At 43.6% G+C, this 287,723-nt stretch overlaps 3 protein-coding genes and 1 pseudogene across 4 annotated transcripts; 1 reads left to right on the top strand and 3 right to left on the bottom strand.

The window, feature by feature from the left end:
* Window positions 1-8,260: 8,260 nt before the first annotated feature.
* On the bottom strand, window positions 8,261-9,540 carry LOC146612817 (uncharacterized; annotated as a pseudogene).
* Window positions 9,541-121,815: 112,275 nt separating this feature from the next.
* efr3a (EFR3 homolog A (S. cerevisiae)) lies at window positions 121,816-233,191 on the top strand. 2 transcript variants are annotated; one of them, XM_085376988.1, is made up of 25 exons: window positions 121,816-121,923; window positions 122,161-122,289; window positions 162,144-162,220; window positions 164,651-164,778; window positions 165,845-165,995; window positions 173,174-173,295; window positions 179,129-179,278; window positions 194,837-194,977; window positions 205,988-206,066; window positions 207,228-207,363; window positions 208,975-209,052; window positions 212,128-212,295; window positions 212,440-212,554; window positions 213,949-214,000; window positions 215,359-215,531; window positions 215,617-215,692; window positions 222,422-222,583; window positions 225,105-225,236; window positions 225,453-225,520; window positions 226,150-226,277; window positions 230,752-230,837; window positions 230,916-230,964; window positions 231,355-231,458; window positions 231,562-231,611; window positions 232,603-233,191. In XM_085376988.1, exons 2-25 carry the CDS (start codon window positions 122,280-122,282, stop codon window positions 232,706-232,708), a joined length of 2,541 nt encoding a protein of 846 aa, XP_085233114.1. In that variant the 5' UTR covers window positions 121,816-121,923; window positions 122,161-122,279; the 3' UTR covers window positions 232,709-233,191. The 2 variants fall into 2 exon arrangements, with proteins under 2 accessions (XP_085233114.1, XP_085233113.1); XM_085376987.1 differs by lacking the exon at window positions 208,975-209,052.
* Window positions 233,192-239,151: 5,960 nt separating this feature from the next.
* On the bottom strand, window positions 239,152-258,079 carry oc90 (otoconin 90). Its single transcript, XM_085378714.1, has 20 exons — window positions 258,046-258,079; window positions 256,982-257,156; window positions 255,383-255,492; window positions 255,003-255,134; window positions 254,724-254,804; window positions 253,024-253,071; window positions 252,239-252,304; window positions 251,455-251,550; window positions 251,295-251,372; window positions 251,022-251,111; window positions 249,558-249,767; window positions 248,836-248,949; window positions 248,642-248,716; window positions 245,003-245,167; window positions 243,257-243,523; window positions 241,381-241,479; window positions 241,125-241,296; window positions 240,800-240,906; window positions 239,895-240,159; window positions 239,152-239,479 (listed from the first exon to the last, which is right to left on the bottom strand). Exons 1-20 carry the CDS (start codon window positions 258,050-258,052, stop codon window positions 239,152-239,154), a joined length of 2,685 nt encoding a protein of 894 aa, XP_085234840.1. The 5' UTR covers window positions 258,053-258,079.
* Window positions 258,080-264,326: 6,247 nt separating this feature from the next.
* Window positions 264,327-286,089, bottom strand: hhla1 (HHLA1 neighbor of OC90). The gene is made up of 14 exons (XM_085378910.1): window positions 285,999-286,089; window positions 285,863-285,919; window positions 284,290-284,370; window positions 283,885-283,968; window positions 283,025-283,108; window positions 282,861-282,944; window positions 282,723-282,779; window positions 281,498-281,578; window positions 281,332-281,358; window positions 281,132-281,221; window positions 279,416-279,961; window positions 275,299-275,455; window positions 273,968-274,050; window positions 264,327-264,391 (listed from the first exon to the last, which is right to left on the bottom strand). Exons 1-14 carry the CDS (start codon window positions 286,087-286,089, stop codon window positions 264,348-264,350), a joined length of 1,566 nt encoding a protein of 521 aa, XP_085235036.1. The 3' UTR covers window positions 264,327-264,347.
* Between the last annotated feature and the right edge of the window lie 1,634 nt (window positions 286,090-287,723).

Below are 287,723 nucleotides of genomic sequence, written 5' to 3'. Positions count from 1 at the left end.
TACTGGAAAGGAAAAACATCTCCAAGATGAACCGCGCGCATCGTCAGAAGCGTCTCAAAACAACAATAACAACAACAATCACCGGGTGGCGTGTCCAAGCTCGAGCCACCAACCGTCCGCACCATCGGGGTGCCGCGGCAATCCAGGAGCGGGAAAAACGAGGCGGGGACACGAGGAGTGCACGCGGCACAGAGACCAGATTTCCAAATGGCTCGTGCGTCGTTGGCACAGCTCGGTCCGCTTTACCGTGCCATGGCTGTCCTATCTGCGCCTGCAGCACGAATATTCACATTAATTCCAGTCTTCTGTCTTCTACACATGCACACACACACGCGAGTACACAGATCCAGACAGCGGTGAGGTCAGCAACTCAGAGAGGAGCAAAAAAACACGAAAAAACATCCAAAAATCTTGTTCTCTTAGAAACTCGGCGACGACTCAGAAATATCAACTTGTTGTTGCGCGCGAGACTCCAGATTAAAGTCGAGAGCGCGAGCCACTCAACCCTCCTCAGGCCTCCCCATCGAAACGGGGGGGGATGCAACACCTGGCTGTGAGATCTGAGAGAGCCGCCCTCGGTCACAATCCTACCCGCTTCTTTCTGAGAGGACGGCGCGCGAGACGGAGAGCGTCTCCATGGGAAGCGTCCAGTAAATAATGCCTTCTGCCTCCGCGTGCTGTGCGCGCGAGGCTGACAGAGAGCGAAGCCTCCTTCCTCCTCCTCCTCCAGTTCCTCGTCCTCCCGCGAGCCGTCTCTCTCCGCGTGAGACCTCCCGGGTTTGGCTCTTTCTCCTTCTCCTCCTCTTACTCCTCCTACGGTGTTTTTTTTTTTTTTTTTTTTTTTAAAGGGCGTGCAGTAGCACCCGCGTGGAGTTGATTTGCAGAGAGCGGGAGACTGGTCAGCGAGTTGCACCGGGGGGCGAGCGTGTCAGCTACGCTCCAGTTTGACGTCACACCTCCGCGCGCGCGTGTGTGTGCGCTCCCCTTGTCTTAACCGTCCCTATCATCCCACGCTCTTCTCCTCCTTTGTCTTTTTTCCTTTCTCTCCCCTCCATTGTCTGCCCCCCTCCTTTTACTCTCTCTCTTCTCAGCTGCCCAAATTTGGGATTAAACGGTGTCGCTTAAGCATAGCCTACACACTGTTTATGATTTCCCTGGGCTGCTCTGTAGCTTCCTATTATCCTCTGTCATATTTACATACTGCTGCAGTGGAGGAGGCTCGTTTTAGTCCAAGCCTCAACCTCCAGGGCTGTAAAACGAAGCCAGTGCAGAAGTGGACTGCAGTTCCTCTTACGGCCACATGAGGCTGGATCCCAAAGTGAGTCGATCCCCACTGACTCCCATGTTAAAATACCCATTGTTACAGCTAAAGTAACCATATTTACAGCAGGCTACAAAATACACTGTAGCACGTGTAACTAAGTTCACCCTATATAACAACCAAACGGGGCTAGAATCTGTTTAAAACTCACTCATTTGGATTCAGGAGTTAGGAGTATCTTTCGTCACCTCCACTAACTGAAGCCACTGACTGTAGTTTCTTGGGCATTTTTAGTGCAGCTATCTGTCAAATATTACAGCGTGCTGTCTTGATCCATGCTCAATCATCCAGGTAAGGAAATCCCAAAAACATGATTGTTTTCATCTGGCTCAGGAGGTAGAGCAGGTCATCTACTGATCGGAAGGTTGGTGGTTTGATGCCTGGCTCCCCCAGTCTGGATAATAATAATAATAATAATAATAATACATTTTATTTAAATAGCGCCTTTCAAAGCACCCAAGGACACTGTACAACAGATAAAAACTGGAAATATACACAATGATAAAAATAGAAGATAAAAGTTAAAAACATACAGAAATTTAAGAATAGGCAATTTTAAACAGATGAGTTTTGAGGGTGGACTTAAAAAGAGAGAATGAACTAATATTTCTGAGGTCCGGGGGTAGGGAATTCCAAAGTCGAGGGGCAGAGCAGCTAAAGGCCCTCCCTCCCATTGTGATCAGACGAGCAGAGGGAACAGAGAGAGAAAGAGAAGATGAAGATCTGAGGCAGCGGGATGGGAGCTTCATCTGTAATAAGTCAGAGAGGTACGGTGGAGAGAGAGAATGAATAGCCTTGAATGTATACAGAATTATTTTAAAATGGATGCGAAATTTGACCGGGAGCCAGTGAAGTTGCTTCAGGATTGGGGAGATGTGGTGGGTAGAAGAAGTCCTAGTAATAATACGGGCAGCAGAGTTCTGGACACGTTGGAGCTTGTTGATAGATTTTTGTGTAAGGCCAAATAATAATGAGTTGCAGTAGTCAATTCTAGAGATAACAAGATTATGGATGAGAATGGCAGTGGCGTGAGGTGTGAGGAAGGGGCGGAGGCGATTAATGTTACGGAGTTGGAAATATGCTGCACGTGTAATATTATTGATATGTGAGTTAAAGGATAATGTGCTATCGAGAATGACACCCAAGCTTTTCACAGAGGGAGAGATAGGGACCAGCGAGTTATTGATGGTGAGAGAGAAATTGTTAATTCTGGATAGCAGTCGTTTAGTGCCAACCAGAAGAAGTTCCGATTTATTGCTGTTGAGTTTAAGAAAGTTGGAGGAGAACCAAGAATTAAGTTCAGCTAGACAGAGGATGAGGGAGGGTGGAGGAAGAGTAGAGTCAGGTTTGGTAGAGAGATAGAGCTGGGTGTCATCGGCGTAGCAGTGGAACTGAATATTATATGGATGACAAATATCCTTGGGCAAGATACCTGCCCGAACATAAGACGAGGAAAATGGTGGTGCAGAGGCAAGTGATGTTTTAACTGCCATAAATGTCAATATTCTTAATTTATTGTGTTTATGTATTTTATTTATTTCCTTTATTTATTGTTGTTCCTTTTGGGGTAGGAACTAAGTTACATTCTGTGTTGTGCACAGGCCCCTTAAAGTGATGCAAAGGGCAGTCAAGAAAGCATGTGCAAAGAAGCTAAGTCACAAATCCATCTTTGAATGAATAATAATAATAATAATAATAATGGATAGGATTTATATAGCGCTTTTCTAGGCACCCAAAGCGCTTTACAATACCACTATTCATTCACTCACTCTCACATTCACACACTGGTGGAGGCAGCTACAGTTGTAGCCACAGCTGCCCTGGGGCAGACTGACAGAAGCGAGGCTGCCATATCGCGCCATCGGCCCCTCTGGCCAACACCAGTAGGCAAGTAGGGTAAAGTGTCTTGCCCAAGGACACAACGACCAGGACAGAGAGCCGAGGGATCGAACCAGCGACCTTCCGGTTACAGATGCAATTCCCAACCCCCTGAGCCACGGTCGCCCTGCCGTGGCCCCTGAAGAACCGTGGTGTTGTGTATTACCTGGAGGGAATGACAGGCGTAAATAAAAAAAATGAATCTTCAGTGCCCGTTTGCAAACACCAGGATACACAAAGTCCAAGGAACTTCACAGGATGAAACAAACTTGAGTACAAGAAACTTAAGGAAGCCTAAACAGGGAACTCGACAAAGGGAAAGACAAAATAAACTACGTAGCAGGGAGTGATTACACAGTTACACACTGGTGTGAACCAGGCACTGACAAAAGAGCAAGGACACACACAGGAAGTAAAGACAAACAAGGAAAGCAGCCACAAAAATACGCTAGAACCAAATAAGAACCTGGAGCCATGACAAACATGGGCTCTTCTAATCTGGTAATTTACCTCTCCTGCGCTCTGCCTCAGGTCCATAACTCGTCCCATGTTACCTGGCAGACTCACCTGGCCTCCAGCCTCTGCTGAAACCAGACTCCAGTCTGCAATGATCAAACTCCTGTCTGTGCATCATAATAAACCTTTTTAACTAAGTTTCTATCACTGCCACTTGCAGACCTCTCCGTCATACCACATGACCTTCATCAGCAGAGTCTGCATGAGTGAAACTGACAAAGCTTATGAAATAACACAACGAGCCCTAAAATCCCATTAAACTCACCATTCAGCTGTGACTCCTCATCGCTTTCTGATCACTAAAGTACTTTTGATCTTGATGGTGTCTCCTGAACTATGGTCAGAGTTCCTTCAGCTCTACTGAACCTGGCTTCATTTATGAAGCTTGAAATGTTCTTTGAGGATTTACAGTACAATTATCTGACAAATACATGGCTTGCTTGTGTGGTTAATATACCACAACCCTGTGGAAGAAGTCTGTGGATCAGTTTTAGTGAGTGAAATTCCCGCATGTTGTTATTCTGTCACTTACCTGTCACTTGGCAGGTATTTGCAGGTGTTTGTACCTCTACAGTTTGCTAACCAAGCTAGCTATCTTTAGCTAACTACAAATTGGTATCATCAAGGCAAGTTTATTTATATAGCACAATTCAACAGCAAGGTGATTCAAAGTGCTTTACAGAGACATTAAAAACAAAAACAAATAAAAAGCATGATTTAAAATGGAAAAAAAAGAAAGGAACAGTAGATAAAATCAGTAGTTAAAATGTAATAATCTCTGACAAAATAATAAAATGCATGAAAAGAAACAGATGGTTGTGGATCTTGTAGGCTTTAAAACGAGGAGCTCAGACACCAGTAGATGATATTGTGGTGGCTGCGTCCATCTTTTATTTACAGTCAACACTGTATATGCAAATGTGCGCATAATATGACAGCGAAAAGGTTATACTGTAACCTGTAGAGGTGCAGGTCTGTCATTGTGTGGTGATGTGGCTTAGTTTTAGCTTAAATGAAATTTCCGTCATATTTTGACACTGCTTATTATTCAGTGATTCATTTTCCTTGTAGTTATTAAGTAAACAGAATTTACTCGCTCAGATTGTGAACGAGCAGAGACGCAGTATTTAGTGTTTCCTCTGATGTTCGGCTTCATTTATATGCTGCAGCTCGTCTTCGTGAAGACGTGGGAACTGCAGATTTACATTATTAGTCTTGTTTTAATCCCTATCAGTTCTGACGCCTACTTCTGAGGACAAATAAAGGACACGTTGAACAGTGGCCGGCTCTCACTGGCACTCGATATCATTTGGTGAGATTCTGTTTGAGGAAGGATTTCAGTAATTCTCCTTTCCTGGGAAAAAAGAAGCCAGTGTAGAGACAAGGCGGGCGAGGGGAGGGTAAAAATAGACTGAATAGCAATGAGGCAACTTTTCTCCTGCCCTGAGCCATGTGTAGGGTTTGCTTCTCCTCATAAGGACCCCATGCAGCTCCTGGAGGTTTAGCGGGGAGTAATTTCACCCAATCTAATCGCGGTGCGGCGAGCTCCGGCGAGCCTGCTTCTCTCGGATAAGGAAAAGTGGGACAAGATATTCACACACAGCAGGAGACCACGGAGTCTCCAGCGTGCTCGTTTCCCTCCCCAATACTCTGACTACTTTTTGGGCATTTTCACGACGCTATGACTTAATCTGAATTAATCTCACTTTAACAAGCGTCCCCTTGGCAAGACAATGAGTAGCGATGTGTGGAGGATGACTGTCAAAACATCTCTGGGGAGTTCTTTCATAATTAATTTGAAGCTTGTGATTAACATGCGAGGGCCTCCCAGGCTCAGATTAGATTCATTCTCAAGTTATTTTATGGACGTTTTACTTCATATCAGAGCAGATTTGAATGAGCCCCAGATTAAAGATGACTAATATTATCAAGCAGGAGTTTGTGGTGCGTTTATTTGTTTGATGGTTTTCTTCCATGTTTTTTAATGGCTGCACCTTCCTTGTTCATCTCCATGCTTTAACCACTCCCTGTTTATTTTGGTAGTGTTTTGTGTGTTTTGGCTGGTTCTACTTCCTGCCTTTAACCAGTTCCCTGTATTCTGGTTGTTTGCTCCGCACTCATCGCCTCCATCTGTGTCTTACTGCTTGCACATGCATCTCTATCCTAAGCTGTTTGCTAGCTGGTGGAGGTCTCTCCTTTGAAATCTTTTGGTCGTTTTCTCCACTTTTGTTTGCCAGTTTTAGTTTTTCGGCCAAGCATGAAGTGAATTTTAGAGGAGACTAGATGCAAACATAATGGGAGGTAGGTGGGGTGCCAGAAATGAGAAGGCTTCCACCCACAAGTCAAGAGTTTGCATTCCATCAAAGCTCCACTTTCTAGTTTTACTTTGGTTTTTCATTTTTGGTTGTAGAATATTCCGAGTTTGTCCCCCAAATTCTCTAACAGCCCCTGACCGAGGGAAACTGTAGGGAAACATAGAAAAGGGGGGAAAGAGCCCAGAGTCACAAATCAGTGTGATGGTTTTTTGTCTTTTGAAAATTGATCTCTGAAATCCTGACAACCAAGGGACAAAAAGAAAACCTCAAACGGGGTTTAGTATAGACCAGTGATGGGACCTCAGAGGGTTAATGAACCATATATTTGCTATTTGTAGAGTCTTTTTATTATATTCTCTGCTTGAATATGGACCATCAGTAAAAGCATAAACATAATAAAAATGCTCCATGTAAACAGCTGACTCATAAAATTTCAGGGATTAAGTCTGATTAAATCCTGGCTGCGCTCTTACCGGCGACGCCGTCCGTGTTTTTGTAGATGTGCTTTGGAATGCAGTTTTGTTTGTTTCTCAAAAAGGCGACTTTCAATTTGCTCTTCAGAAAATGAGTTTATTAATACAAAGTCACAAAAATTAGGAGCAGCTAATCCACCGAAGGAGCGAGCCAAAGCGAGATCGCCATCAGAAGGAGAGAGTGTGTGCACGTAGCTGCAGAGCGTGACCTCTGAACCCTGACACTGCAGCCTGATCGTGCTTCGAGAGCTCCTCGTTCACAGAGCAACATTTTTAAATCGGATGCGAAGTGTTGGTGTGGCTGTAACTGATTATTCAGTGCTCATTTACAAACACTGCAGACATTTCAAATGTCAAACCTGCCTCCATGTGACTTCCTAATTTCACATTTCACGCTGATCTTGTCAAAGAGAGCCCAAATACAAACAGCGTGCCCCCAATTGAACGATTACTTTTGTATTTGTGAAGTTTTGGACGTGATAATTGTCGGTGTTTCTTCTTTTAAAGGTAATGAATTCGCTTCTTTTGAACGAAATCCCTGAAAACCATTAACTAAAGCATGTTTAATTGCTTTATGTTAATGCGCTGTCATGAAAATCAGGTGCTGATGCGAGTCTAGGCCATTTAAAGCAAAACCCTTCATTTACTTTCCCGCTGCCACATTAGAGCGTGCATACATCACCGCGCGTCCGTCAAAGTGTCACCGTTCCCTCGAAATTAAGCTGTTTGCCATTTCGCCCAGACCCGCTCATTTCAGGGTGTCGACGCCCTGACGGCTCCACAGGGTCACGCGTGACAGCTCATCAATTGCACGGGGCCATAATTTGAGGTTTCAATGATGAGATGACAGGAAGTGAGGGACGCCTCAGCCTCTGATCATATGCGCTCCCATCAAGGGTGGATGTGTCCTTTCCCCGAGACATCAGCTGATGATGTGCCAAGGCTGCACTTCCTGCACCGGCCGAGCCCCGCGGATAGCTCCAGAGCGAAAATAGGTCCTACCTTGAATAATGGAGGAAGACATGGGAAGGTTTTTAGCTCTGCAGGAGTTTTTATTCTCATCATTACAACCTGCCCTGAGCAGAACATCTTTCTTTCTTTCTTGTTGTATTTTGTTTAATTTGAGGTCCAACGTTTTGTCTATGATTCATAAAGGGCTGCAGACATATTTCCAATTAAGGAAGCACTTAGTATAAACACAGCTGGTGGTTAATGTTTGCTTTTAGGCGATGGATGAGCCCGCTGTGAGCACTCCTAACATTTGTACAGTCCAAGTTGAAAAGATAAAAAGATTTGCTCTTTAAGGAAAAATTATGCAAGAGGCAGAGCTAAGTCAAACATCCAATCTAGAGGTCATAAACCGGTGATCGCAGAGCCCAGACAAGATGCAGGGAAAGGAAAAAACAGGCTGCATCCATATTTAAACAAAAAAAGACAAACTGGGAATGCGACAAACCGAGCAGCAGAATCGATGGCTGAAAAATAAGCTAAAAACTGCATGCAGTTCCTCTAACGCCCAAGTTAAAATGTACAACTTATTGCAGACATAAACATATTAACAGCCTACTATAAAAAGACAAAGAAGAAGAAGAAGAAGAAGAAGAAGAAGAAGAAGAGCCCGGGAAAGCAGAGAAAGTGGGTAAACTGCTCGAGTACAGTTTAACACAGTCTGATAACTGAGGAGCTCACAGGTGTCGTTACACAAGGACTGATGAGCTGGTTATGAACAGGTGGAGAAGAAAGAAAAGAAGCAAAACTTAGCATGATGCAAATCCCTTCAGGATAAGCTTATTGTCACGGTCGGGCATGCTGAGCTCCTCCGGCTCGCTGAGCTGCTCCTGCTCGCTGAGCTGCTCCTGCTCGGGCATGCTGAGCTCCTCCGGCTCGCTGAGCTCCACAGCTGGCGACGCGGGCTCCTCCCGCTCGCTGAGCTCCTGCTCGGGCATGCTGAGCTCCTCCGGCTCGCTGAGCTCCACAGCTGGCGACGCGGGCTCCTCCCGCTCGCTGAGCCGCTCGCTGAGCCGCTCCTCCGGCTGCGACGCGGGTATAGATGGTCGTTGAAGATGGCGATGTGGAAGCTGCAGGTGGCGAAGATGACGGTCGAGCGGGTGATGTGGATGGTGAAGTCGAGAGTTCTGCGGTCGCTGCAGTCTGATGGGACGCTGGTGGAGAAGTAGCTGCAAAGGGCGGAGGTGATAATGGTGCGGCAGCTACTCGTGGTAGACTGGACAGCGATGTAGAAACAACAGGCGGGTGACATAATGGCAGGGTAGTTCCAGCAGGCATATCAGCCTCCAACTGAGGATGAAGACGAGAGGCTGACTGGACTGGCTGTGCTACGGCTACAGGCTGGGCAGCTGGCTGTGCTACGAGGTTAGCTTTCACACAGTCCCGTGAATAAACAGATGAGGTGAATGAAGATGAATTGTCCATATGACTCACCACAGCCGGCTGTTGGAAAGTTTTAGAGTCTGACTGCGGTGAGGCACGCCGGCGGCGCAAGCGTCGCTTCTTTAACGATGCCGGGGCCAGCGTATCAGGCTGAGGTTCCACCAGCCGGCCGGACAGGAGAGCAGCTGTGTGATTTTGAGCTGCCGGTCCTTGGTCTGCTGACTCAGCAGGTGCCGCAGAGGTGAGTGGAGATGTGGTGAGGTGCAGAGGGCATGTGAAACGTTTCCCCCGCAATGGAGGGTCCAACAAGCGAGCTGCAAGCGACGGCGGGGAGGCTATCAGCCTATGAAAAAAAGAAATAGGCAGCAAGGGCTCCCAGGGAGGTTGCCACATCCTCCTCGCCCGGACAGCCCAAACCAAACAGCTCAAAACAGGAACTTTCCCTCAGCGTGGTTATAATCGAAATTAGTCTCTTAATGTCCAAAAAGCTCACAGATGAGGTGATTGATGATAAGAAGGAATCAAAAAATACGACCTGTAAGTGTCTCTGATGTGGATCTGCCGCCTGGATAATGCTCCGACAGTATTTCCAGAGCTGGGCGAGCAATTCCTCCTGTGAGACGGTCCTTGAGTCCGCTGGGCCCATAATGGCTGGATCGTTCTGTCACGGTCTCGCTGGCAGACCGTGGGGATGTGGGGAAAGGAGGACCCAAAATGCAGGACTCTACAGTGCAACAGTGTTTATTTACAGTGGTGACAATCCGAACAACAATAAATCCCCCCGTGCGATCCCAACTCCCGTTCCGTGTCTTCTCCTTTATCCCGTGCTCCGTGCTCTGTCTCCGTTCCCTGTGTACTCTCCGTGTGCTGCCTCCTGGTCGCCACAATTCCTCCTGAGGAAACACGCATACCAAAGGCAGCCGTGAGTACAAAACCTAACAGTAGACTTGCACTAACCTTGCACAATACACTTAAGACTGACGGGAAGTCACTCAACGATCCAGCGTCGAGGAGCTCTCAGCCACACTGTTTTCAAGCTCCTCTGACGAGGCTTGATCGGCGCCAGGTGTGTGTGGATTCCTGGGTGGGACCGGTCAGCTGGCAGGGCCACACCCACCAGGCCTAAAAGTGCCTGCCACGACCGCACCCTCACATACACAAGCACACACCCCTAAACACCTGACAGTACACCAACACGGAAAAACAGGACAGCAGACACAACCATAATAACAACAACCACAATAATGATAATAATAATAATAATAATAATAATAACTACAATAGTAGTCCACACTGCTCACGGACCCCGAATCCCTGGAACTGGGTCCGTGACACTTATGTTTTGTAGATGGAGGTTTTTGATCAATATTTAAAGTTTTCAAAAGTGAAATGAAAATATGAATTTGCAAATTAACCTCCAGCTTTCAGATGTGGTGCAACAGGAAGTCTTTTGAAAAGCAACAACACTCATCCGCTGATCTGTGAAGCACATCAACTCCCACAGCTCATTTATTTATGCACAAAATTACAATATATAAAGAGACGGAGAGATGTTTCAAAGGAGAAGCCGATGCTGGACGGTACAGTGGAGGGTGCAGGACCTTAAACCAAGAGCGTGATGGTAAAGCTCATACCGTGCTTCTACATCACCCGACATGTGAGTCTGCGGCGGCGTCTGGCTGAACAGACTGTGGTGATGATGTCATCTCGAGCTGCTCCACGGACCATGAATAATGAACAACAGCTCTGAGATCAGCCGTGGAGATTTTTTTTTTTTACTCAGATGAGTCACTAAGCTGAAAGTCCTGAATTTAAATTAAGCTCATTAAGATGACAGACATCCAACGAGAATGACTCAGCCACTAATTAATTAATTAATTATTTATTGGAGATTACAAGAGTAAAACATCTGCTGACGCCTTTGTCAGTTCAGGTCCTGATGCTCATCTTGTTAACTGGGATTCAGACAACATGATGTTTTACTCCGAGTTTAATGGCCACCATTTACAATCAGTCTGAAAGACACTCGGTGTCCCGGCCAGGGCGCGTCTGTGTGTTTGTGTGCAGCAGGATCCCAGAAATATCTGCTGGAATATAAAAGACCTCCTTAAAAAGAATAAGAAAAAATGTGTTCACTGCAGTGAAGTTTTTTAAATGTAAAATGCAAAAAGATAATGATGCTGGGTACTGCATCAGATAACTCTTATCTGGCCTGCCACAAAAACCCCTCAACAAGCTTCAGTGTGTCCAGAACTCTGCTGCCCGTATTATTACTAGGACTCTACTCACCACATCACCCCTATCCTGAAGCACCTCCACTGGCTCCCAGTTCAACTCTGCATTCATTTTAAAATACTCCTCTACACATTTAAGGCTATTCATTCTCTCTCCCCACCATATCTCTCTGACTTGGTACAGATCTCCATCCCATCCCGGTGCCTCAGATTCTCCTCTTCTCTTCTTCTTTCTGTTCCTTCATTTCGTCTTATTACCATGGGGGCGGGGCTTTTAGTTTCTCTGCCCCTCGACCCCCTGACCTCAGAAACATCACTTCTTTCCCCCTTTTTAAGTCCACCCTCAAAACCCACCTGTTCAATATAGGCTACTCTGTATAACTGCTTCATGCTCTTAAACTTTGTTTTATCATTGTGTTCATTTCCTGTTTTTATGCTTCTCTTATTTGCTCTGTAAAGTGTCCTTGAGTGCTTTGAAAGGCGCTTCTAAATAAAATGTATTCTTATTATTATTATTATTACTGTGATAGCCGTGTTTGGACTTGGATAGAAAGAGGCTAGCAGGGAAAACGGTGAGCAATGAGTTCTCTGTGGGTTCACGTTTCAAGTTATTGTGATGTTTCACATTTTGCAGGACGTCAGGCATTCATCCAGCTCGTTACGTGCACCAATCAAGCCAACACGCAGGAACCACAGGCCGCATGTAAACCGTAATTCCACCCATTTCATGGACTTCACGCTGTCGATCCTCAGTATTAGCATTTTGGTGTATCCATGTATCCATCTGAGGTTATACTTGATGCTGCTTCAATAGCACGACTGAGATGATTTCCAAACTCAGACATTAGTAGAATATATTCAAATCCAGGTGTTTGTAAATGAAGCAAAAATGATGAATCAAGACACAAATACTCACATTTAAAGAAAAAAAACAATGCAAGAAAGGACAGATGGTGTGTGTGTGTGTGTGTGTGTGTGTGTGTGTGTGTGTGTTGACTCAGCAGGGACAATATTAAGAAACTTTAATGTGCAGGACACTAAATATTTGATGTTTGGCACGGAGGTTTTCTTTGCTCTGTAGCCTGGATCCTCGCCTTGAGGAAAGTTTGAGTCCGCGCATGAATCATACATAAAAAATGAGCTTTTATTATAAGACATCAGAAGAAGCCGGGATTTCAGAGTTCTGGCTGATCGCACGCGTTTATCTCCACCTCATCCTCATTAAAAAAATGATTTGTGCTGAATATTTAACTGCCATTCGTCACAGGCCTTTTCTCTACATAGTACAAAGTTTTATAAGTCATCTGTATGACGGTCAGAGGGATTTGAACCTCTAACCCTGCTGCTGTAATGCCTCTCCCACCTCTATGGGCCTGAACATTTTCCCTTTACCTGCAGAAACATTTCCTCTTTTCTCTTTTCAGACTCCAGCCGCCCGCTGTGAAGGTCATTTACCACCTCATTTGTCAAACCACTGCAGTAACCGCACGCCAGCGTGTACAATTTCCTTCCCGCATTATGATTTATTCCACATTATTTATTTGTGTTTGGTCAAACTGTGTTGCTGTTTGAGTAGCATGACTAATAACCTTATTAATTCCTCTGGCAGGCTGATTTCTGGTCCATTTCACCCACAGAGGACAAGGTCTCAGAGGACCTCTCCACCACAAGTTCTGAACCTGTTTTAACAAGTTTCAGGGTAGAAAAATAAGAGTTACTTACCGACGAGGGGCAGAACATAAAGACGTGTTTCGGTTTTCCCTCTGTCAGTCTGTCGACACCGCTGACGAACGAATCCTTCACCGGGAACATTTTTAAAGTGTCCAGGTGGTGAGTCCTGGTGCCACTTGAATATAAATGAAGGACATAAGCAGACTGCTACATAAAAAACTACTTTTCTACTCTCAGCACTCACAGTGCTTTCCTACTACAAGCCTCATTAACCCTTTAAAGACAAGTGAGATTTTGCGACTTCTTTGTCATCAGTGTGATTTCTTTTCTCCCCAAAAAGAAAAACAAAATTGCAAAAAATGCCTGATGTAACAATGTGATACAAATTTAAGCATCCAGGAATCGAACCACTGAACCTTCGATTCACAGATGACCTGTTCTACCTCACGTTGGTCTCTGTAGCTATTTTAAGTGTTCATAAAAACTGTATATAGAGAAAATTCTAGCATTACTTGTATGTTACTTGGTGTTATTAATAAACAGGCTGTAGGTGATTTGCAGGAATACGCTGAATAGACAGAGGTTATAATATGTCATCTCATTGTTTTGTGTCCTGTTTATTGCTGGGACCGAAGACAGACGCGCCTTCTGGCCTTAACAACTTCAGACCAGTTGGCTTAACCTTGCATATCATGAAGGGACTGGAGAGACTGGTCTCACCAGGCTTAGCTGAGATGCTCTTGCCCCTCTTCAGTTTGTTTAACAGGTTCATGTAGAGGTTGGTGATGTCACTATTTACCTGCTGCAGCGTGCTGGCTCTCACTTCGATCATATCGGTGGCTTTGTCACGCTCAGGATTTAATTTTTCCAGTACCTGTCTTATCATCCAACCATTGCTGCAGAGACAGAAGCTGTTCAGGGTGAGTGTCACCACCTAAAGCCCCAAAAATGCCTTCAAAAGTAATACCACTAATAGTATTTATGTACTTGTGCACAGTTTTCAACATTGCTGGCAGGAAGGATTTTCACCTTGACTCAGTTTCTCTCACTCCTTCATGATGGTGACTACATGATACTATCATTTGCTAAATTCCTGGTTCTTGTAGGTAAAGACCAATCATCCTCCTCCTCTCTGACAGTGCTGTATAATTATAACCCCGGAGACTGAACACGAGTGCAAATATTTACATTTTGATAGGAAAAGTCCAAAGATTAAAAACTTAAAGACGTTGGAAGACGTGCATGTCTTTAATTTATTTCCAGAGTCCCCTCCATCCCTCCAATGACTGTCAGTCAGAGTTGGGTTACTAATCAGGTAGTTTGTGTCGTCTAAAACGACCGACACCTCAAAGAAGGTGGTTTACAGTATTTTCACTGCACTGGCTTTGGAAGGACTGGTGTGCAGCGCTACAGTTCTGTTTGCAGTGTGCGTCAGACTAGAAAATGTGTAGCTTTTGCCTCGTGTCAAGCTGGCACTCTGCCTGCACAGCACAAAATGAAGAACATCAGCACAAGGCTCTGTAGCAGTTTTAATTGTTTACCATCTCTGTGGTAAACAATTCGAAACTTTAGGTGAAATTCATGGCACTGCTTATGGTCTAAAATTTAAGTATATGGGTCCTAAGTGCTGTAGTCGGTATAAGTTGCACAAAAGATCCTAATAATTCACATCCAGACACATTGTTGCTTTATGATTCATTATTAAGACTTATTTTCCTGTCAGTAAATGTCACTTCTTGCTTTTCCAAACCTCTTCAGCTCAATCGCTCTAATTCATGTCTGATTGTGATGGCCATCTGCCAACAGTTAATGCAGCGCTGAAGAAGGGAGCAGGTGGAAACAGAGTGCTAAAGCTCGGTCGCCCTTCTAGTTAAACAAAGGTTAATAATTAGACAGAAATGCTCTTCTCTGCACTCTCCATCACTGCTGTGGACTCAACAGGGTTCAAAACTGGAGCTCTGCAAAAGATAAAAACTGTCCAAAAAACAGACTTTTATTAAGCCAAATAATAATAAGACGGCTGGACACTCAGTCTGGCAGAGACTCCTCATTCCCCACTGGATTACCGCTCATCAGTGGATGGAACTAAAGGAAGCAGAAAAAGAATAGAGGTCTTGTTTTTCGTCTCTGTGCAGCACTGATGGAGTTTGAATCTGGGCCAAACATGATCCAGGGATAAGACTCCTTGTTATCCTCACAGGGAAACTTGGGTTTGTAGGAAAAGTTGAAAGTAGTAAGCAGCTGCGGATGTCACATCCAGGCAGACTTCAGCTGATTGGATCAGACAGACAATCAGCAGAAATGATGCAGTGCAAGGAACCTGAATTTAATTCATCTTTGTAATGATGTTAGCTCTTTCCAGAGCTCTGAAACAAGCATGCTAATCATAGAGTCGGTGGGTTGGACTACAAGCTGCTGACGTTACGGAGCGCTGTCACAGTCACACATGTGGACAGTTTAGATAGTCAGCTGTTTAGCCAGTGCAAAAATGAGGTTTCAGAACTACTAGATATGAGATATTACAAACCTGTGTCCAAAAAGATTGTGTAAAATGCCCAAATAAAGTTATTTGTCATCTGTATGTTTATATCATCACAGACAGGATGAAAGGTGGAGTAGTTTCCATGATATCATCCACTGGTTTCTGAAGTCTCGCTCTGAAGCCTCAAGATTTACACCATTGGTGTGTCGGGGATTTGAAAGTGGGGCAGATCTGACAGTGAAACGGCACACGCAGTGAGCATGTCCTGGATAATTCTGCTGCCTTTCACATAGAATAAGTAAACTGTATGGACTTAATGCTTATTCAGTATGACCTGAAATGAGTGCCCGAGTCCATAAAGTCAACAAGGAACTACTTAAAGAGGTCAGAGCAAAGGGTTGTTTTCCCATAGACTTCAGTAAAACTGAAACTCTTTCTGTGACCACATGTATCGCCCCCCCGGTGGCCTTTAAAAAGAAGCCACTTGAGGTTGGCTTCACTTTTCTGACCTGGAAGCTCTGCTCAGTTTCGATGCTGTGTTGTTTCAATGTTTCCAACTCTTTGAAGTTGGATTTTAGCTGCTTGGCTGCCCCTTTTTGAACTTTTTAAAAGTTTTGTACCAGAAAGTTGGGATGTGAGTGATTAACTGTAGATTCGGTTTAGTCAGTGGGATGAGCAATGCTCTCAGAGCCAGAGAGAGAGAGTTCGACATGCCTCTGTGATATATGGCTGTTTTAAAAAAAATCTTTTTAGACATTTTTACTTTTTTCCTTGATAAATAATATTTTGTTTATTTCATTTTGTTCTGATTAAGTTTAAATTTGGACTGCGCCTGCAAAGCCTCCAAGCAATCCATCACAATTCGGACTGGACAAGTGGTTAAGAGGATGGATGGATGGATGGATGGATGGATGAACGGACAGACGGACGGATGGATGATGGATGGATGGATAGACGGATGATGGATGAATGGATGGATGGATGGATGGATGGACGAACAGATGGACGGACAGACGGACGGATGATGAATGGATGGACAGACGGGCGGATGATGGATGAATGGATGGATGGATGGATGGACGGACGGACGGATGATGGATGGATGGATGGATGATGGATGGATGGATGGACGAACAGATGGATGGACAGACGGGCGGATGATGGATGGATGGATGGATGGACAGACGGATGAACTGCCAGGCATGTATTTGAGTACCAGTAAAAGACTATTTTTGCAGTTATTTGAATGATGTATATGTAAAATCCTGAACTGAACCAAATATATAATGAATGGGCCCTTACTGTCAAAAATTTTGTTCATGTCAATTTAAATTTTATTTATATAGTGATAATCACAACAGCAGTTGCTTCAAGGCTCTTTGTATTATTGTATTGTCTTGACTTCATAATATAAAGAAAGTAGAGAATAATAATAATGGATAGGATTTATATAGTGCTTTTCAAGGCAACCAAAGCGCTTTACAATGCCACTAAACCAGACACTAAACCAAGGCACAATGTACATTTCAATTCCTTTAATTTTAAATATGTTTATATTGTCTATCCTGTAAAATAGTCAGATATCTATTCATATTAATGTACAGAATTCACCTGCTTGCTGCTACTAATGCACATTCACCCAGTGTATATACTATATGTGTATATATATATATATATATATAATGTTCTTCCTCTACACCCCCCCCCCCAATTTTTGCACATGTCGAGGAGCGTGTCAGGCTACATTTCACTGTGTGTTATACTTGTATAACTATGCATGTGACAAATAATAAAGAACCTATTCATTCACTCACTGGTGGAGGCAAGCTACAGTTGTAGCCACAGCTGCCCTGGGGCAGACTGACAGAAGCGAGGCTGCCATATCGCACCATCGGCCCCTTTGGCCAACACCAGTAGGGTAAGGTGTCTTGCCCAAGGACACAACGACCAGGACAGAAAGCCCAGGGATCGAACCGGCGACCTTCCGGTTACAGATGCGCTTCCCAACCCCCTGAGCCACGGTCGCCCCAGAAAGCCTCAAGAATCAAATTGCCCTACTGAGCAAGTGCTTTGTCAACTGTGGGAAAGAAAAACTCTCTTTTAAAAGAAAGAAACCTCCAGCATAATCATGTGAAGACATCTGCTACAACCGATTGGGGTGATGGGAGGAAAACAGGACGGAGACATGCTGTGGAAAGCCTTTAAATCAATACCACTGGAAAAAGTGTTTTCTTAGGTAGGTGCATAATATATTTGAGTATAAAGAAAATTTTCTAACACAAGGCTTAAAATGTGTGGATTCCTGGGCATCGCCCTGATCCCAGCTCTGGACTGTTTTCTTGCGTGCGGGATGCAGAATCCTTGAATGTGGAGCAGATATTCACACAGCTCCAGCTTATCTGACAGATCAGAGGGAGGCTGGGGACTGAGAGAGACTGCAGAAGTGTTGTCATCTCACGTACATACTCACTCCATGCCTCCTCCTCCTCCTGCAACACTTACCTGCACTTCATATACCACCACCAATGTGCTGCACCGCCATCAGCATGCCGGCGGTGTTGTACAAGAGCTACAGTGCGTGCTTGAGTGTGTGCACGTGCTCACGGGCATGCATACATGCCAGTGGCTGCATATGTATATGACTTCATTGGACGTGTGCTCACAGATATCTGAGGATTTAAACTAGAGATGGACCGATCCGATATTACGTATCGGTATCGGTCCGATACTGACCTAAATTACTGGATCGGATATCGGAGAAATATAAAAAATGTAATCCGATCCATTAAATATCACGAAAGCACCTCACAAAACTTGCAACACGCCGTAACTCACCTCAGAAAGTTAGCACGTCAGAGCAGTATGCATCACGTGATAGAGCGGCTGTGGCATGCGGGACCTGTGGGTGGTCTGGATAGCATTTGGAGCTTCGCTAGCAACCCGGCATTTCATCTCCGACAAAGTTATCCCCGAGAGAAGTAAAGCAAGTGTGTAAGTCCATCTCTGAATGTAAAGCATTCCTGCGTTAAGCTTAACAAGCGATATATGGAGCGACTGCCTCTTCTTGCTGCTACTTCAATCATGAAACTGCTTAACGATCAGCTGATCGGCTTTTCTGTCGCGAGTCCGTCTCTCTGGTTTGTTTTTGGCCCACTTTGCAGCAGAAAGAGGAAACCAGCGGCTGAACAACAGCAGCACGTTTAAGCTTGATAAGCTGTTGTTAGAATTTATTTAATATTACTTTCTACTCGAGGATCTTTTTCTACGTAGCTGACGCTGGTAACTGTGCAGGGGCGGATCTAGCAAAGTTTAGCCAGGGGGGCCGATAGGGCATTAACAGGGAAAAGGGGGCACAAAGACATACTTTTCTTTCTTATTCTCATTTAAAATGTCTAGCTTTTAATAAATAATTATCTGACACCCAAAGTTTTAATTTGATGTAAAATGAATAGAAGTCAATTACTGTATATAGTGACTATTAAGTCTAATATATATACCCTAGTAAGCTATAGTACTTTTTCCCTTTGGGAAGGTACCATCTGTGCAGTCTGCAATTTTGTTGAAGAAAGATGTTGAATCTATTTAATATTTCTTGAAAAATAATTGATTTCTGTGCATTTTTTTTCACACTGCATCAAATTAAGGTTGATTACGTCGATTAAGCATCATGAGGTGGAGCGTGAGGGGTGGTTCCCTATTTTTTATTTTTTTATTTTTGTTGTTGCTGGGAGTTGGAACCCTATTAGTTAGGTTGCTTAATATTTACGCTAAGTACTCTTTAAAATACCAGAATAGGGAGGATGGTGTAGGCTTAAGTTTATTAGATTGATCAGTATTGCTGAACTATGAAATATTTTTTTTGCATACAGGTATAACAGAATAGCTTTAGTGTAGTTGTTGTTTTAAACTTGAGTATGAACTTATACAAAATGCAGCAAGATATTTAAAAAACAGTTTTGTTGATTAAAAAACACTATATCGGATTCATATCGGTATCGGCAGATATCCAAATTTATGATATCGGTATCGGTATCGGACATAAAAAAGTGGTATCGTGCCATCTCTAATTTAAACACATACTGAAGTTACACATGAGCCCCCCCGGCAGCAGTGAGGAATATATTTGCTTACAAAGAGCAAAGAACAGCCACAGCATGATGTGAAGGAATGCGCCAATAAGAATTGTGCACGTTGAGAAAATGATTGTACATCTTTTTGTGTTGCGGTTAAAAAAAGAACCTAATGCATGAACTGCACTTTCTCACATGGCTGCTTTCAGTTCATCCTTATATAAAACCTGTTTGCAATGCTGTTCAGTTCATTACTTCCATAATTTTCTTACCTCAGCTTTTTCTCCTGCTTCCCTTCCTTAAGAACGGCTTCTTGACTGCCATCCTTCCACTGAGACCATATCTGATGAGGCTTCAGTGAACAGTAGGCTCTGTGTCAGCTCTTTTTTTCCTATTTCATAAGAACATGACTTTCAGACACTGTTCACCTGCTGTGTTTTTTAGGCCTGCCAGTTTCCTGTCCAGTTATGTCAGTGTGTTGAGGTGAACCATGATTTAAAAAGCAGCCAGTGTCCAACAAAAACCCTGAAAGACCTTCAGAAAGCCTGAAGAACTGTTGCTCAAGCTCACTTTAAAAATTAAAAGTCTGGCTCAGTGGACACAAAATATAAAGAAACTGGAGTTGGCTCAAGATTTGTGTCGTTATCGTTCTTATATTATGACCTAAAAAGGTGAAATTAATTAAATATTTAGAGTGCATCCTGGTCCAGTGACATAAATTGGTGGCATTTAAAAGTTGAGCTGATTATACACAGTTTGAAAATAAGGAGTCTTCACCAATTCCAGGATCATGAGGAGAAAGGAGTGGGAACAGTCTCATGGATGACGACAACCTCCAAAACTTCTCAGCACTTCTCTCCCAATGAATTTGATGCTTTCAGTATAATACAGACAGCAGCTGTGCAACGCGCTGCCTGCAATCTCCTTCCACAAGGGCTTAAAACACCCTTCGTTAATAAAATCCTATTATGGAAAATAACAGATGCTCTATTGTTAAGCAGTAAACCATCCACTACGACCTTGACCAAGGAAGAAGTGAGACTTACATGTAGCTCAGCATTGTGCTATTACTGAGTGTGTGTGTGTGATCTGGAGATTACACTGACTCGGGTTAAAAAGAGTGTGAACTCATGTTAGTGATAGATGATTTATCACAAAATGATAGACTGATACATAAACCTAAAACAGCCAATGAAACACTCTGCCTCCTGGGTAGCACACCTTTATCTTAGCACTTCACCTACAGGTTTATGGATGCAGCTTGCTAAGGCTTCAGTCACACAGGCCTAGAGACCAGTTAGCATCCATCCAGAAACCACTCCTCGCTGAAGAAAAATCTGAACTCGCCGAGCAGTTGTAAGTTCTGCTGCTCGTGTTAAACTGGTCACACTAAAAAATTGCCTTGCAGCTGTTTTGGTCGTGAGCAGTTTTCTGCAGATCGCCATCAATTCGCACATTTGGGGCAAACATGTCTGCAAACACTTCGAATTACTTGGCAAGTCGTAGTAAAACTTGAAAAAGTGAGACATAGTTGGAAAACAGAGGGTGGCTGCCTTCAAAGTAAAGGTTCTGTCTGCTGAAACAGTTGGTTACAGCACTAAAGCACAACTTTTATTCTGAAGGTGGATATTCTCCATTTTTGGTTTGCATCGCTCTTTTTTAAGTTTCTCTACAGCTCAGGCAGCTCAGAGCTAAAATCAGTCAACATGCATTGGCGTGAATTTTTATGCAGGTATGGTCGTGACTAAAACACTCCTATTTGATTTTTCCCTGAGACCATGTGCTGGGCTAATTCTGCCCTGCCGCTGGTGTGTTTAAAGAGTTTTTACCAAATGATTTTGAAGCGCAGGACCTTGTAGAGCTGTGCCGTGATTGGCTGATTACACTGACTCCTGCTGAGTCAAAGTTTTCCACATCAACTGCAGCCAAAGTGCAATTAGATTTAAGTAAAGTGGACAAACCAAATCAAATTTCAGGAAAGCTTTTAATAAACATCTTGGCTCACAGATGAATGAACATACAGGAAAAGTTGACTTTGATGCACTCTCTGGAGACGTGAAGCCACTCTGTTATGAATAATTCATTCAGTGTTGCAGTCGCAGTTTGTGACAATATGAAAAATCAGAAAAAAAAATACAAATTCTCTCTTTCAAAACCTCGCACAGTCACATCAGTCCAAGGCCAAGCTGACAGAGTGGCATTAAGCCTATAAATACATACATGATACATTAATTTCAATCACATTCCACTTAAGCACACTCTGTCTTCCTCCATCAGAACCTCTATTCAGAAAGCCTCAGATCAAACTCATCCTGACAGCCAGCGCACCTCACAGACCTGGTGAGGAGCAGATAAAGCATAAAATCAATGAATCAGGAAATAAAACAGGAACAAGAAAGAGAAGAACACCATGAACACCTGAGCAGACCACTCCTCCAGGAACAGACACCAGTGACCACACAGGAAGTGACTGGGAGCAAAGCAGAAACCAGACACCAGAAAGAGTCAGTGGCATCAGGTTCAATCACTGAAATGAGTACCAATGAAAACGATTGGATACACTGACTGGATATTAGTGAGTGCTTAATAGAGTACATTAAAGAATTACCTTGGCAACCAGAGGCTGGAATATCTGCTTGTGACCGACCCATCAGGTACAAAATGTTTGACAGCAGGTGATTCCTGTAAACACAGTCTGACTCACTGCATTATGTATTGAACCGTGAATCGTCTTGAGAAATGAAATCAATATTGAAATATTGATAAAAGTTTTACTCTATTCGCCTCCACTGTGTATATGTGTCGAGTTAAAACATGAATATGAGTACTAGTACTAACTATAAAGGAAACGTTGAAGTCTAGTCTAAACTCTGGAGACCATGTCTGTCCCGTGAACCCTAACTGGTACCCGGTTCCCTAACTGGGACCTGACATTTAAGACTCTGGGAACTCTGTAAGGTCTCTCAGATATGATGGGGCCTCATCATTTAGAACTAAACACAGTCAGCTGTAAGGTATAAAAAGAAAAGACAAACTTGTTTGGACACGTTCTTCGACTAGAGCAGCTCTTTATTGCTGAAATCCCTCTGTGAAGAACTAGAGAAGCTTGCACACCAAACAGATACTTTCTACAGAGATGAAAAGAAAAATCAATTCCCCCACAAACATTCCCTCATTTTACATCATCACCAAACCTCTGCCGTGTCTTTGCTCACCAGGATGCAACTTTGGAAGCCTGAGCTGCATGAAATAATGTCCCCAGTAATCCTTGCACTAGTCTGAAAAAAAAATGCATTACCTAATAGTAAAGGAAGTCTCGAAACAAGTTTATAAGCCGTGAAAACACACAGAAATCACCCTCACATGTTCCAGGCGATAAACACGTTTAATCCTGTGAACCGGAGAGGAGAACTCGCTGAGATGTCCGGATGTCACAGAGTCACGGAGGCCTCGGCCGGCTCTGGAAGTGATCATATTTGAGGGCGGCGCAGCGGTTTGAGCCTGCTTCAAATAACCAAGTTTGCTGGCATCACATCTGAAAGGCCGCCTGAGGGGATGAGTCATCCAGAGATGGCTTTTTTTCCTTCATCCTCCTCCCTCGCTTCTCATTCCTTGTAATCTGCTGCGCTGGGCTCGTCGTCGTCATTGCTCGGCTTTGTGTTCAGTCGTGTTGGCCAATCAGAAAGGGCCGATCGATAATCAAACACTGTTTTTACGCTGATTGCCACCTTGAACTGAAGACAGTCGCGGTGCTGATGTTCGAGAAGCTGAGATGGAAATTGGTAATTGTGATTGTGATGTCTGCCACAGCCATTGGGATCGTTTACATCATCTCTTCACACTGAAGCACAGCTGTAGAGCAATTTGTCTTAATTTGTTTCTCTTCTCAGATTGATTCTTCTTTTGTTTCCTTTGATTGGATATCTCAAACATCCTCATTTGATCGTTCAGACGATGGTTACTGTTTGAGCCGAGGAAGAAATCACTTCTTCCTGTTGCAGTTTATTTCTTGAAAAAACGAGACATGAAAGTGTCTTTTTTCTTCTTTTTGGACGGGAACGTCTCAGATCAGACATGCTCGGCCTTGTGAAACAGGTTTCGGTGAGAAAAAAAGAACCCATCTATGCACCTGGCTGAAATGTTTATTTCCTGGTTTCTCATTGAACCGTGAAAAGCAAAAAGCTGTTTTTGATTAACTCCGATTTCGACTGTGCGTGGCAGAGCGGTAAAAAGAAAGCACATCCTGTACTGCGTTTAGATCAGGCGCACGGCAGCAGAATCACTGGAAGAAAACAGTTCAGCGTCTGTCTGCACATCACATTATAGAGCGAGAAATTCTGCATCATAGCAGGAAATGAAGCATACGGAAACATGCATCTATCGTTCATTTTTCTCTCCCCCTTATCAAATATCTAGGAGATATAACTTTAGGGTTATCTCTAAATCTAAGGTTAAACCTTAGATTTGACTGATGCATTTCCAGGATTATTTAAATCTCTTTATACTCCTGTGTTTTTCTTGCGTACACACAGGATGCAATCAAACATAATACTGTTTAAACATCAGAGAGCATCATTCAGTCAGGCGTGCTGCTGTTACCTCATATTTCAAATTCATTTACTTTAAGGCACAGCAGGCTGTTGGCCTTTGAGAGAGTCAGTAAATATCTGAAAATGATATATTGCCTTTGTAATATGTGTCACAGCATCACGCACCGCAGAGTGTAACTGATTCCTGCAGTGAACGGTGCTTTGAATAGGACTCCTCTCGTCACGTGAGCGCGGCTGCTCCGCTGATGATGCCCGGCACACGACGTCTCACTGCAGGTCTGCAGTTTAGCAAGTTGAAATAAGATGTTTCAGATTTCACCTCTGTAAGACATTCTGATGCAGATGATCAGGATGCAGGCAGGTCTTTAGAACAGCTTTGGACAGCTTTTCATTTTTCTTCGGTTTTACTGGAGATGTTGTTTAAAATGTTTAGTGGAGGGAGACGTTTTATTCCCGCCATGAATGAAAATCTATTTTTAGCACTGGCAAGAACAACCAGAAAGAACTGGAGTGTTTTCATTCCCAGGTACTTCCCCTCATAATTCCTAATCCTGAATTATGTTGTAAATAATGATTAGCAACTAATGAACTAACTGGCAGAGACATTGTTAGAGCTTAATTATCGACTGTGCAGGGCTTATTCCTGACTGAATATTGAAGCTTTGCTGACTGTTTGCGCGCTCATTAGTGACTCACTGCACTGCTTATTATTATTAGTTTTAATGATCTACTGATCTACAACATAGACACGCATACTTTGAAGCAGTACGTATAGATGGTTTGGTCACACAGAGGGAAGATGTACAATGATATGATGAATTAAAAAAAAAAAACATTTTATTTTATTTCCTTTAAACAATAATTAGACATAACTAGACTAATTAGACACAGACAGTGTTGGGAAGGTTACTTTTAAAATGTATTCCATTACAGAATACATGCCCCAAAATGTATTCTGTAACGTATTCCGTTACGTTACTCAATGAGAGTAACGTATTCTGAATACTTTGGATTACTTAATATATTATCATGCTGTTTACAACTACATGGATGTACTATTGCTGTGACTTATTACTGTTACTGAAGGTCCGCGGCGCCGAACCGTAGTAAAGGGACCTCTGACTAATACGTCGGGTTCGTGTCGGCTTGTAGCTGAAAAATAGCTTTACTTTGTTGTCTGGGTCAACTTTGCTAGCAAGAGACAGAGAGAGGCGTTGAAAGGCTGCTCCAACGGAACTTATTGAAAACATGAACAAAGCGTACAGTCTTAATAGCTTACTTACAGCTGGACTCGTCAGACACTCTTCTTGGCTGCAGTGGTTATTATTATATTTACATGCTTCCAGCTCCCGTTTCTGCTCGATGACACCTCGTACTTTTCCTTTCTCTCCCTCCCTCCCTCGCTCACAGACACATAACGGGTATGGCGGTCCATTCTCCCAGCAGCACGGACTACACTGCCCATGATGCTACATTCTTTAGGGCGATGCCTGTAGCATTCTGCCTATTAGCTTAGCACAACAACAACAAAAAGACGCTCTCTCACCCAGGAAACACACAGTCGCAGAGAGAGAGAGCGTCGCCCTGTAACCATGGCAACCGTAACGCTGCCACCTGGAACAACAGAACATGTCAAACAAAACCCAAACAGTCCTGACCCACCACAATATGAAACAGGAAAATACCGCCGTGTAATCCATTTATTTCAACAAAGTAACTGTATTCTAAATACCACCTTTTTTAAATGGTAACTGTAACAGAATACAGTTACTCATATTTTGTATTTTAAATACGTAACGGCGGTACATGTATTCCATTACTCCCCAACACTGGACACAGATAATTAAAAAAATAGATCCATCACATGTATTACAGACAAGACAAGCAAGTAAGAGTCGTTTGATTCTGGGTAAACTTTCTTTATTTCAATGTTTGAAATCCTCTGAAGATCATCCTGTTTGGCTGACATTCCTATTGATAAACCATTGCTTTCCTTTCAGGTTTGCACCTAAAAAATCCAGTGATGTGCTGAGATTTTACATCTTTTTATGAACATAAAATGAAAATGTTTCCCCAAACTTATCTGATCCAGAACCGAACAGCCAAACAGTCACTCCTGTGTGATTTATTAGCACCAAGCTGCAGCTGCTGTATAAGCTTGTAGATCAGCACCACCTTCCCCTCTGTTTCCCACGGGTCAGAATCAGAATCAGAATCAGAATACTTTATTGATCCCTGGGGGAAATTATTTTTTGTTACAGTGCTCCATTTTAAACCAACATTAAGACAAGACAGACAATACGCTAACTAAGAATAGTACAATATATACATATATATACATACATACATACATAAGTCACTTATAAATAAATAGTTGGAAAAGAAACATGTGTAGCTGTAGCAGCAAACAGTGTGTTAAGTGGATGCGTTGTACACTGCTTTTTACAGCCAACACAAATTAACTGGACACCCGGCTCATCAGCTTTAATACCCATCGAAGCTATCGGCGTCCACGCTGCCTGAGGCACTGACTCCTTTGCTGCTGGACCAGTGTGCAATAATTTAATTCAGCACAACTCAGTTTGACTCACATCAAATTTAATCAGGTAGAAATCTGAAAGAGAATGTGATATTATTTTCAAGGAATTCAACTGGAACCAGAAACACAATGTTAGATGAATGTCTACATTTAATTAAAGCCACAATTGTGGTTTAACCTTGACCAACGAGCTTCTTGCTGCCTCGAAACAGCGACAGATGGAAGTCTGAATGTGAACACCTGTAAAGCCCACCATCCACCCCAACCTCCTCCTGCTCAGTGTGTTTAAATAAAGGATAACCAGCGGTTATCCTTTATTTAAACACAAATGTAGCTGTGAAAGAAAAGCTCTGTAGTGTATATAGTGTATTAGAAAAGCGCTATATAGAACCAGTCCATTTACCATTTATAACTGTCTAGGAAGAAAGTTGTATAATATGACTTTGATAAAAGCAGCAAGTCTTTCACTTTGGCATCACGATTTTTGCCATGTCTCTGGGCAGTTATTTTGAAATTGGGTACAATGAATCACCAGTAAAATCAAATTTATTTATTCATTTTTAAAAAATGCTGGTTTTACTTTTGATTTGGCCCCAAAATATGGTTTAAAAAGCTTTTTCCACCCAGAGCTGTACAACATTATCATTCATGGGTCTACTCAGAGAGGAAATGCATCTCTGCTCTTTTCATCAGAGCAACCGTTAACATAATAATTCATGTTATGGATGCAGTTAGCCAAGACAGCTATAAGCACACTGACCTACATCTCTGCTGCTGTAGTCACAGGGTGGAATATGACTGCCACCAGCTGACACTGTGAATACTATGGTGCTGTCACTGTTCCAACATGAAAATCTGTGATTTTCTCAGTCTGTAATGTTGATTCTGACTATAAATGTTTCCATGATGTCCTCGATGTCTCTCTGATTCAAAGCCAACATCAACGCAGTGTCAAAAATGACAGCTTGGACGTTTGTTTAAAGAGCGGTCGAGCATGAGGATTTGTTTATTCATCTGCTCTACCAGAGTAAACCTCCATTCTCTGAACTTTCACTCAGTTGTTGTGTCTGTTGGTCTGTTTGGTGTTTGAGCTGCAGGCGACGCAGAACAACACAGAGTGAAGCTGAATGAGTCTGATTTATCTATTCTGTTGATCTGCATTCACTAACATTCAAAATAGATGTTTTTTACAGAGACTATGAAAACTGGACGCAGCCTCTGGGTCTGGACGAAATGCCCCTCTGCCCACTAATCTTGTTAAACTTTCACTCCCCTCTCTTGGCTCATTGATATCACACACTCCTCTCTTATTTATCTCTGGTTCCTTTCCATCCTCTCTTAAAACTCCAATATTGAAAAAGAATGGTTCAGACCCTACAAATTTAAATAATTTCAGGGCAATTTCAGCCAAAATTCTCTCGTAGCCAAAATTCTGGAAAAGATAGTGGCTGCACAGGTTCATGGACACCTCACTGGAAACAACTTGTACGAACAGTTTCAGTCTGTCTTTCATTCATTTCATAGAACAGAAACAGCTCTAATAAAAATCACAAATGATCTTCTGCTTGCACCCAGCTCTACTTATCTTCCACACCCACAGCTACTCTCCCACCCACATCCGTTTTTGATTGTTTAAGCAAAATCAAGGTTTGGTTTGCTCGTAACTTTCTGACTTCTTTCTCGTGGTCATTGTGAACAAAACATTTAGTCCATTTTGTAAACTTTGTCATTCTTAGTGTGATTTTCAGGCTAAGCTCACACTGGATAAAGTCAAACTTTACACTGTGTGTTCATGACTAATAAAGTTGGGTTTTTGTTTAGTTTTTCATCTTCTGGAATTACACTACTTTTAAGATTGGGCTTAAAGATTACACACGCTTCAACAGTGTGTTTCTCGTCTCTCACTCCTAACCAGTCATGGCAGGTAGCTGCCCCTTCCTGAGCCTGGCTCTGTGGAGGTTTGTTCCTGTTAAAAGGGAGTTTTTCCTTCCCACTGTTGCCAAAAGCTTCCTCACAGAGGCCATCTGATTGTTGGGGTTTCTCTTTAATACTGTAGAGTCTGTACCTTACAATATTACATACCTTGAAGCGTTGTGATTTGGCACTATATAAATAAAACTGAACTGAATTAAATATGAAATACACCTGTACATGTAGATGAAGCCAAAATGTCACATCACAGTGAGATGAGGCTTAAAAAAATGACTACAGCAGTTTGTTTGGGAGAACTGATCATGATTCAATTAAGTTAATTGAAACCGTTTACAGTCAAAGCAGAACAGGGTCCCAGAAGTGATAAGAGTTAGGACAGGACGTCCCAGAGCTAAGACGCTGGCGACGGTGAAGATGAAGGCTGAGTGAGCAGGATAGGGTGGAGATGAGAAGGAGGTGCTTACATTACATCACACAGAGCGGAGGCTGATTGGGTCGCAGACTGCGGAAAATGATTGCACCAGAGTAATGAAGTCAGTGTTGAGTTTGACAAGGTGAGAAACATGGGAGCGACGTAAAGGATAGACTAGCAGACTGATGGGTGATTACACATCCTCCTTATTGAACTTACACATACTCACACAGTGACCTTCACTTCCAACACAAAGCAACAGTCATCTTTTCATAAGACTTCCACACCTGGGAGTCTATGTTCAGCTATAGTTTGCTGCCACATCCAAAGATACATTCATCTCTACAATGTGAGTTAGATAGTGACCAAATCTAACCCAAAGATGAATCATCGGGCATTTTAAATATAACTGCTGATCATCAGGATCCAGAGCGCTCCTTAATCTCTTTAGGTTTGTTTTGCAGCTCATTTGTAAATCAAATACAACAGACTTCTTTTATCTTCTATTACATTTGAAGCTGTACTTCATGAAGGCATGTTTGCATAAGGACTGCTCTGTTTTATCTCCGGCCCGTCTCTTCTGTCAGCAGCAGCACCGTTTCTCGACCTCCCAGGCTGGATGCTGTCAGGTTGATGTATGGAGTCTCTGAGCGCTCACACGCTGTGTCACATGTCGTGCGTCTGGAGCGTCACCCAACCCTGACGACTCTGAAGCTACTTCCCGTCTGACCGGCACAGCTGACAAAACACGTCGACTTCCAGAATCCAGTCAGTCTCCTCGACTGTTGCTGACTCTCTCTCTGCAGCTTCCTGCCAAATCAGAGAAAACTTTGCTTCAAAATAAAAGAGCTGAGCTGACAAAGCGTCAGTAAAACCAACCTAGCGCATTTTTAGGATCACCGTAAACATTCTGACTTCAAGATGTTGGAAACCTTCCTCTGAGAAATGATTGCATCTGATTATTTCAGCATTGCTGCACATTCATGCTGCCAGCCTCCTGTTCCACAGAGGTCTACTCTAGATCTGGTGTCTGGGGAGGCCGCTCAACTCGCCATCATGTTTGTGAAGCCATGTCAGATAAAGTGACGTGTGCTTTGTGACATTGACTGAGTTCCGATCGTTTTTTGGTTTTTTTTGTGTCCCGTTTGGATCTTTAGCCATCAGAATTGTTGTCTTAAGGCCAAGAAAGATGCCAAGCGGATTTATTTTACCAAGTGGATCATCATGGCCTTGCCATATTGGTCCATTTGATTGACCTTTATTATAATTATGAATTTATTTTATTTTCAGTTGCTACAAACGGGACAGACATGACTGGGGGATAGGACAGGGAGAGAGAATGAAAGAAAGAGAGGGAGAGAAAGAAAACCAAAGGGGAGAAGAGACGATGAGAAGGGGGGGGGGGGGAAGAAAGAAAACCAAAGGGGAGAAGAGACGGTGAGAAAGCGGGGAAGAAAGAAAAACAAACAAACAAACAAAGAAAAAAAAAACAAAACATGGGTCACCTGTATGGAGAAAAAACACAAAGAGAAAGCAAACAACAAAGAGCAACATAATAAAAAAAACGGCACCATCACAATAAACTAGCTAGCAGTAGATATCAGTAGATACTAAATAATAAACGATATTGTGCAGCACGCAAGATAGACAGCGCACAATGTGCTTTGAGGCAGCAGCCAAGAAAGCTGTAGTCCGCTGACTTGGCTCTTGAAACCCGGATCATTTTATAGATGCAAGGCTCAATCAAAACCCAGAATGCCATCAAATGATCATAGCTTGGAAATCTATTCACGAGAGAGACATACATCATGTCAATCATTAATTAACATTACACACTGACATAAAAATAATATAAACTGTGACAAATATGCTAATGGTATGCTGTATAAAATAGTCTGATTAAGAGTATTTGGTGTTGTATTTTACCTGTAGCATTAGGATATCGTTTAAATACTAAAGCATCTACATAAAACATACAATCAGCAGAGAAAAAGTAAATATCTATTTTGTTTTCATTAAGACTGGAAAAACTTTCGAAATTTAACTGATGGTGACCTTGGTATATTTTAAACAGTTAGCTTGAATAGAACTTAGATGTACCTGGTATAGAATCGGATGTCAGTGTCGGAGCCAGCAAAACGCTGTAACCCAAATTCTCGCTGGACACGTAACTCCTGTATTTCCTTCCTCAGAGTCTCCACGTCTTTGGACAGGTCTTCTGCAGCTGATGCAGATATGTCCAATGCAGATGGCTCAGGGACTGAGCAGTAGTCATGATCTCTTGTAAGACTGTGCTCTTCTTGATCGTCAGGAGGAACTAGTTCAGGGCGTCGCTCCGTTCTCTCCCAAACACTACGCCGCGGTGGTTCAACTTTATAGCCATTCCACTCAAAAAGTGTTGGTACAGCACCTTTAATAAGCCGCCTTCGACCATCGAGGGTTGTTGGCTCTATGAGTTGATCACTGGCAAAGTGTCTGCAGCAGACCCTGGTGTGAGAGGTAATCGTGAAATGATCCCGGCGTATATTTACCAGCCATTGTCTTCTCAAGTCGGAATGGGTCGGAAAGGCATGAAAACTTAGTATGCCGTTAAATTTGGCTGAAGCTGAACAAAGTGGGACACAGCAATGCTCGGAGTATTTCTTCTCCTGTTTTTGAAAATGTTCTGTTTTAAATACTTTCCTTTTTATACTCATTCTGAAGCGACATTAGCATAGCTACCGATAGATAAGCAAACGTACCGGAAACGCACAAGCGGTACTATTTGGAAACGGAAATACGTCACATGCCCTAGTGCAAGTAGTCTATAAGACTTGTTATTGCCAGTGGAAGCCAAACTCAAAGATTCATCTTCAAGCAGAGAAGTCGCCCCCTGCTGGTGGTTCCCCAGTAACCTCACTTTTCAAACTCTGAAGCTTGAGCCTGTTGTCCTCCTGCCTGCTGTCATCCTGCAAAACTCTAACCTGCAGATGATTAATATGAAAACTCGGGTCAGACTTTCTTGACTAAATATGCTAATAATTCTGGAATAATTCTCCCCTCTTCCCATTAAATGTAGTTATGGCAAAAAACAGAAGTGGAGCCAAACAGTCGATTCAGAGTCCTGTGCTGGAGCAGAGCTAGAGTTCATGTGGCTTTCTGCTGCTTTCTCGGCCTCTACTGTAGCTTTCCACATATGGACAGAGGAGGGTAGAGAGTTTGCTCTATTGAGCCATGCACAGACTCCAAATATTGCAAATGGAAAAAAACAGTTGTGTTCAGTACAAAATATTATCTGAAAAATGCATTTTGGTTTTTCCATGTAGCCTTTTAGAAAAAGTGCTCTAGCTCACAATAACTGCAGAACAGGCAAAGCTAATCACATCGATTTTATTTTATAATATATTTAAAACACGTTTACACATATTTTCAATAATCTTGGTTATTTACAGTTATTTATTATAAAGTTTATACAGTCATGGTAACGTAACCCTTCGTACATGTGTGTGAGCACAAGTCTGTAGCCTCAAGTGTTTGAGATCAAATAAAATGTGTGTCTACGTAGTTTTATCCAGCTGTGTTTGCCTCCGTGTGTGTGTGTGTGTGTGTGTGTGTGTGTGTGTGTGTGTGTGTGTGAGTGTGAGTGTGAGAGAGAGAGAGAGAGAGAGAGAGAGAGAGAGAGAGAGCGAGTTAATGAGCAGCTATTTTCGCCCCTTTCCAGGACAGGATGTCGTATTTGCTGCCACTTCACGGTGGCGGGTGACACACATCAAATCAACACACACAGAAATGGACCATTAATGAGCCTTCCAAAATTCAGGCAGCACTTCTGATGTGTCGCTGGGCGTGTGTGTGTGTGTGTGTGTGTGTGTGGAGGGGGGAAAGCTTCAGTGTAAAAGCCTCCGGGAACAGCAAACCTTCTTTGAACACCAACAGCCTTTTACAAAAGCAAACAGGATTTAGTGCAAATGAAAAGCTGCTGTGTGATTTCACTCGATGTTCTGAGCTCGTTTTAGTATCTTTACTCACATCGACCTCGAGTGGCAGCTGCAGGCGAGGAAAATGCTTAACAACATACCGTACAGTCAGCTGTTCAGAAATAAACTCATCCAAACACCTGTACTGTCTGCTCTAATGCTGAAAGCTGAAATCTGCACCATCAAAGATATTCATCTCGACTGGTCAGGTATGTGTTTTTGTTTACTGTGTCATTCTTACTAAGTACAATGGCTGTATCTATAAATGAAACTTCCCTTTAAGCTAAAAACCAATTAAAATAATTAATCCCAAGGTATAACTGATAGGGTCAGTCAGCTGTTATCGCCATGGTTGCTGTTTCTAAGAGTTATCACTTAGAAACAGCAATAAAACTACACATAAGGGCGGCTGCAGGAGTGTTACCGCCATAATTCACACAGGAGTGCAGTCTCAGGTTGTTCTCACTCCCTCACTTCGAGTTTTGTCAAATTTTCTGCCGCCAAGAATGAGGTTCAGATTCTAAAGCCTAAACCCAACTGAGTACCTCTCCCATCTCACCCTAAACAGTTTTCAGTGCATGAACTCTACCGGTTTGTTTGGATAGACCAAGTAGATTTGGCCCTGGACAAGCGGGAAAAGATGGATGGATGGACATGTACCAGGTTCATCAGCACTAGAGCTGGTATGGATGTGATCTGATGCTTTGCTTTGGGAGCAAACTACTTCAGAGTGCACTCTGCTTGAACCAAGTCACGCTGACGGCGCTGTACTGTACTGTGTGTTTGTTTTTGGAAACCACGAAACATAAAACACCAGATGAAGCGATGAAGTGGAGGAATCCTGCACACTGCAAGAAGAGTCTCGTTCAGGTCTTAAAACATTCTTTCATTAAAAACAACAAATAAAATGGTCTCATTATCGCATGTGTTAAAATACAAACACTGAGAACTTGAATTACAAACACATAAAACAGACAAAGACTGATTTTAGGACTTGATACAGACACAAATGATTTGGCAAGATGGAGATTTTGCATTGATGTAATGACCGAATGTATGCAGAACCCCACCAACCCTCTGATTTACAGCTGCAGTCCACATCTGGCTGAGTTTCCTTCTCCAATGTTACACATTTATCTTCCTCATGAATCCAAGCAATAAAGCAATAAAGAAGTCGTGTACTTTCTTTGGTATTAACCTGATGCTGAACTTTACACCTTGTTGACCTGCAATTCACTTCGACACTCACTCCAGCCCACGCTGTGGGTTCCATGTCTGTGACACATCATGAGTCACAGAGGTTGAGAAACTGGGATTGTGGCATTTTTTGCAGTGTGGGATGAGGCGAGGCAGAGACAGCCCGGCGCGGTCGGCGTCGTCGACCCCGCGCTCTATGATTAAACTGACAGTTGGGATGTCGCAGAGCGCCAAAGCACTGCTATCGAAACTGTGAACCGGCTGCCATAATTAACGGCTTCGGCTGCACAAGGAGCAGCGTGCCAGAGCAGCTGAGACACTCACAGTCAGCGGCCTGATGCCTGTGAAGCAAACTGTGAGGACAACACTGGTTTTGCCTCTCTGCATTCTGAACTCTGATCTCTGCATTAGGAAAATATGATTGGGAGTAAATGCGGAGCGTTACAGAGCTCTGCAACTCACTGGTCTTTGGCCTTAAAAACACACACCTGTATTTACCATCAGCAGCAGGTCGTCACAGTCACGGCTGGCGACACCTCGTTTAATCTGAAAATAGTGCTCTGTGTTTTTGCTGTGGTTTCCTCTAAAACATGTTTCATGAATGTGGGCAGATTCCAACAAACTAAGAGTACGTTTGTGTGTCATTCATGCTTTCTGGCACACGTTGCACACTCCTCGTGTAACATGATGACAAAAGTTTCACGTGTTGTAAAAAACATCCTAGGAACTAAAAAATAGTCCCAGAAGAAGTTCAAGGAGTCGCAGCCACACTCAGTATCTCCAGTATGGACAGGAGACAAGGGGTAATTTCCTCTAACAGCTGTTAGAATTATAAATAGTTCCACCAGGCCAAAAGCAGCTATTCACAGGATTTACACAGACACGAGTCAGAACAATGTTCAGATTACACACGATGACAAAGTGAAAAAAGATTCTTTGGAATACAAACAAAAATATAACCTGAACAAAAGTATTCACTGCCTTTGGCACACCTGTTCTTTGAAGAACCCTTCAAGCTCCCTCAGGTTGGATGGGGTGCGTCAGTGCGCAGCCATTTTCAGATCCAGAGATGTTCAACCAGGTTCAAGTTTGAGCTCTGTGCACAGACCGGTCCAGAAACCACTCCTTTGGTCCTGTTGGATGAACCTTCACTGCAGTCTGAGGTCCACTGCTGCATTCATCTTTCCCCTGACCCTGACTAGTCTCATGGTTCCTGATGTCAAGAAACATCCCCGCAGCGATCATCAGGGTCTTGGTCACCTCCATGACTGAGGCCCTTCTACCCTGATCACTCAGATTGGCCAGACGGCCACCTTTAGGAAGAGTCCTGGTGGTTCCATTTCTGGATGCTGCCCAATGGGACCTTTAATGCTGGAGACATTCCCAGGAGGTCTAGAGGTGGAGGCCACAGGTCAGGAGAATGCTGCACGTTGTCCTCACCCTGTGAAATAAATGAGCTAACTATGCTGTGCTATGGTTATGAATATGCTACTTTGCTATGACTGCTGATCTCTGGGGGTGAGGTGTGTGTGATGGCAGCTCAGGCAAAACCAGAGTATCTCCTTCAACTGCAAATGAAAGAGGTAGATGTGAAATATGTAACTGGGTCGTAAATTACATATTATTATAATCACACAAAATGTGTTCTAAACCCCAAACTGTTCCTGGTATACGTGACTTTTAGGACCTCCGAGCCTGTAGTTATCTTCATTATCAGTTAGAGCCCCTCTTCATCCTTTTCTTCTTCTTCTTTGGTGCAACCCTATAAATTTGGGGTACCCCTTTGGCCTCTCCTTTTTTTCTACAATTCCCCTGCGGGAGAGGTCGGTGTCATTTCTTTTCCAACACTAATTGTACCTTTATCCACCCTGATGTTTCTGATTGTGTTGTCATCATTACGCCTGTCTTTACTACATGCTGTGAATATGTGTGTGCCACGTATGTGTATAGGTGCTGTTAATGCTTGCTTGAACAGATCAGTCTTGCTTTATATTTGGTTATAGGAGCTTGAGCGGGCCAGTTATTTACTTTGAGATCTTTCTTTTCATCTTTCATTGTCAGATACAATGCAGGAACACACCAGTTACATTTATGCATTCTTTTTTTGCCAACCTAACACTTCTCGCTTTGTTTGCAGTGTTGCATTTTCTGCTAAGACGTTTGTTAATATTCTTCATGGTGCTCCATAATAACCACTTGTTCCTCTTAACTGGAACAAGCTCCCTGCATGAGTCAAACGAGAGGCGGGTTAACAGAAAGTTGATGACCACCGCCATGTTTCCAGTTACCTCTGATTGCAGTTTCAGGTTTTGTTGACTGTGTTGAACTTTAGTTGTAGTTTATCCCTCTACTCTCATTGTCATCTCTTGTTAATTACACCATCTTGATCTGTCATGTGTTCTTGTTCAAAGCCTCTGGTTGTTCTCCTTCACTTACAGCTCTGATTATTCCAGTGTTCCTGTTTTTTCAGCTACAGTGAAATTTTATTTCATTCTTCTGTCCTTGTGTCTTGCGTTTGGGTCCTCTCTACACCTCATAACCTGACACGTAGGCTCGCTGTACTGACTATTTGCCTTTATGCCACCAACTACAAGCGAACTTCAGATATCAAAGCTTTGGAGAAAAAAAAATCTGTGCCCTTCTTACCGGTTCTGCAAACTTCCCTTTCAAATCTAAGGTTTCACTAACTTCTTCCAGCCAGAATTGTACATAATTGCTTAAAGTATAGTTATATTTTATGAGTAAACAACACAGAAATGCTTTTAACAGATTCAGAGAAAAAATATATTTTCAGCCACACTGCATCGTCCTCATCTATTACCTACTGGTTCTCATCATGCAGCAGTCAGTGTGAGCAGTCATCGCTCTACATGGACTTGCTGTGGACCCGAGTTGTGTTTCGTTATGCAGCACCGAATAAATCTGAACACACAGTTCAAGGTCACACCTGTAAATATTGTCTCTGGAGCCGGGCAGGTTTCTCCACCAGCTGTCACTGTATAATACTAATCACCGCCTCACTTCACAGTAAACCACAGACTGGAAAAATAAAACAAAGCGGACGTCCGATCGGCACCAGGGCGCGTCGCAAACATGCAAAGTGTGCTCTGCTTTGGCCTGCGTGTAATCACGGGCGGCTGACTGAAGTCCCTTCACAGGATTTCTGGGAACTAATATGGAGCAGCCGACTGTGTCCTAACACAGCTTTAATCATCAGTTTAATGAATTAAAATGTGATGTTTCTGCCTCGCTGCTTCAGCCCCGATTTCATTTGCTGTATGGACAACAGCAGATTAGGAAAAATGTTTCGCGGCTCAGACCAGATTTCCTCGCAGCCCAAACTCGTATTTATACACACTCGATGTATATAAATGAATGCAGACTAATAAAAGATTTTCATTGGTATTCACAGGCGGCTTTTGTTGTGTCTTCCAATCAAACTGATATGATTGCAATTCTGTATTTCCCCAAATCTCCCAACCACTCACTGAAGACAGCTGCTCCACCCCCGCCTGGGTCTGCTGGAGGTCTCGTCCTGTTAAAAGCAGGCTTTTTATTCCCAGCATCAGAAGGTGCTGCTCACAGATTGCTGGAAGTTTTCTCTTGAATTTTGTTTGTTTTATTTACTTTACGATTGTTGAGGTTTACTTCTTCTTGACCTCACCGATCCTTCTGATATCAGCTGGAGAAGAAGAGTCAGATGAGGCTGGAGGATTTTTCATCAAAGCTTTATTACCAATGTGCATTGGGAGATCCCACTACATGCAGCCACAGCAAGCATCAAGTGGATCTGAGGAGTTCAGCAGTTTTCCACTAATTCTATTGTTCAGTCGAGGGGGGGGGCTGTCCTCCCCCAGGCTAGTAGCTGTGGCTTCCTGTTTATGTGGCCAAGGCAGCTCTTACTCCTCATTTTATGATAGGTAGACCCCCACCTGTCAATAAATTCCTCACACTATACAGTGAGAAACCAACTTATTTGGCACGTCACAGGTCAGGGATCAGCAACTTAATCTCATTCTTGAAAGCTTTAACGTCACATGAAATGCTTTGAGAATAAAAACAGGGGTTGACCGCGTCATCCTAACCAAACACACTCACAAATCATTTCCTGTTCTTCTGATCCCCCTATTATCTAAGCACATTCTATTCTAATCTTTGGTTTATTCTACTCACACAATGTAAAGTGCCTTGAGGTGACTCTTGTTGGCAATTGGCACAGTAATATGTGAAATGCGAGAACTTCCTGGTAAGTTGTAAAAAAGCGTCACTGTAACTTGATTTCAGCTTTCGTTGTGTAAGAGCTCCTTAAGCCTGGATTGTACTGTGTTGTCGAGACACAACGGTGGAGTAGTCGTTCTTGTTGTACTTCTTTGAAGTCTGCTTAAAGTCCGCTGCCTGGGGTTTTTAATGTGGATTATAGGGCACGTTGATCCTCACACTCACTGTCCAATGTCGAAATTTATATCACAGGGATCCTGGTGAAACACAAAGTATAAAACTTATTTGCTGGCTGTTAAGAGTATTTCCGGATTCTGGATTCACAGCGGTGCGACGTTGCTTCATGTTTGGACACAGCTTTTTATGCCACAGGACATCAGGCTGAATATGGATCAAGAACTGAAACGACTGTAGTCCACAACAGTCTGACAGCCGTGGAAGTCTGACATAATGAATGAAAACTGACAGTCCAACGGTGAAGCCTCTGACAGGAAATCTGGCACCAGAAAACTTCTGTTCTGACCAACAAAAGTATGAACAAAACTGCCAAAACCTAACCTAACCTCAAAATCTAACAAAGGCACAACAGGAAAACAAAGCAGGCACATGAGGATGGATAACAGACTGTCTGACAAAGAGGAAGACAGAACAGAGGAACTGATTAGAACAGAACAGAGGACAGGTGAGATCGATCAGGGACAGGTGAAGGACAATCATCAGTCACAAAGAGGGAAGTAATGGAGACAGGACTAAACATAAGATACGAGCACGTAGAAGAGGAAGAGAGAGCAAGCACACGAAAGAAAATCAACTTATAATAGAAACTGGGTCACTAAATACATTCAGCATATACAAGAATAAAAGACAGAGTGATGTTTCCAAGGATGAACTGTCTGCCTTACTTTTCTTCATCGTTTTTTTTCTTTAGACAACTAAAGAAAAAATTCTGGGGGAGAGAAAATGTTTAGTCTCTAGTGCACGATCGTAAAAATGATGCACAGATATCTCTTTTATTGCAGGACTGTGCAGAATGTGAATGAATGCTAGAAGTGATATTGCAGGTTTGTGGAGGTAAAGCGAGGAGGGTCAGTAGACCGTCTAAACTCCTGGCTGTGTCCTCTGTCCTGATAACACACAGACTGCAGCTGCAGGGATTTGGCTCATTCTGCTTTATCAAAAACTGTCAGTAGGAAAGTGTATTATGTTGTGACGAGCTGGATGTGATAGAGACCGATGCTTAACCCATTGTCTTAATTAGTTTCAGCTGTGTCCAGTTACGCTTATGTTTCCATTTTCCCTGATTAACCTCTGAATTTATTTAAAGCTTCAGTCTGTCTTTGTTCCCTCTGACTCATATTGCAAACCTGTTCTCGTCTTCTCTGTTTGTTTTTCCCGCTTCCACAGTTTTGATATTTTCTCAGGAAGTTCATCTGACATAAACACTGTTAAATTAAATGTATGCAACTACCCGCTGTGGTAAGGGAGCAGCTAAATGTAGCTCACCGTACTTGCCACAATTAGTGGTGTTGTCAGTTGATGTTTGTTTGTTTTAGAGTTTACATGAGGGTAACATGGTATTAAAGTTATTCTATAAAAACTGTGGCCTTTCTGTGTGGCCTGGTTATTTTTCATCCATACAACAATGCTGTCATAGTGTGACCAGTTGGTAAATTTCAAACTTATCAAGCTGATACTAAATATAATATATTAAGCATTATGTGTATGATTTTCTTTGTAGAGACTTCTCCAACCTCAGAGTCTGCAACATCCAAAGACTGTGCTCTGTCAGATGTGTGTGATATATATGTGTGGTGTATGCGAGGCCTCTGGATGAGAATCCTTTGCCTTTTCTTGATCTTCTGTAGTTCCACATCGTTTCAATGCTACTCAAATGAAACTACGTGCCAAGTCAACAACCCATGTAATGGACTTCCTGTTGTCAAATTTGTCAGCGCTCTTTAAATTCACCTGAAGTTAAACTCCACACTGCGCTCATTAAATCACTGACCAGTGTGGTTAATGTTAAAGTGACCCCCACGCCTCCTGCAGAAATGAAGCGTTCAGATGGTCACAGCAGGAGGCGAAATGAGAAACCGCGAATAACCCGAACTGTGTGCGAAAGTCATTTATTGTGATTGATGCATTAGCTGCACTGATCCTTTAATTCTGTTTCACAGCCCAGTTATTTTTCAAGACCTGATGGAAACATGCCCCCACCCTACCTCAACCACCTGCCTACCCAGAATAAACTCCTCATCCTCACCACCCCCTCCTCGCCTTCATTGTCATGCTCATGCGTGTCTATTCGCACATACTGTGTTTAAAATCATTACAGTTTTTGAATTACTCCAGGTATTTGACAGGAATTTGGCATCCACGTCAAAATAAAAGCAAACATAATAAATAAAAGATTGAATTATGCCATATGGGCTCAAACGAGGCTGGATAAAGTTGAGCACTCAGTTATGCAATGTTTACTGAATACACTTAAATGCATTTTTATATGCATTTATTATACCTGCACAATAACTATGCACAAAAAAACAGGGAAAGCAAGCAAAAGTAGTCTGTGGCTCAAAGTGTGACGGGTTAGCGTCACTGAGAAAACAACAAGATGGCAGACAGGAAGTCAACGTCTGTCCTGTCAGTCGAGTGATTTTCACTCTGCTTTCAACTGGGCTGCATCGATCTTTTCACCCTGAGCTTTCCTGTTGTCCCAGTTTACCGACCCTGAATTGTTTCTTGCTGGACTGCAGCTAAAACTACTTATTTGCTTCAGAGTTTTGCATTTGTGTTCTCTTTGCATCACACTTTACACAAGACACACTGAACTGAGGAAGAGCAAACACTTCCTGTCCTGATACGAGTGCACCACTGTAAGTTTAGTGTTCAGTATTTAATTAGAGGAAACCACATTAAACTGTAATTTCTTTTAGTCTCTAATGTACATAATGTATAAAATTGTATCTTGTGGATTAATGGTGAACTTTACATGCAAACAGCGGCCTGCAGGGATGAGTCAGCCTCTCGCTGCTCTGCTGGCTCGGGTTTAACATGCATCCATCGACAAGTCAGTGTGCATGAATGCATTCGCTAACCATCCGCCCAGTTCCTGATTCTTACACATAAACATAAATAAAAGGCAGTAACTCGAGTGATGCAACTTCCCACATATATCACCATAAGAAGGTTAAAAGAAAATATGTCGACCCACTTTAGGGACATTTCTGATGCTTTACATCACTGATACTATCATGTTAGGTGGAAAATATATTTTAAATCACAGCAAAGAGGTTTTCTTTAAAGAGCTCTTCTTTTGCTGTAAATATCAATTTCCTCTGCAGCTTCATGACTAAAAGTTGTAAAGAGATGAGGAGGAGGAGGAGGAGGAGGAGGAGGGGTGATGGCTGGAAAGACACAAACAATTCCAAGAAGAAAGGAAAAAGGAATAAGTGAAAGGTGGGGAAAAAGATGAGCAATATATCTGATAAAACTGAAACATCTGCTTGTGATCAATTGCAGGAAGAGCAAAGACAGGACACAAAAACCATTCATCTGCTAATTTCCACACAAAGACCGGAGATGTTTTTAGCTGAAGGTCAGTTCTTTCATTCCTCTTCCTAGAAGGCCTTCCTGTCTAAATGTTCCCACTAATTATTGGTTCATAAATGTCTCCGAACTTTAAATTCACGTTCGCTGACTGTCTCTCACAGCTGATTTGCTGCCAGCAGAGTTATTAGCATTACATGTATGACGTCAGAAGAGCCAGCGTTTACCAAGCATCCACCAAACTGGGCTCAGTGGTGCTGCATCATGAGCTGGTGTTCCCTGAGGCCTGGAGCTCGGAGCAGGATTCAGGGATTAGCGAAGTAACTTCAAGGTTTAACTGGTTTTCAGTGATGTGCTGCCCTGGAGCGTGTTGTACACAATACAAGATCACAAGGCATGAAATGACCACCTGCTGACTATTGCACCTGATCCCGTTACCTCAGTATGTTGGTCCAGTCATCATCATCATCATCGTGTTTTTATTGTCACCCTCATGCTCGTCTCTGAGCATAAACACAGAGAAAGCGGAGCATCTTGGTCCGTCTCGCCTTCTTCCTCTCCTCCATCAGTACCAGTTTTACTTTTTTTTGTTTTTAATTATTATTAAATATAGGTGGAGTCGGCCGTTCCCGTTTCTGTTTCCATTTGTCTTCTTTACCTGAACTTGTTTAAGCTGGATCTGAGGGCCATTGTGTCCACAGCCTCCTTCCTCTTTTTTTATAGCCATGGCTCTCATCCCTTTTTGCTTGTTTGTCCTTGGTAAATAATTGTGTTTCCATTGTAAAAAGCTTGAATGTGAGCATCTCATGTTAGGCTCCTTTGAGCCATAAATTTAGAGACCATAACACTGACCATTCAGACCTCAGAGTGGAGAGGAAAAGCGCATCTAAGAGAGACTGAAGTTTCTATATCTATATTAGCTTCTTATTCCTCTGTAAGCATTAGTATATGATGGTAAAAGATGGTGCCTATTTGTACTTGTTGGCCTTATTAAACATGTCGTAGACTGAGCCTATATATTTATTCTTAAACCTGGGCTGCAGCTGAAAGAATGAAAGCTGCTTTACACACGTCTGAACATTAATTTCATGGAATAATGGCTGTAATCCATCAGACCCTCCCAGACTTTAATGATAGAGCTGTGATACTTATGAGTCTCTAACACAGTTTGTATCTTTTATCAGCTTTCCGTCTCACCTGCCAGCTAATTTATTTTTAGTATAGCAGAAATCTTTCAGTGTTACTGCAAAGCACCTAAATCTCTGACATTCTTACAGAGCCATAAATGCTTTCCCCGGCTCACTCTCGCTCTGCTGCTTTCATAAAGACTGAAATAAATATCAGTGTGATTAGTGAAATGTTGCAAACTCCACTGTTTATTTAAGTGTCTGCAGCTAAACTGAGAATTATGGGTGGACCAAGCTGATGAACACCTTCATCGTGACCATGTGGCTAACTACATTCATTAAAAAAAGCTGTAACGGAAAACGATATCCCCTCCTAATCGCTACCTTATGGGGGTGGAGGGGCTATGTTGTTGGGGGGGCTTTTGCCCCCTGGTAGGGTTACCCATGGCAAACTGGTCCTGGGTGACCAGTTTGACAAAGATCAGACAAAGACCGATTCAGGAGATGAGTCCAATACTGAGGGAACAGTTCACCTGCCCAGGACCCCGCGCTGGAGCCAGGCCCGGGGAGGATGCCTAAGGGCGAGCGTGTGATGGCCAGGCCTTAGTCCCGGGGCCCAACTGGGCACAGCCCGAAAAAAAGGGACATGGGCCCATCGTCCCGTAGGCCCATCACCCGCAGGAGGTGCCGTAGGGGTTGGGTGCAATGTTTGTGGGTAGGGGCCAGGAATGAAAGCCCTGGCGGACCAGTCCCTGACTATCAAAAGGAGAAGGAGCATGAGTTAGTGCGTGAGGTTAAAAGGTACCGGCTAGATATAGTCGGGCTCAAGTCAACGCACGGCTTGGACTCTGGCACCAGTCTCCTGGAGAGGGGCTGGACTTTGTCTCAGTCCGGAGTTGCCCTTGGTGAGAGGCGGCAGGTTGGGGTGGGTATCCTAGTATCCCCTCGGATTGCTGCCTGTATGTTGGGGTTCCTCCCGGTGGACAAGAGGGTTTTTTCCCTGCACCTTCAGGTCGGAAATATTGGAAAGGTGGAAATTATTTTACTGAGTTTTAGCCTATAGTCTTTTGTTGAATCAGTTCCTTGGAATAGAAATAAGACAACACACGCACACCGCTCAGCCCGTACAACCTCAGGTCCAAGTTTTATGAACCATCACTTTCTTGGCTACAGAGACATTTCTGAGGGAAGGAGCGGATCGGTCTGAGATTTCTGTGGCTTCTAATTCCCAGAGTTAAATGGAATTATCAGGCTAATGCCTGAAGAAAATTACATTATAATGAACAGGCTATTGGAGCAATAGGGCGACCCTATGTGTGCATCAGAATTTCGTCTACTTACTCCATTTAAAATATGCAGTTTAAATATGATCAATGTTCAGGTAATATGTGAATCGTCAGATTGTCTTGGAATCAGAATCAGAATCAGAACCAGAATACTTTATTGATCCCTGGGGGAAATTATTTTTTGTTACAGTGCTCCATTTTAAACCAACATTAAGACAAGACAGACAATACGCTAACTAAGAATAGTACAATACATACATACATACATACATACATACATACATACATACATACATACATACATACATACATACATACATACATACATACATACATAAGTCACTTATAAATAAATATTTGGAAAAGAAACATGTGTAGTTGTAGCAGCAAACAGTGTGTTAAGTGGATGCGTTGTACAGGGAGATGGCCACAGGCAGGAAAGATTTCCTGTGTCGTTCAGTGGTGCTTTTCGGTAATCTCAGTCTCTCACTGAACGAGCTCCTGTGACTGACCAACATGTCATGGAGTGGGTGGGAGGTGTTATCCAACATTGTCTTTATCTTGGACAGCATCCGCCTCTCCGACACCACCTTGAGGGAGTCCAGCTCCATCCCCACAACATTGCTGGCCTTACGGATCAGTTTATTGAGTCTGTTGGCATCTGCGACCCTCAGCCTGCTCCCCCAGCATGCAACAGCATAGAGGATCGCACTGGCCACAACAGACTCATAGAAAATCCTCAGCATTTTCTGGCAGATGTTGAAGGACCTCAGTCGCCTCAAAAAATAGAGACGACTCTGGCCCTTCCTGTAAAGTGCTGTGGTGTTTTTAGCCCAGTCCAGTTTATTGTCAATGTGTACTCCAAGGTATTTATAGTCCTCCACAATGTCAACACTGACCCCCTGGATTGAAACAGGGGTCAAGTGTTTCCTGGTCTTCCTGAAGTCCACGATCAGTTCCTTGGTCTTTGCCACGTTGAGCTGCAGATGATTCTGCTCACACCACGTGACAAAGGAGTCGACCACAGCCCGGTACTCTGTCTCATCATCCCTGCTGATGCATCCAACCACCGCAGAGTCATCAGAAAACTTCTGAAGATGGCAGGTCTCTGTGCAGTGGCTGAAGTCTGTGGTGTAGAGGGTGAAGAGGAAGGGGGAGAGGACAGTCCCCTGTGGTGCCCCTGTGTTGCTAATCACCTTGTCAGACACACACTGTGGGAGACGTACATATTGTGGTCTTCCTGTCAGGTAATCAACAATCCAGGACACCAGAGAAGCATCCACCTGCATCGCTGCTAACTTATCACCCAGGAGGGTCGGCCTGATGGTGTTGAAAGCACTGGAAAAGTCAAAAAACATGACCCTCACAGTGCTCGCCGGCTGGTCCAGATGGGTGTAGACACGATTGAGCAGGTAGATGATGGCGTCCTCTGTTCCGAGACGAGGCTGATAAGCGAACTGAAGGGGATCCAGATGTGGTCTTACTATGGGTCGCAGCTGGTCCAGGATGAGCCTTTCCAGGGTCTTCATGATGTGGGAGGTCAGTGCCACGGGCCTGTAATCCTGGGGGCCACTGGGACGTGGCGTCTTTGGTACAGGGACGAGGCATGATGTCTTCCACATCACCGGGACCCTCTGCAGACTCAGACTCAGCATAAACAGTTTATGAAAGACTCCACACAGCTGGGGGGCACAGGTCTTGAGGACAAGGGGACTCACTCCGTCTGGTCCAGCAGACTTGCCTGAGTGAAGTCTCCTCATTTGCATCTCAACCTGGTATTGAGTGAAGGTGATGGGTGGGGGAGGGGTGTCAGGAATCTCACAGGAGGCAACATGTGAAGAGAGAGGCTGGCACAGTGGTGTGGCTCTGGATTCCAGGCTGACTGCAGGTGAGGTTGTGGGGGTGGGAGCAGACACTGTGGTGTCGAATCTATTGAAAAACAGATTCAACTCGTCGGCTCTATTCTCACCTCCCTCAGCTCCCCTGCTGTTGGTTGGCCTGAATCCAGTGATGGTCTTCATGCCCCTCCACACCTCTCTCATGCTGTTCTGCTGGAGTTTCCACTCCAGCTTCCTCCTGTAATTGTCCTTAGCCTCTCTGATCTTGTCCTTTAGTCTGATGTACCGGATGTACCCACGACAGCAGCACAGCAGGAATGCATTTGGAGTAAGTTATTAAATCGAAACACTGGGTTCTGTCTGTGCTTAAATACTAAATTTATTATTTTAGATGACAGTTGACATGGCTTTAAAAAAAAAAAAACATGGCTGTTGACCCCATCTGCTACAACCACGTCCACGTCCACACACACGCTGTAACAGAGCGCACATCTGCGCTGCTGAAGCGTTGCTGGATGTGTCTGGACAGGTCTCGGAGGATACGGCTTTATTGTACAGCCCAGCCTTTTTTTCTTTTCACCATCGTGACACCCGTGGAAACACTTTTGAAAAGCGTGCCTTTTTTGCTTCTTTCTCTGAGACTATTGTTTTCATTTCTTGAGCTGTAAAATTCTCTTGAATGTCTTTTACTCGCCTTGCTATCTAACTTTGTGCTTTCTCCGCTTCACCTGGAGGTTAGCTTGCGTGCGTCCTAAACCTGATGGTGATTTTTTTTTTTGTACAAGCTCTGCCATTTTTTCCTGCAGAATGCAGATATTAGTGAGTGCCAGTGTTCTTTGTAATGTTACATAACATGATCAGTTTTTGCTGCATTGTCTGTGAAGGTTCTCAGTCATCCAGGTCATCGTAGTCTAAGGAGCTTGCAAAGAAAAGCGTCTGGACTTCTTTAAGTTGCTTGAAGACGTTTCACCTCTCATCCGAGAAGCTTCTTCAGTTCTAAGGTCAAATGGTGGGGAGTCCCAGATTTAAACCTAGTGGGAGTTTCCCCCCACAGAGGGACAAAAGGACCCCCTGATTATCCTCTACCTAATCACATGAGCCCAGGTGTGAAACTGGGTGTGGGTCACAGTCAGCCAGAGTTTCGGGTGAGCTCATTGTGAAACCTGGCCCCACCTTATCATGTGATTTCCTGAGGTCAGATGGCCCAGGATGTGAGTGGGCGTTAAGGCGTCTGGGAAGGGATCTCAAAACTGGATTATAGATGGCAGACAGTTGGTGTCGTAAACCCCCGCCTCTGTTCAAAGATGGTCGCTCACAGTGGACATAGATGCTTCTTTCACTCGTCTTTCAAACCATCTGTCCTCTCTGTCCAAAATGTGAACATTGGTGTCCTCGAAAGAGTGACCTTTGACCTTTAGATGCAGATGGACTGCTGAGTCTTGTCCTGTGGAGGTGGCTCTTCTATGTTGTGCCATGCGCTTGTGAAGTGGCTGTTTGGTCTCTCCAGTGTAGAGGTCTGGGCATTCCTCGCTGCACTGTACAGCAAACACCACATTGTTAAGTTTGTGTTTAGGAGTTTTGTCTTTCGGGTGAAATTTCACCCAACTTAAAGAAGTCCAGACACTTTTCTTTGCAAGCTCCTTTGACTGTCTGTTACTTTATTAATCATTTTCTTTTTTACATCTCAGGCTTGTTCAACTTTCTTTTCTTCACAACAGTCCTCGTGATGGATATATCCAAATTTACTTTGTTGTTGTTTGTTTTTTTTGTTGTTGGAATCAGAAGTAAACAAACCATCTTCACAGTTTTTTACTCCATATTCACCCATCTTAGTGTTATTTTCTGTCAGGCGTTTGTCATTGAACCAGTGGCATGAGAGTCCAGTGAAGCCTACTAATATTCTGGGTGACCTGAGCAAGGTGACAGCACGGCTGTTTGAGGATGATGTGTTTACTGACACGGGCCACGGGTCAGCAGCCACACTAAGGAGGGATGGCACGAGAACACAACCCAAAATCCACTGACTTTTATGGAAGCAAAGGCTGGAAGAAAAACCTGCTCTGGGAAGAAGAGACTGAAAAATCAGACAGTATCGTTTTTTTAGTCGCACTGCAGCTATTTTAAGTCCACTCATGCCATGCTTGGCCCATAAACTGGGTCAAAATTTCTATCCAGAAAAAAATGTCTCATTTCTGCATCCTGTTAAATATTTTCCCCTCTGCTAAAGTTAATTATTTAGACTTAAAATAATTTAGATAAATGAAAATGTCTGAAACCTTAAGCATGAATATGAAAGTTTGCACTTTAGCCTCATCACCAGACTGTTTTATTTACACCATTTACACCAGACAGAACAGCATCAGCAAATAACACCATCAGTGAAAAAACATACAAGACTATCAAAAGGCGAATGCATGCGGCTATATGAACAAACTTCAACTTTCTTTTATCCTTTCACTGTTTACTTATAGATACATATTACATATGTATGCATATATTACTTTGTGCTAATTTTGGGTGACCAGGTCCTACCAACAGGTTTAGCTTTCAGCATGTAAAAAAACATTATCACTATTACTATATATAGTAAACATTGACAAAAATTAATGTACATGCAGTAAGTTTGATCCTTTTATTTGATCTTCTTAAGGGTGTATGAAATGTAATGTGCCAGATAATCAGTGAAATACTAGCAGCAAACAGCTAGCTTACCCAGCATGCTAACATGCTGTATTAACCCTTTAAGACCTACCATAGAACCAAGTCTGCCAGAGCTTATCTTTATATTTTCACATGCTGTAGTGCCATTTTTGGGAGCATTTCAAGTTGCTATACATCAATACAACCACCATAGCCCAAATTTTAATAATATGTATGCATTAAGTGCAAAGTAGCTACATAAATTGCAAAAAAGTGCAATAAACTACAAAAAAAAATGAAAATCGTATTTGATTTTTTTTTTTTTTACATATATTTCTAGTTAGAGAAATTTAAGAGGTTTATCCCTCAAAACTGTAAATACATAAAAGTTGCACAAAATAGTTTCCCACCACAGGAAATTTATTTTGAGCGTCTTCATAGTTTTATTTTTGAGATACACCAATTATTATATACTGCAAGAAAAACGAAAATAAATATTATAATGCAAATTTGCAAAAAAAGAGCATATGCGTCAAAATAAACTATTTCCAGCAGTGCCTTTTGGGTTCTAAGCATCCCAGAAACTATTCAGAAAAGCATAAAGTTGAAAATGAAAAACACCAGTACAGGCTTATAAGGCTCTAAAGGTAAAAAACTAAATTTTCCGCCAAAATGACATCACTTCCGGTTTCTGGCAGGTAATGGTGGATATGTGATAGTTCGCGCTGATGTCTATTCCAACATAGGAAGTGTTATGATTTACAATAATTGATTACACAGCGGTGGAGAGTAGACTTTATCACAGTAGATGTCTTTCTGAAAGCGCTGTAACTAAGTTTAAGAATATAATCCACCCACTGTTATCATCTTCAATGCCCTGTACCAACACAGAGCAGAGCAGCTATCTGAACGCTGCTCCAACAGAGGTCGATTATCTTGTTAATAATTTCACCTCCTCACTACGTACGACTCTGGATACTGTAGCTCCAGTGAAAACTAAGGTCTCTAATCAGAAGTACCTGACTCCGTGGTATAATTCTCAAACACGTAGCCTAAAGCAGATGACTCGTAAGCTAGAGAGGAAATGGCGTGTCACAAATTTAGAGGATCATCATTTAGCCTGGAGAAATAGTTTGCTGCTTTATAAGAAAGCCCTCCGCAAAGCCAGAACATCTTACTATTCATCACTGATTGAAGAAAATAAGAACAACCCCAGGTTTCTCGTCAGCTCTGTAGCCAGGCTGACAAAAAGTCAGAGCTCTTTTGAGCCAACCATCCCTTTAACGTTAACTAGTAATGACTTCATGAACTTCTTCACAAATAAAATTTTTATCATTAGAGAAAAAAATACCAATAATCATCCCACAGATGTAATATTATCTACAGCTACTCTTAGATGTTAAGTTAGACTCTTTTTCTCCAATTGATCTTTCTGAGTTAACTTCAATAATTGGTAAATGGTAAATGGCCTGTATTTATATAGCGCTTTACTAGTCCCTAAGGACCCCAAAGCGCTTTACATATCCAGTCATCCACCCATTCACACACACATTCACACACTGAATTACTTCCTCGAAGCCATCAACGTGTCTTTTAGACCCCATTCCTACAAAACTGCTCAAAGAAGTTCTGCCATTAATTAATTCTTCGATCTTAAATATGATCAACCTATCGCTAATAATCAGCTATGTACCACAGGCCTTCAAGCTGGCTGTAGTTAAACCTTTACTCAAAAAGCATCTCTAGACCCAGCAGTCTTAGCTAATTATAGGCCAATCTCCAACCTTCCTTTCATATCAAAAATCCTTGAAAGAGTAGTTGTTCAAGCGTCAGGACTTCTGACCTGTTCATTATTATCAGGAAGTCCTAAAAACTCGCTGAAAATTCTTCAGTTAATCCAAAATGCTGCAGCAAGAGTCCTGACAGGGACTAGAAAGAGAGTGCAGATTTCTCCTGTTTTGGCTTCCCTTCATTGGCTTCCTGTTAAATCCAGAATTGAATTCAAAATCCTGCTCCTCACATACAAGGTCTTAAATAATCAGGCCCCATCTTATCTTAATGACCTTGTAGTACCATATCACCCTATTAGAGCACTTCGCTCTCGCTCTGCAGGCCTACTTGTTGTTCCTAGAGTTTTTAAAAGTAGAATGGGAGGCAGAGCCTTCAGTTTTCAGGCCCCTCTTCTGTGGAACCAGCTTCCAGTTTGGATTCAGGAGACAGACACTATCTCTACTTTTAAGATTAGGCTTAAAACTTTCCTTTTTGCTAAAGCATATAGTTAGGGCTGGACCAGGTGACCCTGAATCCTCCCTTAGTTATGCTGCTATAGACGTAGGCTGCCGGGGGATTCCCATGATGCATTGAGTTTTTCCTTTCCAGTCACCTTTCTCACTCACTATGTATTAATAGACCTCTCTGCATTGAATCATATCTCTTATTAACCTCTGTCTCTCTTCCACAGCATGTCTTTATCCTGTCTTCCTTCTCTCACCCCAACTGGTCGCAGCAGATGGCCCCGCCCCTCCCTGAGCCTGGTTCTGCTGGCAGTTTCTTCCTGTTGAAAGGGAGTTTTTCCTTCCCACTGTCGCCAAAGTGCTTGCTCATAGGGGGTCATATGATTGTTGGGCTTCTCTCTGTACCTATGAAGCGCCTCGAGGCGACTTTTGTTGTGATTTGGCGCTATATAAATAAAATTGAATTGAATTGAATGAACAGCTGATTGGATCGGCAAAGCGTGTTTCTGAAATATTATGTTTCTGTTGCTGCAAGTTCTTTGTATGCAAGGCCATATGTGGAAGGAAACCATGACCTAGGGCAAACTAATGGCATAAGGAATATATCCACTGAGAGACAGACCAGGTATAAATCTGCTTTAAACCTGGTCATTTTAACATGGGAGTCTATGGGGATTGGCTCACTTTTGGAGCCTCAAGTGGACTTTAGAGGAACTGCATCTTGCAGACCATCTTTAAACAGTCCTTTGTCCAATTTACTGGCTATCCTAACTAACTAAAGACATTCTCACTATTTCCCCTCTTTGATTGCTCCCATTTGAGCAACACCTTCCTCTATATGCGCAGAAGACCTGCATGTCCATAAACCAGTGGTCCTTAACCTTGTTGGAGGAACCGAACCCCACCAGTTTCATATGCGCATTCACTGAAAGCCTCTTTAGTGAAAAATAAAATGTGATTTTTTTCAAATTCAAGACATAGGTATGTTTTTTACTGGTGCACAAAATGAGCCATGCATGTCACGGCGGAGGCTCTGCCGAACCCCTGAGACTGACTCACCGAACCCCTAGGGTTCGATCGAACCCAGGTTAAGAACCACTGCCATAAACTTACACTTTACCTGCAGCCTGGCAGCTTCATCTGCAGCAGCCTTGTCTCTCCGACCTGGAAACCTTTAGAATTTAACAGTGAAACCAGTGCAGATGTGCCACACACACACACACACACACACACACACACACACACACACACACACACACACACACACACACACACACACACACTAATGGTTCCTCTAATGGCCACACTGACTCTCAGCTGGCTAAAAAAAGTGTTTGCGAGATGTAATGTCTGCCAAGGTTCATTCTTACTTCATTTAACTTTGAAAAGCACAAAACTTTGTGATTCATGCTGTTTTTTCCCAGGGGGGGTCCTAACTGCGTGCACCCCAGAGGCTGTGAAGGCATTAAGGAGCTTTGACGCTTGACTCAACACCCAACAACGACCCCCTCGGCTCCTCCTATGAGCCATTGATCGTGCAATCAATGATACATTCTTCTTGCAGTGACCTGAGCTCATGAGGGATGCTCATATACATCATCGTGCACAATAACAACTCATTACAGGAGCATTTGACACTCACCACTGGGCTGCGAAGACACCCAGGGGAGGCCTGGAGGCTGGGGCGAATGATTGATACGCCGTCAATAATGGAGAGCAAACATGGGCCGATGACGCCGGTGGCCGGCGTAGGTCGAGCGCTTGTCCTCCTGTGACCTGGAGGCTGTTTCATATGTCAGTTCTTAAAATTAGAGATGCCCAAACGATTCCTTTACACAACGCTCATCTCATATATGCAACTTGGGTTCCAAGAATGGCTCCCGTAACTTACGAGGACTATATCCTCCGTGTCTAATGTATAAATGAAATGTTGATGAGGTGCATCCAGCTACAACACGCCAATGTCGGAGAACAATCCCGGCCCATTCTCTTCATTTAACCGTCACACTCAGAGGGAATCAGCCGCTCTCAGAGGTTGTACAAAGCTCTCCGTCACAGATGTTGCCAGTGACCTTGTTATTAAAGTGGTGAAATTAATGTGTTGAGAGGAACAAGATTCTTGATTGGCATGCATATGATGAATGGTAATTCACTGAAGCAACTCTCCAGAGTCACTGATTGTTCATGAGTTCAGCAGCTGAGAAAAAGTCACTGCAGCTGTTTTTAAGAGACCGAGCACAGAGGAGGCAAAACTACACATTTTATATTTTTTTAATATTTCACTGTTGCTGTGCAGATCTGCTCCAACCAAACTGTCCATAAAAATACATTTACTGTCAGAGGAACATGTGCTGTAAATAAATGATGGTTTCTGGCGTAAACGCCCCAAATTTGAGTCACTGAGCTCCACCTCGCTGTTGGTGCCTTTTTAATAAGAGTATATGGGAAACATCAGGACTTAGGTGGTACAGACCATCCACTACCTTTATGCTGCATATTTTATTAGTCTGTCACTAACTAGCAGATCTTTCCTTTGCACTGCAGCTGTATGGATGCAAGTTTCAAAATGCAGTCCAGCACACTGCTATGTACTGGAACATAACATGACGATGACTATCTGGGTCAAGCACATGACTACAGACGCCCTGTAAAGACTAATAAAATATTAGTTTCACTCACTAAAATGTAGTAAAACGATCGAGCCGGAACACATCTATCGGTCACATAATTCCATTAAAAAACACGCTCTGAACTGCACAAACTCAGTGGAAATGTTCAGTTCAGTGACTCCAGTTAGCTAAACTGAGGCCACGCCCCTAACTCCAGTAAACAAAATCACTAAGTGTACAGTTAGAAGGAGGAATCTATTCATAGAGACGCAAACCAGGCTGTCAAAAATGTCGGCGAAACTGTCAGTCATTTCACTGAATACCTGGAAGGCAAACCAGCCAGCACTGGACACACACACACGTACATGTATATATTAGTACCATCTGGAGAATCCCTCCCTTAAACTGCTGCCAGGGTAAAATGGGTTAATAATGCTGCCACGTGACAGATGGAAGAAAAGAAATCCTTCACTGTTAAGATAATTGGCTAATGTTAGTGAGATAGCTCCTGTTGATCCATCAGTCATCGGTTTCAGGGTCACTTTAGTGACAAGATAATAATAATATGGACACGAAGAAGATCTAAAAACTGCTCCCAGTGTCAGTTTAATGGCCAACTATGGACAGCCTCACTGCAGTGGAGGTATAGACGTCAATACAGATGCCACATTAGACCTCCTACGTGTGTGTGTGTGAGGAGAAACTATAGAAATTGTAACTCAATTTCCAACAGATTTTCAAATGACTTGGTTCATTTTAAATGCTAGAATTATATTTATGATACTTTAAAATGAATCCTCTTCATTTTTTTATATTAAAAGTTTAAACCTGAAGCACTGAAAAACTTGCCAACTTGCCAAAACTTTTGCTCCTGACTCGTGTTTAATATTGAGTTTGTCTTTTGATTGTATTAGCTATCCTTCAGAGACAATTTTTTCCCTCTGGTTGGTGTCCCCTCCTGTGTCTCATCACCAGTCATTCAGATTGTGTACATGTCTGTTCCCTGGTTAGTTCCCTGGTTAGTTCCCTGTTTAGTTCCTTGTGTTTTCCTGTTTTGCTGCCAGTTTTTGCTCCACGTGTTCAATTTTAGACTTTGTGTTTTCAGCCAATAAAGTCAGCTAAATTAAACTGCTGGCAGTAAAGTCAGTGTGTGAGGCAGCTACAGTCAAGTGTAAGTTTGAGTCAAGCATGGCCTCTGCTGCTGTAACAGCCCAACCGTGACAGGATGTCTGATGGTCTGCTGTGAGGCAGAGTCATCTGTATCTTACAGTGACTGGGAAAATTCACATGAATGCCCACCTGAATGAGACTAGTTAGAAAAGGTATTCATTAACACAAAGGTGAAGTGGGACATTCACAGCATGTACGTCTGCTTTCCTGCTGCGGCGTGGCGTAATGGGCTGCCGTGCACGGGCGCAGCGTGTTGGCGTTCAGCCTGCAGTGACTGTACAAGTCTCCTGAGGTTAAATCTCAGGGAACAGCTGAATGGATCTGCAGGATAAGTATACTTTCTCCTTTGATCAAACCCACCAGCACTCTTAATGAGGCGGCGATGGCGGCACAGTCTGATGTCTCCCATGGATACGAGTGGCTCTGAATCAGCAAAATGAAAAAGTCTGTCACAGTGGGAGTGGGGTGGGCTTAGAAAATCCTCCCTCTGGCCCTCCCACACAGCTGAATTGAATCGCAGCGAACAAAGTGAGACATCTCGAAGAGTTTGGGGAGGAAGCTGAATGTGCCGAAATTAATGGGACAAAATAGATGACCTTCATAAATTTTCCTACGATGACCGAGTCTGAGCTGCAGCTTTCTGTAATCTGCACACATAAAAATAATGAGAAATAAGAGACACATACATCATTCAGGCAGACAGTTATCTGTGAAACGCAGAGATGAGCACAGCTGTGAAACGCAGAGGGAGCTGAGGCTGTTTCGCAGCATTCACAATGCAACCTGTAATCAGCAGCAGAAGGTGTTTGAATCAAAAGCACAAAACTGATGCTGTAAAAGGGAAAGTGTCCCGTCGTGTTCTCTTAGACTGGAAGCTCACGTCAGAGCAGGAAGGCACGGTGCGGTGTTTGTCTGGAGCACTCAGGCTTTAAACAGCCGTTATTCACTTTGTGCCTGCAACACATAATTCAGAGCCGCTGTTTGGAGGTTTGAACTGGACTCCCGAGCTGGTGACACCTGTCAGTCATTTTCCCCACCATCCTGACCAGTGCAGCATAACGTCCAGAGCAGAGCGTTTATGCATTTTTATGAAGTGTGTGTGTACATGTTTAGGCTTCTTTGTGAGGACAGAAAATTGGCATGCTAATTGTGGGGACCAGCAGTCACTTATGGGGACCAAATGCCCGTCCCCACGCACAAACACATAGTTTGTTTTCAAACTCCACTGCGGTTTCTTTCACACCTCAAACATTTAGTAAACAAATAAGCAAATACAAGTAAACTGCAATAAATTACAGGTAGTAATAAAATAATCTCCAAATTCTTTTACGCTGCATCCACACCTACACGAGTATTTTTGAAAACACAGCGGTTTCTGTGCGTTTGGACCTTTCTTCCACACATAAACGGCGTTTCGAATCACCAAAAACTGAGATTTTTAAAACTCCTTTTTTGCGTTTACGTGTGGACGAGGAATACAAAGTTTGTTGCGCAATGTGCCTCTTTTCACGTCACGCTGTGGCCACGTTATTGTTTACATGAGATGAATTGCAGAATGGCAGATAGAGATGAAATACTGTTAATCTGACTGTCTGCCGGTTTTACACGCAGTTACTGTCCCTCCATTTACAAAGGCAGAGGCGTCACAGTGTGATTATTTTACTGTAGTTGTTTCTTTCCTGTGTAATAATATTCAACATTGCTGTCAATACATTTTTCAAAAAATGCCTCTCTGTGCAAAATGGGTTCAAAAACATAAACAGCTGTGGGATCCTGTTTGTCTGTGATTTGAACCGGGGGAACAAATCGAGGCAGGAGATGATGGGCGAACATTTGTCATACTTCAACACTGGAAGGCTGCATCACGAGTTGTGAACAGACTATATAAAAGATGGACGTTGTACAGATTTACTTTTGGATTCTGAAGATCCAACCTGTAGCCTGGTTAGTTGTTTGGAACCACAGTGGAAAGCAAACTTATGATCTAACAACAGCAATTGCATTGGGTATCTTGGAGATGATTTGTGGTGCGAGTAGCTGGACAGTGTAGTGGCACCACTGCCACCTTTGGAACGATAGATCCAGTAAGTGTCCCTGTGTTAGCCCCCTGAAGCATACCAGCTCACTCATGACCCGGATTAGCAATGTGTGTTGAGGAACTGAGACATACTGATGAGAAGTGATTTAGTGGAACAAGGTGTACATGCAGATGGTTTTATGCAATGCATGTGGGAGCTATGGATGCACAGAGAGAGGTGGAACATTGGCAAAGCAGCTCAAAGTAGCGGAGAAATGACCTCTTTCCAATGACGAACACACGTCGCTTTAGTCATCAGTGTGTTTCAGTTGCACGTTTCTAAGTATACTTGGGGGACACGTAACAAGCTGTTACTCCTCACCTCACTTTTCTTAAAGCTAATCAAGTTGTTTTTATTCTGGAAACCTCACGAGTGAAAGTGAAAATAAAGAGTTAAAGGCAGGCAAAAAACACAAAGTCCAAATCTCCTGATAAATGTCCAGCTTGTCCAGCACAATTTATAGATGTCTAAAACGGGGACATCACATAAAGTCACAGGACACCTTTTGCTTGCATCTGACAAAACACCCTTATGTGACACCCCAGGATGGGTGCAAATAGAGTGTAAACTTCAAAGTTTAAGCATTAAAGGGAAACATGTTGGTTTATGAAGATAGCAGTTTTAATGACAAAAGGCTCAGAGTCGGTTCTTCCGTGTGTTTTGGGTTATTTTAGCTTCCAGTTTTGGTTTTGCAGCTCATTTCTGGCAGGTTTCAGTGTCGTTGTTTGCAATAGCAGCAAGCAGCAGCTGTTTTCACCAAACAAGCCCAGTAAATCCACCTCAAACACCAAACTCTGAGACAATACCTCCTGCATGTTAGGACTGATGGAGCTGCTGCCAGCAAGCTTTAGACATTGCTGTTTTTCATGCTAGTAAATCAAAATTAGCACATGCTTAATGTGCTCAAATGAATTAAGAGATTACTGCCTTTTTAGGCTCATGTAAAAATATTAAATATGTCATTGGGTGGGGAAATTAAACAGCCTTCCAGCCTGGTCCCTCCACAATTTCCAAATTAAACCTGAGGAACATTCTTCCCAAAATAGAAGTACAATATGTTATGGAATAAATCTCTTCCATTTGTGGCCACAAAAACAATCAGAGAAGAGCTCAGAGCTTTGCTAATGATGGAAGGATTTGGAGGCTTTTAACAGAATTGCAGCAGCACAAGGTTATGAGGAGCTTCAGTTTGCTCCAGTGGTCTTCACAGGCCTGAAATCAGGTCAGGGCCAAACTGACAGGGAGCCAGCCGTCAGCAACCTGCACAGGAGCAGAAGTTCACAATAAAAAATGAAAATTAAGCGTAGAATAAGTCATGCAGGAGGTCAGGATGTGCAGCAAGGAAGGAGGGGAGTTTGGCAGGGAGCAGGAGATATGCACAAGAAAACCATAAGATATAAAGGTCACTGGGGGGCAACTGGAAATGCACTGAGGTAAGTGATTAACTGGAAACAGGTGTCGCCAATTAAACACAGGCGATACTGATGACGGCGGGGCGATGCAGGGACTCTAACAAAGACAGGAAGTAGGAATTACAGCAATTAAGAGGAAGCAATTAGAAAACAAAGGGATATGGCTTTAACATAAGCATAATCCCAACCATAGTACATGAAATGTGGTACCAGACAGTGAGGTAGCAAGTTTTGGAAGCCCAATGCTGAAACAGCAGTCCCATATTGGAGGGTTGTTTTTTTTTAATGTTTTAGTAGAAAAAAACAGTTTTCTATGGTCAGTTTCTCCTTTTATAAAAGTTAGATAGCTTTGATTGGCAGCTATAGCTTCACCTCTGTCTGGAATTTTACTTTTGCAGCATCTTTAATGGAATTACCTTTAAAAATACTGCTATTGATCTCTTGTCTTACTGTTTCCTGCCAAGTAAGCGTAAAGCCGATGTTAAATGTCAAACTTCCTTAATTAGAAAGCAGTGATCCTTGAATAAACTTTTATTCTCTCTGTGGCAATAACCTGTTTAAACAGGTATCGTGACAGGTGTAGCTGTCACCTTGCAAAAGACTCAAACTAGAGTGATCGTTGACGCTTTCAACTTGACTTTATATTTTCAGTTTTGTGCACTCTGCTCATTTCTAGCTCCATATTAACATTTCCTTTGCTCTCTCCAGTAGTTTGTGGTTTGTTCAGTTCCTTTCTCTGTGCTCGTCTTTTCTCTCTTCTCTTTCCGTCCTCCCCTCGTTCAGTCATGGAAGACGACTACCCCTCCTTAAACTTTGATCTCGTCCTGTTAAAAAGAGCCCCTTCTCCACACCGTCACTAAGGACTGCCTCGTGCTGTGGGGAAGTATTTTTGTCATATACTGTTGCTCTAAAAGAAATGATCTAGTTAAGATTTTCTTATGTGTTCTCACCTCTTTCCAAGTTATATATTGAATCAACATTAAACCACGACAAAAGCTTCAATGTGTGTATAAGAAGCAGCTGGTTATGGTGACTGAAGATTCTGTCGTGCCTCAGATGTCAGGATCTGCAACCCAGCTCGTGTGGTGAGAGTAGGAGAACCCAAATGCAGACACTGAGGCATGAGTGAGGTGGAACAGAAGGTGAGACATTTATTGGAGGCCGATAACCGAAATACAAAACAAAAGTCAGGAAGAGAAATAACTAAGACTAAACTGGGAAACTAAAGACTAAACTAAACGCGCGAACCCTGGAAACTATCATCATGGAAACATGAAGAACTGGAAACACGGCGTGAACGTAACAGACGACCTGACAAAGACTGAATAACAGCTAAACACATACATACACATGAGGGTGACGAGGGAAAAGAAACACGGGGACCACAGCTGGGACGAATTAGGCACAACGAGACAGAAGACACACTCAACACGGAACGCAAGACTATCACAATAAAACAGGAAATCTGTTCTCGCTCGGACGTTAGAATGAGTTAGTGCGTTCCAGTAGTAAATTCGGAAAAGTGTGAATAACGGTGTTAATAGTGGAGCCATTCATGCATCACTAGCGACACAGCACAATTGCAGCACATTCATGGATAGAGCCTGATCAGTGGTCTGCACTTATTTAGCAAGTCACAGATACACAACAATGATGGACAGATTACTGCTGCCATCTTGAATTGTTATCTCAGAGTTGGTGGGGCTCCTCCGAGTTTCCAGCTTGGAAAACCCAGTATTCCAGACTAAAATTCCAACTGGGAACCCGAAACTTCTGGCTTAATCTGAAACTCCCATTGGCTCCCTCGACTCTCTTTAAACCAGCTTTTTTATGATTGGCTGACCCTCATGAAGCAAAGATTCAAATAGCAGGTGGGTGGAGCTTCTGTGTGTCCAAGATAATAATGTATACTTTACTGATGCCCGTGGGAAATTTCTCTCTGCATTTACATCACTTCCGGCGCCGCTCCGAGCTGGCAGCCAGTATCAGCAGCTCCGACCTGACCGAGTCGTTTTTCTCTTTCTTTGTTGTTATTGTGTTTCTTGTTCTTGTTTTTTTTTTTTTATTGTGGACTGTACTACTCCACAATGGAGCTCAGAATTTTATGGACAATTGTGTTATTTATCACATATTTTTACGGCATCTGTGTCTGGGGAGCGCTCGGAGGTCCGACCGCCCATTGTTTACAGCAAGGATCAGCTGTTAGCCCTCAGGGCTTCCGCTGTTCTGCCTACCGCCGAGCGAGCCAACATCCGCAACGAGGTGAGGAGGAAGAGACATGGCACTCGGGCCGAGATTGGGCGTTGCAGTAAGGTTAGGAGGTACCGGCCAGCGATTCCATCTGTTATTATGGGGAACGTGAGATCGCTCCCCAAAAAAGTGGATGAACTGGCGGCTCTAACCCGACATCAGAGGAGCTACAGGGAGTGCAGCCTGATGTGCTTCACAGAGTCGTGGCTAACCACGCTAACTCCGGACTCACACATAAACATAGACGGTTTCCACCTGATCCGGGCCGACAGAACAGCGGAGAGTGGTCAGAAGAGAGGAGGGGGTCTCGCTGTGTTTGTGAACGATAGATGGTGTAACTCTGGGCATTTATCTATCAAGGAGACGCTAAGCTGTAAGGACATTGAGCTGCTAGCGGTTAGCATGAGACCGTACTATCTACCGCGAGAGTTTAACACATGATTATGATAGCTGTGTATGTCCCGCCCTCTGCTAACGCTGCAGCAGCCTGTGAGGTCCTGCACACTGTAACCAGCAGACTCCAAACACAGCACCCTCAGGCCCTTTTCCTGATCTCTGGGGACTTTAATCACATTTCCCTGTCCTCCACTCTCCCCACCTTCACCCAGTATGTTACCTGCCACACCAGAGACAATAAAACATTGGACTTATTGTATGCCAACACCAAGGAGGCATACAGCTCATCACCTCTTCCTCCCCTGGGGGGCTCAGATCACAATCTGGTTCATCTCCAGCCTGTGTATAAACCTCTGGTACACAGAGAACCAGTTGTGAAACGGACAGTAAGGAAATGGTCGGCAGAGACTGAAGAGGCCCTGAGGGACTGTTTCCGTTCTACTGTGTGGGACAACCTCTGCAGCCCCCTGGAGGATGACCTCAACAGCATCACAGACTGCATTACGGATTACATGAACTTCTGTGTGGACAACACCGTACCCATCATAAAGGTACGGTGTTTTTCTAACAACAATCCATAAATAAATCCTGAAATAAAGGCTCTCCTCAAGGAGAAGAGAGTCTTTAGATCTGGAGACAAACAGGAGCGGAGAGTTGTTCAGAAGAAGCTGAAATGGAAGATAAGGCAGGGGAAGGAAAACTACAGCAGGAAGATGGAAGAGCAGCTGCAACAGGACAACATCAGAGGGGTTTGGAACAGCCTGAAGACAATCTCAGGACAAAAACCAACCCCCCAGGCTGCAGGAGACTTGGGGTGGGTGAATGACCTAAATAAATATTTTAATAGGTTTGATCAAACACCCACCCCTCCCCCAGCATCATCCCCCCAGCTGCAAAAAGAAAGTACCACAGCTGTGGAAGACCTCCTGTGTGATAACGGTACCAAAGACCTCCCATCCCAAGGACCTCAGCAGCTACAGGCCGGTTGCCCTGACATCTCATCTGATGAAGACCCTCGAGAGGTTGGTTCTAAACCATCTGCGTCCCCTGGTGAGGTCTTCATTGGATCCACTGCAGTTTGCTTACCAGCCTGGCATCGGGGTGGAGGACGCCATCATCTACCTCCTGCACCGAGCCCTGACTCACCTGGAGAAGCCTGGAAGCACTGTGAGGATCATGTTCTTTGATTTCTCCAGTGCTTTCAACACCATCCAGCCACGACTTCTGAGAGACAAGCTGGAGCTATCGGGAGTGGACCACCACATGTCCCAGTGGATACTGGACTACCTCACAGAACGCCCACAGTATGTGAGGACGCAGGGCTGTGTCTCTGACACGCTGGTCTGCAGTACGGGGGCCCCACAGGGAACTGTGCTGGCACCGTTCCTCTTCACCCTCTACACTGCAGACTTCTCCATCAACTCCCCACGCTGCCACCTATAAAAGTTCTCTGACGACTCTGCCATAGTCGGCCTCATCACAGGTGAGGACGACTCAGAGTACAGACGGTGGACTCTGGACTCTGTGGACTGGTGTCAGCAGAACCACCTGCTGATCAATGCCGGGAAAACCAAGGAGTTGGTGGTGGACTTCCGGAGACGCAGACCCACCACACTGACACCGGTGAACATCCAGGGAGTGGACATTGAGATAGTGGAATAAACTGGACTGGAGCCACAACACTGATGCTCTGTACAGGAAGGGTCAGAGCAGACTCTACCTGCTGAGGCGGCTGAGGTCATTTGGAGTCCAGGGAGCACTTTTAAAGACCTTCCATGACTCTGTGGTGGCATCTGTCATTTTTTACAGTGTGGTTTGTTGGAGCAGCAGTTTATCGGCAGCTGAGAGGAAGAGGTTGGATAAACTCATCAGGAAGGCCAGCTCTGTTCTGGGAGGCACCCTGGACCCAGTGCAGGTGGTGGGAGACAGAAGGACTCCGGCCAAAATAACATCTCTGATGGACAGAGTCTCCCACCCCATGCATGTAAGTGTTGCTGCAGAGCTGCTTCAGTGCCAGACTGCTGCATCCTCGATGCACGAAGGAGCGTTTCCGCAGGTCCTTCCTCCCTGCAGCTGTCAGACTGTACTACCAGAACTGCTCCCAACAAACATGGATGTTTATAACAACGCTGTAACTTGGCACTATTTTATCAACCGATTCACACTATAACTAGGGTTTGCCTCTTATCTGTATTTAATTTTATTTAATTTAATAACGGTACAGTACTCTGTTTTTCTCCAGCGTGTCCTGGGTCTGCCCCGGGGCCTCCTCCCGGTGGGACATGCCTGGAACACCTCACCCAGGAGGCTGCTGCCCCCGCGACCCGGCCCCGGACAAAGCGGATGAAAATGGATGGATGGATGGATGGATGGATGGATGGATACTCTGTTTTTGGTAACCATTGTCCTTGATGTAAATATGTAAAAATTGTTTCTGTTCTGTGTCCTGTTTGTTTGTATATGTGTCTTTCTTACTACTGTTACACCCAAATTTCCCCATCTGGGACAATTAAAGGATTCTTCTTCTTCTTCTCTTTAACCCATTCACTCAGTGAAGCAGTGAGTGCATGAGATGACCAGCTCTGACATCATGCAGAAAAGCAGAAAAAAAACATCCACTGGCCTTGTTATGTCACATATTTAACATGAGCGTGAACTGTTGCAACAGGATGTGTTTATGACAGAAAATAAATCATAATGGGTCCCCTTTAACAGACAGTTACACCCTTCTCATGTTCCCTGATAGTCTCTGACTTCGTTGAACCTTTGCAGCTGAAGCCAAACACTTTACAGGCAGCCATATCTTTGCTGACATTTCCTGGAGATCAGATTTATTGGCTCACATAATTAAAACAGCTGGCGTCACGTGCAGCAGTGCTACCTCCTGCCCTGTAACGACTGTCGGGCGAGTGACGGATTGGACACCGCGACGTGACACCGAGGCCCAAAACAAACACGCACGCCGTAAATCTCCACAGCATCGGGGTGACGTGGCCGATGCACATCAACGAACAGACCGAGCACAACGCAGATTTACTGCAGGGAGACAGAAATCATTTATCAGGCCCAACATTAATCTCGTTCTGCAGCATGTACACGATTTTAATGTCACTGTGCAGATAGCATGTGTTTCTTTAATCCAGATTTAATACTCGGGCCTGGTGGATACAGGCGTAGAGTAGCCAGGATAAAACTTTGCTAAAGCTTTCCTCTGTAATGAACAGATATGACCTACGTGCTTTACCCTCAGTGTGCTTGAACACATCGTTAATGACTGCAAAAGTTATTGCAACCAGAACAGCCACCGTGTGCTAAATTAGTTTTCTGTTTTTTGCTTTTTCCTCCAGGAGAACAGGTATGAGTCTACATATGCAGGACTCAGTACACAACACAGTTAAAGGTCTTCTCTAGTGCTGTGCTGCGACGGTGGATTAGGGACACTCGGGACAATAATAAGTGGAAAAAAGATTGATTAGGTCACGGGTGTCAAACTCCAGTCCTCCAGGGTCGGTGTCCTGAAACTTTTCCATGTGTCTCTGCTGCAACACACCTGGATAAAATTAGTAGGTCATTAGCAACACTCTATAAAACTGACTGCATGCTGAGGTGGTAATTCAGCCATTTGATTCATGTTACTGAAGCTTATGAGTGAATGAACACGGTGCAATAAAAGTACTTTAGGAAGTACATTTTTCCCAAAACTTACATTTATTTAAATTTACTTGAGCAAGGTTAGGGGTTGCCACTTCACCAAGTAGTCAAGTCTTGCTCATGACCTAATTTTATTCAGGTGTGTTGCAGCAGGGACTCATTTAAAAGTTTCAGGACACCGGCCCTCGAGCACTCGAGTTCGACACGCCAGGATTAAGAAAAAAATTTAAAATGAAGGAAAGAAAAAGAAACATTTAAACTCCTTCACTTGGGACAGGAACTCGTCCCTGACCTGGAGTGGGCGCGCCACCCTTTTCTGGGTGAGGACCATGGCCTCAGATTTGGAGGCTCAAAGTACAGCCGCTGCTCCTCCATATCGAAAGGAGCCAGTTGAGGTGATTCGGGCATCTGACAAGGATGCCTCCTGGATGCAGTGTTCTGGGCATGTCCCACCGGGAGGAGGCCCGGGGCAGACCCAGGACACACTGGAGAGATTATATCTCTAGGGTGGTCCTGGGAACACCTTGGTGCTTCCCCGGCCAATGGGCCGATTTTCAGTCACATGACTGACTCACTACCTGGCGGGTGAAAACAATACTCCATCATGACAGCAAAAAGTAAGAGGATAGTCGGTAGTACTGCAGGATAAAAAGTTGGGTTTTTTCACCTGTCTCAAGCCAAGACTACCTGTATCAGCTATCAATTGAGATGAGATGAGGGGAAACTATGAATTTAAGAGACTTGTGATTTAGCTTTATTTAAATCCGTAGGCCAAAAAAGTTCTTCTTTGTTTGTGTTATAACAGTAGCAGTTGACCAGGTACAGTTTAAATGAGCCGTCATGAAAGTCAATGTGGAGAAGGAGGGATTGGTGCGATTTGGTCTCTAAGGCAGGGTTAGAAGAGTTGTGCTCACGTGTTGGTACCATACGGCCTTCTGGCAGCTGTAAATAAACACTGATTAGTGCATCTGATAGCAAAGAAGCTATCCGGCATTTTGGCTAAGTTAAAGTCGAAGGATGGCTGCACAGATTTTGCCCAGCAGGTGGGCGTGTCCCAGTAGCTATGGATAATTTCTGAATTGAATAGCTGCAATTTAACCTTTCAAGGATTAAAAAAATAAAATAAAAAAATTCATATGTGTGTCAGAGAGCCTGTCATTGGGGGGGATTTGCAGAGGACGGAAACCTCAGGATTTCAACACTAATATTTGCTTTTTTATGAACACGCCGAGTCCTTAATTATTTCCTCCAGAAGCCTTTCTTCCCTCTTTATTGCCATGCAGCCTGTCGCCTTCATCTGGCTGACAATCAGCCACCTGCTCGCTGGCTCCAGCACAGTTTGACTCCAACCAGAAGAAAATGTATGCGGACAGACTCACGCAGAGCGCTCGGATCTCTGGAAACGACAGCAGGAAAATGGCGAAGCTGCAGGAACACACATGAACACGGGGTGGGGGGGTATTTCACTCTAAAAATGTACTTGTGCTGTTGCCATGTTACTCACACTGACAGACAGAGACTGAGCTTGCGACCTCCAGGTTAAGAGACAGCGAGGTAAATGAACCTACACAATATTGACTTTCACCCAAAGAGGCTCTTATCATCTTTCTTTGGCTCTTTGGTCGATGAGGAACAAGAAAAGGATCCATCGGGGTTTTTCAGCACCTGACCAGCCATGAACATCAGCTAATCAATTCAGTGATATTCCTCTAATCTGATATCTGGAAGAAAACATCAAACAGCCGTCTTCACTTAGTGTTTCGCCGCTTCTTACCGTCTTTTATTCCATGTGGTCGTCTCCCCTGCTTCTGACAGCAGAAATATAAACCTGCCAACATTCATTTGCTCCTCATTAGTTTGATTATTAAACATTATTGAGGTCATTCTATTTTTCTCATGCCTTGTATTTCCTGTTTATTTTTTTGTTAGGCTTTTATGTACAGCTTCAGGATGTTTTTCACAGGCACTGTTAACGCTGATTGTCCATTGGAGGTTTCTTTTCCTTAAGCCTCATGTTTGGCACTGATCCAGAGGAGTTGGGTTTGATCCAACAGTCGTTATTCCTTCCTCGCCGTACCATCTTCTGGCAAGTGCAGAGAACAGAACAGAGCAGAGAGGAGAAATGATATTTTTGTGCTCGGGATTTATTCCTGGAGAAGTTGCGGTGTGATTGCAGCTGCTCCAACCTTGGACCAAACAATGACCAGACAACCTCTCGTGTCCCCGTTTTTCATCATGCTTTGGATTGGGAGGAATTTCATTTTGCAGGTGCAGAGTTTTGAGGATTTTGAGGATATTTTTAAATCAGAGGAGCAGAGTGAAGGCAGTTCAGAGACTGCAGCTGAAACTTCAGAATGAACTAAAGTTTGGGGTTCAAGTCCAAATCAAATTATAAAGAAAATGGCCCACTGACTCTGTCAAAGGTTAAAGATGTTATGTCATGGCCCTGTGTCTCTCCGGCTGGCTCACTCCAGGCCACATGTTGTTTTTGTTCTCACTCTCCTGTCTGGCTGGGCGGAGCTCATTATGGGCTCCCGCCTTTGGCCCACACACCTGGCCTGATTACCACCTGCTGCTGCTCACTGACACAGTTCCTGACGCTACTTAAGGTGGCGGCTCTGAGCTTCTCGTCGCTGGATCGTTGAGCTACTGGAGTTCGTGTCCCCGGATACTTCCTAGTGTTTGTTCTCGAGCTTCGCTAGCTGGTGTTCCTGACCTGTGTCTCCTTGTACATAGATTTCCTGGACCTGTCCCCGAACCCTCCTGGAGTGCCTGTTTGTCTGCGTAGAGTGTGAAAAGGCGTGAGTGGCAGAAGAGGAGTGAGAGTGTGAGCACGAAGAGTGAGGCAAGCGTGTGGATGTCCCACATACCCCCCTGGAGCCCTGGACGCTTTGCCCCTCACCTTGTATATATTCGGCACTTTGGTTTTCTAAATAAACTGTCAAACTCTTTTTCCAAGGAGCCTGAGTCTGCGCCTGAGTCCGTTCTGTCCACCTTAACATGTTATCATTATGGCTTTATGCATTAAAACCATTGAAAGAGTAATAGCTTCTCTAAAGATACAATACGCTTAGGGGTCAAACCGAAGGAAAAGCATATAAAATATAAAAATGAGGTCAGAGGTCAAATGTCATGTGATATTTAGAACCCCCATTTGTCGGAGTCATTATCAATACAAATGAAGGCGGTAGAGTTTAAGCACAGCTTTAAAGATGAAAGACATTTTATGACAGTTTGACCTTATTTGACCTTGAAAAAGAGGTCAGAGGTTTAATGTAACGTGATCGTTAGAATCCCCGTGTCCTATATGTTGTCAATACAAACCACAGCAGTAAGTAGTAGTTTTGAAAATAGCTTCATATAGCATTGTCAATTTGACCTTTAGATCAATCTATTGACCTTGAAGGAGAGGTCAGAGGTCAAATGTGATCTTTATATCCTTAGACAATTCACACCTCAGTAAGAAACACATTTTCAAGGTTAAAGGACATTTTTGTCACTTTTTGACCAATAAATTGTAGACCTTTGTGCGGACGACTGCCAAACAGTTTATCCTGTTCACAGACACACACATGCAAACACATCAACTCCTTGGTGGAGGTTAGGGTTAACCTAAAAAAAAAAGCAAGCTTTATGCTAAGCAGTAAAGTCAGTTATTAAGCGTGGCCCTTCGCTTACTGTGCAGGTCAGTGTGTTCCTCTGCAGAAACAATGTTACCCACCGCTGTTGGAGGGTCTTTACCTTTCAGTATAATGCACCTTGAGATGACTGCTGTGGAGCTATCTCGTAGTCATTATCTTCATCTGTGCCACAGGCCTTTCTCTTTTTCTTCTCCCCCTCCTTGCTCCAGCGTTTCTCCTCCTGACCGTCCATGTCCCTGGGCGACTTGTCTAAATGTTATCGGAGTAGATGCGGGTGTACGGTGCGTTGTTGTGGCTGTGCTTGTGTGTCTTTACGGTGCAGCTGGAACAGTGATTGAGAGATCTGATAATATAAGTAACAGCTAGCTGCATCCCAGAGTAAAGATCTTAGTGCGTTCGCAGTGTGGTGAAGAAAAGTGCAGCTGCTTTCAGAAAGGCCTCGCAGGTGAACAGCTGCAGCTCCTTTGACTCACATGCTCACTTTCGCTTCCATCTCACACCGGGCTTTTGTCTGAAACCAGAGTTTGCGAATTGTCAGGCAAGGTTCTTTCGAAGCCACCTCACCGGGGTAAAAGCTTCCCAACTGGATCTAATCATAGACTTACCTGTTCCACTTCTGTGCCTTCTCCCCTTTGGTTTAATTGGCAGAGTGCTGACACCCTGAACAACTGGACTCGTGACCCATCAATCAAACCAGCAGGACACAAGTAACTGGAAGAGAAGCGGAAACTAGGTCAATGCAGGAAAAGAGCTTTTAGATGCTTTGAAAGGCCGATAATGGCTGTTCGGTGTGAAGTGAACAGCAGAGAGTGCGTGCAGAGTGTCGGGTTATAAAAATCGCCTCAACGAAACAGCCTGAGAGTCTGAAAGGTGCGTGCTCTTTGCATTTTTCTTCAACATGTCCCATTGCTTGACTGAAATTGTAAGCTAGGAGGAGATGATAACACATTCTCAGTCAGTTGTAGTGAATAAACCTCGAAAGGAGACATTTACTCACTCTGCATTCAAACTGGACAGTCTGAGGCCTTTGTTATGCTGAGGAGCTCTTTGTTCTCTTATTCGTAAGGAAGGAAATCTCCACACATTAGATCCATAATATAATTACAAGGATTGTTGAATTTTTTTTCTTCTTTCTTGGCTCTTGACGGAGGCGGTCGCACTTTTCTCCCTCCCCCTCTCCCTCTCACTTATCTTTCCTGCTTGGCTTCTCATGTCTTTTGTATAATCTCATCTAACTCTAACCCTCAAAGAGTTTCTCAGTCTTGTTCTCTAAAACCTAAAAAATTATGGATTTGATCAACTGGTCCCGTAACAGAATTGACACCTTCCTGGGCTTGGGAGAGCCCGACTGTCCTGCGGAGACATTTGCTGTCAGTTTTTCCAGCTGTAAAGGATGAAAGAGCGTTCGTGTTGTGTTGTTACCTTTAAACAAGGAAACTACTCGGTCGGATTTAGAAATAGATGCTTTGGATTCAGATAAAACCACTGACAATTATTCAGCCTCGTGTTTTCAATGAAAAACATCCTCAGAGAGAACAACGTTCAGCCATGAAACATGAAACGTACGACTTGTTCTAATGAAGTTTTTTTGTAAAAAAGAAAAAGAAAAAAGAAAAAGATCGATTTGTGTCCATGAACCAAAACAAACAGGTGGAATTATTATTGTTTCGGTACAATTTGGACTCGGGGCTCATACTCAACGAGGCGACAGCAGCTTTACTGTGTTCAGTGAAGGACAGGAAGCATTGGGACCTGTCAGCGAGGAGAGAGGGGGTTAAGAGGGGCAAAGGTGAGTCCAGCTTGTAATATTTGTGATCAGTTTAACGGCTTCATTTGTTTATTTCTTGAACAGATGCTCTGAAGGTGTACAAGGCTGGCAGAGAGAAATCTGAGAAAATGGGTGAGTGGTGATGGAGGGTGAGCAGGCAGGTAGATTACAGGTAATTCCCTTCCTTTGTAAGTATTGAGACTGGCTGACCGGTTAATGTAAGAGTGGATGGCGATGACTGGGAAACTCCTCAGGATAGCAGGAATCCAGGTGAACAGGTCAGCGGAACAACTAGGAGGCTGATGGAGAACTGGCAGGTAACAAACTGGGATTTCTACTTTATTACCCTAAATGATCTGACAGAGAACATCAGCACCATCCAGCCTTTAAATACCATGAGCTTGATGAGAAACATAATTCATATTATATTAATCATTTATTAGCATTAAAGAGCTGTACTGTATTTTGTAGGTGACCCATTCTTGATTTCCGTAGATAAATCCTGCATATCGACTGTAATTCACACACTAAAACCCCACTGAGGAGGAAAGAAATTGATAATTTGCCATTTTCATCTATCCAGTCTTGACTATCATCTTTCCCTGCTACATCATCGCCTATCTAAGAGGTCAACGATCACACGTCCTCTATATACAACGAGGATAGCAGCAGGCGTGCAGCAGCTCTGCAGATTGCTTCTTTTTTCCCTTTACCGCGAGCCTCTCTTTCATTTCCATCTTAAAAAATGACTGGTCTCCTGTCGGAGGACCGCCAAGCAATTTAAAAGCTAATGAGAGAAAATTAAAATGACACAGTGTTTCATTGGCAAGACATCCCTCTTTGGAGTGGCCCAATTAAAAGTAAGAAAGATAAAGAGACCCGGGGGGAACTCGTTCTTTGTTGTCTTTTGTCAGGTGAATTAAGGTGCGGCTCAGTTTGAACTGGAGACCGGAACATCACGCTGCCATTCAAATTGGATCCTGTGTTCAAATAAAAAGAGGCATGAAAGTGTAAAATGTCTGGATGGTTCACAGACGAGGCTGCCGCTCCTCTGTTTCTGAGACGCAACTTTGATTCAAAACGAAAACTGAATGCTGACGTTGATCTATCACTTTTGCACCCTCGAATGATACGCGATAAAATATAGCTAGTTAAAATTTACATCTTTCACAATTTAAATATTAGAAATAAGTGAATGCTTGCACTGTGATAGATTGGCGACCCCTATGACAGCTGACATAGGCTTCAGACCCCCCAGCTAAGTAATGGATGGATCTCTGGCGTGCAGTAATGTCATCTACCATCCCGCTCAACTATAAATCAATGACTATGAGACGAGTGCAGCGGAACAATCCAGGTGATAATAGCTTTAATTCCTCAGTCAACTATTAATCATTGGGTTTTCCACCTCAGTGTGGTCACCTGTTTGACTGTAAACACACCATCAATCAAACAGAACCTTTTGTTAGTATTTTAATGTTGATACAACACTTATCACTTAACATTGATCGCTCAGATTTCTATGTGAGCCATGCTTTTCAATGTTGCTCTGGAGGAGAACGTCTTTGTTCTACTTGCAAATCTGAATTTTGGCCTAAAAGATGAAACTCTATGGAAACTCTTCAGATTGCCCTTTGAAAAAAAAGTTTTCATTTAAGTTTGCAAACTGGTTCTATTGTAGATTTGTGCTGTTCTTGGGCTCTCTGTCCTATTGCAAGGCTCACTTCAACTACGCCTTGCGCTGACAGTGAGGGACTGTATGAGGTGTTTGTGCTGTTATCGGGGATGTCCAAATTCATAGGCTGCATCCTCCTGAGGCCGCATTTGTAGGCCAATTACGTCACAGCAACGTAATGAAGGCTGTCCAAATTTGTAGACTCCTCCAAATGTGGCCGACAATTGCGTCCTACTTTTCCCCAGATTTGAAGAATGGGTTGGGTGTATCCTTCGTGGCCCACCATATCGCAGAATTCATAGCGCGGCCCAGCCACATCCAGTTTCCAACAATGGCAGTTGTTGGAAGTTTTAAAATTACAGTTTTAAAATTACTCTTATTACTTTTTCTGGGTCACAAAATACATTTATAAGATATTTTCAGAGAATGTAGCTGTGTAAACTTCAAATATCTGCTCAGTTTATCAAGACATGGTAGTCTAAGGAGCTTCTGGAAAAGCGTCTGGACTTCTTTAAGTTGCTTGAAGACGTTTTACCTCTCATCCGAGAAGCTTCTTCAGTTCTAAGGTCAAATGGTGGAGAGTCCCAGATTTAAACCCAGTGGGAGTTTCCCCCCAAAGAGGGACAAAAGGACCCCCTGATGATCCTCTACCTAATCACATGAGCCAAGGTGTGAAACTGGGTGTGGGTCACAATCAGCCAGGGTTTCAGGTGAGCTCATTGTGAAACCTGGCCCCACCTTATCATGCGATTTCCTGAGGTCAGATGGCCCAGGATGTGAGTGGGCGTTAAGGCGTCTGGGAAGGGATCTCAAAACTGGATTATAGATGGCAGAGAGTTGGTGTCGTAAACCCCGCCTCTGTTCAAAGATGGTCGCTCACAGTGGACATAGATGGCTTCTTTCACTCCTCTTTCAAACCATCTGTCCTCTCTGTCCAAAATGTGAACATTGGCATCCTCGAAAGAGTGACCTTTGACCTTTAGATGCAGATGGACTGCTGAGTCTTGTCCTGTGGAGGTGGCTCTTCTGTGTTGTGCCATGCGCTTGTGAAGTGGCTGTTTGGTCTCTCCAATGTGGAGGTCTGAGCATTCCTCGCTGCACTGTACAGCATACACCACATTGTTAAGTTTGTGTTTTGGAGTTTTGTCTTTCAGGTGAACCAGTTTTTGTCTGAGTGTGTTGCTGGGTCTGAAGCACACTGGGATGTCAGTTTTTTCATCTGTCTTAAGGACATTGCTCCAGACGTCTTGTGGTTTGTTCAATTGCAACTTTGCATATCTAACCAATGCCACCATGCTCTTTTAAAAGCAGAGGCTTTCTCGTGGCAACCCTTCCAAACCCTTCCCATTTGTTCAGCCTTCTTCTAATTGTTCCGGCTTGATCTTTAACACATGACATAATAACTGAGTCCTGTAAAATCTTGAAGCTCTTCAAGATCATTGCATGGTTTGAGGGTGAATTTGCTTCTTGTTCATTCCTCAGTAATAATGGATTGCATTTATATAGCGCTTTTCAAGGCCCACAAAGCGCTTTACAATTCCACTATTCATTCACTCTCACATTCACAAGCTACTGGGGCAGACTGACAGAAGCGAGGCTGCCATATCACACCATCAGCCCCTCTGGCCAACACCAGTAGGCGGTAAGTGAAGTGTCTTGTGTCAAGGACACAATGACCAAGACAGAGCAGGGGATCGAACCGGCAACCTTCCGGTTACAAGATGAGCTTCCCAACCCCCTGAACCATGGTCGATCCTCATTGAGGATCAAGTTAGAGTCATTTGGCTCCCAGTTACATAAGGCTGTGCCCCGTTTTTCACACGGCTGCAGAGATAACCTGGCGTGTAAATGTATGAATGCATCATTTTTGTGATGCAAATTCTCTGAGTCATTATTTATGCTCATTATCGAGGATGTATTTGTTGTTAAAATGATTACACAGTTGAAAATAACATTTATACTTTCTTCCTCACCAGATGTTCTGCTGCTGTCACCACATTTTCAGTCTCAGCCAAACCAGAAAAACAAAGAAGTGTGAGAATGGCCTCTTTCAGGATTTTAATGTTTAACAGAAAGTGTACGAGCTTCATGTTGACTCATTTTAATTCTCGGTGACATTTACATTCTAGTCTAGTGAAGTGACTTTACTTTTTTAAAATATTCCATTTGTTCTTTCTCTACAGAGGACGGACTGTGACTGCGCTGCAGAGAACAGGACAGAGACTACTTTCTGAATTCAGTCTTATATGTTTTAAAACATTTCTCTGAGAAGACTTCGAATTTCCACATATTTCCACATTTCTAGGGAGGTTACGTCAGTGAATATCACACCGGAACCAGCAAAGAAGAAATCCTGTCGGCCTTTTAAATTCTTCAGGTTATGTTTAACAGAACAAGACACTTTCATCAGAAATGTACTCATCAGGAGTAAATATGAGCACTATAGCACAACACAAACTGTCCTGTCTGTGCTTTATTGAACCATTTCCATTACATTATACATCGCTGACAGCAAGAAGACGAACCCCAGAAGTTATAAAAATGGACCGATTCAGGATCCTCTCACAAACTTGGTTTGGGTGTAACTTTGATACTAGCTATGCTCCTGAACATTTTTGCAGATCAAACACAATCTCCCATGAAAAAATGAATTTTCAGGAAGATCGTGCTGCTGGGAAGAGCTGAAGTACAGCCCACAATGCTGACCCGTTCCTCAAACTTTGCAGATCCATCTGACGACCTGCTGGATGCAGTGGTTCAGGCCAGATCCATGCAGGGCCCATTCTGCAACCTGCAGGAACACCACTCCATTCCACATGGAGCAATTCTGAACATACGAGGATCTTCTACCCAGAGGACCAGATATCGGCCATACAAGCCCAGATGCTCAGAGTGCTGACTGTTTATTAGTGTGCTTGAGATCTTCTGGACCCAGTGAAGGACTAGCTGGTTTTTAAAATGAAAAACATCAGGACATGTATGAGATAACCCTGAAATTTTGTGGTCTGTGTCATGTGTCACTTGAGCTGCTTCTTGGAGGATCCATTATGGAGCTGATCGATATGTATTTGAAGCTAAGTTTTGCGATTTCCCATGCAATCACATTATCAGTATGAATTGTCTTTTAGCTTTTCTTCTAGAAAACGAGCCTGAATTCAGCTTTGTCTGCAGAGACATTAAAATCCCTCACAGACTCCACATCCTGCTGGGAGCATTTCGCAGCCACCATGGTGACTACAGACCATAGAAAGTAGATGATAAACTTCTTCAACCTCCTGTTTCTGTTTAACACTAACACTTTTTTATACGTCTTATCGTGAGTTTGTTTCACTCCGAGCTTTGACCTGCAGCAGATGCATGCCCCTGTCATGCTGCAGAGAGACTTTGTGGTACCGTCCAGCCAGGTAACAGAAAAGCAGATCATCATAGTGACCGAGCTTAAACATCATGATAATCTATCCGAAACATTGTCCCTTCTCACGGTGGCAGCTGTTATCATCTACTCAGTGTCATCAGGCAACATGGAAGTACAGAGAGATGAAAGGAATGCTGACATGTTACAGATAGTTTTATTTTATTTATTTATTTATTCCCAGGCCAGCCGAGCGTGTCCTGGGACATGCCCCGAACACCTCATCCAGGAAGCCTCCTTGTCAGATGCCCGAACCACCTCACTCCTTTCGATGTGGAGGAGCAGCAGCTCTACTCTGAACCCCTCCCAGATGGCTGAACATCTCACTCTATCTCTCACTGGAGAAATTATATCTCTCGTGTGGTCCTGGGAACACCTTGATGTTCCCCCAGACAAGCTGGAGGAGGTGGCCAGGGAGAGGGAGGTTTGGGCTTCTCTGCTTAGGCTGCTGCCCCCACGACTTTAAACCTCATTTCACTATGTGGGAGATGAACAGCTATATGCTAGTGTGGCACGGACCCCACGCACACACACAGTTGCCAGTTTGCTCGGATAACTTTGATTGTCTATGGGCAGCAGATACTGTTGTTTCGGTGCTCTGCACGCTGGAAACAGTCACTCCAAGGTTGCTGCCACACACGTCCTCCTGCTTCACCATCACTGGAAAAAACCGAAGAAGATAGCAGTGTCATTTACCCCGCTCCAGCACGCCTGTGTTTCAAACACGCCTCCGTGTCCCCCTTGCGAGCTCACTGTGCCACCTGTCCTCTGCAGCAGGCCAGAGACCACACCTCTGCCACAGCTACGTCTCCCTTTCACCTACATTCTAAGACCAGGCTCGTCTTCTGGCTGTAATTTTGAACCAGCCTTTTCAAGCCTTATAGAATTTCTTCATCAATGTAAAGTTATTGTATAAAAAATATATAGATTTGTTCCTAAATGAATAAAAAAAGAATGAAGATCATTACCCAATAAATACACAACACAACGCGAAGAGGAAGCTGTTAAATGTCGTCCACTCGCCTTGCTGCCATTTTTTAAAACTGAACAAGACAACTTGCTGTAAATCTTACTGTGAACACATTTTCCTTCCAAACTATGAACAGCAGTGACATATTCTCCATTTCTAAGGTCACACTTGCAAACAGGGATCCCGGGTAAGAAGCTTAACTACAGCCCAAGTATCATTCTCCAGAGTTTTATTAAGCAAACGGATCATCAGCTTATAGAGAGCAGACTTTAGCAAATCTACTGGAAAATAGTGGAGACAGAGAGCGGGAGGGAGGGATGGGTGAAGAGCTATCTGGAATGGAATATATGGGATTAAAATCCCTGTGCCTGAGGAAATGTTGACCCTACAAGGAAAAACTATTAACTGGCTTGTCTGGGCTGAGGACTTTAGGGAAGCTTTGGGCACAATCAGCTGCTAAATGTCAAAATGTGGGAACACACAAGATTTTTTTTAAAAAAGAGGCAGCTTTAAATTTTCCCAGCACACTAAGTTTTTATGGGTCTGTGCAGATGCTCAAACTGACATCTGATTGCCTAACAGCCGATAGTTCCTGATGTTTGTTTGCTTCTTTATTCCCCCACACGAGACATATGTCATGTTCCGGGTGAGCACTGTGCTACTTTTCTTCATTGGGAAGCTGATTATAGAAGCTATTGATCTGCTAACTGGAGACAAAAGAGTTTACTAATGAATAATTGAGTCGGATGCGCTCCCTCGTCTTGCCCTTGATTGATGCCGCAGCTGATCATTGGCTGATATGAAAGCAGGACACAACCTATAACCTCGCCATCTTATCTCTGCAGCCGGACGGCAATCCCTCATTCACAAACACAAACACACACCTATACGTTTATTTTATTGGCAGCGTTCTTTTTTAAAGGGAAAGGTTGTGGTTTCGTGTAATTGTGGAGTCAAGCCAACAAACAGGAACCCGTTTTTATTTTTAGAGTTACCTCTGGTAAATGGACCTGTATCGATGTAGCACTTTTCTAGTCTAACTGACCATTTAAAAGGCTTTTATGCTAAAAGCCACATTAACCATTGGCACATGCATTCTTGCAGCACCTTAACTCGCACTGGCCTCTCTGTTGCTCACACTCGTGTCAATGAATGCAATGCAATTGTGAGCAATTTAGGGTTCAGTAACCTGTCCAATAACACTTAAAAGTAAGGGCTTGAGGAAATCAAATCACTGTCCAACTCCTTAGCCACAAAGGCGCCATTTGCCTCCAAATCAATTGCAAAACCCATTTATTTTTTATACTGTTTAATTTACTCTGTGGCAGTTCATAATGTTAATTACATACTGTTTATTGTAAAATGTAATGTGTTCTTAAGAGCCACTGTTTGAAACATGGTTAGGAGCAGTACAATTATTACAGGACAAAATTGCACAAAAGCAGAACGAACACAAAACACGTTTTTGCTGCTTCGAGTAAAGACGTGTTTTTAGCTGCCTCCTAACAGTTAGTTTACAATCCAAGTGAAAATAGGAGTGGGAAATTAACAGCAGCCAAAGTAAATCAATCATTTAAAAAAAATCTACCACCTTTGCCACAGAAATACTTAAAATTTTCAGGCTTACTCAGGCTATATTTACGTTTCACATATGGCTCAATATGTATCACAGTCTAGGCCAGTAATAATTGTTGGTGAACTGCCCAAGTAAATAAGTTTTTAGGTCCTTTATAAAAGTGTTTAGAGTCATTAAACCTCATCAGGTGTGGGCAGAGTGTGCCACAGGTCGGGCACTGCAGCTTGAACCCACCTCCAGTTCTAAATACCGTGCACGTAGCATATTTTAATTTATCATATTTTAATTGTCACTGAGGTGTGCAGTGTCACAGCCTGACCTGTACTAGAAAACCAGTATGCTGTGACCAATATGTCCCAAAAATATATGTATTTATCACCACTGTACTGTTGTTACCTGACATTATGTTTACGTCCATGTCAGTGTTGAAAAGTTCACCGTGTATTTATGTTCTTTCTGCAAACTCTCATTTTCTTCTTGTCAGCAGCTTCAGTGCAGTTGTTGATTAAACAGCCGTCAGCATGTCCTTATTCACTGGATTTCTGATTTCCTTCACCTCCTTTCTTTTCACATTTTCTGCTTATTGTGGACATTTAGAGAGTTAATAGCTGAAGGTGCAGATAAGCAACACAATGGGGAAAACAGAAAAAAAATAGTGAATGTCATTCTTATTTATATTGGTAATTAAAATCACAGTAATCTGTGAGGTAAAAACGCCCCCATCAGCCTTTTTGTTTTTTTCCCTCTAGCAATATTTCCCAATTCCCACCAAGTATGATGAGATATATAATCCCTCCTGTAAAATTCTGGGCCTGCAAATTCTGCTCCCAATTGGACATGCCCAAAACTCCTCCAATGGGAGGCATCCTGTCTTCAACAAAAAAGTGCAATGTCCTCATTACTGCTGATGCTGCAAACAATCTGCCGATCTGCCAATCACATCCTGCTTTCAGTCATAAACAAGAACCCAACATACTTAAAACTTCCACGTATTTAGGAACAACTGTTCTCTAACCCGTTAGATGCTCTCCATCGTTTTTCTTCAGAGAACCGTGGCCTTAGATTTGGAGAAGCTTAGTCTCATTCAACCAACGTTAAGTTACAGATGCAGAATCTGTAGGCAGAGGACAGGGAATTGGTTTTGTTGCAAGTATTTAAACATCAGTGGCTGGCTGAAGATATTTTTAGCTTATTCTTTTTTTCCCCTCGTGATCTGCATTTGTAAACAATGACCGAATGGCAAAACTGACCCAGATAACTGCTGGCTTTACCTGAAGCCTCAAGACAGCAAGAGTAACTGCAGCCTCCAGACTTACATCCTTCTTTAAGAAATCTACATCCCAAAACTGTTTATTAAACTGTTTAGTTTAGTCTAACTAATAAAATGCTGAGAAGCTGTTTGCATGTATGCATCATGAACATAACCTGAATAATGGAAAACATGTTGTAGGTGGTACTGATGGACAGCAAATGCTTTCAGGTCTAACCTATACACACACACAGACACAGTGAGTGCCCTCACACAATCTTGGGTTAAATGAAGCTCCACAGAGCCGCTGATCTTCCTCAGAGAATCTCTGATCACCTGTGGTTTTTATTTAGACCACACAAGGACGAGGCTAAACACAACCTCGAACTCACAAATGTGGAGCGTTGAGAGACGGGGAAAGTGGAAGAAGGAGAGAGCTGAGGGGACAAAATCACAAATAAATGTGGGACAAAAAGAGGCACAGTCAATTATTATTTAAGTCCAGGATCACACACGTGAGTGGATGGAATCAGCAAGTCTGTGCAGAAGTCTCGAGCCAGCCTTCATCGTGTTTTTAAAAGCGGTGGTTCTCCAGGATCTCTTGGGCTGCTTTTTCGCTCCTTTTCAGTCCAGTTCTTGCACCTGAACATTTTCAGAGCAGTGTTTAGGAATTTAAGCATAAATAAGATACCTAACTCAACGGATGAACCACTACTACTGTTTTCATATAACTGACTTATAAAGCATATGCGTCATTTGTTTCCATTTCTTTAGCTGAATGTACAAGAAATGCCAAAGATAAAAGGCATAAAAATGTGTTTTTGCACTAACAAGCAGAGGTGGGACCAAGTCATTGTTTTGCAAGTCTCGAGTAAGTCTCAAGTCTTTATCCTCAAGTCTCAAGTAATGTCAGGCAAGTCAGAGTCGAGTCTCAAGTCACTGGTGTAAAAGTCCAAGTAAAGTCACAAGTCTGAAATTTTGAATTTCAAGTCCTTTCGAGTCTTTAAAAAAAAAACGAAAAAAAGCATGTTGCAGTTATGCTAAATGTAAATATTAGACCATGTAATTTTTAAATCTGTGTTTTTCTCAACACATGACAAAATAGTGAACTTAGAAAATATACACAAATTGTGAAATTGCACCTCTTTAAAATGCAGCTCAATTAAACCTAGCTCCAAGAATAATTTTCACCGACAGTTCTGAGATAAGCTGCATGTTATTCTTGGATGCGGTTGTAGGACCAGCTTTAAAATCGCATGACAAAAATATCATACATATTAAAAAAAACTGTATCACCAACGTAGCCTGGACAACATTTGCTAGTTAGATGAAGTCAGCTATCTCATCGTAGCATATTTATATGCATATTTATAATCATACGGTTCTTGGAGTGAGTGCACACACTCATGAAGTTTAGTAACTTCAGGTCACTGCAACAAGCCCAGGTACAGTTTACCGACGGATGGGTACAGGACCTTGAAATGCACCGTGTAGAACGAAAGACCATCATACGTATCATAAGTTTACCAGTCTCACAAATCGTCTCCATAAATACACATTTGTTAACCGTTTATTAATAGGACCTTTGAGCTCAATGGTAATTAATTAGCAGTGGAAATAATTTCTGGTAGCATCACAGAAATGTAGCAGTGACAATAATACTGTATGCTGTAATCGTACTGGGCAATTAGTGATACAAAAAACCTGTTTTATCCTGTGAATAAAAGTATGTGTTTTTGTCAATGTACCATAATAACAGAAGCGAAACGCAATATTGTGTCAGGACAATTCACTATTTATGCACAATAAATAAAGGAGCATAGCGCGACAATTTCTGTTCAGCGCCAGACTTGCTTGTAACCTATATCACCAATTATGTTAAGAAAAATGACGTATTAACTACAACAGCAGACTGACCTTTGTGTAAATGCTTGGAGCAGACTAACCTGTGAGCTGGAGTGTTCTGGGACGTTATATTTTGTCTTTGAATGGCTGCAATCCAGTCGCCTCTTTGTTACTTCGGAAACACGGCTCGAACAATTTCTCTTCAACGACGTAATCCGATAACAACCGATCTCTTTACTCGTCGGCTTCCCGTGGCTGTCATGCGACCGGCTATTGCAGTTAATAATACAACAGCTTCTTGACATTTTTGTGTTTCTTTTTATCGCTGCGCTAGTACCGCTTGCCACGAGTTCCCAGAATCCTTTGCGGTTCTACCCGTGAATGACGTCACATTTTCAATCTCTATATAATATGCATGTTAAATTTTATATTTTGGGTAAAATATCAAGTCTTTTCAAGTAAACCGGTTCAAGTCCAATTCAAGTCCCAAGTCATTGGTGTAAAAGTCCAAGTCAAGTCACAAGTCTTAGAACATTTTTTCAAGTCAAGTCTAAAGTCATAAAATTAATGACTCGAGTCACATGACTTGGACTCGAGTCTGACTCGAGTCCAAGTCATGTGACTCGAGTCCACACCTCTGCTAACAAGGTTTTTCTTTTTACTTTTTTGATTGTTAGCTTTCATATTTATTCATGAAATACATACAAAACAACAGTTTGTTGCAATAAAATCATTGTTTTACATCTTAGAAACCATTCAGAAAAAGAAAAAAACATTTTTAGAAACTTGCAGCTTTCTTTTGGTTGTGTTCAAAATGTCTCTGTTTTGTCTACTTTGTGGAATCAAGGGAAATCTGTATTCGTCAAACGGCTTTTTTTACTTAACCCTTCGAATTTCATGCTCCACATGCACTCTCAGACGTGTGATTTTCTGTGTCTGGAGGAAGCTGTGTGCTGGCATCTGGCTTCTTTTGCTGAGATAAGGCAGACAGTAAACCTTGAACTTTACACAGTCAGAGATGAGGAATCCCTTGGCAACCATTATGGCCATGTCTTCTGGGTCAGCCAACCCTCATCTCCTAAAGAGTTCTTCATCACTTACTGACCCCTCATAGAGTGAAGAAACAAAGTTCACTGAGATTTGTATCTGGAGAACATCTCACTTTGGAGAACAGGGGAGGATGGGGTTTGATACTTTAGCTCAGTGCAATCTGCAATCACCTGAGTATCAGGAAAGTCTTTGAAACAATCAGGGAGGTGAGCTTTAATGTCCTCAGCATCAATCCAAATTCGCACTGAACCCAAGAGAGTGTAAAAGTTGTTGGTCCATGAAGAAATAATGCGACTTACAGTGGCTGTACAGTCTGTCTCCTTAAGACTAGCAGCCAGGTACATTTAGAAGAGCCAGAGCTCATCAGTGGGTTGCAGTCTGCCTCATGTGTGTTTCAGACTTTGGCTCTTGATGTGCGAACCATTTTGTGGACAGATGGCTCAATTAGTCCTCAAAGCGTCAGGAAGTAACTTGCAAATGTTGGGTAGAATCAGCACATCCAACCAATCTTTGTAATCTGAAAGTGAATTAAATTTTGAGTTCCTCCACCTCTTTTCTGTTTTTGGCTGCTACCAGGTCAAGGCCAGAAGGTTCTGGGACAAAAGTCATGATCCACTGTAGGACTGCATTCCATAGGCTGCTCATCTTCGGCTGCTGGGCTAGCTAGATCCCACATGCTCTGCCTTTGTGGCTGAAGAGAGTAATCATTGCACTGTACCGGGACAGATGCTTTATGTCATGGACTGGTTAGTGTATTTTAGTTTTATTTTGTTGATCAGTCAGCTGTTTCCCCATGTGTTCTCACTTCCCCTGATCACCTCCTGTGTATTTAAGTCCTGTTTTCTGTGTTTTTTCTCAGGTCACCTGTTATTCTCTCCACTGCAGTCATAGTCTTTCATAGTTGTCATAGTTTTTCATGTTTTTTTTTCATAGTTTCATAGTACTGCTGTTTTTCGGCCAAAATTAAAGGCTTATTTTTGGTTAAAACCTGCAACTCCTCTGTCAGCATCTGCTTTTGGGTCCTGTTTCCAAAAACACCGGCACACCCTGCCGTGACACTGTATTTAACTTTCCCTTCAGATGTTTTTGGTTGAACCTGATCTGGAGTGAAGTGCAAACTGAAGCCTTTGCTGTGTGCAGTAATGGTGAAACATCCAGAGCAGCCACCCAGAACCCTGACAGAAATGCTCTCAGTGGAACGGTGTGTCACAAACCAAAGGTCTGTACAAGATGCGAACCCAGAAGCAGACTCAAGAACTGACTTAGACTTTATTTACACACAAGAGACAAGGTTTGATTATATACCTATGAAGATACCAGTAGGGAGCAGAATGGGACCTCTGATTAGCAGCTGTGAAACAGAGGAAACAGCGGTTACTGAGTGACAGAAGAATGAAACTACAGGTGAGTATTTCTTGCTGGATGTTTGCTTATTTGCAGGTGAAGAATGGGAGCTTCAAGTAGGGTAGCTGAAGGAGTGTCTAGGGAAGGAACGAGCAAAGAGGTTAACGGCGCTCTGCTTCGAAATTCCAAAGTCCCCGAGGTGCACGGTGGACAGGAGGGCAGGTGAGGTGAGTAGTTCTGTTTTCCAGATAGTTACTGATGAGCGTTGCAGGTAGGACCAGCACTTGACAGAAACTGTGGCAGTGGATGGATCCTGGAAGTCGCGACCAGGAACAAGATTACACATTAAGAATAAACCGTGGAGGCAAGACACAAGGAAAGTTTAGTTACCACCAAGAGGTAGCTGACGAACTAGCACAGAGCGGAGGACAGCGCTGGTCTAAAGAACCCTACTGCTGTTTAGCCGTGGATGCAACACAGGTGAAACACCAGAAACTCCACACATGAGAGGAGACACAGGGAACGCATCGACTCCGGCTGGAAATTCCTCCAACTGTCTCAAGAAGACAATATTAAGGAAAGGAAACGGGAAAAGGGCTGAAGTATGCCAAATTACACTTCCTCAAAATCTGTGGTAACAGGTCTTATAGAATTATAAATCGAAATTTGAGACTTTGGTTCAGATTGTTGTTATTATGTGCAGAGAGCATCAGGAGTGTGTCTACAGCTTTATGGAAAGCACGGTGGAGGCTCTGTCATTGTTTGTGGCTGCATTTAAATCAGTGGTGTTGGAGATAGATGGAATTACAAATGCAGAAAAGTAACATCAGATTCTAATTTGCACGTCACTAATATTTGGAAAGCATCTGACTGGCAACAGCTTCATTTTTCAGTGTTACCGTGATCCCAAACACACTGTAGTAAAACACAGGGCAACACAATCAGTCGTGGATTGGCCTCCCCAGAGTCCGGATCTCAATGTTATTGAAAAGGTGGGATCATTTTGACAGACAACAGAACAAAAGACAGCCAACATCCAAAGAACGGGGGCAAATTAATCAAAGGGCGCAAAGCTGGTTTTTGTAGCAGCTGTAATCGTGTTTATTTCTGCTGTTCAGTTGGACATTTTAACATGGGAGACTACGGGGACTGACTCACTGTTAGAGTCACTCAAGTGCCCATTAGAGGAAATGCCACTGATTTACATTGTCATAGAAGCATTTTTTTCCCACTGTGATCACTATAAAACACGCACTTCATAAGAATTACACAATAAATGTTGGGAAATTACACCCTAACTCATGGGTCTGTGTTGTCAAATGCAATGTTTTCCTTCTTGTTTTCAGTCTACAACAGAGCAGGACAAGCTGCTGCTGCTGGCCGCCTGCCATGGTTCAACTAACATGCTTTCAGCCTTCGTGCCATTACACACACACACACACACACACACACACACACACACACACACACGCATATAAACACACACACGCATATAAACACACACTGTGGCTTATACTCCCTAATCGTCTTTCTCATCCTTTCTCTTGCTAACTTGAAAAAAAATATGGACGGGATTTGCTCAGCATTGGACCAGATGTAATAATACTGATCCAGCGGGGTTGACCTGGGGGGAGGGTGTGAGTCTGTGTGTGTTTGTGTGTGTTTTCATCATTGAACTGTCCTCTATGTCTGCAATTGAAACAATCTGCTCCTCTTTGTGGGTTATTTTCTCTGTGTTGTGGCTCCAGCAGTGCCACAGACAGATTAGCAGTATTATCAACATCTAACAGTGCACATAGGGCATGAAAAATATAGTCAAAGGAACACATGCGCGATCGAACCGAGCGGTCAGGGTTTAAAGGATTACTGGTTTATTTCACACTAGCATACTGTGGCTCCATGGTCCACGCTAACTTTACATTAGTCAGGGAGAAGACAACAGCATGACCTTCCTGCAGCTTCCTAAAAAACAATGTTTTCTTGTACCTTTTTAAATTTCCCAGTTTGACCAACAGTAAACAGTTATTATCCCCAAAGCCAGTCTACATTTTGAAGGACTGTTTGTTTACAGAGTGACGCTGTAGTGAAGTTTTTCACTTTTCTGGTTTGTGTTAACTCTTACAAGCAGCTACCCCCTGATGGACTTTGAAGGTACTCCAGGTGCCGCGCACGATAGTCAATTGTAATGTTTCCATTTTCAAAAAGTAATCAGAACTAATAAATACATATTTTCCTTTATTTGTTTGATGATTTGGTCTCGGTTCAGGTAACGTTTTTGACCAGAACCAGTAGCTAACACAGGACTGAAGGCTTTAATGACATCAAACTGTCTTTTATTCAAACTGAAGGTTTTTATACTCCAGACGTGTAAAGTATATGCATATTTTCATGTCAATTAAAAATATCTTCTGACTCGTTGAACGTGTAATTTCACTGGGTGAATTTGTGGCTTTTTTTTCATGATGATAATAAACCAGTCAGATGACTGCATTTAGCAAAAAGTGGACTGTAACTCAAAACCAGTACTGAATATACAAATAATGTAATGATAATGATATTAGTTTACCTCAGACACATAGCTAGCATTTTTTCAGGTAAATCTCTGAAGATTTTTCAAAGCCATCTTAAATGTGTTCCCAACTCTGCCAACAAAAGCTCAAACTGCTCCACCCTGAAACACAGATTCAATCCGTATTAATCTGTGAATCTCGGTTTCTTCTTTTTCTCATTTAGAAACATCAGGAGCAACGGACCAGTACGGTATCTATATGCACCACAGGGAACGAGAAGTCATCCTTCACTACAGTTCTGGGTTGCCAAGCTAATGGCCAGAAACTACCACCCATGGTCATTTTCAAGAGGAAGACTTTGCCAAAAGAAAAGTTTCCGGCCGGCATCATTGTCAAGGCTAACTCAAAGGGCTGGATGGACGAGGAGAAGATGAGCGAGTGGCTGAGGGAATTTATGTCAAGAGACCGGCTTTTTCCACAAATCTCCGTCCCTATTGATACGACTCCATGCGCGCCCATCTCACCGATACTGTCAAAACCCAAATGAAGCAAACTATTTCGGAGCTTGCCATCATTCCGGGTGGATTAACCAAAAACTCCAACCACTAGATATTGGTGTCAACAGGTCGTTCAAAGTCAAATTGCGAGCTGCGACCAAGACAGGGAGACAACGGCGAGCGAGTTACGCCCCTATCTGCCAATGGATCGTGGATGCTTGAGCTAAGGTATCGGTCTCAAGTGTCGTCCGAGCTTTCCAGACCAACAAGACTGATTCGCATAATGATGAGAGGGATCCGGGCATGCTTGAGGCCGAATTCGCCCAACTGTTGAACTCAGACACTGAAGATAAAGGAATTTGATGGATTTGTGAAAGCAGAATGTTTATTGTTCAATTTTTAATGTGTTACAACTTAACAATATTGAGAGTTATTGTGAATGAGTTTAATAAAGTTCGACTAATCTGACTGTTAGGTTTGGCTTAATGCGCCTTATAATCCGGTGCACCTTATGGTCCAAAAAATACAGTAAATAGAGGGGTGCTATTGCGATATGCTAAAAGAAGGCTTTCAGTGGACAATGACCAAGAAAAATCTACAAATAGAAGAAAATCCTGCTTCATCATAATCTACCGAGTTGGTCAGAGCTGTGATTACCAGCAAGGGTTTGTGGATGGTTGGGTTAATTCACGAATAACCATTTATCGCTGTACTGTATATCCACTGATGATGAGTTTATTTAAACGTACAGCGATACAATTGCCACTCTAAAATGAAAACGGGCGCTTGGAGGCAGTCCGTTTCAGAAAGGTTAAACACTTCAGTCTTCGTGCCCGGGACATCTGTTAGTGAGCGACAAGACCGCCCTTCAAAACTAACATGAGTCATATACAGAGCTTGTTGAAATGCTGTAGTGATATCAGGATTTGTAGTCATGATTTGAGTGTAGGGCAACATGATGGGGCCCTTTGTAGAGGACAACAATGCTGATGTGTTCAAGGACCCTCTGAAACGAGAGATTTAGAAGATTTGATTATTGTGAAAACCTGACTCACTCCACTTTGCTCACTGGCTCGTGGCTTCTTGATTTAATTATCAAACGGTGAGACCGATGACATGTCTCCTGAGATGGCGCAGTGTCTTTGAAAACACTACAACATGTATTTGGAAAGGTCTGCCTACGTCCACAACCACAGCACGCCGCATGATGCCAGGGTGGCTGACAAAACGAATAAAAGCTGTGATGGACGGTTAATTACAAACTGTCTGTGAAGGTTCTCAGTGAAAGACAGTTTTAATTACAAACTGTGTTTCAGCAGATGTGTAAGACTGACGGGGGGGAAAGTTCATTTAGCTGATGTACAATCAACTAACCAGACGTTTTTCACAGCAACTCCTGTTGAGAAATCACAGCAGGGAAAGGTGGAACCAATGACGCCTCAGTTTCATCATGTGTCCCAGTAAACCATGACCGTGAAACAGGTATATTTTCACTTATTTAATCTATATGATATATAACCACATCATTTCCTCTAAGATTAATAAATTATTCTGAATATTGGGATTTTGTGACAATGACATAGAAAATAGGATAAACAGGTCACTTGTAGCACATTCATAAATGATTAGACTTCTGATCATCAATCAGTCACGTCCACACTGAGTTCTTGCCACAGGCTAAAGACAGAAAATCTTCAGTATCACTCAGTGGACAAATTTTGCTGGCTGACTGGTCAGCTCGCACCCCCAGGACATGGGGAAAAATACTGCATTATTTGCAGTTTATGCATCAAATATCGTTCAGTAATCTACATCTTTCAGATGTAATTTTGAGAAATTGTGTGTGCACTTATGATAGCAAACAGTTGTGCTTGATTGCTTCATTATTTGACTGTTTTTGTGTCCAGCCAGGATCCTTTGCCGTGCTAGTTCACAGTTTCATGTCTGTGTTTTGTAACAAATAAATATGCTCACTTATGTGCCTCCAAAAACCCAAAATGAAGGCTGCCAAAACACCAACATCAAGGCTTCAAAATTAATTGGTAAGACTACACACCTTTGGAACAGGAGTCAGCGTAAAGTGTTGAGGAACCAGGGCACCCTTATGAGGGGCTACTGGAACAAAACGGCATCGGTGGCCCTGTTGGAATGTTTCTACACAAGTAACCCAAGTGGAAAGGGCGTACATGGAACGCTTTAACCAAGTGGCTGGCATTGTATACAGCTAAGCAAGCCTACCGCAGACATGAGCGAGACAGATAAATATGAAGGCATGCCGGCTCGGACGTCGCCCGGATCAACAAGGTCCGCGTCAGGTGTTGAGGAACCAGGGCACCCTGATGAAAAGTGGGCTACTGGAACAAGAAGGCATCGGTGGGCAAGAGACGAAAACAGGGCGTTGTTGGAATGCTACTACGCAAGTAACCCCGGCGGAAGGGGCTACATGAATAGGATGAGGGACCTATGGATTCTTCGATACCCAACATCCACAATGACGGCGAAACAACTAGTAGCTCAGTGTTCCAACATTCGAAAGAAGGGACTGCTCTCACAGCTAGAGATTGACGAGGTACAACACAAATGCTACGGCAAGGAGGAGTCAGGACGCCAGGTCAGGGGGGCGATATCATCACCCCCACCCGAGATTGGGTACATAGCCCCAAGTGCGATAGGAGAAGGATCGTTGAGTGTGAGAGGAACTGACCTGAAAAATAGGATCATGGCCAAGCTTGAAACCTGGATCCCCCGTAGCCGGTTACCAAGATTACGTGAAGTACCCTCAGAAGGTCTGCTAGATGATGTTAATGCAGCACTACGGGCAATACCTACAACCACGATTACCGACACTAACAAGCTGATCTACAATACGGCAGCAGTGATCAGTGAGATGCTTGGCTACAAGTTGAACAGCGACAAGGGGCAGTACCCTCCATGGAGAAGGAGGCTAGAGGGCAAGATCAAAGTAGCACGGAGGGAGGTTAGCCAACTAACGGAGTTGCAGCAAGGTGCGACAAATAAGGTGCCTAAGAAATACAGCAAGCTGTCCATACCTGAGGCCTTGGAAACTGCCAAGCAAAGACTCACAGCCTTGGCCAGCCGCTTGAGGAGGTACACCAGAGAGATAGAAGGCAGGAGAATAAACCAGCTGTTCTCCACAGAACCAGCAAAGGTGTACTCTCAGTGGCAGGGGAACAATAAGAGAACAGCACCACCAAGGCTGGAGACGGAGCAATACTGGAAGAGCATATGGGAGAAGGATGCAACCCATAACGGCAATGCTCAGTGGCTAGAGGATCTGAGGGCAGACCACAGCGACCTCCCTGAACAGGGTCCAGTAACCATCACAGTGGCAGATATCCAAGAAAGGGTCTCCAGTATGAAGAGTTGGACAGCACCAGGGCCCGACATGGTTCACGCCTACTGGCTGAAGAAGCTGACTGCACTCCACGAGCGTCTGGCAGCACAAATGAACCAGCTGCTAGTTAACGAGAGACACCCGGAATGGCTAACTGAAGGCCGGACGGTCCTGATCCCCAAGGACCCCAAGAAGGGACCGGTCCCCTCCAACTACCGACCAATAACCTGCCTCAGTACTACATGGAAGCTCCTGTCAGGCATCATATCGGCTAAGATGAACAGGCACATGGGTCAATACATGAGCGGGACACAGAAAGGAATTGGCAAGAATACCAGAGGCGCAAAACACCAGCTACTGGTAGACAGAACAATCAGCCGAGACTGCAAGACCAGACTGACCAACCTGTGCACTGCCTGGATTGATTACAAGAAGGCCTATGACTCAATGCCCCACAGCTGGATACTGGAATGCCTAGAATTGTACAAGATCAATGGGACCCTAAGAGCCTTCATCAGGAACTCAATGGGGATGTGGCGTACAACACTAGAGGCCAACTCCAAGCCCATAGCACAAGTCACCATCAAGTGCGGGATCTACCAAGGAGATGCTCTGTCCCCACTGCTGTTCTGCATAGGCCTGAACCCCCTCAGTGAGATCATTAACAAGACTGGCTACGGATACCGACTACGGAACGGAGCAGTTGTCAGCCACCTCCTGTACATGGATGACATCAAGCTGTATGCCAAGAGTGAACGAGACATCGATTCACTGATCCACACTACCAGGCTATACAGCAATGACATTGGAATGTCGTTCGGACTGGAGAAGTGTAGTCGGATGGTATCAAAGAGAGGGAAGGTAGTCAGAACTGAGGGAATTGAACTACCAGAAGGCAACATTGCAGACATAGAGGACAGTTACAAGTACCTGGGGATCCCGCAGGCAAATGGGAACCATGAAGAGGCCGCTAGAAAGGCTGCAACCACCAAGTACCTGCAGAGGGTCAGGCAAGTCCTGAGGAGTCAGCTGAATGGTAAGAACAAGATCCGGGCCGTCAACACGTACGCCCTGCCCGTGATCAGGTACCCTGCTGGGGTAATGGGCTGGCCAAAGGAGGAGATAGAAGCCACTGACATAAAGACAAGAAAGCTCCTTACCATGCATGGAGGGTTTCACCCCAAGTCCAGCACCCTGAGGCTGTACGCTAAGCGGAAGGAGGGGGGCCGGGGACTGGTGAGTGTCAGCACCACAGTCCAGGATGAGACAAGGAACATCCAAGAATACATTGGGAAGATGGCCCCAACTGACTGAGTGCTCAGTGAATACCTCAGGCAGCAGAAACCCAAGAAAGAGGAGGGAGACGAGGAACCATCATGGAAGGACAGGCCCCTGCACGGTATGTACCACCGGCAGATAGAGGAGGTGGCTGATATCCAGAAATCCTACCAGTGGCTGGACAAAGCTGGACTGAAAGACAGCACAGAGGCACTAATCATGGCAGCACAAGAACAAGCTCTGAGCACAAGATCCATAGAGGCTGGGGTCTATCACACCAGGCAAGACCCCAGATGCAGGCTGTGTAAAGATGCCCCAGAGACAATCCAGCACATACCAGCAGGGTGCAAGATGCTAGCAGGCAAGGCATACATGGAACGCCATAACCAAGTGGCCGGCATAGTGTACAGGAACATCTGTGCCGAGTATAACCTGGAAGTCCCGAGGTCAAAATGGGAGATGCCCCCAAGGGTGGTGGAGAATGACCGAGCTAAGATCCTGTGGGACTTCCAGATACAGACGGACAAAATGGTGGTGGCTAACCAACCGGACATAGTGGTGGTAGACAAACAGAAGAAGACGGCCGTAGTGATCGATGTAGCGGTTCCGAATGACAGCAATATCAGGAAGAAGGAACACGAGAAGCTGGAGAAATACCAAGGGCTCAGAGAAGAGCTCGAGAGGATGTGGAGGGTGAAGGTAACGGTGGTCCCCGTGGTAATCGGAGCACTAGGTGCGGTGACTCCCAAGCTAGGCGAGTGGCTCCAGCAGATCCCGGGAATAACATTGGAGATCTCTGTCCAGAAGAGCGCAGTCCTGGGAACAGCTAAGATACTGCGCAGGACCCTCAAGCTCCCAGGCCTCTGGTAGAGGACCCGAGCTTGAAGGATAAACCGCCCGCAGGGGCGTGCTGGGTGTTTTTTTATATATATATATATATATATATATATATATATATATATATATATATATATATATATATAGTTAGATAGATAGATAGATAGATAGATAGATGTATGTATGATCAAATGTCCTGTTTTCAATAAATGTTTTACAGTTATTTACAGTTAAATTAGTTTAAGCAGTTGAATGTTAAGCATGTTAGATGTTAAGCTTGACTACTTTCTGACTTCTCAGGAAAGTCCAGTGTGGCGGCTCAAATCTGGGTATAAAAACATCAATTCAGTTTGTTATTTGAATAATAAAAAGTGTATTTTTTAGTTTTAAACAAGCTTTTGACATTGATTTCTAAAATATTTGTGTTTCCTTGGTTTTATGACAGGTGGTCTAATGAATTTGTTAATCACTGTCAAACACAAAACACAGAAAACGACAATATGATTTTTTTTTCTTGAAGCATAAAATCTGAAACAACCCCAAAATTAAATTTTTAATTTTAAATTAATCTATCATCTATTTGTGGAATAATTTGTAAAGAAAGTTTTCATCCGATTTACTGTTATTGTACAAACTGAACCAAGAACTGCAAAGTGTTAAATAGTCCAACATAATAACTTTAATCACAAAGCCAAAATTCAGATTGTGAATGAACTTTTCTATCATTCTCGGATTTTAGACAAAAAGTAATTTCAAAACTCACCAAGTGATAAAAGACCAATGTACGACAGTCTTTCTGCCGCTGACGACTCGCTGCGCTCTGTTCATTTATTCCAAAGTGATTACCGTTTCGCTTCAGCACATAAGCCCTGCAAATTCAAAGCTAACTTTCTTCACACAGTGGATTTAGTATTCCTCTGCTGCGTTCCTTCGTTTGCGATCATCATTTTACGCTGTGCTGAACAATGTACTCGCAAAGGTTAATTCACTGTCCAGTTATTTCAGCCATGCATGTTAATGTCACCCCCCCAAGTCCTAAAGCTATCTGCTGTCATACAGTGTCAGTCAGGGCATTGTGGCAGTTTATTTGCTTCACACTTGGTGAATCCTTTAATTAAATCGCCCTCGATGCAAATAAAAAGAGATGCATCAGCAGAGATAAGGCAGAGAATGAGCTGAATCAGAAGTGTGTATTTTATAGGAACACTTTAAAAGATCTAAATCTGCCTCCCAGTTGAGGAAAGGGTCAATATGTCAGGAGCAGGGCAGAGATTAATATTACACATGTTTGTATAAATTTCCCAGAGGCTTATATTAGACTTGCTAGATATTTATTGTACACTGACTTCAGAGACATTTTAATTTGGTTAGCTCGGTTTTATGTACATTTCTGGGTAAAGGAATGGGGGAAATAGCTTTCCTTTCACTACTGCGGACTCTTTAGAAAATTCTGTTTCTGTTGCACCGTCTTGCTTTTTCCATATCAATGTGTTATTCTCAAAAAGAGTGAGCTTTTTTCATTTTTGTTTATTATTTAAAATGAATGTTCAGACATGTCGTGTCTTCTGTTGTTTGCTCATCATTGTTCAGGTAATGACTCTTTTTTTTCCCTGAGCAAAGTTCTGTAATCTGTGTACTCCAGTGCATTCACTTAGTAATAGCTCATTTGCAAAGTTGTTTAAGCAACTGCTGCAAATCATCTGTGGGAGGGTTTAATGTTAATATAAAAGTACATAGATTTTATTAATGGTAATAAACCAAGTGCAACACTGTGGTTAACTGTTACATTTTATTTTTTACATAACAGAGGAATCATGTCTGTCAGGCTTTGGATACACCTACAAAAAATAAATTAATAAACATATTTTTGTTAAAACACTATTCATATCAGACTGATTTGCTCCCACAGGAGCACATGAAGTCGTTTCAGGTCGTAGCTCATAGCAAGTCTATGTTGCAGTATCCCTGTATATGAACAAAGCATGGACATGATGAACAGTGCTACATGCTACATGCTAGCACTGTAGAAACTAACCTTTCACTAAACGCCTTTTTTTGAACCATTATTTATCTTAAGCTAAAATCAATTCAGTGTTTTGTAATTTAGGGTGACCATATTTTGATTTCCAAAAAAGAGGACACTTGGCTCAGTCATGAAGAACTTCCTTAAAGAAACATAAAATCGGCCCGGGCATTTTGACTAGAGACTGCCCCACCAGGTATTATAGGAAAAACCATAAAGCCTTTGAATGAAAACAAACGCTGTTGTGACAGTGATGTACACTGTCTTGTTGGTATATATATAATTTTACATCAGATGAAAACTTTGGTTGTAATATTCCCCATTAATGCCCTACCTGGCCCCTGGCAAAACTTTGCTAGACCCGCCCCTGCACACTTACCAGCTGTCAGCTACATAAAAAAAAGGATCCTGGTGTTATTTGTCTCTCAGAAACAGTTCATAACGTCCCTTCAACATTCATGTCACCTAAAAGGTAAACCTGTTTCTCCATCACCTGTTTAGCTCTGATGATTCAGTAAGGACATCTCCTGGTTTCATCTTCATGTTCATGTCCAAACCGATATCATGACCAGCAGGTTTACAGCTGTGGCTCCAGCAAACATCAGCTGATACTAGAAAGTAATATTTGATAAATTCTAACAACAGCTGATCAAGCTTAAACGTGCTGCTGTTGTTTAGTGTGACATCTGCTGGTTTCCTCTTTCTGGTGCAAAGTGGGCGTTAAACAAACAAGAGAGAAAAGCCGATCAGCTGATCATTGATCAGTTTCATGATTGAAGTAGAAACAGGCGAGAGAGGGGAGAGAATGAGAGAAGAAGAGGCAGCTGTGCAGCGTAAAGACAGAATAACTCCACCTTTGTGTCTTTTTCCATTCTAGCTGAAGTACGAGACAAACTGTGCTCCTTTTCAGCTCAATACGAAACGCGTAATATTTTCTCTGAATACGAGACGATTACGTTTTTTACGGGACGGTTGGCAACTCTACTAACTAACTCTTATAAATAAAGTTCACTATCAGTAACATCATAGCACCCACCCAGCTGTATAGAAACTCATGCTAACTAGTACGCCGTACGAGTTATTGTAACTGACTGTAAAACGTCAGCACAAGGAAAATAAACTCCACCTAAACTTGGTTTATATCTGACCCAGATAGACTGCAGGTCATAACTTCTTACCTGAAGTTCATTTCACCTGACACTCGGACCAGCGGCCCCCTCGGGTCTCTCCTCCTCCTGCCTCCCCTTTCCCTCATAAACCTGCTGACCTCTGTGGCAGCTCCGCCATAGCCACCACCAAGTTATTTTTATACATCGGCCAGCATCTGGCCAATCCACCAGCTTTCATTGTTTATACCGTTACAAAAACAACAACAGCAAAGAAAAACATCGGCCCGTAAAAACAAAAAATGGCCAGTACAGCTATGGTCGGTACGAGGGAAATTTCTTTTGCAGTTTGTCTGAAAAGATGGACTTGTGCTTTGGGACCTTTTAAATATCATTAGGCGCGTTGCTGTGCGCTGTCTGTCCTGTCTGTGAGCGCAGAACAAGCGCTCACAAAGCAGCAGCTTGGGGATGACTGACGTCACACACATGGGTCCTCTGTCGGAATATAGGAAAACCCGGACATTTTTATCAATCTCGAAAAACCCCTTGGGCGCCCCGGACAGAACGTGAAAAAAGGACATGTCCAGGGAAAAGAGGACGGTTGGTCACCCTTTGTAATCTCTAAGTGGATATCATGTTAGCTGGGAAGCTAACTAATCTACACATGTGATAGCAGTGTTTTGTTAGCTATGACGTTAGGTCGCAAATAAGCTAAGATTGGCGAGCTAGCTGTAACTTTGCTTTAATTTTAAAGTTAACTGACTTTATCCATTCAGGACAGTAATTTAAACAGCTAGCAATCCATTACAAGGCAAGCAAGCTTTAACACGAAGTAGAGCAAAGCTAGCTCAGGGTACAAAAGCCCCTCCATGAACCAAATGCCCCCTTTGTTCCCTCTTTATCCTGCTGACAAGATCACACCCTCCCATTTGGCCCCTTGGGTTTTACGGTTATTGAGGAAGGTGATTAGTGGACTTCATTTGTAAGCTATTAGATGTTGTTGCTCAGTGTATACACAGGCAGTCATTTATCATCATTAGTGGATTCCAGTTTCTAAGCTAGCGCTAAAACATCACACCCATTTGTCCCCAGTCCTTCACGGAGAAATCAGTCCACTGGTGTTAGATGCTCTTCACTCTGTGAGTGTTAATGCGATTTCAAACGGTGAGCTCAACCATTTGTGCTGGTTCTGTTTTTTAACTTGTATTTGTCATTAAACAGAGTTTGGTGATTGTAGTTGGCCCCACTTTAGCAAAATATTTCCACAATGAAGTGTTGCACAGATTGAGTATTAAGCCTGCACAATAGCGTTGGAGCAGTTCTGAATGCTTTTATTTTAAATGCTTTGAAATGTGAAATGTGTTAACTTTCTGTATGTGTATTGTGATCGTCTGCCCTCATGAGTGCGATTTGTATCAGAGGCGTTCTGTACCAGCACAGTGTCATTGTGTATTTCCACTGAGCGTGCTTTAACACTGGTTCATGTGGCACAATAAGGTTGCAAAGAGGTGAAGTGGCTGTGCAGCTGTGTGTGAAAAGAGGAGGAGATCCTGTTAGTCTCTGCTCCAGATGATGAGCTGAAATCACGGAGGGGAGAACAAACAATCCTGGCGGCTGCCTCCAAAGCCACGAGCTGGGGCTGAGGCAGGTTGGCCCTCCATCTGCATCTCAATGAGGAATTTGATCACAGCTCAGCATTCAAAGGCGACAAAACAATGTGAGGCTACTGGGACCGCCGCATTCAGATAGGAAAATACATCTAGGAAACAAAGAAGGTTCTACTAATTTCCAAGGTGGAGAAATAAAGTGTGAATGTTTGCTTTCACAATCTGCAGTTTCTTTCCAGTGTTTGTCATGTTTTGTTTTCTTATAATGGAGACAAAAATTAGGCCAAATGTTTGGAAATCCAAACCTCAAAAACAAGCAGAGATTAAAATTTAATACGTATATGTTTATCACATATAACATCTGCCTGGGATTTGTCATGTTATCTATGTCATCCCAGCATAATTGCTGAAGTGCATCTTCTAATTTCTGCAATATTTGTCTTTCTCAGGCTTCTTTCGTGTCCAAATTAATCAAATTTTTCATGTTTTTAATTGAGAGGGACAAAGCACTTGTACATAGTTCCGATACAGACCATAAATCTGACTTACTGCACAGTTTGTAGCTACTACTAATTTCCAGCCTAGTTTTTCGTAAACGTCAGGCAGCATGCCGTAGTCTTCATTGGTTTTCAAGTAGGTCTTCAAAACTTGGAGGTGTGTTTGGGCACAGGTGTAGCCCATATAACCCCAATAAGCCAAACACATCATTACATGATGTTTTGATCCTTAGAGGCACCAACAACAGCAATAAATGGGTGACGTTGGCAGCATCCGATGAATCACAGACATGGATAAGTCTACTGGAAGCAAAGAAGCGGATTTTAAAAAGGAAATTAAAACTATGATATTAGAAAAATATGAAGAGGCTGAAAGCAACACAGCTGCTGCAGACAAAGCAGCAGCAGGAAAAGGACTGAACAGTGTTACAGTATCTAAAGTGCTGTAAGTGAGCTTTAAGCACGTTGATAAGTGAGACAGAAAAACAACTCTATCAATAAAGTTGAACCTATTAAGGACAAGAGGGTGAGGAAAAATGCCTGCTGTGTAGGTGATGGTGTTTAACGTTCTGAGAGTAAAAAATAAAAATGAAGCATAGATGCCAGTTTGATATACTCTAAGGTCCAAAGGACAATTATGTGCCCTGTTTAAAATTGGGGAATAAAGTTGAACGTGCATTTCTACTCGTCAATGAAAGACAAAGATTTGATACACTGTTGTAAAACTTCAGAAAATCAAAGTCATAGCAAGAAATGAGAATTCTCTCAGTATAATCTACAAATAACCAGACTAACACGTGCTGCTGATGTCCCCACGAGCAGCACTCAGTGGGACTAACACAATTATTAGCGTTGATCGTGTGCATAAAGGTCGGAGCTCTGGGGAAAACTGTAAACTGTGGAAACTTTAATGGCCGTGTGTTCATCTTTATCTACTTCAGAGCAGTCAGACTCAGCCTGCTGTTAGCCATTTACATCCATTTGCTTCTTTGCTACTTCATACACTCATTTGTACTACATTGTAATACAGCCAGAGTCACAATAAATCTATCAGACAAAACGACTTTGAAATATGGTTTTAATGGAGGCTTTACAAACACTGTTTAATAAGGCTGGTGTGTTTTTAACATGTTTTAATGCTTTGTATCTTCTTCTGTTTAATCTGAACAAGCCCCTAAAAATAGTCAGTGATCACTGTCGACCTCTCTTGGTTTTTATTACCACTGTTCGTTTTAAAGCTCGGTTTTTAAAACCTTACGATGTAACTACAGCCCAGCCCATGCAGCAGTATATTAATGACTAACCTCGTATTGTGGATGGATTATCTCAGTTGTTCTCGTGACGTTAACTTTTATCGAGTGGAGAAAAGTTAGGGTTCATCCTCCGGCTTCACTGTGTTTATGTTATGCTAACCATAGCTGTGTAGCTAGCCACGTAGCACATCATTATATACCAGCTAGCCAAACTTCAGTAACCCTACAAAAGTCACTGCTGTTTAGTTTTCTGTCTTCATTTATATCAGAAGTGATAGCAGAGCTGTACGTTTTAATTTTTCAGAAATCCCTCAGTCAGAACATGCTATATTATGTTTGGATAGAAACTAGCAAGCAAACTTCCTGCTAACTACCCATATGGAAAAGAAATAGTAAAAACATATATGATTTACTCTTGAAAGTGGCCACTTTCATGAGTAAATCATATATAAATCATAAGGCTTACATGATTTACTCATGAAAGTGGCCACTTTCTCATTACTTTCATATTTTTTTTTAGTAAGTATACAAAACATACAAGTTTCATTATATAATTTTTCAAGGGATCTTATATGTGTTTTCACTCTTGTATGCTTTTCATACAAGTTTCATACAAGACAGATAAAAACTTTATAAGATTTATATATATCTTTTCCATATGGGTATGAACTCCGTCAAGCTTCATAAATCCTGTTTTCATGAATGCCTGGATGTTAAACTTCATTGCACCTGGTAGAGCAGCCATACTGATCATTTTATTACCGAATTTAGACAGTTTGTAACTCTCAGTGATACCGCAGTGATCGTTTGACTTTGGGACCTGAAGCAGAGTTTGGACCCAGAAACAGCTAATGGCATCAGACTTAAAGACCGGAAAACAATAAAGAGAAGACAAGCTGGGAGGAATCGGCTGCAGTTTACTCTTCCAAAAAAACCCTTCTTGCTTTTCTTCCTGTTGGCCGGCTCCTTGTTCCTACCCTAACCCTTTTCACACCACTGACCATGAAACCATGTTATTGGACCAGGTTATACAACAAATACTGCTTATGGTATGTTGGTCAAGCACAAGACAAACACAGTCTATTCTGAAAGACATTTATACTGTTGCTCACATGGAAAGCACCATTTATCAAAACGAAAAAAATCTGAGCTCTACAAGTTCAACACCAGGCACGGGCTCAGCATGTCCACTGTTGCGAACTTTCTGGTGAAATAAAGTCCTTCAAAGACAATATTGGGGAATATGGCAAGCTGTTATCAGCTGATGGGTAAGTAAAGCTCATACTGAAAGATTAATTAGATTTAAATATGTTTCTTTTAACCTGGCTCATCAGGTTTTGAATGAAACCAGCTAACGAGCTAATTAGAAATGTTATATCAGGGCAGTAAAAGTTCACATTTTATTCTCTTGGACTTCCTCGTTGTGGAGCAGCTGGTCGAGTGAGTGCGCTGTAAAACCGTCAGTGTCAGTTCACCCTGAGAGTGTAAAACTTCTCCGAATCACTCCACGAGCTGCACAACTGATCAAAAAAGCATCGATTGCTGGTTAATAACTTGAGACAGAAGGAGAAACACACACATACCTCCTCACTGCACCAAGTATCGTGGCGGGGAGTCGATGAGTCATCCCCGTAGCTTTTATATGGACGGTGCATCAATGACCCTCTCCTGAAGGGAGCAGATGGTGCGCGGCAGCTCAACTACTGTGGAGAAGTGTGGTGCTGATGCTGTGTGTATATGTGTGTGTCTTGGGGAGGAGACGGGTGATGTTGCCAGCCAGCTAAGGAGAAGTGTTGGATGAAGACTGATGCAAACAGCCGATGGAGAGCGGACGCCCACAGGCTGAGGAGCGCTCGGTGTTTGGCGTTGATCTGGCATCTGAGCGCCAGCTGTGGTGCAGGTGCAACAACTGTAGAAGAAGAAAAATTAAACCTTGACAAGAGGAATGTGCAAAAGAGGATGATGAAAGGTGTGAGGTCATCTGTGAGTGAGAGGGTGGATATGTGGGAAACATCAGTCCACATCAGCAATAACATTGTTATTTAAAGCTTTAACACACAGGCCTAGAGACCGGCTGCAGACCTCTTAGTGCAGCAGTCCTCAACCCCCGGGCCACGGACCGATACTGGTCCTTTGGTAACCGGCCGACAGAGTTGAGGCTCGGGTGTGAAATTTATGGTTTTCAGGGTTTTACTGTTAACTCGCTTTTCCTGGGTCTTTTCCCGTGTTGTAGTTGTGTGTCTTATTTTGAAAGAAATATTTACACGTTACCACAGCGACCAGAGGGCATTAAGGGGCAGAGAGGAGGATGTTACTCTCAATGTTGTTGGTGCATTTAAGGAGGACGCTGCTAATAAAGTTACACAATTACACAGTGAATTCGCGTTTATTATTATATTTACAAAATACCACAGTTTTTGTTTTGGTCATATCGTTTTATTTTGTTGTACAGTGGAACCCCGACTTATTCGTTCCCGAGGGTCTTTCGTAAGTCGAAAATTTTCACAAGTCGAAGCACCCATCGCGCCTTTTGAGTGAACGATAGGCTATAGGCTAATTGCTAACAGCAACAACAATATGTCGTTTAAGTGGAACAGCGAAGCGCAAGTATGAAAGCCAAGGGGTTGTCACATGATTCAGAAGGCATTGTGGGCATTGTAGGCATTCTGGGCTGAGCCAATCAGAGCCAGCAGATTTCGTAACACGGGCATTTTGCGTAACATGGGCAGAAATATTGCCGTTCAGTGCCTTCGTAACTTGAATTTTTCGTGTAACGGGGTACTTGTAAGTCGGGGTTTATTTATTCGTGACACCTTAAAGGCCAGTCCGTGAAAATATTGTCTGACATTAAATCGGTCTGTGGCGCAATAACGGTTGGGGACCGCTGTCTTAGTAGACACCAGAAAAATGTGTTTTCACCAACTAGTTGGCGAGTGGTTGCGGGGTAAAAGTGATTGAGTTACACGGCTTTGATTGGTTTTGTCACGGTCCCCGTGTCTCTCTGGTTGGCCCACGCTGGCTACAGGTTTTGTTGTTGTTAGTTTTAGTTTTTTGTCTCTCCTCCTCCTCTCTGCCTAGGTGGAGCTCATTACGGGCTCTCACTCTTGGCCCACGCACCCCTGTGGATGGTGTCCACCTGCGGCTGATCTGGCTGATTTCCCCAGCTGCTATTTAAGGCAGTGGCACAGAGCAGCTCACCGCTGGAACGTCGAACCACCTGAGTTCGTGCTCGCGGCATATTCAAAGAAGAATCGCTTACACGTGTTTTATGTTGTGGAACTAACCTTGACCTTCTGTCTGTAGATTCTGGACCGAATCACCGGACCTGTCCAAGTGGGGCAGTGTGTGGAGTGTTGGAGCGAGTGCGGCTGAAGAGGAGTGCGTGTGTGCGGAGGAGCGGTGGCGGTGACTGAGTGGAAGAGGAAGCGTGTGTGTGGATCCCCCCCCCCTTCTCTCCCTGGAGCCCTGGACCCCCTCCCAACTCACTGTACATATATTTTGCACTAAGGTGATCCCTATTGTAAATAAATCCCCTTTTTGTTTCCTTGAAAGAACTGTCTGCGCGTGGGTCCGTTCAGTAGCCATGACAGGTTTGGCTGTTAGCAGGTCGCCTTGGTTGCTTATGTAATATCCCAATTTGTCTGCCAACACTTGCTAATTAACCGCGAGCAGCAGTGAAACTTAAAAAACACATACTGGAAACGAAGCACATTCACCCTCAAAGTTAAAGTTTTTTCTTACTGCTGAATCCAACATGTTTTAAAAAACCCACACTTTTACTTTGTTTTCGAACAGTTTCCATTTTTGCTGCATGTTTCCGATTCACAACTACTTACTGAGTAACTGGTAAGTGTTTAAGGACAAGTCACTGTCTTCCATGCAGACTATGACCGACAACAACAATCTTCTAAGGAATAAAGCAGTAGTGATGTGCGATACCACTGATTTCCTTTCCGATCCGATACCAAGTAAAATTCAGGGTGGTATCGACGATACTGATCCGATACCCATACTTTGTAGAGAAACTTATTTTATTTATTGTATCTCAAATTATAGCATCATAATGATTACAGAACATCAGATTACTTGTTCTTATCGCTTAATAATGCGAAGTTCATCATATAGAAATAAAAAAAAAAACTGAAGCTGTGCTATTTGAACACGTTGCCTGCCTGCAGCACTAAAGGACTCCGTGAGAGACGTCTGTCTCGCCCTAGCAGCATCTGTCCCTGTCCTCTCCTCCTCTTCAGTTCGCCTCAACATACGCTCATCATATTCTGTGATATGATTTATTCTGAGGTGTTTGGCGAGGTCAGTGGTGTTGCCACAACACCTCACTTTCTTGCCACATGTATTGCAAACCACGTCTCAGCTGTTTGTGGAGGTAAAATACATCCGCACATGACTCCAATTAAGCTCAGCCAGGGGCTGCAACACATTTATACAGCCGTATTTCGCACATGACTATGAAAGGCAGAAGAGGAAGTAGTTCCTTCGAATGCAGACAATCCGAATGTTATAGTTTCTTCCCACTGTGTTCCTGTTAATGATAAACTACAAATTTACCCTAAATTACTAAAATATCGATATTTTAATGTGAGAATCGATTCTAGAACATAAATGACTGGTATCGGAGGAATCGATATTTCAGGATCGATCCGCACATCACTATAAAGCAGTCACAAGGACGTTTTTAGTGCAGTATCATTTAACTTTTTTGACCAATTTCACCTAGCAACAGTAAGCCACCAGTCAGGGTTACATCTTTTTCCCTTGGAACTGGTAGTTACCAGTACTGACCGGTCTCTAGGCCTGTGTGACTAGGGTCTAAATAACCAGCAGACTGTAGGCCTGTCCATCAGTATTCACACAGTAAAACTGGCTTGTGTCGAAGGGACACCAGAGTGGCTGTGGGCAGCACTGCTATACCACAGGGACCATAAAAGAAACATGACATATGGTGCCTTCTGGCTCTACAGTGACTGTGGAGAAGGCAAACGAACTCAACAACTTCTTCAACAGGTTTGACCAGCCCACAACCCCCCCACCCTCACCCTCACCTTCACTACAGAGTCCTCCCCCCACTCTCCTGCCTCCCTCGCTTCCCCCCCTTCCTGACACCATGACACCCCCCTCCTCCAATCCCTCTCTCAGCAGCAAGACATCTCCCCCCCTCCCCTCCTCCCAAACATCTCCCAGTGTCACAGTGGATCAGGTCAGGAGGCAACTGAGGAAGCTTCGCCCCAGAAAGGCAGCAGGCCCAGACAAGGTGTGTCCTAGGATGCTAAAGGCGTGTGCTGCTGAACTTGGGGAGCCGCTACAACGAGTCTTCAACCTCAGTCTGCGACTGGGGAGAGTGCCCGCCCTATGGAAGACATCCTGCATCGTCCCGGTCCCCAAAAAGAACCGGCCCAATGAGCTGAATGACTTCCGACCGGTGGCACTGACGTCACATCTTATGAAGACTCTAGAGCGGCTCTTCCTCAACTTCCTCCGACCACAGGTACAACATGCCCAGGACCCACTACAGTTTGCATACAAGGCGGGTGTCGGAGTGGAGGATGCCATCCTGTACCTCCTACACAGAGCCCACTCACACCTGGATGGGGGAAAAGGCACGGTCAGGATACTGTTTCTTGACTTTTCCAGTGCCTTTAATACCATCCGGCCCTGTATGCTTCAGGAAAAACTGAACAGGATGGAGGTGGACCCCTGCCTGGTGGCTTGGATCTCCGACTACCTCACCGACAGACCACAGTACGTCAGGCTGAAGGACATCACGTCTGACACAGTGGTCAGCAGCACAGGAGCACCACAGGGAACTGTGCTGTCCCCTCTTCTCTTCACCCTGTACACCTCTGACTTCTGCTACAACTCTGAATTATGCCATATTCAGAAGTTTGCAGACGACACAGCCATCATGGGGTGTATCTGGGATGATCAGGAAGAGGAGTACAGAAGTCTGGTGAGGAACTTTGTCGCATGGAGTCACACAAACCACCTGCAACTCAACACCTCAAAGACTAAGGAACTGGTTGTGGACTTCGGGAGGTCCAGAGAAGGTCCACTGCCGGTTCAGATAGAGGGGGAGGAGGTGGAGGTGGTCAACAAGTACAAGTACCTCGGGCTGTGGGTGGACAATAAACTGGACTGGTCATGCAACACAGAGCACCTGTATAAAAAAGCCCAAAGCCGACTGTACTTCCTCAGGAGGCTGAGGTCTTTTAACATCTGCAGGAAGCTCCTGAGGATGTTTTACCAGTCGGTGGTTGCTGGAGTACTTTTCTATGCTGTGGTGTGCTGGGGGAGCAGCACAGCAAAGAAGGACTCATCCAGGCTGGAGAAACTGATCAGGAAGGCTAGCTCTGTGGTCGGCATGAAGCTGGACACTCTGGTGACAGTGGCAGAGAAAAGGACATTAAAGAAACTGCTGGACATTATGAACAATGCTGGGCATCCTCTGCACACGGCCATAAACAATCAGAAGAGTCTGTTCAGTGACAGGTTGCTTCTCCCCAAGACAAGAACTAACAGACTTAAAAACTCCTTTGTCCCACACGCCATCAGACTGTTTAACTCCTCTCTGGAGGGGAGAGGGAGGGGAAACAGGAGGACAAAGGAGGGAACAACTAAGCTGTAGTGCCTCTTCACCTCACTGTGCAATACCTTGTGCAATACTTTTTGTAAATAGTCAACAGTGCAATAGACTCAATACTTGAAATGTGCAATTCACTTGTATTTTTATTTTTTATTCCTATTTATTCTATTTATCCCCTTTGTATATTTTATTTATATTTGTCTCTGTATTTATATATGTGTGTGTGTGTGTGTGTGTGTGTGTGTGTGTGTGTGTGTGTGTGTGTGTGTGTATATATATATATAACAATTCTGTAACTGTAACTTCGGTCGTTGCTGTGCTTTTTGGAAGTCGAATTTCCCAGAGGAACCCACCCGAGGGATTAATAAAGTTCTATCTTATCTTATCTTATCTTATCTTATCTTATCTTAAAGGATGTGGGTTATAAAAAAGATTTGCTCTTTTGTAGGGTGGGACTAAAGAAATACCAATTAAAAGACAAGACAAAGAGCAACAACTCCGCATATGTTCTCTACTCCGGAGTGTCATAAACAAACATGAATACCCGTACGTTTTTATCCCTCCGGCTCCTCGCCATAATTCAGGATTCCTTTTTTCTCTGGTCAACACCTGCTTTCTCCTCCATCAGAGTATTCAGTGACTTTGTGCAGCCATGCCTCAGAAGAAACATCAGAAACTCAAAGAAGAGAAACACGAAGCTTGTAGTGGTCGGACATTGGTGGCCTGCACTGGTAGTGTGAGGCGCTGACTGGAGGAAGGAAACTGAAGCTCAAGTAGGGGTGAAATGCTGGTTTGTTTTGCCCTGAGGGTTATATTCTCACTGTAATGCGTTTACGATATCAAAGTGATTATGTAATCAAGCTGCTATACCACAGGGGATAATGGGTTTTTCCCTCTCTGTCAAACAGATAATATCAGTGATGCTGAAAATAGAAATATAGGCACTCATCCCAGAGATGACTGCAGAGGAGGAGAGTGTGTTTCCTTTGAAAATGCAGTAAAGGAGAAACTCTGAAAACTCAAGAAACTGTAGCTCATGCCAGGTTCAGACTACGCAGTGTTTGTGTCTGATAATGTGGAAGTAGCACCCACCAAGAGCTCGAATCTCAAAACTGCAGTTCCTCTAACGACCACTTGAGGCTGGGCCCAAAAGTGAGTCAATCCCCATAAACTCGCATGTTAAAAAGTACAACTTTACATCAGCAATAAACATGTATACAGCCTGCTCCAACAAGCAGTTTAGATCTGTATGGGAAGTTTCACCCCTCGTAACATTATGGAGGTCATTTTTGTTTCTTTTAATAACTTTCTTTTAAGCCTGAGCACATGGCTAATGTTATTCTTTGTAATTATGTGGAGTCACTAAACTTGTTCTTTGGCAGTGTTTGTGCTTTTGAGGTGTTATTCAAATGGATGAAGTGTGTCAGCTAATAACTAGCTCTCTGTCCATTTTTCTAAATATAGTCAACTGTGGTTCTGAAGCATTGTGGTAACCAAAACACTAATGATGAGGCTTCAAACTACAGAATGTAAAAAGACAGATTTTTTTTAATACTGTGGCATAAAACCATCAAAATGTTGCTCATTTGTTCTTCTAATGTTGCTTGGACCATTTTTGTGCTAATGTCTATATAAAAACAGAACATTTTGACATAAAATTTTCAGTGTCTGATGTCTGAAAGTGATAACTCAAGAACGAAGCGATGTAAGAGTTTTAAATTTATACCACAGGTGTATTTAATAGGAAGCTGTGGGGTAGCACTGTCCACTGTCCATTTTTATTATGGCAAAGACTCTAGGAAATAAAAAGACTAAAGAAATAAGGAAAGATGAAGCGCAAACCAATGGGGGAAACGCTGCCCCCTGGTGGAGAACATTTTCATTAGTTTGTAAAGTATAATTACAAAAGCTACCTTTAAGTTTGGAACGAGCTCGTAAAGAACATAACACGAAGAAACGATAAAGCCCATGAATGTTGACTCTTGAAGCAGAGTTTCAAACTGGGATGAAGTGAGGAGTGAAATTCTACAAAGAAGCTAGGAAGGAGGTGAAGTCATTACCTTAAAATGACCAGCCCAGGTAGACAACAGGAAAAACAAAGACCTCAGCATATTTCCACATTACTGTAAGCTCCTTCTCAGCATGCACTCTTTCTATGCGCGGTGCCTCTGCTAGTCTCTGCTATCAGCTTACAAACATCGGATTTATTTGTGCAAATGCAATTTGAAACTTCCCGAGCTTTCAGGAGCTCAGACCATAAACCGCTCCAAACACCGTAATGGCTTTCCTGCAAGAGCAGCTGCCGTTTTACCTGAAACTTAATTAAGTGCTTCAGGTGAGCCAATAACATGGAGCCAAGGTAGACAAGCTAATATAGGAGACGTATGATCTCGGTCTCTTGTTCCTGTCTCAGATTTCACATCAGAGGCTTTTCAAAGAGCTACTGGGACATCCTGATAATAAGGAATTAGACTAAGAACGCCCTGTCTCAGAGTGATGCCGTAAAACTACATGTAAAAGTATGAAGCAGGCCGCCCAAGAGCAATAATCAAAAGTGTATTTCATACCAGAGGAACTGTAATGTCCAGAGTAATATTCTAAGCTTCTGTTCACGAATTTTTGGTGAATTTATAAGTATTAAAGGTCAAAGTTCTTTCTTGGCTCATACAAGTTTCCATCCTCGAGGAACTTCAGAGTCAGTTTGGAATGAGACACAGTCTGTTAGCTTAGCTAACAGAGGTAAAATCCTGTTTAACAAATGGATATTAGAGTTTCCCACTGAAACCAGTTAAATATGTCCATGATGAGAGATGGCGATTGTTTTTCTGATAAGAACGTGGAGTTGGAGCTCAGAGGTGTCTGAAGGACCTCGGTATGACTCTATAGCACTGGACTGCATGCTGAGGTGGCAGTTCAGCCATTTGATGTTTCATGTTGCAGCAGCTCATGACTGAATGAACATGGTGCAATAAAAGTATTTTTAGAAGCAGATTTTTCCAAACACTTAATTTACTTGAGTAGGGTTAGGCGTTGCCACTTCAGCATGCAGTCAAGTTCTATACTCTTGCTAATAGCTTACTAATTTTATTTAGGTGTGTTGCAACAGGGAGACATGGAAAAGTTTCAGGACACCGGCCCTCAAGGACTGGAGTTTGAGACCCCCGGTTTAGAACATGTTCATTTGATAAAACATGGAAGAAGCAGTGGATCCAGAAACCGTCCCAGGACATGGACAACTGTCCATTTGTATTTCCCTTTACATCAATAATCTGTACCATTTTAATTAATGAGGAACATTTATCAGCAATTAAGATTCAATAAAAGAACTAGATGTTACAGTCCCTGATAATGTCTTTTTGGGAAATGACAAACATCTGAATGTAGTTTGTTTGAGTGTTGTAGTATTTCAACCGTCAATGTTTTAAAGTATTTTAAAGTGAAACTCAAATAAAGAATAAATAAATCCAGAGACGCTGATGTGTGTGTGTGTGTGTGTGTGTGTGTGTGTGTGTGTGTGTGTGTGTGTGTCAGAGAGAGAGTGTGTATTGATATCTTTGTGGGGACCAAAAATTGGAAATTTACTATACTTGTGGGGACCAACAGCCCTTATGAGGACCCAAATCCAGGTCCCCACAAGTTTGAAGACATTTTTGAGACTCAAAATGTGGTTTTAGTGACAGGGTTACAACTGGGTGATGGTTAGGTTTAGGGTAAGGGTTAGGGTTAGGCATTCATTTTTCATGGTTAGGGTAAGGGGCTTGGGAAAGCCTTATGTCAATTAGATGTCCCCACAAGATATGAATACCCGACGTGTGTGTGTGTGTGTGTGTGTGTGTGTGTGTGTGTGTGCGCTCTCTGGTTAAAATTGACTGAAGTCTTCAGACTTCTGTCGATTTCAGTCCAGACTGAGACACTGGTCCATCCAGCTGCTCCGTACAAAGGCTACTAATGGCGCTCGATTGTATGCGTGTGTGTGTGCATGTGTGTGTGTGCATGCATGTCCGTGTGTGTGTGTGTTACAAGCGTGCACACACAGCGCTCGCACAGAGACCCCATTTCCAAATGTCAAGTGTTTGTGAAATAAATGTCAACTAGCTGAGGGATGGGAAATCAAAAGGCTCCTTTAGCGCCGGCTACAGCAGATACGACGGGAAACGGAAAAAAAAAGTCATCGATTTTTCTTTTTTTATTTCCATCTTTGACGTGTCTTAAAAAAACCCAACAAAAATCCACATGAGGCCTGCAAAGAGAGCAGACGGGGCCGTCCTGGAATCTGCAGAGAGCAGCTGGGGGAGAATCTTTGGTATTGACGGACTGTCAGGCCGCCTGCCTCGCTCTCATAACGTCAGCAGATCTGAGAGAGGCTGGGGGACGCGTTATGACACCGGCGTGCGGTGGCAACCATCCCACGGATTTCTGGTTTTAGTCAGCCTCCAGAATCCGCTCCATCTGTTTGAACAGGTGAGAAGACGCCACCTGATTCCTGCTGCCATCATAGCACACCTTGTCCTCAAACTGTCGCTTCTTTAACTCAGTTTATTTTGCCAGAAAATGAGCCCAACATGTCAACTCGTGTGGTATTTTCTGGACAAACCGACAGCCGATGAATGTCTGATGACAACTGATAAAAAATGTTATCATATCATCCATCCATCCATCCTCTTCTGCTTATCCAGTTCAGGTTGTAGCCGATCCCAGCTGTCACGGGGCGAGAGGTGGGTACACCCTGGACAGGTTTCCAGCCTGTCACAGCACATCTCCTGGAAGCTAAATAGTCTTTCCCTCTTTGTGCCTGCATGACGGATGTAAATAAAACTGGTAACTCATGTGGGACGTTTTGCACACAGCGCAGGTATTGCACATTGGAAAAATAAATTCACGAGGGGAGGAAACCTCTTTTGTCCAGTAAGCTGACCGTCTTCATTACTCACCTCTTGTCTTTGGTCACATGTAATGGAATCACCGAGTCTTTGTGAGCGGGACGGATACGCAGGCGCGCTGTAATGGTTCACCTTTATGGACGTGCAAACTGATACTGGGCGGTAAGGATAGCAAACACTGCACTGTGTTCCTCTGCCTTCATTACACTGCAGGTTTTGCTTTGAATAAGTTCGTTCTGTTGCTTTGCAGTAAAGACAAAACTTTAGAGCACTCTTTGCATCTGATTTCTTCCTGGTTATCATCACTTGCACTGCATCTGAAGTATTTCTAAACGGCAGAAAATCCACTTTGAGAGACGAGCTCGTCACGTTCTGCTGTGCCAGACTTTTGCTGTATATCTGTCGTTTAACGCGATGTTCCACATCCAGACTCCTCCAGGCAACTTCACTGTGCTGGAATTCACAGGTTTACCACAAGGTTCACGTGCTATCAGCCAAAGGCTTCACCCAGGAAGTTTCCCTGAACTGTGACACCAGCTGAACCGTTAACATTTGCGGCCACAGACTGCTGGTTGTTTGGCGAAATGATGGCATATTTGCCCCACAGGAGGTTGATCAAGGCGTGCTGTTTGTACTTTTTAGTTTGGGTCACTCTAATCAAACAGAACTGTAGTTTTCCATGAACAAACATGATGAACTGCTGATTTTGAAAGACTCATTGATCACTAATGAAAGAACTCTGCGGTCTTTGCTTTTAGCAAATCAGGAAATCTTCCTGGAGATGTTCAATCAGTGACTTTTCTGTAAAACTCGAGCAGTTTTTCTGGTTGTTTGCAAATCACATCTTTACTGTAGGAATTAAAAGGACGTTTTTTGTAATTCTCTACAAATACGAACAACCTCAGGGCTGAGTTGTAATATGCAGATTGCAATATTTCATGCTCGCAAAGGAAACAACCTGTCTGATATAAAATGTTCAGAAAGGTCTTTGTGCTCTTTGCTCTGAGTGTCTGTTAGTCTCATTAATGAGCCACCTCAGAGCCTCATTATAGTCTCACTGCAGGTTTGGTCATAGTAAAAAGAATGTGTGCACGCTAAGCTAGTCCACAGAAGCTTAATGCTTGTACTTTTGGCTTACTGACTTATTGAACGTCAAACCGGAGCACGAACAGATTCAGGGTGTTTTTATATGAGATCCTACAGACGTGACTGCTGTAGCCATGAAAGCAGGTTTCTGAAGCCGCCATTGTTTGTGCTTTGTGGTGCACCGACGCTCTCGTGCACACGCGTGCCTCTTTTCTTTTGCAGTGTACCTGTTCCTTCTTTTGTCTCCGGTGAAACCTGCCCGTCACGTCCTACTTTCAGTCCGATCCCATCAGCAGAGACCTCTGTGTGCCGTGTCTGAGTGCACCGAGAGAGGAAGCAGGGAACACAGCAGCAGGACAGCAGCTCAACTCTGCCCTCTAAGGTGGGAAATGTGGTTACTGTATGCTGGTCTGTTAGTGGTTCAGCACATTTTCTGTGTTTTTGTTTATCAATCTAGCTGAAATAACGCGCTGCAGCCAAACGATTTCCTTTCTGAAGTTTCTCTCAGAGCATGTCTGAGTCACCACATCAAATACAAACGTAGGAGTAATCCTCCTAAAAGTCAAGTAGTCATCATTCCAAGAAAGGAAGAGTTTCTTTTTATCTTCATTTAACATCGCAGCTCTTGTGCTATCATTCAGCTTTGTTTCGTGCTCCAGTATGGTGGCTCTGCTGTGTTATTGCAGAGGGAGGATGTACACAGCAGCAGTTCATCCAACGTTCATGCAGAATCTAAACCTCTAAGTGATGTTATCTGCAGACTAGAGGTTGCATTAAAGGGCGGAGCTGTGAAAATTCATTTGAATCATTTTTTAGTGGTAGACACATTTAATAGAGATCAATCGGTCAAATCAATTTCAGTCACTGATACCATAAAGAGAGGGCTTTTCTCAGGGCAAGATAAACACGACCCTGAGTTTCCTGCACTCGCTTTCATGAGAAAACAGGAAATAGTCCCCAAAAATTAAAATGCACATTTGTTTATATTTATTTTGTAACTTCTCTAATTCAGTATTATAATATCGTGTTTGATCGTTACAGCAGAAGCACTGAAGCGTCGCCGTACGTGTGTCTAGACTTCGCTTGTAGGTCTTTTATTGGACAGACAACTTTCATATTAGATTTTATTTCATCCCTCAGCTGCCTTCTCCGACCCTGAAACTGTCAGTGTCATGGACTGCGTGAAGCAGGCAGGGATGAAGGACCCAGAATGCAGACTCAACAGGCAGACTTAACTCAAAGCTCAGCTTCATTGCTGGAAGGAAAAACACAAAACTAAACTGGGAGATACTAGAAACTACACTCTCAAAGCGAACACACAGCCAGGGATGAGGGAGAACGTGACGCCGAGCAGAGGGAGACGCAGACACTAAATACAAAAGGGAAACAGGGCAAAGAGGAAACACCTGGGAAACATGGCTGGCAACTAATCAGACAAACGAGACGTTGGAGAAGCAAAACAGAACGCGACGCACAGGAAGTACAGGAACACACTGAGACACAGACTGACTAGATCAGGCTTGGTCAACCCCAGGCCCCGAGGGCCGGTGTCCTGCAGGTTTTAGATCTCACCCTGGGTCAACACACCTGAATCAAATGATTAGTTCATTACCAGGCCTCTGGAGAACTACAAGACATGTTGAGGAGGTCATTTAGCCTTTAAATCAGCTGTGTTGGATCAAGGACACATTTAAAACCTGCGGGACACCAGGGCCTGGAGTAGATACAGGTAACAGCAGGAGCAACAGAGACACGACTGGGAATAAACAGAGACAAGACTTTACGTGGGGCATGGAACAGCAGGGAGGCAAGACAACAGAAGACCTCAAAACTAGATTGGAAAGTGAAGACGACCTTACAACATAAACAGAGGGTCGACAGAGAGCACACAGGAACTGGGGAGACAGACCACTTAGACAAACAGGAAGACAAGATAGACTTCACAGGAAACACACAGCGGCAACATGCAGACAACAAGAACACTGAGACGAGACCAAAACACGAACAGGACCAACAGGACTAACTTAGACACCAAAACCAGAATAATACTGAATAAGCTCCCTTGGTCAACGACTCAACAATCGGCCAGTATTCAGCCGTGGTTCGTTGGTCAGGAGAGATCAGAGTCACTAAAAGTGAGAGTTTCTGATCCTGCACACTCCACTGAGAGGAAATCCTGCAGAGTGGCCTCCTTCTGCCTCTCTGACCCTGCAGATGCTCCAAGACATTGATGCAGGATTCAGCCATGTATGTTTAATGTTATAAAGACAGCTCAGTGTTAACAGTGTTGTGTGTGAATTTTATGGCAGATTCACCATAAACCTTTGAATCATTCAAAATGACAAACAGCCGTTGGAAATGTGAAAAAAATATTTGGTTAATGAAGCTCTGCTGCAGGCTGTTGGTGCACTCGGCTGTGTAGTGTTTGGTTTTCACTTCATGTTCACGCTGCACAGTTTTAAGATCCCAGTAAGATTTAGTCAGCCTGATGTTTAGATGCTTTTTGTTTTTCATTCTTTTCTTTATTTGTGATCTAACCCGTGGAAGCTGCAGGTCACCTGTTACTAAATAAAACGAATGGGATTTCTACACCCAGAGCCTGGTTCTGCAGTCTGTCGTGTCCTCGTCTTTGTTTGCCTGTCTCATTCTCCTCCCAGGGAAACAGTGAGGGGACTCAATACACTTACAATATCAGGCATCTGGAATTTAAACTGGGATTTTATGTGCAAGTTTCAATTTATTTGAAACTTTTCATGGTGAAACAACCAAATCATTTAAACCTAAGAATCCAAAGCAGAAAAAGAAAGAAGACTATGATGTGGAACCAGCTAAGAGTAAAGTTACTCAGAGTGCTCATTTCCTCATAAATTAACATAGATTATATTTAAAACCAAGCAGTCTTAAACCTGCAGTCTTTCTAGTGGCCAGCAGGGGGAAAAGAAGTCCAGATGTACGGAGTTTTTGCAGATGTGACCACAAACGATGTCGTCTGCTATTTTGGACATCGGACAACCGCGGTGATGATGTATGATCAAGTGAATAAGGACTCGGTCACAAAGGCTTAGAGAGCGATCCACACGGAAAAATCAATATTCCCCAACTGGTTGTGAGCGGTTTCTGGAAATCCCTGGGAAAGTCGCACAGGCCTTCAGACCAGTCCATGACCCCCCCAGTAACGATCTATCGCTGGGGAAGAACGTGTATTCTTCAACCTGCTGGCAACCAAAACAATGGCTGCGAGGTTTCTTATGCATGTCATTGAGCAAAAGCTACCTGCCTACAATGCCAACCAACCAGGGAATACACATTTTCCCTGGCTGCATCCTGTCGCCAGCTCGATAGCAGACTGAGAGGTCAAGGATCACTAGAGCCCGGCCGAACAGCAAACACACCCCGCAGTCTTTCGCTACTCAAGTTAAATATGATATACATGCCAGCAAACATCCTCTCAGATGTTTGCTGGCCCCTCTCTAAGCTCATGTTAGCATATTTTTACATATAAAACAAGGCAAGAACAATAAAAGAAAAATTAGTAGCTATGAGTGAAACTAATCTCTGAGAAAATTGCTGAGCTTGGTTGGTTTGAACTGGGATACTGGAGTACACAGAAGCTCAAACAATGAGTGAGAGAATACGAAGTAATTAAAATCCAGTTTGGGCGTATGTGCGCATCCCTGCAGGAAATCAAACACCCATTGTTCCTCCACCTGCCACTGCCTGCTCATCTCCTCATCCCCTCACTCTTCCAGACATGCCGTCTCCCCCTCTGTGGAGGATGACTCATTGTTTTCAGAGTTTCCTCGACTCACAGCCACATTGGAGTGGGCTTATTTCTCCCTCTGTGCTGTGGGACTCCTGAACCCCCGGCTCATCAGCTGTAACGCAACTCGTCACATTGACCTGCCAAAGTTTTCAAGGATTCAAAGGCTCAACGAGAGCTCGGAGCCCTTTTAGAGCGAATAAACATGAAGATTTCTTCCAGAAGTGTAACTCATGTGTGTGAAAAGAAGCAAAACTAACACAAAGAGGCTCGGAGAAGCAAAGGGACACCAAAGGATGAGTACAAGATGCAGAAAGACATGGAACCAAACACGGAGCTCCACCATCTCCTCCAAATGTGGTCATTCATGTCTCCAAAAATGACCGTCTGAGGCTTCAAAATGTTGAGTCCAAAACTAATCAGTGACATGATGGTGGCGATGATCCAATAAGAGGCCTTTACCCATGACTACCACACAAAGTTACCAGAACAGTGATAAAATATGATATAATGAGGAACATGAACAGGTTCAGATGATTATTTGCCCTCCTGTCAGTCAGACTTTGAGTGTGTTTTCCACCTCGGGCTCAGCAGCTGTTATCGTGTGTCAGAAACTTTCCTTCCTGCTCAAACTGTGATCTCACACTTACAGGTGCAATCGCACTGCCTCGCTGTTTTCATTCCTCCAAACCTCGGTTCCCAGTTTCATCCGAGTGCTGCTATTCTCAGCCTCCTGATGAAGAACAGGGCCCACAGCTGACACACAGGTGCTGCGACACCTTTCGCATCTGACGGAAATGAATCGACAGCCTGAGAGCGCACGAGCACAGCGGGCTTTGTTCGTTGTCATTACGTTTTTACAGTTTAAACTTCTGATTTCGTTTCAGCACCTCGGCTTTTCAAAATGAAACTCGCCGACGAATGATTCAAAGCTGGCAGAATACAGATCTTTAGTCTGCATTTAAATGCTCCATGCTGAAATCTGCAGACCTTTAAGGCTCCTGTCAGCTCCAGGTTTTGTGGCTTGTGGCTGGTTACATATATATATATATATATGTATGTATATTCTTATGGGAAGTGATCCTACAACATGAAACGCTGGTATCGGAAGTATGGATATTTTAGGATGGCTCCACACGTCACTACCCCTCAGTCAGTGAGTGAGATGGTAGACAGCGGTGAGGAGGAGAGTGCGAGTGCGTCGCAAAAACACATAAATATGACTGACACAATAGACAAAGCAGCATCTGGCTGCAGTTTAAAGAAGAAGCAGATACTAAGAGGAGAAACCGCATCAGCCCATCCAAGCTGTTTGGTTTTCAGCCTGCACTGAGGACAGACTGCTCGGCTGCTGAGTTTGGGTCTGTTTCTGTTCTGTGGTTTTGTTTACAGTGTTTTGTTTTTGTGTTGAATTAAAATGAAGTTTGATTAAAACATTAAACAAAAGTAAGAATGCCTGCTTTTGTAACAGAACAAATAAACAAAATTAGGCAATTATAAGGTTTCTCATAATAACACTAAATGCAAAAGAGTTTATCAACACACATGTATGAGGCTTCAGACGTATGAAGGAGAGGAAGGTGAGAAAACTTTCAAAGGTCAACTCTAGGAACTGGAAATTTAAATCTTACATGTAACGACTGAATTCATTTTATTTTTACATTTTCATTTACTAAATCGTGACAACTGAATGTAAAGCTTTTTGTGGCTGAGGCACAATCGGCCCTGTCTCTGTTACACAACAAAGACGAGTCCTGATGGTTTAGCTGGTGACTCAGATGAAATGAGCACAAACCTGTTTCTTTTCCTTTTCCTCGCTTTCCTGGTTTGATCGTCTGAAAGTCCATAAACAGGGTCTGTTTATGCCGTCAGGGTTATGAATCTTACATGTAATATATCCCCTGAGCTGGAAATCTTGCCTTCTGTCTCAGACTGGATGACACTCTAACGGCTTCAGCGTGAGCGCTGCCTCTGAAGAGGAAGATTTAGGCAGCAAGGAGACGATCAAAAAACTCTTTTTAGCTGAGGTACAATCTGTTCATGCTGGTGCATTATTACCATTTAATATATGAAAATTGCTTCACGTTTAACATTTAACTGTTGATTTTTAGAGATAATGAAGATTTGGGGATTCTCGTATGCAGTTAAACATTAAAAACAGCAACAATTTTCATTATTTCCCTGTTTCAGCGATCTATCAGGCAGAAGTAGGACGAAACTGGCAGATTTGGTCTTTGAGCTTCTTAAACGATTGACGAGAACATCTCACATCTTCACTTTGGGATCCAGTTACTATTTACAGACATCTCATGAACCATATTAGTAACGAAACGACTAATTTGTTGCAGTGGTAGTGTAAATGTTTTGCTTATTAGTCATGCAAAATAAACTCAGCAGGCAGGAAACAATTTGCAGAGTCATTCATACGGAGATAATAGATGAGTGTAATCTGCCTCGCAGTCTGTCATCAAATATCCTGAGAGATGCTGCGCTCTCTTTTAACCTGCCCGGCCCTCCTCTGCTCTTCACACCCACTGTCTGCTTTATGTACGAGCAGCTGCACTGCCTAAAACGATGAAATCACGTCAATCATTCACAGAGTTGATCCACTGGTTTTCCAAGTCAAGTCCGGAGATAGGCAAGCCTTTCAAAGCTACAGGGATGTTTCAGAGCCTGAAGGTGAGACCGTGCCAACGACAGAGGAAGAACAAAGACCATCCATGTGTCCGTGTGCGCTGTGGGGAGTTATCGAAGCCCTAACTCAGGGAAAGCCTGGCAGGAGATAAAAATTCGGGTCTGTTCACTCAAACTGATGACACACGACTCATCATTTGACTTTTAAAATGAAAACAGTTTAAAGGAAAAAAGTTTCTCCAGTGCCCTCAATCTATAATTTCCTGCCTCAAATTGCTGTGATTACTGCCTATTGTGCAGCTCGTTATGGGCTGAATAATGTTTCACGATGAATGCTCAGGTTTGTTTGGCCTTTCTTTCATTTTTTCTTGTAAACAACTAAGAAAACCTCCAAGAATGGTTTCCAGGAACAGTCTGAGATCACGCAGCGTTGTCCAAATGTTTTGACAGAAATGTTATTGTTCTTCTTCATGACGGATCACGTCTTACCCTGTAACAGAAATATGCAGCGTAAACTTCAAAGAACAGAAGCAGCTCCTGGTATTGTTTAGGCACCTGTGAGACGTGGACATTAAATTGCTATTTTTGCATGTGTAGAAAGTTAAAGTCTTATGTATGCGTGCTTTAAAATAACAGTTTAACATTAAAGTTAATGTTTTGTCTCCGAGTTTTGTCTCCAGTTATTGATGTGTTTTAATAAGAGTGAACTGCTGCCCATAGAGTCGAATATCTCCTTTAAAGAAGAAGGAAGGGCGCGTTCAATTTTCTTTCACTCGAGTGAACTTTCATCACATTTTCAGGCTTGTAGGAGGCAGGTTTGTAAAACATTACACATTTCATGCTACTCACCAAAGCATAAGATCTCCTGTAATCTCATATAAATGGCCCAAAATGTGTTTAACTTTTACACTGACAGGGATTTCAAACTTTCTTCATCCAAAGTGAAAGCAGAGTTGCAAGTTAGCCCAAGGTTCCTGATAGATTATTTAACAAATGTCGAAAGAGGACCAAGAGCTTTCATCATCGTAGATACAAATCTGCCAGGAGCACACACAAGGACTTCAGTTTCAGTAAATGTATAACTGAAGGCCATCTGCATAGCAGCAATAGCAAATGTCTTCAACGGGGCTCAAAATATGCTGAAGAGGAAGTAGATATATTAGAAACAGTAAGGGGCCCAATAAAGAACCCGGTGACACACCGTGGGAAAGGGAAGTGGCAGATGACCTGTACTTGGAAACCGCCACAGAAACGCATCGTTCAGACAAACATGAGAACCACTCCAAGGCAGATCCAGATACACCGACCCAATATTTGTTGGGTTTTTCTCTGTGTGTAGTATTGTGGGGTCTACCTTACAACACAAAGCACCTTGAGGTGACTGTTGCTATATAAATAAAACTGAATTGAATTGAATAATTAACATCATAACAAATGCAGCAGCATTATGCAAGGAGACGTGTTGCAGACAGGTTGCACTCATCAGCACACACTGGCTCAGGCTGACTGCAGTTATTCTCTCCCTCTGTGAGTGATTCAGTGACCACCAGGTGACCTCTGCGATAACCCTGCTACTGAAAGCTGATCCTAAGTTACCATCTCCAGATTCAGCCACAGTCTTCCTCCAAAACCTCTCTTTAAAAATGACCCATCTTCAGATGCTGCTCCTGTCTGTTTCTGTCCTGTTGATGCTGACATGAACTTTAATTTTACCCAGAAGTTGTTTCAGAGAGCAGCAGAAAGAGCCAATCAGGAGTCTCATCTGTTCACCGCAGCCGCTCGTCAAAAACTAAACCGGTTCTGACTCGAAGCACAAAAACATCCCAGAGCAGCCCGACAATCAGCAGCCATCTTGGAGGTAATGAGAAAACTGTGACTGTTTTAACGTTTCATTGACCTCACCGGCTCGCTGATTACACTTGTCAATATTGTGCTGCACGCCGCCGCCGCCTCCTGAGCAGGAAGAAGATGAGACAGCGGTGAACAGGCCACTTATGGTCTCAGCGCCTCAGCAGAATCGCAGATGAGTGGACTGACTCCATACGATGCAGGATGTGTTCATTTCTCAGTCACACAGCAGCTAATATATTAAAGTAGGATTTGTTTCTGATAGCACAAAATAATCACCACGTACTTTTCAAAGGGGGGTGACGATAAGTGTTTTCCCAGCTGCTTCCTGGCTTTTAAAATCGGCTGTTTTCAGCGGCTCAGTGGCAGCAAACTGGCCTGGTGTGTTAGAAATGTTATAATTAACAAGCATTCATGGCTGAAATGTTTAATGGCACAAACAGTTTGCAATCAATATATTTAATCAACACTTACGTTTCCACAGACACATTTTGGTAAGATTGTGCCCGGTGGTGTTATATCGAGTGGAAAATGTGGGCACATTTAAGAGTCCACACATACAAACTCACAGCCTTACATTGATTCCTGCACACACACACACACACACACACACACACACACACACACACACACACACACACACACACACACACACACACACACACACACACACACATCAGCGTCTCTGGATTTAAAATCAAAGCGGGAACATCAGGAGACCCTGATCAGTCGATCTGGGTCAGTTAATAACTTCCTGATTTTTTTCAAAGGTGCACATAACAGTGGCTTTGGTATCACCACCTCTATTGGTTTTGATGTGTTTCACTACAACTTGTTCATGAACAAACAGATTAATTCACAGGATGTGAGAGACGGGAATATCGGCAGGTATGCAAAGATTGACCTTCCCGCAGGGACTCACCTGTCAGCAGATCAGGTGTGTGTGGCTTTAACATTTTAAACTCGGGTCTAAAAGGTTTACATTGAAAAAAGCAATAGATGGATGTTTATTTTACTCCCTGTCTGACATCCCATTGGTTTAAAAATTAGACAGAGCTCTCTGTGTGTGAAGCCCCGCCCCCTTCACACACATGTAAACAGGCTGAGTGAAACATCTTCCTGGTTAAATAACCGTCTGTGTTTCTGTGCTGACAGCGAAACGTTGCTGACTAACGGATAAATCTGTTGATGTTTGCTCGGTGATCACAACACGCCCCCCCCCCAGCTTTATTTATAAGCTGACCCACCTCTGTCACTCTGTCCAGATGTGACACGCAGGCATCTCCTGCATTAGAGTAATTACGCACACACAGAAAAAATGTGTTTTCGTGTATTTTGCGTCAGGCGGAGGGAGAGTGCTGCCGGCTGCAGTTGACTTTAACAGACGCTCGGCGTGTCATCTGTGGGGCCAAAGCTCTTAATCACCCTTAAGTCTATTGGACAGTGCAGCAAATGTCCTTAAGAGCTTAAAAAGCACAACCGGCACACTTTCACACACATTTACACATCAGCTCTGAAGGGTTGTGCGTTCTTTTTTTTTTAGCAGAGTTCAGATAATTACCATCTGCAGATCATTATTTATTCTCTTATCTTGCTAACATGTGACAAATTAAAGGAAAAACTGAAACATAGACCCCTCCCACCAAATGCCAGACGTCCAATGGCTTTGTTTTCTGGGATGAATCTGGTCAGCTATAGTCTCTGCTGTTAGAAAGGCGTTCTTTTACACACTTATAGAGGTGAAAGTGAAAGATTTTCAGCTTAATATGGGACTGGAATTATTAGCGAATCTGCCTCAGCTGTTACAGCCACCACTTTTATTATCATAAACTATATGATGCAGTCTGCTTAGTGTCTTCATCATCATCAATTAGCTGAGCTGCATCATAGAGATTACGTTTTAAAAGAACTTCCAGCAGATGAGCTGATGACACTCACACAGCTGTCACTTCAAATCTATTTTTAATGAAAACATCAGGAAAAAAACGTTCATCATTGAAATATTAGCTGGGAACGTATAGTAGGAACAAGAGTGACACATGCAGACAGCATTCATAAGAGTAGATATGCACTGATAGCAAAACCATCAGAGCTGTAAAATGAAGCCAGCATGGACATGACAAACACTGCACTTCCTCTGATGTCCACTAGGGGCTGCCTCCAACCTAGTCCTCATGGATTCCCAACTTTACAGCAGAAATAAACATGTTTACAACCTGCTACAAAAGTAAACAAACAAAAACCACTTTAGGTCTCTACTGACAGTAATGGTAAGGCTTAAAGTTAGGGGCGTGGCCACTTTGATTGACAGGTTAGAAACAGAAAGCTGTTGCTTCTACCTGTGTGCTGGGCTTCACCTGCACAGGACATTTCAACCATGTCTGTGTGCTGCAGTCTGTGCTTCAAATTTGATGAGAGCCATTCTAGTATAATAGTCTGTTACTTAGCAGTAAGTGGATAACCTAGCAGTGTGAGTGTGTGCAGACCTGTATGGTTTATAATTTAGCTGATAAACACTCGGCCCATTTATCTAAATAGGGTCAAACACTTATATCTCCATAAAGTATGACAGCAGCCAAAATGCTCATAGTGGTTTCCAAATGTGATGAGTAAAATAGTAAAATAACCACAAAATTAGTTTTTGTGACTATTTTACATCTTGACTCGGCTCTTTGTGTTAATTCACCTCTCTGCATTCAGTCATTAGTTATTCATCTCTGGCTCTCTTTCACAGTGTGTATTCTCCCCCACCTCCAACTGATCACAGCAGATGCCTGCCCTCCCTAAGCCTGGTTCTGCTGGAGGTTTCTTTGTGTTGAAAGGGAGTTTTTCTTTCCCACTGTCCCCATGTGCTTTCTCATAGTTTTTTTTTTTTAAAAGGCTGAAATGTAAATAATCATGTAAATATTCAGTCAGTGTGTGTGTTCGTTTTGGACCCTCATACTTAAACCCAGCATGCGCTGAGGTGATGTATCTCATAATGAGCTCATGGTAACATGACTGAACTCCATCATGGCTAAAAACGCATCGCTGACCCTCTGCGGTGAGCTCCGGGGTCCCGTAGGCGGCTATAATTAGCACCGTCCCGGTGAGCAGGCAGCATATGTAGAGCGGGGGCGGTTTTTGGCTCCTACACACACACTTCCGTGTTTATCTGTCACCGTAAAGCAGGAAGCACTGTAGTAATGTGTAGGAGTTGACGAGCCCTCCTGCTGCTGGTTCCTCACAGGTATGTCCACCGGTTACCGTCTCAACTCTCTCCCCCTAACGTCCCCCTCCCGCCTGTCTCCGCTCCGTAAACCCTCCGCAGCCGTTTGGACCGCAGACATTAGCCTCTCCCGGGCTAATTCCTCCCGGACGGTCCGTGTTTACACCGCTGTTCCTGTTTAGCCCATTAACGAGCCTCCCGGCCTCTCTGTTGAAGGTGTCTTATGAAGCCACAGTCAGGTGATTTCTGCCGTTACAGGTAAAGAGAAAGCAGCCGGGGAAGGAGCTACATGGAGGCTAACTAACTGAGCCCGGATCCGTCGGTGCTCGGCAGACGATCACACACACACACGGGGACTGCGGTACATCGGTACCGAAATGCCAGCCGGTAAGCTGCATGTCGGTGTGTGTCAATGAGTGTGAGTGTGTGTGCTGACATGTTTGACAGCTATCCCTACAGTCCGGTGTGTCAGTGTTGCGTTTAAGTGTTGGGCTAATTGTTACAACGGTAAATGGCTGTCTAAAAAAAGTGCGGTGGTGTGTTCATGGTCACTGTTTCACTGTGGGATTTTTAAGGTGTCACCTGTAGTCCCCGCAAATGACGGATCAATCGATTAATTGATGATCTTCATCCTTAAAATGCTTCTCAAAGTAGAGAATCTTTTTTTTTAGTCCAGATTGTTACACGTTTCACCTATAGAGTGTAACACATATCTTCAAATCAGTTTAGAAGCAAAATAATCTGTTTTGTTTTTTTTTTTAATTTGAGAAGCTGCAGATTGTTACTTTTGACATACAAAGGCCCTAATTCATTTAACTGTTTAAAAAAAAAAAACCCAGTTATGATTTAAGTTTCAGTGAATATGGAGAATATTACGACAGTGCAGCTCTTTTGTCCATCCCTAAAAGGTCAAACTCACTTGCTGTTTAGTTCAGTTCCAGCCGAGATCTGCTCAGCTCAGCAAGATTGGTCTCGAGGAAGAAAAAAGTTTTGACAAGAGAATGTTTGGAAGTTACGACTCCAGAAAAACATTACTGACAACATCTAACAAGGAAGGGCCTGATATGTCATCACATGGTTCAGAGTGAATCATTGTCCTCGTCAGTAGGGAGTGTCCACTGGAAAACTTGGGTGGTAACTTGTACATCCATTGTCTGCTTTTGTCGAATAAACATAAAAATGCCTTTCAATACAGAAAAAACTTTTATGTGGTGCAAGAAAAGCAAGAAAAACACCAAAACAAGGTGCTCGGTGGAGGATAAGCCCCACAAATAAAATATCCAAGTCGTTTTTAAATCTAAAAATGGAGACTGCGTCCTTCTCTTTTCACCATCGCCTGTCGGTTGGGTGTAACTGCTTCTGTGCCGTGAAAGAAATAAGGATGAGATGTGGGCTAAATCTATCAAGCGTTGCCTCGAGCCGTGCAGTAACTGTGATAACGCTGATATAAACTCATAGCTGAGTATCATTTCTGATCTAAAGCTTTTCCTCTGAATGCTGTTGTGAGTCACTCCTGCTGCCAGTGCGTGTAAGGTGCGGTCAGACCTGTGAGGCCAGGTGGAGTTTAACCCTCTGATGTGATGAAAAGCAGCCGATGATGAGAGCAGGGCTGTAAACAGGAATAAATCGTAGGAGATGGCACGAGTTAGCTTCTCTGAGCTGTTCCTCCTGCTCTGCTGCAAACATTATTTTATCATCCAGGTGAATAAGCTGCACTTTATTTCTGAAGATCAGACTTGTTTGTAGCCTGAAGCCAGCCTGACTCTATCACTCCTAAGCTGGCTGAACACTGGTCAAACTTCATTGTCAGTGTCTGTAAGTTCAGACCACCATGACTGAAGACTTTATTACACGAATGTATTTCCTCCTGTATGTAAATCACTGCTCTCTGCAGCAGCTGTGTAACTACTGGTGCAGTTGTAATGTCAGCTTGGTTTCAACATAATCATTTATTAAGGAGGAATTGATCTTAATTTTCAATCGACAGACCTAAACATTCACCTACATGCACACGCAGCTGAATCCCTGATGTCCACTTCATTAGATTACTGGAATATTATGGGTTTTTGTGGAAGTGTGTTGCAGAGAGGAAGCATCAGTCAGGCAGTCTCAGAGGCAATTTGACGACTGGGTCCCTTTAACAGAAATGAATCCAGATGCTTTTTTCCTGTTGTTTCCCCCCTCACGGTATTTTCTGCATCCAGCCCACAAAGTTTGATTTGTGGAAATGACGCAGCTGCTGTCGGCATCACAAAGGATTTATTGTCATTGAACTTTTGTGGTGTATTCAAGTAAATAATAAAACATGTGTAAACATAAAAACAGCTCTCATATAGCACACTGGATGCGTGAGACGTCTTCCAGTGTAAGATACCGGTGCCAGATGAAACCCGTCCAAGTGCTGTTTGTTTGTTTGTTTGAGCATTTGGAAAGAAGCTGTGGTGCTTCTGGATTTCATGGATTGATGACATCTACTAGAACGCAGCAGAAGTCACACGTGAACTTCTGATAGTTTCAGGGATTTCTTTTCCTCGTGCAGACGGTGACAGACAGGTCGGGGTGGTCTGTGGTGGTATAGAGAGGGCTGTTGATGAAGTGATTCCTGCCCTCACCTGTGGTCGCGAGCTGTGCATAGTGATAGAAAGAAAGAGCTCATGGATACGAGCTGCAGAAATGAGTTTCTCTGAAGGATGTCTGGGCTCTTCCTTAGAGACAGAGTGAGGAGCTCCATCACTTTAAAGGACTCAGAGTAGAGCTGCTGCTTCTCCACGTTGATAGGAGCTGGGTGAGGTGGTTCAGGATGTCGCCCGGGGCACCCACGACATGCTGGAGTGATTAGGTCTCTCTGCTTGGACTGCTGCCCAGATGCAGAGAAGCAGCAGAAGATGGATTTAAGTTTTCTGCTGTGAAAACTTGTTTCTGAGTTTGAAAACCCGTCTCATTCATCACAGAGGAAGTCCTAAAGTTTGATTCTCAGGGATTTGACAGGATTTTTGTTTTCTGCCGGCTGTAGGTGGAGTGAGTCACACCTCTCGACATTGGAGTTTATCATCTTAAAATTCAGCATTTTTGTTTTGCTTTTTTCTTCTTTCGCTCTCTGTAACTCTCATCTTTTATCTGCTACATTAAAGATGAAGTCAAATAAAATAAATCAGTCTTTTTATTAAAAACACATCGAGGTTTCTGTGATCTGCTGCAGTGGTTTTTTTCTTGTCCTTCTTACTCTCTGTCCTCACTTTAACCCCTTTAATCTTGAATCAGCGATACGTGATTTCAGACTCTGTGTGTGTGTGTGCGGAGTCTTGACTGTTTCTATTTTGGGAAAGTTGGACTTTGGGCGCCCTCGCCTTTTCTCCTCCTCGAGCAGCAGCTCTGGCAGGTAACCAGCTGCTGTTTACTGCAGATCGTTTCTCTCCTAAAAACCCACTTGGCTGCTGAGACAAGTAGGATGAGAAACGAGTCTGCGGGCCAAGAAACAATCTCCCCCCAGACGGACTCATTATGCTTTGGAGCAGTAGCTGGTGCTGGTGGTGGAGGAGGAGGAGACGGAGGTGGTATTTCAGGCTGCTGATGTGTGTGGATGCTGGCGGTTTTGCTGCAGACAGCATCTGCAGCTTCAAGGACTCTGCATCCCTGCAGGCCTCGAGTCTGCTCTATAATTAGTCCTGGTGGTAAACTGCTGATTGCATTAGTGTTAATGTGACGCTTTCAACATCGATCCCCGATGGGCTGAAGGAGCCGCGCAGGGGTGCGTGTATACATGTATGCATGCATGCATGTATGTATGTATGTATGCATGTGTTTGCTGGACCCAAACGTCCCTCCTTATGTTTGTTTAACTTAACATTAAAAGTTTTCCACTTTTAAAGGGTGAAAACATTGTTTGGACACACGCAGCACTTCAGAGCACTGAACTAATTATTATAATATTTTATTATTAATAATAATAATATTGTGATTTACACTTCCTTAATAAATGACTCCAGATTGAAGTAAAGGCCTACGCTGGGAATAAAAGTAGGGATTTACATTTACTTGGAAACTACTCGATAAAGATGAGACAAAACGAGACTAAACCTCTGAGGGTTAATCAGATCAGTTTGTGATAATAAAAATGAAAATGTTCTCAGTTTTTACAGAGCTCAGGTTTCTCGGTTGCTATGGTTACGCATCCCACTGAAGAGTCTCAGTCATGCGTGCTGTTGGTGTCGGCAACAAACAGCGCTTTGTGACTGTTTCACTTTATTTTAAAACGATTTAACGGCCAAGTTTAAAATAACTTTATTCTAAAACGAGCTCCCAGACAGACGGTGGGCGTCAGTGATTGGTCCTTAGTTTTTCACGCTCGCAGCTCATTCTCGCCTCTGTTTGGCTGCTAATTGGGCGAAGGAATGTGCTGCTCCCCTCCCCCGCTCGCTAAACAGTCGGTTCACAGGGAGATGCTAACAGGCTGCAGCTGCGGTGATGTCACTTTTTTCTTATTTTTCACATGAATTCTGGAGCAGACGTTACAAACTCGCTGTCGTCTCAACGACGATCCCTCCATGCTCATGTACATCCAACCAAAGTCTCGTCCAATCAGCATCGGTGTCACGTTTCCTTAATTCCATGTCAAACATGGCTCAAGTTTCAAGTTATGACATCAGTGTAGGTACAAGGCTTCAGATTGCTTTAAACACTCAGTATCGGAGCATTGCGAGGGAATGACGCTAATATGGTCATCTCATTCCCACGGTTTGCAAGGGACAGCCAATCAGAAGACAGCTAGCTTAAAGGAGGGTTGGCTTCAAGCCTACCCAGTCAAAGTTGAATCAGGCGTGTGCGTCTGAGCCACTGGGAGACAGGAAGTGGATAAAACTGTGTTGATTTGGCTCATTTTCAGTTCTGTTGGCATTTATAGTCGACACAGATTTTTCTGAGCGCTGCTCCATTTCCAGAGCTCTCACTCCTGGGTGTGTTGTGGTCTAGAGGCTCTTATTATCCTCAAAGTGTTAACCACCTCAATTAAGTCATTATGTAGGACAAACCCGCCGTCGCTGCTGTCGCCTCTCCCTGTGCTGCTGCTGCTCTTTAAGTCTGAACGAACAGTCAGATAAGCGCACGGGGAGATAAGTGGAGATAAATGGAAATATTCCTGATGGGAAACATTTTTTATTCTCCTGTTATTATGCAGAGACATTTATATTCAGGGTGATCTGAAGAGGACGCTTCAGTCTACCACTCAGATCCTGATGCCCGTCTTCTTGTAGCCACTAAACGATGCTTTAAACAGTTACGTGTGGCCTTTCGGCTCTGTGATGAAGCACCTCTGCTCGCTCCCCAGAAGCCTAATGTTTTTCATAATGCTGTCGTCACTTCTTTGGATGTTGGCAGAGTGCCTGGTTGGTCCCAGTGCTGCAGGAGGTCTGCTGATGCCACATTTACCAACCCTGCCTTAAAACTGTCTTCATCTACTGGCTATAAATCGATTGTACCAGCAGGCTTTGAGCAAACAGCACCAGCTTGTCTTAAGAAGTCAGGAGTTTTGGGTCTGTCTTAGGTCTTAGTTTCCAATTGTTTTGGCCCAGTGTCGATAAGTGAACCATCTTAAACAGTTACACATGGGTTATTAGTGGAGATTGACTAATCACAGAAACCCCTGAAATTCTACCATACGAAGAGCTGAATGAAACAGATTGTTAAAAGTGTCCACTGCAGCCATCGTCTGTGATTTTCAGATGTTTTTTTGTGATATTTACCTTTTTAAATGTGTTTCTTCCATTCCTGGTGAACGCTGTCACTCGCTTCCCTGTTACGGTCGATTTATCAAACAGCCAGAATTCAACGGCCGCGCAGCATCGTCCACGTTCAGCGCCGAGTTTGGGTTATTCATAGGTAAACGCTTTTGCAAATGGACACAACCGCAGTATTACTCGGCATAAGAGGCACAGGATGAATGGAAATCATGTACAAAACATCACGTGCAGTAAGCTGGAGGAGCTTTATTTTGAGAACTGCTTCAATGAGAGTGATAGAAGTTCTTGAGATCTGGTGCAGCTGACAGCAAAAAGAAATAAAGGTTACTAAAAGCTCGGTGCTTTGTTCTGAACATGAATGAAAAGAATCACCAAATCTGCTGTAAATCAGAGCTGCTATAAAGGGAATCTGAACTGGAACACCTTTAAAAACATCAGAAATAAGAAGAAATGTTGGAGCACCTGTGTTATTTACAGGTGGGATCAACGTTTCTTTCTTTAATTTGAAGAAAAAACAAGGTCAGGTTCTCCCTTCCTGTTGAGCTGCTTGTACCTGTAGCGGGCCCAGTCTTGATTCCTTGATCGATCCGATGGTTCAGACTTCTCGATGTGCGGCCTGGCTTAATGAAACATACTTACGATCAGCCTGAGATGATCGACGACTTCGGCCTTTAGGAGACTGTTGGGATTTGTTGCCATTTTCTGATCTTTTGCAGATCATCATCATCAGTTAATCGAGAAAAATATCTGGCAGATTAATTGATCATGAAAACAATCATAAACAACAGCAATAATGTAACCTTCAGAAGATGAGACACCAGCGTACGGTGATGATTACACAATCTAAAATTAGCAGGCTGCTAATTGATTTTCATCCCCTAAAGAAAAAAAATGAATCGAGAAACATTTGACCAAGAAAGAAACGGAGAAGAGTGCAGGACGCATTCAGAGATCATCAGTAGAAATCAGGCAGTGTTCAGAAGACTTTACAAGCTGTGTCAGAATAAAGGTTAACATGATAGATGTGCTATAACTTAATCCTCTTTTCTGCCACAGCTAGCGTGTGCAGGGTTGCCATTAAAAAAAACATTTAAAGGTTTATTTCCATTTGCGTTGCACTTTTATTTGCGTTGTCGGTGCTTACGCCGTTGTAAAAGCGTCTAAATAGATCAGGACCACCTGCGGCGAGGGCCCTCCGTCCGCTCACATCTTCAAAGTTGTGTCGGATGAGAAGCTGGTCGCCCGTTTGCGTCCTCGGTGGAACACGGGAGTATTTAGGATGCAGGAGGAGTCGCAGTGAAAGAAACCCAGCGGGCCCGTGCTGTTTTGATGCTCCGCTGGCTAATTGTACGTGAGCTGTCGGTTCCTGTGCTCTTAGGACGGTTCCTCCCTCAGTTGTTGGCTGTGATTTGTATTCACAGTGGAAGACGGTTTGTTCTGCAAAGGAGGATTTTGGCCTAAATATAACTTCAAAGGAGATGCGCCTCGCTCTGTTTCCCCCACCGGTTGCGTCTTTGCAGACGGGGAAGCTTTTATCTTTCTGTGCTTGTTGTTTGACGCCCAGCTCTCTGCTTTTCAGCACTTTCGGATGGATTTTGCACCTTTCTTCTGGTCTGTTTTGTAGTCGGGTGTTTGCACGCGTCGCTGTCAGTATCACAGGTGTCGGTACAGAGATGTTGAGCCGCAGTCCTCTGTCAGGACAACAGCAGCATGTAAAACAGCCAAACGGGGGGCAAAGCTTCCAGTTTTCACTGCAGATGCTATAAAATGACTGTGCAGCTTCCACATAATGTTAACCCTCTGAGGTCGCCATCGATCACGACTTTAATCTAAATTCTAATCATAAGTAGATTTAGTTTTTATTAAATTGTTCTTCCAAGTCTTGGAGATCAGGGGACAAAGACGACGGTCATTCTAGCTGACAAATCAAAAACTCGTCACGCCTTCCTCGCAAACGCAGGGTTGGGTCGGGTTATGCTGCGTAGCTGATTGATTCATCTAGCGTTCATTTCTCCAGCCAGGTGTGTGGAAGCAGCCTGTAGATCATCAGCAGATCACATCTGTACAGTCGCTTGATGGAAATATTCTAACATTTATTAGTGGAATAAAAATGTATTTGGTTTTGTAGCTGAGGGGGAACCTCATCATATCAGGAGGCTGCTGACATTTAAACTCCGCATGTTTGATATGGACCAGCTGAATTTCAGGCTGCTGTCAGTCCAACCTTTAACCTTTGCTGTGAAAACAGGAAGAGTGTTTTCTTCACGGCACAGCTTAATCTTGTAGTTCCCACATCGCTCCCTTATGGCTGTTTGCTGCCAGACCTTGCCTTTCAGTTCAGCGTCATGTTTTTAAAAGAGATTTTTTTTTTTGCAGTTAGATTGTTGTTTAGAAAGGTACACAGTGTCGTATCTAAAGACCACAACCCGTCCATCGTGGCGCTCTCGTGTTCCTCTCTCGGTGTTTTGTTTTCAGAGCACACGCGACTCGCGCGGTAGCGGTCCAGACGCTCGCTGTGAGGTCCCTCTGGCTCTGCAGTCTGTCCTTTTTTGGATGCGAGAGGCTGTTTGTGAAGTCTGTGGAAAGAATGTCAGAACACAATGAGCAGGAGGAAAAAAACACAGCTAAACTTTGCTTATTTTAGAATAAGCAAAGTGACTAAAGCTTGGCATAAATGAGCACTGTCTACAAACACCACGCAGTGACCTGCTTGGATGTTTGATGTTTGGCTTCACTTGGTCAGGTGTAGGAAAAGGTCATGGGCGGGGCTAAAAAACCCTCTGGCTGCTCAAACTAGTGATGAACCCAGCATCTAATTTACTGTTACGCCGATTTAAACAGGAAGAAATCACGTTTAGTTGATTGTTTTGAAACATTTCAATACAAGTGAGTCGTAGATGAGGTTAAATATTACAAACATTAGTTGTGAATTTTGACTTTAAGGAGTTCATAAATCAATCGATTTGTATTCATAGGTATACTGCTGCCGTTCCACCCCCTTATTGTAATATTCACATCTTCATGACATACGTGCGAGTCAGTAAGGACAAATGACTCAAATTCATGACAGCACTTAACACTCAAATGAAATAATATGTAGGAAATATTTCCACCTTAAAAGCTTCCAGTAGCTGCGGGTTCATATGTAAACTAACAACGAGTTATCTTACTGGAGAACAACAGAGTGACTGACAGACACGGGCAACATCATACATCATCATGTGATCTGCTGACTAATGTATGTAAACATGAGCCTTGATCGTGTGCTCTGCTATCTGACCTCATACCTCTGTACACCTCTATTCTTAATCTTATACCAAACAGACGTCAGAAAAAGGTTAATCTACTAAATAAATCATGTATGTGTTGAATGTTAGTAACAGTTCAGAGAGTTGTTCACTTTGTGTGATGTGATTTGTCATTGGGGTCTGGTCAGTCGTCAGCATTTTGTTATCATTTCTGGTTAGCGCTGTAGGTCAAGCAGAAACGGACCTCACAACAACTGGGAGACTTTGATCCATGCACATCTGTACGAATGAGCTTTGTGGGCTCACGGTGTTTGAACGTGTCAGCCAAGAATGGCTCTCGAGCCGGCTCAGCTCACGTTCACGACTTTTTCGTTATCCAAAACTATCAGCGATGTGTTGATAACGAAGCTCGTGCTGTGGATGGCTCGTCGCAGACGTTTGGTCCATTTTCAGCGTGGCCTTCCTGCCACCTGATGGTGTTTACCTCTGCTCGAGACCCGGAGCTTGAACTTTTACTGAAAACTGTTTAACCGTCATGCTCCATCCTCCCTGTGCTGGCATGTTTATATTAGCCTAACCTTAGCTCTGTAGTCACAAGGGAGCACGTTGTGTCAACTGGCGTAAATTCACCAACTGTCCAAACGTTGCTAATTTTTAGCTTCTGGTCTTTGTTCATCGCAGATAGCTGACAGACGTTGACCTCAGACCAAGTCTGTTTCTCTCGGCTAGGTGTCATATTAACATGAATTTAATGTAATTGTTGAGTTAACAGTAGCTTTAATAAGAGTGCACGACTCACATGGAATATACTGGATGCACCTTGTGGTTCAAAATGGTTTTGTGCAGCTGAGCTTCGTTATCAACTCCATCTTCTCTGAGATACATTGCATACACGTCCCAGCTGGTGTGTATTCAGATTCTGTTCATATTTTTATTATTTTAGGTTTGAAGCTGTTTGATAAAAAGCTAATTTAAGAAACAACTAGAAGCTAATAAAACACCATCAGAACTAGGGCTGCCACGATTACGTCGACTATCAAAATCGTCGACGACTAATTTAATAGTCGACGCGTCGTTTTAAGCTTTGTAAGATCCCAAAAGACGCAGGAATAAGTAGCAGGATTTAAGAGTGTAATAACGGACTGAAACGGAAGATGGCAGCACTGCATGTACAAGGATGCCAGCTGCCGTTAATCCTCGAAGAAGAAGCTGTGTCCGGTATCTTAGCTGTGTCCAAATTCTGGAACCGCATCCTCCTGTGCCCGCGTTTGTAGGCCGATTATGTTACACCGACACGACGAATACTGTCCAAATTCGTAGAGTCCGACAAATACGCCCTTCGTTTCCCCAGATTTGAAGGATGGGTCGGTTGTATACTTCGTGGCCCAACCTATCCCAGAATTCATAGCGCGGCCCAGCTCAGTTTCCAACAATGGCGGCAGCTACTTAGTTTTAATATTACTCTTATTATTCTTTCTGGGTCACAAAATAAACGTTTAACATTTTCAGGTGAGAATGTAGCTGTGTAAACCTCAAATATCTGCTCAGTTTATCAGGACACCGCATATTTTCAAAAGCGCTCCGACGTTTTCGGAGACGTCTGTTACCCACTAGCTCGATAGCGAGCCGGGGGCAAGGCTCACTAGAGCCGTGAGAACACCGGACTCCCGGCAAATCGTTTTCAAACCCACTGCCGTCTTTCGCTACTCAGGTTAAACATGATATATAAGTCACTTAGATAACTTAAAAATGTTATTGCTTTTTTTTCAGTATTTTATTTGTTCCTGAGTAAATCGGTTTGTCTGAGATTAAAGTTAGTTTTTGCACAGCTGAATAAACGTCAAGCAGACAGCTGATTATCAGAAGTGTGAGATGCTCCAGAATATACTCCAGTGTCCTGTTATATTTTAGCTAGCAAGGAGTTTATTAAACTTCACCGAAACAAACTATCATCTTGTCTTTATTGTTATTTAGCACATACCTTAAACACTTAAAGCTGTAAGCTAATGATAGTTATATAAGAGCAGATGCTGCTGGTGCAATAAGCTGTACGTTTTTACGTTCAGTGGATGATGATCTGATTAGTCGACTATCAAAATAATCGTTTGTGGCAGCCCTAATTAGAATCATCTCAGTAAATTCAGGAACAATAAAGTTTTGTTTGTCTCTCACAAGTAGTAAATACAAAAACGAAAAACAAAATCTACACAAGATTAATAAAATGTAGCAAATATAATATGTAAATATTTCAAAAAGTAGCAGCAGCAGGAAACAGTAACTGAAGCTTTGAGTGTTTTCTGGCAAATGTCTGAGCAAAATAAAGGCGACTTAATGGAAAAGTGTTTATTTGGAGATTATTTTTAACAGTTTCTGTCAGGTTTAATTTTGCAGCCTGTATGTTTATATAAGAGTGGAAGTGGAAGCTGTGTCCTTCCCTGTTCATTCAATAATTGACCAGTTATTCTTGTTTTGGTTGTTTTTTGCTGCTCTAACAGAATAAAATCTGGTCCTGTCCCCTCCATTTAGTCCTGATATTGCATCTTTTGAACTACGCTGCGGTTCAGGAAACGGAGCCCTGCGATAAAAGTTTTAGGTAATTTTAACAGACCGAGCGCTGCTGTGATTTGTGCCTGTCTGGAGTGTTTTCAGCTCAGTCTGACTCTGAAATTAGAGCCTGAGCCGCCTGACTGTGTGAGGTATGACGGTATCTGCAGCAGCCATCTGTGGCCGTTACGCACCGAGCTGCTCCACACTCGCGAGGACCCGACATCAAGCGTTTCTCCGCTATCTAACCTTGAACCCGAGACCATGTCTACACTAACCCTCTGAAATTGAAAGTGCAACTTGGCTGAGCTTCTGTTTGGACTGAAACGTGAACTCTTTTAAAAACAGACTGAATAAATCCATAAGTTTGCTCACTAGCATAGATGAAAACATCTTTTTAAAACCTCATTTTGTGCCACATCAGCAAACTTATTAAGCATGTTTCTAAAACCAGATAACGACTGTTGTTATTTTTAACCCCGAGCACTAGCAGCTGTTTGGCAGGCGTCAAAGCTGGTCAAGGATTTTATAGGGTTCAATTTTCCTAGCGACCGCTGGTTGCCAAGTGGTTTCCAGGTATTTGCCAGGTGGTTGGCAGCCAGTCTCTAGGCCTGTGTGACAGCGCTCTTGGTGATGGCTCTCTGGCAGGTGTGAGAACTCGTCGAGGTTTTCTGGGGAGCCGAGAGTCTCTGAGTTCTTGTTTGGGGCAGTTTCCCACATTTGTCCTGCACGAGGTTTCGACTTTTTGCGTTTGATTCCTGCTAGCTGTGATGACACCTTCAGTTTGTGCCTCTTGTTGTGAATGTTGAGGTGTGTTTAGGATCAATATCTGTTAGAGAAACCGTCCTCTTGTCATCTTTTTAACGCTCCCGTGCCTGCGGTTGCAGCACCGCCTGAACCAGCATCGATTCATGTTTGTGCTCAACATTCGGAGCTGAGGTTGCAGCCAAATGTCCACATTTAGACGTCGTCCTTGAGCGCCGTGGGGCCGGTCACAGCGGGAGGGTAACAGTGAGGATCTGTTCAAAGAGCAGATCATCGTGAAAGAGAAAACCTGGCTCTGAATGTCGTCTCTCTTTGAATCGCACCAGCTTTCTGAAATGTTCTTTACTTCTGAGAAACGTCCTCGTGTTCAAGGTCTTCAACTAAAATTAGTCCCGAGTTACACAATCGCAGAGGCCCACACACACTCACACAGATGTAAATGCACATGCTCACACACATTTTTAAAAACGCCAAATTCCTTCAGCAGCAGTCTCTCAACAAATCTGCGTAATTACTCTCCAATCAGGATGATTAAAACACCGTCGACCCCGCACACGCACAAAGCCAGAACACACACGCTCATTATGTCAGCTCTCCAGAGTGTGTGTGCATCTGCGTGTGTGTTTTAGCATCCTTTCCCCTCAGCCGTCGGTGGGGGAATGATACCGACGTGGTTTTTTGGAGCCACTCTGCAGCGTTGCAGCTTCACCTGCGGCGTTTAGCTGAGCTGCTGCTGCTCTGCCGCTGCCGGCGGCGAGGGGAAACGAGCACTGCAAGGTCAGTGGTGAGTGTCAGCATGTGAGGAGGGGGGAGGAGAGAGGGAGCGAGCGAGCGAGGCTGGAAACAAAAAAAGGAGAGGGAGAGAGAGACTGTGGAGTCGAGGTCCACCTGGCAGGCCGTCCTCTGCGTCGCCTCCAACAAGATGGATTCAGAGAACAACGAGTCGGGTAGGGAGCTTCTTTTTAATAAGCAATGCCTCTCCTGTGTGTGAGGGTGTCTGTGTGTGAGAGACATTGGCACAGTGAGAGAGGCTGACAGAGTCCAGGTCTCGGGGATGAAGCCTGCGTGGCAGCGGCCATCGATCTGCTCGTCTCGGTCGTCCAATCAGCTGCCGGTGCTCCTTGACTGACGTGCCTCGAGACCAATGATGGCGAATGCACAGATTTCATGTTGTGAGGGATCCTGACGCTTTCTGACTGCTTTTGTTTTTGAATCGAAGCTCACAGTCGCCTCAGCAGCTGCAGACGGTGTGTGTGTGCGTGCACGCATGCATGGGTGTGTGTCTGTAGGATTTGTGCCTGTACAAATGTGAGTGCTAGATTCTCTTATTGCTGTGTCATGTATAAATGAGTATGGGTGGCATTCAAAGAGCTACTTAGATGTATGAACATATTAAAATGCTCAAACATACAGAAAACTCCAGAAAGAGAGGGGAAGAGCTGAGTTACACCATGAAATACAAAAGTTGTGCCTTATTAATCCCAAAAGTTCGGAAATTTTTTTCACAGCAGCCAAAAAGCAGCGATAAACCTGAGTGACTGTTTCTCGCAGGATGTCGAAAACCCATCGGCTCGTCCGACGTCGCCGACTTTCAGAAATGGAGGAGGAGCTCGCTGGAGCTGGAGCTGAATGGCTCAACTTTGCTTTTATGCAGGAGACACAAAACAAGCGAGAAGTGAGAGAAATCTCAGCATCCCACGTGAGGTTCTGGGAATAAGCTGCTGTAGTTTGGTTCCAGCTGTTAGAACATTTCCGGGGAGTTATCTGTTACGGGTGCAGTTATGACCACAATGATATTTATCAGGTTATTTATCAGGATTATGCTTTGAGTTTTATGTATAGTGCAAATCTTTGCATCAAAATAAAACTGTTCCTCATTCACCTAAATTCAGTGCACCGCTGAGAAGAGCATAAAAAACAACAGGAAATGAAGTCAACATCTGGCCGACATCACGTTTACCTGAAGCCTTCGGTGCTCACTGTGTTTATTGCACTCTCACCTTTTGCCAAGGGGAACACGACTGGCTGGAGATTCAGGTGAGATGGACAGAGCGCACGCTCGCTTTCATGGACGTCTGAGCTGATGTTGGGCGATTCATGTTCACAGCCACTGACCTGTTTTACTTTGTCGTCACGCATTAATAATACTGCAGTTTGTGCTGTGTTTGCTGGCAGCTCATTAAGTCAGTTACGTTGCTTTGTGTCATAGACACAGCTCTACAGGTATTCATCACTTATGCTAAATCTGAAGTACTTGCAAAGAACAGATGACGACGTTCTTCTGGGAACAAGCTCGTCACGTTCTGCTGTGCCAGATGTTTGAATTTTTGTTCTCATCGTCTGGTGTCAGTTGTGTATCTGTCTCTTAACACACTGTTACTCATCCCGACTATTTCCAGGAAACTTGGAGCTGCGTGGTGCAGTATGAGGTCGTGTTCATTAAATTGTATGAAGCCAGAATCCTGATTTGGATTCAAATCGTGTGGCTCAATTAGCCGTAGTGTTTCCTTCCCTCGTGTTGTGATGTTGGCTGTTCAAAGTTTGGAGGCATAAATGGCAAAAACTGTTTCATGCAAAAAGATTTTAGCATGAAAGTTTTCTACTTTTCCTCTTCAGAGCTCTCCTGTTTTGCAGCTCATTGGCTCGTCTGATTAACGCTGCAGGGTCTTTACAATATAAGACTGCTGTTGTGTTTGTTGCACACGTTAGTACTTAACAGTTGCTTGGTTAGCTCATCAATGGTTTAAAAAAAGGACAAGAACCAAATAAAAACAGCTTTTTTTTTTTTTTTTTTAAAGCTAAAACAACAATTTGATTGGTCACAGGAAGTCTTTCTGGGCTGATGGCATCCATTTGTAAACGAGATCTCTCAAACATGGCCGACTCGATCAGCTGCCTCACATTTACTCGTTAACCAACACAGAGTTCACGAAGTTAATCCACTTGTATCTGAAGCTGCTTCGGCCTGTGTTCCCAGATGAAGCTGAGCATGAAGGACTGCGTGTGCGTGTTTGGGTAGCGGGCGGTCGTCCTTCCGCTTCAGGCTGGCAGATGTTTGATTGGCGGCAGCGCTGAAGCACCAGAGGTCATCCGCTGCCTTTCACGCTCAATTAAGTCCCTGCCTGCGGTACACCCTGCACGTCTTTATGAGGGCTCTCACTGATGTGCATGTCTGCTAACTAAATGTAGCTCCAACAGCAGTCTGATGGTTAAAGCTTTCCTTTTAGAGCCAAGCTTGGAGTCAAACGGTTTTCTCAGCGAGTGAGGAGTTGATGGCAGGCAGCACTTCGATTTCCCTGCTGCAGGCTGTGATATTGGTTATAGTAGTGGCTTTCAGAGAGAGTGTAATGCAGGTCATTGCTTGTAGCAGGCAAGGATATATCAGGATACACTCTCTGAATGCATGATTGTGCCAGATTATAGGTTGCAGCGCTCATCCAAACAGCACGTGTGAGAGACTGAAGTCATTTGTTACAGGAGCTCTGCACGGCTCTGATGGCTGATGCCACAGGTGCTCTTCACATACGTTCAGATACTGCTAGCTGCTAGCTGTTAGCTTGCGGCCATATTATCTACCTCGGGAGTTCAGTCATGTGATCTGTGTGTGTGTGTTTACATCCCTCCGAGGGCCGACACAACAGCTGCCTGTGAGAAAATACACACAGTCACAGCAAGACTTCAGACACAAAACCCCGAGGCTTTCATTATTATATCTGGAGACTTTAACCATGCCACACTGGACTCTACTCTGGCTGCTTTTCACCAGTTTGTGAATTGTCCCACAAGGAGCAACAGGACAATTGACCTACTGTATGCTAATGTGAGAGATGCATACAGAGCCACCCCCCTCCCCCCACTAGGGAAGTCAGACCACAACCTGGTTTACCTACAGCCACAATACACACCCCTCGTCCAAAGGCAGCCGGTCACAACGCGCTCCATCCGGAGATGGACCCCAGAAAAGGAGGATGCTCTGAGGGACTGTTATGACAACACAGACTGGGATGTGCTCCTGAGCCCACATGGTGAGGACATAGAGGGGGCGACACACTGTCTTACAGACTACCTCAACTTTTGTGTGGACACGGTCGCCCCTGCTAAGACGGTACGGTGTTATCCTAATAACAAACCGTGGGTAACACAGGAAGTCAAAGCTGTCCTCAACATGAAGAAGAAGGCTTTCAGGAGCAAAGTGAAGGAGGAGATGAAGGCAGCACAGCGGGAGGTGAAACACCTACAGGAGGAAGGTGGAGCAGAAGTTGGAGAGGAACAACATGAGGGAGGTCTGGAATGGTGTGAAAACCATCACAGGCCACAACACCAAGAAAAGCACAGTGGGGGGGACTGTGGAGAAGGCAAACGAACTTAACAACTTCTTCAACAGGTTTGACCAGCCCACAACCCCCCCACCCTCACCTTCACTACAGAGTCCAATCCCCACTCTCCTACCTCCCTCGCTTCCCCCCCTTCCTGACACCATGACACCCCCCTCCTCCAATCCCTCTCTCAGCAGCAAGACATCTCCCCCCCTCCCCTCCTCCCAAACATCTCCCAGTGTCACAGTGGATCAGGTCAGGAGACAACTGAGGAAGCTTCGCCCCAGAAAGGCAGCAGGCCCAGACAAGGTGTGTCCTAGGATGCTAAAGGCGTGTGCTGCTGAACTTGGGGAGCCGCTACAACGAGTCTTCAACCTCAGTCTGCGACTGGGGAGAGTGCCCGCCCTATGGAAGACATCCTGCATCGTCCCAGTCCCCAAAAAGAACCGGCCCAATGAGCTGAATGACTTCCGACCGGTGGCACTGACGTCACATCTTATGAAGACTCTAGAGCGGCTCTTCCTCAACCTCCTCCGACCACAGGTACAACATGCCCAGGACCCACTACAGTTTGCATACAAGGCGGGTGTCGGAGTGGAGGATGCCATCCTGTACCTCCTACACAGAGCCCACTCACACCTGGATGGGGGAAAAGGCACGGTCAGGATCCTGTTGCTTGACTTTTCCAGTGCCTTTAATACCATCCGGCCCTGTATGCTTCAAGAAAAACTGAACAGGATGGAGGTGGACCCCTGCCTGGTGGCTTGGATCTCCGACTACCTCACCGACAGACCACAGTACGTCAGGCTGAAGGACATCACGTCTGACACAGTGGTCAGCAGCACAGGAGCACCACAGGGAACTGTGCTGTCCCCTCTTCTCTTCACCCTGTACACCTCTGACTTCTGCTACAACTCTGAATTATGCCACATTCAGAAGTTTGCAGATGACACGGCCATCATGGGGTGTATCTGGGATGATCAGGAAGAGGAGTACAGAAGTCTGGTGAGGAACTTTGTCGCATGGAGTCACACAAACCACCTGCAACTCAACACCTCAAAGACTAAGGAACTGGTTGTGGACTTCGGGAGGTCTAGAGCAGGTCCACTGCCGGTTCAGATAGAGGGGGAGGAGGTGGAGGTGGTCAACAAGTACAAGTACCTCGGGCTGTGGGTGGACAATAAACTGGACTGGTCATGCAACACAGAGCACCTGTATAAAAAAGCCCAAAGCCGACTGTACTTCCTCAGGAGGCTGAGGTCTTTTAACATCTGCAGGAAGCTCCTGAGGATGTTTTACCAGTCGGTGGTTGCTGGAGTACTTTTCTATGCTGTGGTGTGCTGGGGGAGCAGCACAGCAAAGAAGGACTCATCCAGGCTGGAGAAACTGATCAGGAAGGCTAGCTCTGTGGTCGGCATGAAGCTGGACACTCTGGTGACAGTGGCAGAGAAAAGGACATTAAAGAAACTGATGGACATTATGGACAATGCCAGACATCCTCTGCACACGGCCATAAACAACCAGAAGAGTCTGTTCAGTGACAGGTTGCTTCTCCCAAAGACAAGAACTAACAGACTTAAAAACTCCTTTGTCCCACACGCCATCAGACTGTTTAACTCCTCTCTGGAGGGGAGAGGGAGGGGAAACAGGAGGACAAAGGAGGGGGGAACAACTAAGCTGTAGTGCCTCTTCACCTCACTGTGCAATACCTTTTGTGCAATACTTTTGTAAATAGTCAACGGTGCAATAGACTCAATACTTGAAATGTGCAATTCACTTGTATTTTTATTTTTATTCCTATTTATTCTATTTATCCCCTTCGTATATTTTATTTATATTGTCTCTGTATTTATATATATATATATATGTGTGTGTGTGTGTGTGTGTGTGTGTGTGTGTATTATTTATATATATATATATATATATATATATATATATATATATATATATATATATATATATATATATATATATATATATATATATATATATATATATATATATATATATATATATATATATATATATATATATATATATATATATATATATATATATATATATATATAAAAATAAAATATTCTGTAACTCTGTAACTTCTGTCGGTGCTGTGCTTTTTTTGGAAATCGAATTTCCCAGAGGAACCCACCCGAGGGATTAATAAAGTTCTATCTAATCTAATCTAATCTAATACAAGCCTGGAAACAATGGAGGCGCTTTGTCTTTTATTTTCTTTGGGTCTTTTATTGCTGTGCTTGTGCTCGTATCTAAAACCAGTCCACGATTTACGAGCCTTATGGTCATAACTGGTTTGATAAGTGATTTGTCAGCTTGTGCTTACTGAGCGTTTTAAAAATATCCTGAAAGACCAACATCTTCCAGCCGCCCAGGAGCAATTTGTTGAAAATCTGCTTTTTCCAAAAGGTCTTGGAGATTAGACCAGATCTACTCGAGACTCACGGCCCGCCTGTCGGCACACCTCAGGTGTCACTTCAGTTAAGCCTTTTAGTTGTTGTATCTCACTTATTTGTTACTGCGAAGTGTTTGCCTGTGATTAGTTTAAATGTAATTTTTGCATTGTGTGAATTTTGCATTCGGTTTTTATGTTCTGTTGTCTATTTTCTGTTTTCTTCTTTTCCATTAAAAGAAACATGTTTCCTGTCAGTGCAGATCAGATGCTTTCATGCTGGATGGGGAGGAGTTTAGAAATGTTGTTTGAGTTTTCCAGTAAGTCGTACCCCGATGCAGTCTGAATAACATGATGATTGTTGAAAATGATCCTGTAATAGATGTGTGGCATGTCTGGAGTGTGAGGAACACACGTGAGCTATTACAGAAGTAAAACTGATGTAAAAGCCACAGACAAATGAAAGTTAAGCTCCGAGTCCACATCAGCAGAGAGCGTAATCCCTGCCTTTGAAAGTCTGGTTACAAACTGTATTTGACTGAGTCCTGATCTTAGACTTCATTATAATGTAAGATATGACATCTGAGATGCTTTGTGACAGAAGCATAAATAAACTTTGATGTGTTGCATCAAATTTCAGTCAGATCAGACATCAGAAGTCAGATGTGAGGACTTTCATGCGTCGCATCAAGTCTTCTTTCATATTGTGGTTTTAAATCTTTCTCCTGTCAGATCCTCTTGATCTGAGCGGCGTGCCGGGTTGGAAACCGCTAAACCAGGAAATCAAAACCTGAATTTCAGTCACAACTAACTACCTTCAAAATGTCCCTCTCTTTTATTCCTTTGGCAGTTTTCTCTCTGCTCTTATTCTGCATTAACATTTTTAGACATTTTGCTGACATTTAACTTTGCAGATATTTCACCCACAGTCGACTTGGATTTGTAGCTTTTCATCTCTGAGGAAGGTCACAGTCTGAGCTCCACTCGAAAAGATTCTTATAAAACTAGTTCACAGTTATGTAAAATATTATGATTATATAGTTCTGTATTAATTCTATAAATCATCACAATCAGAGGCTCCTCTACAAATGTGCTTGGTTCTCTGTTCTTGGCTACTTTTTAGGTGAAACTAAATAAAAAGCAGCGTAATCCGAGTGCGACTGTGAGCTTCAAGCTGGGTGTTTGCTTGAAATGACTTAATCATTGTTCAGTCAACATTTTCTGGCTTTAGCATTTCAGTCATCATACCTGCCAACACCCCCGTTGTTTCCCAGCAGCAGGTTTACTGTTTTACCTGGAAACCTGCTCCAACTTTATTATGAATGATTCACAGTTTTTATGTAATTAGAACCTTTGTTAAGCAGCATGTTACAGATAATAAATAATAGCTCCACATAACACGATTTTCCAGAATAAAGTGGATGGATGACGGTTGACTGTGTGCAATAAGGAATCTGTAATTTCACCCACTGAAGATCGCAGAGGTTTGACATGGAAAAGGTGGCATGTTGGGACCACGTGCCTTTCATTTATCTGATCCGCACTCCTGTTCGCCGCTCAGTTTCACGCTGCCTGCCCAGAGCAAAGCGTTATAGCCCGAGCCTCGATGTTTTCAGATTTGCTAATGAAGCTGAGGTCAGTGGAAACCGCTGTGTTTTCCAGAATACTGCGTTCTTGGAATCTCGGTCTTTGCTGCGGGATTAATTGAAATGGCAGTGGCTGAACTCCTAATGTGATCAGTGTAATTCAGTCTCTGGCCGATCGAGAAGATGGGGCTGCTGATAGATTCATTCAGAGGCAGTCCCGCTTAATTGGATTCGTTCTGCCTTTAAAGAAGCAGGATGTCTTTTATAAGGTTTCTGCCTGCAGAGCTTCGCTTCACGTGGACCTCGCTGACACTAAAGCAGCAGATATTCTGCATTCAGTAAAAATATCACTGAGTTAGATCTGCAAAAATATAATGCGCATCATCATCATGTTAAATCATTTGCATACCAGAACATTTCATCGAGTCACAGCTCTCCAGCGCTGGCTGACAGACTGGCCACAAGCGATTACAGCCACAGTAGCAACATGTCAGAACGGTCGAGCGTCTATATTCGGGTTGCGCGAGTACGTACGCTGGTGACAGTTTTTATTTGTGGCAGCAAAAATTCCAAGTGTGGCTGCAGCCAAATGAACACACTGCTTGGACGAGCTGCTGCTGAACAGTTCGGGTCTGTCTGTAGTCATTCATCCAAAGCCGAGGCATAGTTTCCACTACATCTCATCAGGAGCCTCGTGGATGTTTTTCTATTGATCGTCTCTGTAACATCTTTGTTTCGATCTCTGTGAGAGACTCGCATTTGTAAATCCCAACTAAAATCTGCACAGATGCAGTAAATCGTGGTATTTCTGCCTTAGCTCCAAGGTGTAAATGTAGAAATCCTTCTAGGCTGCTCATCCGTTTGTGGAGCATTGAAGGACGCGTATAGTCGTGTTCTACAGTGAAAGACTTTACACTTATTTAGAGATGTACTCAAGACTGAGAATAATGCTTAATTACCCACATGCTGCCAATGTTTAGGATCGTGTTATTCACCTTTCTAGTCTCTAGTTATGAACCCACAGCAAAAATAAACAGGTTTAAGTTGAATATTTTCATTGATGCTACATAGAAATATTGACTCAACTTCAAACTTGCTTTGGTTTCAGAAAGCTTGGGTTTGGCTCGTTGGAAAAAATGACCCAAATCTTCTATTTTGCAGTGTTTGGTGACCTAAAAGCCAAAAGATACCAGGGAACCTCTGATTGGCCTTTTAGCAAAACAAACTTTCAATATTCCACTAGCTTACTTGGCTATCCTTTGGGATAGTCTGTTAGCTCATATATTTTTCCAACATGGTGAAAGTGCAGTGATTTCAACGCTGGTATTCTGCTGTACACCAAACGCAGGATGTCTTTGTCTGCTTGGAAATATGAAAATCTTTAAGCATTTAATGGTATTAAAGGTTTGGGCTGTAGATGAAGCATCTCCTTTGTGTTTTCACTGATTTATTGTGATCCCTTAATGATGTGCTTCCTGATGTTGGCCTCCACTGCATTCAGTCTACTGCACAGCCATCAGTCCTGCAGCTGCAGTCACATGACGCACATCATGATGCGAGCTGCCTGTCTAATGTCCTGTAGTGTCTCCTATAGGAAGGGGGAGAGTTGATGTCTCATGACTTTCACAACAGCTGCATCACCGCAGAGACGGTCGAGATCAGGTCCATAAGTATCATCCCAGTGCCATGATGTAATATGGCTGTTCTGTGAGGTCAAGCGAGGCACGCAGTGCTACAGTCCTTCTTTACCTCAAACAGCATTCTGTACCATAAAACACCTCCCAGTGCCTGTTTACTGCCATCCTGTGGCAGGAAGCAGGTTTGATGGCGCTTGACTGGGATCTATTGGAATCTGTAACTTCTGTCATTTTAATGGGTGTGTCCTCGTCCTATTAACAAAAACTGAAGCTTTTTACTTGCAGTTCACCCTCAGCCACACCTACTGCTGCACATTTTAACATGGGAGTCTCCCTTTTTGAGAACTGTAGTTCCTTTAATGGCCACTTTACATGTCGCTCTATACACTCGTTCTTGTGTAACCATATTCTTATTTACTTTGACATGATGCATCCAAAAACAACAACTTTCTGACCTCAGGCAAACTCAACCAAATGCTCTTCTTGGTTCACTTTTCCTCCACGCTGAGCCGTGTTTGAGTTGCCGTTGCGTCGCTGCGCCTAGCAGATGTGTTTTTTCAGCACAAGTAAACTCAAGTGGTGTTGCGTAAACAGCGCCATATGCCCGTGAGTGCTGCATATCGCTTCCTGTGGCAGTCCATTTGCTGACTCATAGAGAAACTGAGACTGTCTGTCAAGAGAGGAAGCAGCACAAAATTGCTCCACTTCAAACCTTCATATCCTGCTGGACCAGAGGCTGATTTTAACTGCTTTCGTGCCCTTCAGCCTTCGATATTTCAGCAGCTGAGCTGGATAGTAAATGTGTTTGTTTCGGTGAACAGCTTGTTTGCTCTTTTTTTTATCATTTTGAATGTGGTTTAAGAGGTTTTTATTGACAACATTTCACAGCCTGGCCGTCCCAACATATCTGCTTTGTGAAGAATAGAAAATAATATTTTGAAATTTGATCTGAAGGAGAAATGAGCTGATAAAAGCTTTAGGATTGAATTTTTCCCGCGCTTCCCGTACTCGACCTCATCTCGGTTTTCCTGCTGTTACTGTAAAGTTTTTGCTCATTGGTTGTAAGAAGCGATTTTATTGGTCAGATTTCATTGTTTAGGATGCAAAACGAGGAGGCAGAAAAACCTGTTTCACAGCACCTCTGGAAAAAGGGAAGCACAGTTTTGATCTCTTTTCCTTTTTTTGGGTTTTATCGGGGTTTTTGAAGATCACAGCGTGGGGGCAGCGCCTCCATCAGTCCAATTGAACTCCCATTGTGAGCTGACATAAAGCTGAAGGCCTGGCGGATGGAAGCGGGAAGATAAACATTTGACTGTGATGTGAAGCAGCGGGGTCAGCCGTGTTGACTGAGGTGGTCCTGAACTACGACTAGATGGGAATAGATGTGATTTTATTGCCGCTGAGGTCACAGAATTAGTTTATAATGAAAATACAGATCATCTGAATGTTGTTTTCTGTCAACTGTTGCTGAGGTTTAGTTGAGAAAAGATCAGAAGCTGTGACATTTTATCTAATCCAGCAACTGGATCAGTTCATTACCTCTTTTTTTTTTTCACACTATTAAACAACCGTAAACACTGTCAGCTTTGTTTGCTGCAAGTTACCATGAAAACCAAACAGAGCTTTCACTACAACAGTGAAACGTAATAATCAAAGGCCTGTCTTCAGTCCATAAGTGTAGCTGTAGCCAAGCGTGATAAACTTTGCGACTGCCCTGAAGTATCTGCAGCTGTAGTCTCTGTCAGTCACGCCTGTCGGCTTTCTTCTGGAGCACGAGTTAAGTGAGAGATCCTGTGAATCCCCCCTCAGCTTCCACTGCAAACACTTCACAGCAGCTTCTTTATCAGACTGACGGCTCTCATCTCACCACAGCCGGTGGAGATATGACAGGGAGAGAGGGAATGCTCCTAGCTGAGGCTCTACACTGACACATAATGGCTCCGTGAAGAGTGCCAGACCTGTTTTTACTTTTTTTAAAACTGTGTTTGTTAGCAGGACTGCTGAACGAGTTGTATTCACATTTGCATTAAATTGTTCCTGCCGTGGAGCTCTGACCAGGAAGTGATTAAATGTGCCCCGATTTATTTATTTTCATGTGCTGTGGCACAAACACACACGTGCACACCTGCCATGTATCATCTACACCTACGTGCACGTGACACAGAGCTGTAAAAGAGCAGCAGTCATGCAGCAGGACGTGTTCCCGGTGTGTATTCGTGGTTTGTGACTCGTGTGCAGCACACAGCAGTTGTAATGCTGCCTCTGGATATCGAACTATTACAGTGCGTCTCTCCTACGTCTCTGCTGTGGATTTCATGCATCACATTTTGTGTGTTTGTGCTTCAAGGTGTGTGTGTGTGTAAGTGTGTGTCTGCAGGCGTGTCTGAGTGAAATGATGATGTGATGAAGTTTTTATTAATTATTCTTCTGTGTGCAAAGAACAACAATAATCCCATGTTGTTTTTTATTGGCAGGTGTTACATTAAGAGTTAAAATAAAAAATAAACGTATATGCAACAATAAAATTTAAAAAATGCAGTGAACGTAAACAATCGTCAATTTAAAACAAACAAAAGTAGTTAATGTGAAAAATAATGTCAAAGTGAAACAAAAACACTTGGCAGCTGATGACAAACTTAGCGTTTTACTTTATTAGTTTCTATCTGAACAGAAGGGTGAGGCTGAGACCACCAGCTGTCACCGCTAAGAGAAGAAAAAGCTGCACGACTCGGTGAGGGAGAGGCTGAGAGAAATTATTTTATTTTAAGGCAAATTATGTTATTCATGTGTTATTCATGGAAAGCCGACCTACAGACAAAATACCTGTGAACTATACTGTGCTGGAGCACAGAAACGTCAAAAGCACAGATTTTTACCTGATTGGCTCTTTTAGGGCCGCATCAGCTCACCTGCCATGTTTGCTCCATCGATTTACGATCTGTGAAGTGTGTGTAATAGATGGTTCTACAAAAGGACCCCTGGGCCTCACCTTACTCATCATTTAGATTCAGGTAGCATCTCTAGATTCCTTATAATGTAATTTAGAGATTCTGCAACATTAGAGAGAAACTAGGAATCAGGTGATCGGCTATGAGCAGCACAGGGCGACAGTGGTGAGGAAGAACTCCTTATTAACAGGAAGAACCAGATTCTTCATCAGTTAGAAGATGATGGGAAAGAGGAGGGAATCCATCACACTTTCAAACACAATGTATCAAATGAACGTTGTATTTCCAACACTTTCTGCAACAACAGTAACGGCTCGTTTGCACCCCCCGCTTCCCCAGCTCTAAGGCTGCAGTTTGGCATCCAGCAGCTCTTTGATTCAGGCTAATGTATTTAATATAACACACATTCTTTGCCAAGAGTTGAACTGAGAGACATTAAGAAAGTGATTCAATCCAATAACCACTGAGGGATCCTGAGCTCTCAGGATTTATGAAGAGGAATGTCGAGTTAAATCCCCTCGCTGCGCCTCTCTCCCTCGATAAAAGGCTTAGACAGGTAATTGTGTGCTGGCGCTGACTCTCACCACCCCGCTCCTCCTCTTGGATGCCCACCAGCTTCAGTTTTAGCAGCTCACTCTTTCACTTAGCTGCTCCCCTGAAATGAAGGCTGGTTTAAAGACGTCCTGATAGCTGCGATTCATTATTTAGCAAATACATACAAGTGAAGTTTTGGTCTGGACGTCAGATCTGTGATTAATGTCGTCATCTTCAGTGTCCTCCAGAGCTTCCTTGTCTGGGAGGTGGATGGGAGGGTGGAGGTCTTTATATTGGGCTCATCTGTCAGGTTGTAGCCTCTCCTCCTCCTCATAACCTCTTCAGTGTTTTCTCCCTTCTTGTTTTTCTCCCTCTACCATCACCCGTGATGCCACCCGTTCAAGTCTTTTGCCCTTTTAAACCTTTTGTTCTGTTTTGTCCCTTTTTTTACCCCCATTTTCCTTCCTTTCTTCCCCTCTTTCACTCCTCCTCTCGCTTTTTCCTCACTCTTCCCCCTGCATCCACCTCTCCCTGTCTATGCTGGCTGATTTCTCCCTGCCGGTGGCTGTAATTTGCTCAGAGACGGATGGGTCGGCTCAGCAATCATCCTCCTCCCTGCTGTTTTTGATGGATCTCCCGGCTCAGCCGTTGGAGTCATTCTTCGAGCCGCTCGGCTTTAGCTACCCCCTCTGTGTCAGACTGATGGAGCGGGCGGCTGGGAGACAGCAGCTTCTGTTTCTTGAATGCGTTTTTTAAAACCCAAATGTCGCCGGATGCGCTCTCTGGGTCGGCATTATAAGCTCGACCTCACTGGTGCTGAGTAGGATCCCCGCTGGCCTTTGCTGAAAATGTTGAAATGCTGGACCCTGCTGAGTCGCCATCTTGGACTTCCTGTGGATTTTCAAGAGGTCGCTTTGTGTTCCCTCATCTTGATGGTGGTCTGTTGGGCTCGGATCAGGAGGTCACGTAGATCATTTGAGTGTCGTGGAGAGAAGATGATTTATTTAAGAGCCTTTATTCCTGCTGGAAGCCTGCTTTTTAGAACCCGTCTGCAGATTGTTATGAAGCTCCGATTCGGTCATTTGCTGCTCAGAAGACAAGAAGTCTGCAAGAACTGGCATTAATTAGCTTTAAGTTTTATTCTTCATGTAAATTTGTAAGGTTTTTTTTTTTTTTTTTTTTAATAGATGTTGAACAGGTTTTCTATCATTCAACAGCCACTTACTGTTTTGTGGTTTTTATTTGACTAATTTAATGGTTTGCTTTCTCAAGAACTCAACCTTTTAACTAATTCAGGTCTTAAACGGGTCACAGGTGCCAAAACGCATTTTCTCAAACGGTACGGCCTCAAAGATGCGATGAAGAGCTTGGACATCCAGAGGGAGCTCGTTGTAGAGCAGGGGTGTCAAACATAAGGCCCAGGGGCCAGACTGCCAGACACTCCGTAAATTTCACAGCATTTCTTACTGATAGGTAATAGATGAAAGAGGTAAAGACATGGCTGTTCATACTATAATTATCAAAAGCAGAGGTTCTCTCTAATCTTACACATTTATTTCTTACAATTTAAACCCAAAGACTCGAGGGTTGAATGTGTAGGAAAACTTCTTTACGCTGACAGAGGAATTTACTGTTCCAGCCCATTTTAAGATCAAAGTGAGCTGTATGCGGTCCACCATGGAAAACGAGCTTGGCATGGCTGGAGAAGATCCCGGGGAAAGGATCCAGCTGAGATGATCCAGGCATCTGATTGGATGGGAGGAGACTCTGAGCTGGACCCACAACAACATTTTGCTGGGAACAAAGCACATTTGGATTACCTGCTTGGCTTCCTTGACCTAAGTCTGGAAAAGTAGAAGATGCTTTGGGAAGCATGGCTGTCAGTGATGTATTGTTGACCCCACAGACACACTAAAGTCTACCTTTACCAGTCAAAGAGTGCTTGATGTTTTTCTAGTGCATCCTTTACTGCTTTTTAACATTTAACATCATCAGGAATCTGTTCCAACACACCTTGAGAAGCCGTTATCTTTTAATAAAGGATTATAAAACAGTCCTTCGTGGTCTGGCCCAACTGTGACCTCAGTCACCAACACGCAGACATTCATGAAGTAATACTCACTTTAAAGTATTTAAACCTGAAACCTGTAGCTTTAAATAAAACTGCAGTATTTTTTGTCCCCTCTGTTCTGTTTTAGGGGTTAATATTCACTGTGCTTAAAGCAAAATAATCCATTTGTCGTTTTGTAAGACTTGTACCTTCCCGCCTCAGCGTTTGCAGAGAGCTCAAGTTCCCCGTGACGCCTCCTTCCTCTTCACCATCTAGGAAACGTGAACCCTCAGATTTCATCTGACTCCGTTTCCATTTCCTTCTTTTGTCTCCTCTACATAAATATTTAAATGAGAAACACTGAGCTTCCACCGCCTCCGCAACAAATCCACTATCTGTAGTTGGATCATAATTCACTTTCGAACATAACAAATTTATCACAAGGCGCCGACTGTTCCTGTGGCTGCTGGTTAAATGTTTATAAGGCAGTGCCACGGGGAAGGTGAGAGCGCTCAAGGCGATACCATCGCAAATCTCTCTACTGTATAAATAAGGGAAGTGTTGGTGAATATCCTTGGTTTCAGGGAAAAACTTTAACTTGTAGATTTATTATGCAAATTAAGACTCAACGAATTCTGCACGTGCTTTAAGATGTGTTAACTAATACAACACGAAGCACGGAGGGAAGCGTTTTAATTGTCAACTCTAGATGAGGTTGAGATGTTGTGTGATTGTTAAAGTGTATAAAGGTAAGCGTAATTCTCCAAAGCAGAAGTATTTGCTCTATATTATCTTACAGACACTGTGGGTGAGGGGGTGAGGGGGGGGAGTAATTAGCAGAGAGGGTATTTGCATAATTCATAAACAAATGCAATAAACTAAAATTAGTAGAGGTTATTATAGCTTCAACGTTGAGATTGAAATAAACTGTAATGTAAATTAATATTTGAAGATTCAAAAAAGAAGTGTAAACGACCAGATAATGAAGTTGTTGTACAGACACCTGAACGTAACTTTACCCTCATCACAGTTTGTGGAGGAAAAAAATTATTTGTTGATTCAAACAAAGAAAGTCTCGGTTAGTTCATGTTGGATCAATTAAACGTATTTTTAGATTAAATGATATAAACATTTAGAGATTAAATAATTAGGGCCTTGTAGTCTACATTGTGATGGGTGAGTTTTTAGCTTTTCACAGATTGTCCAAAAATAGGATTAAAAGAAAAAGATGAGTATATGAGATGATGCCGACTCCCTGACTGGTTTTGAATGTGAAGATAATTTTAACCAAACAACTCACAGGCTGCGTGGGAGCAAACCTTTTGGAGTAATGTCACAGCTATAGCATGCTAGTTAGCTTAGCTTAGTCTGTGATAGCTTTGGTATCGTTTGGATGATACTGGCAGCATGTTTTTTTTGGTCTCAGTTAAGTCCGTTTCCTCCGAAACTCTGGCTGAAAGATCAGATCTGATGTCACTGATCGCACCAAATGGAACAAATATATTATATTTGCAAAGACAGCGAGTTAAATCCAACAGACTGACTCGTTAAATGAGAAACAAACTGGACTAAACAGGCTGTTTTATGAGTCCTCCTGGCATCCTGCGTCTGCACATCGAGGAAAGGTCGCAGTAATATTGAGCACCACAGGAGAGTTTATTACTCTGCTTATGAGTCCAAACTCCCTCGACCTGTATTGCTCGACTCCCTTTTATAATGTCCCAAAATGAATGTTGTCCTTTCGCTCTGAGGTCTAAATGCCCCGGCTCATGTAACCCTAACAGCTCACTCTGTATTTTCTTTTTTTCCTGAAAGCTTTAAGAAGTTTAAGGTGTTTCACCCCATCGTTCATGTCAGAAACTCATTATAAAATATCTTCCTAAATAACAGCACATCCTAACTCTTTCATCCTGCCCATTGTTGGGAATAAAATGAAGAGTAGTCCTTATCTTACTCGAGCCAGAGACGAATTGGAGAAAAATCCACATATTACAGAAGTTTAGCCTCCACAGTTTCATTTCGCAGTGGCCACGTTTATGATGTGAAAGGTAGCAGTGCATGCAGGGAAAATAAATCTGATAATCTGATCAGTGTTTTGGTCCCAGCATTTCACAAACTAAGGTTGAACTAACAAAATAGGCAGAAGTCTTACAGCTGAACATCTGAGCTCTCCGACTGTGCTTTAATATAAACAGCATTTCTGCAAAGGAACGGGTGCAGCGAGCTCACCTTCTGCTGATAAATAAGAGACCTTGAGAAGTTGTGTGTCCGGCGGTCAGATAATCCTGCTGACAGACCGCCGAAACCCGGCCACAACTCCGAGCCACAGACTGAGGGGGAAAAACAGATTTTTAAGCAGCATAAATTTAGATATCCGTCTGGCTGGGACAGCTCCAGAGCGACAGGGAGGCTGTAAATTTATGGGCCATCATCTGTTTTTGTGCATGTGTCCTTCAAGGTTCAAAAGCAGGATGTGGTAATGCAAGTCAATGAGCCCACCAGCCATTCACAGGAAGGGTTTTCAAAGCAAGCAAACACTCGGGCCATTTTCAAAATGCATAAATATCAGGATATTTATGGGTATGAGCAGCAGACATTCATGTATAAATAATGTGTAACTGTTAATGTAACAAACAGGCTCACAGCTGCAGATCTGATGAGACACTTTTTAGGTGTGAAGTAAATATTGGAGTCATGATGTGTCAGATTTCCATATTTCCTTCGTCTTCCTGACTGACAGTGAGCCTGTTGGAGATGGATGTACAAAGTGGGTCCTTTTTTCTTTCCAGGTGAAATAAAAACGACATATTTGAATATGTTGGGCACATCGTATACAAACAGTTTGCTTTTAATTCTTGAACATGCATTCACAGATTTGCATATTTCACCAACAGGTGCAATGGACAGATTCATATATCTGCTAATTGGTACTAACAGACTTGAATACAGCAATTTCACTCACCAAAACTGGAGCACAGACAGATTTTTATCAGCTAATTCCAACAGTATAAGTGTAGCAGAGAGAGTCGGGTTCAGTGTCGTGAATTAGTGGAGGTGAAATCTGCAGCTGCTTGTGTCGGGCCACCTATCAAGTCAACTAAGTCAGTAACTTTAAATGGATGAGTTCTTAAAAAGGGAGAAATTGACTCTACAAGCCCATCTTATTCATTTTCTTTACTGCTTTATCCATTAGAGGGTTGTTGGAGAGGTGGGACTTGCAGAGCCTACGTCGTACCAGCATTTATGCTCCTGTCTGCTTTGTTGTTCAATTTCACCACCAAAACACTAGTTGGCAGAGTTTCTGTCTTTGATTTGCTCCATTCTCTTCTGATCTCTTTGAAAAATGGTAACAGAAGAAGAAGCAGCAGTAAACGACAGCACTAAACGGTATAGCAGGGCGATATGGCCAAAAATATTTATCACGATATATATTTGAAAATTTGCGATAACGATATAACTCACAATATAACTGATTGCGAGACAAAATACAACTCCACAACTTTACAAGCGCAAAAAAACCCATTCCATTTATTTTCACTTAAACAAGCAGCTGTTTTTTTTTTTTTTTTATGTGCACTAAAGCTATATAAAAATGTAACAGTGCCAATGCAAATTCCTTGCTGACAGTTTAACCAAAAGGCATTTCCAGTAGAAATGGGCTGACGTATCCTGAGCATAACCATGTATAATATCCACTAAAGTTATAAAGAGGTGCTTTGCAACATTAAACTGCAGTGTGGCAAATAAAAAAGTGAAATACGTATTTTTCGGACCATAAGGTGCACGGGGTATTAAGGCACATTAAGCGAAACAAAGCAGTCAGATAAATCAAACTATTCAACTCATTCTTCTTGCTTCTTCCACTTCTGTACCATTGATTCATTAATGCTGTATTCTATCACAGCTGCTCTGTTCCCATGTTGTTGCAGTATATTAATCACTAACCTGGTATTGTGGATGGATTATCTCAGTTGTTCTCCTGACTGAAGTTTGGTCCGTTTACAGCATCCTGCCATAGGATTGCATTTGTCCCTGACCACCAGGAACCTTCACGTTAACTTTTATCGAGTGGAAAAGTGTTAGCTTAAATCCTGCAGCTTCACGGTTTATGTTATGCTAACATAGCTGTGTCGCTAGCGATCACGTAGCACATCATTATATACCAGCTAGCCCAACTTCAGTAACCCTACAAACGTCACTGCTGTTTAGTTTCCTGTCTTCATTTATGTTGGAAGTGATAGCAGAGCTGTACATTTGAATTTTTTCAGAAATCTCAGTCAGAACATGCTACATCATGCTTAGGTAACTAGCGAAACTAGCGAGCTAACTTCCGCTAACTTCCTGCTAACTTTTAACTCCATTAAATGTAATAAATTCTTTTTTTCATGGATGCCTGGATGTTAAACTTCATAGTTACACCTGGTAAAGCAGCAATGCTGATTGTTTTATTAAAGATGAAAGAATTTAGACAGCTTTTAACTCTCAGTGATGCTGCAGTGTTCGTTTGACTTTGGGATCTGAAAGGGACGGAGTATAGGACCCAGATTACTCCCAGATTTACGAGCACCATAGTCCGACAAATACGGTAATAACGACGGCTCGCTTGCATGTTCTACAAAAAAAAGTGCTTTGATGGGTATCTGACGGACAAACACCAAACCAGTTCCACATCACTGAAGTGGCACCATTTTTACAAACCAATTCTGGTTCATCCATTTCACTGAACGATCCGCTTTCTCCCTTCTCATTCTCCGTTACCGCCATGCTTTTTCGGCCATGTGCACATGCGCGTTTTACACATATTATCGCGATATTTCTTTTTCTTATCGTTGCCTAACATTGTACCGGTATTTCCGTGAACGGTATAATATAGCCCAGCCCTGCTAAACGGGTCCATTGCAGTCGCTGCAGACTGGGTCGAAGAAACATGTTGTCACATTTCTAACGAGTAAACATCAGGTTATGGCGTAGGGTTTCAGAAGGGCTTGCAGATGATTTGAGTTCAGTGTGAGCACGAAGCACGAAAACACCCTGGACATGCTTCCAGCTGTTCTGTGATATTTCAGCCAAACCATGCTGGGTTTTTATGGCACACGGACATCATCTCAGTTACGTCCATTAGATTAACTTAACATCACGTCCTGGATGTCCTTCAGTGGCTTTAATGCTCCCTTCATGTCTTTCTAAAAGATGTAGGGGACCATGCTTGTGCATCAGATCAGTGTCAGAGCTGATGAAGATGGATCTGTATCAGCTTTATATCTTCATATAAATACCTGCGTCCTCGTCTGTAGTCCTTCAGTGAGAGGATTATGTTTCCTGTCTGATAACATCGCCCTGCTTTCCCTTGAAAATTTTAACAATAACACGCTCAGCCGCCCGCTGCTCTCCTTCAGGCCGCTCTCACAGCTCATTTAAATCCAGCTTCTATCATTACAGACTCAACTTTATTAATTTTTCTTATCTCCAAGGACAGCCAGACGGGCCCGCGCACACTCATCTGCGACCCCAAAAACGCGAGGCGAACAAGGGCGCAGCGAGGAGGATGCTGTCGGGCGCCTGATTGACAGTGTGTAGAGAGAGAGGGAGGGAGAACATGGCTTTCATCTGCTTGTCAAAGGGCAGGGAATTAATCAGCAGGGGTGAGGGCACTCTTTAATCTTGTAGATTACGTGCCTTGCAGACCGTTTAGGTGTAGATTAAAGGACGGGCCGATGCCAGAGGTGAGAGTTGCGTTGGTGGGAGGTGTGTTTGTTTTTACTTACGGCTGGAGAAAAGATGGAAGTAGTAGATGGAGCAGCAGCGTCATGCTTAAGAGGTCTTGAGGTGTATGTTTTCATGGAGCTGTAGGGTCTGAAGAACATAATTCTACCTCTGTATACGCCACTGGAAGTATAGGGTAACATATCTGATGAAAGAAAACTAAACCTGATGTGTTTACTGGCTTTAAATATGGATGAAAATGAGGAGGAAATACAACCGCCCTCTTATGTAGGTTGATTGGTGATGTAATCATTTATACAGCTGGGGAAAACATCCATCCGTGAGTGTAGAGTGGTGCTGAGTGTCATCATTTATTTTTTTAGCCTTGAAATAAAATAGCAACAGACAGAAGGCCATGTATCAATACCTCAACTCAAAGGCAACATATTCTGCTCTACAGTTGCTTTGCATGAATCACTGTTCAAAATAATCCCTCTTTATGTGCAGCATCTCACCTGTTTCTGTAACTCTTTTTGATTGGCAGCCCATTAACCTGCAGATGGGTGGGGCTTCCTTACCTTACGTGACCTTTTCAGGATATCTACACTCTGTGACATCATGCACATCCAAGAGTAGAAAAAAACGTGTGAAACAGAGTGGTTAGCCTGAAAAGTGCGTCATTAATTAAAACTTTGTCCATGTTTAAAATGAGCATCAATGAGTTGAAGATGACGTGTGTCGCAGGAAATAAGCAAAACCAGAACAAGTAGTCTTTAAACCTTTGAAGTAACAGTTTGAGTTACCAAAACTGATTGATTGCACTAAAAAGCCCATTCGAGAGGTCGAGTGGAATCGAATTAGCTGATCTGAAGCTTCTCCAATAACAGTCAGCAACAGCTACTTCAGCTGGTATCCACCCCTAACTCTGAATTATATGCAACTTTAAGCATAAATGAAATGTAAACAATTTAAAGCGCCCCTCTCGTAGTTGTTATGAACTGGAAGCTCTCCACAGAGAACTACAATCATGCTTTGTTGCAGGCCTAAACATTTATTGTGTAAACTTGCCTGTGGGGACTGACTCGTTTTTGGAGAGATCCTACAGAGGCCATTAGAGGAGGTTCAATTCTTGGCTTCATTTTTCATCCCTGGAGGTTCCTGGTTGGTTCTTCTGCTTTCAGTTTGCATTTTTTGGATTTCTGGTCCACAGGTGTTCATGTATCCAGACACAGGGCTGGTTTTGGAGCTGTATGTTTACTCATGTCTATACCAACCAAACTGGCACATTCCCAGGACTTTTCCCAAAAGGCTTTTCCACATTGTGTGATTTCTACTGGGAATCTTTTCCATTTAAATGCCTCAGCTTGCCAAAAACTACTTGTAGCCCGTGTCCTGACAGCCCGGTCCATTCTTCTAGATCATTCCTTTTAATCTGTTTTAGTTTCCATTTATTTAGTTATTTGAACAGCTCTTGGTCATCGTGCTTCTTCCAGCCCTGATCCTTCCAGACCCTTTCTTCTCTGTTTTGTTTTGGAGATATAAATATAGGCTGACTGTAAACTGCCACTCACGAGGACAGGATGTGTTACCAACAAGGATGTAAGGGAGCTCATTTACAAGCATTTTTTTCATAGTGTATAACCATTATTAAAAATGTGTTTACATTTTCATGAATAGAGCATATAATTCGTTTTTGTGTCCAGCTTGTGGAACCTTTCTTCTCTGGTTTTTTACCTTTTAAGTCTTGTGACGTCCTGTCATGTGATTAAAAGGAACCACAAAGCTTTTATTTGTGGTTCTCAGGTTAATGTTCCTCTCATTTCTCACTGAGCTCCTGCTCTGAGATGATGTCAGAGACACTTTGAGGCTCTTCTGTTGCCAGGTTTTGTCCCCGTCTCTGTGTTGGATTACGTTTTCCAGTGAGCACAGAGGCCGGTAACCCGAGACCCTGTAGACAGACCTACATTAGGCCCGGCAGGGTGTCGTCTTCTCTGCCAGAACGTGGGGTAATCCCAGGTGATTGTAGACTCGCAGCTCCAGCTCGAAGCCCAGTGGTTGAGCATGTTGTCCATCACAGATGTGATGCTGATCCTGTACCAGGGAAAAAGCATGAAAAGGTGAAGCTGGAACGTTTTCTTGGTGTCACTGGTGAGGCGGACACAGAATCTACTTTTTGAGCAGACAGTCTCATTTTGGAGGATTTACTCCAAGAAGAGAAGCCCATGCCTGCCCACTGAGGCTGTGGGATCTGTTTGGACCACAGTTGGGATAAATTGAAGTTTTCTGCAATTATGCCGTCATTTTGTGGTAACGTGAGGAGGGGTATCCTGAGGAGATACAGGCAGGTGCCTCGAACCGAGGCTGACGGAGCCTTCAGCTACAACCGCTCCTCAAACAGACGAGGCCTCGTGAGCTCCGGTAGGTCAAACTCGACCCCACGTTTGTTTTTTTTCTATTTAACCAACATTTCAAACTCTTCTGTTTAAAAAGTTTAATGATCATTAAACTTTTCTGAAGTAAAGAAAAATAAAGTACTAAACTAGATGAGAAGGACAAACGCGACGCTTCAGTTCAGTATAAAATTTTAATCACAGTCTGGTTGGTTTCTCATTAAAATGAGACACAGATATGAGACTCAATGTGACAAACGAGCAGAAAATCTCAGAGCAACAGTTTCAGAAATCTGAGTTTATCGTGCTTACCTCTGCAGCTCTGTGATCCTCCTGCTTTAGCTTCTTATTTTCACTTCACATAAAAATGCAAACCATAATATTTGATTAATCAAACACGTGCAGCTCTGTGCTGGGCTGGATATCAACCAAGAAAAATGATGTTAGTACTCAGGTGTTGCTCGGGGGCAAAGCAACTGTCTGATGACAAATCTCTACCCAACATGCAACTGTGATTAAAGCACGTGTTACAAGCTATTTAGACCCACTGCAGACAGAAGTGGATTCAGACGTTTAGTGGCGATTCATGCTTCGCTGCATGACTCCAGCGGTTTGTCAGGACGTGTTAACCAACGTCCGTCCGCCTTTGTGTTCGTCGCTGCAGGATGATGGATTCCATCCTCTGTAATGGCCTCTCCTCAGCCCGCTCACTTTGTTGTGCGTGTTTGTAATTTATTTGTGTGTTTGAACGACCACCACGGTCTCTCCGTCTGAAGCCCGCAGCAGTCGCGCAGCCTTCTCTGCAGCGCAATGCTTGAATTGATGCATCGCCTCTATTATGGCGCTGAAGTCACGATGCTCGAAACCAGAATTAGTTTTAATGTAATTTAAAGCTGCTGTCGTTCATTTTCTGCTGTTGGTGCCTCCATACAGACGAGCTGAGCGGGGCTGAAGGCGGTCCAGGAAACGCAGTGAGATGGTAAACTGATCAAAAAAGGATCACAGCTCAAAATACAAGGCGAAGAGGACCGAATGTTAAAGGAAGCATTAGAGCTGTCAAGAGACAGACGGCTTGGCAAAGAGGAAGCTGAGCACTGGAGCCCGGGTGCACTCGATTAGTCCAAAATTTGACCTCTGCCCCCTTTTCCTTGACCTCAGTGTAGTCAGGAGGTAGAGGAATACCGATGGTGCTCAGAGAATCTGACTGATGATACTTCACTCAGTTAGGAACCTTCCTCAGTGAAACTGACTTTTTAAATACACCCCTGAAGGTCTCTGAGGGCGGAGCTAGCGGGATTATATGATAACTGCACATGTGCCTTGAGCCTCTCTTTAAACTAGTCCTTTAAAGGTGGATGCATTTTCACCCTGAGCTGCTGCGGACGCTGGAATGAGAGGCGAGTTAACGAGGATGGAAACCGAAAGCTGTCACACCACCTCCCCCCTCTGCAGCGCCGTGTTTGGCCCGATCCATCTGCTGTCCCTGAACGCCTCGCGCAGGAGGAGCCGCGGCCTCCCAGGTGTTTCCACTTCATCCTCAACGTCTGCAAACACACAAACACACACGCTGTGTCTCTGCAAGAGCCCAGCATGTGCGCGTTTACATTCATGCGTCTTCACCTTTTCAAGTGTGAAGGCTGTAAATAAGCCGTGTATAAGATGACTGCAGCGAGAGGCACAAACGCGATGTTTAATCTGAAGAAGCTTCTGATTTTACTCATTCTAGAGGCCCAACTGTTGATGTGCAACACTGTGATGGACATGAAAGTCGTGTCAGCTGACGGTCACAATAACGAGGCCAAAACTTTGGTTAAGACATGAAAACAAAGATTTAAGTCAGAATTAGCAAAGCAGGGACGTGCACACGCTCATGGCTGTGAACAACGTGACTTTGTCAGAGTCTCTGTGTCGCGCTTACAGGTGTAGAGCGTCGGAGCTGAATTCCATTAAAGCCGACGAGTTGCACTAACAGACGGCCGCTCCCCCCGCCGCCCTAATGTGGCAGGCAATTGTAGGATCTGTAATGAATGCTTTAAAGTGGCGGCAGGTTGTTGATACAAGCCTTAATGAAGTTGGTAATCTGCAGGTTCCCCCGAGGACTGCTCTCTGGAGGTGTTGCAGTCACCTTCCATCTTATGAAGGGTGTCAGCAGCAGGGGCTCCTGGGAAATGATGTCCCAGGCCTGATCCCTGAAGTTAGTGTTCTGAGTCTGAGGAGGGAAGCGGAGGAATATGGAGAAAGTAGCATTTCTGCTTTTGTTTCCCATAATCTGCCTTTAAATGTTGGTATTCAGTGTAACAACTGAAAATAAAATTTAAAAAAATTAAATAAAATAAAAAAATGTTGGTATTTAGTCAATAAATGGATTAGAAACATCTTGGCAAAGTGTTATCCTGATGACACACCCACACCGCCACATCTGTCTCGCCGTCAGTCTGTGGAAACTTCTCCTTTTCAGGTTTTATCCATCCATCCATCCTTTCGCTTCCGCTTATCCTTTTCAGGGTCACGGGGGGCGCTGGAGCCTATCCCAGCTGTCATAGGGCGAGAGGCGGGGTACATCCTGGACAGGTCGCCAGTCTGTCACAGGGCTAACACACAGGGACAGACAACCATTCGCACTCACATTCACTCGCACATTCACACCTAGTGGCAATTTGGATTATCCAATTAACCTATCCCCACAAGTTGCATGTCTTTGGACGTTGGGAGGAAGCCGGAGTACCCGGAGAGAACCCACGCAAACACGGGGAGAACATGCAAACTCCACACAGAAAGGCCCCGGCCTGATGGTGGAATTTGCCACCGTGCTGCCCCCCCCCCCCCCTTTTTTTTTTCTTTCAGGTTTTATAGCACAGAAAATTAAAATTAAGGCAAAGTGTGAGAATGTGTTTTATTTACCTGTTTCTGGGAAAATGTTCCAACATCAGCAGCGTGAGGAGGCGTTGGTGCAGATGTTTTTGGAGCTGGATCTTCTGATGGTTGTGAGCCAGCTGCCCGCTCAAAGCATCGAGCTTGATTGATTTTTAAGAAATATCAATAAATGACGCCCGGCTTCATAAACTGTTTAAACGTTTCTTTGCAGCTGATGGATTTAAATTTAATTCTGGGAAGTGTTATTTGGTGTTTTGGACGATCATGTTTGGAGGATTTCTCTCCTTTCTTCTGATTCTCTGCATTTGGATTCAGCTTGAGCCAAATTTACATGCTGTTAATTCCTTAATTGATTTTTGGTGGTTTCCAATAGTTTTTCAAATTTAGTCTGAAGTAAAAAAAACAACAACAACTACTCCTGCTTAGTCTCTCAGAATTAAGGTCAAGGTCTAAATTGTTATATTTGTATTATTTTAACACAATGTTACAGAACTGCTAAACATTTTTACTGCTTCCATAAACACCTTGCATTTATTAAACCTTTACAAATGCAGTGCTGTGTGAAACTCTTAAGCCAGCACTTCTGTGGTGAAAAAGCACCAATGTCCAAATCAGAACTCTGGAGCCTCAAAGTTTGGGGAACTGCTGCTCTCAACCATTTGATCATTTCCAGGAAGGAAACAAAGCATAAAGAATGAGTGGTGGCTCGAGTGTGCACAGTGCTGTTGTCCTTCTCATTTCAGATGTTTAGAGTTGCTTCCCCTCGTACTAATGTTTTGCCTCATTGATCGACTGTCAGGGCAGCGCGGCGCTGCCGTGACCCCTCGGCTGTGGTCTGCTGCTCCTCTTAATGCAGAAACGCTGACATTTCACTGATGACACTTTGCACTGACGGTCGAGTTCATCAGTCAGGAAGAGCGTTCACAACTCTGTGTGCACGTGAAGTTTGAGGCCTGTCGGGACAGAAAGATGATAATGTTTCATGTTGCGTTAGGAGAATTACTGGATAATGTTAGGAAAGGACAAATTCTCACCTTGGATTTAACTGCTTAGAAAGAAATGGCCATAAAGTACGCAGTAGTTGAACACTGCATGAACTCGCCTGAGTCAGATGCCCCTCGTGAGGACTTCTTCGCCGCCGATCCTAGACTCTGATGACTCATCACTTTCGTATTGACTCCCGGCCTGCTGCTTGTAATGCTAATTCATGTTGGTCAATACGAGGTGACCTATCAGAGCCAGCTCCTGACTCCAGAGTAAGTTTGGATTGTCTCAGGCGCTCGTCCATGAGTCACAGGAGGAAACGTGAATGTGTTTTACAGTCAGGTTCCATCGATCCAATTGAAAGCTCCACATTTCGTCCTCAGCTACTCTGACTTAAAAGGGTTACAAGCTCCATTTCTTGCCCCCAGTTTTCTGTTGTCTGTGAGGCATGAAGACAGCTGCTAATTACAGAAAGTTGGAGGTCAGGCTTCACTGATGGCCATTTCTGTCTTCGTTGCAGGAGTTTGCGGCTGCTGTGGGCCGCTGAGGCCGAGGTACAAACGCCTGGTGGACAACATCTTCCCTGAGGACCCCAAAGTAAGTACCTGCAAACACATTACATGTTTGTTGTCTCCCCTATAGGACATTTAATCTAATCAAATACACAAAGACTGGACCCAGGTGTGACGTGACCTCCGCTGCATAAAATCTACCATTAATGTGAAAATGTTTTACATCCAGATTAGTAAAGTATCAGATTTTTACCTTAACACAGCTGAAACAGCGCTCCTAAAGACCTTTACTAACACTAGTTTGTGCATTCATGTGTGAGGCCACGTGTCAGATTTGTTCTACTGATCCTTTATCTGTTGCTCTGGGGAAGCTGCGAGGGTTTCCCAACATCCTCCGCTGTGTTTTTATGGACTGAGAAGTTTGTGTCCTGCTGGCATTTGATCAGAAATGCTGTGGTACAAAAGACAAAGGAAGCAGAAAACCTTCAGACTGAGTCTGTTAGACAGAAGTCTGTAGCTTCCTCAGTGTGTTAGCGCTGCGTCTGCTGCCCGGGTCTTATCACACCTTTGGGATTGCTGTGGAGACCCGGCGACACGCCCACCGACGAGCTTCATCGACACAACACGGAGATAATTGGTCGACCGCAGAGCCACGCATGAACGCTTCAGACTTTGATAATTCTGCCAGTTAAATGTGACGTGGCTTTGATAACCAGACCACCACAAGTTGTTCTCACCTGTTTGGTTCTTTGACGCGTGTTAATTAAAACGCCACATGTGTGTGTGGTTGGTCCGGTGCTCAGGGGAGGGATTTTTCTTTTTTTTTTCGCGTCCTCCCCACACGTCTTCTCAAGGACCTTTTGGTTTAAGCAAACATGTGCAGTGGGAAATCAAAATGCCTGAACGATCGAGACCTCGGCCAATTAATTATCTCTCACTGAGCGCCCGAGGGGTTGAAAGCACTCGGGGAACAGCCGGTCTCAAATTAACTCCCCCCTCTGGCCAGTCAGTACATACAGTATGTATACGTGTTGACTACAGTACAGCATTGAAGTCCTGAGGTTGAGCACTCTGATAGAGAAGAATCTGAATCCCTACACCGGAACGAGCTCTCGTTAGTTTTAACGAGGCAGAAATGGACCCTGAGTGAAGAGAGGGCCGTGAATACGCTGCAGTAATTGGACTTCAGTATGAATAATTTCTGATAATGTGCAGTTTCAGTCTCTATAATGTTTCTGAGCACTGATCTGTGGTGCTCATTCATTTGCATCCATGTCAGGGAAGCCAAATTAAACACACTCACAGTCCACTGGTTTTAATGTCAGTGCCACAAAATGAAGTTTAGGAAGTTAAAAGAAGGATTCAGATGACTTTGATCAACTGAAAGAGTCTGACTGGAACTTTGACAGATTGATTTTTGCCATTCGATGAACCTGCTGATAAGTGTTCGTTTTTTGTTCTGACAATGAGAAATTGAGATCATGGGTACGAGAGCTGGAAATGAGCTTCCTGTGAGTCTGGGTCCAGCTTTAGAGATGCAGGGTGAGGAGCTCAGAGTGGAGAACGTGCTGGAGAGATGATGTCTCCTGGCTGGCTTCTGAACGCCTCGGTCCTGCAAGAGCTGGAGGAGACAGCTGGGAATACCAGATACATGTTCAAGTTTTTAAATTCTTCATCTTTACATCTGATAGAATTCAATCCAACCTTTTTGATCGCCACATCGAGTCCAAGAGTTTTTAGTATTGTAAGAATATTCTTATTACTTTATTATAGTACCGCAGAAAATCTGTATCATCGATGAGCGATGGCTGCAAATAGCAATGAATATTTGGCTTCATCACATCGTGTGTAAAATAACACTGAAAAGCAAAATAGAATCAAAGTGATGTCGTCGAGTTTCGTGTTTCGTCCGATCAGCAAAATTCAAACATATTCAGCACAGAGTGCTGTGATGTCTTAAAAGGCACTGAGTTTATTTTCAATCATACGGGAAGATTGTGATGTGTTTTTAGTTAAAACTGCACTGATTTATAATTTGTGTTACGGCTCTGCTTTGGTATCGCCCTGCTTCATGTGCACGCATGAAAGCCAAGTGGACAGGACAGCATCAGTGACAACAGATAAACTCTTTTAAAAGAAGACGTGGGTTGCAAAGTGGCTTGCAGAGGCAGTAGTGGCTGTATGCAGGCTGAAGCAGCTTATATTTTAAGTGGACAGGTTCTTATGTAACTCTTTTCTACTCTGCTTGAGCACTCAAAGCATTTTATACAACACGTATCCTTCACCCAGTTTCACATATTTGCACAAGCACTTTTTTCTACGTCTAAATGTTTTTCGAACGTTCACGCTCTGAACGCTGCTGGAGTAACTCTGGGTTCAGGAAGCCTGCTCTACATGCGATGCTCTATATGACAAAGTGCATCATCTGATCCGTCAGTGCGTCAGTGTTGACAGAAGATAGTTTTAGCAGGCTTTGTTTAAATCCTCTGAATCCTGACTGCGTTGTTGTTTCCAGGATGGCCTCAGTAAGTCGGACATGGAGAAGCTCACCTTCTACGCCGTGTCGGCTCCAGAGAAACTGGACAGGATTGGAGCTTACCTGGCCGAGAAGCTGAGCAGAGACGTGGTGCGACACCGCTACGGGTGAGTGGTGTTTGACTTGTTAAGTCCCAAGCACCAGATAAATGTGTTTTATCCCAGAAAACCCTTCATCACCTCAAACAGCAAATGCTGTTAGCTTCAATTCATGATGCAGATTCAGTGAGATAGCAGGAGGAGAATAAGCTGCACAGTTCCTGTGAAACAGTGAGCTGCAAATGAATTTGCCAAAAAAATACTGGAAATCTGGAAATGACAAGAGAAAAAATTCTGAGGGAAAAATACCTGAGAATGTAGTGCGACGTAGCAAAGACACGTAAGGATGCTGAAAAACAGGATGAAAGCAGTCGCAGTCAGCCCGAGGTTCAGAAATACTAGGTGACATTTAAAAACAGAAAGTGAAGGAGACTGTCCAGCCACCTGTCATTAAAACTCATCAGAAGAAGTGCAGTGACATTAAAAGTCTCGTCCACTTCCATTTCTGCTCTGGAAAGTAATTAAAATGAGCTGAGAGACGGAACAAAGAACCTCCCTGAAGTATTTCTGAAAGAAGACTGTCAGCACTGAATCGATACAACCATTATAATGTCAGACTTTCTGTCTGAATGGGCTCTGATGTTGTTTCCCTGAGGATGACGGTCAGAGAGTAGACGCGTCTACCTTCTGCACGGCATCCACGCACCCTTACCGGACCGCTCATCACCCAGCAAGGCGACATGTTTGCATGCTCGGGTCTGTAACGTCAGCCTTCTCCTTCCAGGTGGAGCTGCTGTAAAGTTACATCATGCAATAATGTGCTCAGTGCACAGACACTTTCAACCCGACAGTGACCCACTCTTTTTGTGTATTTTGATCGAAACACATCTGCTGCACCGTCCTCTGTTCAGAACCAATCTCTCGTCTCCACCCTTTGCTGCTTCTGTTTTTAAATAGAGAAGAGCCTCAAAAAACTGTTCAGTTAGCACATTAGGAGGTAGTGGGTTAGGCAAGGTCTGGGTGTCTCTGCTTAGACCTCTCCCCCTATGACATACATCCGGAGTAGTGTTTCTGTAAACTTGCAGGTGTTGAAAAGCTCCTGTGTCATGAGTGTAAAGCTTATTGCTGTGTGCAGGAATGTGGTGATAGCCATGGAGGCTCTGGACCAGCTGCTGATGGCGTGTCACTCTCAGAGCATCAAACCCTTCGTGGAGAGTTTCCTGCACATGGTGGCCAAGCTGCTGGAGTCTAGAGAGCCAGACCTGCAGGTGCTGGGAACCAACTCGGTAAGACGAAAACACAGAAACACACACTCGAAGCCTTTTTTCTAGATGAAGGGAAAGGAGGAGAGCATGCAGAAATGTGTTGATAAAGACACTGTGAACTGTAACCTTAGTGAAGCCAATTGGTACAGCAGGTAATCCAGACTAATCTGTGGATTATGTAAAAGATGAATGTGTACAGATTTCCCTTAAATGAATGCTTTACAGCATCGGAAACCAAAACATCGTTTCTCAGAGAACTTTGCTTCCACTTGCACTTTCTTTCACTCTTTTAAAAAAACGCCTCCCAGGTGTTGTGCTCTGTCCACATTCCACAAATGGTCTTACAAAGAAGAAGCGTTAGCATGTCAGGTGACGCACAGCCTGTTTTGCATAGATAGGACAGTTGGTGTGCCTTCATCATGCATGCCAGCAGCATTTGAAGCTGCCGACGCTGCAGATGTTGGCTGGACAGAACTTCCCTTCACATGCTGTAAACTGCGTGCAATAAAAAGCTTCTGCTCTTCTCACTTTGAGCTTGATTATACTTTTAATCTCAGGCGGATACTCTCTTAGCAGCAACCAGGATTTTATTGTTGACTCTGCTTTATTCATACTTCGTATGTTTCCCATCACAGACTAACCCACAATCCTCCAGATTAAAGCCACAACAACGTTTTTGACACACACAAAAAAATAAGGTCATAAATCAAAGCAGGTCAAATACGTCAGTGGTTGATGTCGGCACTTTAATAGCTCATTTCACTTCTCCTCTCACAGAGGAAATTGTCGTGTAACACATCCCGTGAAAGACTCTAATTATTATTAGCTTCTAAGCCGCCAGCAAATGTCAGCCCCGTTTCTCCTTCTGTTTCTTCTGAAGGTGAACCCGAAGTTTTTCCCTTCATGCCGCCTCCTGTTCTGAGCCTGTCTGTCTCCATTGTTGGGGCTTCATCCGAGCAGGAAACCGAGCCCAAGGTTTAGATGTGAAAGCCTTTGCATTATTTATGTGTGGTATTTAGACTGACAGAAGAGAAGAGCAGTTAGCTGAATCGGGGGGCTGGAAGGTGCTCGCCCTCTTTAGGTGAGAGCCGTGTTAATTAAATTTTCCTTTACGGCGCCGGCTCCAAACGGAGACGTTTCGTTTAATGTCTCCGTTTGGTTTTGTGGCGCAGCTGAGCAAAACGGAGCTCCTTTGTTTGCTCTGTTGCCTAATTATCAGTTTAATGAGTTTGTTTGAGACGTCTGCAGAAAAGCACCAACACAGAGAGCTCAGCAAATTACAGCAATTTGGTCAAAAGACTGTTTGAAACCAGCTGGCCGGCCTCAGCGGAGCCTCAGCGGTGTCTAATTACTTTTAAACGTCACACTTTTAGTGCTTGTTGTTGCTGCTCAGCAACAAAACAGCTTTACAGTAGCTAAAGAACTTCATATCCTTCATGATACAAGCAAACAACAGGAGGTTAACTCCTAGAGTCCTAGAGGTGCTTATGTTGAATGTCTGTGCTTTAAAGCATCAAAATAAACTGCTATGAATTTTTGTCCATGACACGGAGTCATCGTGTTGAAGAGCAGAAGCTGAAGTAATTCTTCTACCAATTTTACCACAAAATGATGCAGTGAGTCAATCATACAAGTCATTAACGACACGTTACAATTTAAAACGCCAGGACTGGAAAAAGACGACTTCTTTAGAGGAAATGCCCCCTGGTGGTGAAAGTTAGTTACATAAGTGTCTTTAATCCTTTCCTCCATAAAGATGACGTTTGACAACCTCTCCTGTTCCCGCAACCTGGTGAACCAAACATCTGGTTCCACGTGTTGCCAGGTCTGTTGTTTAAATACAGACATCTGTGGTATCCACACAAACATCAGAATCTCAGCTCAAAACTCACAAAAATCATTTCTCCGACCGCAAAACAGAACAAAAAACAATTATAAGGCAGGTAACGATGTAAACACAAACGCATTCTATCTTCCAAAACTTAACAGCGAGAAAACTGTGAACAACTCAACGCCCCAGAGTGCTTCAAGAGCAGCTTCCCATCGGACATCGACATTTTCTGGTGCCAAATTACAAAATGTCTTGCTATGTCTGTACTACAACCTCTGTAACTTTGCAGATGTTGATTCATTCCACATGTTGATTTGTGGTTTTCTGCAGTTTTTGGTCAATTGCAGCATATTTTCAAAGTACAAAAAGAAAAGAAAAGAATCTTTCTGTTCCATACTCAGTTACTGTGACACAGTGGCATCTATTGTGATGCTTGTTTACCTTCATACTTCATACTCTTCATACCAAGATGGTTTACATGGAGTTTGTGATCGCAGAGAAACACTCAGTTCATGTTGGGCGCATCATTCTCGAGCAGGAACCACAGAAAGAGAGTTTTAATGAGTAGTTTGGACATGTCACTTTATAGCTCAATAAAGACGCGGTTTGACGACCATTGGAACAGATTCCAGGTTTTTCCAGGTGTAGCCCGAGTAAGTTGTATAGGCAGAGATCATCCACATTAACTTGTGACGTCATCTTATTCTAGAAACACGCCTGAAATATAACAGAAATTGCTCAGTTCAGAAAAGAGAAACAGGGATTTCCTCTAGTAGGCATCCAAGGGGCAAAGGGTTAGATTTAAAGATAAAAGACGGGCGGGGATGATATCATATCAAAATAGATGGAGTGTTAGCTGCAGACCTCAGTTTTTTTTCAAAGCCCCTCAAAAGCCAGCAAAACTGTTACTCTTACAAAACTTTGGACTTTGGAAAAAAAACTTGGAAAAGTAGTGAAGTTGGGCTCGTTGATACAATGACGACGACGGGAAGGAAGGCCGAAAATGGACCAAACTTCAGTCCAGACTATGTCTGAGATGATCCATCAACAGCTCGAGGTTGGTCACTGCTGTGTGATTTGGTTTAATCATTATGAAAAAAATCCCACATCCGCACTGAAACCTTAGTGGGCACAAAAGCGTTTCTTCAACGAATCATTCAAATATCGGTCTTCGGGAGCTCAGGGCTGTTTTTAAAACCTTGTGTTAAAACAAGCTGGAGAAGCAAAGAATGATGACTGAGTAGCTTTTAAGGAACAGTCCATTTTAGCTCCTCCCCCTTAGCTCTCCCTTGTAAACTGAAGGTGGGTGGGGCGTCCGTGCCTGATTGGCATATTAGGAATATCCACTCTTTATGACATCATGCAGAGCCAACAGTAGAAAAAAAAGTTGACCTTGTACTTTTGTACAAACGTGGGCCTCTTTATCTTCTGCTGTCTAATGTGAGCATCCAGCACTTGGCGAGGACATGTTTGTCAGACAATGAGGGAAAGCCCAATAAGTCCATTGCAAGTTAACTTTGGAAACATTCGGTTGACTAACGAGCCAAAACAAACCATCGTGGGGGGAGGTAGGTGATAAATCATCCTGTATATAAATAATACCAAAAAAGTTCCAATCAGTCTAACAGTGACATTTTCATTAAACCAAACAACATTTGTCACCTTTAATGTAATCATTTTCCTCCTACAGCCCCACTGGCTTTCCTATTTCTTACCGTGCCCAGTATAAATGTGTGTGACCGCTGTGTTCTGCTGCTGTCTGGCTGCCAGCCGTTCACGCTTTACAAATTCATCTCCCAGTTAACTTTATCACAAGAAATTGGCAAACTGTGACGGCTCGAAGTGGCGCTTCCTTCACTCCATCTCAATGGAAGAGGCGCTCATCAGTCCAGACTCAGACACCGAGTCAGACACACAGGGGAGTCCATGTGTCTGCGATCTAGAACCTGTGGAGCCAGATGTGAGATAGATGCAGTCTACAGCTTTATCCCAAAACCCAATTTTCCATGTTTAGATTTGTGTACAGTTTATGGATAGCAGAAAGTTTTGGTCAAGTTCAAAAACTATGTAGGAATAAGATTATTTTTATTTTCATTTCTCCAAAGTTTGAAGCATTTTGACACCTTGATACCTCCGAGACGCTCCGTAATCAGAGTCAACGTCTCTGGTTTATCGAATTCCATCTGTTGCTTTTCACTGCGGCCTTTGTTGTCCTTCTCCTCTTGTGATTTCACACGTTGCAAGCACTTCGCAGATGGCCAGAGAAGTATGAGCTCCGCTTCTAACAGACGAGCCTTCGTTAGTCAACAGTACAGCCTTTGTTTCTTCCTCTGTCGGAGCCTTTAAGTGAAGCTCAGACCCCAATTTGGGAAAAAAACCAACAGATTTACAAAAGTTAGATTTGGAAAAAAAAAAGATATTTTTTAGCAGATTAAAAAAAAATTGCACATCATGCAACATGATGGGTGTAAAATACAGAAAAGTAACTTTACAGTGCAAATAACATCAAAATAAACATTTTAACGTTCAGTAACCGCCAGCTGATCGCACGGTGAACTCTATTTTTGATGAGTAAACCCCCTGTCCAACAGTTACCGGGGCAAGGAGTTCTCCATCATCATCATCATCAGCTGAGTCAGGGCTCAGGAGGAAGCAGCCAGTTATGAATCTGTCTACAGCTCAAGACGTTCCCCCAAGTTGTCGTAAACTTCCTGTGAACTTTCTCGCGGGAATGATGCCGAAATGTCACGTTTGATGAGGTTACAGGAAATTGAATGCTATCAGGAAGTACAACACCTGTAAACTGCTTCAGGCGCACGATACATGAAAATGAGTCAGCCCTGTTATTACAGGTTATCATCACTTATAATCAGAGCCGCTGCCAAAGGGAATACACGCTAATAATTAGTTTAAGCTTCAGTATTCCACTTCCTGGCTTGAGTCGGCAAACATTCAGCCTCCTCCCACTCAGACTGTCAAGCTGACACTCCAGCAGGTTCACCAGTGAACTCTCAGCCCAGGCAATACATCGTCCCGATGACTAAATGTCAGACTTATGCACTAATGAATTAAAGACCCTAAAATCAGACGAGAGGCATCTCAAAACAGCACATATTCAACAAAACGTGGAGCATTTTTAATGCCACAAAGGACTTCAGACTCCTTTCTGTGAAGTTTGAGCTTGTCTGAGAGTTCTGTCATGGTTTTACAACAATGCAGTGTGCATAGTGTGTGGATATTAGAGAGTATACCCAAACTAAAGCCCTTCAGGATGTCTTTGTGTGACGTGCAAATTCAAGTTGTGACCAAAGCTTCTCCTTCTACCTCCTAAACACGACTGTAATTGGTCTGTAAGTGCCTACAGCTTGAATTTGCTCTTCTGCAGCAGCACAGCAGTACAGTACCGTAATCTGCTGAGGGGAAGCCACTCTCCTGTGCGCCAGCTGCCGGCATAGCTCCTTCCATCTGAGCCATTACCCCCAGGAGAGGTTAGGTACAAAATGGGAGGAAATTACCGGTAGAACGGAGTGGTTTTTGCCACTGACGCTGAACTGTGCTGACGCAATTTGTCGTAGTGGACAATGACAGGTTGGTGAGAGAGGCTCCTCGAGTGCAGCCGGCTGAGCCGGGAGGAGGAGGCCTCTCTGGAGGACACTCGAGGCTCGTTTGGAGGGAGAAGATTACAGGCTGGGCCGGGTGGGGGAGGTGGTTCTTTTTTTTTTTTTTTTTTTTTTTGGCCTGTCCCGTTTGGCTCTTTTGCCATCAGAATTGTTGTCTAAAGGCAAAGAAAGATGCCCAACGGATTTACTTTACCAAACTGACCATCCCAGCCTTGCCGTAATGGTCCATTTGATTCACCTTTTATTGTTTATTTTATTTTCACTTACTGAATACGGGACAGACTTGACTGGGGGAAAGAAGGGGAGAAAGAAAGAGGGAAAGAGAAACAGCTGAGAAGAGGGACGGGGGAGAAGGGCAAAAGACAAAAACCAACAGAATGGGCAGGAAAAAAAATGCATATATCAATCACCTGGATCACCTGCTGAGAAAGAAAAAAGAAAGCAAGCAGAAGAGAACAAGAGTAATAGAATAAACAACATCACAATGATATATGGGGAATATGACAGTAAATACTAAATGTTAAACATTATTGTGCAGCACATAAGATCAACAGAACACAGTGTGCTTTGAGGTAGGAGCCAAAAAGGGTGTAGTTTGTGGGTGTGATCACCCGTGTGTACACCTGTGAGCATGGACGCGCTTGTTTTTTGTTTTTTTAAAAGGTTCCTTCATGTAATAATCTGCTAGAGGGTGTGGGGGGGCCACAGCCCCATCCTCCAGGGCGTGAAGCAGGTGTGGAGGAGATCAAAACTCCAGACATCCAGAGGCCCCCAGAACACAAGAGACCAAGGAAGACCAACAGAGGGGCAGCCGCGCCACTGTCCCGGAAAGAGCTGAGGAGAGTCCCAGATGAGGGCTCACTCAGCAGCCGCGGAGCAGAAGCCAGGGGGAGTTGCAGTGACGCGCCCGTGAGCTCCGCCGGCAGCCAGCTGCGCCTGAGTGACCGAGCCCCAGGCCGAGAGGCCGGGGGCACCCCACCTCCGAAGTGGCCCGAGCGAGCCCCAGGCTCCAGGCCCCGATAAGCGGCCGCCAAGGAGTGGGAGGTGGTTCTAATAGTTATTGTCATTGTCACACTGGCTCCAAAATTAATTAGTGTGCAGGAATGTGACGGTGCTTTGGCTCACAGGAAATGCTCTGACATGTTATCAGTGTTGTGATCGAGGGATTTTTTTTTTCTTTGTATCTGTTGTTGAGGTGAAAGGTCAAACATTTATCAGCTTCCCATTTTTAGGACTTCAGGTTCCTGCATAAATGGACAATATATAAAACATGGCTGTCCTGCATTGGTTAGCAAAGCCTGTACCTGAGTGTTTTTACGGTTGACAGGTTGGTGTTTTGAAACTGGATTAGATGGGCGTGGACTCATCAGCTGACGTGTGATTGGCTGATAATCTGTTAGACAAAAATTTATTTAATGTTGTTTAAAGTAAGAAACAACAGCTCGAGACTGTGAATTAATCAGGAAGTACTTACTGAGGTCACAGGGCCATTTCCCCCACAGAGTTATTTAATTGTCTTTTTGCAAGCAGAGGAGGCTTCACTTTACAGGCCTGGAAGCTTTTTGAGAATATTTTTTTACTCTAATGTGGACACCTCGAGGAGTGCACCATTCACTAATTCTAATTATTATTATTTATTAATAGTACAGTTACTACTTTTCAGAATTTCACAGAGCCTGTGTTCACTGTGTTCACACAGAAAATTCAGGCTGATGAATGTTTGCTGATTCTTCCTCTGCTCTCTGCAGTTCGTGAAGTTTGCCAACATCGAGGAGGACACACCTTCCTACCATCGCCGCTACGATTTCTTTGTCTCTCAGTTCAGCGCCATGTGCCACTCTACTCACGAAGACCAAGAGACCAGAACCAGGTACAGTCCAAACTCAGACATTTCAAACAGACCCTCTAATGACAAGTATACTATATTTCAGGGTTTTTTCATCTTGAAAAACCTGAATAAATTAATATTAATTAATTTAATAATAATTAATTTTTTAAGCATTAAACTACACAAAATGCTGGATTAAGCAACAATATACAGGTTAAAACTTCTATATGGAAACAAACTGAAATCTCTTTTAGAAAAATTGTCACAAGGTTCAGTGAACATTTCAAAAAGTAGAGTTTTCTCATGGTTCAGGATTTACCCACAAAAACTGACTGCTACACAATATCAGGACATCCTCTAACTTTTTAGCAGGTTTTAATTTTGTTTGTCCTCATGATTTTGTTTTTATCTTCCTTTTAGTTTTATATCTTATGTGAAGTACTTTGTACTTTTTTCTGTGATAATATGTTTTAGCTCTTTCTTTTTGACAGTGATAATGGGCTGGTTTAACTTTTCTGACCCTCTGCCATCAGCTTTTAGATTTATTTCATCTTCCCTTCACAGCATTGTTCGTGGAGTCCCACAGGGTTCAATTTTGGGCCTCCAGTTGTTCTTCAAAAACATGCATGCATTAGAAAAAATGGTTTAACTACTACAACTATAACAAATGTGATATAAAATTCCTTGTTTTCACCATGCATGGTGTGTGTGTTCATGTTTTAAGCTCTAATGGAGCCCAAAGGTTTGAGGAATTGCAGTTTTTTGCTTCCCGTGACTTCATTTTTCAACCCTGGAGGTTTCTCCTGGTTACTCCAAGTCATCAGGAAATGTTAATGACCCAGATTTATGTTTAACCAGATATTATTATAAGAACTTGTCGAAAAAGACGACCAGAGGACTCGAGTAAGGCTGCTGTTTATACCAAGAAGAACAAACACATTCATTATGTCACGTTCTTTCTCTTTATTCTCACATCACATTTTAAAGACTTCCACAATAGTGCTGGGCGATATGACGATATATATCGTGTGGACGATAGAAAAGTGTCTATCGTGACATTTGTCTTCTATCGTTTCTAACCTAACTTTATAAATTATTACATAAAATATATAATTAACCCTTTACAACCGGTCGGAGCAGGCGCACTCCGTTTTACCTAACTGTTTTTAAATCCCCGTAGAACTGGAACCACGTAAGCTAGCGCAATATTTTTTTTATGCATGTGAAACCATTGGAGTTGTACTTACATCTAATGCCATTAGCTTTCCCTAGGTCACGGTTTCCTTCCACATATAGCTTTGCAAAAATTGCAAGAAGTGCAAGAAGCACTTAAAGCAACAAAAAGATAATATTCCAGAAACACACTTTGCCGATGTTCAATAACACTTCCTACGTTGGCATATACGCCAGCGTGAACTATCGCATGTCCGCCATTACCTGCCCGAAACCGGAAGTGACGTCATTTTCGCGAAAGGGCCTTATAAGCCTATGTTGTTTTTTTGTTTTTTTTTAAAAGTCATGTTTGACTTGGAAATGGTTTGTTTTGATGCATTATAATATTTTCATTTTTCCTGTAGTATATAAAAATTAGTGTATCTCAAAAATAAAACTATGAAGACACTCAAAATAAATTTCTCGTGGTTGGAAATTATTTTGTGCAACCTTTTTTACAGTTTTGACGGATAAACCTCTTAAATTTTTCTTACTAGAAATATATGTAAAAAACCCAAAATGTTTTTCAATTTTTTTGTAGTTTATTGCACTACAATTGTTTGCAATTTATGTAGTTACTATGGACTTAATGCATACATATATTAAAATTTGGGCTATAACAGTTGTATTGATATATGGAAACTTGAAATGCTCCCACAAATGGCACTACAGCATGTAAAAACATAAAGATAAGCTCTAGCGGCCTTGGTTCTATGGTAGGTCTTAATAAAGGGTTAAATAGCCTGTGGCAAATATATTAGTGTTGTCTTCTCACTATACATGCTCTTAACTTTATGCAAGAGAAAATAAAGTATAAAAAAATGATATTTTTCGCAAAGAAACTCCGTCTTGTGGTTTGCTAGCTGGTGCTGCTGTACGTGCACCCAGATTTGCGACATGCTTTACGGTAACTCAAAACAAAGACTGCACCCTCGGCACTTGCTGTTTACAGACTGCGTACTTTCTAGATGACCACAGGTCAGGTGGTATATTGTGATATAAAATAATTCATATCGTGATAAATATTTTTTCCATATCGCCCAGCACTACTCCACAACTCAACTGTTGTTTGTTGCACTCAGGAGAGGCTGAATAATCCTAAATTTAAAATATAACCATTGATTCTCAATCAAAGTTATAATTTTACTCCCCTGGAGCAGTCTGAGTTAGTGATTGGTTTCCTTTTTGTGTTCAGGCCGATTCACTCGAAGCTGCTTTTTTGGACCAAATTAAAATCTGGAAGCAGCGAGCTTTACTTCTAAAATCTGGGCTTCATGCCGCAACATCATTTTGGAGTATTATGAAGACATGTCATGGTGCTCCTCCACCGCTGAAAATTTCATGAACGACCTCTTTCAAGCCAGCGAGGAAACATGCTTCAGCCAAAAGAGGGGCGGAAATAAAATCCCCACCAGGGCCGCCCTCACCCCCACTAGAATCCAGCGAATAAAGAATTAGAAATACGTCTGACTGATTTAGATTTTCGGGCCTTCTTCTGAGAGGGCGGGGCTTGGTAACACCACCACAGGAAAGCATTGCTCCACCGGCCAGGTTGAAATATAAGGATCTGAAATGATGATGATGGAATGATGTGTTGGGAAGGCTCTGCATAAATGAGGCTACAGAGAAAGGAGCGTACCTGCCTGCATTGCTTCCAGCATCAGGAGCTCATTCTTCCCTCCACAGCAACAACTTCACTCACAGTAATGAGAGAATACAGCAGGATACTGATTTGTCCCGTTTGGCTTTTAGCCGTCTTTAATCTTTAACGTGGATTTAATATTCTTTTATCTTTCAGAAACGTTTTTATTGTGTAATAAAGCAGAAATCACAGGGATGTTTATGAGGCCTTTAAATGAGTAATATTTTATGGCAGCATCACTAAAAACAACAAAAATAACTTTGCTTGAACCTGACAGGTGGTAGTCTGACAGTTTATTCCTCAGATTATATCTCGACACCTAAAGCTCCCTCAGTTATTTGCTGGTGAAGGTGTTATGTAGGAAACATTAGCAGTTTTATTAGGTGATGATTTGTTGAAACAAAGATGCAGCACAGAGAGGAAAATGGCTGGTTGAGAGTAATCACTCACAGTCAGCAGTCTTTCGAGACGAGAGAAGAATATATAATGTTGCAAGCCCACAGGATTTGGAGCTGAGGAGAATAATAAACAGTCGAGCAAGCCGCGTGCAGTTCAGAAATATAAAGTCTTAAAAGAAACAAGCAGGAGCTGCAAGTAGGGAGAAAAAAGTCAACGCCGATCCACAGACTGTATATAAAAGACAGATGTAGTCCACGTGATGTTGCTCTGTGTTTTACGACGTCTCGCTGTGAAGCCTCAAGCTGAGTCTTTTTGTGCCTTTTGAAAAGGGGATCTGACAAGTAAGGCTTACGTAAGCTTACGATGTAGCTAATGCAAAAACTTAAAGCTGCACTCTTTCCAATGACTCTAATAAAAATACTGCAGTGCAGATTCAGGCCGACACCTTCCAAACTAGCAAGGTGTAAAGACTTTGATGGACCACAAAACATAAAAGACTATAAATACAATAAACGCAAACAAAAAGAAAAACATTTCTGATTAAACCATGAAAGAACTCGACTCCACCAACCTAAGAAACGAAGCTAATTTCTTAGTTTCAGGTTGAGGGAAGGATTACATCCGTTTTCAGACGCTATCCGGGTCCAGGTCATGCGGGCAGCAGTCTTGCCTGAGATGCCCAGCATTGGAAATGCCTGAAACACCTCAGCTACGAGGTGTCCAGGAGTCGTCCTGGTTAGATGCTCAGTCTCAGGAGCTCTACTCCGAGTTCTTCCTGAATGACAGAGCTCCTCAGCCCCGTCTTTAAGGGAGAGCGCAGGCACCCTTGTGAGGAAGTCCTTTTCCATCACTTGTATGTTCGATCTCACTACACAGAGCTCATTGTTCATTGGTGAGGATAGGAATGTCATACCATGAATTGGGGGCTTGTCCGGGATTTGAACCCGGGACCTCTCACACCCCTAGCTAGAATCACAGCCCTAGACTTTACCACAATAGAAGGTAAAACATCCACATTACTCTCTCCATCAGTGTCCCGCTGTGTCCTCGCCTCATTCATGAACACGACGCAGAGATTTACATTTTAAAAAGAGGCAGACGTCAGGCACTCGCATTTTTACTGTGAAACTGAGAAACTGTCTGCTTGCGATCTTTATTGTAAGTAGGGTAAAAAATAACTGGTTTGGCAGCGGCGGTGAGGTTGTGACACCACACAGCACGTTAGAAGATGCTTTCCCCGCCGGGGCGCTCGCCCTCTGCATTAAAACAATACCTGGAGACTTCTGTCTCATTCACTGTGAAGATAACTTCCCTCCTCCAGAGTTTCTGAAATCTCACTGCAGCAGCTGAGACCTCTCCGAGCGACGAGGTGTCTGCACGTATTCGTGCATAAAAAGCCTCTTTTATCTCCATTTGTATGTATGAGGGTGTGTGCGTGCTGCAGGTTGGTTGAGGGTGGGTGGTGCGGTGAGAGCCAGGGGATGCTGGGATTGTTTTTGAGTGCGCTCTATACCTTGCCGCCACCGCTGAGCTATAAACGGTTTGATTTCTGACGCTGCTTCTTTTTTTTTTTCCTCAGTGTTTTATTATTCCACTCAGCAGTGTCGGCTGTAGGTGGAGAGGAATTCCCAAATAGGATTTCTGTGGCAGTGATTAGATTAGCTCTCAGGCGAGGTCATCAGTGCTGTTCTTTGTGTTATTGCTCATGGAGTTATCCGTGTCCAAAAACGAAATAGTAAAAGGTGAAGTCGGCCTCACTTTGCTCCTGAACATTTCTGCTGTGCAGGCTGCTGAACCTCTTCTCAGGCGGAAAATTAGATTAAATCAAAGGTTTGGATGTTTTTCCTCTGAAGTGAGATAAGATTTGGAATTTGAGGGAAGAACTTGGAAGGTTAGTCTTTAGTAGTGAGTTATTTGAGAGACGTTTTCAGATTAAAAGCACCGTGATGTTGTCTGGTAGCTGTTTGTCCATGACCAGGTAAAACTGACTTCACTGGGGACACTGATGCTGGTGTTCCAGCAGTTTCCAGGTTACGTTAGCCTTAAGCCTTTTTAGTTCCTGGGTTGTTCCTGAACATCCTAACCAAATTCCTCTCGCCTGAGGGTGACAGTTTGCCCACATCTGGAAGCAGACCCAAAGTGGTGACATATGTGAATATTTATGTGCGGTCATTTAAATGGATGGCCTTTTAATCCTCAGTTATTCAGAAATATCTCCCAGAGACCCTCCCAGTCTGTGTAAATCTACAAGGAGTTCCTCAGATTTTCCCGTTGTTCACAGTGTTGGTCAGTCCAGTGAGTGCTGTCGAATCTTGAGAAACTAGCACCTGTAGTCGATCATGAACACTAACGGGAAGCTAATAGGCCTTGGCCTTTTCAAGTTAAAAGATATAATTTCAGTACCACTTATAAAAAGCTGTGTATATATTTGATCCTGTGTGGGTTCGAGAAAATGAATTAAGTTGTGCACCCAGATTTGTTTTCATAGTCTTTAATGGTTTGTGCTGTTAAAATCCCAAAATGACCATGACATTCATGCCTGTGATGAGTGATGTAAACTTCTGTCCACAGCTGGATGTGTGCCTTGTTCTTCCTCTGAGTCTCTCTAATCTCTGCCGTCAGGATCCGTGTGGCCGGGATCAAAGGTCTGCAGGGCGTGGTGAGGAAGACGGTGAACGACGAGCTGCAGGCCATCATCTGGGAGCCGCAGCACATGGACAAACTGATCCCATCCATGCTGTTCAACATGCAGGACAGTGAAGACCTGGACAGGTACGACACACGCCAAAGCTGCCACGCGCTCGCCTCAAACCGAAATCTCCCTGCCGTGCGTTGTTTTCCCGTGACTCATTATTCTCTGCCCTGAATATGGAACTGGAGCGATGGCAGTCTCTCAGGCAAATGTTTGATTTTCTGAAGTGAGAGCTGTTCTCTTTCAGAGGTGACCTTTTTTTAATGGGCCACACAGTAATGCACAAAAACTGCCAATCAATTATACATGCTGAGCTGCTGCTTTTCTCTCCAGGCAATCAGCAAAGTAAACTAGTTTTCCTGCAGCATCAAACTTTTCTGCACACGCGGCAATGAGTGTTATTGTTGTGCGGCCAGCTCTCATATCCCACAATTCAGCTGTCACCTTCACCAAAAAGTCTCCAATCAGACAGGATCTGCAAATCATGGGGAATGATTGAGGCCTCAGAGGTTTGAAGGCGCAGTGCGTCATAGCTGCAGGGCTCTCTCTTAATGATAGGGTGAGACGTTTGGGAAGGACTCGCAATAGAGCCGACACTCCTGCAGTGGAAGAAGCAAGATGAGGTGGTTCGGGCATCCACCTCCTGGGTGGGTGTTCCAGGAGGAGGCCCTGGGTTAGACCCAGTTAGGCTGTCCACTGTTAACTGAGAGGTTGAAGGATAATCAGGGCTTTTTTACTGCTTTGAATAAAGCACAGGTTCAAAACTTTGGCACAAGCTTGCAGACAAATAAATGCAGTGATCAGGAGCAGTTTGTTCCAGCTCAGCAGTCGCCAATCTAACAAAAACCTTCTCATCTGGAAAGGATGATGCATTCCTTAATTACATCTAAACTGGACGACTTCACTCCTGTGTTTGCAGCCTTGCACTGTTACAGAATCCAGTTTAAAGCGGCGCCGTTTGTGTTTAAAGCCGGTCTCTCACCTGCATGTGTGGTAGATACGGCGTGTCCACATATTCCCTCAATATCATTAAGGTCTGAATGTCCGTCAGTCGTCATCATCTTTGCTGATGCCCCGCCTCTCTGGAATGACCTAAACAACCTCAGACGAACAACCTCAGCGACTGTTTCCAAATCTAAGCGTTTGGAAGCGGCTGATTTCTGTGAAGGTGTGTACCGTCAGTTTTTTAGGAACAGGTTTATTCTGTTTTAGTGTAGCGCACTTTGGTTTTAAACGTTCTGTAGAAATCAAGTTTGCTTACTTGGCTCTCTCGACTGGGAATGCCCACGTGCCCCCACGGGTGAGCTGGGAAGAAGGAGGCCTGTGTATCTCTGATGAGGATGCTGCCCATGACCCTGCAGACAAGTCATTAGCTTTAAACTGGACTAAAAGTGGTGTTAAATGGTAAATGGACTGATTCTTATATAGCGCTTTTCTAGTGTTAGACTTCAGCTCTAGACTAATCCACAGGATTTCTGATAGGTCTGGTTGCTTATCATTCAGTCGCCATCTTTTCCTCGTACATGTGTGCTTGAGGTGTTGATCCACCTCATCCTCTGTTCACATCCTGCTGCTGTCTGCTGTGATCCTCGGGATGATTTTAAGCTGTCAAATCCACTCTGAGAAACAGCTGGACGACAACATTCGACAACACAGACTCCATCAAACCCGGCCAACACATGAAGCATGTCGTAGCCATGTCAGGATTAAAGCGGCAGCGTCACCGTTTTTTACACGAGCTGTATCTGACACTATGCTTCCTGCTTTCTTTAGAGTTTAGAGAGGCTCATATTGAATCGGAGGGACAAACTGGTTTACGCCACAATTTTTGTTTCTCTAAGAAAACCGACGATACAGCTGTTTTTCATCTGCAAAGTGGGAGGAGCTAATTCAGGCTCTCCTGTTTGCAGCATTAGAGACTCCTGTAGAAAATTATCGTGTGACTCTGGAGCTGATACAAGCAACAGAGATTCACAGACTCCAGATTCAATAATCAGTTGATAATTTTTGGTTCTGTGATATTTAAGATTCTGCCGCTTTCACACTGAGTGTTAATATTTATGCTTCATAGCAGTTTAACACAGCTCATTGTTCTGTCCGCGATACAGAGAATTTAATCATAAAATAAAATAAAAACAGCTAAAATATTAAATGATCTTCTCTCAGATTGGATTAACTAGACTCAAAGTATTTGTCTCACGGCTGCAGAACTGATCCTTAGTGTCACATTGTTATTGCTGCTGTTTGTAGTCCAAGTTAACAGGTGTCATCATCTGTCAACATCTGCCTTGTTGGTGTTAATGAAGCTTTCAAAGAAACTCTAGTCGGACTTATCTTTAATCAAATGAGTCTGTCTCCAGGTTAAAGCACGTCTCTGTAAAAGTAAAGTTTTTTCTGTTATTAATAATTTAACTGAAAAAAACTGACAAAAAAACTGTCAAAATAAAGGAAATATAACAAAACCCAGAAAATGTTCACCAAACAAAAGACTAAATAAAAAATAAATAAAAAACTAAATCACCAAAAACCCCACCCTCCTCTCCACAGAGCAGGAGCACGACACACACCCCGGAAACAAAGGAGCGCTCTGGTAGGCCACACCCACACAGAGTCAACGTCACAGCAGCACAGAAACCTCACAGCTGTTGCAAGGTCTGTGTTTCCCAGTAATGTTGGACCTGTTGAATAAAGTTAGTTGATGATTAATTCAATTCAGTTTTATTTACACAGCGCCAAATCACAACAACAGTCGCCTCAAGGTGCTTTATACTGTAAGGTAGAGCCTACAATAATACATGCAGAGAAAAACCCAACAAACCCCCTGTGAGCAAGCAGGCGACTGTGGAAAGGAAAAACTCCCTTCTAACAGGAAGAATCAGGGAGGGGCGGGGCCATCTGCTGCGACCGGTTGAGGAGAGAGAAGGAAGACAGGATACAGACATGCTGTGGAAGAGAGACAGAGATTAATAACGAGTGTGATTCAGTGCACAGAGGTCTAATTATTAATTATATTTTCATGCCGATATTACATCCACACTCGATAGACTCCACAGCGCCCCTGGTGGCTGATAATTTTCAGAGTAGGTGTTTGAAAAAAGACTCGACTGTGTGTGACTTTCAGGTGTAATTTCAGCAGGAGACACAAAACCACCAATCATGCAGCATTAAGAAAGACAGTGTAGAGAAGCTGAAAACATGATTTATGACCTCAGTCGGTCTATTGTTGAGTTCCAGATCAGTTTTTGTACAATTCACCACCTATAATCGAACATTTTTGGCAGAACTGTCTTTTGTGGCGTGCACATGAAGATGAAAGGTCAAAATCCTGACCGTGCTTTTAATTATAACCAGTGACATTAAAACCAGTTACCAGCTCTCAGGTGTATTTGTGCCAAAAATTCACCTGAAGCTCATTAATCAGCTGAAGAATCCAAAGACGGAATAAAAAAAGACGTGTCCTTCGTTACAAAGTGACAGGCAGAGAAAAAATACTTGAGTTAGTAAATGGAGCAGCGAGGGCAGGTTTTTATGAAAGGAAACAAATCTGTGCCTGCGTGTCACCTCATCATAACTCCATTTTCCCTCCAGCTTTTATTCCTTCCTAAACATTTCTCTTATCGTATCCGAGCAGAGTCCTGGGACAGAGCAAGATTTATTGCTTTCACAGTCTTTCATTCCTGCTCTCCTCCTCAATGTATTGTTGGGTAAACGTGGAAGAGTAGCGACTCTGAACCCTCACACGAGGAGTTTGGGAAGCGGTTTTGCTTTTGCAGAAACGGTTAGCTGATGAGGTGTGTGTGCAGGTTTTATAGATCATCGTCATTAGAGGCGTAATTTGATTTGGTATTTAGTGGGAAAGGAAGCCTTCTCATCATGTTGTAATGCAAACGATACGCTGTCGTCATCTTCTGGGGCCTCATGAGTGTCGGATGGGGGCGTGCAGCACAATTTGTGTTGGATCTCAGATTGCGTTAGATTTCGGCCTTCAGTGATGTGTGAAAACTGTAATTACTCGGTTTCATATGTTGAAGGTAGGCGTGGGCAATATAACCTTAAAATTATATCAGCATGACATCATTGCATCGTTTATTCATTTAATAATGGTTTTGTAAATCATGCAAAAATATACCCAGGGTTAATATGGATGGTGTGTTATGGCGCAGTCCTAGTTGCAGGACTCCGGCTGGACTCTATCGGAGAGCCTTCATGTACTGGAAAGGTCCCGTCCGGCCATGAGCTGGGAGTGAACGCACAAGCATGAGTGCTGACAACGACGTCGACCGCTTACGTAGGTTACATCATCGCTCTACAGAGATTCAGCGCAGAAGTCTAAATCAGGCCTGAGAGTTTTTTCCACCACGCATGAACCAGTGTGACAAAGAAAGGGCTAACAAGACCCAGAGCTCCCAGTTCATGCTGTTCTCAGTACTTTAGAGTAGAGAACCCCAACGATCAAATGATCCCCGTGAAGAAGCACGTGGCAACTTCGGGGAGGAAGAACTCCCTTTTAATAGGAACACACCTCATTCAGAACAAGAGGATTTATTCAGTTTGACAGGAACTTGGACATGATAAGATTAACGTTGTAATACCAACCCAAAATATGACCGCTGGTCACGCTGAGCAACCGAAGGATCTTGGCTTGTGTTTACTTGGTTGGTGCGTTTTCTTCTTCCTGCTTTCTAACAAACTCTGCCGGTTTTCTGTGTTTCTCGCTCTTCTTTGGACCTTTGACGTCTTTAATTCTGCCCGCAGCACGTGGAGAGTCAGAATCCAAAGTAAATCCTGCTGTTGGATCTGCCGTAAATCACTCAGGATCATCAGGTTGGCCGACGGAATACAAACCTTCACCTGAACTCGAGCGGAGGAATTACCGCCTCCCACACACCTCAAACCTCATTTTATTCACTCAGCCCACAAATCCAGGCTTGTATCCAGGTGAAGGAGGAAATCCCGATGTCGTGCTGAGGAGCTTAGTTCTGCTCCTCATCCCCGGGCTGGGAGTGATGCTGTGCCTGCACTGCAAAGATCAACATGACCGAGCACAAAGCTTAAATCTGGTGTCTTTGTCTCGTTCGAATTCCTTACCAATCTTCTCCTCTGTCTTTGAGACAGTTATTGATTTAAAAAAGAAAAGATGTCTGAAATGTACAATAATAGTGCGTCAAATATCTTTTCTTGTTTTGAACTAGTGCTTTGATCATTTGCAGACATTTTCTGTCACATATTTAATAAGAAAATTAACCCAGAACTGAAGTAGTTAAATTAAGCAGATGATGGTATCTCTTTACTCTCCTCGCTTTTCCTCCTCAGCCTCTCATTTTTATCACCTTCTCTCCTGATTTCACCACCTGAGCTCTGTTCTGTAGAAACCTCTCCTTTCTCATTTGTGTGGTTTCCATGTGAACAAAATGCTATTTTTGGACCTGCTTTTTGCCTCCCTTTGACTCTTTTTTTCCCCTCCTTCTCTCGCCTGTTTTTTCTTTTCCTACCTAAAGCCCCACAAGAAGCTCGCTCCCTCCCTTCCAACACATGTGGAGGAATGAGAGCGCTGTGGCTGTTCGGACAGGTTGGTGTTCCTGTCACCCACAGGTGTGGTGGGAGGTTACTTCCAAGCATTTAAAGCAGGATACCCAGGGGTCATTCAAGTTCAACTGCATGTGAACACGTATCTAACCAAAATTGAGGATCAGAATGAAGAAGAAAGAAGATTTAAGTGACTTTGAACATGGCACGGACGTTTGTCTGACTGTTTCAGTACCTGATGATCTGCTGGGACTTTCCTCACAACAACCTCTAAAGTTTACAGGGAATGGTTTGAAAAACAGGAAATCGCCAGTGAACACGTCTGCGAAGGTTCTCAGTCATCCAGGTCATCGTAGTCTGAGATCCCTTCCCAGACGCCTTAACGCCCACTCACATCCTGGGCCATCTGATCTCAGGAATTCGCATGATAAGGTGGGGCCAGGTTTCACAATGAACTCACCCGAAACTCTGGCTGATTGGGACCCACACCCAGTTTCACACCTTGGCTCAGGCGATTAGAGGATCATCAGGGGGTCCTTTTGTCCCTCTGTGGGGGGAAACTCCCACTAGGTTTATATCTGGGACTCTCCACCATTTGACCCTAGAACTGAAGAAGCTTCTCGGATGAGAGGTGAAACGTCTTCAAGTAACTTAAAGAAGTCCAGACGCTTTTCTTTGCAAGCTCCTTTGACCACCAGTGAGCACGTTACGCTTTTAAGATTTTAAAGTTTAGCTTTAATTAATTATGCTGATCTTGAGATGAACGTCTTCTGTTGAAGGAACGAGCTTTGCTGGACCACCGTGAAACACGGGTCTCTCTATTTAACTGTCATGCACTCTTTGTTTCTCGTGTTTAATCTCGTGTTTATTTCCTGCTCCTAACAGTCCAATCACCAAATCTTATCTTCACCATTTAAATGGAAATGCACCTTCCCATTTTCCTGGGATAATTGTTCTGCATATCTTCCTTCCCCGCTGTCCTGGGGGGGAAACATCTCTGCAGTAATGGCAGCGTTCGAGTCGTTTCTGCGACTTAATGAGCAGAAACCCCGAGCCGGATCTGAGGCTGGAAGTGTGCTCTTTGAAGGAGGCGAGGTAGGATGTGTGAGGTTAAACATGAAGGACACGTAGTTAAATATTTAAGTCTGACTCTTGCCTTTAATCTGTCCTTTTTGGTGTAGATTGACTGAACCGCGAGTCTAAAGTTATGAAATCATGAACTCCAGCCACACTCGAGTCACGTTACATTTTTCCTGACATACAGGAAAGAATAGCACTGCCTAAAGAGGTTTTACCTTTCTCCAAAGAAACATCACTATAGTGATAAAAATGCTTTTTAACCTGTTTTTTTAATCAGTTTTAATTAATTCAAGCTAAAAAATAAATAAATAATAAAATTAAAATCATAAATAAACTAGCACAGTTTTTTTTTTTTACTTGACCATATGCAGAGGAGTCAGTTTGGTAAAGTTTGGTAAAGTTGGGGTGGCTGTAGCTCAGGTGGCAGAGCAGGTCAGCCACTAATCAGAAGGTCGGTGGTTCGATCCCAGGCTGCATCCTGGCTGCATGCCAAATATCCTTGGGCAAGATACTAACCCCGTGTTTGCCTACTGGTGGTGGTCAGAGGGCCCAGTGGCGCCAGTGTCTGGCAGCCTCGCCTCTGTCAGTGCGCCCCAGGGCAGCTGTGGCTACAATGTAGCTGCCATCACCAGTGTGTGAATGTGTGTGTGAATGGGTGAATGACTGAATGTAGTGTAAAGCGCTTTGGGGTCCTATGGACTAGAAAAGTGCTATACAAATGCAGGCCATTTACCATTTAAAGTTTGGAAGAATTTAAATCTCTGAGTTTTTTAATCTCTGAGCCGTTTTACTTGGATTACATGCAGCTGAGTTTTATTCATATAGCACCGTTTCACAGCAACAGTTCGATGCACTTTTATATCGTGAAGTAAAAACCCTGCGATGTTAGAGAGAAAACTCGTGATCTGTCCTATTCCCAGTGGATACTTAGCATCAGCAGATACTTAAAGCTAAGGTGTCAGCATCTTACTGGAGCAGGCTTCATCTTTGAATTTTGGTTAATGTTGTCCCCCTTCCTGATGTAACTGTTCTTAGCTGCTGTAATTACACATCACTGCTGAGGGAATATTCATGTCAGGCTCTAGACCAACTGACGAGCCTTCGTCTTGTAGCTGCCGTCCACTAGAAGACTCTGAAAGTCTTATAAAACACTGAAGTCTGGTGCATCCTCACATCTGTGTCAGAAGCCATGTTGGGAATTATTTGGGTATTACTAAAAATGGGGAATTTTATTTAATACCTTGAATTGAAACTCTGAACTTCACCACAGAGGATTTTAAATCGGACACAAAACTACAAAAAATGTCCTCGTGCACAAACTTGTGGATCCAACTAAAGGTTTTTAGCTATGGACTGTGAGGGTTTGTAAACAGTGGGGATTTCCCATCATGCTCTTCTTCAACATTTACGTGGTGAGAAACAGTTGAACGCTGTAGCTGTGCTGATATTTGTGCTGAAGAAGATGATGGTGGCGCAGAAAGTGAACATGAGGCTAACCGCAGTCATGTGTTTCAATGTCACTGTTTGCATGACCCAATCAAAAACTGTACAACAATACACGTTTAATATTATCGCAATATCAAGTCTAGAAAAAGGCCTCACACAGCTTTGACCTAACGCCAAGCGATTGAGAAGATGAGCTGGCCTTCAAATCCAAACTGTTATTTTTCTATGACTCTGACATGGTCTCACTCACTTATTCCCCCCACTGCTAAAATAGTTGATCCAGTATCTGCAGTATCTTCTCAATGAACCTTTGACAGGAAAAGCAGAATTCTTGCCAATCCATCTTCCATGGCTGGAAGATAAATCTCAGTAAAACCCGACCCTTTTCTGGGCGGGTGTTAAAATCCATGTGTAACCAATACCCGCATAAATATGAGGCACACATCTGCAGAGATGTAGGAATGCGACACATTTAGTTTTAGAAGCTGTTCAGTCAAATCTCTTTTTTTCTCTTGGAGCTTTTATTGTTTCGACTTGATCTCTTGGCAGGTCTTGTATACCTTCTAAAGGCCTGTAATGCCCTATGAAGCTTCCCCAAACTTCGAAGAATAAGTAAAATGCTAACGTTCGTCTGTACAAACTGACGGTTCAGCATCGAGTAGAAGGAAGCTTCTCTCACAAGGCAGTTAGCAGTTATTTGAGGAGTTTACTGGTGACAGTTTAGCTAAAAAGAGCTGGAGAAACGAAGAGCGGGTGGTCCGCTGAGGATAGTATCACCTCCCTGCAGGGTAATCATTAGTCATCTGTAATCAGGCACCTTATCGTGTTGCTTTGTTCATGCGAATGCAATCACACGCAGCTCCATGCAATCACAGGATGCATAGCTTAGCTGGAAACATGTGATGTGCATTTTATTTTTTCCGATAAACCAGTTTTCTTCAGCTTCTCTCGTCGGTCTGCCTGTTTCACAAAATCTGGGAGGTCAAGTGGAGGAAAAGGCTGCCTGGACTCATCAAAAATCTCTCCCTGGGGAGTTCAGACTTGTTTCTCCATGGATTGAAACATCTTCCAGTGGCAGGTGAACATTTGTTCTGCACTTTTCTGCCCATTCGGATGCTGACCTCCCTCCTTGGAGCAGCTCAGCATCACTGCGGTCCAGCAGCATCCTGTCAAACTAAATGTCTTTCTGCAGGTTTGGGGTTTGTCGGTTTAATAGTGTGACTCAGAGCTCACCACTGAAACACAGTTTGACTCTCGCCTCTGAGGGAATCGCTGTTGTGCTTGTTTGTTTGGTTTTTTTTCTTTCTTCTGATAATTTTGTCCCCGAACTCGGGCTCGGCAGCATGTTGTCGGCTTTCTAATCGAACCTCTGGAGGCTGCTGGGAAGCAGCGGTCAAGGGCGTTGGATACTCTTAATTGCGTCTTGGGGAAGGCGGACGTGCCCGGCGTGCAGAAACCAGAGAGGAAGGCGAACAAAGCCTCCTCCTGCGTCACGATTAACTGCCTGCCTGTGTTGCTCATCAGCACACACACCTACATACAAACACGCAAACACACTCTCTCTGCCACCTTGGAAACGACTTTGACCTCTAACTTGTCTTAACTGCCTTAATCTTTGTAATCACACCACCGTCGTTTCTTTAGAGCACACTTCTTGATTAAATGCACGCACACAACAGAGGCTTCAACAGTACAGGATTGTGTAGTCTATAAATACATCCATTCTGGCATTTCACAGTTACTGACAACTGTGGATATGAACACAACGTACGAATGGAACCAGAACTTTTTTCCTGATAAAAGTGTTAGACGGTCATAACTTTGTCATTTTGACATGTAACTTGAAAACTTTCTTAAACTTCCTTAACATTCAGTTCAGGAAGCGACCGCTGAGGGTTAAGAGGACAGGGAGTGAAGAGAGGAGTGGTCAGTGCATCAAGGAGGCTTTCCTTAGAATATTCACATTTAGCTAACCCAGCTGAAATCCAGTAAAGACAAACACATTGATCTTAACGATGTGCTGGTTGCTTCACAGATTCATCTGCTGCATTGAGTAACCTGCAAACATCAAAAGCTTGCAGTAGCTGCTGGTTTGCACATTAAACATAAGCTCAGAAATGAAAAGTAAACCAGGATTAAGGAACATTTTTGCATCATTCACATAAACTCTGTGTCTCATCTCATATGGTAAATGGTAAATGGCCTGTATTTATATAGCGCTTTACTAGTCCCTAAGGACCCCAAAGCGCTTTACATATCCAGTCATCCACCCATTCACGCACACATTCATACACTGGTGATGGCAAGCTACATGTAGCCACAGCCACCCTGGGGCGCACTGACAGAGGCGAGGCTGCCGGACACTGGCGCCACCGGGCCCTCTGACCACCACCAGTAGGCAACGGGTGAAGTGTCTTGCCCAAGGACACAACGACCGAGACTGTCCAAGCCGGGGCTCGAACCGGCAACCTTCCAATTACAAGGCGAACTCCCAACTCTTGAGCCACAATCGCTCATAGACCCTGATTTGCCTCACCTGCTGTCTTTTTCTTACTCCTACTGTTTGGTACAATAGTAGAACAGTAGGAGTAAGAAAATGATTATTGGTCTATTTTAATATTTTTGTTTGGCCCCCACTCTGTTGGAGGTACAGCTCTGTTAAACCACTCCAGTATCTGTTTCAAATTAAAAGGCCTATAGCGTTTTAGTGGACAGAAAATATTTATTTCTCAACCGGACTTTTATTGTGAAATCTGCAGAAAACTCCAGGTTTTTCAGCTGATTTCACAGTAAAAGTCCTGTTAAGAAACACACAGCATAAGAATATCTACAGCTGACAAAGCAAAGTCTTAAGTTTAATTTTAGTAAGCAGGTTTCTGTCTCCTGAACCCAAACTGGGAGCTGTTTCCACGGAGGCGGGGCCTGAAAGCTGAAGGCTCTGCCTCCCATTCTACTTTTAGAAGCTTGTGGGAAGACAGGAGGACATTACTCTCAATGTTGTTGGTGCATTTCAGGAGGACGCTGCTAATTAAGTTAGACAATTACAGGGTGAATTCGCGTTTATTATTATATTTACAAAATACCACAGTTCTTGTCTTGGTCGTATAGTTTTATTTTGTTGTATTTATCCGCCACACATTAACTGGTCCGTGAAAATATTGTCTGGCACAAAAAAGGTCTGGCCCGCTGCTCTAAGATATGATGGGGCCTCATTAGTCTAGATCTGAATGAAGAAAGCCAAGAGAAGCCAAAATGGGAGAAATGTGGTCTCTCTTTCTAGTCCCAGTTGAGTTTTTGGATTGACTGAAGCTCTTTATTATTTCCATGTTTAACCCCCGAAATGCCACCATTTAAAAAAATAAATAAATAAATAAATAATGCGAGTAAACTTTTTTTTTTTTTTTTTTTTTTTTTTTTAGACTGTAGGACATCAAACACGAACTTTTCACGTGTGCTGTAAATCCTTTCAGACTTTTCTTTTCCCGTGGAGGCTTGAAATTGAGTTTCTATCTGACCGTTTTTTTTGTTCTGGAATGTTTTAACAATTTTTTTCCTAAAGTGAGCAATCATGTGGCTGTAGCTCAGGTGGCAGAGCAGGTCAGCCACTAATCAGAAGGTCGGTGGTTCGATCCCAGGCTGCATCCTAGCTGCATGCCAAATATCCTTGGGCAAGATACTAACCCCATGTTTGCCTACTGGTGGTGGTCAGAGGGCCCGGTGGCGCCTTTGTCCGGCAGCCTCGCCTCTGTCAGTGCGCCCCAGGGCAGCTGTGGCTACAATGTAGCTTGCTATCGCCAGTGTGTGAATGTGTGTGTGAATGGGTGGATGACTGAATGTAGTGTGAAGCGCTTTGGGGTCCTATGGACTAGAAAAGCGCTATACAAATGCAGGCCATTTACCATCATCAGGAAAAGTCTGGCTTCAGCAAAGTTTCTTCTATTTCATTAAATAACAACAGCCCACCTCCTATAACATCAGAGATTTTCATTTTTGCCTCATTTCCCTGCTTCTAACAAGCAATAAGCATTTAATTTCCCCTGAACCGCCCGTGTGGGCTGTCAGTAATTGCATTGTTTCCCTCCTGAGAGCTGGCTGCCTACAGTCCATCTGTGACCAGGCTTATTGCTTGGGAAATGATTTACTATTGCATTATTTTATCAATATAACACATAACATGAGGCTCTCCTGGTCTCCGACCAGGACTGTGGATTCCTGGCAGCTCTGCAGGAAAACTCCAACCAACAAGACGGCAGAAGAAACTAATTGGCAGCATCTTTCCTCCATCAACATGAAGCATTTGGAGTTTGTTGCTTAAAATAGGCCCGGGTTGTGGCTTTGTGAATAATAACTTTGTTCTCTCAGAAACGACGCAGGATTATTCTGCATTTATTAAAGTGCTGCAACACCTCTTTGGAAGGAGGTCCAGATGCAGCAAACAGCGTTCGAGATGATTACCGTGACCTTCCCCAGTCATCGTAGTTACTAAATATTCAATATAGAAATCTTCAGAAAGTTCATTCATGGTGTCTTAAAATCCTGTCCTCTTATAAAGCGATTCATTCGTCTTGCAGACGAAGCCAATCCCAGACTTCGGACCTTTGCGGTCCAGTTTGAAATGTCAAAAATCTTCCGTGACCCACCCAAACCCTGAACTCGGATCATCACATAAGCAGAAAGTTTAGTTTTTGATCATTTGATTCCCAAACAACAGCTTTAAAATCCAGTTTAAATTCGATTTTCGTCCACCTCGTGCTGAGATGAGACGAGTTCAGGACCAAAAACAGGTCCAATGATGATAACTGGAACAATGACAGGGCATTAATAAAGTGCGTAGCTGTGTTTCAGTAGTTCAGTTTCTTTTTAAAATGTTAATATTTTATGATTGTTTTAAACTACATTAGACAATCTCAGACTACAGGCCCTCAAACTACACAGGTATTATTATTGTTGGGTTTGTCTTTATAAAGAAAGCGCCTGTATTCTTTATAAATGCAGGCGCTGTCTATACAAACACATTTAATCTCAAACCAAATCAATTTTATATCCACCGTCTCATTTTGTGAGTGTCAACATGGTTTCAATGAACTACATCAAATTTCCCCCCATCTCTAAGAGCTTCCAGGGCCTGTAAATATTCACAGCATGAAGGACTTTTTGTACAATAACTTTATCATATTTAACAAAGTCCCCGCTGACTCTCAGGAGGTCAGGAGGAGGCACTCTGGCGTCCGCACGCATCACTACAACAACACGATTGCTTCCTGTTTGTGTTCTTGAGGCCGGTTTATTGGAGCACAGGTGCAGGACAACCGCCATCCTCAGGCTTTCCCAATTTTTAGGGTGTCCTAAAAATCTGAATGATAAAATAGGAAGGAAGAAGAAAATAGAAATATAAAAAATGGTCAACATCCATGTTGACCTTACGTGGCTCATGTACGTCGCTGACAGCCCTCTGCAGCATCTTCAGCTCCCTGCAGCAGTGCTGTCTCGGACAGCTTGCACACCTCAGATTTCACACCTCGCCCAACGAGCTTGAGCTTCAAATAAGTTGAACTTTAACCCTGTTGTCAGCTGACATTTCACAACAGGTCCAGTCTCATTACAGAGAAGAGAGCCCACGGGCGTGAGAGGACTCGCTTCTCATTGGCTGCGAGGTGATGTTTGTAAATTACAAAACAGGAATCCTCAACATTACTTATCTGCCTCTCTTCCTGCTCTTCCACATCTCGGTCCTGCTTTCGACGTCATCGTCTGACAGCTCATTAGGATTACTTTTTATTATTTTCTGATATCAGAATTCGCTCTGCTGCAGCTGCGGCGCTAAACATTTCTTGGTGGGCTTACTGTCACCTCTGCAGAGCCACACCCCGAAATCTTCCGCTCGTTATTATTTACTCATTCTGCTGGGCTGCGGCTCCTGCTCCTCAGACTGTTTTCTGTTTCTGCGGGTGACAGTGATCCACCAAAGTCTGTCAGGATTTGAGTTTTGGCTCAAAAGGCAGCTCAGTTATTAAAGCAGCTCTGCATTCATGCCTGCAGAAAGCAGCTTTATTTATTATGACAAAGGTATGACTTCTACAAATGTATGTGTGAGTGAAAAAGGTTTATTTCAAGCAACAAATGGGTTTATTGGGCATGAACAAAGGTCTACAAGCTTGTTAAAATGTGTTATTAACCCTGAAGTGGAAAGTCTGTATGTTTAAGTGTCTCCAACACCTTTATTTTGTCTTTTAAGTGGTCAGACTCTTTCTGCAAACCTTGAATGTCTTCAGTTGTTTTCTGCTCCTTGCACAGCTTTCTATTGTAAGGTAAAGCGCCTACGATTATAGAAAGAAAACCCCATATTAGCACGCTCTTGGCGAAAGTGGGAAGGAAAAACCTCTGGCGGATCCAGGCTCAGGGAGAGGTGGCCATCCGCTGCAACCGGTTGGGGTGGAGGGAGGACACGGGACAAAAGAGCTCCAGAGGTTGATTGCAGGCAGACCTGCCTCTTTTCAGCTGCTCTGGAAAGCCAGCAGAGAGACATCATCTCTGCAGAATGAGGTCTCACAGATGGGCGTCTCATCCTTGTCAGATGCTGAATAACCCAGACTGCATCCTTTTGATGTGGCGTAGCGGCAGCTCTGCTCTGAGCTCCTCAGCCTGTCTCTGAGGCTGAGCCCACGCACTCTTCTGCTGCTTGCATCTTCGATCTCATTCCTTAGGTCACTACCCAAACTCGTGACTGTGGCTGCGGCTACCTGACCAGTAAATCAAAAGCCACTGCTTCCTGCTCAGCTCTTATTCTTTGCTTGTGAGTATCTACAACGCGTGGGATAGAAGGGCATGGCTGCTGTTGGCCGTTTCTATAACTCTGTGTTTCTTCTCTGTTTACAGTTGTTTCATCTTTATCTGGTTACTGTTGATTTTATTACAGTTTTCCCCTCGAGAGTAACACAGTAATCCTCAGCCTTTGAAGGTTTGCACTGTTGGTTTGCGATAGCTGACCCATCGGACAGGCAGCCGTCCTGAACGCTCAGTCATTCAGTCAGAAGCCTCGATGATTCATCAGTGAGCCAATCAAAGTCATTATTTCAGTCCTGACTTCTTCTCTCTTTTCTGATGTCGCAGTGAAGGAAGGCCTGTTAAAATCTCTGCCTGGCACAGACTTTGCAGTGTTTCTGTTTCCTCTGTCTGTGCGCGCACACACACACACACACACACACACCCCCCCTCTGGTTGAGGCAGGTCGATACCCTCATTGATTTCTCCTTTTTTCCCAGCTGCTCTGATTGATTCTTTTCAGATCTTTTCTCCTGTTATTCTGTACTTGTTCTTTCCTCCTGGCTTCCTTCCTTCCTTCCTTCCTTCCTTATGGCCTGAAAGCTTCTTGCGTCGTTCCTCCTGTACAGATTTTTGTGTTCAATGTGATAAATTGATTCTTGGTTGTTGTTCAGTCATTTAAACATTAAGTAAATAATTTGCTTTCTTGTTTTCAGTCCAGCTTGTTTAAGGTGTTTGTTTCTCGTGAACGGTCACCGCAGGGGGGTATTTTTAATTTTTCTTTCTAAGCATCCTCTCTGTTGTTGTTTTGGTCTCTCTGGCAGGGCGGGACACCCCAACACGCCATCGGGGGCGGGTCAGGATGGCGAGGAGAACCCGTCAGCGCTGGCTGAGAACTGCTTCAGAGAGCTGCTGGGCCGAGCGGCGTACGGCAACATGAACAACGCTGTGCGACCCGTGCTGGTGTGAGTACCTGAAGTATCGTACACTCGCTCCTTGAGGATTCAGACTTACTGTGATAAGCTCCCCATAAGTGTTCCAGATGTCTCCCCCGGTTTATCATCGGGCGCACGGTGGATCCACGAGTGTTTCAGAAACGGAGCATTTAAGTCTGCCGGTAGTCTTTTATTTTGAAAATTGACTGGCTTCTCCCTGCTGACTTCCTGCCTCCTCATCTTTTCTGTGAAGCTTGAAGATGTGCTATTGAAACGTGTGTGTGTGTGTGTGTGTGTGTGTGTGTGTGTGTGTGTGTGTGTATGTATTCCCGGGGTTAGAACACAGATCTGATTCCCAGTTTAAAGGACTGAGATATTGTTACCAGCCTTTTTTCAGTATATGCAGTGTTTGATCCAGAGTTTGAGCAGCCGTGCTGAATCCATGCGGCACTGCGGCTGTTATTGATTGAAAAAATAATAACAGCATCTCTGTGTTTGCTCCACATCGCCTGGGCGTCGTCACATTCCTGCCGCCTCCTCGTCACTCTGCGGAAACACGGCAGATTTATATTACATGTTGGGTTCATGACACAGAGAGGAGGAGAGGTGACGGGACGCCAAATAAATCTGCCGCCAATAAGCGCGAACACACACACACACACACACACACACACACACACACACACACACACACACACACACAGGTTTATATATATCTATACACTGGCTTTCTTTCATTTTCCCTCTCACACCCTCTCTGACTCCCAGCACACAGAGGAAATTAAATGAGCTCTGTTATCAGCTGCCACGTGAATGCTGCACACCGCCTCCAGCCGCTGATCATGCCCTCCCCTCATCAACCCCTCCTGGGACTCCGACATCCTCAACACTGCTCCTGTTGGATGCACCGGCCCGCCACTCGGCACTGTCCACCTAAATTGGACAATTACCAAGCGAACGCTGAGCCCACTGAGGTTTTCTCTGTTTCTGCACCGATGAGTGGAGGCGGCTTTTTTATCCTCCCCGGCTTGTGCAGATATTTAAAGTAGCTGTTTAGGTTTTTGTGTTCAGCAGCCTGGCTCCGTGGGCGGTGCTGTCAATTTGGTTGGTTTAGGCTGGGCCTCCGTTCCACCTGCGATACAGACGGATGGATTTTATAAAGATGCCACTTCTGAGTCTGTTCAAAACAAAGAGGAACAACAGGAACAGTCACAGTTTACACATTTATATAAATATATATATATTCAAAATCACATCATGTTCGAAATGCAAAAACAAGCCATGCGTTGCCATGCGTTGCCATGCGTTGCCATGCGTTACGCTGCTCCAGCCTCAGACCATCACGTGCATGTTTCTACATTTCATGACAGGAAGCACAGAGCTGCTGTCAGCCTGCAGCAAAGTTACCCAAATCAAAGATGATGGCAAACTCAGCTGAGAGTTTATCTGCACAGCTTTTACTGTAGCTTACGTAGCTTTAGCGTAGCTTTGCAGCTGAACAGTTCAGTTTAGTTTTGCTGGGAAAAGTCTGAGAATGGTTTTAATTGCCGTTACAGAAACAAGAGCTGCTGCTCAGCTGCTCAGTCCACACTGCCTGGGCTGAACACAAAGTCAACTGACCCAGTGAAAAAGTGAAGATGGATGCTTTTAGATCTTTATTTTTTTATGTGTTGAGTTGCTTGTTTTAAATGAATACTGTATAAAACATGATATGTTACACTTATCAGTGACAAATCCATCCATCCATCTTCATCCGCTTTATCCGAGGCCGGGTCGCGGGGGCAGCAGCCTAAGCAAATCCGATTTTCAGAAAGCTGAAGCTGGGGAGGGTCTCTGCCCGTGCAGCCATCATCAAACCACGTCTTTATTGATACGCGCTGAGGTGCCAGAACTGATCATTGAAGGTCGTCAGAGATGAGTCAAACTCACAGGTCGGCTGTGAGAAAAGAAATGAGCTAAAATCATTTTTTTCGCTCTTCTGTGTTTTTGTTGTTTCTTCAGCCTGGAGTCAGAGCGACGACTGTTAATTAACTGTATAACCGCTGCTTGTATTTTCAGACGGGGGAGCGAGCCTCTTAATGCTGCCATTAGCAGTTAATTACACAATACCACTGTGGCTGTTTGACATCTGCAGGGCCTCTTCAGGAAGCAAGCGGCCGCTTTTCTCACCTCTCGCTGGTTTCGTGCCTCAGAGCTTTTTCAAATAAATACTTGAGCGCTCGCCGTCCTTTCTTCTTCATTTCTTCCTCCTTTGTTCTTCCTGAAACACGACCTCAGGCTGACCTCACATTCGTGACCATCTCATTAGTGACCCGTCTGACCCCAGATCAGTTTCTTTAAGGGATAAAATGCATCCCCACCTGTTGCAAACCCGCATGCGTCAAAGATGTGCTCGATGTCACATCGAGGGCAATTTGTAGCGAGGGAGCTACAAACTGGCCTCTCCCCGTCTTTCAGACGTCTCTTTCTTTCCACCCCGGCTTTATTAAACCGTCTCGGCCTGTGCGAATCAATGTGGCTGTCTGTCTCGGAGGAAAATCACTTTTCTACCAGCAGAACACAATCACCAGGAGGAGGAAAAGCTTTAAATAGACAGCCTTCATTTTCTGTCTCATTCTGTGGGCTGTGAGCTGAAAATGTACAGCTTAGCAAAACTACATCTCTGCAGTGGGGAAAACTCTTTTATTCCCAGGTCTCCAGCTTCTGCGTTACATACACATTTCTGTTTCTTCTCTGAGATTATTTAGGCTTTAGTTTAGAAGAACAAACGCCTGGAGCTTATTTGATGAAGACCTCCACCTGCTGCTGGTGGAGCTCAGATTGAGCTACGCAGGAAATGTGCAACAAAACTATCAGCCTATAAAGCTCAGATCCTCTGCAGAGCTGCTGAGAGGTTTCACCTGGACTTTAAGCTCTTCAATCAAACACGAATCAGAAGGGTTTTTGCAGTGATGGAGGAAATATTCTGTTAAAGTCTAAATAAAAACACTGATATTTTTCTTTTAGTAAAGTATGATATGTAGGAAAATGGCTTTTCAGATGTAGTTTGTATGATGCAATTATTAGGTGAATTTATATAGTCCGCTTTTATTTATCAAGGTCAAATTTTCATGGACCACCCTGTCACATCATGCAGTAAAGCATGCATTGGTGAAAACAGCAGCACCATTTTACTGCATCAGTATAAACATCCATCCATCCCTCTTCAGGTCTGGGGTGTATCCCAGCTGTCATATTTGAAGAGGCAGGGTACATCCTGGTGTCGCGTCTGTCTCAGGGCTAACACACAGACAGATAATTCACACCTCAATTTACAATAACAAGTTAACCCCGTGCATATTTTTTGGACCGTGGGGAAAGCCGGAGCACCCGGAGAGAACCCGTCCATACATGAGGAGGAACATGTAAACTCCACCTCCATAGCACCAGCCTCTTGCCCCAGTATGAAGTTCAGTTTCAGTCTGTTCTCGGTCCCGCGGTGTTCAATAACACTTCTGTCAAAGCTGCTGGTGTTTGTCGGACGCAGGGTGTTCTTTAGGGAGAAAGGTTTGTCACTCCCAGCTCACTATTCATCAGCCATCAGGGTTAGCTTTGTGAAGAGGTGCTTTTTAACCTGAATCACCATCTTTTCCTGACTCTGGACAGGTTTCAGTGCCTAAAGCTTAGCAGTGAGTGAAAGTGAGTGGAATAAAGGCAAACCACCACGTCTCACCTGGCTATGAAATATAAGACCCACCCTCCCTACGTGCAGTTTGAAGTCATCTGAAAGTAGCCAATAGTCTCACGTTATGGCGAGGGGAAACAATGAAACATGAAGTCAAATAACAAGTTCCTCTGTCTGCAGTTCCTCTAATGTCCACTTGAGGCTGCCTCCAGAAGCGAGTCAGTCCCCACAGTGCGCTGCTTCCAGGTCTGAAGAGTGAAGCCAGCACAAAGGTGCTTTAAACATGTATTCTGTTTAACAGCCAGCAGGGGGCAACACATGGTCGCAAAAAGACTATCAGTTTTATTGAATTCAATTGGAGATCCGAGCAGTTACTCTAGTAAACCGTGGTCGCTGCAAGAGTCAGGAAGGAGGATTATCGAGGGTACGTTCAAGAGTAATCAGTCACAAGCTGACTGTGGTGCACCTGGTTCTCCAACCCCCACCTGCTTCACAGCACGTCTTTACGAACCAATCAGTGATGTCACAGTGGCTGTGCCCATCTTTTATATACAGTCTATGGAGAAAACAAATAGAATCAGCAAGTGGGACCCAGTGTCTCCTCATATACCTGTCAGATATACCACCACCCCTCCGTGTCATCATGTGTGACGACCAGAACATGAACCACTGATTACAAAGTAGAGATGGCACGATACCACTTTTTTATGTCCGATACCGATATCATAAATTTGGATATCTGCCGATACCGATATGAATCCGATATAGTGTTTTTTAATCAACAAAACTGTTTTTTAAATATCTTGCTGCATTTTGTATAAGTTCATACTCAAGTTTAAAACAACAACTACACTAAAGCTATTCTGTTATACCTGTATGCAAAAAAAAAATATTTCATAGTTCAGCAATACTGATCAATCTAATAAACTTAAACCTACACCATCCTCCCTATTCTGGTATTTTAAAGAGTACTTAGCGTAAATATTAAGCAACCTAACTAATAGGGTTCCAACTCCCAGCAACAACAATAAATAAATAAAAAATAAGGAACCACCCCTCACGCTCCACCTCATGATGCTTAATCGACGTAATCAACCTTAATTTGATGCAGTGTGAAAAAAAATGCACAGAAATCAATTATTTTTCAAGAAATATTAAATAGATTCAACATCTTTCTTCAACAAAATTGCAGACTGCACAGATGGTACCTTCCCAAAGTAAAAAGTACTATAGCTTACTAGGGTATATATATTAGACTTAATAGTCACTATATACAGTAATTGACTTCTATTCATTTTACATCAAATTAAAACTTTGGGTGTAAGATAATTATTTATTAAAAGCTAGACATTTTAAATGAGAATAAGAAAGAAAACTATGTCTTTGTGCCCCCTTTTCCCTGTTAATGCCCTATCGGCCCCCCTGGCTAAACTTTGCTAGATCCGCCCCTGCACAGTTACCAGCGTCAGCTACGTAGAAAAAGATCCTGGTGTAGAAAGTAATATTAAATAAATTCTAACAACAGCTTATCAAGCTTAAACGTTCTGCTGTTGTTCAGCCGCTGGTTTCCTCTTTCTGGTGCAAAGTGGGCCAAAAACAAACCAGAGAGACGGACTCGCGACAGAAAAGCCGATCAGCTGATCGTTAAGCAGTTTCATGATTGAAGTAGCAGCAGGAGAGGCAGTCGCTCCATATATCGCTTGTTAAGCTTAAGGCAGGAATGCTTTACAAACATTCAGAGATGGACTTACACACTTGCTGTACTTCTCTCGGGATAACTTTGTCGGAGATGAAATGCCGGGTTGCTAGCGAAGCTCCACATGCTATCCAGACCACCGACAGGTCCCGCATGCCACAGCCGCTCTATCACGTGATGCATACTGCTCCGACGTGCTAACTTTCTGAGGTGAGTTACGGCGTGTTGCAAGTTTTGTGAGGTGCTTTCGTGATATTTAATGGATCGGATTACATTTTTTATTTTTCTCCGATATCCGATCCAGTAATTTAGGTCAGTATCGGACCGATACCGATATGTAATATCGGATCGGTCCATCTCTATTACAAAGACACCCTGTGATAAACAGAAGCATTCAGGTAGCGTCATAGCCTCTGGCATATTGAAACTGCTGACTGGATAGCCAGTTTATAGAAAGATTAATAAATACAATTACTCATTTTTAACGGAAACAAAGCTGTCAAATAATTTTAGTGAGGTACAAAAAGCACATGGTTGTCCTCTGAGTCATACCCAAGTAAAGCACCTAATTTGTGTGTAACTAGAAGACTACTTTAATACCGTACTTAGAATACTTCAAGAGTTTGTTAGTTCACGTTTTTGTTTTCGAGTAATTTGTTGGATTGTGTCACTCAGGCCCGTCTTCACTCCATGATGTCTCCTTCCTCTCTGTTGACACCCAGTCAGAGCTCATCTGAGGTCTGACACTCGACACAGGGTGTCTGCCAACCACACACACACACACACACACACACACACACACACACACACACACACTCCTTCAGCCTCTAATAACCAGCCTTTAACACTGCAGCGGTGTCTCATTCTTATACTTCCAGCTGGTTACTGTACTTCGTGTGTTCAGTGTCACCTCCGGCTCTGACTGACTCACTAGCATTGTGCGCCCCCTGCAGGTCAGGCGATGCCCCCCTGAGCTGCTACTGTTGGAAGAATCCAGCCTGATGATGATACAAATGGTTTGTGTTGCATCTCTGTGTGTAAAGCTGCTGAGCAGAAACATTTAGTCCCTGTGAAATCCACACGAGGTGCTGCCGACGTGTCTGAATGTGTAAGGCTGAAGCTTGGTGACCTGATGGAGGTGGTTCAGAAACACGACAACAGGTTTTAAAGATTCAGCGGTCATGTTTTATTCAGCTCAGCATTTTATTCTCCAGTAGGCTTTTAAATATTTTACAGTGCAGGGTGATAAATACGTGAGGTTATGCTTCCCCTGCGTGGTTATTTGGAGACCAGCGCGCCTGCCGTAGCTGAAGGTGGGGTTTAAATGCAGCAGGTGGAGCTGACTGACTGAGCGGGGCTGCATTTAGTTTTCTGGGGTTAGTTTGTAACCAGCGCTGCCAGTAGTGATTAAAGTTGCACTGCACAGGGGGAGCAGCGCCACCCTCAGGCATGGAGGAAGGAAACGCAACACACACACACACACACACAGCAGCTTCCTGCAGTGTGTCCTCTGACTGGTCTCCTCAGCAGTGGTTCTCTGTTATGGCAGGTTCTCATTTATAATTAACAGCCTGTAGCCTTTCTTTTACTCGTATATCACCTGTTTATAACCTGCTGGGACCTCACACAGAAATCACACGTCAGACTTTCTGGTGTGTCTGCAGAGCTGCGACGCTCTCTGAATAGCAAATACATTCCCGCCTATTACGGCCTCATTTAGAAAACCGACAGGCAGAACAAGACTGAAGACTCCCATTAGTGCACTCCACTCTTTAATTTTTCTCTCGATTGAACAGCCGCCGCACTCCCCAGCCCGTCGTTCCTCTCTGCGCCGCTCTCTCCTCCCACGCTGCTCCTGCAGGGAGGAGGACGGGGGGGGGGTGCGGCGCGCGTCTTCAGACTATAAATAGCAAGCAAGGATTGGGGTTAACGGAGGGGGTGGAGGAGGCGGCGAGTTTGGGGTGTTTGAATTGACGTCACGGTGCAGAACTGTTCTCATGATAACAGCTTCAAGTCATTCTTATCGCTCTCCTCTTTCGCTCTACTCCCGACTCTCTTTATTTATGTAAGTCTGAAAAGCATGATTACTGTCAGACCGCCGAGTCACCCTCAGGGTTTCAGGCCTCGTACGTTCAGTTACCCGGCATACTTACTTAAATGGCTCTTTTTTTAATGCCTCGTTTTCAGCAGAGGTGATAAATTCAACATGATCAGTCAGATCTCGATGTATCTCGGGACATGTTATAAAATGCATACGTGGCTTTGCTGCGTAGCAGGTGTGGTTATTGTGGCGTTGAGCTGCAGGCAGGTGTGATGCAGGACTGTTGGGTTTAGCCGGGCGGTGCACCACTTCAGTTTCGCTCACGGGACTGAGCAGGAAACCTGTTTGACCCAGCTTTCCTGTCTTTCTCCACTGTCCTTTCACAATAAAGGCTCAAGTTTCACTGTGTTTGGGAAATCCTTACCTGTCCTGTTTGTTTCTATAAGGTTTGAGTCAGAATGAGGGGAAAAAAGCATCATCTGGGGAATGTCAACCTGAAATGGGATGAACATTTTCCCCATCTGTGATTTGGACAGATGTGATTTAAACCATCTGAAGGAAAAATATTATATGCATTATATTCCAGAAGCTGTAAAAGAATTAAACCCCTCCTCCAAACCTGCTGTCAGAGACTTCGAGCATCCATTGTTTTGTCTTCTTGAGCTGCACTGCTGAGCGTCACAGCGCCCAGAGATGAACTGTAAACCATCTGAAGGATGTAGCTCCATAGGCTCAAGGAGTTTTCTGGATGATGGACATTGAAAATCAATAAACTGATCCCAAAATAAAGAAAAAAAATCTAAAATCAACCAAAGTTCATCACTTAGTTGTTTTTATTTGTTTGATAAAACGAATGAAAGTAGAGTCTAAGGAGCTTGGAAAGAAAAGCGTCTGAACTTCTTTAAGTTTCTTGAAGACGTTTCATCTGAGAAGCTTCATCAGTTTTAAGAGTAGGTGGAGAGTCCCAGATTTAAGCCCTGTGGTAGTGTCCCTAAGAGGGTTGTGGACCCTCTATTGATCCTCTACCTAATCACACAAGCCAAGGTGTGAAACTGGGTGTGGGTCACAATCAGCCAGAGTTTCGGGTGAGCTCATTGTGAAACCTGGCCCCACCCTATCATGTGATTTCCTGAGGTCAGATGGCCCAGGATGTGAGTGGGCGTTAAGGCGTCTGGGAAGGATCTCAGAACTGGATTATAGATGGCAGAGAGTTGGTGTCGTAAACCACCGCCTCTGATCAAAGATGGTCGCTCACAGTGGGCATGGATGGATTCTGTCACTCCTCTTTCAAACCATCTGTCCTCTCTGTCCAAAATGTGAACATTGGCATCCTCAAAAGAGTGACCTTTGACCTTTAGATGAGGGTGGACAGCCAAGTCTTGTCCCGTGGAGGTGGCTCTTCTATGTTGTGCCATGCGCTTATGAAGTTGCTGTTTGGTCTCTCCAATGTAGAGGTCTGAGGATTCCTCACTACACTGTGCAGCATACACCACATTAAGTTTGTGTTTGGGATGAAGCAGTTTGTGTCTGAGTGTGTGGGTGGGTCTAAAGTACACTGGGATGTCGTGCTTGGAGAAGACTCTCCTGAGTTTCTCTGATAAACCTGCTACACAATCAGAACAATATTGTCATCCCTTATCAGAAACTTCTGAATCTGATGAGGGATGACAATATTGTTCTGATTGTCCTTCTGATTTTCCAACTAGGGAGAATCAATAGGGGTCCATGACCCTCTTGCAGACACTCCCATAGGGCTTAAAACCAGTTGTTCTTAGAACTGAAGAAGCTTCTCTGATGAAACGTCTTCAAGAAACTTAAAGAAGTCCAGATGCTTTTCTTTCCAAACTTCTTAGACTACGTTGACCTGGATGACTGAGAACCTTCACAGACGTAGAGACCTGAAACTTCCCGTTGAAGTGCATCTTTGCTCCGGGAATTTTTAGAGAAATCTGTGATGGTCAGGTGGCGCGATAAGGTCGCGTAACGACAGAATACGGGTCATTCAGCAGGGCTGGAAACGATCCCTCCATCTTTATTCGTCTTGCTCTCACGCAGGGCAGCGGCGTGGCCTTTGACAGCTCTCGTCTGTTGTCACATAATCAATCCACGCCTACAATACGAGCCTGTAAATGGACTGCATACATAACGATCTCCTTTGGACTTATCGACCGCTCAAAGCGCCTTACAGAACAAGCCACATCCTCTCGTTCACACAGCGCCGTTTTATTTATCGATCCGTGTCGATGGGTATGAATTTTCCAATTATGGAAAGCTCCCACTTGATGACACTCGTAGCAGAGCCATCTTGAATCATATGAACAGATAAACGTGCCTCACAGCGATCAGAGTGTTGGTGTAAATAAGCGGCCGCTGTTGTGCTTCATACAGGGAGGATATGAAGTAACGACCATAAAAACAGCAGTTGGCACTCTGAGCAGCCTCCTAAATGAACCTGATACCTGAGCAGACACAAACATGAGCTGATGAAGACGAGCCAGCGCTCTAAAGATAAAGATAAAGCAGAGATGGGAATCTTCAAGTGGCCGTCAGAGGAACGGCATCTCTCCACACTCCCGTCAGCCCTGGAAGCTTTATTGTCGGGGAATTAATGTTCACGTCTCTTTCTACCAGCTCTGCACGCTCTGAGCTGTGAGCCGCTGGGCGAATAAGCCGTCCTCCCCGCGTGTTTGTATGTATGCACATATATGCGATAGATGAGTTTACCTCGCTCCCACTGAGGTGATTAAATCTGCCGTTATCGATCGTTACCGCTCCTCTTCCTCACCTTCACGCACACCCACGCGATGCTTCTTTAAATCTGTGACCGAGTGTGTGCGAGCCTCTACGACTCGGTTCATCTTCGAGCACATACGTGTTCATGGCCTGTGTTAGTCAGATTTTCAGTTTTCCTGCATTTTTGTGTTTATGCGACTGATCCTCCTCTGCACGATCTAATTATAATCTGTCTGTGTTACTCTGCAAGCAGCACATCCTTCACTTACACAGCTGGGCTGTGATCCTGACATGAAGGCTGATGATGATTATTGTTGCTCATCACTGAACCACGATGAGATTTAATTTGCAGACTCTCAGCCTGACATCCACTGACTAAAGTCAGTGATGAACTTTTTATTTTTCTTCTTGTTACTCTTATTTGTTTTTGTTGTGTTGTTGTTCTTCATTGTTACGCAATAAAAATGTTGAACTGACTCTGAATCTGTGGCTCAGAGCAATGCAGCATTATTATTATTATTATCCTTTAAATAATTCAAAGCAGCCAAACAGCAGAGAGGGAGATCTGACAACAGCAAACATGAGCCGGCCGTCAGTCAGGCTTCATCCCGAACTCCCTGACAGCACAACTGCTGTAGTAGCAGGAAGGATGAAGGAGCTCCGGCTGTTTCCAAAGACACAGGACAGGAGAGAGTTCACCAACCTCTGAAAACCCCTGATGGATTATAATATTAGGATTATATTAATCATAACACTAATATTGACAGATTATAAATCCGTTCTCATTCATGCAGCCGAGTCTGTGTGCGATTTCTGGATTGTGTCATTTTAAAGATGCAGTCTTTGCAGGGATGCTCCTCAGAACTGGGTCGATTGAATAATCACTTTATTTTCTTCTTCCTTCAGTCACCTGGATAACCATCACCTGTGGGACCCCAACGAGTTTGCAGTTTCCTGCTTCAGAATCATCATGTACTCCATCCAGGTACGTTGCACTTCCTCTGACATGTAGGTCGAGATGGCAGAGGCTAAAAAATGGAGCTGATTTGATCTGGAAGCAGTGAAAACCAGTAGTCGAGAGCTCTGCTGACATGCCGAGTCTTTAAAAAGGAAAAGTTCTGTCTAAAGCAGCTGCTGGAGATGTTTTAAGGTCGAGTTCACATCCAGCAGCTTCACAAAAACTTCCTCGATGTCAAAGGTCGCCTTCTGAAGTAACTGTTTTATAGCAGTTCAGCTGCACAGAGAGAGGAGACGCAGCGAGCAGGAAATACTACAGACTGCTTTAATAACTGAGATGCTTTAAAGAAAAACAAACATTTCTTCACTTTCACTTGTTTGTTTGTTCTCTATGAACTTCAGCGGATTATTGCTGCTGCAGTTTGTCCAGTTTTACAGCCGCTGTAAGATGTTCGTTTCAGTGGAAATTTGCTGGTTTATTAGCAACAAATGAAAGAACACTTTGTCTAGTATCTGCATTCAGCAGCATGCTAGCATAAATCCTCCTCCAGCATAACAGAATCAGCCGCACCTGCTCAGACGTTCACTAACTACAACTACAAACTTTTTCTATTTAATGTTAATAATTCTGCATGAAGAAAAGTTCATTTGATGAATGTGTGATAGTAAATCACATAATATGATTTAAGGATTTAATCATAAATGATTTTTGCAAACTGAAAAAGTCTCACTTAGCTGCATTCTTTCTACTGGCCAGCAGGAGGCGCCTCCTGGTTCAGAGAACTGTCATTGTAGAGAAATTTATTGGAAAAAGTTACAAATTGTAACTTTAACATATGACATAATTCAGCATTTTCCGATTAGTTTGTGGTCTCGTTTCATGGTTTTGTTAAATCTAGCGTGATGCTCATTTTGTAAACAAAGGTCGCGTTTAGAGTAAAACAGATCATCGTACTGTTTACAGTGGACCTACCTGCTGATTGACACTTTTCACCCTGGTGCGAGTGTATCGTTTCCTGCTGCTCGTCACGTCTGGTCTAAAAACACTGTCCGCTCGAGTCTGTAGGACGTGGCTTCAGAAGCTGCTCCATCATTTATATACAGTCTGTCTGTGAAGTTCACCATGTGATCGACAGCAAACTCTATATTTGTTCCAAACATCATTTGAAATCCTCTTTGGCTTTTTCAGGCTCAGCACTCGCACCACGTGATCCAGCAGGTTCTGAACCACCTCGACACTAACAACAAGAACACGCCGCGGGTCAGAGCCGGCATCGTCCAGGTGCTCCTGGAGACGGTGGCCATCGCCGCCAAAGGATCTGTGGGTGAGTTAAAGTGACGGACTGCTTCCCTCTGCAGGACGTCATGGAGGAAGATGTCATCATCTCTCTGAGGTTTAAAAAATGGTGTCATTAGCTTTACCACTGCAAGTCTGCAGATGGCCATAACGTGTCAAACACAACAACAACGCGCTGGTAGAGGCACAGACAGAGGAGGCATTAACGTAAAGAAAGAATCTGAAACGGCGTCGCCCAGAATCAGGATTAAATACGTGCATCAAAGCAGGATGTTGTTGGCCTTTAGCTTGCTTCTCTGCAGCCAGAAGAAAGTTATCATCCGATGTGAGCTGGCTCAGTTTGCACACACAGGTGTGTGATCATCTGCAGTAACAGGCTGGTAATATTTTCACATTTTAAACAGGAAGCTGATCTGTGATGTTTCGGCTGTTAGGCCAAAATAATTGTCAGCAACAACAAACACAGTTAACAGATCCAGTTCAGTGACCCAAAGAGGCCACACCCCTAAATTTAACCTTCACCAAAATCCAATAACAGGGGAGTGGCTCAGTTTTAAAGGCAGCCTCAAGTGGAGGTTAGAGGAAGTACAGTTTTTGACACTTCCACGTCGATTTTAGCTTTCTAGCTCCGTATGTTTAGTTTAAAACCATAAAACCAAAAGGCAGTATATATATAGTATATTATTACTATATTATTATTAATTACATTTTCCTTTGACAGGCTCGAAACAGTAACGAGTTTTGTTTCTTATGTGCGACTATTAAGCCGAGGAGAAAATGTCACGGTCCGGATGAAGCGTTGACATAAACGCCTCCCACTGCAGAGGAAGCTCAGACTAAGCTGGTTAGAGATGAGTTGTTAATAGACGATCTGCACTCTTATTAAATAAACTGTCGGAGCTGAAACAATCAGCCGATTAACTGATGAAGAGAAAAACAACCTTTTTTCTGTTGTTTGTTTTCAGCTGTTTTAAGATGTAAGCTTGGCTTCTTACCTGTCGGGACCACGTCAGTGAAAATGTGTCCTTATTTCACCTGAACTTACAGTTGTGTTGCTTATTAAGTTGGACAGAGCATTAAAAGCAGGCGCTGGGTGGAGGAGGGTTGCAAAGCAGCTTGCAGATTCTCAGCAGCTGTTGACAGGTTGAAGGAAGTTAAATCGTAGGCTTTATATATGAGATTTGTCATGGTGAATGCTAAACTGACACTTATGTTATTGACATTTTGACCTCTTTAGACTTTTGAATCTTGGGAGAAATTAAAGTTTTGCTACAAGTGTTACTTTGTTACCCAAACTTGAAGGAACACGTTTGAATTTGAAGAAACACAAAGTAAAGACAGCACTCGGAGGTGTTTAAACAGGTGCTCGAGTGTTTTTGATGTTGTCACGTTGTGTCTGCTGTCCCGGCGTTTCATTCTGCTTGAACGTTTGTAGATGCTAATTGCCTGATAATTAAATCATCAGGTTTTTCACTGTTAGGAAGAAAAGAAGTCAACAGAAACATTCAAATTACTCTGTCCCACTGAGGTGTGGAAACAAATTAAAAACTTGAGAGTATTTAATTGAAGAAAAGCTGTAAGTAGTAATTATTTTTACTGCCTCTTCCTGGAAATAAAACACAACCTTCCTCCTGGATAGGAATGATCCAAGGCTCCAAAAGAAGTGACGTGTTCACCTTTGAAAGCGAATGCACGATTCCTCCTAATCTGTGGCTCGGTACGGTATGACCCTGTGCTTGGATTTAAACTGAGTAGAGCAGCTTCTGCAGACTTCCCCCCTCGGCACACGCCCGGCGTTAACGAGCATTCTGGGTAATCACAGCTTTCACGTCTCAAGTTTTGAGAAAAAAATAGATTTATTTGAACCTCTCTTCTCTTGAGTTTCTTTCCCCTTTATTCTTCCTTTTATCTTTTACCAGCAGATGCTCTTAGAGCTCTTAGATGATGATGATGATGAGCAGGAATACACCACCAGATACTTTCAGTTCAACTTTAACGTACACAGACTGATCAGAACCAGATCATGTTATAATCTGATGTAATGCAATAACACTGCAGTAACTGGAAGGGTCAGCTTTATCGTCAACTTCTGCAGCATTTTGTGGTGTTTGTCTCTGAGATTTAGGTGCAAGCAGCACTAAATAACAGACAGTCATACTGTCAGCCTTTACATAGGCAACGTCTCCCAGTTAACATGGTGAGCAGCTACGTCCCAGTAATACCAGTAGGTTGATTGCCCTGATGCTGTAGAGGTTCTGCAGGGTAGGCTTGAGCAGCAATCTTTATTACAGGTTTCTTCACAGTGTGCCCTCTGTAACTATTCTATATATTTCTTTCTGGTCACTCAGTGTCATGTGACATTTGAACAAATCCACAGAGTGTCCGAAGTGTGAGCTGAGTAAACGGGGAAGCTGCAGACGCGCAGAGATCACGCCGTGGTTGTGTAGCTCAGTGTTGGTGGTATGTAGAATAGCACCGTCGTGTGATGCTGTGAGTCAGTCTGTGTCAGTAGATTAGAGTAAGTATTACTAAAGGTAATTCAGAATGTGTTGTTGTAGATAATTGTTTGCTCCCAGACTGCTAGAGAAAGTAAAAAATAACCCTTCAAAGAATCCTGATCTGTGAGATTTACAAAGATGGATGTAGCTACTGTGATGTCATCCACTGGTTTGTGAAGTCCCATTTTAAATCAAGATGAGCGTTTCCACCGTCACCATGAAGCTGGATGTGATGACAGACGGGCACTCCTCAGATAATCCTCCTTTCTGAAACAAAGCATTGCAGCCTGACCCGTGTACTGGCACACCCATAATATCAGCCAGTGTTAGCTATTGGCTGATCTACTGTATTGGCATTTATGGCAGCCAATAACAAAAAGGTAAAGAAGACATGGAGAAACATCCTTCAACCATGTTATAAGTGCTGACATTGCATAGTAGTCCACTAGAGGGCACTCTGCAGTTTCTCTGTTTGGAACGCCGTAAACAACAACGAGCTGAGCTTAATCGATTAAATAACAACCCTCGACAGTTTGCTTCATGTCTGAAAGAAGAAAAGACGTCTGTTGGAATATTAGATTATTATATATCGCCAAATATATTATCTGTACTGCTACATGTTTATAGGACCGGAAGTCTTTTTGTAACCAGTTATCTCCCTCTACTGGTCATTTATAAAAGTGCAAGTTTAAGGCACTTGTGCATTGGCTTCACTTTTAAGTCAGAATACTTTAATAATCCCAAAGGAATTTATGTAAAAGAAAGCTATTAAAACAAGCGAACACTCTAAAGTACTGAGTAAACGAAAAAAGTAATAAGTAAAAAGTAAAGAAGCAGGAGCAGCAGAAACGGGCTGCACGCTGGTTGACGCGTTAACCTTCGAAGTCCATCTTTTATAGTTTGAGGTTGACTCACTTTTGGAGGCGGCCTCAAGTGGCCACCAGAGGAACTTCAGGACCTCTGTAATGTCGCTTTTCATATTCATAATATTTGCTAAAATTTAATGTAGCTTTATATTACCGTCTCCATTTGTTGTTTTTTATTTTCCTGTCTCCGTTTTTTTTTAAAGTTTGTTTTCTGTCTTCTTTAAACGAGCGAAGTCCGAGCTGTGCCTGGAGCTGCCCGTTCAGCGCTGGCTTGTAATAATCTGTGGTGTTGCTTTCTGTGACAGAGTGAATTAGGACTGCAAAGCAGAGCCTGTTCGTGTTTATTTTACTGCAGTTTATGTCGGATATCTGCAGGTTCAGCTCCACCAAAAATAGCTCACTAGATAATTTTAAGTGTTTAAAGCAAATATGTTTTCTTCTCCTTATCACAGCAGCCTGGAAGCTCTCCGAATTATTTATGTTTTAATTGGTCTATTGGTAACATGGCAGCATCTGCCTGATGGAAAAGTATTTAAAATTCTTCCTGAGTTTATCCATGAACCCATTAAAATAAAAGTTAAAGTTTTAGTAAAAATGTTTTGCCTTATTTTTAACGAAGCAGTCAAACTGTATATTTCCCTTGATTATTGGTTAAATACCACGTCGGCTGCATTATGTTAGCTTAGCGGGGCCAGAGCTAAGCATGTTGGAGCAAACAGCCAGTTCAGAGACCAGCTGGGTAGAAACAAGCAGGAGGAAACTATCAGAGCACATGTTACACGTGTGTCTCCTCGACAGATCAATCTGAGGCAGGAGTGTCGATATGTTTCCATTTAAGGCTGTTTGAAACTGATGGTGACTGTTCACATGTTGGAGGTTTCAACAGCTTTCTACAAAAATGTGACGGCTCAGGTGGAGTGTGGGATTTATCCAACGAAGGGAAACAAACCACGTAAATCTGAAACCTGAAATTTGTGTGAAAACCACAGAATTTTATTTACTGTGAGATTCTGACCAGTCTGTGTGTTTGTGAAGCTACTGAGCTCTCAGCCACTCGTGGACCACACAAGCAGTGTCAGCAAAACCCCAAATTTCACTTAGTGGCAGCTGACTAATACATGTTTAAACGACTCATTAAAGAGCTCGACCCAGGCTGTTTATACAGATGTTTCTACAACATCTGCCACTGGCCTTCAAAATAAATGAACACTTTTAGCCACACCAGGTGCAACGAAACAGGCCCTGTTTTAGGATTAAATAATCCTTCTCTCTTCACCTTTTTGTGGCTTTTCCTATGCAAAGCTCCTACGAAATCATAGTTAAAAGGCCCGATACGAACAAAAGATGGAAACCCGACTCTTCCTGTTTACGAAAATGTCAGGCTAATGTTTCCTGTGATGTTCATTTAACCTGCGGGTGTGATGGCAGGGCCCACCGTGCTGGAGGTGTTCAACACTCTGCTCAAACACCTGAGGATGAGCGTGGACTTTGAGCTGGGCGACAGCTCGAGGAGGAACTCCGCCTCCAGCGTTTCGTCCGTCCGCGGTAAAGAGAGCGAGGAGCGGATCGTCCAGAACGCCATCATCCAGACCATCGGTACGAGCTCCTCTATTACTCCAGAGTGTGTTTGTCTTAATGAACATGTGCCTGCATGTGTTAGTAAAAATAACCTTGAATGTCAACGTTTTTTTCATTCACTGAGTTCTGACTCATCTTTTTCTCTCGTGGCGTCGCCGCCAGGCTTCTTCGGTGGAAATCTGCCAGACTACCAGCGAGCTGAAGTCATGATGTTCATCATGGGCAAAGTGCCAGTCTACGGGACGCCCTGCCACGCCTTGGACACAGTCAAGATTGGGTGAGTCACACATTCATTATCCAGAGACCCGGAGGTTCCCTCGTAGAGCTGCAGCCAGTCAGCTCACAGCTCTGAAACGCCGCCGCTAACGCTGCGTGCAGCTAAGACGCCGATTCGGCTGGTCGCTCGTCACAAATGAAGCTGTGCTCACAGGACTGTACTGTCAGGAGACTTCTCTGCAGCTGGATGATGATGGTGACGATGAGTGGATTTTACTGTCACGGCACATTTAAACTGTCCTGAACTCCATGCTTGTGTCAATGAAACGATATGATTTGATGATACGTTTCGTGCTTTTAAAATCATTTTTGTAATATATTTTATCCTCAGAGACCAAAGGGCAGTCATTGGGTCAAAACATCGCCTCTCAGTACTTTGCCTCTGTTTGTGGTCCTTCAGTAGCTGTGAGGTTTGGGCTGAACCTTTATATTCTGGTTTCATGGAGTTAAAGCTGTGCTGATTTTTAGCTCAGCGCTGTAATGTGTAACACTGGAAGCAGTTTCTAAAGAAGACGCTTGCAATTTTTTTCTCTCTTCATCAAATCTTTCTCCTAATCTGTCCTCACTTCACCTCCTGGACACCCCGCAGTGCACCCGTCCCTGCAGCCAGAATAAAGAAAGAAAAACAAGCTAATCCCTCAGGCGAGAGTGCAAGGGCAGATAATCCCAAATCAGACGAACGCCCTCCTCCTCCTCACAGACGCTCGCTCTCTCTGTTCCTTTTCGGGTAATTTCTCTCTGCAGCTTGTTGATGCTAACAAGGAGGTCTGACAGCGTTTCACTATAAAAGTCAACACTGAAGATGTCCTGCTGCTGCTTACAGCACCTTTACTCTTCTTCCTCGTGGAGTCTTCAGACTGTGAAGAGAACCACAGACTGTCTGGATGTCAGTGCACATTCATTTTGAAGCTTCAGGTTTTGTGTTTTGGCTGTTTGCTATTTTATAGGCAGAGGTGAGCACATCTGGACTGCATGTTGAAGCTGTCAGCTAAAGCTAGCATCGTCAGGTTTTCACTCCATGAAGTCTATTTAAAAACACTGAGTGCATTCTCACTGCCTCTGTGATTTCAGACAGTGAGTAGTACCTCAGAGCCACTTATCAAATACACTTGATTAACTGATCCTCAGCAAGTGTTCTCACTTCTATAAACGTTTGCTGGTCTGAACCAATCGTGTGTTGACAGTGACACTAATAAATACGAAGTAGCAGATAAAATGTGTTCATTTCACTTCTCGGGTGTTCTGAACCTCACAGTTTTCTTATTTGTCATGCAGTTGCTGTAAACATGTAACATGGCAGCCTGTGGGGACTGACTGCCCTCCGGTCTGCTGTACTGGACACTGTGAGTTTGCGGTCGGTCCTGACGGGGTTTCTTTATCTTTTGTGTAACGCAGGCATCAGGGCACCAAGCGGATCCAGACCATGCTGCTCAGCTCCCTCATCATGGTGAGTCCTCGGTTTGTTCCCTCCGGCATACAAAACCTGAGCTTCAATAAGGAAAACTAAAATAGTGCACAGTCCCACCTGAAATACCCACGGACGAAAACTCTGGACGTCCTCACAATGAGTCATGTTCTCTAAATGTAAAAGCATCAAAGACGCGTTTCTCCGTCCTAATGACGCGTCTCCAGTTACATGAAAGTCGTATTTGTGTGTTTATTATCGGCCATGTTGGAGCTCTGGCTGTTTAACACTCGAAGTCTGCGTGAAGTCGCTTCCTTCTCCTTCATTATCTGCTTCAGTGAGAGACCCTCATCTCCCCGAGACGAGGAGGCACAGGTGGCACACACACACACACACACCCTCGTGCCCGCTCTCTCGCCGCTTCATTACGGATGTCTGTCCTCTTCTCCCCTCGTCGCGCCGCCACCTGCTTCTCAGAGCAGCTGGAGGAGGGGTGAAAGGTTGAAGTTTTTATAATGCCATGCGACAGCAGATGGGGCTGAGCATTATGAGGTGTGTGTGTGTGTGTGTGTGTGTGATTTTGCAGCCTGCTGGGAGAAAACCCAGATGTTTTCAGGGTTCGTAGTCGGGGTGAAAGCAGGGACTCACCCAGGACGAAGATCAGGACGCAGCTCGGAGAGGTTGCCAGTCCATCACAGGGCCGACTTATTCAATTAAAGCCATTTAATAACTGCGCTGGTAAATTAGACCACAGTGCACATGTACAAACACCGAGTGAGAGTCTGGACCAGCTGACATGCTCGGTTCACTCTCCCACCTTGTTTGAAGTAGGCGAGTCTGCTTCGTTACAGATTTCAGCATCTCTGAAGCTGAGTGATCATCACAGCCAGGACTCAGCAAAGTTACACTAAAGCTTCTCATTTGCAGCTGCTGCTAACAAACCAAACGGTTCGAATGTTAAAAATTCAGCGAGTTGTGACGGTTTCTACTGCGTATGCATCTCTGATGTGCATGTATTGCGAGGCCCTGCTCTGGCTGATCACATGGGCCACATCACCCGTTACAGTGATCAGTGTGGCGTCTGCATGCGTCTCTGACAGGATACATTTTTTGCTAAAAACAGTGTAGTGTTTGTCATTTTGTGCCTCGACGCGCTCTCACGCAGCAGAGTGAGGCGTGCCGACGCGGAGCGTGATTGTGATAACGATCAGATTTGTCTTCGGCTGTTCACGCTGATCGAAAATGATCACGTCAGAGTCACAAACGGTGGGAAAAGTCAACACTGGCACACGCTCACAAGCTTGTGAACGTAACCTTTAAGCTCTGCCGATCAGCCGTTTCTCCCTCTGGGGTAATTGCTGCACGCCGCCATGAATCTCACCTTGTCTCCTCTTCCTCAGGTCACCTCCGGCTTCAAGTCTAAGTCCATGGCGGCGGCTCTGCCTCCTCCCTTCCTGGACCCGCTCTTCTCCATCTCTCTGATGGAGGACAGCGAGCTGAGGCAGCTGGTGTTCGAGATCCTGCACAACATCCTCGACCGCCACGACAACCGCGCCAAGCTGCGCGGCATCAGGTAGCGCATCGCTCACCGTACTTACACGAGCCCTGCGGTGCTGGCGCCAGGTTTAACGACGCTCTCGTGTCCGGCTCTGTTACAGAATCATTCCTAATGTCTCCGCACTGAAGATTAAGAGAGAGAAGATTTCCAAGCAAGACGTCGCATTCATGAAGAAGGTATCATAATCGCGCTGAGGTCACAGTTTCTCTTTTCTAAAGAAATACTCCTTTAGATTCTCAGTCTTTTACTGCTGACCTCATTTAACCTTAATCATCTCTTGGGGGGGAAATGTGACACACAGAACAGTTGAGAAACACAGAATGATTGAAACAAAATGCAACTTTTAAAGGGGATCTGATGCTGCATAATTTTAGCCGATTTTAGCACTCAGTGCTTTCTTACTACAAGTCTCATTCTCCCATTCACTCACACACACACACTCACACTCACACACACACACACACACACACACACACACACACACACACACAAACGCAAGGACTTTTTCACACCCTCACACTCCAGTGCATCCATGAGAGGAAGTTTGGGATTCAGTGTCTTGCCCGAGGATACTTCAGCATGCCGGGGATTTAACCACCAACCTCCCAGTTGGTAGATGACCTGGTAGATGGCTGTATAGATACAGCCTGTGATTATACAACTGACTTAAATCTGCATTCTTTCTTGTGGCCAGCAGGGGGCAGAGAGTCCGGTTTTTAAAAAGAAGGCAGGTTTTTATAGAAGTTTATGAAAAGAACCAAATTTGCAAATTATAAACATGAAAAAAAATCGTTGTTTTTCTTTTGTACATGTTAACAATGTCAAACAAGAAAAGCCGACAGCACCGTGTGGAGCGATGTGTCTGCTACATGTTTGAGGAGTCACCTGATATACTGGTGGTCATTCTGTGAATAAGAATAATACAGGGGCGCAGCTGCCTCATTCGTCTGCTGGCCAAATATTTGCAATGCCAATCAGAAGGTAGGGGGAGGAGCTAAAGCAGGTTATTTCAGACAGATTATTTTGAACCGGGAATCTTGGAAAGCTGCTCCAGCTGAGCCGTAGTGAAAACATGGAGCTGGAGATGATCCGAATGCAGGTGTTTTTACAAGCGAGGTCTTTGGAGCTCATTGACCTGGGCGGGAAGCCTCGGTCATCATCGGCACGCGGCATTTCCAAAATGAAGCCCTGCGATTTCACTCTTTCACCTGCGAATCACACCTGAGCCGTAACCAGAGGTCGGGGGAACGACCTCCTCTGTAGGCCGGTGTCTAAGGTCATTAACGTGTCTAACTGTAATTAATTAGCTGTAAATAAAAGTTTTTGTCTTCAGCTGTCGAGCTTATAACGAATGCAGGCAGCCGGGCTCTGCTTTTATGTGTTTCATAAATCCCACTCCAGCAGCGGTGGGATATTTTTATCCAGATTTTAATGGGATTAATCATTTCATTTGCGTTTTCAGGGACAATAACTTTTTGATTCATCCGCAGTGGAGCTGCTGTGATAGATGTTCAGAACAGGGCGATTAATTAAGACTTTAATCCGCTGGTTGTTTTTTTTACTGAGAGAGCCATTAAGTTCTGCTTATTAAAATGTCAAAAAATGTCCTTAAAAATCGCCGTCATGCATTTTTAGAGCCCAAGGTCTGTAAATGTCTGTATCCATCTGATAAAAAAATGTCAGGTTAATATCGCAGAAGATAAAAATGAATCTTTACAGCTGGAAAAGAGGAAATGTTGATATTTTTTACTTTAAAGAAATTAAATTTGAAGCTAAGCAATAACAGCAGAATTAATAATAATAATAATAATAATAATGGATTGGATTTATATAGCGCTTTTCAAGGCACCCAAAGCGCTTTACAATGCCACTATTCATTCATTCACTCTCACATTCACACACTGGTGGAGGCAGCTACGGTTGTAGCCACAGCTGCCCTGGGGCAGACTGACAGAAGCGAGGCTGCCATATCGCGCCATCGGCCCCTCTGGCCAACACCAGTAGGCAAGTAGGGTAAAGTGTCTTGCCCAAGGACACAACGACCAGGACAGAGAGCCCCGGGATCGAACCGGCGACCTTCCGGTTACAGATACGCTTCCCAACCCCCTGAGCCACGGTCGCCCTAATCTCAAACTCCTGTAATATAGTTACTATCCCCCCGCCGTCCTCAGCTTGCCGTCTGTTATTAGGCAAGGCAAGGCAAATTTATTTGTATAGCACAATTCAACAACAAGGTGATTCAAAGTGCTTTACAGAGACATTAGAAACAAAAACAAATAAAAAGCATGATTTAAAATTGATTAAAACAAGCAAACAAACAAACTAACTAAACACACACATTTCACACCTGTTCGCGCGATCTGAACCCTTATCGTAAGGGGAGCTACCAGTCCTTCTGTGGACGAGCTACTTTCTATTTTAAATTCCCCGAATTTAAAATACTCTCTAGACCCAGTCTAGACCCAGCTGGGGAGCTACCCAGAGCTCTAATCCCACTTAACAAACAAACAAACAAACAAACAAAACAGTATATAAAATCAAAACAGATAAAATCAGAAATAGATAAGATCAGTAGTTAGTGTAGTTTTGAAATTTAAGCTTAAAAGTGTGGATTTGGTGCTTTATTCAAATGCAGCTGAGAACGGGTGAGTCTTCAACCTGGATTTAAATAAACTGAGTGTTTCAGCTGATCTGAGGCTTTCTGGGAGTTTGTTCCAGATATAAGGAGCATAAAAGCTGAATGCAGCTTCTCCGTGTCTGGTTCTGACTCTGGGAACTGATAAAAGACCGGATCCAGATGACCTGAGGGATCTGGAAGGTTCATACTGGGTCAGGAGGTCACTGATGTATTTTGGTCCTAAACCATTCAGAGCTTTATAGACCAGCATCAGAACTTTAAAGTCTATCCTCTGACGGACAGGCAGCCAGTGTAAAGACCTCAGAGCTGGACTGATGTGGTCCACTTTTTTGGTCTTAGTGAGGACTCGAGCAGCAGAGTTCTGAATGAGCTGTAGTTGTCTGACTGATTTTTTTTTAGGTAGACCTGTAAAGATGCTGTTACAGTAATCAAGCCTACTAAAGATGAATGCATGGACTAGTTTTTCCAGGTCCTGTTGAGACATCAGATCTTTGATCCTTGAAATATTCTTGAGGTGATAGTAAGCTGACTTTGTTATTGTCTTAATGTGTTTTTCTAAGTTTAGGTCTGCATCCATCACTACACCCAAATTTCTCGCCTGGTTTGTGGTTTTTAGATGTATAGATTGAAGTTCTCTGGTGACCTGTAATCGTTTTTCTTTGGCGCCAAAGACTATTACTTCAGTTTTGTTTTTGTTTAGTTGGAGAAAATTGTGGCACAACCAGTCATTAATTTCCTCAATGCATTTACCAAGAGCCTGTACAGGGCCTCGGTCTCCTGGTGACATTGTGATATATATTTGTGTGTCATCTGCATAGCTGTGGTAGTTTATTTTGTTGTTCTTTATAATCTGTGCCAGTGGGAGCATGTAGATGTTAAACAGAGGGGGTCCCAAGATGGAACCTTGGGGAACTCCACATGTGATACTTGTCTGCTCGGATGTGAAGTTACCTATTGATACAAAGTATTTCCTGTTTTCTAAGTATGTCTTGAACCAGTTTAGTACAGTTCCTGAAAGACCTGCCCAGTTCTCCAGTCGTTTGAGTAATATGTTGTGGTCAACTGTATCAAATGCTGCACTGAGATCCAGCAAAACTAGGACTGACATTTTTCCACTGTCTGTATTCAGACATATGTCATTAAACACTTTGGTCAGAGCGGTTTCAGTGCTGTGGTTCTGTCTAAAACCTGACTGGAAGGCATCATAGCAGTTATTCTGTTTTAAGAAGTAATTGAGCTGTTGAGAAACTGCTTTTTCAATGATCTTACTTAAAAATGGGAGATTTGAGATCGGCCTGTAGTTTTTCATTTGTGTCTTGTCAAGATTGTCCTTTTTCAGTATAGGTTTGATTACAGCAGTTTTTAGTGGTTCTGGAAACACACCTGACATTAAGGAAAAGTTGACGATCTGTAACAGGTCTGACTCTAAAGTCTTTGAGACCTTTTTGAAAAAACTTGTTGGCAGGACATCTAAACAGCAGGAGGAGGAGTTCAGTTGACCTAAGATGTCCTCCAGGTCTTTGCTGTTAATCGGGTGAAACTGTTTCATGGTGTTTAAACAGTTTTTCGGTGGACACAGTACATATCCTGGATCTGCTGTTGATGTACCAACTGCTTGTCTAATCTTTTGGATTTTGTCTGTGAAGAATTTGGCAAAGTCATTGCAGGCCATGGTTGAATGAAGTTCAGCTGCCACTGGCACAGGAGGGTTTGTTAGCCTGTCAACTGTAGAAAATAAGACCCGAGCATTATGGCTGTTTTTAGTGATGATGTCAGAGAAGTAGGACCTTCTTGCACTCCTCAGTTGTAAATTATAATTGTGAAGTTTCTCTTTATAGATGTCATAATGAACCTGGAGGTTTGTTTTTCTCCATCTGTGCTCAGCTTTCCTACACCCTCTTTTTTCATTTTTCACTAGTGTGGAGTTTCTCCATGGAGACTTTTTCCTTCCAGAGATAACCTTCACCTTAATGGGGGCAATAGTATCCATTACATTTAACATTTTTGCATTAAAGCTATTGACGAGCTCATTGACTGAACCTTTGGACAGGTCAGGTGTTAATGGGAAGACCTGGTTAAAGATCTCACTACTGTCTTCAGTTATACACCGTTTTGTGATCACTGCTGTTGATATATTTGTGTGGGCTGAGATTTTACTTTCAAAGAAAACACAGTAATGATCAGATAAGCCCACATCAGACACAGTAATGTTTGAAATGCTCAGGCTCTTGGAGATCAGTAGGTCAAGAGTGTGTCCTCTATTATGTGTGGCCTCTGTTACATGCTGAGTCAGCCCAAAGTTGCCCAGAGTGTTACTCAGGTCTTTAGTCCCTTTGTCCTGAGGGTTGTCCACATGGATGTTAGAATCCCCAACAATAATTACACAGTCAAAATCAACACAGATCACAGACAGCAGTTCACTGAGGTCATTAAAAAAGTCTGTGCAGTATTTGGGAGGCCTGTAAACATTAAGAAACACAACTTTGGATGGGGCCTTCAGCTGTAAAGCCACATATTCAAAAGACTGAAAACTTCCAGGAGATAGCTGCTTACATTGAAATGATTCATTAAATAAGACAGCAACCCCTCCTCCTCTCCTGCTCGCCCTGACCTCACTGATAAAACTGTAGTTAGGAGGGGTCGTCTCGATGAGAACAGCTCCACTGTTACTTTGGTCCAACCAAGTTTCAGTTAAAAACATAAAATCAAGGCTGTGCTCAGTGATTAAATCATTAATTAAAAATGTTTTCCCAGCTAAAGATCTAACGTTTAATAAAGCCAACTTAAGTGTTTTAGAGGCATTACTTGTCCCCTCGTGTTTGGGAGCAGTCTGTGGCATCGTTACATCGTTTGACCCTGTATGCAGGACAATGTTTGTCACAGTTGGATATTCATCTGCAATTTGAAGAATTCTCTCCTTCAGGATGTTGACCATATCGTTAGGAAAGCAGAGGACTTTAGTGTTCTTACCGCACATGCTTTGTACATCCTTTACGGCAGAGTCACCCACAATCAGCGTTTCAGGCCTAGCCTTTAGCTTTCCCCGTGGATTTTCAGGCCTTACTTCGCTACTTTTAGATGGATGGTTGTCCGATATAGATCCAGGGTCCTTTGATAGTGGAGCAAATCTGTTCTGCAGTTTCACATTCAGTTGTTTTGAAGGTTTGTTGTTAACCTTCCTATTTACGGTTGTCCAGTCCTGTTTCCTCTCGTGTACAGGGGTAGAAGAGCTTCTCTGTCTCGTAGGAAGTGAAGGCCAGTCGGTTTCAGAGATTTCAGTTCGCTGTGCCCTGCCTGTGATACGTCCTCCCTCTTCCAGGAGACATGATTTATGTCTTGGTTTTGCACCAAGACAGTCCAAGGGGGGATTATCGCTTGAAGATTTATAATAGTGCACAAAGTCTACTTTCTTGGTCATGTTATCTGTGCTCCTTAGCTGTGTGCTAGCTTGCTCATCGCCATTGTTTTGAGTCAAAGGCAAGGTTGTTTCATTTCCACACAGTCCATTTACCTCCACGTTTACTTCTAAGCGATGAATTTTTGTCTCCAGTGCTGCAATCTTCTGCAGGAGGCTGTGGTAGTCATCTGTGGAGAGGGAAGGCATCTTGTTGCTAGTTAGCCTAGCGGTTAGCACCTTTCTAGGCTATTGAGGCTGCTCGGTGCCTAGACACTGTAATCAGGCTTCAGCTGTGTCTAGGCCACAGACACACGGAGCGCTGAGGATAAGGTAACTATAAAAATGTTGCTGTTTCTGTTAAGAACACTTTAGTCCTAATGATCTATAAGTGTCCAGAAGCTATCGCAGGTAAGCTCATACGGAAAAAAGGGAAAAAATCAGCATAAAAATCGGTAAAAATCAATAAAAGAAGAAAAGCATTTAGAGAGCAAAGAGATGAAGCGTCCACACTCACAAAGGGGGAGGAGTACTAAACTCAATTTACCTGATGGTCCAGAGTCAGCGTCTCCTGCTGACTGTGTGGGTGACGCAGCCTGAGTCATGTGACTCTGTTGTCATCCACATCAGTGAGTCTGCACTGGAGAACATGGACCATCATTAAAGTGAACCCACATGCTGCAGTTTACATTTACCCCACACTGCCACTAAAACTCCCCACATATCGTTTAATCCGCCACTGAAAATAGTCCCCGACACCTCCGCTGTTTCCTTATGTTAAACATGTTAAAGGTACTTTTTTTAAACAGCTCTCATATTTCTGTCCTCCTCTTTGTTTCTGTCTTTGCTTCTGGTTCTGCGTCGTCCCTGAAGCACGGCCAGCAGCTCTACCGTCACATCTATCTGGGCTGCAAAGAGGAAGATAACGTCCACAAAAACTTTGAGCTGCTCTTCACCACCCTCGCCATTCTGACCATCGAGCTGGCCAATGAGGAAGTGGTCATCGACCTCATTCGACTCGCCATCGCGCTGCAGGTAAAACCGATGAATTCACATCTGAAGTTTCTGTTTTTAGTCAAAGCGAAGACAAAAAGCAGTTTCCTCTGTTTGGTTGTGTTTGGAAGCTCAGTCAGAATAATCTCATCATAAGTAGATTTTCTGGCTCTTTCTGTCACATTTACAGTTTCAATTAAACTTTACATCCATAATTCCCAGAGTTAAGTATCTGAAATCTAAAAATAGTCTGCACCCATCTGTAAACTCTCGATTTCAACACACTCAGGAGAAAGGTGAGGGATTTTCTTCTGTTTCTGATTTGTTCTGATCTCGTGTCGCAGCCTCACTGAGCTCGATTCCTCATTAACAGCTTCCATGACTGTGGCTGTATCTCACCTCTCTCCACACAGATGTGAAGATCTGTGATATTTCTCAGATCAGAGATTACATATAGTCAGAAGGTTTTTTCCATCTGTAGCACTTTATATTCAGGACGTCTGTGTCTCTGTGCAGAGATCAGAACAGGACAGAGAGGTTGCAAAGCGGCTTGCAGCCAACGAGCTGAGGCTAAAATAAGTTTTAAAAAAGTGCATCTGAACATCTGATTTGTCATAAGGATGTGTCAAAGCGTGTCAGATGGGAATTTTAATCTAAATAATGTTTGTTTAACACTTTTCATTTATTTTTACCGTCTCTGCATCACCACAGACACCCAAAGCACCATGTGACAGCAGAGATATGGTGGTCAGAGTTTTTAAGATCAGATCTGACTGATGACATGTACTTTATGTTCTGGTGACCACTGAAATGAGTTAAGATGCCTGCAGTGATGGTGTGTGTTCGTAGAAGGCAGTAACAGAGTGACACAGTCCCCAAACATTCACTCAGATATAATGTAAAAACGTAGCTTATTATAACTTGAATACCGTAAAATTAGACGAGTCATGAGTGTGCAGTGTTTCCAGGTCACCGGTATCAGGTGATAGTGGAAACGTTTTATCGGCGAGGAGATCAAGTCGTCTGTTGAAGCTGTGGTGCTGTCAGTGCCGAGGTGTGGAGTAAACATCCTCAGTTACATCCCTGTTTGGAGGGTTTGTGTTTAACCTCGTGTTTAACCAGCTCTTCACGCTCCACATTATGGTGCTTCAGTCTAAAGCACCCTCGATGTGATTATGCTATATTTTTGGTGTCAGGTGTCATATTTAAGTGGCTGATGAGTAGCTGTGCTGTCATTTGCTTTTATGTCATTAGACCGTGAGAACCCACGCAGCTCCAATAAAACCTCCTGGAAGTGCAAGAGAGGTGCGAAGGAAATGTGCACGCTCGCACCAACACACATAAAAGACACGCACATGCACACACACACGTGCAGCTTCAGTTTGTTTGTGCATCACGCTGAGATCTTATCGTTTCCAAATGTCACAGCACTGTAGACATGTTTGTGCACGCACACACACTCTGAGTGCTGTGTTTACCTTCGTTTAATTCAGGGAACGTTTGAGACATAGAAGTATTAAAAAAAGACTGTTTAGTTTCTTTCTCATGCAGTTTCAGACAGGAAGTGCTTCATAGCACAAATTCATGGGGATGCATTTCTGTCACGTTTCCCTTCAGTCTGGTTTCTGTCACGTGTCTGTTTCACAGTCGCCTTGAGAAAAGTTGGCGAGTGTTTACAGACAAGTCGGCATTTTTCATGCAATTTACTGGCCACCACTGCAATCTGCTAGTAACCAAACCAGTCCCAAGGTTTCCAGTGCAGCATCCTATACCAGTCTGTAACCATTCTACACTCATGACCAGCTCCTGCAATCACTCGCCAGACAATTTTAGTGCTAAAGTGTTTGCGTTTAATTTAAAGGCCACTGGGGGGCGATACTGGCGGTTGGAAAAAGACTCCAGTCTTCTAGACATCGATGGTAAAACGTTCCTCCAGCCTGACCTCTGTAAACACTTTGAGTTTATGGTTTCAAGCCAACGACTGCGGCTTCAGTCAAATCTGATCGTCACATCTTGAGTTTCAAGATCGAGCACTTAACCCGGTCTTGTGTCAATTTTCAGAGAATCTGATGTAAAATAGTTTATGAGTATACTGAACCAAAGCAACCACACATCTGCGCTGGTCCTCTTAGCTCGAGTGAAGCCAGATATTTGTTTCCAGCTTCTCCACTTAGATAGTATTTTGCTTTTTATTGGCATTATTACTGTAATATTCTTTGGTAGATTTGGTTGAAGCTAAAACAAAGTCGCACTCAGTGCGTCACAGACATGTGGCACAGTGTATTTAGTCTGCCTTGTTTGCTGTGTCACCTCAGGGTCGTTACCTTGACAACAACCTTTTTACTGACGGTGTGTGAAAATAGAAGATACGTGTTCGTGTGACCTTAGAGAAACGCTGCTGCATGCTATAACCCTGCACACAGATTAAAGGGGAAGTAAACCTCAACTCCTGTGAGGGTGTACCGAGTGTATGCGGGGAGTTCTGATGCTTCCACGACCAGAAACGGAAGCCGAGCTGCTGGTTTGTCCTCGCTAACACAGTTTTTGCAACTGGTTTGTGCAGGAAATGGCTCTTAACAACGAAGAGAACCTGCCCATGTTTATCCGCTGCGGCATCATGGCGTTGGTGGCCGCGTACCTCAACTTCCTGAGTCAGATGATTGCCAACCCGCCCTTCTGCCAGCACGTCAGCAAGGTGACTCCTCCCTGACCTTACTGAGGATCAGAGCAGCTGGCTCTCATTCCCACTTTTTGTTTTTACTGCCATTTGTTGCAGAAAATACAAAAATATGATTTATTCAGTATGCTGATGATGCACCGCCGTTTTCTGCCTGTTAGCTGTTTCTTCTTGTTTACGTCTTTCTTATTTGTAAATAGTGTAACATCATATAATCAGCTGTTCTCTGTGCAGGTTATTGAGTTGAGGAACATGGATGCTCCTTACCTCCTCCCAGAGCACATCTTCAGAGACAAGTGTCCGTAAGTGCAGATTACAGCCTGAATTTGTTTCATGAGAAATAATCCAATGGCTCGGGTTAGAAAAAGGCTGTGAAGCCTCATTATTTTCTAATAAACAGAGCAGTAATGAGTGTGGCAGCTGAAGCTTAAAAAGTTTGAAAGTTTACGAGAAACAAACTCAGGAGTGAAGGAACCGTGCTGCTTCACTTTTCAAGGTTGCAGATAAATTCACATATTCAACTTCTGGGATCAATAACTCATAAAAAAATATTATTAGAACAACAGCAGCATGTCTTTGCATCGACAGATGTAAGACTGACAAACAGCTACTCGCTTCAGTTCAGTTTTATTTATACAGCACCAAATCACAACAGCAGTCACCTCGACGCTACCAGCTGCTTTTCATTTAAGCGATTTGTGCTCCGACTGGGACAAACCGAGTTTGTCTCTGTGCAGCCAGCTGTGAGATGCATGTGCAGGGACCCCGATATGAACTTGTACAGAGTTGAATTACAGATGAGAACAAATGTGACCTTTTTGCAGCGTCGCTCTGAGAAGTAAAGCCGTGCTGTGCGTTGACTAAAAACACGCTTTCTTCTGAGGTTTTTCCTCAGGAAGTTTATTTTTGTGTCTTGCGTCTTTTCTTCCAGGCTTCCTGAATCTTTGGACAAAGAGGACAGCCAGCTGTACTTCCAGACGGCCGACATGGCCGAGTGTTTGGCCGGGCCGGGGTACAACGCCGAGCGCCTCTCCATCCCCTACGTTCCTCAGGTCACAGGTACGACAGTCCAGCCTCCGTTAGGACGGGGAACTTCATGTTTCTATTTCTTCTTATCTAAGAAAACTGCTGCTCTGATAACTTTTTTTTTTCTTCCCTCATTGGTTGATTCATACCTTTTTAATCTCATACCTGTTGAGCAGCCTTTTGTCCTATTTCATGGTTTCTCAGATACCAGAGACGCTTTCTGAGAAAATGTGCCTGAACTGATTCTCGGAGCATCTAAAATATTTCCTTTTGATGGAAAAGTGTAGCTGTAAAAATCCACCGAATTAGACGATGGTCACATTGTGCTGTTATCTCTTAAAGAGGAAATATGATAAAAGTGATACAAGTAACAAGTTAGAAGGAAAGTCAAGAGTTGAAAAGGTTGTAAAAAGTCAGATTAAAGGATTTAAGGCGCTCGCTGTCTGCTGCTGCGCTGTGTGCTGTATGTTTTATTTCCCTGCTTTTCATACTCACCGTGCCCTCAGAACTGTTTGAAGCTTTGTCGGATTAAGAGCTTAAGGAGTGTTCAGTGAAGAGAAAATAAAGTTTCACCAACTCTGTGTGCGATCAGCTTTATTAGTCCGACGGCTGTCGCCGTCTCCGTAATTTAAAGGTTTGTTTCAGCTCAGAACAACGTGAACCTCTGCAGGAGTTCACACACACAACTTTCTTTAAAAGCACTTCTTCAAAATGTTGCTTGACTTCAACCTTGAAGTCTGCCCACGTCCAAAAAAGGCTCAGGAATAGTTCGTACTTCACGTGCTCTTCCTTTGACCTCGTGTAGATAGAACGAGCGGGAGGAGAAAACTGATAATTGTCTAACAAGCTTTTGTTTTCTTCCCTCTGTCATGCTTTCATGTCCCTTCAGTTCTTTACACAGTAGGAAAAATCCTCCACAGGTGCAAGCAGACGTCCAGAGGTAACCAAGGCAACCCTGTGCAGGCGTGTAGAGATGTGTTGTCACCTGGTGTAGCTGGGTTTAGATCAGCTGACACATTATTTGTGCAAAACCAAAGGCTTCACTTTGCAAAGTTGGGTGAATGGAAACTCGTCACGCTTCAGACGAGGAGGCGCAACAATGAAGTTCTTCCTTTGAATCGGTCCGATTCTCAGAAGTTCGTCTTCTATGGTCGTCCCACGTTTCCCACTCATCTGTCTTCTTTGATCTTATTGGTCTTTGGCCTTTGAAATGGCGACTCCGACCATGGGGACCAGGTCTGCGAGCACTCGGTGGTGCATGAAGACGACGATAAAACTACAGTAAGACAAAGTCTGCCATCAGTCTATAACTGAAAAGGCTCTTTCACAAGAACTGTTGCTGTCTCCAAACACCAAAATTACTTGCAATCAGCAATCAAAAAAGTTCAGTGTAATCAATGCAAACCCCAGTTTTTGATTGCACACCGCTTTCAGTGTTTGACGGCTTCTTTCTGACCTTGAAGTCTCCGAGTTGAGCTGTCAGTGTAAGCAGGTCTCCACACTCGCTGTGGACCCCGAGATCCACGTCATTCACGCACACTTCTCAAAATCTCAGGATTGGATCACTTTGTTAGTACAAAAGTCAGATCCAGTGAAAACTCTCGCAGGTCTGATGCAGCCTCCTCCTGTTAGCTTCTTCTGCACTGCTGACTCACCCGGTGGACTCGGCAGAGAAGGAGAGCGAGGCTGCTGCTGTGGAGAGGAGCAGTGTGGACACATTTCTACTGTGTCGCTAAAGCGGCTCGAAAACAGGCCGAAGTAAAGCAGCAAAATGCTGCGTTGGCAACAGTAAGCTTGATAACGGCTGCTCTGGGCAAGAGGTCAGACGGGGTGAGGTGGCTTTAGATCCGCACGGTGACAATTTCATTAAGGCGCAATTTACTTATCAACCCCAGAAGCACAAGTGATAACAGCATCGGTATAAAAGCAGCGTCTGAAAGGCCCCCCAGGAGGAGAGGGAGGGATCAGCTCGCACAGAATGTCCTTTCATGGCGCGAGGAGCCGCGGATCAGCACCTGGTGCTGACGTGATGTCACAGCGCCGAGCGGCGTCTGCGCGCTGACGAGTTTACCCGACATACAAAGTGAAGCCTTGAACTTGTGTTTAAAAAACATACAAGAAAAAGAAATATCTTTATAAGTTGGGGGTTAAATTTAAATTTGAAAAGAATTTCAGAGATTTTCTTCATGATCTTTAGTTTTCTTTAGTCTCAGACTGTTTTATTTATTTATTTTAATTTGTTTAATTATTTTAGAAGATTTTTTGTCAGCTTTTTTTTTAATTTCAAAGATTTTTTTTTTAGTTTTTTCCCTAATTTGTAAAATCTCAGAATATTTCTTCTTCTTTTTTTATCATTAAAATTTTCCCTGAAGTTCACAGTTTTTCCGCAGGATCTTTTTTGAGTTAATAATAATAATAGCACACCCTTACATTTTTAAATACTGCGAGTATGAAAGGACCCGGGGTTTTGAGCTGTGACGGTGAAGCATCAGAGTCTGCAGGAGCTCTCGCTCTGCTCGCTCTGCTGCTGCTGTCGTCTCAGCTGAACGTGTAGAAGAACAAATATCAGGGTCTCAAACTCAAATGAGCTGTGGGCCGCCGCTGGCACCGTCATCTCATGTGACCACTTTACTGTTCATGCAGTGCAAAAAACAACAAGCAAACAAGAAAACACCCACAAATATTTCCAAAAATGTAGTGTTGTGTTTGTTTTTTAAAATGTCTCACTCTTAACTGAAGCCTTTCATTGAACTACCAAACAAACACAAGCTGCAGACAAACACGTGTGCCCGTGTGGCCCCCGGGCCGCGAGTTTGAGACCCGTGGTGTGAACAGTTTAAGTGTTTTTCACACTGAGCAGAGACCAAACCTTGAATTCATGACAGCATTTTGACGCCTGCAGAGAAACTCGCCCTGACCTTTAAACTGCTGAGCAGCTGTAGATGCGTCGTTGAGGTGCTTCGTTGTTTCAGAGCTCGATGTTGTGTAGCTGTAGATTTTCCCACCATGTGATTTGGTAACTCTGTGAAATGTTTTGCCTGCATTGCTCGTGGACCTGTTGCGGTGAGTACACGTGCTGCCACGTCTGTGTAGAGCAGTTTACCCGTAGTGCACTTAGATTGTTTACATGTGTGGAGCTTCTGTCTGCAGTGTTAACAGAAAACAAACTTTTCATGTAGGGTGTTATTAATGACATGAAGAAGTTAATCATCATGAAGCAGTTAGAGCTCAGAGAGGAGAGTGGGTGGGTTCAAACTCCTAATAAGGACAAACCAGTGCAGACCTGTTGGACTCCACCAGGCAGCCTGGTTTTATGGACCAGAACCAGCTTCGTCCAAGCTGTGCAAGGTTTCCAGCTCAGTTTGGTGGCCTCAGGATCGCCAGGTGGAGCAGTTTGCAGCTGAGGGTGAAGCTGTGGGTGGATGGGCTTTGTCTTAGAGATGGAGGTCGATCATTCAGAGGGGTCTTGGCCTCCACATTGAAGGGAGGCGGTTCAAGCATGTGACTAGGACGCCTCCCAGGTGAGCTGTTTCAGGCATGTCTAACTGAGAGGAGGCCCCGAGGCCAGACCCAGGACAGGACTCCTGAGAGACTGTGCCTCTTGGCTGGCTTGGGAACACCTTCGGGGAGGATCTGGACCAGATGGATGGAAGAGAATGAGGGACGGATGCTGCACAAGTTTGCAGGTTGATCCTCGATCATGAATCACAGCATCTCTTTAATTCCGGCTGCGCTTCAGTAAGATTAAATTCATTCAGACTGTAAATGTGGTGAGTGGGACCTTAAATCAGTGCATGAGGCCTTTAAGAGGGAATCTGATCTCTTGAAGTCCGGCAGGACCGGGCTGCATTCAGGCTCAGGTGGTCAAAGTTTTTGGAGACCGTGGCTTCCTGTCACGTCGGCTCAGTTCTATGTGTTTCATCACCGTGTGAACAAAATCTTAAAGCTCCAGCGGATCAGCCGCGATCAGATCGTTTTCCTCATTAACGCCCGCAGGACGGCTGCTGAGTCAGGCCTCTGCAAAGTTCACAGCAGAGGTCGTCGTGCGATTGTAAAGAGCTGCTTTCTGTCGCTTTTCACGCCTCGGCTGATCCGCTACCTTTCTGACCTTATCAGATGACCTCACAGCTCAGACAGTAGCTGCCCTTCTGTGGTCCTTATTTTCCCCTCTGCTGGCGATGAATACACAAGTGCTCGAGGTGCGTTTGTCCCCCGGGGACGAGTTTATCCCCGCGGGATCAGGCGGATTTGTTCCTCGTTGTATTGAAGTGGAGAAAAAAGATGGAGTTTGGTGTGCGGGAGCAGAGATGTCACCGCTGTTGTCAAGGACGCGCAGATTACAGGAGCTACCTGGGTTTCAGTAATATGACAGCTTCAGTAAGCACAGGTTGATTATTCTGAAATCGTTCTGCTGGAAAAAAACAACTTTTACTTTTACGTGACACTAAAGTTAGAAATGTTTGTGGCTTTTTAAAGCATTATGTGGTGTGAATCTGTCATCCTGAAGGTGAAGAACGTCTGTCCAGGAGGCCGAGTTTCGTGGACACCGTCTCCCTCCAAGTGGACATCATTTCCAACAGCCTTCCAGAAAAGGTCTGAGTAATCTTCTTTAAAGCAGCGTGTGGTCCTGGAGGGAAACATGAGGTCACGTTTGTGTTTTTGTGTCCACAGTCGCAGCTGGCTGAGGAGATCACGTTTGAGACCCTGAAGAAGGCCATCGGTAAGAACGCGGTGACTTCCTGCTGTTCCTCATGTTGACTCTGGGTTACTTTGTCCACCAGGCAGCCATCTTCACCAACACCTCTGGGCTCTAATGTGTTCAGTTATTGATAAAAATGATCTAAATGAACTTTTAATTTCAGTGACCAGCAGAAAAAAGCAGCAAATCTGATGAAACCACTTAAAGTTTTCAGATTTAGCCTCAAAATAAGTTTTCAAAAGCTCTGATTTTATGACGTTTCAGTGAAATTTTCACCATTAAAAATATTTTTTAACCAGCAACGTAAAAGGACGAGAAGCTCGTCTCGCGGAGAAGAAAGAGCGCTCACAAACCACCACATAGTTAAGTCTCTGTTATTAAAGCAGCTCTGTGTTTGCGGTTTGTTTTCAGACACCACCGGTTTGGAGGAGCAGGAGAGGGCGAAGAGGCGGCAGGTGATGGAGAAGTTCCAGAAAGCGCCGTTCGAGGAGATCGCCGCCCACTGCGAATCCAAGGTTATTAAAAAAAAAAAAAAAAAAAGAGCCAGAAATCAGAAAATAATAAACTGTCAGCGCATCAGAAAAAACACCCAAATAAACTCCTGCTCACTTCTTCCAGGCAAACATGCTGCACGACCGGCTCGCACAAATCTTTGAACTCACAATCAGGTGAGTCTGTTATGCAAGTTTTCTAATTTAAATATATGAATTTAGATAAAAGTTCTTGGTGTGGTGACATTTACACCACATTAGAAAAGCTTAGGCGTGACACTAAAAGTCAAAGAAACCCAGAACACCTGGCTGATCTCTGGCTGATCTCCCGTCGAGCTCGTCCCCTCGGCTCTGCTGCCAGCGTCCCGTCACGTTCTGTCCTCACTGCTAAAGCTGCGTCTGTGATTTCACCACCGTGGCTGAGACGCCCTGAAGCCTCAATCACCCGCCGTCACCACAGTGTTCTCCTCAACAAACAGATGTTTGATTATTTTTGGCCCAGATGTGGCTCCAGGTGAGTGTGGCTGCCTGAGCCCAGCCGCAGGTTCACCTGATCTGCACCAGGCTTCAGGTGTGTCGAGATATTTGGAGCGAATGTGGCTCATGATAAAACACGACCCAGTGTTTTTAGGCTTAGCTGTGTTCGTCTGACATGTTCTCACTTCTTTTTTGATTGCATCGTCACATGAACACTATAACAGTCTGTTTGCAGCACGTGAACGAGTACGACGCCTGCAAATAACGTGCACTTTTCCTCATAGTCATGCTTACATTGCTAACACGGCGTTCTGGAACGGTTTGAGTTTTCTTTGAGTTGCGGGTCGTTCCCCTCAGTACTGGCCGCCTTTTGAAAGGATTTTTTAGAGGAAATGAAATGCTCCTTCAGTCATTACCTGCTGTGTAGTTCTCCTGAGTCACAGCACTGTGAGTGTGATTAGACCCGGCTGTGTGCGTTAGCTGAGACGTGCACGTACGTGTGGGCAGGACTGTCGGAGCGCTGGAGGCAGTGCACAGGTGCACACGGAGACGACTTTGAAAGGGACAACAGCCTAATAATCAGGTTAATCAGGTGGTTTTTGCTTCCTAAAGGTTACATTTGTGCACGTCTGCCAAACCAAAACCAGTTTTTCCTTCTAATTTAACATCTTGTTTCACGCCCCGTCACCAGGCCTCCTCCCAGCCCGTCCGGAGTGGTTTCCATCTCAGCGGGACACACCCAGCATCAGTCCGTCCCCGTCTACGAGATGAAGTTTCCAGACCTGTGTGTCTACTGAACGCACACATCCACAAACCAGCTCACACGCAACATTGAAAATGCACAGAAAGAACAACACACTCACATCTGCACTCCAGTCTCCTCTGTTCAGGTGGCCGGGATGCCGTCAGGGACGAAGTTTAAATCCTGTTTCCCGACTTGACTCAAACCTGCTTTAATCCACGCTGCTCTGATTGGTTACACTTTGTTTCCTGACTCGCGTCCCTGAAGCCAAACTGAACTTTTGAGTCACCAAGAACAAAAAACAACAAGAAAACCCATAAACTACTTCCACTCTGAGGTTTTAGTGTATTTCTGCTGAATCAGACGTTGCTTCTCTGTTCCAGTCCAGCCAAAGCTTCACTCCTTGTACATACGCTCTTAAAAAAGCAGCGTGAGGCTCACAAACGCAGCTCCTGCCTCCTAACAACTATCTGTCTCTTGTCAGTAGCCGTCGGTGCCGTCACTGATTAGTAGGAATGTGCAATATACATATATATATATATCTATATTAGCCGTCAGCTATGAAAACTGAAATTACCTAAGTGGTGGTAGAAAGCAGTTTAGTTTCAGGCTCGCTGCTCCTCAGCTCTTCGCTCTAATCTTCAGTCTTTGCTGTTTAAGATAAAAGTGTGTCACAAATGACTCCAACAACCAGCTGAGTTCTTATAAGTAAATTCAATGACAGCAATACTCGAACTGCTTGGCAGCGACACTCTAAAGCTGAAGAGTCGACGTTTGGACGAGTAGAAATGGGCTCGCTCGTGTTTGGTGATGACGTGATTGTTTCTGAGAGGCGTGAGTCTGTAAGAGGAAGGTCAAGAGGAGTGTTCATGTCCATCAGCTCCCACCTGAGACTCTATAAAAGATGGACATAGTCAGTGTGGTGTCAATTTAGTGGGGAGCTTTGACATTGGATTACCAAATGGTGGAACTAAGACTGTATACTCCACTAGTACTACTACTACTAGCCACAGGTGGACAAAATCCGAGACATCAGCGTCTGGTTTTGAGCTCCACATTTGGAGCCTCAGTGTTGAGGTTTTCGATGATGTCATAATGTAGTCACATGATCAGAGCAACCATGTCTCCTGTATCCAGATGAATTATCAAAAAAACATTTTTTTTAGGATGTAGTCATGTTTATTTCTGCTGAAAGCTTCAACACGAGAGTCTGAGGACTGTCTCACTGCTGGAGTCGCCCTCAGGTGGCCGTGAAAGGAACTGCAGTCTTTGGTGCTTCCATATTGGCAGCTTAATGTTACAGTAATGAGGACGTGATTTATAAAATGAAACTACAATCTGAGCTCAGTGTTTACTGACGTCTAAACGCAAGAAGGCCTTTGGGTCTTATTGTCAAAGAGTTCAAACCTTTCAGATATGGAAGCTACATCCATCTTTAATATACAGTCTGTGGCTTTGACGATGGTCCTTAGAGAAGTTGTTGTAAAGTTTGTGTAAAGTTCTTGTGGCGGGGCTGATGATTTTAGAAAGGACTCTAAACTTCCTCTATTAAAAATTTGGGGTTAATATTCTCAGAGATTGCAGTGAAAATATCACAAAAAAATACAAATGTAGCATCTTTTAAAGAGTTGAAGTTTATTCCTCAAGTATGAAGCAGTGCAGTTATGATCACAGTTACGGGCCTGTGTGTAAGTAAAATTAAAGCTACGCGCTCTTTGTTTGTAATATTTCCTGATATGAGGGGGAGCTGCAGGCAGCGTGTTGGCTGCAGATGAATCTGATCCAGCTCCTTGACTTTGCGCTGTAGTCCCTGCGCACGCCTGCTTTCCATGAACGAATCAGCCGCCTCACAGCTTTGTTGGCAGCCTTAAAAAAAACAAAAAAACAAAGCTGTTTCATTGCCAAACACAGAAGTTTGATTTTAAAACGTCTCAATCTAAAAAGGCTGTTGTTCGTATCCCGTGAGGAGCCATATGGTGGAGCTTTTCATTCCAAAACGAAGCGACCGGCAGCATCAAAGTTAACCTCCCCGCTGGACGCATTAATATTAATATCCATCCTCAGCCCCGGTGATACAAAGCACTGACATTTTGGAGGATTTAATCATCCTTGCATTTTCAACAGTTATCACAGGGCCGTGATTTATTTCCAAAACAGGTTACAGGAGGCGCTCGTATGTGGTGCAGCTGCAGCTGTGATCTGTAATAGCAGATGGTTATCAGTGTTTTCCTCTGATCTGAGCTCAGCGTGGGAAGAAAATCCCTCCAGTTGGAGGAAGATACCTGCTGCCTCTGTTTGGTGCGAGCAGCTGTTGGAGGCTGAAGGTCGGCGCTTCCTTTCACTCAGAGCTGATTGGTGTGTTCGGCTCGTCGGCGAAGGAGAAATGAGTTTCTCGAGCGCTGGTTGTGTTTCTGAATGAGAGATGCTGGCTAAGCTGGAAGTCTGTGTTTGGCATCACCAACACGAGCCTCACAAATCTGAGAAACTTTGTTAGTAAATGTGTGTTTTTCAGCATCGGGTCGAGGCCAAGCAGTTTGTGAATGTTTGATCTGGATACGTGACAAGTGGTGCGACTGTCCCGATCACATCGCAGCATCACATCTGTACAGTTGAGCCCGTGCAGCTGTTTGGACGTGGATGCTTTAATGTGCAAGGCCAGGGTCACGAAAGCTGCAGGACATGAAGCAGAAGAAATTCAGAAATGAAACGTTGGCTGCTCACGGAAAGTCGACATAAATACTGATGCCAAATTTTTAGGGATTCTTTTTCTTCTTTGCTTATATTGTAATTTTTTTGTATTGAATATTGCAGAACGTTGCGTTGTGATCCCGTCGTTATGGTGAATTACTCTATACTCCACTTCCTCTGTGGAGCCAGCAAAGCTACAACAAAAACAAAAATTTAAGATTTCAATTGATTTCCCATCAGTTCTTCTTCTGCAGATGGAATTTTAAAGCTTCTCAGGTGTGCTCGGGTACCTTCTTGTTTTTTTTTAAACATGGTCAGTGACCCAGGTCTGGGGTAGTGTCCACTTTAACATTCGGGTGTGCCAAACAGACTAACTTTAAAAGTTAGAGCAACTTATTATAGAATTTCGACTGCCAGTGGAGGTGGAGAAAAGAAGCTGATTGGCACATGATGTCAAACAATGTTACCTAGGTGGTTGCCTAGGGAACCTGATAGCCACAAGTAACCAGCTGTCACCATGGGCAACAAAGCGATGCACTGATGGTTGGATTGTGTGTCTGGGTACAAACTTACTACAGGCTTTTAAAAGTTCACGACCAGCATCAAGGTGATAAACGTGACCCTTACCTTGCACATCAAAGCAGTCCCACTTTACTTTCCTTTACCTTCATGGTTGCTGACCGTTCATCTTCTCCGATTGCCGCTTATGTATCGATAACCAGCAACAGGGTGGGTTTGACCTCTTAACATCCATCGGGCACCAGCGACCCGGTCAGGGTTTTGTTGTAGCCAAACGCCAAAAAGGCACATTTTTGAGAAATTGAAAGGTCTTAAGGTCTTTAACCAAACCCTAACCGGATATAATCCAGTGGCTGTTTGGAGGTGAAATCTTCTGTTCTAATCATTGTACTGTGTGAAACGTAGGTTACAGAGGACTTTTTACTGGAAACGATGAGCAGAGCAGCCTGAACAAGCGAAAAGTCTCTTGCTGGTTTTTTTTTCTGTGCAAATCTACGCAACATAATGTCTTAGCTTTAAACTCTCGTGCTTTAACATCGTAGAATCATAGCTTTTAAAAAACATGCATTATATGAACTAACTGCATGGCTCTTTAACTTCAGTCATCGTCGTTGACCCTCCGAGGGACGGGACTGGGATCAAAGGCTGAAACTAAATCTAAACGAGCTCTTTAACAGCCGGATCCTGAAGTTGGGCTTTAGAGAAAAGTCGGGTTTAGATGTGGCTGGAATACATGATATCTTCCTCTCATGAATGTGTCGTCGCAGCAGCATATATATACATATATATCATATATTTTTGTACATTTTATGCATCACGTATCATTACATTGTTGCCTAGCAGAGATTTTAGAGGTTGGGAGATTTCTTCTAAGACGAGGACAAAATGCTGAATTCTTTATACTCGTGTACTTTTTTGTTGTTTACCTCGATGGTTCAGGTTTCAGCGGGATGTTGCAGTGTGGGGGAGATGGTCTCGTTTTTATTTTTTCAACTGTAGATTCTATTATACCATTTCAAAAATAATGAAAAATGAATGAATATTATATGTAGAGCCAGATGTTGGTTATTTTTGGATAAAGGAGTAAATCAGTGCAATCTGCTAATGTTAAGATCCAGATTTATTTTTCTCTAAGTGGCGGCTCAGGCTCAACCTTCAGACCTGAAACTCTCAGATGGTCTCGGTTGAAGAATCGGCTCCAGATTCACTAAAATCATTTAAAATTGGGTCCACAATAGTCGGAAAACTGTATTCCCATATGTGACCACGTTCCTGACTATGCTTACAAGTTCCTCCTACGTTTGAAGACCATCTCTTGGTGTTCTTCTCCTGGAAAACTCCTGTAATCTGCATAAGCCTCAAACGTTGGTTTTTCTGTTAATCAAGATGCCCGGTTGTCCCAATTCCACCTTCAATTTGCCAGAGGTCGGATGAATGTCCTACAAGAATTATACTGGGAAAAAAGTCCTCTGCTTTTCCCAGATTTAGTCAGAAGAAGCACGAAAAGATGGGTGGGGGTTGCAAAGCGGCTTGCAGATGCTGCTTCAGCCTGTAGGCTGGTTCAGTGGACCAGTTCAGGAGCTCGGCATCGTGTCTGAATTAATGCTAAACTTATTGACAGGAAATAACGGCTACAAGGGATCGTAGCCAAGCGCTTGACATTAATTCCGACTTTTAATTTTGATTCAACGGCACCAGCATTTCCACAGATTACTTTAAAACTCGTATCTCAGTCAAATCCGATGTTCACTGGAATTAAACGCTCACGGATCTGATTGGAAGTTTGTTTTTTCGTATACACGTTCATCGGTAGCGATATCAGTAAAGCCGTCTAAACCTCCATGAAGACGTTACAGGACATAACTAAACGATCGTGTTTGTGGGAGGAGCTCACCTTCAGACGGGTTTTGTGAATCTGGATCTGAGTCTGTGTTTCTGAGCCGAAACGTTTAAGACCAGCTGATGTGAAGTCTGTAAATGATGTCGGAGCAGTCGGTCTGCGAACGAGCCGCTCTGCTACTTTTGATAAATGTTCAACCGATTCAGCTCAAGCAATCATTCAAATAGTACCAGCTGATGTATTAATGAACTTTAAAGTAAAAATGCTGAACAGTTAATAACCGTTACGGTAAAATATGATGTTGTGTTTGCACTTTGATCACTGTGTACCTGGTACTATAGCAGAAATAAATCGGCACCGATGTGTGTTTGGTACAAACAGATCTTAGAAGTATTTTTGATGAAATGATCTCTGTGGAGCTGTGAAAAGTTTCCCTCCTGATTGGTGATCTGAGTCCTAAAACTAAGACAAAAGAAGAGAGCAGAATATTCACATGAACTCTTCACCTTTCAAGATGGATTTTTTTCCAGCTGTAAAATGTCAAGAACAAAAAAAAAAAAGCTTCCGATGTTCTTTTTTATGTTTCTGATGTATTTTTGTGCCAGTTTTAGAGATTAAAGGCGTCGCGTCCGTGTTCACAGTGACAAACTTGCTATAGCTCGGCTTTGTTTCAATCACACTGATGGTTTTAACCACTAGATGGCGCTGAGGCTCCCGCTGCTGCTTCACGCGTTCACCTTCATTGTTGTTTTGGTGCATTTCTTTCAACTTTTCATCTCAATGACAAAACTACAGCTACGTGACCTCAGCTGCTTCTGGAGCCTCAAGTGGACATAAGAGGAACTGCACTTTTCCCAAACCTGGATTTGCTGTTTGCACAAAGCTCCAGTGAGTCAGGAAGTATCTGAGTTTAGATTATCTTGTCACGTTTGATTAATTTGGTCTTAGAAATTCAAAGGGACTTCCTGAAACATCTCAGTTCCCAATCACGTGGAACAGAGAAAAGCAGGAAACGTAAGAAGCTGGAAGTAGTTTCATGTTTTATTTTCCATTTTGATTCATCGACTGAGCAAAAGCATAAAGCGTTCAGTGCACATTATTTCTGTGAAGCTCGGCAGCAGCAGAGCCTCAGCGCTTCATTACAAAGCCTCTATTGAAATAGAAAAATGTGCATTGAGATTAAAGTGTTTCTATCAAAGCTGTTGAGTTGTTGTGTCTTTATTACTGTCGGCTCTCTGAACCAATCAGAGGAAGATCCCAGAGAGGCGTGTTTGCCGTCATTTATTCAACAGATTCATTTCATGTGTTTAAAAAAAAATCAAAGTAAATAAACTGATTTTCTTCTTTTTTGAATCAAAGATGTCAGAAAACATTGAGTCCAGCTTGTGACACAGCAAGGCCCCAAAATGACTTCACATCACGACTGTCACAGAGAAGGAACTCTTTAGCTTCTATTTTTCCTCCTCCTCTTTCTCCGTTTCCTCCTCTTCCTCTTCTTCTTTTCCATCTTTCTCCTCCTCTTCCCCCTCCTCCTCTTCTTCTCTACCCTCTTGTTCTTCCTCCTCTCTGTCTCCCGGTTGCTGCCCCTGGCCCTGCCCTGCACTCGGCCTCGGGTTCTGGGTTTGAACCCCGCTGAGTGTCGGTCGCTCCCCGCTCTCCTCACTGGAGGCAGCAGGAGAAGGAGGGGGAGAGAGAGGAGGAGGAGGATGTGTCAGGTCTCCGGGTGATCCAGCAGAAGGAGTCGACTTCTCGGCGTCCTTCAGGTGGGAGCTGTCATGGCTGCAGAGAGAGATTTGTTTTTAATTTCATGTTGTTTGTGTTGTGATATTAGAATATAAAATTAGGACCTTACTGCATGAAAAAAAAATTAAAATTATCTATATAATTTTCTTTATTAACAAAAACAGTGAGATCTTCATTTTGTGGCTCTCTGACGTTAGCGTCTGCAAATCTGTTTTTAAATGATGTAAAAGTGGAAACAAAGTAGCAGCTGAAAGATCAAAGGATCTGATAATCAGCACGGCACTGACGGGACGAACTTTGTGTCGGTGTTTGTTGAAGCTCCATTCGATTACATGGAAATATTCAATAACGCTTTATTCCAAATGTTGTTAATTTGTCATCTTCGTAGTTGTTTGAATCATCACTTTCGCACACGTTTACCTGCTTTTCCTGCTGTAAATAAAAAGCTCACCTGTGAGGAGGTTGCAGAGGTGGAGGTGTGTTCGCAGCCGTGTCCTCCTCACTGCTGGCGTCCCCGACCTCCATGTCCGACTCCTCGCTGGACTGGGGGGAGACCCTCAGAGGTTTGGGGGGTCTGCTGGCTCGGCGGCAGGGGGGCGTCGACCCGTGGCACTGCGGCGCCGGCAGGCTGTGGTTAAAGTGTGCGGCCGCCATGCACTCTGCTGTGGTTTTGTCGCATACACACTGTAGTTTGTCGCACACAGTGACCCCCTGACCTGAGCAGAGTGAGGAGGGATCAGATGGAGAGGCCAACAAGCGCTTTAGAGGTCTAGGAAGTCAAATATGATGATGAGCTTTTTTAAAAAACAACAACATCATACTGCAAATCCAGGCTGTCGTAAGGCTGCTGTACCTGGAGGCACAGCAGCCTTATGACAGCTGACCATTACCCTGGAAGCAAGGAGAGCTACCACCTCGCTCCTCCCTTCACGTCTGGTAACAACGCTCAAGATGCCAGACAAGCCGAGCTGACTACACACATCATCAGGTCCCATCAGCTCTAATTTATACTGGAGGGGAAAATAACTCATGGCTCTCCAGGGATTTGGTAATACCCGTCTGATCTGCTAGCAAAGAAATTAATTATAGCTAAATGTTGGATACACCAACAGAAGCTCAGTATAACGTTTCATAAACAAAAAACACGAGCTTTTCAGAAAACATGCATCTGCAGGAAGACCAGAGAACCTCCCTACAGTGGAAATCATTTCTCACGAGATTTAGGTGAACCGTGTTTTTTCTTCCTCTGTGGCAGCTGCAGGTTAAATGTTTACATTAATATGAGAATCAGGTGTGAAACTGATCTGATGTCAGCAGTGCAGCAGACTTGGGTTTCGAGGGATTTGCCGTACTCACATCGTGGTTTTGCGTTCTCACAGGAGATCTGAGCGTTGAGCTTCCTCTCCGGCCTGCAGCCCATCGAGCTGATCTGCTTCAGGCAGCAATGATGGAAGAAGCAGCACCTGATGGAGACCAGCAGGAGTCAGTCATCAGGGTCTCTGCAGCACTCACACACTTAAACTTTGGACCATAACACCATGAAAGTATGAAGGATGTGAAAAGCAGCAGATGTATTTGTGCGCTGATAACTATCGCGCTGTTTTGGAGAATCGGGTAACCCTGACGCAGCTGTGGGCGTCTTCATGGACAGTCCCGATCCTTATTCCTCGACACAGCTCACCTGTCCAGCTGATCCAGAGGCTGACCGCCGCCCTCCTGTCCACAGTAGCAGCCGTACATCTCGTACTCGTGTGGGCAGCGTCCCGTCAGGCAGTGGAGCATCTCCCCCAGCGCCGGCATCTCCCGCCTGGACTGACCGTCGCTGGCGTACACGCTGAAGGAGCGACTGCATTCTGCTGGGAGGATGCAAAGATCTCAGCTCAGCCATCAGTGAAGAGCTCCACTCAGACTTTGGAAGTGCAGCTATCCGTGGTTACCTTTGGTGTCTGGCTGCAGGTCGATGTCAGTCAGCCCAACAGACTCCAGCAGGGACCAGGCGAAGAACGGCACCGCCCTCCTCTGAGGAGCGAACCAGTCTGCCAACAGAGAAACGGTACATTTAAAGAAGCGTGACCTCCAGAAGAGGATGAAGAAGCACTGCACGAATACAGAGTCAAAGATGGTTGACATTTACATGGATCTGTGGAACTTAAGTGCAGTGAAAAAATACAGAAATAAATTTCAACCGCAACTCCCGGTTTGATGATCAGGTGAGGAACACTGTTCCACATTTAAAGCGTTGTAGCTAATGGTTGGTCCGTAATGGATGAAGCTCCACCCAATGCGTTACCATCCCCTCACATGTCAGCCAGCAGGATCCTCAATCGTTCATCTACTTTGTTGTAATTTTGCCAGTTTACAAATCACTAAACTTTATTGATACTCAATCGTCTCTAGGTGCTACTACACTCCTAATCATCTTGTTTGGAGGGCCTTAAAGACATCTGCAAGAATTAAAGACTTCACAGTATAAAAAGGTGTTCCCATCGCCTGGCATGGATCCACTGATGTGATTTTTTTAAAAAGCCACATTTACAGGGCTGCAGGACCTGGCACTAAAGGTTCTGGAGGAAATTGGCTTGAGACGGCTCCACCAAACTGTCATCTGATGAAAATATCTGCTGTTTGAAGAGTGAGCAACTCAAGCTGAGCTAGAACGGAGCTGTACATTTGTGCAATACCAGTTTTTACCATAAGATGGCGCAGTGAGTCCACGCGTCCCACTGACACTATAAAACAGGGACGTAGCTATGGTAACATTACCTGATTGTTTCGGAGACTCAAGATAAGCGTTCGCACCATCTTGTTGAGGAGCAGCGGGTCTGCCAGTTGAACCGAATGCTCATTGGCTAATGACTTGTGCCAATGAAAATGCAGTTTGACACTACAGCTAATCCTCCATTTATTTATTTATTTTTTTTAATGCAACTGAGATTTACTAAATTTATTTGCAAAAACATGACCCAGAATGAGTGACGTGCAGCTACACCGTCGCCATCTGGTGGCCTCCACATAGATGCAGGTTTAAGGTACTTTTGCCTCGGCTTAATTTTTCTGACCTGGAGCTACGTCCATATTTTATACTGTTTAACCCTGCAGTCATTTACAAACACTCTTCTTTGATGGCGTCCTGGTAAAAGGAAATGAGCATATAGCGCTAATAAGAAATATCAGCAGAGTAACGACACACCTGCTTGTAAAACGCTGCCCATTTCTGCGTTTTTGTACTTAAAATTTCAAATATTAGATTCAAAGTTGGGAGTTTCGGTTTTAATTTTCCTTTTTATTGTGACTATTCTTCTACATTTATTGAACAGCTTCTGCACAGCAGTCTGTTAACATGTCTTTTCCACAGAGTTAAAAACAATGTTTTTCCTGTTTTATACCTCTGAGCTTAAGAAACCAGTGTTTCAGCAAGTGTAATCTAAAAAAGCCTCATTCTTAACCCCATCAGCACTTAGACGTTTGCTGTGTGTTCGTGTGTTTGCTCCTTTGGGGATCTTTCTCTTCCTATTTCGCAGCTTAGACCTCGATATTATTAAAATAACGTTTATTGTTCCTGTCAGTTATGAGCCTGGCTGTCATTACAGGTCACAGATTACTTAATTTAACTTCCATAACCCTTTGAAACATAATTAACTTTATTGAACCCCTGAGAGAAAAATGCTTAATTTATTCATTTCATCTGAATTTTCATTTAACCTGTCGAGTCAGAGAAGAACGAAGAGGTCAGACAGGAGAAAGGCAGAAGGCCTCCTGATGGGGAAAATGTTGCATTTTATGAAGTTTAACCAGCGTCTGGTCAGACGTTACCGTCCGAGTCTTTCTCCCGCGAGTCGTCCTCCTCTCCTCCTTCCACACTCGGAGGTTTGACCGTCATTGTTCCGGTCTTTTCCTCGGATCCAGCCTCGGCGGTGGAGTGTGGCGGAGGTTTTAAAACCGCTGCTGTTGTGCTTCGGGTGTGGACCTCCCACCGCGGTGTGACGGAGGTGGCCGGTCTCCTCTGTGTCGTCTCTGCGATGGTTCTCACTGTAGCCGCTGATGAAGATGTGGTTGATGCAGATGTTGGGAGCGTTTCACCTGAAACGACAGAACGGTAGCTGTCAGCTTTCTGCAGGAATCCCATCGTGCAGGTTGACTCACTGAGACTTTGAGGAGAACGTGATTAAAAGTCTGCCCTTGCATTTGAACAGTCACAGGTTTCAGCTCCACACGGTGCCTCTGCATGCACATGTAATGCTGCTGCTGTACAGGAAGCTACTCTCACATTCCCATGATTCCACTCTGCTACCAGGCCTGATTTGGTCGATCTCACATTCAGGGTCATCTCCTCGTGCACCTCTGGTCTGTGGTGGCTGTCTTTAGATCTCTCCTGTTAGGTTCTTTTAACTCGTACCTCTTTGAAAATGCTGAAACTACTCCAGTCTGTCAAAAAGCTCATCCTTCTCTCACCTGCAGCAGATGGCCCCGCCCCTCCCTGACCCTGGTTCTGTCTGAGGTTTCTTCCTGTTAAAAGGGAGTTTTTCCTTCCCACTGTCGCCAAAGTGCTTGCCTTGGGGTGACTGTTATTGTGATTTGGCGCTATATAAATAACATTGAATTGAATCGAAAATCCTTCTATTGTTTTTTTATTTGGGGGAGGAGGACAAAGTTGGCACCAGTCACCAGTTCAGGTCATCAGTTTTACCCTGGAAAATGATTTAATGGCGTACAGTGAAACTTGCATTGGCCTGGTCTCACTGAGAAGATGGTAAACAGAACACAGACAGCTGAGGTTTTTCACTTTCTGATCTCGTATATCAGATTGTATAAATAAAACTATAAATGTTTAAAGCCACACAAACTGAAGTCCATCTCCTTTAGTGGGTGGCGGTAGGAATCTGAATTACTCAAACAAGCCTTAGATCCCTCCTGTAAAGTCAGCAATCCAGCTACCCACTGCACCCATGGTGTCACAGTTTGTAATGTAACGCAAAGGGTTGTTTTTTTGTTTTTGTTTTTTTTTAAAGAAACAGAAAATGTAGAGTCCAGTAAATGAGCCTAAGAGGTTAAAGGCGAGGGCTTACTTTAGAATAAATAAGTCTAAACTTTGACTGGCAGTTACCCTGATGGATAAAGTTAAACACTTCTAGCTAAACTGGAAGCTGTCAGTCTGAATCCACCACAGAATCCGTCTTTAATGGAAAACTTGGAAGTCTCCTTCAGTGGACCGCCCGCTGTTCTGGGATGAAAGCACAACTTTCAAAACTGTAAATCTAAAAACAAACAAAAACTATTTTTGTGTTGAAATGCAACAGAACAAAAAGAAATGTGAGAAAACGTGCTGTGAAGATCACCCCGGAGGCTTTGTGGCTCCCCTCGCTTCATTTAAATATTCCTCACCCATCTCTGATGAGCCGGCTCAAGCAGACTCCTGCAGATTGAAGTGATCCTGACATTTCATGGCACAGATGCAAATTTCAAAGACGGTGCAAACATGTCATTAAATTCTCACACCCACAGGTCGGCTTAAATGCTAATTCATCCCCATCGGGGCAGGGCGAGCTGGGCCTTTCTCACCTTGACTCTGAAGACTGAAAGCAGCAGCAGGAGGAAGAGGAAGAGGAGGTGTGGCATCTTCCTCTGATGAGTCGTCAGGAGGGGTGGTGGTTCTCGCTGGTTTGGTTTGTGGGAGCGAGCTGCTGGTTGAGGCCTGTGTTGTGACTCTGGTTGTGATCTGTGGGCCTGGGAAGCAGGTCAGAGTGAGGAGTCCCTCCCTAATCAGCCCTCCTGACCACTTACAATAAACTTGGAGAGAGGGAACATCGACTCCTGCTTCAAACTCCAGCAGAGGCTGATGTCTGAGCCTTCACATGAAATTCTGCGACTGAGCCGGTCAGGTGAGCAGAGCGACCACGAGGATGCTCAGAATGTTTTTTTTATTTCCCATCATCACCCACCGGCTTACTGTAATGCTTTGTTCTCTTACTGAGGAGAGAGATCACCTGGACAGCAGCTGAAATAAGAAACCAACCACGCTGTGGCGCTGACACGTGTGCACGAAGGTCTGTTTGTTATCGTAGTAAAAATGTAGCTTTGACTTTGTTTTTGGTTATTCAGCCTGTAACATGAAGCAGCGTGATTAATGAAGCCGTAATGTTGTGAAACATGCAGGAAACACTGATTTTGAACTTTGTTTTGGGGCAAAGTTGACAAAACGGTGAATAATTTTAGTAATTACAGCTTTTATGTACTCAGTGATCTGATCTGTGCCTCGTTCTGCCACAGACTTTTTTTATTTTTGTCACCAAGTGCTGCTCATTGTTGAGTTATCAGGTTTATTTCCATGATATTTTCAGGTCTGTACCTTACAATATTAAACTAGATGACAGTTTTATACACATTAAAAGCCAGAAAGTCTGTCGCTCAGTAGGTGATGCAGCTTTGCACTTTCTGACTCTGTGGAAAAAGATTCAGGGGAGAAAATAGCTGAACAACAAAGAGTACACTGTGGGGGGAGCAGGAGCTTTTTTTCCTTCAATGAGTCGCTTTAAAGGCTGTGGGTGAATATGCTGGTGACGGGGTCAGCTGGCCTCTGCTGCCGTCTCAATAATTGCTGTGTTCACTTTCAGTCTAATAAAAGGAGGATTTTTTGGGAAGCTGCAGGGAGCTCGCACTGCTCGCTGTGATATACACTGATGTGTATGCTGACAGCTTGCTGTGTTGTTACATTGTGAATATTTGTCTCTGATATTAAAGTTCAACTGCACCTGCGGTTGGACCGAGCACTTCTGGCATGTTAAAATAACATCGTTTATGTTTGTCTGCACGAGCAAAGGACAAACTTTTGTGCCAAAACTTAAATATTTTTGCAAATGCAATCATCAGTGTCGCTTATTTTAATGATCTTCTGTTGAAGGTAAACCTTTCACCACCAGAGGGCAGCGTTTTAAAGATGATTAGATGTGTTTTTGTGCGTGCACTAATGTTTTGATCCCTGCCTCTGTCTTCACCAGACACTTTGCACCATCTTGTGGTTCACACTGGTATTACACTAATGTACAGCCCAGCTTTAGTTCAGCTTCAGCTGACATCTCTTTAACGAAGGACACAAACGTTCTGGACATAAAGTCCTGCTGTTTGGGTTTTTTTTTTTTATATTCTGTTCGCTTCTTGTAGTTTTTAAAATACCCAAAAAGTGCCTTTACATTTACTTTGTCAGGTTGAAATTGAATTATTCTGTAAATGTTACAGTGGCAGCAGTAATAAGACACCAGGCTTCAACATGAAAACCCTCCACGCTGATTCTTTTCCCCACAAATTGCACCTCGACTAAACCACACTGGCTGTTTCCCATCTCACTAGTTCTCCTGAAATTGTAAAGAATGTACATGTTTGTTAGTAGGAGGCTGATGTTTGAGAAAAATTGCTGGAAACTGGGGAAGTTTCACCAGGAATGAGGACTAGAAATGTGGAAACAGCCAAACTGAGAAAATCGGTAGCTCTGAAGAGCACGTAGCCCTTTCCTATCTGCAGCTGCCTGATATCGGTCATCTCATCCAGCCCTCTGCTAGAAAGCCAAAGAGCAAACATCCTTGAATGTTTTGCTGTACATTAAGGTCAGATTTTTCCTCCTCCGAAAGTTTCTGTAATGAAATGCCTGCTTGTTGCTAAAGAAAAACAAGCTGACCTTCAGCGGGCCTCGGAGAGCTCGTCTCCTCTCTGACACCTCCCTCCCCTCTCTCCTGTGAAGCTGGAGGTGGTGCTGGTGTTAATGTGAAGCTGACACCTCCTCCACCTTCTGAAGAGCGCACAACACAAAGGCTGTCAGAAGTGAGACGTTAATGCAATCCACTTGATTAACGCCGGCATTAAAGAAAAGAGCTGGAATTGGTCTTTTTTTCTTTTTCTTCTTGAAATTAAAAATATACCCGGTGATTTCTGAGCGAGCGAGGCCCCTCAGACACCTGTCAAAGCCTCGCTGCGTAATTGCAGACGCCGAGGAGAGGAAAATAACCACTTCAATAGTTACATGTTTTTTACCCGGCAGCGGGGTTGTGACACTCGATAAAACCATTTGGCAGCTCTCGGTGTGTTTGTGAAGCAGCGGCGAGGAAAGAGTCTAAATCCGAATCACGTCTCTTTTATTTGAAGGACAAAGACTCCCGGTGAAGTGCCTGCGTCGATTAGAGTCACACCTTACTCCTCTGTGTTGTACAACTTAAAAACCCACAAAGGAGTCGCACAGACTCATTTTATTACATGAAAAGACAAACTGTATTTAAAAGATGGAAGCAGCCACTGTGACATGGCTTACTGATTTCTGGACTCTGGCCTCACTGTTAGCATTCTGAAAAACTGCAGATTTTCATAACAAGTCACCATAATTGAATATGATGGTGGTTGCTAATGTCAACAGCTAAAGCTAACTAGCTCGATTGATAAGCATAAACTGTAAACTTTCACCTTCCCTGTACATGTGCAATGGTTTAAACCATTCATAGAGACCAAAACCATTTCTGCAGCAGCATGTTAATATGTTTATTTCTGCTGTATATGTCAGTCTACAGCGACTGACACAATTTTGGAGCCTGCCTCAAGTGGACATTAGAGGAACTGCAGCTTTTGTTTTTTTTGCTTAGGCTTCATTTTTCAGCATAAATATGTCATAGTTTGTCAAATACCAGGGGGTACTACTCCATCCTGTTATACGTCGCAGTACGCAGGACAGAATATCCTTCCTGGCCATCCTTATAGCGAGAGGGCCAAAGTTTAATATTATGACAAAATTGTACGTACCATTTTTATAGACCGTGCATGTTGATATAACAGTTGATATAACTTCATAAGGGAAGCTGCAGAATAGCTCAAAGGAAAAATATGCAGTTTAGAACGAAGCAGCTAAAAATGAAGCAAATGTCAAAAACTGCAGTTCCTCTAGTGGCCACTCGAGGCTCCAACAGTGAGTCAGTCTGCATGTTCACAATAAGAAATAAAGATGTTCACAGCTTGATACAGTAAACGGTTTTGGTTTAAACAGTTGAATTCCTCCTAACTGCACAGAGGGCTGTACAGGTACCACTTCCTGTTAAAAGGAAGCTCTTTCTCCCCACTGCAGCCAAATGCTGCTCCTAGATGACTGTCTGTCTCGTAGTCTGATAATTGTTGGCAGTGGCACTTTATAAAGCTGATATTTCTGTCCCCCTGTGACAAACTGACCTGTGTGAGGAGTTTTCCTTGGGGCTGACGGTGTTGCTGCTGTTGTCATTGTTGTAGTTTTGAGCACATCAAAGACTGAGGATGAAGAAAAGAAACATGAATATTCAAACTTCCCAATGAGTCCAACTGAAGTCTTTTGGGACTCACAAAGGCCTGATTTATTCTTTAGTTCCCGTCATACAGTATGAACTCACAGTGCTCACCAGACTCTTGCTCCTCTTCATTGTCCTCCTCCTCTTTCCCATTTCCTTCCTCCTCAGATGACTCAGAGGGACTCGTGGTGGTTGTTGTTGAGGCTAAGATTAAACCTGTTAATAAGGAGGCAAAAGAGCTTCATTTCAGTGCTTTATTTGACTTCTGGTGCTAAGACAGAGTCTCACACAAGCTCAGACAAGGGCAAAATACAACAATCTCAATCCAGCCAGTAACTACAAAGAAAAATACCCAAACAATCCAGAGTCACAGGAATTCAGAAAAATAAAACTACATAAATAAACCAAACTACTTGACAGCTGGTTAAAAATTCATCATGCTATGCTGATTTTTTCCATTGTGAATGAATCTCCTGTCTCCATAAACATGTTTTGAGGGGTCATCATGGCTGTGCACCGGGCCTACGAGAGCTCTGCAGACTGTTGTACATGTGTACCGCCACCAGAGGGCAGTGTCATGGACAAACAACTAAAGCTCTTGAAATAATTAAAGATACAAATGTTTGGAACAATCTTTGGTTTGGCTTCATTGTAACTTTCTCATATGGACAATCTAATCTTCAACTCTCTGGGGGTGAGGGCGGTGCCACCTTAAGCCCCTGCTTTGACCACACCCCTGTCCTTTTAATTCTTTTTGCATCATCTATAATTTGAGATTAAAAAAAAATCAACACATCATAAAAGGATAAGTATTTCTTCATCACCTGTCTCGGCTGATTCTTCCACGGCTGCTGATGTCAGCTCTCTGGGAGTTGTAGGAGGAGTGGGAGGAGTCGATGGTAAAATGTGACCGAGCGGCGCTGATGCTCCCGTTTGATTCACCTGTGCGTTTTCAGTGGCGAAGCTCAGTGAAGAAGTCAGCTCGGATTCTGCTTCAGTTGGCGTCTCTTCGCCATGAAAGCGCAAACCTGAATCTGCAAGAGATAAAATTATAACGTCATCACATCACAGATACTCTGTCTGTATTTTTGAAGTCCTGTCTCACTTCTCTTGCCTTCGGTGTGCCACAAGGTTCCGTTTTGGTGCCTTTGCAGTTTCTATCCTGTTGTTTCTGCTCCCTCTTCTGCACATTTTGACACTTTTAAGAACATTTCTTGTCACTGCTCTGCAGATGAGGTTCAGCTCTGTTTCTTTTAAACCCCAAGAGGTTTCTAACCTGCAGATCTTGCTGAGACGCTATTAAAATAGAGGGTTCAGTCATTTTCCCCCACTTGTGAAGAGAAAACAGAAACAGTGTCTTCTTGCTACATTTGCTGAATCTTCTTTTAGGAATCTTAATTTCCTGAAAAAGGAACATTTAATCTTAATTTTTGACTCACCTTTCAAACAAAAAGTAACTTTAGAGTCCACTTTAAGATTCTGATTTCGACATTTATCACCAGCGTACAGTACGCCAGCAGGTCCCTGAGGTCATGTGATCGGGGCCTACTGGCTGTACAGCGTATGAGGCTGGGAACTAAAACAGGAGGAGGGTTTGCATCAGTCCACAGGCTTTTCTTGAAATCAGTGGTCTCTTTTAAAAGCAGCTAAAAACTTCTTTTTAAACTTGCTTGTGGGGTAACTTCATCACAGACCCAGTTGGAACAAACACACTTGTGAAAAATAAGACTCTGGTGTTTAATCAGGTTTCAGAGCTCCCTGTGGGCTGTGGGGCTGGAAGCTGCCCACAGGTGTGGAAGGAGGTGACCTTGAGGGGGGAAATCAGCCACTTTTAATCAGTTATGCTTTTATGATTATTAGTGATCTGTATTGTAACTGCACCTTGCATAAATACTTTAGTTTTGTTGCACACAAACAAAGTCAGAGACACTAATATCCATTTAAAGTTTGACTGGATGAAGTTGCAAGTTTCACTTTGGAGTACCACAAAAGAGAGATTATGATTAATAATATTTCTGCACATAAAAAGCCAGTTTAACGAAGGTTTTTCTGGCTCCAACTTGCACCCGAGAAAGTTTCCTTTCTTTTTTCTTCTGTCCACAGACGAGGACATGTTCCTCATTTAGAAAATCTTTTATGAATTAGACGCCGGATGAATCACTGCTCAGTTATGGGATCATATAAAGCACACCGCGTCATTGAAATAAAAAGAGCTGCTTTATATTAAGCCCGAGGCGGACGTTTGTATTTATCAGTCGTGATCGAGACGCCGAGTGTTTCTGGCTCACCCCGGCTGATTGCTGGAGGATTGTGGGTCATCTGATCCCCATTTATCTCTTCCTGCTCGAGTGCTTCCTCTGCGGCGCTCTCATTCAGATCTGTAAAAGCAGGAAACGTCTGAGCCAAGTGAGTCATCGAGCAGCAGGAGTCGAACAGCGGGGAAATTATTTCTGCTGTTTTGGAAGCTGTCCGCCGGTCAGCATCTAGCAAATGTAATCTGCTAGAAAAGTACTAGAGAGAGGATGGAGGGGAGACGGTGAGGTAACCGAGGTAACCGTTACCTTTAGAGATATAACTCAGGTGTGTCATCTCTGCCTCTTCCACCTCTGCTGCACCTCCTGCGCCTTCCTCAAGCTCCTCTGGAAAAATGAGAAATATTAGGATAACACGCAGATGGTGCCGAGTTAAACCTGTGGCCCGAGGGCCAATTAGAGGTCATACCAGCAGGCATCAGCGGCGCTGGAGTGCTGAGGTTGTACTCCATGGCCTCGGTGTCACTCTGGTTATCCACCCTGCCTGTTGTTGGTGGGTCCATCCCTGCTGAGGAGACAGTCACAGTTCATTCATCTGTCTGGGATGCAGGTAGATGTTTTCTGGCTTTATTTAATGTGTGAGTCTCATTTTTCTTTATTTACTGAATGAAATGTTCACACTGAGGCTTTAAAAGTGTGGACACCAAAAGGCAACGAAGGCTGGCGCCATCACTGAAATAGAATATCAAGAATATCAAGGCTTAATGTTTTCTGTGTCTGTCTTAGAACGACAGACTGATGGGTGCATGTAGCTGCCTGCTAAGCTTCACGCTTTACTAACCGGAGCGACTAAACTGAACCTCGTAACCGTGTTCGTGCTATTTTTAGGCGATTAGTTCTCACACATCAGATCATGATCTGATTTCATGATCAAAATTGTTGTTTTCCTCTTGGTTAAAGACCAAAACAAGCTTCATTAGGAGCTTCTGATTGTAGACGTCTGACCTTTAAATGGCAGTGAGTAAAAGCTACCATCAGACTACATTGTTAAATCTGTTTTTATCAGAAAAGGAAATCTGTTTCCACTCCATTAATTCTTAAAGGAAGTGGAGGGAGGTCCATTTTATGAGCACTCCGAGTTCAAGGCTGGAAGCATCTTAAAACTCTCCAAAACCTGAAATTTCACTTTGTTCTGCTCTGGAGACGTGCAGAGTTGTAGAAAGTAAAGCGAAGCATAAAAACAGGAGTTTTACCTGCTGGCAGGAAGGACGAGCTGGAGAAATTAAAGCTTTCTGAGGTGTTTTCTGCTGGGAGAACATCTGCAGAGACACAGGAGAAGTTCAGCCTCTCCACACAAATATACACTCGAACAAAGCAGAGAGAAGGAAACACATTAATGCGCTAACGTGATGCTTCATATCTCAGTTTGGATTTGTGTCGGCAGGATCAACGTGAGCCCAATATTCTCTCTTTTATGTCCTTTGTGATCAGAAACTTAGTCCAAGGATGTAAGCACTGCTTTACAGATATGTGTAACGTATGGACCTCGACGTGCTCCTGATCCTGTTCAGTTCAATCTGCTCCTGACATCAAAGTAACAGATAAAGTGAATTCGAGCTGATCTCGAGTTTAAACAGAGTGGGTTCAGTTTCAGACAGATCTCAGGTTGACGTGCGTGACAGGCCGTCCTCAGGTTTAAAAAAACCTCCCTCCCTTTAATAACATCCTTCACTTCAGATTCTCCTGATTCTGAGGCGGCGAGCAGCTCGGCTCGACGTGACATCTCTATCTGGACACATGGATGAAAGGAGGTCTGAACAATCACTGGTTTCTTTCTCTTTTAGCTGGATGTGGGCAGGAAGCTGCAGCTTAAACATCCAGAGGTCCTTGTTTTAATTGGCTGAGGTGTGACTCAGCCGTCTGCGTTTCTGCCCAATCAATCGTTTCCTGTGATGCGACATCGCCGACCCGCTCAGAAAGTGACGCGCCGTCTCAGGAACGCTGATCGTGGCGCCCCCGGAGTTTCACACAGACTTACCTGCTGCTCTGAAGACTTCACCTGTGTCCTCGATGCCGCCGAGCAGCTCTGAAACACACGGTCAAACTAATGAGAAACTCAGACTGCTGTTAGCTGCGAGCTCTGTCAGACACACCGGAGAAAGGCAGGACTAATGAGCTCACTGCTAAAATTTATTAAATCAGCCTCGCTCAGAAGGACAGCGAGGCCGAACGTACAGCAAGAGTCATGAAGAAAGATCTTCAAAGAGAGCAGAAGTTTTTCTCCTCACAGCATCAACGATTCATCCGGCTTTACGTCAAGAGACAGAAACACTGAGACCAAAGATCCACAGACGGAGTGGAAAAGTTCTCCAAAATGTTCTGAGACCAAATTAAAAATCTGTCGGAAACGAAGAAATCAGTCTAAAGGAACCTGTGCCACACTAAGCCTGGATGTTTCTGAAAACAAAGTAACCAGCTGAAACCCAGCACATAACCACGTCTTAGCAAATAAAACCAGTGAAACCAGAATGAAACAAGTTTGTAAACAAGATTAAAAAAAACAACAATCTTACCTTTAATTTTATCAAAGATCAGAAACAGAAAAAGCAAGAAGGCCTACGTGAATGTCACAGAGATAGTAACACGTTACTGTAAGGGATTACTATTGCAAAAAAAGTAATTCGATTACTGTTACTTTCCTGTAAGCACGCTGTGTTACTATGTTACTAAGCTGTGATTTTGTTTGTGAGAGTGTCTCATGACGATGATGTAAGCGCGTGCGACGACCGCGGTAACAGCTGTGTGCAGATCAACAATGGATAACATGGAGTGCAGGAGAGAGTGCGACTGTGCAGCCTTTAAAGCGTGGAAGTAATCACATTACTTTGAGTTTAATTCCGTAAAAAGTGACAAAAACGTTAGTATCCGCTGTTCACTGTGTGGGAAGAAAACTTCTTTCTACAGAGAAAAAATAAACTTCAAATCTGAGCAACACCGAGCACGCTGCCACGGGAATGTGACACTCACAGATCCCCCCACTGACATGACCGCTGTGGGCAAACCTGCACCAAATAAACAGCAGCACACTCAGAATTAAAATATTTATTTTACTGTTCTTTTTACTTGCAACAGTTGTTGTTTTTACAGTCAGGCTTCACCATTTCATATCAGGATTTATGTGAAGGCGCACTGAAGCACAGAGCCCGGCTTCACTGCTGTCGTGTTACGACCATCTCCGACTGCAGTTTTAGGATTCAGATCGAGCCGATTTTAAACCAAGTCTGGAAGTTTGATGCATGTTAAAGAACTGTCTGAAATTTGAAATAATAATAATAAAAAAGGTCTGAGGTTACGTCCAAGGAAAAGTGTTAAACACAAACCTAAACCAGGTTTTAAATGTAAAAATAACTCAGCTGGAAACGAGTCAAACAGCCGGATTGTGAGTCTGGGTCTAACTGTGTGGGTGTGCAGAGGAGCTGCTCCTAAAAGAACACCAGACTTAATTGGATGCATCCATGTTTCTCTTTGCTCGCCTGGTGACTGAAAACTGTCTGCGGTACCTCGATTTACTTTAAGTGGCTCAAACTGTTTCCACAGTGAGTTTGCAGGACATCGATTCTTCTTTTCTCTCCTTTTACAGACTCAAACTGAGGCTTCACCCACAGTGTGTTCAGTATTTTATTGCACTGAAGACCCGTTTGCACACGATTTATGTCTTTGGAGTTATTTTTATATTACCTGTATTGATCAGTGATTTTGATCCACTCTCCTCCTCGTCCTCCACAGCACGAGTCATGGATTTGGTCCCATTTTGCCAAACTGGTGCCATTAAAGAGAGCCAGATTTATTTTCTTGCTTGTAATGCAGATGTACAGAAAGACGCAGTGGTTTCAGGAACACTGAAGGAAGCTGAATATATATGTTCCTTATAAAACATGAGTGAAGTGACTAAACATCCAAAGGAACCAAAGACCGTAGCCAGATGTTGGCTCTGGAGACGACTTCGCTTCGTCTCACCTGTTTGATTTGTAGCTGAGCAGGACGTGTCGGCGAGGCCTCTCAGCGATGAGTTGTACGGGCTCTGAGTCATGCAGTCGATGGCGGCCCGGTCACATTCACAGAACCTCTGCTGGCACAAATCAGCAGCATCTTCAAGACAGAAAGAGCCACATTGGTACACTGTACTAGTGCCACAGGCTTTATTTACTCTGCTGTGTTACTCTGTCGGAGTCACTTTTGTATCGCTTCTTTTCACTTTGTACAAACTCCTCGTGTGAAAACGATCAACTTTGGTTCCACTGTGAGTAAAACTTGTTTTTTGTTGGCAGCGAAAGTCTTGTGATGGTTCCCAGTGTGAAAGCAAACAAGCACATTTCCCAAAATAAACTAAGTCTCACCACAGCTGGTGTTTGCAGCTGCCGCACAGCTGAAGTTGTACGGGGCAAGCGGCAGCTCCTGCCTGCAGGGGGCAGCGTTCTGGTAACACAGCCGGTGAGCCTCGCAGCACCTGTAGACGGAAACCGGGAAAAAGAAGAAATGATGAATAACATGACGAGAGTCCGATCGATACGCGAAACACCACCTGCTCAGTGCAGGGGTGCTTCCTGCACGTGCCTTTCACAGTAAAAGCTCTTCACATATACACTTACAGCTGGTGTTTGCAGATACGTAGAGGAATATAGTGGCTTATTATAAAAGTACATCAAAGCAATTGAGTCTGGGATTAAAACAAAAGTCTTTGCCTTTTTTTTTTTTTTTATCTGAGAAATAGTCATAATTATTTTCATATAAACATGTTTTCTACGATATGGCACAGAAACAGAGGCTACATGTTCTTTATCAAGTACAGTGATTAGCTTCACAGAGATGAAGGAGCTAATTTTTTAACCCATGAATTAAAAAAAGTGACTTCAGCTGTAAATGTAACATTAAAAAGAAAAAGTCATAATATTTATTAATTATTAATTCAGCTCTGAGCTCACAGCTATTTGACCAAATTTAGTATTTTGTACAGAACTTTATTATGTAGATAACATATCCACCTTTCCCTGACTGGTAGCTCCTCCCCTTCCCTGTTGCAGGGGCGGAGCTACAATAATAAAGTGCTTTGTCATCCCTAAATGGGACACAATATACGCATTTCTATCTCCATATTTTTATTCCTTTACTATGTGAGGGCAGCTTTGCATGATTCACAGTTTATAATCATCCTTATTTATTTACCCTGGGCCTTACTACAGCGACTCGACTAATGCTCTGTCAGAAACAAGCCCCTCCTCCTTTAGTCCAACCCTTCCTTTTCAGTGACGTTTCTTCTGATTGGCTGCCCCAGCAAGTGGGTGTGGCTTCTGTATCATCATATAGCATCATACAGATCCAGGTTAGAAAAAAAGTGTCTAAAACTGAGTGTTTAGTTTAGCCTGCAGTTTTTGACTTGCTGAAGATTTCTAGGTTAGTTTTAGCTAAAGTTAACCTTTCTACTGCTAAAGGTTAGCTTTAGCTAAAGCTTTAGCTAAAGTTAACCTTTCTACTGCTAAAGGTTAACTTTAGCTAAAGCTTTAGCTAAAGTTAACCTTTCTACTGCTAAAGGTTAGCTTTAGCTAAAGGTTAGCTTTAACAGTTGAAAACGGTGGAAAGTCTCTCAAAAAATCTTCAACCATCCCTGAGTTGCTTTTTCCTCTTCTTGATGACTTTGACAGACCTTTAAGGTGTTCAGCCTGAGAGATGTACTACAGTAAGTACATGGTTTCATTTATTATTCCAGTCCACCCTAAAGCTATTGTCTCTTGATTTTGACATTTCCTGTACTGTAACTCCTGTGAGGGATTCCAGCATAATGAATAATATTTTCCATGGGAATGGGAGGACTGGTCAGCGAAGACTCTCCCAGCCCGCTTCACACCTGCCTGCCTCCAGCCTCTGAATTCAATTTTGCCGTATTTTAAATTCAGCAGCTGCTGTAACCGCAGTCCCGCTGCGATCTGAGGCTTACTTACACGTCCAGAGCATCCACGGGCTTTCCAGCTGCCACATATCTGCAGGAGCAGCCATAATCTTCCAGGTCACGTGGGCAAATCCCCGTCGCACAGTGCAGCTTCGACACAAAGCTCAGCATGGAGGGGAAGTTATCGAAGACCGAGTGTATCCAGGTGAAGCGCAACCCGAGACAATCTGCAGGAAGAGATGACAGAAGGTGAATGAACAAACGCGCCGAGGCTGCGAGAAGATCGAACCTGCAGAGCTTCTGTAAACTTTGAGGTGGAGAGCAGAGCGATTTAATCATAGATAATCCTGTTTGCAGGTAACTCGAGTCCAGAGAAGCACACAGGGTGGAAGATTATTTGGACTGCAGGTCTCCACATGCAGGTACAGTGAAGATTAAGACCATAGGAGGCAATGAACATCAAAGCCTCTCGACCTCGATGTCAACAACGGCCCACAACGCCACAGAAAGTCTACGACTGTTGTTTGAGCTATCCAAGTTGAGAACACTGGTGCTGCTGTAGATCCATGAAGGTTTAGGAAATTTACACAACGCAGCTTCGAGTCCGTACCTTTATCACTACAATTAAGTCTCATGTTGTAACACCGAAGACTCAGCAAAACTCAGCTGGAAAAAACAAAGTCCTGAGTCCATACTTCATTTAAAGATGCAGCACAGGGGTCCACATGTGAGGACGAGACTGATCATAAAGCAGACATGTCACCATCAATGTCTATTTTATAAAGAAATGCATGACACAAATGACCACAAACAGCCTAACGCCAGCCTGGTGCTCAGCAGGAGGCTGGACTCACTTAAAACTGTGGCAGAGGGGGGCGATGGACTAAAGTAGACCCTCTCTCCGTGGCCTCCTGGGTGGGCACAGGAGCAGCAGATGGCTCCTCTCACTGTACTGTAGATCTGAGTGCTTCGGGAGCTCCTTCATCCCCACAGCAATAAGAGTTTGTAATGCCCTCTGACCCCCTCTCATACACATTCTGCCTCCAGTCCTGTTTTTGTCTATTTTTATCCATCTATCCGTTCATTTTATTACATAATGTTTGCTTCTGTTCTCACCAGTCATGTGATATGCCTCCGGGTCTGGACAGAAGATGGAGCCGGCGGGAAGCGCTGGATAAGGATAAATAAAACAATTAAGGTCATAAATGTAACCTTTAAAACACCAAAGTTAAATCTTTCCACATCAGCACACACAGATGAATAAACTAAAGGAGACATAACGTTTCTGCTCAACCACTAATCTGACACAAAGATTTATTCATGCTTTGAAGGCATTTCTGACTCTTTAGTAGTTAATAAATGATTGGTAAATTATCCTTATAATCTTTGAGTCAGCAGGTAAAACTATATGTATGTATATCGGGGCGACCGTGGTTCAGGGGGTTGGGAAGCTCATCTTGTAACCGGAAGGTTGCCGGTTCAATCCCCAGCTCTGTCTGTCTTGGTCGTTGTGTCCTTGGGCAAGACACTTCACCTACCAACTACTGGTGTTGGCCAGAGGGGCCGATGGCGCGATATGGCAGCCTCGCTTCTGTCAGTCTGCCCCAGGGCAGCTGTGGCTACAACTGTAGCTGCCTCCACCAGTGTGTGAATGTGAGAGTGAATGAATAGTGGCATTGTAAAGCGCTCTGAGGGTCTAGAAAAGTGCTATATAAATGCAATCCATTATTAGTGTAGAACTAGTAAATGGATCCTATATAATGTGGTTTTACAGAGGGACTCACCGTTTGGAAGAGCAGACAGCAGAAACATATACATCAGGAACATGACTCGTACCTGCGTTCAGATGGAGAAAGCTTTTTTTCATATTCAACTTCCTGTCGGGTGCACAAGCTCATCATATCAGACCAAATCCGATCAGGCTTACCTGTCTGATCAGGCTTACCTGTCGCTCCTGCGTTTCTAAAAGCTACCATGCTCCTCACCTGTGGAACCAGCTCCCAGTGTGGGTTTGGGCGACAGACCCTCTCTCTACTTTTAAGAATAGACTTCGAACTTTCCTTTTTGATGAAGATTATAGTTAAAAATGCTGTTTCTGTTGTATGGACATAATTTTAATCTTTACTGAAGACAACATCAAACATAAAGAAGAAAATCACGTGAAAAATGGTTTCAGTGACCCAAGGTAATCCCACCAATCTGTTACAGTCATATCACCGCAGCAAATGTGCCAGCTTTAGATCACATTCACAGTGCAAACCTGGTAAACTATCAAGGTGTGTGTTTGATGATCATAATCAATAATCAAAATCGAGGTAAAATGTTCAATTAATCGTGATTTTCATTTGAGGTCATAGTATTGACCCTGATTTATCCCCTATAGTTTTTCTGCAATAGGCTCCACTATCACTCCCCATGTGTTTATGGATCACTACCTGCTCCCTTAATCCAATTAAATTAAATAAATTCAACATTTAAAAACCAAAAGCTGCAGTCCCTCTTATGTCCACTAGAGGCTGGCTTCAAAAGTGTTTCCAGTGTTCAGAACAGAAATAAACGGCCTGGTTCAAAAACAGTTTCGGTTTCTGTGGGTAGTTTAACCCTTCGTAACACCTGTACCTGTACAGGGTGACATTTATGCCAACCTATTTATTTGGATGCTGGTAAGGTTTAAGTTTAGGGGTGTGGCCACGTTGATTGACAGGTATCACTGGGCACTTGCAGCTGCTAGCTGTGTGCTAGGCCTCACTTACACTACTTTGAATCACTGGACCAGATTTCGCCACCATATTTCAACTGTCGGTGTACTTGTAATGTTGTATAATACATCCAGTAGACTGTTTTATTACTTTGGTAACCAGCAGATATGGGTCTAGCTAGACACTGCTAGCTAAGCTAGCTAGCATTAGCTGATAAAGTAGCACTCCACTCTGAGGCAAATATGGTCACTTCTCCCTCCAAAATACCAACATTTTAACAACACTGAAGATACAAAACAAATTTGATATTTCATAGTGGGCATCTTTTATATACGGGTATCATACTGAGCATGTGCAGAGTCAGTGTAAGCATCCCAGCTTGTTTCTGGGGAATTTGAGATTACTACACTTATCCCCGATCTTGCTTCCTGAAACAGACTTGAATAAATGGTAAATGTAAATTTCATATTCTGATTTGCATGTTGCTGTAATTCTCTGCAAAACCAGAAGAGGTCACAGTTTGAAGCTTACTGAGCCGCTGCTCTCAGCAGCAACGACGCTGTGATTCCTGCAAACGCTCAAAGGTGAGGATCATCGACCAAAGCACAGCAACAAAGTCATCAGACAGCACCACAGAGGTCACGCGTTTTAACAAATATGTAACATCTGAAAATACTCTGACATCAGCCATTACAGCGCTGACTCCTACACAAAAACAAGGACGATGACCCTTCTCCACCTTCTCTGCTCAGTACTTCAATGTTTCTAACAGCTTCAAACGGTTCGGCTCACCTGTGGCTCCCGTCTGCTCGATGAGGTGAAGAAGTGTTTCATTAACGTTATTAAAGCCTCAAGCATTTTTCACCAAGAGCAGGGAAGTGATCAGTGCCTCTCAGGAGGTCTGCTGTCTCATTATTGCACTTATATTTAATCTTTAATGGGACCTCAAAGCTCTGCACATTAATGGATCCAGATGACACTGACGAGTCTTTTTTTATGATCTATGGAGTGATATCAATAGAGCAACAACAATGATGAAGGATTCTGCAGCAGAAAAACAACGAATGCTGCATGCTGATAGGTACCGTGCAATCCAGGAAATATTTCATAGGAAAAGCTGCTGTAGTTTACTTTTGCATCGGATCCTGTTCCCTTAAAACTTTATTTCATCTTTATTTAAGCAATTAAATGTTTCCTCTAGTATTAAGTCGGACGTATTCATTTGAAAATGAGACAAAATATTTACATGTAGATTTGTGTTTGAGGTTTTAGCTAGCAAACATGTTTTTGTTATCAGTACTCTCATTTAGTTTACTGAGTAAAATCAGATGTTTATGTCTTTGAGGGGATTAGTGAGCACACTTCCTGTAAATATGTCAGGATAACTTCATTGTTGGCTTTAAAACTGGACTTGACTTGATTTATTTCACTTGATTTATATATATATATGATGTTTTCTGCACTAAAGCCAAATTTGCTGTCTCACTGGTCACATGACCTCCAGGGCAGCGTGGAGGGATGTGAAGAAGAGTTTAAGGACTCAGGAAAAGAACTGTGTGGTTTGCTGAGGTGGGTCTGCCATGATGAAACTACAAAGTCCTGAAGATGGACTACAAAAGGCTAATCTGACTTTTTTTTTTAATTCTTTCATGCAGGTTGTATAAAAGAAATCCACAGAAAATTTTCACATCATTACAAAGATTATAATTTTAAAGAAACAGGAATAAATAGTTTGTGGTTTATATACACTCATCATGAGCATGAATGTCTTTGGTGGAAAGGTTGCACAGCATATAACTTTACTGCATTAAAAAATAATCAAGGACTGGGTTTAAATGTATTTTGTTTGGATTAGGAAAAATCCGTACACTCACTTAAATCTTTTAATAAGTGATTCTAAAGGTTCTACAATGTCTTTACATTGAAATAGACTTTACAATGCCAAGGTCTATTAACTTCTCGTGTGATCCTGATTAACTACGACTGGCAGTTTCTCTCTTATTTTGATGTTTCACCACTTTGCCAACATCTGGAAGAAAACCCTGTCACCCTCAGATGAGAGTCTGGATGTTCAGGAACTAACCAAGGCTCAAGCGAGATTTACATCGCCATGGATCGAGAGCGTGCTGACCAAGAAAGAAGCCTCCGTGAATTTTCAGCTGCATGTTTTATGGTCAAATGAGACAAACACTGAGTTACAGTGGCTTGCAAAAGTATTCAGTCCCCTTGAACTTTTCCACATTTTGCCACATTACAGCCACAAACATGAATCAATTTTATTGGAATTCCACGTGAAAGACCAACACAAAGTGGTGCACACGTGAGAAGTGGAACCAAAATCAGACATGATTCCAAACATTTTTTACAAATAAATAACTGCAAAGTGGGGTGTGTGTAATTATTCAGCCCCCTGAGTCAATACTTTGTAGAATCAGCTTTTGCTGCAGTTCCAGCTGCCAGTCTTTTAGGGTCTGTCTCTACCAGTTTTGCACATCTACAGACTGAAATCTTTGCCCATTCTTCTTTGCAAAACAGCTCCAGCTCAGTCAGATCAGATGGACAGCGTCCGTGTACAGTCAATCCACCATGACATTCATGCTCATGATGAGCATACGAAACTTCTCAGTTTCTTTAACATTTCCTTAATATTACCTCTTTACATTCTGTGCAGTGTAAAGCTAAAAACCCATCAGTTAGTCTCTGACTACAGAGTGAAAATGCTCAATAATATCAGCCTCTGTTAGCTGTGATAGCTGTCAGAGGCTGAAGGCCAGAGGGGCTGCAGCACTGCCTTTGCCATGGATTTTTAAGCTGTCTCACATATCCAGTGATCAGAGGCAACGTTACGCAATGATAAGTTGAGCGCTTTGAAGACTTAACATGAACGTTATCCTTGCCTGTTACACTCATACGTCCTTACTTTATAGCTGTGCTGTTTGATACTGTGTATGCACACATGCACACACTCTGACCAAAGACAGATTTAAACAGCAAAGAAACTCTTACCTTATTTGTGGGATTTCTGGTTTGTTCAGTGAGCATTAAACTCGGTGCCACGTTCAGGAGTGAGACGCACCTCGGTGGGCAGGAACCCTTTTTAATGCTTGTTGTCTAACAGAATAAACTCTGAGCTCCTGTTTATCTCTCTGGGGCTGGGGGGTGGGGGGTACCTTTATCCTGTTCAGGTCAGCTCTTATTGGCTATCAGGTGATACCTGAGCAGGAGCTTATCGTGGGTTTTTTTCCATGCAGGTATTTCAGGCTTTAGCACAGGTGGGGTCCTGACAGGGGGGACCCACAGAGTGGTCTTTGTCCCCGCAGGAGGGCTGGCTCTGTGACCTGGGGTTCGACCTGGACTTATCTGATCCCCCTGGAGTTCAGATCAATGATGACCTGCAGGAAGGAGGCGTGACCGCCGTGGGTTTAATAACAGGGGGCTGATAGTGGGGCGGCAGCAGCTCTGTTTAGAGGGGGGAGAATCGTTTCTTTTTCCTCTAAAGCAGCTGGTTTCCTGTTTTCTAAAAAACTCTGTGAAATTCTCTGAGAGTGAACAGTTTGACAGTCGGTGGATTCTTCATCGATATTCATAAATATCTCTGAAAATTAAACAGAGTTCTGGATCGAGGCTGCTCCAGTGAACTAAAACTAGGCTAAAAAAACGGCCGCTGAGCTCCACGTGTAGTCCTACAGATATCCTATAGATGGATTTCATTCTGTTTAACTTTTTCCACATAATCGGTTATATCTGAACCTACGTCATCTTTATAGAAAAAGACAACTGGAAAACCAAATAAAGATTTAAAAATCTGAAACAATAAGATGTGCTTGAAAAACGAACTACAATCAAATAAAATGCAGAGAAAACGTCTCCAGTTTGAGTTTTTGTGGAGCAGATGTTGACTCTGAACTTCTGAAACCTGACGTCTGACAAATACCCTCAATAAATAAATTAAAGAATCAGACTTAAACTGAATCCTCTCTGGAAGCTGACTAGAATGATGAGGAAGTATAATAACTCTGTTCTGGGTGTTTTAGGCTTCATGGATACGTGGCTGTCATCTGACACTCCAGGTTTTTCTTTGAGATCACGCCTCGCGCTCCAAGCCTGCTGATCCACAAGGATCTTGATTAGATCAGATACATTTTTGATAACTAATAGTAAGAGGAAAATGTCCCATCTTCACCATTTTTATGCTCATGAACAGTCAGATCTGGATCGACTCCGACAGGCTGAAATAATTCCCTCCTCTGTCCAGACGATCCAAACCTCTTTGATTAATCTGAACAAATTAAGGCTGAACGTAGATCCAAAAACGAGCAATGAGAAAAAAATACAACAATTACCAGACGTTTATTTAACAGACATAAAACCTCAAACCCTACATCTGTTTCTGGGTTTCTACAGCTTCTTCTTCAGATTTCAGACTGTATCAGCCTCACAGTCTTCATTTGATCTGAGGATAAACAGTCCACACTTAGTCTGAGGGTTGCAGATTTCAGAGTCCAGTATTAATCAAATTATTTTTCATCTTCTTGGAGATACAAAGTAAATGAAATCACAGAGTAGATAACGGGGATGAATGTGAAGCCGCGCCGCTGCGTGAGCGTGTAAACAGTTTCCAAACCCGTGCAGATGCAGAAATCTGACTCAGATCTGGCCTCCGTAATCGTGCTGCGTGCCGTAGTTCGTGATGATGAGCGGCTCTTTGTTCCTCTCCGGTCACAGTTTATTGCACATCTTTGTCAGGCACCTCTGTTTCAGGTCTGTGGAGGAAAGGTTACAGCCAGGTCACAGAGTTTTACGACAAAACAATACCAGCTACGGCAAACGTTCCCCTCCGTTTCCTCCGATTACAATCCACGAATGATCCGTATTTTAGTGTGTTTAAGAGAAACGAACCGAGCTGCTGGCTGTTTCCACAAACACGCACGAGCAGAATCACGTGAAGGATTTATTACAGTGCAGGCAACCACAGCATACCACATTAAAAAGGGGTCGCACTCCTCAAAACACCCTCTGTTCCTTTGGTCAGCGGACACAATAGGAGGAGTGTGACGAGCTCTGAGCTCTGATCTCAGCCTGAAGGACGTCAGCAGGCCTCCCGGCTCAGGAAGACATTCAAACTTTCTGTCATTCCTTCAGCGTGCGACTGACTGCACTTTTTACTCGTGGATCAATCAGGCTGATAAAGATTAGACAGACCCAACTAATCACTGCTGCACTGTTGCATTATTACCAGCTGCCAAATATTTACTCGTTATCACGTCAGTGTTGCTGCACTCGAGAGGAGTCGAGCAACTCTGTAATGAGATCTACCACGAGCATCACCCCTGCACAGATTCAGCTTCTTCTTCTTTTAAGTATGACACACGTTCACGAGCTGCAGCTCTTTTCATACCTTTGGAGAGATTACACACTAATGATGCGTCTCTCCACCCTCATCTCCATCAGCCACTGTTCAGGGTGTAGAATCAAAGTCAGTCAAAGGGAACCGGCAGCTGCTGGCAGCTCTTAAGGTGGAATGTTTTCTCACATCATAAATTGTCTCTGAACACACCTTAAATATTGATATGACCACTCAAACCCTTTCGTTTGTCTTAATCGTGACGTCAGCAGTGACTGGGCTTTCCCATGATGCACTGAGTGTTTCTTCTTCACTGATCGTCATTCTCTGTGTTTATACACCTCTCTACATTTAATCATTATTTATTATTAATCTGTGGCTCACCTGTCTTCCTCCCCTCACCCCAGATGGCTGCACCGCCCTGATCCTGGTTCTGCTGGAGGTTTCTTCCTGCTTGAGTTTTTCCTTCCCACTGTCACCAAGTGCTTGCTCACAGGGGGTCATGTGATTGTTGAGGTAATGTTGTGGCTTCTATGTAAATAAAACTGAGCTGAATTGAACAGAATGAAGAAAATCCTAAACCTCTTAAAAATCCTTCTTCCTGTTAATAACAGTTTTCCACCATTTTATCTTCACTGGGATCATAATCCGAACTTTGAGGAGAACCTGTCATGAAGTTTTGTCATGAGCTCGAGTGTAGAAAGGTTTAAAAAGCTTTAGCGAGCTCTCGTCTCCACACTGGTCGTCTCCAGTCCAGGAAAAACAGCAGCACATTTAAACTGAAGCTTGAGATCACTTATCTGAAGGAGCTTTTAGTATAAATGTGATTTATCTTCTTAAGTATTTAAAAATAAAAAGATAAAGTCACTAAAGTCACTGTGAAGTGCCGTGAGTGACTCGTTCTCCACCTCCGATGGAGGCAGTCAGCCTCCGTGCATGGATCCCCACAGGGCTCCTCGATCACAGAAGAAGAAACGATCAGAATGATTTTGTTCCATAATCGTAGCTTCATGCATCGCTCCATCATCTGCTGCTTTTCTAGTCAGGGTCAGGCTGCAGGTGCAGCAGCACCTCCTCCAGCTTTTCCAGAGAAACAATCTCTCCAGTGTGTCTGGACGTCTCCTCCCAGTAGGACATGAAACACCTGACCAAGGAGGCATCCTGGTCAGATGCCCAAACCCCCAACTGGCTCTCTTCATAGCAAAGGAGCATCAGCTTTACTCTGAAAAACCCCAGACGCCAGACAGAGGAAGCTCATTTCTGCAGGATGTATCCACCATCTCACTCTTTCAGTCATCACCCACAGCTCGTGGCCGAGGGTGGGAACAAGAGCCTGAAACACTTCCTCCACACAGGGAAGCAGGTCATCCCCAGCGTATTTACTGAGCTTAAAAAAAGATTTTAATTTCAATGAAATCAAAAATAATTCAAATAGTGGGCATGCTGTTGTTGTGGGAGGTGCTATAGGCAGCGAGGGGAGAGCCGCAGGGGGACTTTGCCCTCAGATTAGGCTCGCAGGTGCCTGCCTCCGTTTTCATAGCCTGGTTATAAACGCCTGGCTGGTAGCCTGGTTTTTATAGACCGTCTGCAGGAAACCTTCTGCAGCACCCATCGTTCAAGATCCTCCAGTGACGGGATTGCAACGACATCACATGACTTTTCACGCTTATCTTGTAAAAAGTTGCGTCATCGTGTTCGATATCGTTGCCTCCTGAACACCTGAAACATTCTGTGATGATCCACCAACGATTAATTATTAATGATCAAACATGCTTAAAGCAAAGGTCTCACACATACTGAATAAATGATGACTATATGAAACAGATTATACTGACGACGCAGAGCTGTCATCTTTTCCACATTTCTTTCATTATTTTCTTTATCTTAATCATAAAATAAGCATTATGTGGAGAAATGAATGCGATCTCGCTTGAAAGCTTACCCATAAAACTCCAACAACCCTGAGTTTGCTCCCCATAAATGAGCCGGAGCTTCTGCGATGTTGTGCTGTTAGCTGAGAGTTTTTAATCTTTGCCTTCGCTGCTTTTCATGTCACTTTCTAATCAGGTTTATCGGAGTCTAAAAATAAACCCGGAGGTCTAATGAGAGCCGGAGGACTGAGCTGACAGGCCTCTCGACGGCCTGCCGCTGGAATCGTTCGGCGTGTCAGACGCCGGGAAAGAGGCGACTCTCTCCACAACCTCTTGAGCCCATTAGATTCCTGCAGAGCTGCTGCTCTAATGAGCTGTGATATGGGCCGACACGTCGCCATCAGCACAGGTGAAGGATGGAAGCGAGCTCCCAATTATCCGGTGTGCTTTAAATGCACCAACATGGATCGACTCTCGTACCAGCTTTACTGATGAAGCAGGAAACAACAAGTCATTATAGAACTACAAAATGACCTCATCTTTGAGGCTTTCACTTCTCGGTCCTTACTCGTCAGATTTTCTCCTTGTTATTGTTAAAAGGCCTACACAGACTGTATATTAAAGATGGAAGCAGCAACCGTGACGTCACCCTCTGGATCTGGGAGTCGTCTCATGTGAAGCATTTTCATCTTGGTGTTTTGAAGCACGCGAGGCATTTAGAGGACCTGCCGTCCTTCACTCACCTCCCTGTGCAGGTTCCCGGGTCGATGTCAGCGTTCACCTTTTAACCCTTTTCCATGTTTACGATAGTTAGCCACAAATTCTGAATGAGGAAAAACGGCTCAGCTTTGTACTCAGTGTAGTGTTCTTCTTCAATAGGTTTTATGTTTCCTTTCTTAATTGCCGTCATCGTGTCCTGTCATGTTTTCATCTCATCTGATTATTTTAGCACTTTGCTTTAAATCTGCTACATAAATAAATTTGACCATATGCATTCTTTACCTCTAGACTGGACTACTGTAACTCCCTCTACTGAGGCCTCCCTCACTCCTCTCTTTAGCGTCTGCAGTTAGTACAGAACGCTGCTGCAGCCTTTTATCAGGTGTCAGACTGCATGATCATATGACTCCAGTTTTAGCTAACTTACGCTGGCTTCCTGTGAAATTTCGCATTGATTTTAAAATTCTTTTACTCGCTTATAAAATCTTAAATAACACTGCCCCGTGCTAAAAAAGCACTAAGATCTTCTGACCTGATGCTCTTAATGCAACCTAAGTCTGGGTTGAAAACCAGAGGTGATCGTGTCTTTGCTATTGCAGCTCTCATTCGCTCTTCTGAGACTGTTCAGTCTTTTAAATCTCGTTTAAAGACCCACCTTTTTACTCTGGCTCTGACGTAAAATATTTTGATTATCATTTGGTTTGTTTCTATGGTGTGAATGAGACTCGGCGGGTCCAGGGATCATAGGTTTCAGCCATTTTATTCAATACTTGTCACACCACGACACACCCCAACCCCCGAGTCCCCGTGTTTTTAACTCGGCGGGCGTGATTAAGGGTGCCGTGCAGGTGCGTCCGCCCTGCCTGCACGGCACCGGAGACCACGCCCCACAACAGTAAATTTGTCTTATTTTATTTATTTCCTAACTTGTGGAGCACTTTGATCAAAACTGCTGTTTTAAATGTGCTATATAAAAAAATTTATAGTTTTTTATTTGATTTTGATTATCATTGTCGGGTCTTCATCTCGCGATATTAAGCACGGTGAGGCGACTGTTGCTGTGATTTGGCTCTATGTGAATAAAATGTATTTTATTTAATGGAACACTAAGAGTGAAACATCAGTGGGTGACATTTCAGATGCTTCCTCCATATTTTATATACAACCAGCTCAGAAACCAACAAATCAACATCATGTTGTATTCTCTGCATGCTTACTGAGACAGACCCGGCTTTACACTCTTTGAGCAGGACAACCATTTTCTCATAGACTTCTATACAGTCTGGGCTTTTCTGCACACCGGGTTTCGCTTCCTACCGGAAGAAAGAATGCAGACAGAACTGGAAGCTACGGCCATATTTCATGATGTCACACATCTCCAGCAGCAGCCACAGAAAGCTTCTTTTACGTCTTTCGCACATCCAGTAATTCTCTAAATGCTGCAAGACCCACAAACGGCAGCTCAGATGCTTCGGAACCAACCACATCTCCCAGAAAGCGCACGAATGGATCCGATTGGGAAACCGAGGGATTCTGCAACACGTCGGTCAGGCGGTAAGGCGGGCCCTGATTTATATTCTACTGGAAGCTAATGCAAACCATAGTTTTCAAAATGATCATCATGTGAGACTTAGGAAGACTTGAACAAGCAACTGAGAACATAAACTAACTCAGAATTTACCGAGGTTATGATTTGATTGAGCCGGTGAGTCGCCTCCTGCTGGCCATTATCAATAGCGCGGGTTTAAACCACAACCAATAAGTTCATCTACACTGAACAAAAATATCTACGTCGAGACCTAAAATTCATTCCAGATACACAATATAACCATCCCTCCCAAACAGTGGTCACAAATCAGTCCAAATGTGTGGTAGTGGGCACGTCTGCTATATTGAGATAATCCATCCCACCTCACAGGTGTGCCACATCAGGATGCTGATCTGACATCATGAGTAGTGCACAGGTGTACCTCAGACTGCCCACAACAAAAGGCCACCCTGGAATGTGCAGTTTTTTGCGCTATTGGGGGTCTGGGGACCCAGAACCGGTCAGTATCTGGTGTGACCACCATTTGCCTCATGCAGTACAACACATCGTCGCATGGAGTCTATCAGATTGTCAATTGTGGCCTGTGGAATGTTGGTCCACTCCACTTCAATGGCTGTGCGAGGTTGTTGGATATTCGTGGGAACTGGTACACGCTGTCGTATACGCCGGTCAAGCACATCCCGAACATGCTCAATGGGTGACATGTCCGGTGAGTATGCTGGCCATGCAAGAACTGGGACATTCTCAGCTGCCATCTGCCCTGAACAATGTGAACCATGATTCATCCGTGAAGCGCACACCTCTCCAACGTGCCAGACGCCATCGAATGTGAGCATTTGCCCACACAAGTCTGTTGCGGCGACGAGCTGGAGTCAGGTCAAGACCCCGATGAGGACGACGGGCATCCAGTTGAGCGTCCCTGAGACGGTTTCTGACAGTTTGTGCAGAAATTGTTTGGTTGTGCAAACCAATTGTTCCAACAGCTGTCTGGGTGGCTGGTCTCAGACGATCTTGGAGGTGAACCTGCTGGATGTGGAGGTCCTGGGCTGGTGTGGTTACACGAGGTCTGCGGTTGTGAGGCCGGTTGGATGTGCTGCCATATTCTCTGAAACGCCTGTGGAGACGGCTTATGGTTGAGAAATGAACATTCAATGCACGGGCGACAGATCTGGTTGACATTCCTGCTGTCAGCATGCCAGTTGCACGCTCCCTCATTGCTTGTGGCATCTGTGGCATTTTGCTGTGAGACAAAACTGCACATTCCAGGGTGGCCTTTTGTTGTGGGCAGTCTGAGGTGCACCTGTGCACTACTCATGATGTCAGATCAGCATCCTGATGTGGCACACCTGTGAGGTGGGATGGATTATCTCAATATGGCAGATGTGCCCACTACCACACATTTGGACTGATTTGTGACCACTGTTTGGGAGGGATGGTTATATTGTGTATCTGGAATGAATTTTAGGTCTCTACGTCCATCCCATGGGGAATGGGAGCAAAAACAAAAGTGTTGCGTTTATATTTTTGTTCAGTGTATGTTGGTCAGCTGGGTAACGTTGCTGTTTATGTGTAAACTATTTTCCTTTACAGCAGCTGGGCTCCACGGTGGGAACATTTTGCTGCATAAATAAGAGAAATTGAGAGTTGGGTGATTAATCTTTCATCTTCCTGGTCTCCAGCAGCCTTTCATTTCTAGTCGGCGCTGATCGCCTCTTTAATCAGTACCAAGTACAAACGAGCGCACCCAGACTTCAGATCAGCTTCAGATGATCAACAACGATTCTCTGAGTAACAACGGAGCAAAATTAAAGTGAGATTTGATTTTTCTGTTCTCGGTCAGCAGAGCTTTGTAGGGTAAGCATGAAAACTGAATGTTTTTGTCAGCCTGTTGTCATTAAATGCTTTCTGAATTAAGTTATCGCTGTTATCGCTCCCTGTTTTCTCCTCTTTGTGAGCAATTTCTCACCATGAAACACAAAAGCAGCCTGAGAGATCCTCTGGTAATCACTCCTCGTTATTTCTCACTCCAACATTAAAACCTAGTAAAGGTTTTAGCTTCTTCTTCTCCTCATCTCTGGCAGATCCTTCCACACGAACCCAAACAGAAACCCGCCGATCATCCTATCCATATATTTAGGAATATTAAACATCCCTGGGTTTTCCTGCAGTGCTTAGAAGAGCACAACATGAATACTATCCTAAAACATTTTCATCTTCTATCATAGGGTGACAGCATAGCTTAAAATGCACCGATATGAGAAACAGTTCACCGTTTATACTTAATAAGATCACATCTTTCCTGTACTTCCAAACTCCTCACGCCATAGCCACTATTTTCTATGTTAAACTTACAGCTCCACATGTTTCTTTTATGCCTCATGCTGATACTTGAGTAGCTTTGCATGAATAAGCGTTTAAATTAATCACTTTTAACTCCTGCTGAGCCTCGGTGCAGCTACTGAGTCCATCCTCTGACTCAAACCAGCAGTTTTTGCTCCTCCTCCTTTGAGCCAAATTTCTCCTCATTGGCTGCCCCATAAAGTGGGTGTGGTTTTCATACTACAAGATGACATCATACAGAGCAAAGAGAAAAGAAACTGTCTGATCCATCACATTCTCAATGTATATGAGATGAATTAAATACAGAAGGTTTAATTGAGACTCAGTAATACATCTAATAACTTCTCAGTGCTCTGCAGTTTCAAACCAGCACCTTCAGGATTTGGATCAACATCAGTTGTTTTATCTGACTCCTTTCAACATACGTGATCAGACTGCTTTAACCCTTGGATGCACAACCTACCAGTACCTACACTCTTCCACGAGTGGGGTCAAAAATGACCCCAAATAGAAACAATGCATTTTGCTATAAACTCGGTTGTTATTTGTCAAAATCTTTAAAACGAAGAGTTGTAACATTCTCATATTTGAGGTATTCCTCATAAAACGTGTTTGTGACATGAGGCACTTTGCATTTTTATTTATTTTTTCATTAATTTTAAGAAATCGCAGTTTTTGTATCACTTTTGTATGCTTGCTCCGCATATACTGCAGAAGCTGGGTCTTCCCTCTGAAAGGCACAAGTTGTTCATCCACTGTAACACAATCACTGAGGATGAATTTCTGCCTGCAGTTGACCAGCAACAGGCCCCATACGTAGCTGAAAGCTGCCATATGGTTTGTTTTCAGTCGGTAGGCTCTGGTCCTCTTGTCATCAAAGTGCAAGAAACGGCGAATATCTTTAAATCTTTGAATTGACATAGTGGCCTTGTACAATAGGTTATGCAGAGGACTCCCAAAAAGCACACCAACTGGTACATCCCAGTTCTTCTCACTTCCTGCAAAAATGGTCAATCAAATGAAGGCCAGGAACTTATGTTTGATTATATTTTTCCACTCTTTCCCCTGTCTGTGGCTACTCTTCATGCCTCCATGTTTGTGTATGACAGCACCTCTTCTATTATATTATCAGACATGAACATCTTCCATGCATTTACTGGGGAGACAGTACTAAACCCAACTGCAAGCCCTGGCTGACTAATTCAGAATATTGTGGCTAGAGCAGTAAGAGGGGCTCATTCTGTTAGACTCAATATCCATTTCCTCTTCAGAGGACTCATCGGAGGACTCCTCTGTATCTGACTGGCCTTGTTAAGTGGGGGGTACAATAGTCTGGGTCCTCTATATCTGAGATGTCAGATTCTGAGTCAATGCCTCTGATGGGCTCTTCATCCCATCCGTCCTGGATCATTTGTAAGTCCACAGGGATCCTTGCTGGCCTCATAGCAACCATGCTACTTTAAATATTTAAAAAAAAAAAAAACATCAGAAAGGACAATGTTTGAAATGCACAGGAAACTATAAACAGGGCTGCACATAAATGGTCCTCAGGTGCGCATTTGCAGAACCAGATAAGAAGTTGGAATGCGTGTTTGCGAACATAAGATGTTCTGGAGGAGGACAGACATTTGTTCAGAACTCTTAAAGATGCCAAAGAAGCAAGCTCCGTAGGCAATAACTTAATAACAAAAGAAGCGCCTATTCTCTGAATTTCCGGGAATACTTTTATTTTGACAGCGAATGCACACCTGCAGACCACTTATGTGCAGCCCTGACTATAAATCACGTATGTTACTGTGTAAAAATTAATTCTTGATCCATCAGAAGTGTAAGTGGGTCAGTGAGAGTTGCTAAGAATGAAAGTTTCATAGAAGATTCCATAGGAACTGCTTGGGGTCATTTTTGAGTGGGGTAGAGATACAAAAACTGCATTTTTTTTAAATTAATGAAAAAATAAATAAAAATGCAAATGGCCTCATGTTACAAACATATTTTATGAGGAATACCTGGAATATGAATATATTACAACTTTGCATTTTAAAGATTTTGAAGAAAAACAACCCCTGGGGTCATTTTTGACCCCACGTGTGCATCTAAGGGTTAAAATCATCTGTCCATGAATCGTTCGTCACTATGAATCGTCTTCATGTTCTCAGTGTGAAAATGTCTATTTTTTTATTACTTTCTTTCCTGTTAGCTCAAACATTTTGGAGGTGCATGTTTTCTTCAAGTTTCTTGGTCAAAATCTTAACAAACTCCTACAAAATCAATAGATAATGTTGTGGCCGACTGCATATTTTACAGAAATATTTTACCGATTTGAAAAGTTTACTCCTTTTCTCTTCAAACATCAATAAAATATGCAGTTTGCCCCGGGGCGCCCAAACTCTTTCATACGGCTGTATCAGGCTGAAGCGCTGAGTTTATAATTTGCTGCTGCAGGTGTTGGTTTTACTGCACAGGGAGTCTCGAGCATCAGAGCCCGGCAGGTCAATGACTCATGCTGTCCACTTACTTCTGGAGAAGGAGACCCTCCTGACCCGCCGACACACTTCAGAGGTGTGCTTCTCATACCAGAGGTGGCTGTCGTCACAGTACCTGCAAGACAAGATGACAGCATGAAGCGCTGACCTTGAGCTTCTGCTTCAGAGTCAGCTCGCCATGAGTGGGAACTTCAGCTTTCAACAGACAGAAATCAGGCTTGTTTTGAGCCACATGTCCGAGAATATACATTTTAATTGATGATTAACCTGCAAGCAAATACAGTCTTTACATGGAGGTGGTCACGGTCTCTGATCACACCAAAGCATTCCCAAAGCAGCGAGCAGACATAAATCTCTCCAGGACGTCCTGAGTTTGCCCAGGGGGTCTCCACCAGGTAAGACATGCCTGAAACACCTCACCTAGGAGGTGTCCCTCTCAGGTGACTTCAGATGTGTCAAAAAGAAAGGAAAAAAAAGGTTTTGGCAGCAGGGGAATTAAACCACCAGGACTTCCACCCTGAACGCTGCCCGGCCCACAGACCACTTCACCTCCACAGCCCGACCTGCTGAGCGATCAGGCCAAAGAGCCACAGCTGTCTGGCCTCTTCCTCTGACCCGGCTCCAGCACGGATCCTGGGGAAGGTAACTCGCTCTTTTTTTCTTCTTCATCATTCGTAGTAAGAGCTGTAAGCCCCAAACAGGAGAATGGCACAGGCGTTAACCCTCAAACAAGCAGGGTAAGAAAAGTCAGAGCACCTCTGACGCCACAAGGATTACACCAGGAGCTCAGTGATGCCCCGGCTCAGATCTGGGATGTCAGGCTTGTATTTAACCACATGGGGGCCAAAAGAAACTACTGAGCATCATTTTGAGTTGTTGCAATTTATTAAAATTTCAGCCAAATCGACTGACCTGTCGCATCATTGTTTCACTTTGATTTTCAGGTTTTTTTTTTTTAAATCCAGCCCTCTGCAGGTCGATAATCTTTGTTTCCATCAAACAGCATGAATAACACATTGTCCGGTCCTTCTCAGTGTACATACCCAGCATGATTTCTTCTCATTTTCTGAGCAGTGCTCATTAGATCGAGAACACAAACAGCTTCATTTTAACATTTGCTGCTGTGAACTGTCACGAATGACGTCAGCCACTCATTCTTGTTAAGAATACTTCAGAAAGCTTCACCCTGTAATTTCTGTCTACCTGTGTTTGTCTGTGCCTTACACTGCCGGGGTTTATTGTGGCCACCTAAAGAAGTGCAGCAGCTGAGAGAAATAAGTGATGCAACACTCTGAGCAGGAGTACAATTCAAACCGCCGTCTGCAGCGGTGCTGTCTGGAGGCAGCAGGGGGAATTTGCCGACCTTTTCATGCGCGTCTTGTGGCTGAAGGGTCTGCACAGGCACTGGGAGAAGAACTTGCACAGCTCGAGGACGCAGGGCTGCAGCTTGTGGGCGCCGACGGTCGTGGCGGCGCCGGGGACGGACTCGGCGCTCAGCTCCGGCCTCCTCCAGGGACAGCCTCTCAACACACAGAGAGAAGAACGTCAGTCGTGAACCGGCTTAATTAATCTGTGAGAAAATCTAATTAGGAGGTGATGTCCACAGACAAAAGGTGATCGTCACATTAAAGATAATAAACATATCATAAATTAACCTTTAAAAGCTCACAGAACATTCAGATGAATTTTAATTGCGTGCTCGTCCACATGCTGCACGTTTTTGTTCGCCTTGCAAACAGGATCACGATGGGAAAAATCTTTTCCTATTCAAATTTAAACCAACAAGAGGGATGTTTGGTCGCTGGTGTGGAAATGCAGCACAAAGGATTTCATCCTGGAGCGTGATTAACATCAGCTTGGCAACACAACCAAAAAAAGCACGCACAGAATCTGCTTTTCATACATGGGACATTTTAGAGAACATATTACAGACGGTGTGATGACGTGAGGGAAGGCGTGCACACTATTGTCAGTGTCGCTCTGATGGTGTCATTGGAATAGTTTCCAGCTGAATGAAGCTGCAGTCAGTCGGGAAAATTTCAAGAAAGTTTCTTGAAAAGCTAAAAAACCTGAGGCTGAGGAGTTTCCTCTGCAGCAGGGGCAAAGTTCAGAGTTCAAACACTGAAAGGGTTGGCTGAGAGGAGACCATGATGAAAGTCTGCAGAGAAACCTGAACAGAAACATACAGAGTGGACTTTGGACCTGCAGAGAGCTGGACTGATACGTTCAAAATCCCACAGAGTCGTGTTAAAATGTTCACCTTTACAGCAGAAATAAGCACGTCCTGAAGCAAAAACACCGCCCGCCTCTGTGACGTTTCCTCCTTTGTCACAACTGCACGACTGTGATAATTTTTATAACTCACCTTTTTCAATTAGATCAAGCTTAAAGTTGGGGGTGTGGCTGCTTTGATTGACAGGTAGATGCTGTTAGGTGTCTCCTAGGCCCCGCCTCCACATCAGTAAGTCAGATCTGCAGTCTTTGGTGTTTGTGTTGCTTCATTTTTCCCATATTTACTGAATTTTCTTGGCTGCCTTCTGTAAACCGATCAGCTTCAGTTCCCTTTAAACCTCAGTGCTCTTCTGTCCTTCACGTTTGTCCTGCAGCTCATCCAAACCTCCATCTGCTTCTTCTCCATCACCACTAGCCGCTACACTCCGGCGGGTCCCGTCCTACCGCCTACTGCTGCTGGGGCCCTGCCCTGCGATGTAGCTTCTAATATTTTATAACTCTGTGCTTCAATAAATTATGTTCAGTTCTCTCAGAGTCTCTCTCCTTATTAAACTGCAGTCACTGAACACGAACCATCGATTCTGGAGCAGTTTTAATGCAAACATCCAAAAAGTCTGTGCTTCACTTTTGGTGAATTAAAATTCTGGTATTGTGTTCGTCTTTCACTTCACATTAATTAGCAGATGACTGTGAGTGTGCAGCTCACTATGATTCAACGATAACTCAGCTCTGAAACATGGATTTAGTTACATTTGTAACTTTGTAACATATTGTAATATTAAGTTTACTTAGTTACTGTTCCTACTGTCGTGGAGCAACTGTAACCACATAACTTCCTCTGGGATTATTCTGATTCTGCCACGCCCATCTTTTATTTACAGTCTATGTTTCCATGGTGACACACGGAGCTGTGATGGTGTGGGGGGGCTTCAGGCAACAATGAACCCACAGCAGCTTCCTGCAGAGACACAGCAGCACGTGAGGTTTGAGGGTCATGTGACTGACGAACTGCTGAAAACCTGACGTGAACTCATGAGTTCAGCCAACAAGTGTCAGTTTTCCTTCTTCAGCATCATTGTGAAGAGGAGAAAATCAGTCAGCAGGTGAACTCATGCAGCTTTTCATCTGAGCTCCTGTCTCCAAATTTACTCATTTCATTTTAATTTGAACAGAAATAAACACAAAAACAACAACGACCTGATTTTCAGCGTTCATTCCTGAGTGTGTGTGTGTGTGTGTGTGTGTGTGTGTGTGTCAGTCAAACATCAGCCTCCACAGGCCGACACTCAGACATGTGCAGCTGGGTGACAAACGCTCATTTCACTGCACGCTAATGACTCGCTGACAAATTGCACAGGACGCTCCGGCCTTCTGATTGTTGCTAGGCAAAAATCAGAGGAGGGGACGGGAGCATTGGGGGCGCAGCTGTTATCTGCAGTGTGGTGTTACTGCCATCTAGTGGCTATGCTGGGAAAGGTGAAGAAACACACTGAGCGCCTCACAGGTGATATCTTAGGAGCCACAACCATCACGTGCTGCTCGACATTAATGCAGCGCAGGGCACCGGGCACATCAACAGCAGGCGCTGGGTTTGGACTCGCTGCTGGTAACAGATCGGAACATTTCTCTAACTTTTCTCACTCATTTGTTGGACAAACTGTAACAATCATGATTACGATCACCTGTTTCAGTTTACATCACCGTCACATTATTTACCCCATTCCTGTCCCAGTTTTAGTCCTGAAACCCCAGAATGGCTGTGAATGAACAGATGACACAAGCCAAACCTGAGATATGCTGAATTCATGCTGCCAACGTTTACATAAAAACACCGGCGGCGTCAGCCTCCTTGTGGAGACATGTGTGGTATCAAACTCCTGCATCACATTGTTCTCAATTTATAGTCACAAGATTTTCAGAAACCTTGACCACTGATTTTAACCTCGGGGTCAAAGTCACTATGATTCAAACTTGTCAGAGATTTTTAGTAGATACACCCATTGTATAGATGCTCCTATGTCACCTCGTACTCTCGTTATTACATTCACACACTTGCATGTCCATGCCACCCGCCCGTCACGTCATGATAATCGGCCGTTTACAGCTGAGGGATAAAAATCCAAGAAAATATACGAAGGGTGTCCCAGCAGGAGGGTCCTGGGTTTGAATCCAGCCCAGGGCCTTTCTGTGGGAGTGTGTGGGTGTTCTCCAGCCTCCTCCCACAGTCAAACACATGCAGTGAGTGTGAACGTTGCCTCTGTGTGTCCCGTCTTCCTCCCTGACCTATGATAGCTGGGAAGGCTCCAGCCCCGCGTGGCCCTGAACTGGAGAAGCGTAAGAAAGTGGATGCTTGTTGTTTTTCTACACAGTCTCAACTTTATCTACCGTGGGTCACACTATTTATGCAAATTACACTATATTCAATTAGTGAATGTGCATTTCACATATTTTAATCCATTGTCACATAAAATAGTCTTAATGTACGTTAACGGCTGGAAACTGTTGACATTTGAATCCGTATTCATTTTCCTCACGATGTAATTATGGAATTTCATAACGAGCTCCTGGTTTACGCTGAGTGCAGCAGACAGATAAACGCTGAACGCTTGGCCTTAATTTGACTTTAACCTCTGCAGCTTAAAACCCATCAAAGCTTTCACACAGGAGGCTGCGAGCCTGCGTTACCATGGTTACTATCTGCAGCATGGCTTCCCGTGCCACACACACACCTTTCTCCAGGCTGAAATTGAATCAGTGCCGCTGGTGTGTCCAGAAATGACAAAGGAAGGCTGCAATGTGATTAGAGTCGCTTTGTGAGAGCAGGTCAGTGGGCGGAGTCAGACTGTGGCTAAGTGATGTTACACAGGTCTCCATGTTTGATTTCCTCCGTATCCATTCATCAATAACGACATAAAATCACTCGTCTGTCCTTATGTTTCCCAACAAGCCGTCATCATGGGTCACAGTGAACCCGTCGCCATCTTTGTCCAGCAGGTAAAACTGTGAGAACTTCTTCAGAACTGAAGAAGCTTCTCGGATGAGAGGAGAAACGTCTTCATGAAACTTAAAGAAGTCCAGATTTTCTCTCATGTATTCCTCTGGTGCATTTTTGGTTTTATTCATTTTTTATTCTGGTTATTTGCCACATTTCATCTTTTTTATTTTGAGAAACACACAAGAGCATCTTCCTCACTGCTGAAGCTACAAAATAATTCATATTAAAATATCTGAAAGAACAAATCGTTTACCTGGTTTCTCCGTTGGCTTGCTGGGAGTTGTAGTTCCTCTAACCAGAGGCCCTGTAGTCCTCCTGGGCACCGTGGGTCCTGCTGAGGCTCGCACAGGTGGAAGTCTCGTGGAATGAACTGTGGACGTCGTGTGCGGGGCTGCTGTGCTTGTAGACGCCGCCGTGCTGATCAGACTAACTGCTGGTGAGAAGGTTGAAGCTCTGCCCGGCGTCGTGGGTAATCGTGGTGCTGCTGTGGTGGGAGCTGCAGCAGTCGGAGCGGCGGTGGTGGTGGTTTGCCGTTTTAAGGTTGTAATTGGTGCTAAAGTTGTTTTTTCCACTATAGTTCCACTCTGAGAAGATGCCACAGTGGGCGTGGTCCCCCTTTGTGTCGTTACAGCTCTTGCGGTCATGCTTGGCGCCATGGGTTGCTGGATTGTCTCCGGTGTTTTGGCTGTAGTGTAACTCTGAGGCTTGACGGTCGTAGGCTGTGGAGCTGTTGCGAGCGGCTGAGCTGTGGTGACCTTCGCTGTAGATGCAGCTGCTTCATCCACAGCTGTTGGTGAAGCTGATAAACCAAGAGAAAGAAATAGGCTCGATTTTCTGTCTCCACAAGAGTGAAAGCAGGACGCAGCCATCATGGGACTGAAGACAGAACCACGTGTTAAAAAATAAACACGTTTACAGCCTGAGTCAGCAAACAGGTAAGGCTTAAAGGTGTCCTCGACTCCACCTCAGCAAACTGGACCTCTCCACTGTGTCCATGCAATTTAAACTTTTAACAGAACCTATGCATATAACTGTAATCTGTACACAGTCATATAAACAGCAAACAACAACAATAAACAACAAAACTACTTCATTAAACTTCACCAAAAACAAACAAAACAAACCGAGAGACAGAGAGTGGGAGCATCAGTGGTCTGATCAACATTTTAGTACACTACAGGATTTAAAAAGGCTCGATGACCACAGAAGACCAGATGGGGGATGATCACAGGATCTTTTCCATGGTAAAAAAACCCCCACACCTTTATAGGAAAGAAACACCCTTCAGAAGGTAGCTGTATCCAAGCACAGGGAAGACAGAGGTTTCACACTGAGATGCAAACCAGTGCTGAGTCTCAAGGACGGAGGCAGAGCAACAATGAACATATGAAGCTAAGATCAACCTGCATCACAACCACAACAAGAAAAAAAAGCGCACAGGAGGCTTGAACAGGTAACAACGTACATCATACGACACTGGCTGTAAAACAGTGTGACGCACAGACGCATCGCTTCCTTTAGCCAATAACTAATGTTTCTCAATCATGTGACACGACACTCGACCACGGAGAGAGCTACACACTCTGCTGAGATTCACAGCTCAATAACATGACAATGAAAAGTAAAAAAGACCCTGGCTGCAGTCGCTCCGTGTGCTCAAAGATCAGTCTTTTGGTCTTCCTGGTATTTCTCACACAAACAATTTCTCCTAAAAATTAAAACCTAGCATCTGACTGACTTCATTATACTTTTAAAAACCTGAACAATCTCTTTTATTTAGTGTTCATTCATGCATATCCTTTTAAATGTGCTTCCAGTTCTTTGTTTTACACATTTGGTTGTGAACATCAGAGATAAACCAGCTTAATCCTGATTAAACTTTGGAAACCGAGTCTGGCCCGAACTTCCTGACAGATCGAGCTGTGAAGACGAGCCAAACGCTGAACGCCGGCCTCCTGGAGAGACTCACCATGTGCGGTTGAATGGACTCTGCTGGTTAGCATGGAGCTCATCCCAGATGGAGAGATGTGACTCAGATTCGTGGGCAGTTGGTGCCATTCTGAGATTTAAAATAGACAATTTGAAGAGGAGAATTAAGCGGCTCTTCGAGCGTCTGGTTGATGACAGCAGATGCTTGAAGGGGCCTGTTAAAGGTCCTGATGTACTCACCGACAGGGAGCCGGAAGGAGATGTTAGCTGGTTCAGAAAGACAAAGTGGGGAAAAAGAAAGTAATGAAAAAGAAGACATAATGAGCTCTACACTGATCTGGTGCTGTTCGTTTTAATCTGCCACCTGCTGGTCATCAATGAATCCGTCACAAACCAGTGAACAGACCTGTGTGCGGTCCTTCCACGATGGTCTGGTTGAAGAGCGGCGTGATGGAGCCGACGTCCCACAGCTCAGGCACCTCTCTGCCTGGACAAAACACAACGTCGCATTCAGACAGACACCTTCATCAGCAGCATCATCATCAGCCTCATCTTTGATGCCAGAGATGTTAAACTCATTTTACAGGGAGGACTGCGCACAGCCCACCGATCCAACGTGGGCCAAACAGTGAAACGCCAATCAACAAAGTTTAATTACACATTTAGAAAAAGAAAAAAGGGGCAATTTCTACAGTATGTCTCAGCTTCCTACGTGATGAAGATGAAATAAATGTGTCAGCATGATGTAAACTGTGTGTGTGTCTGTAGGAGAAGCTGCAAAACATGAAAAGTTAAAAATATAATAAATATACGCCCTCCTACTTATTTTACAAAGCGGTCCAGCGGGCCCCGGGCCTTATGTTTCACACCATTGCCTTATACACTATATGAAAGATTTTTCAGGTATACTACAGGAGCATTTATAAGGTTTAGTCATATATTTTATCTCTTTAATCGCTCTCTGAGGTCTGTGGAAGATAACAGAAGCTTCCCCACCAGGAGGCGCTGTTTTACCAACTGCGATTGTTTTTGGATCTGCTGCTCTTTGACCTTTTGAGAGCTCTTTTTAGCCCCTCTGCAGGATGCTTTGCTGTGTTAAAGTGTAAACAGAAAAAATGTTTTGTTGATGTTTACGTGATATCTCTTTAAAACCAAACATGGAGATAAGGTCACATAACTGTTTCTTCACATTCTGCTGAGAGCTTTCATTTTTAAATGTTTAAAAACACAAACATTTATAAAAAGTTCCTCAGTTTCAACCTCATCTTATCTGATTTTTGGCTTTTAAAAATGCTTCACCATGAAATAAATCAAGGGAGAAAATAAAAATGTGATACACACAAAGGAAACACCCTGTGGGCTGAACTACTGGAATATACCCAACACATTTCTTACTGCTTGTTCTCAGAACAATAAAGATTCAGCTTTTAAAAACAGTTTATAGTTTCACACAGCTATAATAAATCTGACTCCTTTCTTGTGAGCATGGACCGGGTATCAGTCTTAGACGTGGGTCAGGAGCAGGAAGAAAAGGTTTCTACTTCTAGACCTCTGTGAGGATAAAATAAGCATGCAGTGTCATTCCCCCAGGCCTCAGAACTTTACTCAGGACAGAAGAGGCCTACACATACCCATCTTACCGGCCATCACGCAGATGTAGATACAGTCTGAGTTATTCCTCTGGCTCACTGAGACACAAGCAGACAACACGCCGTTAGCCAGAGACACAAACACATCATATAGCGTTTCATTTAAATAGCATCTACCACCTGAGAGTATCGAGGAGGATTTAAAGAGCTCGTGCAGGTAGCTTGTAGAGTTTCCCATCACATCCAGCAGTATGGCTGTAAAGTCTGATGGGAAACAAAAACAAGTTTACATGCAGCAAACTGCACGAAGCGTAAAATGAGGCCGAACGTTCGAATCCTCCTGCCTGTTAGGTCGTTGGTCTCGTTTGTGACGCAGTAGCAGAATCGCCTCCTGAACACGCTGCTTTCTATGCTTCCCACACTGGAAACTGCAAAACACACAGAAACTGTTCAGAGAGCACAAAGTCATTCAGGAATTTAAAGTTTAAGACGTGTCAGGACGACACGGCCTCCAAACATCTGCTGACCTGCGTATTTCCAGCTTGTTAGTCTCAGCTTCTGCTAGCAGAGCTTTGCATGATTAACAGTTTAAAATAATCCTCATTTATCTTATTCTGAGCATTGATGCAGTTCATGCTCCGCCTTCAATGCTCTGTTTTAGCTCTTCTCCTTGGGCGCCCGGGGCCTTTGCCCAGCTCAGATGAACATATTAGGCATGTCTCCTCTTGATGACATCATACAGATCCCACAGCAGGAAAAAAACTGTATGAAACTGTCCATACACTGACCTCACGACTGAGTGGATGACAACACAGCCACCACTGGAACAGGAGATATATGACAGATAATAATCAAAGTAACAGAATAAGTCCTCCTTAACAAAGTTTGGCAAATAAGATTATTTCTGTAATATGTTAGGACACGTCCTCGGTGCTTTATTTTGCAGTTTTAAATAAAATAATGGGTTCTTCCCTTTCTCAGCCTTCACCAGTGCATCAAACTTCATGACTGACCCTAAAGGTAACAATCTGACACGATTAAAGAGAAAGTCTCGTCTTAAGAGTAGAGATGGTTAACATGCGGTGGTGTAATTACTACACATTCACACCACCAGATGGCAGCATAGACAAATGCAGCCTTTGCGTTACTCTTTGCTGTCTGCAGCTTCGGAGGAAGCAGACGTTTGTAAGGAGAGAACATTTACTGTTGTAGACCAACAGGGTGAGTTTGTGCAGAGCCAGGGAGCTGTAGGACGTGACGCTGAGCAGAGAGAAGAGCTGCCGGGAGCCTGCAACACAAAACAGGCGAACATGTGAGCTCACACAGCCTTAGATGCATTATTACATACAGGAGAGCACTGCGTTCACTAATGACAATCTCATGATTAAGGAGAAAGGTGCAATAATCAGTAAGAGGACGGGGTCGATGTTGCGACCTCGTCAATGAGCCTGAAAATCAAAATCAGAGTTAAAATGTTAAAACTGGGCTGAAGGGAAGCTGCTCTTTGAGCGCACTGCTCCTTTAAATGTTGAGTCCTCTCTGCAGTTCAAAACCAACAGAAGTGTGACTCTGTGGTTCAGACCTGAGAGACAGCGACAGGACAACGTACCCGAGTGGCTGGAATTTATTAAAGTATTGACGAGCGGCGTGAGGTCGATGGCAGCGGGGTCGATGTGCTCTGCTGGGATTTCTGGGAAATAAAAGCAGAGCGTGAAGTCAGCGGGAGCTCGTTCTGGGTGTAATCTCCGTTATGGAGACAGCATCAGCAGAATGAGCCAGTGTAATTACTGGATGTACTGGAAGGGAAAAAAAGTGACAGTTACCCAGAGGAATGGGTCCCCGGGGGGCGGGGCAGTTATTTAAACAACACAAGGTCAGTGTAACAGTTGGTCTAATCGGCATTTCACTGAACATTTCAGTGATACAACCCAGAGCAGGTTCACAGATGTTAGCTGATGACTTCTCTGAAGTGTGTGTTGGTGATGACGGTATTTACCGTTAGACAAACTGCTCCTCTGGGACGTTAACGACGTCTTTAACATTCGGGGTTTGAGTTGGTAAGCTTTGGACTGAAGCCTGATGAATGGCACATTTTATGCAAATTAACTGAGTTTTAGTTACAAAAAGGAGGATTTTTTCCACATATTTCTTAACATTGACCAACTGTACCCTCCATCCATCACCGCTGCAGCATCCTCAGCAGAGGCCCAGACCTCCACCAGCAAATCCAGGCAAACACTGAGGCGTTCCCAAGCTAGCTGGAAGATAATCTTCAGCAATTTGCCAGGAACTCCTCACCTAGGAGGTGTGCAGGAGTCAGATTCCCAAACCAGATCAACTAGCTGAGCTTCACCGTTTGGAGGAAGCTCGTCTCAGCTGCATCCTATCGGTCACTAGCCAGAGCTCGCGGTTGTTCGTGGGCGTAGATCGAGCAGTAAATCATTAACTTTGCTTCCACGCTCTCTCTTCACCACAACGGATCAGTCTGTCCATCTCCTGCTGTCCCCCCCCTCACTTGTGAACCCAGAGCTCCACCCTTTCCCAGCTGTGAAGCTTGGTATTCATTGACTTTCTATCCATCCTCTTCCACATATCCTTATCAAGGTTGTGGGGGGGAGGGGGGGGGGGTGCTGGAGCCCATCCCAGCTACCATAGGGCGAGCGGGGGAGTATACCCTGTGTTGTTGCAGGGCTAACACACAGAGACATACAGACAGAAAGGCCGCGGCCAGGTGGAGGATTCGAACCCAGGACCTTCTAGGTGTGAGGCGCCAGTGTTAACCTTATTCAATTAATATATTCAAATATCACCTGGTTAAAGAAACAATATAAAAAAGAAATCTGACATGTTCAGTGACTCAGTCTGTGCTGTGATGCAAACCCAGAAAGTTTTTTATTATTCAGAAACTGCAAACCTCAATAAACATAGTTTCCTGAATGTAGTGGGGGACAGTCGTGATCTTTAAAAAGATATTCATATAAAAAATACACTGAAGCCAGTTGTGTGCGCCTCCACATCAACTGTGTGTAGGGTTTTTATTTTTGCTAGGTGACAGCGCTGCAGTCGAAGTACTTTGTGGGGCTTTAAAGTTTCTTTGTTCGAGCTGGAAAACAACACGTTGAGACGTATTTGGCAGCCACAGTATGTGAACAAGCAGAATGAGAACCAAGGAGGAAAAATACCCGTGGAGTCAGCAAAGTCTCTCCTGTGCCTGTCCTCCTGCTGTCTGCAGATCAATGCTGGAGGAAACAAAAACAGCAGTTATTACTATTATTAATAATTAAACCAAACAATAGAGCCTTTATAGCCTCGGCCTACCTTGGCTCACGAGCAGGAGTATTAAAACTGCAGAAACACAGATTATGAAAGAGAAGCGTGGATGCTGTGTGAACCTCCAGGAGCCTGCCATGACTGCTGCAAACACAAACAGCATGCAAACGTTCACTCTCAACATAAAAATACAGCTTTTAGTGGGCTACATGGTTAGCACAAGGGCAAAGCCACCAAACCCCGTGAATTTGCATCTCATGTAAGCTGCAACAATCAGCTCATATATGAGAGACACGTTGCTCTGTAGAAATCAGCCTCACACACAAACAGAGCAGAGAGCCAGGAGTTACAACATAAAAGCTGAATAGATCATCGTCACATTAGTGCTGGAGACGACGTTAAAAGTAATTATTGTAACACTTTGTAATGCAGCTGAGGGTGTAATTACCCTGTAACGGAATGAATTTCAATGCATTTTATTTGACATTACAGTGTAATCGAATACTTAAAGCTAGGTCTGTGAGAGTAAGGATGTAACAGGGTGTAAGTCAGGCTTTTACAGGAAACAAAGAAATAATTATACTGTAAGTAAATGTAAGAACACTGTACTTCTACTGTAAGTACAATGTACGTACTTCCAATAGAAGTACATGAGTCCACTCCATAATACAACCCCACAGAGTGGAGCATATTTATGATGCAAGCTGTGGAAATAATGTTTGTTTTTCTGCAAACTTACCGTGAAACTGAGCACTACCTCAAATTACTTACAGTATAATTATTTCTTTGTTTCCTGTAAAAGCCTGACTTGTTGACACTCTGATTGTAGTGTACCTACCTTTAAGTATTTGTAAGTAAATATAATTACATCAGAATTTTAAATCAGATGCACTGAAATTCCATTTGATTACAGGGGAATTACACCCTTAGTGGTGGCCCACCAAAACAAATAAACTCAACAGAATGAGGCCATAAACATCTGTGTATAGCTCTGAAAGCTAATAACTGAAGCTGAGTTGGGGACTGGCCGTACTTTAATGTAATACTAATTTAAACCATTAGGTGGTGCAGTGAGTCTAGATAACCTTTATCCAGGTAAATGATGAAACACACATTTCTTCTGTAAAAATGCAAAGTCTGTGCAGGAAACAGAGAAGAGGCTAAAGAGAACTACAGAAAGTTAAAGATCCAGAAACATCTGAACATCTGGTGATGAACGCGTCGGCCAATTAAAACACATCAGCCTCTCTCTGCACACTGCAGGTAAACTCTGTGCCTCCATCAAACACCTTCAAAAGAGTGTCGGGTTTGTGTAAAAAACGTCACTGTGAAGGACCAGGAAGCCCTTCACAGTGACGTCATGATGACTCTATAATCCCACCAGTAGACCCAGTGCTCCCCAGAATGTCGGTAAAGATTTTTAGGAGCTTTTACATTAAATTTTCTTGGCATCTAATTTGCGTTTTGTGCGTTCAAAGTAGGGCTGCCACGATTTGTCGACTAGTCACGATTACGTCGACTATCAAAATCGTCGACGACTGATTTAATAGTCGACGCGTCGTTTGAAGCTTTGTAAGATCCCAAAAGACCCAGGAATAAGTAGCAGGATTTAAGAGTGTAATAACGGACTGAAACAGAAGATGGCAGCACTGCATGTACAAGGATGCCAGCTGCCGTTAAACCCCGAAGAAGAAGAAGAAGCAGCTTTGTCCCAGAATTCATAGCGCGGCCCAGCTTAGTTTCCAACAATGGCGGTAGCTAGTTAGTTTTAAT

The sequence above is a fragment of the Diplotaxodon limnothrissa genome, linkage group LG18 (genome assembly GCF_057381915.1).
Source record: "Diplotaxodon limnothrissa isolate DT_005_m linkage group LG18, D_limnothrissa_male_GT1.1, whole genome shotgun sequence".
In the NCBI taxonomy this organism is placed as follows: Eukaryota; Metazoa; Chordata; class Actinopteri; order Cichliformes; family Cichlidae; genus Diplotaxodon; species Diplotaxodon limnothrissa.
The sequence above is the reverse complement of the archived record's forward strand: the minus strand, read 5'-3'. Positions and strand labels throughout refer to the sequence as shown.

Coding starts and splice junctions, on each gene's coding strand:
- hhla1 (XM_085378910.1), bottom strand. CDS start 286,089: ATGGCAGGCTCCTGGAGGTTCACACAGCATCCACGCTTCTCTTTCATA. Junction 283,109..283,884: donor CACCCTGTTGGTCTACAACA/GTAAATGTTCTC, acceptor TGTGTTTTGCAG/TTTCCAGTGTGGGAAGCATA. Junction 281,579..282,722: donor CGTGATGGCCGGTAAGATGG/GTATGTGTAGGC, acceptor TGTTTTGTCCAG/GCAGAGAGGTGCCTGAGCTG.
- oc90 (XM_085378714.1), bottom strand. Junction 255,135..255,382: donor AGCTGCAAACACCAGCTGTG/GTGAGACTTAGT, acceptor TCTGTCTTGAAG/ATGCTGCTGATTTGTGCCAG. Junction 253,072..254,723: donor AAAATCACTGATCAATACAG/GTAATATAAAAA, acceptor CGTGTGTTTCAG/AGCTGCTCGGCGGCATCGAG.
- efr3a (XM_085376988.1), top strand. Junction 215,693..222,421: donor ACGTCGCATTCATGAAGAAG/GTATCATAATCG, acceptor TCGTCCCTGAAG/CACGGCCAGCAGCTCTACCG. Junction 230,838..230,915: donor CCAACAGCCTTCCAGAAAAG/GTCTGAGTAATC, acceptor TTGTGTCCACAG/TCGCAGCTGGCTGAGGAGAT.